The sequence below is a fragment of the Agelaius phoeniceus genome, chromosome 1 (assembly GCF_051311805.1).
Source record: "Agelaius phoeniceus isolate bAgePho1 chromosome 1, bAgePho1.hap1, whole genome shotgun sequence".
In the NCBI taxonomy this organism is placed as follows: Eukaryota; Metazoa; Chordata; class Aves; order Passeriformes; family Icteridae; genus Agelaius; species Agelaius phoeniceus.
This window is the reverse complement of record NC_135265.1, coordinates 129,764,672-130,021,349: the sequence shown is the minus strand read 5'-3', so window position 1 is coordinate 130,021,349 and position 256,678 is coordinate 129,764,672. Positions and strand designations below refer to the sequence as shown.

At 41.3% G+C, this 256,678-nt stretch overlaps 7 protein-coding genes and 1 long non-coding RNA gene across 11 annotated transcripts; 5 read left to right on the top strand and 3 right to left on the bottom strand.

Annotated features, from left to right (window-relative positions):
• Positions 1 to 22,296: 22,296 nt before the first annotated feature.
• AZIN1 (antizyme inhibitor 1) lies at positions 22,297 to 48,124 on the bottom strand. Its single transcript, XM_054629920.2, has 12 exons — positions 47,825 to 48,124; positions 42,091 to 42,228; positions 35,096 to 35,293; positions 32,890 to 33,063; positions 32,456 to 32,628; positions 29,690 to 29,824; positions 28,095 to 28,176; positions 27,200 to 27,274; positions 25,968 to 26,133; positions 25,325 to 25,443; positions 24,936 to 25,150; positions 22,297 to 24,315 (listed from the first exon to the last, which is right to left on the bottom strand). The coding sequence occupies exons 3-12, from the start codon at positions 35,195 to 35,197 to the stop codon at positions 24,204 to 24,206; spliced, it is 1,353 nt and encodes a 450-aa protein (XP_054485895.1). The 5' UTR covers positions 35,198 to 35,293; positions 42,091 to 42,228; positions 47,825 to 48,124; the 3' UTR covers positions 22,297 to 24,203.
• A 30,027-nt stretch (positions 48,125 to 78,151) lies between these two features.
• Positions 78,152 to 97,601, top strand: ATP6V1C1 (ATPase H+ transporting V1 subunit C1). 2 transcript variants are annotated; one of them, XM_054632412.2, is made up of 13 exons: positions 78,152 to 78,301; positions 82,085 to 82,267; positions 84,339 to 84,406; positions 85,490 to 85,575; positions 86,271 to 86,365; positions 90,047 to 90,138; positions 91,177 to 91,275; positions 92,584 to 92,652; positions 93,933 to 94,025; positions 94,114 to 94,207; positions 94,734 to 94,831; positions 95,953 to 96,079; positions 96,992 to 97,601. In XM_054632412.2, exons 2-13 carry the CDS (start codon positions 82,136 to 82,138, stop codon positions 97,085 to 97,087), a joined length of 1,149 nt encoding a protein of 382 aa, XP_054488387.1. In that variant the 5' UTR covers positions 78,152 to 78,301; positions 82,085 to 82,135; the 3' UTR covers positions 97,088 to 97,601. The 2 variants fall into 2 exon arrangements, with proteins under 2 accessions (XP_054488387.1, XP_077043442.1); XM_077187327.1 differs by having other exon boundaries at positions 78,172 to 78,301; positions 82,105 to 82,267.
• Positions 97,602 to 116,690: 19,089 nt separating this feature from the next.
• On the top strand, positions 116,691 to 152,236 carry BAALC (BAALC binder of MAP3K1 and KLF4). 2 transcript variants are annotated; one of them, XR_013184544.1, is made up of 4 exons: positions 116,691 to 117,027; positions 134,377 to 134,546; positions 147,601 to 147,753; positions 148,473 to 152,236. XR_013184544.1 is itself a non-coding variant. In XM_054634539.2 (3 exons), exons 1-3 carry the CDS (start codon positions 116,862 to 116,864, stop codon positions 139,739 to 139,741), a joined length of 441 nt encoding a protein of 146 aa, XP_054490514.2. In that variant the 5' UTR covers positions 116,700 to 116,861; the 3' UTR covers positions 139,742 to 143,097. The 2 variants fall into 2 exon arrangements, 1 of the variants encoding a protein (XP_054490514.2); XM_054634539.2 differs by lacking the exons at positions 147,601 to 147,753; positions 148,473 to 152,236 and adding an exon at positions 139,637 to 143,097 and having other exon boundaries at positions 116,700 to 117,027.
• Positions 116,891 to 184,206, top strand: FZD6 (frizzled class receptor 6). Of its 2 annotated transcripts, XM_054647069.2 has the most exons (7): positions 155,539 to 155,692; positions 156,193 to 156,573; positions 173,321 to 173,517; positions 176,376 to 177,393; positions 179,732 to 179,880; positions 181,261 to 181,689; positions 182,178 to 184,206. In XM_054647069.2, the coding sequence occupies exons 2-7, from the start codon at positions 156,394 to 156,396 to the stop codon at positions 182,332 to 182,334; spliced, it is 2,130 nt and encodes a 709-aa protein (XP_054503044.1). In that variant the 5' UTR covers positions 155,539 to 155,692; positions 156,193 to 156,393; the 3' UTR covers positions 182,335 to 184,206. The 2 variants fall into 2 exon arrangements, with proteins under 2 accessions (XP_077043420.1, XP_054503044.1); XM_077187305.1 differs by lacking the exons at positions 155,539 to 155,692; positions 156,193 to 156,573 and adding an exon at positions 116,891 to 117,027.
• LOC143695404 (uncharacterized) lies at positions 179,636 to 193,163 on the bottom strand. Its single transcript, XR_013184545.1, has 3 exons — positions 192,836 to 193,163; positions 192,224 to 192,460; positions 179,636 to 182,001 (listed from the first exon to the last, which is right to left on the bottom strand). It is a non-coding gene; the product is annotated as an uncharacterized LOC143695404 (long non-coding RNA).
• A 133-nt stretch (positions 193,164 to 193,296) lies between these two features.
• CTHRC1 (collagen triple helix repeat containing 1) lies at positions 193,297 to 200,059 on the top strand. Its single transcript, XM_054641676.2, is given in 5 exon segments — positions 193,297 to 193,552; positions 193,555 to 193,733; positions 196,678 to 196,899; positions 198,264 to 198,480; positions 199,619 to 200,059. Coding segments are annotated over 5 exon segments (900 nt in total). The 5' UTR covers positions 193,297 to 193,413; the 3' UTR covers positions 199,762 to 200,059.
• SLC25A32 (solute carrier family 25 member 32) lies at positions 200,050 to 217,170 on the bottom strand. The gene is made up of 7 exons (XM_077187298.1): positions 216,965 to 217,170; positions 214,029 to 214,179; positions 212,870 to 212,955; positions 211,490 to 211,650; positions 205,538 to 205,651; positions 204,834 to 204,979; positions 200,050 to 203,361 (listed from the first exon to the last, which is right to left on the bottom strand). Exons 1-7 carry the CDS (start codon positions 217,134 to 217,136, stop codon positions 203,226 to 203,228), a joined length of 966 nt encoding a protein of 321 aa, XP_077043413.1. The 5' UTR covers positions 217,137 to 217,170; the 3' UTR covers positions 200,050 to 203,225.
• A 1-nt stretch (position 217,171) lies between these two features.
• On the top strand, positions 217,172 to 242,951 carry DCAF13 (DDB1 and CUL4 associated factor 13). Its single transcript, XM_054639551.2, has 11 exons — positions 217,172 to 217,329; positions 218,328 to 218,527; positions 220,652 to 220,759; positions 222,496 to 222,585; positions 223,475 to 223,630; positions 224,334 to 224,411; positions 228,282 to 228,364; positions 230,279 to 230,443; positions 233,552 to 233,687; positions 241,448 to 241,611; positions 242,395 to 242,951. The coding sequence occupies exons 1-11, from the start codon at positions 217,260 to 217,262 to the stop codon at positions 242,480 to 242,482; spliced, it is 1,338 nt and encodes a 445-aa protein (XP_054495526.1). The 5' UTR covers positions 217,172 to 217,259; the 3' UTR covers positions 242,483 to 242,951.
• Positions 242,952 to 256,678: the final 13,727 nt, after the last annotated feature.

Sequence of the window (256,678 nt, the reverse complement as noted above, 5' to 3'; positions counted from 1 at the left end):
CTTTCCTCCTGCTTATTTAGCCTCACTTAAGAGATTTCCCCTCCTTCTTCTCCTCCCAAGCAGTCCAGCATCATTTGGTCAGAGCATTTTCCTTTTTTTCTTTTTTCCCTTTTTTTTTTTTTTTTTTTTTTTTTCTTTCTAACACCTTCTTTGCCTCAGTCTTCCACAGTAACACCAGTTATCCTCAGGCCTCCTGAGCTGGTAGACAGGGACAGGGAGCTGAATGGACACCCTGTAATCCAGGAGGAAGCAGACCTGTTGTGCCACAGATGCTTACAACTCCATGGGACTGGGTTGAACTCATCCTAGGGTGATGAGGGAGCTGGTGGAAAAGCTCACCAAGCCCCTCTTCATCATTTATCATCAGTCCTGGCTAACTAGGGAGGTCCCACATGACTGGAAGCCTGCCAACCTGACACAGGAAGGGCCAGAAGGTGGATCCAGAGAACTGCAGGCCTGTCAGCCTAACCTCAGTGCCCAGCAAGGTTATGAAGCAGATCATCTTGAGTGCAGTCACTTGACACATACAAGACAACCACGGGATCAGTCCCAGCCAGGATAGTTTAGGAAAGCCAGGTCCTGCCTTACCAACCTGATTGCCATTTTATGACCAGGTGATCTGCCTAGTAGATGAGGGGAAGGTTGTGGATGTAGTCTACCTGGACTTCAGGAAAGCTTTTGACTCCATGTCCCATAGCATACTCCTGAAAAAGATGGCAGCCCATGGCTTGGAGAGGCAAGTTCTTCCCTGGATGGCCAGGCCCAGAGAGTGGTGGTGAATGTTGCTACATCCATTTGGCATCCAGTCACCAGTGGTGTCCCCCAGGGATGAGTGTTGGGCCCAGTCCTGTTTCATTTCTTCACTGATGATCTGCATGAGGGGATCCAATAAATTTGTGGATGGCACCAAGCTGGGTGTGAGTGTCAGTCTGCTGTGGAGTAGGAATTCCCTGCAGAGGGATCTGGACAAGTTGAATCCATGGCCCAAAGCCAGTGGTAGGGGGTTCAATAAGGAGAATTGCTCAGTCCTACACTTTTGTCCATATAACCCCATGCAGCGCTACCTGCTGTGGGCAGTGTCTGGAAAGATGTGCAGAAGAAAAGGACCTGGTGGTGCTGCTCAACAGCTGCTGAACATCATCCAGCCTGTGCCCAGGTGGCCAAGAAGGCCAGGGGCATCCTGGCCTGCATCAGCAATAGTGTGGCCAGCAGGAGCAGGGCAGTGACCCTCCCCAGCACTGGTGAGGCCACACCTTGGGTGCTGTGTCCAGTTCAAGGCTCCTCAATTCAAGAAGGACATGGAGGTGCTGGAAAGAGTCCAAAGAAGGATAGCTGAGCTGATGTAGGGCCTGGAGCACCAGTCCTGTGAGGAGCAGCTGAGGGAACTTGGGGTGCTTAGCCTGGAGAAAAGCAGGCTGGGGGTGACCTTATCACTCTGTAACTCCCTGAGGAGAGGGTGTAGCCAGGTGGGGGTTGGGCTCTCTTCCCAGGCAGCAAACAACAGGATGAGAATTCAGCCTCAAGCTGCCTCAGGGACAGTTTAGGTCGGACATTAGGAGGAATTTCTTCACACAAAGGGTGATTAGGCACTGAAATGGGCTGCCCAGGGAGGCCCTGGAGTCATCCCTGGGGGTGTTTAAGGAAAGACTGGAGGTGGCACTCAGGTGGTCAAATTGGCATGGTGGTGTTCAGTCAAAGGTCTCAGATGCCTTTTCAAACCTAATTGTTCTGTGATTATATCATTCTTCCTGTCCTTCCCCTTTTCAATGGTGTCACAGTCCTATTCTTTCATTCTGCTGAATTCTTCCCCATGTCAGCCAATCCCAATTGGCAGAAGGGGTCATCTGACAGTAGATGATGTGTTCCTGTAACTTGCTGGAGCACAAGGAAGCAAGGAACACCTATCCCAGAGAGTTTAATTATGCCTGAAAGAGGAAAAAAAAACAAAACCAAAACAAAACCAACCCAAACAAACAAAAAACAAAACAAAACAAACAAACAAAACCACCAAAAAACCCAAACCAACCTGCGAGAAATGAGCAGTTTCTCCAGCCTGAAGATAAAAAAGGATAAAAAGGATATAAATATTGCAAAACATGACCATAGATGTAAGTAATTTAAAGTAGTACTTAATCATTTCACACACATGTATTGACAAGAGTGGTAATGTTATTCCCAGGAAGACACTTTTAAAATTTGTTTGTTTGTTTATTTATTTATTGCTTTAATTCCAGTATTTCAACTGATACATTGTACAGATGGAATCTCTGTTATTTGGCTTCACAGTGGTACCCCAGGCACATCTGATGGGATGTGCTCTCCTACTATGCCCCCTTGCACCAGGCTGCCAGTGGTGGGATTCCTTTCTCCTTGCTCCTACAGCTGCCACAATTGGCACCTGTAGGAAAGCATACCATAGAGGGAAACCAGCATCTCCCATCCCCTGTCTCTGCTGTGCAGCCTGGGTATCTGCCTGACTTTCTGACAGATTTTATAAGATTCCTGCAGTGCCTGCAGGGAAACACATTGGGGCTTGACTGCCTTATCTAGAGGGAATTCCCAAAAGAGAATTCACTTCACGATGATCCAAACTCCTTTCACTACTAGTAGCAAACAGTTGTTTACAAATTACTGCATTGGATCCCATGTCTCTGGGTGGAGAAAGGAGAAAGTGTGTTTACTGTGTGTTTCACACTCAAATCTACAGGGAAAAATGTTGATAGAATGGTTGCTTGGCTCCCAGAACATGCTGTCCTTTGCCAGAAGGTGCTACTGTCACACAAGGCACAGCTGGGGAGAGAGCTCCTGCCTCACAAGTGCATCTGCCCTGGCTGAAATAAAGGTTGTGGAACAAATACTCAGTAGTTCTTGGTGAAATTCTTTTTTTGCTGTTTATGACAAGTTCTGTCATAGTTTTTGTGATTGCAAGTCGTTTTATTTAAAACATTCTGAAATCTCATTTGAAACAAATTATTACCACTAAAACTAAATCTTAAAAGTTGCACCAGCCAATGTGATAAATCCACTCACAAAACTAATAGTTTCTCTGTACATTCAGCAGAAAATTGTCACTTTTTCACCCTTACTTGTATGTAATGCATATAAAAAATATTTTACTGATACAGCAAGAACTTAACTGTTAAAAATCTAGTTTCCAACATGAACAGAAGTCTGTAACATGAACTACTGTCACCATTTTTAGTTTGCTTGCTATGGCAACATCCTGAAGGTGTGTGCTGGACTGTTGGAAGGAGTTACAGTGATTCCACAGTAATCTTCTATAAGTAAAGTGCTCTTTGGAGGGAATGCAATTATTTTCATATAAAATGGAAAGGTGAAATTAGCGTAGTGATGTTTAAGCTTGATCATGTGCATTTCAGATTTGTCGTAAGGGTGACTTTGGAGTTTTGGCCATATTTCTTTGTTTATGTGACATGCAGTGAGTTAGGATCCAACACTGACAGGTATTCTCGACTCTGCTATGGTGTGACTATGAGAAAATAAAGGAGTGACCTGCAATGGCAGCTCATGCTTCAGGTGGCCTGTTCTGTTTTGTTCTCTTCCCACTCTTACTTCTCTCTCCCCTGTCCTTGCTTTATCTCCTTGCCCATCCTCCTCTCGCCTTCCCAGAAAGCCATTTCAGCTCTTTGTTGCTGTGGTTGCTGCAGGATCACCCTTGCTGCCCTTGGCACCCCTTTCAGCAGTGATTCTCCACAGGTCCTCTTGGCTTGCCTGTCCCAGCTGCCAGTCTCACGTGCCCCTGGCACACACCATGTTTCTTAATACCCCTTAGTGCACCTTCCTTTCCATGATGTCTGTACTGCTTTTGCTCCACGAAAGCCTCATTCCCAGTAACCTGCACTTGCCAGAGCCTGCTCTGCATCACTTATGGCCATTCAGATTCTGCTGCCTCCTCCACCATTTCTGGACCCTCCCTAATGTATTCCTCCTTCACTGACACCTCCAGCCACTGATGTTTCCAGCCCTGCCTCCCCAACTGCCCTCTTTGCTTCTTTAAACCAGCTTGTTTCAACTGTAATTTCCAGAGCAGCCCTCTGCAGCCACACCTTTCTCCAGTCTGCTTGTCTGGTTACTCAGGCAGCCTCTTGCTCATTCTGCTGTGTGAGAGATTCTTCTCACCCCTGGGCTTTGTTCCCACCATGTCAATGCTTGTCTGCTGCTGCTGCCATCCAGGTGCAGGGCCCTGCAAGTGTTGCGTTGTGCACTGACCAGCTGCAGTCAAAATACTCAGAAAGACTGGGGTTGGACTGGTAGGTCAAAAAACTGTTTTACTTCCCCTCCTTTAGGCCAGATCTTCAGACCAGTTCTGGGTTTGGCAGGGGCTCTGGAAAAAAGACTGCCTGGTGTTGTGGGGGATCGGGATGCAGGTGGGGTGAAGGACTTTGTGAGAGGGTGGAGAGGGGGTTTGCTGTGCCTGTCCTCCACAAGCAGGCTCGACTGTCATCTCAGTGGCATGTCCTGTAGCTGTGTTGGTAGCAGCTGGCCTTGGCTCAGGGAAGAGCAGTCCTCAGAAGTGAGGAGACATATCAGTTCCTTGAGTCCCACAGTCCACAGGAGCTTTGTGTCCCCTCAGAGACCTCCAGTCCCTTCTAAATGCACAGTCAGGAGCCCTGTGTGTATGTTCATACACTGTATCTTCTCCCCCTGCTCTGTGCTCTGCCTTCGAGTTACAGAGCAGAACTGTCAAAACCACCTCTCCCAAAAATAATCTCTTGCTTCAGAGGCTGGAAAATGTGACAGCTCATTTTCATATGCAGAACGATGCAGTGGGTGTCTGAAAGCAGCTGAGGCTGAGGGGGTGGCTGGGGACAGGCAGCTCTGAAATGGCAGCTGGGGAACATGAGAGGAAGGACGGAAGGAAGGGAGCAAATGAAGAACGGGGAGGGGGCGGAAGGAGGGCCGGAGGCAGCAGACAGCAAGTCCAGGCCATGAGAGGGTTGTACTGTGTGGGGCTGTTCTTTTCCCCCTGTCCTTCTACTGCTCCCGTTCAGTTATTGAATTAGATAAGTATCTCTGCTGCTACTGACAGCAATTGCCAAGCTTGATATATCAGATAACTGGGGAGAGGGAGCATACAATCAGCAACAAGACAGCTTGGTGCTTTTTTCGTCTCCTTTTTCCTTCTTCTTCATGCCCCATTTTCCTCACATATCCTAACCTTAAGAAAAATCTGCTTCATCCCGGTTCTTCAATTGCTGATTGGAATACCAAGTGAAAAACACAACTTGTCATTAAGATTTCAGTTTATGGGTTGTACTGTGCTTTACCAGTCTGATTGCCAGATGGAGCAAATTCTGTTTGCCCAGCAGTGCCATGTTCCTCCCCAGCTCTGTGTGATAGTCACCCCAGTTTCTGTGTACGTGCATTTTACAGATTATTGCTCATGGCCCTTTGTCTCTGGAGCATTTGTGGCTGTGCCTGAGTCACTGCAGTTCCAGTCCTGCTGTGCCTGCTCAGTGGAAGGCTCAGAGGCTGTCGGCAGTGTTGAAGTTTGCACTGCTGCCATAGGAGACAGCTTCGTGGGGTCAGGGGAAACTTTAAACATCCCTAGTGAAGCCAAAGGGCAGGTGAGAGAAACTTCTTTCTGGCAAGTGAGCTGTTTCCAGTGAAGTTGATCTTCTCTGGTAGCACTGGAAGCAGCTAAAGGATCACTGTCAATTCACAAGTATTTTCCAATCAGTTTCCCAGAGAAGCTGGGAATGTGGTTTTATGCCCCCCAGGAGGAAATGTATGTTTCTTTTTTCTTTCTCGTATGTATGTTTAGCATTTTGACTGTTAAGCACTTGTTGGTTATTATGTATGCCTCTTACACTATATCTTTAAATTTCCAGAAGACCCACTTGTCCATCCTGCAGGTCATAGAATGGTTTGAGTTGAAAGGAACCTTAAGGATCATCTGTTTCCAACTTCCTTGCCACAGGCAGGGACACCTTCCCCTAGACCAGGTTGCTCAAAGCCCCATCCAGCTTGGCTGTGAACTCTTCCAGGGATAGAGTACCTTGTTTTTCTGATTGAAAAGCTAAATTGTCATGGGATTGGGACAATAAATTAGAAAAGAAAATTGGGAACACAGCTAGTAATGTACTGGCCAGCTTTCTAACTGGTCTAGGGGCTGAGGCGAAGTCAGGTGAAACTACAGTCTCCTGAATCTCACCCCTCACTTCAGAGAAACAGCTTTGTTATCTGTGGCTTATCTTTGCTTTGGCATGCAAAATTAAGAAGGTGTTTTAAGTTGTTCCTTTATCCTAAACTCTTTGATTTCTACCTACAAATAAGCAAGAGACATTTTCCACTTCTCATGTCAGGACATCAAGGGGTATTTTTTACTTCTGATGAGTACATATTTCACATAAGACTGTAGGACAAGATGGCTATTTTAGTCAGCACAGAAAGAACCCAGGTAAGTAAAGATTGCTTCAACACACACTAAAAATTGTGAGAGGTTTTATACTCAACTGTTTCAGTGCAGGATTAGGTTGTATGCCAACAAGAACTTTCCTTGGGTCCTGTGGCTGTGTTTCTTCTGAGGACACCGTACAGGATGGTGGGTCCTGCACAGCTACAGCCCTGCTTCCATCTGAATTTTTGGAAGGCAAACCAAAACAGGAGTCTGGTCAGCTCAAACCAGCCAAGTCACATACTCACTGAGTGTCTTGACCCAAGAAATCCTGGGAGTACAGTGGCAATCAGGAATTAATATTGGAATGATTTGTTAATTCCTTCAGTGCTTACTATTTCACTTCCCATGGTGTGACCATGTGTTTATTTTTGTTTAGTATCTTGTGTGATCTTTCTTCACTTGTGCAATGCTGGTGTGTTTGTTGATAACCTCCAGTGAGGTGCAACACTGCTGTGTCACATGGAGTTTGTCATTTCACAACAATATAGGTACCTTTGGAGAGCTGGCAAGTGGAAGAGTGTGGCAAAGTGACATTGCTTTTGTTGCAGACAGAGCTTGGAAAATATCAGAAAACACAACAGAGAATGTTTTCTGCTTGAGAGGATAGCATAAAGGTCTGTGTATTTCACCACTTGAAAAGGTATATTTAATATATTTCGAGTTTTCTCAGTGTCATGATTGATTAAACTATTCAGTATAAAACTTAAATGATCAATTTGAATTTTGTGCTATCAAAAATCAGTTACTTAGAAGCTGAACTGACAGCCAATAAAATGAGAAGCAGACAGCCTGTAAACATTGCAGAATAAGCTTGTGTAGCTAACAAAGCCACCTGTTCTTGCTATGATCAAATAAATATTTTTCCCAATGGAAGTGTTAGAAACACATTTGTGTCCTTTTCCTGCCAAAACAGAATTTTCTTATTATACTATGACCTAAAGGCTGCTTCATTTTAAGATGATCTGATGGGCTAAATCCTAAATTACCATCGTAAAGGTATGAAGGAGATGAGTGTGTGGTGATATGGGATGTAGCACTATAATATAAAAGTCAGCAGGGACACTTTGCCTTTTTTCCTAACACAGGAATTTCCAGACCTCCCACTATAGGTATTGTCCTGGTTTGGCTGGTACAGAGTTAATTTTCTTCCCAGTAGCTGGTACAGTGCTGTGTTACGAATTCAGCATCAGAATAACATTGATAGCATGCTGATGTTTTAGTTGTTGCTAAGTAGTGCTTCCCCTAAGTCAAGGACTTTTCAGTTTCCCATGCTCTGCCTGTGAGGAGCTGCACAGAAGCCTGGAGGTAGCACAGCCAGGACAGCTGAACCAAACTGGCCAAAGGGACATTCCAGACCATAGAACGTCACGCTCGGGTCCCCACACCATGTGGGACCTGAGCATGGCATGAATGGTGTGGAACAAGGGGTGGAGAAGGTGCTGGCATTGGCTGCAGTATAGCTAATTGTATTTGTGGTAGCAGGTTTAGGCCTGTGTTTGGGATTTGTCCTGAAAACAGTGTTTATAACAGAGGAATGTTTTCATTATCACTGAGCAGCACTAATACAGAGTCAAAGTCTTTTCTGCTTCTCACCTCATGCCCCTGGTGAGGAGGCTGGAGGAGCACAGGGAGCTGGGATAGCTGATGCCAGCTATATATCCCAGAGGGATATCCCACACCCTATGGATCAGCATATCATGGTCAGCATATATATCCAGGGGAAGAAGAAGGAAGGGGAGGATGTCTGGAGCAATGACGTTTGTCTTCTGAAGTCACCATTCCATGTGATGGAGCCCTGCTTTCCTGAGGCTGGCTGAACACCTGGCTGTCCATGGAGAGGGGTGAATGAATTCCAAATTCCTTAGTTTGCTTTGTTTGTGTTCCTATTAGACTGTCTTTATCTCAGTCCCTGAATTTTCTCATTTTTCTGATTCTCTTCCCATTGCCAGGGAATAATCAAGTGGCTGTGTATGCTGAGTGGTAGGGTTTTAACCATGACATGTATTTTGATAGAAGTCATGGGATCCAAGGATCTTCTTTCCTTTAAATCTACCTTTAATTATTTTTGGACTATTGACTAATTTAATCTTCATATGACAAATGAGATAGAGATGTTAATAGCTCCCACAGTGTTAATTTATGAATGTAATACCTGAACCCACTGTGTATCTCAGTTTATATTCAAACAAACAAACAATCTCTAGATAGGAAAATTAAAATGAAAAAGGGCAGGTAGCATGTCCTTCATCTGATAGAGACTAAACTGCATCCAGTTTGGCCCCCTGCAGCTGATACACTCCTTCTGTATGTGTCAGCAGGCCTTGAGCTCTCCCATGTCCTGCTGCTGTCTCTTGCCAAATTCCTGGCTCACATACCACACCCTTGGCATCATGGTACAAAACACATCACTGACACGCTGTTAAGCCACCCACTCTCTATTAGTAATTGATTTCCTTATTTTTCTTAAGATTTTACAGGAATTAATGCAAGGGGCACACTTGTGAGACCTGTGGAGATCAGGGCTTTGTGTTTCATTTAGAGACATCATAAGAGCCACACCTTCGCTGCTCACGTAGTCTCTTAGCAGCAATATAAGGACTAAGCAATTCTACTTTAAATCTTTAAAACAAGAGCCTTTGTGAAAGCCAGCTTTGGTGTTCCTCAGTGCAAGTATCTCCACTGTGAGCTCAGACTGGCATGTGGGGCTGCAGGGAGATAGATTTCTCTTTGTTCTCAAAATGCACAATGTGCAGGGACAGTGTTGGCTTGGTCAGAGACTTCAGGGAGGGAACCCCTGTCAGTGGGGTTGCCCTCATGACCAGAAAATCTTGCCCAAAGATTTTCATCCGTTTGCAAGATCCCAGGTGTGGCTGGGATCCCAGGTGTAGCAGGTTATGCATACCAAACCCTGGGTGGCAGCAGGCTGCCAGCATCCCTCTGCTCCCTGAATTCTCCTCTGTGTGTGTCTCACTTGGCTCTTGCAGCTCAGTTTTGGGGAAATACCCTTCATTCCTGCAGCTCTGCATGGGACACAGACACTTTGGTCTTGCAGCTCACTGTTGGAGAGTCACCTCACTCCCACAGCTCATCCTTGGTCCTACAGACATCCCACTCTGTGGGAGCCACAGTATCCTGGTTTTGGCTGGTATAGAGTTAATTTTCTTCCCAGAAGCTGGTACAGTCCTATGTTTTCAATTTAGGATAAGAATAATGTTGATAACACACTGATGGTTTAGTTGTTGCTAGTGGGGCTTGCCAAAAATCAAGGTTTTTTCAGCTTTCTCTGTTCTGCTAATGAGGAGTTGCACAAGAAGCAGTAGGGAGCACAACCAGGACAGCTGACCTGAACTGGCCAAAGGGATATTCCATACCATAGAATACCATGTTTGGTACATAAACTGTGGGGAATTGTCTGGAAACTGCTAGTTACTGCCCAGGGGTAGGATGGGTATTGGACAGGGGTGGTAAGCAGTTGCACTATGCATCACTTGTCTTTCTTGGGTTTATAGCTCTTTTTGTTCCCTCCCTTTTCATTATATTCATATATATTATATTTCATTATTATGATTATTATCTCTCATTTTATTTCAATTATTAAGCTGTTGTTATCTCAACTAAAGTGTTGTACCTTTTTTTCCAATTCTCTTCCTCATCCCACGGGGTGGGGGGAGCAGTGAGCAAACAACACAACTACATGGTCTTTAGTTGCCAGCTGAAGTTAAACCACAACAAACAGTAAGAAGAAAAGGGGACAGTATGAGCCTTGTTTGAGGTGACATGCACAGTGGCATCCTGACCTAATGGAAGCTTTTCTAGAAGAGGGACTGTCTTGTCTATAGTAGCGAGGATACATTTTTCCAACCGAATCTGTGGTGCAGACTGGGTCCATGTAGCTGGTTATGGTACCCACAACTCTGCAGGGCCTGTGAATGATGTGTTGGCATTAAAGGGCTGGCAAGCAGCCTTCTAAAGAGCTCATCAACCTGAACCTGCCTATGACTGCTGTTGCCCTGGTCCAAAGTCTCCTCTCCACGAGGGGAAGAAGGGACAGCGGATAAGGTCAGTGTCTGAAAGGGTGTAGATATGTGGGCATGCATCTGTTGCAAAACAGCCATGGAAGGCTCTTGAGCATGGAGAGTACACAGGCATGGGAAGGCAAGAAGGCCTGGGCAGGTGGGCCCTGTGCTGACATGCTCCCCTTCATCTTCTCTGTAGGTACAAATTGTCTACTCCAAAGGATCCTTGTTGTCTGCAGCAGAGAACTGAGCCAGTTTGCAGTGTTTGACCCTGGGCCCATGGTTGTTCTTCGGTTTCAACAACAAAGTGTATATAGGTGTACCCAGAGTCACTATGGGTCGAATTCATTTAAGATTAGGTGTTTATAACACAAGCATCTGGTTTTATAGCTCTTTTTATCATCAGTGAAGGGCTAATAAATATAAACCACCAGGTTCAAGCAAGTTGTTATTTTCCCTGATGTGGACTGAACTACATTCTGAGCTCTGTTGCCTCCATCTCCCTGATGATAATGGAAACCTGGGCAGCAGCCTCAGTGGGTGACTCTACAAAGCAGGTGGAGTGAGGTGGATCCCACCACAAGCCCACAAGAACCATCAGCTGGGCAGAGCAGAGTCCTGTGGAGGTACAGTGGGAGCAGTTCAGGCTGTTTGCTGGCTGTTGGCGTGCAGGTGTTCACATCCACCTCTGCAGCTCAAACATAGCACACACCACCCTTTGCTGCCAAGAGACCTGGGGAAAAACTGAGGGGAGAGAGGAGACACTGTGACGGGCACTCAAATTTAGAGAAGGTGAAAATGCTGAGGGACTTGCAAGGGCACCAAGGAAGCAGAGAAGAAGGTATGGTGTAGCTATTGAGACGGGACACATAAAGGAGAGTTTCAGACCTGTAGTGAACCAGGGTCTCACAGAGAGCAGCTGCCTCAGGGGAAGCTTGGTTACTGTTATCCTGCACCAGAAGCCTCCATTTTGCCCATTCCCCTTGAATGTGCTGCACAGCATGGCAGCTGTCACTGGCAAGTTTGCTCTGCTGAGGGGCAGTGGCTCTGTTCCTCCAGGTTTTTCAGGAACACGCTTGTCCATCGTGAAAATCTCTTCTTTGGCCCCTGGCTCTGTCTCTTTAGGTAAAGCTGAAGGACTGATGTAAAAGGCTTTGTGATCCCTTTGGTTTTCAGTTTAGTTTTCACAAGTATATTTTGTATTGAAAAATAATTTTAAAAGTCAGGAGACAGCCTGTGTGTAACTAGCTCCATTCTCCCAGGAGAGAGTTGACATTAATTTCTCACTACTTCTAGGAACATTTGGTTTTGTAAAATGTTTTTTTTTTCTTTCAACATTTTTCTAGTATCTTTCTGTTTCTGAGTTACCTTAAGGTGGGTTTTGAAGGTAAGCTCTATTTCTACACAAAGAGGATTGGCTGAAAATGGACTGATGTGTTCATTTCCATCACAAACTTTCAGGAAGCCTTTGCACAGGTGCTGTTGAAAAGTTACTGTTTTGCAGTAGTGGAAGGACAAAATTATTCTTGCAAAATACTGTTTCATCTCCCTTTTTTTAGGGATTGAAAATGCAGATACTGGACAGAAATAAAGACAGTGTGATTCTGCAGCTCTTGATGCCAGTGCAGTGAACTGGCATCAAGAGTAAAGAGCATGGACTAAAAGGCAATGGGAAAGAGGTGTGTACCAGAAGAAAGCTTGCATCTAGTCGTTAGTTTCAAGTAGCTAACAAGATGCTTTGGTTAGTTTAAAGATGCCTTAGTTAGTTTTGAGAAGTTTTCAAGATGGTCCTGAAGACCATCTTCATATATTTGATGGCACCAGATGTAAAAAACCCCACTGATGTTATAATGTCTGTGTGTGTACATGTGTTTGTTTTGCAGCTAGAACAGTTTTAACTGTCAGAAAATTGTTACATCCTGCTCTGTGCAGTCAGGGTCATGCACTTACCAGGAACAGTCTTCAGAGCCCCCCCAAAAAAGGGCATTCCCAGCATCAATGTGGGTGTGAGTGGAAGAGAAAGCAGCAAGTGAGGGTCAGGGTCTTCTTGTGCCTGCAGAAGGCTTTGTCAGATAAAGCAGGTCACATTTTCCACACTTTTATTCTGCTTGTGCGTTCATTCTTCAGCTGCACAAACCTGGATGCACTGGTGGTGGATGCTGCTCTCAGGGGTCCTGCTCACAATCAGTGAGCACTGTCTGGGACCAGTGCTGGAACATGAGTACAGAAAAAAAGGAGGAAGGTGGAAGCCCTTTGGGTTCCTTTGTCCTCAGGAAGCTTTGATGTTAACCTCAAATCCAGGTCAGTCTCATGAGACAGGGAATGATCTAAACTGTAATTTATCTGGAACATGTAATATCCGTAACAATTCTCCAGAAAGCTTTGCCTGCTGTTTGAGCTTCAGGTTCACAAGACTTCCTGCTTCTGGTGAAGTCCTGGGAACTCCTAAAACTGGTGTGACACCTCCTTCTCATTCCCTGCAGTGTTTTGTGTCCTATATGAGCTGCATTGTCACATATTGTCAGCCTGTCACAGTTTGGGTCTGTTTCCTTAGGCTCAGTTAATTAAAAGCTCAGATGTCATTTAAGAGTAACTGGAGGAGTTGCTGTCATAGAGAAATCAGTGCTGTACCATCCTGGTCAGCACAGCCATGGAGGGCAAAGCTGAGACACTAAAGTACATGTACGTGAAATAAAACCATGTCTGGAAAGCATTTCCTAAATTAAAGAAACACAGCATAGCAACCCATGCTGAAGGAAGCTTTTTGGATCCAAATTAGGATGACACAGATGATACAGCAAAGACATGTTTGTTTTTAGGTGCAGATCTACGAGTGAGCCTGCATGCAGAGACCCCTCTCCTCTCTTTGGGATGACTATTATTGGCACAGTATCTGACCAGCCCAAATTCAAGTGCTGTGTGGGTCTGTTTGGTTACTGAAGAGCTATTTGGCAACTCTGGGTGAATGCCCTTGGATAATCCTGCTGACACTGGGTGTTAGAGAGCTTGAAGTTTTAGAAACTTTTGGATCAAATTTACTCTTGTTAAATAAACAGTGAGTATTGATTAGATCATATGAGCACTCTTTCAAATACCGCACTATCCAGAGTTCATTTTTATGTATTTATATTTTCAGAATGCTTTGAAATGCTTGCTTTGGTCTATGCTAGATCTTTACTCATGAAGCTCTATATACTTTTATATGCATGGACCTGTGCACAGAGATAGGATGGTTTTCAAGGCTGCTTAAAGATTAAAACTTTGTTTGTTTTAATTAGAGGCTTGAATCCCTTAGGTAGATTTGAAAATCTCAGTCATAATTCTTTGCTTATCTTAGCATATTGGGGTAAGACCTTTTCCATGTTAAAATAATTTCTAAGTGCTCTTTTCTTGCTGCCATGAAATAAAAATGTGTTTTAGTGGAATTTTAAGAAGCATTTGTTTTTCTAGACATATCAGTTTATTTTTCTCATTTGCTGTTTCGTTTACTGAGGGAGCTCTTAAATCACAGTCTGTTTATATTTTGTACTGAGCAGAGTAGCAAAGGGTTTGTCTGGACTAAGCCTACACATCTGTAAAGGCCTTTTATTATCATTATTTGTACAGCTTAAATGTCCTGGAAAGGTTTTCTCATCTTAAATCTCTCAGCAGTACAGTTACGTATCTGGCCTCAGATGTATGTCAGGAGAGCACCACACGGCCCTGCCAAGTGCAACACCGCGCACGCAGAGCAGGAGCTGCTGTGCAGCGGTGGGAAAAGAGGGAGGATGGGATCTGTAAACAGAGCGGAGTAGGTGAAAGGCTGCGGGTGCTCTGTTTACACCGTGCGAGCAGGGAGCGCTCATGTTGCACAGGCAGCTCTGTCCGGGCAGGAAGAGGAAAGCACAGCCTGTCTGGGTGCTGCTTCCCCAGGCGGCTCGTTGCGCCACTCTCCATATCTGGCAAGGTGCTGCTTGAAGCCCTGAGGAGCCTCAGCCGCAGCGTGTTCCTTCCATCCATCCATCCATCCATCCATCCATCCATCCATCCATCCATCCATCCATCCATCCATCCATCCATCCCAGTGCCTTCCCAGCTGCTCCGCTGCAAGGAAATCCCCGGCCCGCGGCCCAGGGGAGGCCAGTGCGAGCAGTGGAAGCGGCTGCGGGCAGTGGACACGGGGCTCCTAGCACTGTCAGTGGGGCTACCCAGCGCGGCTCCAGGCTGCACAGGGTGAGTGATGCCTTTCTGAGCTGCCTGGATGGTGGAGATGGGCTGGTGCACTGCAGAGTGCTGGAGCAAGCCCAAGTGTGGGGAAAACCAGCCCATCCCCAGACCTGACCTGGATCTCCTTGCCAATCTTTTGGATGGCACTCTGTTGGGTTTGACTTCTAGTTTAGGGCAACATTTTCCTCATTCACTCCCACCAAGGTATTGGTATGGTACCTCCCACCAAGGGAATACCATAATTTGGGATTTTGCTTATTCTCAGAGTGAGCATGGGACTGACTGGCTGTGCTTTAGGCACACACAAAAGAAGATGCAACTCAATAGCTTTAGACCCGTTTTTAAACATTACTTTGCCTTACCTGTACATGTTGAAATGCTATGAACCTCAGATTTTGGGTTGTCTGCAAGTGATGGAAATGCTGTAGGTGTTTTGTTAAAGAAAATACTCAATTGTCCCCAGCAATTTATCAAAGGTGCTTCCCTCCCCATTTCCTCTCCAGCCCCAAGAACAAGAGCTGACAAATAAGACTCCAAGCCCTGGAAGGACCACATGCCCTGCAGCTGTCCCTGTGACCAAAAGGGCTGAGAACTACCATGGAGCACCAGCACCTTCTCCTGCACTCCTTTTTGTTTTTTTAATTGTAGCCTGGCACACGGAGCCGCTGGCACTCAGGAGGGGAGCCTGTGGCTCCCTGATGTCTGTGGTCCCTGCCATGAGTGTAATCCCCTCTGCAGGGCTTGCTCGGCCAGCTCAGGGTGTGCCTCCTTTGCACACTTGCAGACACACTCTGGTTTGACTCTGGTTGAACAGGAGTGGCCACAGAGCAGGCTGGAGGCATCAGCCCCATCCCCAGGCCCCTGCTCCCTCTTGCCTGCAGCAAGAGCAGCCCCATGTTCTGCCAGGGGCATGAGGAGTGGCCAGCAGCTCCTCTCTGCTCCAGGTGAGAGGGCTGAAAGCACCTACAGCACATGCAGTGAGTGACAGCTCATGGCTGCATCATCATGCTTCAGTTACTCATCTACAAGCCATGCCAGCTCGGGAGAGGCCTGAGGAGCACACTGAGTGCCAGTAGCTGGGTGTGCCAGTAGCTGGGTGTGCCAGCTGCTCATCATGCCTTGGGGGGGATAATTGCCTGCAGGAAACGAGCCATGAGTGGACTCCAACCCTTTGCCTGCACGGGGACCCAGTGGGGGTGGATGGTCACCCGGGGCCCGATGAACAGCACAGCTGAGACCACAGATCATCAGTGGACCCAGAGATGTGTGCAAGGCATGCGAAGAGCAGGTGCACAGACTGGGAAGGTATGAAACCAAGGAGATCTCTTTGTGGGGGTTCCCTCCCCAGAGGCACCCGCTCAAGCTGTTGTTGCTGCACCACAATTAAAATACTTAAAGGAGCCAGATGTTTGAAATTCTGCTAGGGGAAAGGCAGGGTGGGGATGGTGACCGTGTGAGTGGTGTGTGATTGGAGTCAGGTGGGGCACCTGGCAATTCACTGGAGCTGCCCAGCTTGGGTGATGTGAGTGAGACTCCCAGAGTGGCTCCCAAATGGAGAGAGAAACTTCCTTAACAGTGAGACAGGCATACTACCATGTATCCTCCTCCTTTGCTGTTTTTCCATGGGCACAGGACAGCCTGGTGCACCATCCAAAAGGACCTTTAGGAGATCTGTTGTGAAATCCCAAGATCACTGATTTTAAAACATCCACAGAAGCCATAATCATTTAATAAGTTGTCTCTACTGATCTAGTCCTGCCATTTGTAGACAGTAGTACAGACACACTGTGTGAATTACAGACTAGATACCAAGCCAAACACTGTGCTTCCATCTGGAGCATTACAGTTCTGCTTCTTGCTTTTATCAGTTTGTTCAACTGGGCAAGGAAGCCTAGTGTAGAAATTGATTGTCTTTGGAAAAAATTAGCAATCTACTTAATGCTGAAACAATGCCTTCTGACTAGCTGTCAGGGCCTTCAGCTGGTTTGAGTGTAGCTAATTCCAGACCATGATGCCTTATATGTTATGGTGCATGTCCTCAGCTTCACCTTTCCATTGTGCATCTTATCTGAAACCCTGCTCCTGGGACTTGCAATCATTCATTTGGAATTAAAAATGAAACAAATCACCTTAGATCTCATTTATGTGGGAAGCTGGGAACTGTAGTGGGTAAAGAAACAGCTTTTGGTTTATTGAATACCCTGGGGACATGCTGCAGAAAGCCCAGTATGCTGTGTGTGTAAAACATGCACTGTGTGGAAATAGAAGCTTACAAGACAACGTTTTAAGGTGAAATTGCTGCAGTATGAGACAAACCCCAGAAGCTCGAAGGGACAACGTCAGTCTGAGTTTAGGGGACTGTTAATAGTCACTGGAGAGGCAATAGAAAGTCACAGGTAGAAAGAAAACGTGATCATATGGAAAGAGGCAGGTGGAGCAAGCCCAGCTGCACCCTCTCCAAGCCCAGAGCAGCACGTTGGGCAGATGGGCTCAGTCTGTGGCACAGGGAGCCTGCACCAGCTCCTAGGAAACCCAGTGCTGCTGGGGGCAGGGGGCTGTGATGCACTGCAGAGGGCTGTGGTGTGACAGAGTGTGACAGTGGCACCATATCCCCTCTCTCCTCTCTCTGCTGGCCATGTCACATCCACAGTAGTCTCCTGCCCTGTCCTGGCAGGTGCAGGGCTCTGGCTGGCAGGCATGGAAGATGCCAGTGCCTCGGCAGCCAGGCACACAGCTTGGCTGTGGCTGCAGTGTGGCCCTGGTGTGGCATGCAGGCTGTCTGCATTCTTGCACCAGGGGCTTGTGGCCACCATCTCATCTGAGTGCTTTAGTCCTGTGTGAGTGCATGATAGGGCACTTGGCATGTGAGACAGAGATCTCTCCTCTAAAACTTCTCTAATTGTGGTGTCCTCCAGGGTTTTGCACTGGAGCAGGACTCATCCTGCTCAAGGTGCATCCAATATAACCAGTCTGATGGTTTAATAGGTTTAATGTCAAAGAAACTCCCTGCTCTGAGCTGGAGGTGTTACCTCATGGTTGCCAGAGACTGCTTGGGCCAGCAGCAGCAGCAGCTTTGTGTGCTGTGCCAAGCTAGTGTCTGGAGCCACAGCTTTCCATGCCTGCAGCCAGGTGAGAGGCACCAGAAGGTCATCCAGAGCACCAGGATCTGGAGCCAGGCTATGTGTGAGCCATGGGCTGCAAGGCTGCTGTGGGCTTTATGTGCCTGCCACTTCATTGCCAGGCTACAGGTGACTCCCCTTATCTTGGCTTTGAGGTTTGAGATGGCTGAACCCCAGAGGAATGCCCAAGCAGGTGGCATCCTCCAAGGCCTCAGGCTCAGGGGAGAGCAGCTGCATGCCAGCCATGCAGGCAGAGCAGCAGTGGCCCGTGGGGGTGGGTGTGGGTGGGTGCATGCCATGGGTGCAGTGGGGCTGGGGCTGGGGCTGCCTGCTGCTGCTGGAGAGGGGCTCCAGCCCTTTGGCAGCGCCAGCGATGGGAGAGCCCCTGCTCCAGGGACATTGCAAAATGCATTTGGCAGAAGCAGAAGCACAGCAGGCTAAATGTGCTAAGCCAAACCAACTTTGCTTTGTGGATTGTTTGTTTTTTTTTCTCACAAGCCACCAAACAAACACCACTTTGGGGCCCGAGCAGAAGCTGGGAATGCCTCTTCTGTTTTTCTGTTTCTGCCTTTCCCCTGCTTGTCCATTCCCCACTTGTCCAGCTCCTTGCAGGATCTCACAGGGCCCCCACAGCCGCTGCAGCAGCACTGTGGAAAAATGCACTATGGTTCTGTGGGACTCAGCTTGATGGTCCCAAGGGATGGAGGGCTAGGACTGCCAGGGGAACAGCAGCCAAGTCAGCGGCCACAGCCTGGCACGCTGGAGCCTGAGTGGTCCTCCTTGTGGGGCTGCCCATGCAGTAGAGACTTCCTAAAGCCATCTAGAGAGTGTTTTAAATGCAAATATTGCAAAGCATTGCCTGGCTTTCCTCTAGCTAGCAGGGAAAAAAAACAAGAATACCCTGGAAAGCTATTCTGGTCTCGCACGATTCTCAAGTGGAAAATTTCATCTGAACTGATTTCAGCTGGCGGGGTTAAGGGAGGTGAGGCCCAGCTGCCGCTGGCTCTGCAGCACGGACGGACGGACAGACAGACGGCTCCACAGGAGCCCGTGCCTGCCACGCGGGCAGGGCTGGGTCTGGCAGCGGCTCCGGTGGGGAGGAAGGAAACCTGAGCCCAGGGGAGCGCAGCGCTGGGATGCAGCCCTCAAACGGCGGGGCCGCTGCCGCCGCTGTTACCGCTCCCCGCCAGGGAATGAACCGCGCCAGCTCTCCAGGTGCTCAGGGCTGCCTTTCCACCTTGTTCCCGTCTCCCCGCGGCAGTCCCTGCCCTCGGTGCAGCCCATGGAGCGGGTGCAGCGGCAGGGACGCTGGGTGCGGTGGCTGGCGGGGCTAATCCCTGTCCTGCAGGAATAACATGGGCCGTGTCACCAGCCCTGCTGACGGCACAGCCCTTAGCGCCGGCCTTGAAGCCGTGCCAGGGGAGCTCGCCTGGGGCCAGGGACCGCGGCCTGGAGCCGGCGGGGGCGAGCGCCTCCCGGTGAAGCCCAGCTGGAGAAGGGAGTGTCCGCTCCTCAACCTTCCCCTCAGTGCTGATATCCCAGGACCACGCACTTTAAAACCTAGGGCGGGCTGGGAACTTGCTGTTCAGGTGTTCGCTGTTGGAAAAGAGTAGTAATTTGTCGAAATTGCAACTTTTGATGGGAATGTTCGTATGTGTATGGGAGACAGAGTCCCCTGGTCCTGTGTCCTGGAGTGTCTCCCACCTTTCCCCTGTATCTGGTACTAGTGTGGGTAGGTCAGTCCCCACTCTCACACGAAACAGAAAGGCTTTGGATCCTCACTCAGACAGCTCAAAAGAATGGCTTTTCCAGCCAGCACCTGCCAGCACAGCTCCAGCCGTGTGGGCCAGCAGCGCTCAGCCAGGGCAGTGGTGCAGCACAAACCACAAAGGGGGTTTGTGATCCGCTGTCAGACTCACCGGGTGATTCTGTGGGGAAGAGGGCCCGGCAGGTCTTAGGTTCAACTGCGGGCTCTGGGCAGGTTCAGCCATTAGGTCAGACCAGGCTGCCCAGGGCTGTGTCCCGTCGGGGCTGGGAAAGGATCCCGACAGCCTGTCTGGGCAGCCCTTGGCACTGCCTCACGCATCCAGAGGCTTTCCCCGTTTGTAGTTCCAAGAGCATTTAAGGAGCGCGTTACAGCGTGACGTGGCGGCTCGCAGCGTGTGGCGGGGACTCCCCGGCGCCGCCGGGACGCGGGAGCGGGGCTGGGCCCGGACGGGAGCGAGGCAGGGCCGGGCCTGGAGCGGGGCTGGGACGGGCCTGGAGCGGGGCTGGGCCCGGGCGGGAGCGGGGCAGGGCCGGGCCTGGAGCGGGGCAGGGCCCGGGCGGGAGAGGGGCTGGGCCGGGCCTGGAGCGGGGCAGGGCCCGGGCCTGGAGCGGGGCAGGGCTTTTCCCTCCTCCCCGCTTCCCCCCCGCAGCGGCTCCGGGCGGGCGCTGGAGCTCCCTGCTGGCCGCAGTTCCCGCGGCCCCGCTGCTGCCACAGCTCCAGCGGCCGCCGGGGGAAGGAGAGGGGCCGGGAGACCCAGCAGTGCCCCAGGGCCGCTGCTTCAGGGGCTGCTTCCGAACGGCACTACTCGCACTGGAGCTCGCTGCGTGTTGCTGGTGCTCCAAAGGGGTTACTGGGAGGAGGGTGTCCACCGTGGAGCCCAGCACTGCTGCCCAGAACATCCCTCGGCCAGCCCTGGCTGCAGCAAGCACTGACAAGTGACCTGTAGTGCACAGCTTCTCCTTGCTTCATCACCTTCAATCCGGGGATTTCCCCTGGAAAGGGGTAATAAGCTGCTGACACGCATAGCTAAGTGGTTTGCTTAAGGGTATGAAGAAGGGAATTCAGAGAGGGGATAGTTAAGCAAAATATAGTCAAGATCTAAATGCAAAATCTTGGGCTTGAATTCTCTCCTCTATTTGACTGATACGAAGGAGTTGCCCGTATTGACATGGCACAGTAGGACAAGACACGATGCACATGTGACAGATTGTGTTTTGCACTACTGCCCACTGCAGCATTCAAGCATTTCAAGAGAACATTAAAATAAAGGATTATATTTAACAGAACTTATGGGAAGCAGCCAGCTGAAGACAGGGGGGATCAGCAGGGAGTCCCTGCTGCCACATCCAAACTCAGGCTGACAAACACAATTAGCTTTGTCCTGTGAGCCAAGAGGGTAATCCTGTTAATGCCCCTAATTCAGCTCTGAGACTGAGTTGCAAATAGATGGAAATGTAGAGGGAAACAAGCTTGCAAATAAAGTGAATATGCATGTTACTCCAAGCACAAGGACTGTAATAGGAAGGGTCCCCACCCTCCCACATCTGTGGGAGCAGAAAGGACCAGCTCTTAGGGAATAGCCCTGGAGTCCTGGGTTAGAGAGACCTTCACGTGGCAGCCCCTCCACCAGTGCCACAGACACCCCCACTCCCCTCAGCAATGGATACAACAGATCATGCTTTTCCCTAAAACTCGGGGCAAGTACTTTACTTCCAGCAAAAGGAAAAATTAGGTGTGTAACATCTGACACCCTCCTGCAGTACATGTGGCAGGCACAGATATTTTCTCCTTCAATTACGATCAGGCCAGTTAAGCCATCTTTGGTACATACCCTGTTGCTTCTCCTGGCTCCTTGCAGCAATCAGCTGGTACTGCCAGCAGCCACTGAACCCTCCTACAGGCAGCCATTGCCACCCCCTTGCTGGCATCCAGGCTGCTTCCTAGGGCCGAATTTTCTTTCCAGCTGTTGCCCAAGGCCTTAGAAAAGCCCCGAAAGCATTGCCTCTCCTCACCTCACAGAAAAGGAGACTCACAAGGTACTGGTTCAGCAAGATCAGTCTGGACCAGAACAAGGGCAGTTGCCTGGCTGTCAAGGATTAAAAGCTGTTTTCTAGCCCAAGTTTTTTTGGCGGGTGTTGTTTTTGGTTGGGTGGCAGGTTTTCTTTTCGTTTGGTTTTAGGTGGTTTTTTTGTTTTTTTTTAATTAAAAGAACCCCAAGGGTTCAAACCTGAGACATAGACAATTCCACACACCCCTCTCCCTCCCCAAAAAGCAGAAACAAGAAGAGTACATAGGAAGCAGCAAAAGATCCAGTGGTGGATCCAGGGCACCCACTTTTATTCTGATCCAATGTAAGCCAGTCGTGCAGCTGCTTGGGCACACAATGAAAAGTTGGAACCGTTTCCTCCTGTTCCTGAGAAGTAACTGGCAACACCAGTACCACAGCCTTGTCTGGGCCCACAGCCCTGGATCCTTCTTAGGCAATGGAAGGCAGGCTGCAGGGCTGGGTCAGGGAAGTGTTCAGGCCATGCAGGACCAGCACAGCACACAGGGAAGCAGCGTCTGCAGGCCTGTGTCAGACACCCCTGCTCCTGCCACAGCCTCAGCAGCAGGAGGGGCTGCAGCTGTCCAGCAAGCACAACAGGGCTACATCAGCTCCAAGTACTCTAAAGAAATCATCCAGCTTTCATATCTGGTAAAAATTCCAAACTGCAGTTACAACATAAACAGTAGCACGCAGCAAATCAAACTGAAATACATACTGTGTTCAGACTCCAGGTTGGCTTTAATGGCAGACTGTCTTCAAGTACAGCAAGTATTTCTGCTCTGACCACTGCTGCATTCATAGAGAAATTGTTTTCTACTTCTCTGTATGTTAACATAAAACAACTTTTAAAAACTGTATGACAGAAACCTGTTTGATTATCTAACCTTAGGCAACTGTAGTTGCATTTAGTCAAAAACCACACAGCAGTCTGTCTTGTCTAGAAAGACCTCAACAGTAAATGGAAGAGCTTATCACTGCTTGACATGGGTCAGCTAGTAACTTCAGGTTAAAAAAAAAAGAAAACCAAAACCAAACCAAATCACACATTCCCCCCTTTAATTTACTCCCTTTTCACTTGTACATTTAATTAGAGTAATAAGTGTTTCTTAGACTGCATCTCCAAAGCATAAGCCATTTTTTATCTCCTAACTGACCTGTAAAACTGTTCTGAAAAAACCAAACTGAGAATTTACTTTCAAGTAAAACTTAATGAAGTTTCATAAAACCTTTCCTTTACAGAGTCAGAAAATAAAATTTCCTCCTGGCTGGCACTCATGTGAAGTACACTTGCAGCCAAAGGGTATAACTTTTACCTCCAACTAAAGGGTTCAAAAAGTCCCTATTACCTGTAGGATCTAGGCCTCAGTGCATTATTTCAAAACCCTAATACCCCCTTCTCCTCCTCCCCCCAGTCTTCAAGTAGGGAAAGTTAAAGTGAGAAAGCAAGCAAAGGACCTTGAAGAAATTGAGAGGCTAAAGTAACACAAAAAGAAATTCTCTGACCAGTTCAAGCAGTTCATTACTCAATGCACATATACTTGCAGCAGTCTGATTTACCTTTACATTATGGATACAGAAATGAAGTCCAGTGCAAGAGAGCATTTGAGGTTTCTGTAGTCTTGTGCAGCCCTACCCTAGAGTCAGCACTATACAGAACTAGCTAAAGTTGAAAGTTAAGACTTTTCAAACAAACACTATTAAAAAAGGAGCCAAAGGTTCTGTGACAACATGCAGAATTGGACTAACTCATGCTGCCTCAGGGCACTGCATGCACACAAGCTGGGACAACCTCTCCATGCACACCCATGCCTAGTGCAGGTTAGCTGGTTGGTGTGAAGAACTGAATCTAAGGTCATGCTCTAAAAACACACCACAAATTGCCTTTTAGCCTTCCAGGAACTTACATGACTTTCACTTCATACAGATTGATCAATCTTAACATTTTTACTGTTTAACACAAAGCTGAACCAATGGGCTTGAGAAAAGAAAGCTTCTCAAATCAATCATATATACATCTACTTTATAGCTATCTGCCTAGCTCCTCCCAAAGTTAGCCTGAAAAACAGTAAAATCTACACAAAGTTTTATTGCAATCATACAAGGGATACATCATGGGTCAAATACAACAAATACTATGATGCAATTTTACATTTATTAAACTACAGTTCAAAGCACAAATTTACACATTCTAAATACACTAAAACATCTAATGAAGTCACACTGGTCTCCCACTGACATTTGATATATCTGGGCGAAAGACAATAACTTTACAAGACTTTTCTAACAGGAATCCTTAGTATAAAAACTGTGTACTTGTATGTAAACTGTTGAAGAACCCAAGTGATGGGTTTCCATCTCCACTAAGTCATCCATTTTGTTGCATATTTAACGCTCAGGGGTTGAATGAACTTGATTTTAAATTTGGACACCATTATCTAACCCTCCCACCCCCCACTGAATTGTAGCTGTAGCTTGTTTTGCCTGGTCCCCATTACTATTAATATGTTTTCAAGTTTTGAAGAGAATGAATTGAATTGAAGATTGTTCCATTTCTTCCAGATTGGAATGTTGACCAGACAAACTACAGACTTGCAACTGCAGGTCTAAATGAAGCGTTAATGCCTGTTTAAGCTGCAGTGGAAAAGCGTTCTTCCGGGCTCAGCTGAATGCACGAAGGCACAAAGAAGAAGTTCTTCATCAATGTGTCTGAAGCAATTCCAGCATCTTGCATCTCATCCCTGCAGCAGAAAAGGTCAAGAGATGTAACAGCAGGTTTTCCGGTTCAATTTCCCTTCAGAAAGCAGCCGCCACGCAGTGTGTGCAGCCAACTGCCCCCGCATGCTTGGCCCTGGCTCAGCAGAAGGGAGCCCAGCTGTGCCAGTGCCTGGCACTCAGAAATGCTGCCACTCGCCAGGGTGGGAGCACAGGGCCCTGCCTGGGCACAGGAACGGGGTACCACACTCCCCATCACCACAAGAGCATCACTCCCCTTCCTGCCCACGGCAGTGACAACACTGCACACAAGCTGTGGATATGTGTATTAGGAAAGCTCAAAGGTTGATGTTAAACAGCTTTTGTTAAGCCAGTACAAGACTTTACAACTGCCACTGAACTCCCAGGTAAGATCAGTCAGGTATTCTGCTTTCCTTTGTCAGCCCTAAAGCAAAGTAGGCATTTTATCACAGATCTCAGTTTAGTCTCAGCAGTCAAACAACAGAGACAAAAAAAAATCCACAAACTAAAAAGGCACATTCTTGCACTCAGCATTTCCCTGTATTTGCTGCTGAATGTAATTCGTAAGTGTACACTCCTGAAGGAAGCAAAAGCAACCTTGCCACTACCAAGACAGTTTCCTTACCAGTCACTGAAAGACATCATGTAGTAAATCAGTGGCCTCTGATAGTCGTTAAAGGCGGACTGTTCACCCAAGGTACCAGAACCCATATTGTCAAAGATCAGCCAATCTCCCACGCTCAACTCAGGAAGAAGACAATTTTCCACAATTTGATCAAGCTCATCACAGGATGGACCCCAAAGGCTGCTTGCAAACAGAGGCTCATCTTCCTTGTATTTCTATATGGAAATGATTGAGGCAATTCAGGCTTCAGTTGATTGAACAAGAATTTTCAAATATACAGAAGGCTAATTTAATAAATAATATGCAATTATATATGTATGAAGTGTTAAATATATATTCAATAGACAAGGATAGAAAGGACTACCTCTGAAGAATATAGAAGGACTCACCTTGTGAACCTCTGGGATAGTATTCAGTTTCTCAGACAATTTACTTGCAAAAGAACCATAAACACCATCATTTATGTAATATGTAAATACTGGTTCATCATCATTCCTGGTTTGCTCCACTGGAAGTAAAAAAAGAACTTGTCTTGCATGCATGTTTTGTCATAAGTAGTCCTTCTGCAATCTAACTTAAGTCAGCTGCTTTCTCCTGACAAGGGGGTTCCATATATACTAGAATAGGAGAATTACAAGCAGAGTAATCTGTATGAGACCAGATTATAAATTCAGTTATAACATTGAGAGGCTTAATAAAATTAATACTTTCAGTAATAACTACTGCTAAGAATATAAATCCAGAGAAGCAGGGAAGTAGCTTGCTTTGTGACATAATTTTTTATGTTCTAATACAGAACCTTCTAACACACCATCTGTGATGCACCCAATATAGGTTTAACCTAGTAAGGATACAAGAAGTGCCACATAAAAGTACCAGTGAGACACACAGATAACATATGGTCAGAATCCAGAAGGCATATTACAGTGTAAGAATTAGGGGATGCACTAAACATATAAACAAACTAGTCAATCCCAACTAATAGTGGGCAGTTACCTGAGTCATAACACAGAAAACAAATCCAACCCTTACCTCCAGAAGGAAGAAGTTTATCATACCCAACAGTCTTCTTTGCAATGACATTCACTGCCAGTGTAAATGCAGATGAAACATAATAACATCCAGGCTCTGCAATCACATTAACACCAGATTCCTTAGGAAAGTAGACATCCAGCAATGGCCTGATGACATGATTAACCTAGGAAATTGAAGTCAGAGGTAAGGCCAAAGAACTCAGCTTACAGATGTATCACACACATACTTCCAGTCAGCAACAAGTCTAGTCAGCACACCAAATGCTTACTCTGCCCCTCCAATCTCTGAGAAATGCCTTTACCAGAGGTAAACAATTTATAAAAAAAAACATGTAAGAAAACTGGTCATTCTGCTAAACACTGAAGATTGAGAACCATGAGTCTGAGTACTACGCAGTCTCTTTTCACAACTGAAGCTCAAGCTGTGGTACTCACAAGTGCACCAATAACTTCAATGCCCATCCAGCACATCAGATAATGTAAAATTACATATGAACCCACAAGAATGGGTAAAGGACCTTTTCATGATTAGTTCTGAACAGTATCATATTAGAAACAGAATTATTTAATACTAATGTTCATATATTAGGACAAATATGTCAAGATTACCAAATATTTTGGATGTGTAACAGAACCATTAGAATTGAGAGAAAAGCCCTGATTGCTGTTAGCAATGCCTCATTTTCTCTGTGCTGAATTCATGGAGCCTGTGTTTAAGACAACATACCAGTGTAAACTGGGTATCCTGTTCTACATGCCACTTCATACTAAAGGTGGCATTTAGGCCAAATCAGAGGCCAGCCAAATCAAGACCTTTAGCTTTCTGTTCCAAAGCAAAATACTGGAAATTTTCATCCAGTAGCAACAGGGTTAATGATCCAAAGCATGCTAAGGCACCCTGCCCAAAACCATGCAAGTCACCAGCTGGACAATAGTCAAGAAAAACCTTGAAGTATTACTGCTGAGGCTGCTTCAGATAGCAATTTAATCTCTAACACACTTAAATGAGCATTCACCCCAGATGAACAGGATTAAAAAGAAGTCATGATCACCCCCAAGAAGGGATTACACTATCCATGATCAAGAATACAAACCCAACTAGTGACATCTTGAGTTACAGTCTAACATGGAACTTAACCATGTTTCAGCTATCAATTCAAGCTACAGTTTGAAGCTTAAACACTCAATTTCTTCAAAAGTAAGAGTTTCAATTTCCAACACATTGCATACCTCTTCCAGCTGAAGTTCTGAACCTGTGAAGCCCCCACCAATATCCAACATGTTCATCTTAAAGCCAAATTCTTCCTAAAATGCATAGGCAGAATGTAAGTACACGAACAACAGTAAAAGCAAAAAGATTTTGTTGCTCCTTACTGTGGTTGTTTTCTGTGTATTTAAGCTTTTGAAACTATTTAGTTGAGTACATCTAATGAGGGAGTAAGGGCATAGTACAGCTCCATTAAATCTAGGAGCAAAGCACTGGGATGTCAGTAGAGGCTGGTTATACAATTCTCTGCAAGCCCCACAGCAATATCAACTCCCATCTTGTGGCTTTTGTTAAATTCAGACAGTATTTGCTGAACAGGTGGTGTATTCTGACAAAACAATTTTAGGATTTCACAAATTTTGTGACAAGACAACTGCAACAACTTTGCACAAAGATCAGTGAGATCCTCAGTTTTATTGCTCCCACATGTTACCAGCCACAGCTAAGGCACTGCAGTAATAAGAGTAAAAAGACTTGCAGTCTTCTCTGTTTAGTTTACAAACTCCTCATACCACAATAGATGCCAGCATACAATTGTTCAATTTCAATGTAACCTAAAAGCATCAGTTGTGTATTTACAGGACTGAGATTTGAATATCAAAAAGGCTTGAGCAAAAGTGGGAAACTAATTTAAACAGCATGTAAGGCTACTGCCTGTCAGTGGGACAGTATTCATTACCATAATTAGGACAAAGTTGTTTTACTTCTATCACACATGACAAAGCAGTATTTAGTCCCTTACTAAAAGTTCAATTTCCAAGGATTCATTTTGGAAAGAATGTAGTTAGTTTGTTAATATAATCAGAATAGAATGGCTCCTCTACTGTAGCAATTGCATGTGAGTATAGATGTACTTACAGCCATGTCAAACACACACCGAGCATCAGACAAAGCATGAATGTATGTTTGCAGATCCTTGCAAGAGCCTGAAACATGAAATCTGAAAGAAATAAAAACACAGTAAATACACTGAACCATGCAGCTTTCAGACCAAGCAAATAATTTCATCATATAAAACAGCAACAGAAGCAATTCATTCCCAAGTGCCCCAAAACAAGATTAAATGATAATATACAGCAACTGTGCAAAGAAGCTCTGACCACCACTGCCTGCTATTGAATTTGTACTTGAGAATTCTCTTCCTCTTAATCCTAAGAATGTTCCACAATATTCTCATCTTTGAGAAACAACAGATTTACTGAATTTTTCAGTCTTCACTATCAAAGTAGCTGAAAGTTGTTTTTCAGTAGTGCCAAAGCTGCAGAGAAGTACTGATGCCTACCACAAGCACCTGAATCCCCTCTTGTTCCTTGTTCAAGAGATTCAAGTACTGCTCTATGCACTTAGTCACTGAGGTGCTAGAACAAGTGCCAGCATTCCCATGGGATTCCTCAAGAGGCATATGGCCCACTGCTTCTAGACAGACCATACACACACCCGAGACACAGTGCTCTCTACTCCAAGTCTACTCCTTTAAGGAATGCCATTCTGAGGCAAAGGTCACTTTTCAAACTTACTTGCATGAATCCATGTGTGGATTTAAAAATTATTTTTAAAAAATGCACAAGAGGCACAGGGTTTTCATAAAAGTTGGTTAAGACACTATATGAAGAGGAATGTTTTTTTCAGTAGTATCTATTTTTTAAGACATTTGCAGTTTATGCTTTAACATCCATTTCAAACAGATACACAACAAAACATTTGTGGTTTAAATCATCAAAATCTGGCTTAACATTTTTTTATTGTCTTGATGACCCATTTATTTGTTTGGTTGCTTTCCTAAAACAGTTATGAGCATGTGATAGATTTGTAGCTGAAGGTAGACAGAGCAGACTTGTGCATGCATTTTTCTCAGATACAGTAAAATATCCATCAAGCTTCCAGTTAAAATACCACAGATTTGTAAGAATTTGGAACTCTAGGATTCGTTCCTGCCACCTGCAAGCCAACAACTTATCTGAGTATTTTGTCTTGATATGATCAAAGAGTGACATAGAACCTTACAAAATCTGACACCATGTTCATCTTGTTCAAACTATCCAACCTATTCCATGCTGTACTAGCACTTCTGTTATGATGTTTATTGGTGGAAAAATACAAATCAAGTTACCATAGAAGCTCAAGAGTACAGTTAGAGAATAAGAGAGGCTACTAAACTTAGTTTACATGCTGACAGAAGGAATTTATGATACTTAATTTCCTGTTGTTTTGATCCCTGTAATAGTTACTTTGTTTCATACTAGTTTGTGCTTGCAAGCAAAAGCTCACAATTCTAAATTAATACGATATTGTTTGTCTGGGGTTTTTGTTGATTTTTTTAAAAATCCTGTAAAATAGTGTCACCAGGGAAAAATCCTTTTCTCTTTTACATGTTAAGTAAAAGAGAATATCTATATCACACAAATATCACACAAATATCTATTCAGCCAGCAGAGGACAATGAAGTTACTCACTTGACACCAACTATTTGGACTCCCAGCTCCTTAGCACATTCCATAAGGTGCCTACAGTTCTTCAGGGTGGTGCCAAACTTCATATTCATCTCCTCACCAGCAGTAATGTCTTCTGTGGCAATGTGCAGTAAGAGCCTAAGAGAAGGGGAAGATGATTGGGGCAGTTGGTTTACATCATCAGCACATGTGAAGCCTGAAGATTGTCAGAAGTGTGTTGATTATGTTGTCAGTACTCCAGCTCCATCGATGGATGAATCAAGGCAACCTAATAATAACAATCCTGTACAGAGAAAAAACTAGCAATTAGGGGCTAAAACATGGAGCCAACAAGGACAAGGGATTTCGAAATGCAGCAACTAAGACTCTTGCAGCAGCAAGAGTCTGTTGAGTGCTGTAATAAAAAATAATGTTACCTTCTAATAAAGCATAGTTCCTCAAAAAATCAGTAAGACTAATATGATTTTTCCCATCTCTGTACCCCTCCCCAGCCCAGAGGTTCCCCTCCAGTCAGACATGTATCAGATTTAGTTAAACTCAGCATCCAGGCTGAAAGCACACCCTGGCAATATCACATAACCTCCCCTTTTGGCTGAGCACATGGACTCAGGATGAGGGGGTAGGGTGGTCAGTCCATTCCCTGCCCCTTCTTCCAGGACACTGTGGAGCACAGAGGCAGCAGGCACCATTTATTACATTCTTATGCAGTGGAACACCTTCCTCTGTCTGGTCAAAGCCTCATTTTAGGTAGGTTTGGCAAACTGCAGTGCCAATGCTGACCTTTCTCTATGTTAAAGTAACACTTGAGGGGCAAAGGCATGGTCACATCCAAACCTCTAGAGACATACCCCCAAACCTCCCAAATTCAAACTGCTGTCCACTGAGAAAGCCACACCCTCCCCCCATAAGATCAAGTAATTAGTCATCCAGTAAACTAAACAGAGGTGGTGTCATGACATACATGCAGACTGGGCAGAGCACATTGCAGCTAACCAGGATGGGGAGTGTAAATGAGTGAAAAAAACTCTGCACACAGAGTGAAACAGCTCTTTATAAGACAAGCACCAAACAGAACTCAGCCTGGCCACTACAGCTGGCCTAACATCTACCATGACTTCTACAAGTACTTTCCAAATGTTTCCTGGTGTGTTTAACATGCATTTTGTAAAGAGCAAAAGGTCCTGAGTTCTCAAACAGGTTGCCCTGCAATCCTTGTTAATTTGTACCATTTCATCTTGAGAAACTCACGAGCATTGCCTTTCCTGCTTCTCACTAGCACAGAAAACTGTGTTCAAAAAATCTGTAGTCAAACAATATTCTGTGAAGCATTTGGAAAAATGTGCTAACTGAAGCAAAAAATTGTTACAAGTCAAACTCTTTAAAATGTAATAGAAAAATTCAAATCCATACTATGATTTGTAACCTCATATTAAGATTAGTTAAAACCTCTCCTTAAGACATCCAGCATTAAATTGACAAATTGTTATAGCAGCATTTTAAGTGAATCAAGGTATTTTCAAGCAAAACCCACTAAATCTGACTTCTAGAAATCTAAGAAGTTGTTCGAATCATGGAAATAAATCAACATAAAAACTAACAAAACTCTAAAGCCACCAGTGAATAACTGGTAAAACACTAATGATTTAACAGTCAGCTTTAGCATTGCCAAGGCTTTTGAATCCACTAAGTATACCAGGGGCAGCAGTTACAGAAAAGTTTACTTATTATGCATAACATTTTTGCACAGAAATTTCTCTCCAGTATGCAAAGCACAAACAGACTTCCATGAGGATGAAGTGTAATCACCAGCAACAGCAATATTAAATCTTGTAGTCTTGAACAAAGAAAAAAACTCTCTCAAATACCACCACCCCCCAAAAAAAGCACCAAAACAAGTCACAGTTTTGGGAGATGACACACTACTTTAATCATGACTGTTCAGAAACCAAGGAATTTGTTAAGGATATCAGGAATTCAGTTCCTCCAATGACATTTATGGAAAGCTATATCTTCAATCACTGCAAAGCACTGTAACATTCCCTTCACTCTGGCTCCATATTCCTTAAAGGCATGGCCCAAAGCTAAAGCATTCATATGTGAGGGATGTGATGTGAAATGACAGGAGTGCCTATCAGTCCAAAAGACCATTATACATTGCTAGCAATAAAGTTGCCATATTGAACAGCCAGATTATCAGCTTTGACCACTATTCTACAGAGAGCAGCTGAGCTAATACCAAAGTGACTGAAAAAATTTCTCCCTGTTTTAATTATGTGGAAATGCCTGTAGGTGTATTTAATAGACCTGCAGAGTGTGCCCAAACCCCAGGTGGGATCCAATGCACATGGTCATTTGCTGGTAGCTCAGCCCTGACTTCAGCCAGAGCCACTAATATCCAAATACAACTCCCTGGAAGATAACACTGAAGCCAAAACAGAGCAGGAGGAAGATGTTATTTGCAGATGATGAAATACTAGACTTCTGAACTTTAATCCCTGAAACCTTTACATGAAGATTGCCCTAAAAAAAAAAAAAAAAAAAAATCACTTTCTCCCAAGATCTTTCCCAAACCAAGGGCCATTGTATTAGGAAGCCAAGACTCAGTAGGAACAGATGCAAAAAAGCTATTTTCGAAGGAGACAGAAGAAGAACAGATACAAGTGATTTGTACTAAAGAAGCCATGAACTTTGCTTGCAACTCAAACCACCCAGAATACAGGCAAAAAGTTTCCCCTACATTAAAAGCAAAACCAGGATTTTGACACTTACTTGGCATTCGGATGGTTACGTGCAATTTTCTTCAGCTCAATGTCATTGTCACAAGTCATGATGTTTATCCCAGCTTTCGCTGCGTACTTGATCTGAGAGGCTTGCTTGCAAGGGTTTGTGTAGATGATGTTTTCAGGAGAAATGCCCAGGTCTTGTACCAATGCCATTTCAGACTGAAAAGCAGGAGCATACCAGAGTTTGACAAAGTGCACGGCACCATCTTTCCTGAATTTTTATTAGATGTGCTCTTCTACCACACTAAAGTGAAAATTATCTACTGCTTCTAGGGCAGAAGTACAGATTTTCAATAGCGAGTCACAAATGAATTCACAGTTCAAATGTTATTTATAATCATGGCACCTGGCACCAAAGAGATGAATTTACACCAGCAGACATATGAAAGAAAATAAGGCACACAGGCAAGAAAAACTTACTTTACTGGAACATGCAAAACCAACACCAAGGGTTCCCAGAATTTCGAGTACACCTGGAGTAGAATTGCATTTTACAGGATAAAATGGCTTTATTGGTGCCATCACATTCTGCCATTGCATGTTATTCCTTACAAGCTTTCCAAGATCTCCAACATAAAATGCCTTTTTTCCAGTCTGCAAAAGGAAGAATAGGAAAATAAAATGTCTGAAATTGTAGGTTTGCTGTCAAGACAAACAACCCCAAGTCTTAAAGAACTATGTACCTTTTTTTACCCTGCTCTTAACTTTTAGATTTGACCTTGAATAATGTTTTTCTGTTCAACTAGCAATATGAACTAGTTTTAGGAAACCAAAGGGAATACCTACCACTTCAGAGATATTATGAATGCTATTGACAATATTCTGAGATTCCTGAATAAAAGATTCTACTTAAATGCCAAATGCTGATTTTATAAAAAAACACAGATTAAGTTACACACTTTTTTCAACTTTTTATTTTCAGAAGTCTGCAGCTATTTATAGGAAGAAGATCCATTGGGATGAAAGCTTCCACAGTCTCAATGAATTTATCTTATTATAAATGGAATAAAATCTGATGCACTAACATTATTTTAACATCTAATAGCTTGTTTTACTGAAAATTTGTCTGATGGTATTTTAGTTCAGGAAGTCAAGTTTGAGACTGTTCTCCACATCTTGTGAAGAATGAAGTTCAAAAGGAATTTTAAGAACTAGACTTCACGTTAAAGGTGACAGAATCAAGTACATAATCTTTAAGAAAATGCACAGACTTTTCTGGAATGTTAAGTTCTGCACATCTGTTACAATATAGTCTTTTCCACTATCGAGTCATGATGCAGGTGTAGTGGATCCAACTGCAAACAGATCATTCCAGATTTGCCCATAATGTGCACTCTGTAAAAGTACTGTAGGTGAATGCCCTACTGTAAATCAATCAAAGACCATCACAAAACACATGATGGATCTGAATCAAGACTGTACATCAAATGTTAATTCTAGCACTTGACTTTTGCAGATATGAAACTCTACATGTTGTGGCTTATTTTATACAAAGTCTTTATTTCTGTTTAAAAAACACAAATAGAAATTCCATCGGGTGGAAGCATACTGACCCCCTGTACGGGTCACCAGCAGGATTGGGATCTGGAGCTTTAGATCCATGGCACAGGCCTCTACCCCTTGAGCTAAAGGAGTAAATGAAAGCAGCAGGAGGCAGCTATCCTCTGTGAGCCAGCCAGTGGTTGGAGACATGACATGTTGCCAGTAGTTTACCTATTTATTTGCTAGACAGAAAAAGAATATTAGGAATCAGGATTTGGGAATCCTACACCTGAGTTCAGAAGGCCATGGAATTTAGCTATTTGATGTACTATAGCTGACCACTTGCACATGAATATTAGTTCTGATAAACCAAGGGAAAAGTGAGCAACTCACAGGTATGGCATATGAAGAACACAGGATTTGCTTAATGAAACATTTTTAAAGTTTGCTCTTTCTACAATTTTGTCTACAGAACAAAAGCTACATCTTCCTGCCTCCTAAGAAATGAGTGAAGCCTTATTCAAAAAATGACTACTGTATACACAGAATTATTCGACTTTCTTTCCAGTTGGCAGCTGAACTTCAGTAGCTTTTACAGTTTTTCTTGAAAGAGAGAACCTCACAATGTGCTTGTACCAGAGTTTCCACTGGGGAGAAGGGTAACAGGAAGATGTATGAATATTAACCATGATGGGCTACAGAAAATTTAAACATGGCTTTAAACAGGCTCAGCATAAACATTTTTCAGAACTCTGCCATATTTTCAAGGAAATAACAACAAAAAGGTTCTAACTGAATATATCCACTTGGATAATTTTAGGTGCTTGATCTAAACCCCATTGCTAATAAAATCTCTTCAAACAGTGAGATGGGAACCTGTATTTAATTACATCAGCCAGACTACTTTCCTGCTAGTCACACTCAGGACAGTAAGAGTTGATGCCCAAATTTCCCCAACAGAATTCTGCCCAAAGCAAGAAAACAGCAAAGCAGCAGAATTAGAAGAGGAAACTACTTTATAAATAAGGTGAGTGAGGCTTAGCTGACTGTTTCTCTGTTGCTGTCAGCTCATCAGCTCTAAAATACTTTGACCTAGTTTGAAGACTTAGGGAACTAAATGAAAAGACCTGGAAAGCAAACTTACATGAGTATGTTCATAAATACAGTTGTCAATAACATCTGCAAGAGTTGCTCCTTCATCCAACAGACCAATGGAGTAATTTGCATCCTCAAGAAATCCTTTCATCTCAGCCGTATTCCACAAAGCCGACAGTCATAAACCAAGAAACACAAGGGATGGGCTTCCAAGCCTTAAATCCGGGTCCTTAAATTATGCAACAAACTGTAGAAAGAAGACATGTGTCAATGGAAAAAGAGGCACAAAGCACACCATGCTGCTGTTTAAAAATCAGCTTTCTACACCTGATGTCCTACAAACAGTAACACACCCTCTACAAAGACCAAAGATGTTTTTACTCTGCTCACCCTGCATTTGTCAGAGATATGGATAGAACAATTCTATGGAAGCCAAGAATAAAACTTAAAATCTGACACTAACTTCCAGATACAACTGATGCAAGGCTGTTCTTGAGAAGAATTCCAGACTGTATGCACACTGATCTGCACTGAGTTTATGCAAACTATGAAAATACTGCAAGTGCAGCATAATTGTACAAATGCCTCAGCTCGGTTCTTTTCAAGTGAAGCATCTTAAGCAATGCTAGCATTCAAATGTGCAACTGGAAGACTGCCTGTAACAGAACATTCCTGAATTTGTTATACAAAACTTGTAGCTTATTGATTAAATGTTAGCAGTGATATTTGTACTAATGTTCTAGTTCTTTTGATGCTAATTTATAACCACTGCATTTACACATCGTATTTATTACATTTATTTTGTTGTTCTGTTCATAACGTTGCCTACAACACTTAAAACTGTTAATTGCAAAACAGAGGTTAATGTAAAGAAGCCACTAGGCTAGAAGTAATTTAAAAAGTGATAATCTTAGCAAGTAGCATTGTTATTAAAATAAAGTAACAGTTACAGTATAACTTTATTTGCATCTTGCTTCTCCTCAGATCTTCACTGCAAATTAGCTTGGTAGTTAGCAATTTATACAGTGTTTTCCAAAAGACAATCTAAATCAACAAAGTCAAAACACTGAAAATACTGTTAAATATAGTCTTAGAATGCAGATTGACTAATCTCAAGTAAAAATCAGCAGACAGCAGAAAATTACCAACAGCTGACTATATACCTTCATTTGCTTTACTTGATGAATAGAACAATCTGCAGTTCACATTCCATTAGAGTTGTGGGTGTTGTTTAAAAACAGCTTCTTAGCTTACATCAACCCACTGACCACATTTTTGTTTCAACTGTCATCTTTATGACTAACACAAGATGGATCAAAACCAGCTAGCTAACTAGATTCCTTCTCTAAATGAAGACCTAAGGCTTTTTTAATATCTCAACAGAAGTTGCATAGTACTTGTAAAAAGTGATGGTTGTTTTCTAAAGCCACCTGCACTTAGATTTACAATAGCAGAATTATTTTTCTAATTAAAAGTATTTATAGAAACCACAACCATTACAGCTGAAAGCCAAAAATACTTCATTAAGACTATATAAATTAAGATAATTTTGGCTTCAAATCATCACAGGGCCATGGTATTAACTCAGTCTCATGTTTCATCCACCACCTCCATACAGTAAAAAAAAAAAACAAAAACACAATTTGCAACATAGGTTTGGTTAATGTTGTCAACAATAGGAACAAAGTTACTTTGCTGTAGTTTAATACTACCACAACTAAGCAGCAGTTGCTCCTGCTTGTCATTATGCCAAATAACGGGAAAGGAGCCAGCAGGGTTTTTTTATATGCTTTCTGCACAACTCAAATGTGCCCCCTATGTTTGTTACAAGAGGAATTTACTGCCAGGTGAGCTAAGTCAGTGGCAGCAAGAATATTCAGTTCTGTTCAGAAGCTGAACGATAAAGACAAGTAGAGCAGGTAAGAAATAGTTGTCTCACACATATATAGTGAGTCCTATGATTATTTAAGGGAATCCTGAAGATCCAAATCACAGAAGAGCAAGATAATTATCACATTGGTGTAAGGATTTAATGAGTTATAAAAACAATGACTAGGTGGTAGACTATAATAACCAGAAAAGTCTTTAGTCAGTCATATCTCAGAATGAGACTAATAGCTAAAACTCCTTAAAAAAATACCACCACTGAACAAAAGAAGCTTGTGAACTTAGTTTGCCTTAGAATCAGTCCAACAAAGATGAACACTACCTTCATAAAATATCCATGGTTTTCAGAGGCAGAGGACCAAAAAGCTGAGTTATCTTTTCCCCCCCAAGAAAAAAATGCTGGCATCAGCTTTTTACTGAAACATTTTAAGGAATTACTGTATATATAAGGGCACTACTTAGCTAGATTTTTAAATTTTGGTTGAGGTTTTTTTTTTCATGCTACAAGCCACTTCCTACACTCTAAAGCTTGCAGACAGTCAAGAGTCCCTTCCACCCCAGATCTACCCTACTGGAAGGTCTCAGCACACCCAGTGGAACCAGGCACAGCCTGAATGATTTTTACACTCACCAGACACACATAGCTAATTGCTTGTACCTGCTATTTCAAATGAAGCAGCCCAATCTAATTAACTGCACACTTTTCCTCTTTGAGTGTGGATGTTCATCTGAGTTACAGTGGAGTAGATTTAAGCTAATTGTTTAGTAGTCTTAAAAGAAAGGCTTTTTTTTCCATAGTTAATGACTGTGGTGTCCACAGCTTTCAGACAGATGGTGTAGAAGTATACTTTCCTTCAAAAGCTGCCCCTTTAATTTTGGGGAGACTCAGTTCAAGTAAAGCATGGGGGGGGAGGACTCTTTAACACCAACTCCCAAAGCCACCACCAACAAAAAGAACAATTATCTAGTAAGTTAGTTTTGATAAAGATTATTTCCTAAACAAGACTTGCCTCCTGCTCATTCATCAAAATGCATCTTATGGTCAAGAGGCAGGTACACCAAAAGGAATATATGCCAGTACAGATTCAATGACAATTGCAACAAACCATAAACAACCTGATATATCCTCTCCCAGCATGCTAAACAGTGATTGCTTTTATAAGCACATCCAAGACATGGAAGCTTTTCCTTTTAACAAAATTAATCTAGTAGAAAAAAAGCTAATGTTTGACTACTGTCCAATTCCCCCTTTTTGGAATAAATTACATCTCTTCAGTCTTGATAGAAGAATATTCTACAAAGAAAAAACAAATTCCTAGAAGCACTGCTACAGCACCACTACAAGACAGTGGCTAGAGAAATTTAAGGGGTTAATACCTTACAGTAGGACTTGGGACTCTGCTGTCACCTTATTCTGTCCTGACTAGTTCCCTCCTGAGGGGGGTGAGGAGAATCAGTGATAAAATTTGCAGAAGGAAATCTAAATGATGGTTTAGGACTTTTTTTGATGTCTCTAAGATGAGTCAGAACTCATTAGAGCACAGAGCTCACTCCTTGCTGGAAATGCTGACTTACTGCAAGTCATTATTTGACAGACTTGGTGTGGTAACACCACCCATTCTCACACCTGAAATGTTAGTCTGCACAATGCTCCAGGACATATATTTTAAGTCAAACAAAAGCTGTCAAGTGGTATGAGACTTCTACATAGGCATGTAATTGCTTTCTTTGAAGTAAGCATTACATCCTCAGGCTCTTTAACACAATGGCTTCCCAGATGAAGAACTCTAAGATAAAAGTGTACATATTTAAACACTGCAATTACCGCAGACATCTGGAATAAAAGAAAATTAAAATTCTCTGAACAGAGTCTAAATACATGCTTGTCACATGTAAGCATCCATAACACACACAATTTTCTTTTCTTTATATTGTCCAAACTATGTATTGTTTGGCCTAAGAAAAGAACTTTAAAAACCCCAAACACCTATAGGTTTGGGTCTTTCATTAAAAACTTCCTCTGCAAAAAAAGTCTCTGCAAATGAAATGGGCTCCAAATAATGTCTCTCAACCACATCTTATTAAACAAAAGTATTTATGACCAATAACAATAATGCTGATGCAAAAATCAAAAAGGGCTAAAACCAAATTATTTTCTCATTCCTTGCAATACTGGTTCTGCAGGGGTAACAAATCAAAACAAGAAATTTTGTCACTGACACGAGCAATTCAGTACAGAACAGGTATAGTAGAGAAGTATATATATTATATATATATACTCCTTATACACGAGTCATCCGCTTTCAGTGCAGGGAATACCTAATTATAATGGAAGTATCTTTAAAAAAAATTCCAAGACACCATTTCACCAACTGTAATTCAGTTATCTGAACACCACCACTAACCAGCTGATGGAAATGCTGAAACAGGTGTCTTCTTTTGCATTACTCAAGTTATCTCTCAGCACAAATCCACTGAAGGCCATAAGTAGGGTACCTGTACAGCTTAGGTCAGTTGCAGCTTACTCTGTTCTCTCAGCAGCATTCCACACAGTTAAGTGAGCAGTGTAGAAGAACAATTCTGCTGAAGCAAGCAACTGGGATAGAAACTGAAAAAATAATGGCCCATCCAGCATCTTGTACAGGAACAAAAACCTCCTTCTGCATTCCTTGAGTTTGAATACATTATTCAGACCCAAGAAGGTCACAAAGCTTACAAAAGAATGGTTACTCTTCTGAGTGCACATATACTTCCGTGGTAGCAGACCAGCACTTCTCTTTTACAACAGTGCAAGCAGTCACTTCCCTGTTCCATCTCCTTACTTGCTCAGTCAGTGTTAGTGTTTGGCCTCCCCACTGCCCCCACGACTCCCAGCCCCCAGCCCTCCTGTTCCTCAGCTGCCACCAGCTCCAGCTACACTAAGTTACTAAGGCTTTCAAAATTAGTATCCTGGACTGTCAATTAGTGAGTCCAGATAGCTACTGCTTCCACTTAGCATAGCCAGGGCTTGCTAATACATCAGACTTCCATCATTTCTGGCCAATCAGATGGGGCAACACACAGAAGAGATTTTAAAGGAGAAAGACTTCAGGTCACAGCTGCTGGACTGCTCAGGGAGCAAGAGCCTGAAGAGCAGACGGAACTAAACCCCAAGTCTTCCCCCGCCAGTGTAATACAAGGAAAAAGTGAGATGGAGAAAATGATAAAAAGGAAGTGAGTTTAATGGAAATGTAAGTACACCTTCTTCAGACAGAAGATTTTTATTTTAGTTCCACTGGAACATTAACATATAACATTACAGTGATATTTAAAAGCTCACTTGACCTTTTTCCCATTAAATCACTTTGCAAGTTGAACAAGACAAAGTATCAATTAGCTCTTTAACTTGCATCCTAGCTGCATTTGAGGCAATGACCTGTGCTTCAGCACACCAAAACAGGTGCAGATTTCCTGGCAAACACCACTGCTACCTACATCAGCACTACATTCAATACTGAATCACTTCTATTTGTGTACAGTACATAATTGCTGAACACGTAATAGATCCAACCTCAAAATAAATACACATTATCTGAACATTCAGCTGCAAATGAAGCAAATCCAGTGGCATTTCCATTCAAGGGCAACTTATACCTTGTATCATTTGTCACAGCACAGGAGTCTACCAGTTAGAGAAGGAATATCTCAAAGAAGGTACCAGAACAGCCTTCATCTCAAGAGTAAGAACTTCTGTCACAGCCAAAATTCTCTTCAGTTTTAGAACAGTTTTAGAAATTAAGATGCATGTATAGTACCTTAAGATTGTATACTTTATTCACTCCTTTCTAACAATTCTTCTGCCTTTCCTAGCTTTTTACTACTTTACTTTATTCCTGTTCAAATGCAAAATGTCATGCAAGAGTTCTAGCCACATACAAGAGCAAACCAAAACTTAAACTGAACAGGAGAGGCAATTTTCTCAGCTATTTTGCTTATAAAAATCACACCTTAAACATAACAGTGATATTCAGAAAATTCTCAGTGTTAACTGAATTCACTTGACTAGAGTATTCAACTACAAAGAATCAGATATATGCAGTTAATTCAGTAAGTTTCAAACAAAACAAAGAACATAACCTCTGGAGATAGAGCCAAAAGTCAGGATAAACCAAGCTCATCCTGTGCCTCAACAATTGTGGTATTCTCAAAGAACAAGTTTATCTACATTAAGTACCTTATTAGGATGCATACTAACACAACTGGCATTTGGAATCTTTGTGGTCTTTAAAAAGTACCTGGCTCAGTAAGATGTACTTAACCACTTGCAAGTTCTACATTAAAAAGCATTCCATAATTTATAGGTAGCAAGCCAAACAAAAATGCCTTCAGCTAGAAAGGAAAAAAGTAATACTGTACAAATACTGTATAAAGTCAGCTTGAATGCGTTTGTAATATCTAAGACTATTGTTAAAAACCACATAAAACTATTTTAAGTTAACAGAACATGATAACCATATACATTTCAGAGTTTTCTATGCTCCTTAAGATCAGCTAAGTGCATTCATTTGTTTTCCATTATCACGGTCTTGTTTTCCTTTAATACCCATTTGCCACTTCAAAATATAAAGGCATTTATAACTGGTACACATTTTCCATCCAACATTAAATTCCACATTCTACTGTAACCCCACTACAACTATTTGTGGAAATGGATAGTAATTAACAAATAATGGAGACAGGCATTTGGGAAGGCACACCCTTCATGATCAGCCTGAGTTACTGTTTACAATAGCAAATCTTAACTATTTCAGTATAAACTACTCAAACTACACCGCACTTAGCAAGTCATGAGTTGATCTTAACAGTCATGCAGTCCAATTCATGACTTCAGAATTATCACTGAGACTGAAGTTACAGCATTTTATTTCAGGATTTCTGCAGCCAACACCCCTAATTCAGAAAAGTAGCTTTATTTACCAAGTTTACTGCAGAATTTTATCAGATAATTGCACTGAGAAATGTGTTAGGTGAATAAAATGTTTAGTTTAGTCCCTCTCACCATCCTGAATGAAAGTCCTATGTAATTTTGTTAATCTCCATCCAGACCTTGCTTATCAAAAAACAAGCTGTATTTTTGCAAGTGCTTATCCTCCTGCATACAGATGAAGAGAGACTTACATGGACAAGTTAGGAGATGGAACCCTACTATCATCAGCTAGGTTCCCAAGGTGGCTCAGCGTTGAAGTCGAACTGCTCTCTATAAAGCACTTCTCCTAAGCCCTCTGGATAGTTGTAAACTTGATCAGAGATTTTGCCCTGTAGGGAGAAAAATGCACACAAAAATAAATTTCATAGCCAGAACAGAATAAAAGCTTTATCATAAAACATGTAACAAATACCTTTTCAGTAGTGCTTTTAAGGAGGCTTGCAACACCCCACCATGGAAGTTTACAATCACATCAAACACCCAGTTTTCAAGAGTTAATACAAACTCTGAGCCAGAACAAGGCAGATGTACAAAGAACTGCTAAAACACATGAGACTGCTTATTTTACTTATCTTTCACAGTCTGAATGAGAAGATTTTCAAAACTAATGGCAAAGATCTCTACATGATCCTATGGTAGGGTAAGTATGCCTTAACACTGGATTACTCTCCCTGAAGTGTTTTTAACCCTGTAACCACTGCATTCTTCCCCTCCCCACTTCCTTTCTATTTTAGAATTCCCTTGCCACGTTCCTACTCCCTCTGCTGTGAATGAACATGGCATGTGGGTGAAAAAGCTATGTGGGTGAAAAATAGTGCTTTATATAGTGAAACTGAGCACCACACAGACAAATCCAGAAATGAGCAAGACAGTAAAAACAAAGTAACTTATGCTTGTCTTCAGGAATGAGGAAACATTTCAGCTGGCCCTTAAAGGCTATTACACACACCAGCAAAGCAGCATTTTAAAGTACAAGGCTCACTTACTCAAGGTAAAGCAATCACACAAACAGAACAATGAGCATAAAAGCAGTCAAGGAAACATTTATTAGGCCTGTTGAGAAGTTATTCCTCCTAAAAGCAACAATAATTTTCATGCAATTAAATACACTACCAAATTGGTCACATGTAAACCCAACATACAATAAAGTTTCTACAAAGTCACTGTGATATATGGCATTAAACATAGAACATACCAACCTATTCTAAAAATGAACCATTCCTACTTCCATTATTTAAGTATTACTACATGAGCTGACTACAAAAGCCTGACTTCTGGGAATCACCCAACACAAAAGATCACGGCCCTGTAAGTTAAACTCCTGAAATACACTTTTCCACTTAATTCTTGCTATTGGAAAACTAAACAAGTGCACTCCATGAGGTACTGCATAACACACAGAGGTAATGAAACTTGAGGGTAACTGTTTCACAGCAGCTCCCACCGAGCAATCCCTGCAGCTTTACCACATAAATTAGCATTTACTAGCATGCAACATTAAAAACAAACCTCGATGCTTCAAAATTGAGATATTACAGAATTTTGCCAGCTAGAATTAATGCATATGTATTACATTTAAGCTTATCCTTTTCTTTCACTAAAGCAAGAAGTTAGTAACATTTAGTTCTGCACACAACAGGAAGGTGTGGCCAACATTTAAAATTAACTGGTAGTCACACTACTTCCTACTGCTCTTCTGATTATACTCAAGAATTCATACAAATTTTCCAGTGACAGGAATTAAGTTTACCTTCCTAGCCAAACAAGTCATTAAACACAAGTGCTTCTAGGTAGAGCACACAACCTTAAGTGCAAAACTTAAAATGCAATGCTTCAGCCAAATAACACCTGCAATATTATGCCAATAAATATTCTCCCATGTCTCAAGGAAGAAAGGTCACAGTGAAAATTCCTGTGGAGCAGGAATGAAACCCAACAATTTTCTGTAGCAACAGTTAACTTTGAGTTGTGCCAAGTTCTAACTGTCTTTCAGAACTTCTCCTAAATGATATTTATGTAAAGGATCTCCACAAACATATACAAAATAGTCTGACTGCTCTTTCTGTGCAGCTTTCCCACTTCTAAACATTCAGAGGAAAATGGAACAATTTGAGCTTTTCCAATTGCAGTCACTTAAGTCTATTTTAACCAGTAGAAAGGGATTTTGCTGTTGAGTGGCAGAGCTGGGCTACCACTAAGTACAAGTGTGTTAGATGTCCATAACCCATATGGGCAAACCCAGTTTTACAAAAATTGCACATGTTATCAACCACAATGAAGCATTCCTTGTTTAAGGGTTTTAAAGTAGGTATAAAGGTATTTTTTTGCTAAGCAGTGAGCTTTGAGTTGTGGGAATAGTTAAGCAAGGTAGCTCTGCCTTTTAATATTCAAGTGGCACCTATATGCACGTGTTTATCTCTCATCTGTTGGTATACTCTACTAGCAGGTTCCTGAGGTTTGACTACAGCTCAAGCAACAACAGTCACAACTCACCTGAGGACCCAAATCCCCCCCCAGCTGTCCACAGCACAGAGCTGTCAGAACACCTGCACCCCTGCAGCAAGCCCTGTAAGTGCCCAGCAGGGCTGGGCTTTTTCCAGTTCACTGGCCCCCCTCACCTCCCTGTGTGTGATAACAGGCCTACAAAACCAGGCATCAGTCCATTTTCTTGAAAAAAAAAAAAAATCCACTGCATCTGTTTCCGAGGAGAGACCCTTTAGTGGCTTGAGCAAAAATATCCATTAACCAAACCCTAAAAATCTAGAATTACAATGACCTTGCACATTTACACCAAGTGACAGACTCCAAGGCATCAACTTACTCTGGTTCCCAGAAAAACCTAGGTATTTTTGAGTTACAGTTAGCATTTTCCAGAGCAGGGAGAGGACACTGTGGCAAGGGGATCCCCGGGGGGGAGCAGGTCCTGAAGGAAGCACAGCTCCCTGAGGAGCTCTCCATGAACCACACTCTTGCTCCTGTGATACGTCAACGGCATCTAGAGCTGAAATCTACCATTATACCTCAATTAATGCACTACACGATTAAGCCTCGCTTCTAGGAAGGGACAGTCTTAATTCTCTTCCAGAGCACTCTGTCTCCCCTTTAATTTGGAGAGCTGGAATCATTTCCAGCAGCACTGCTGCCATCACACACCTGCAGCAGCCTGCCAGGGAGCAGTGAGAGGCACGAGCTGCGGGTCCAGGGGCCGGCTGCAGTGCTGAAAGGCAGTAATCCTGCCTCTTGCCTCCAGTAAAACTGTGCCCACAGGAGAAACATTCCCACAGCTGCTCACCACCAAACAACACCCTCCCCCTCCCAAAGAGCCTCCTTTTTCTGGGGTTTAACAGCCTTCCCCTGGAGCTCAATGCCCAGCAGGAGGGATGGGGGAGAGCAGGCCGGGGGTCCTGGCCTAGAGGAGGCAGAGAAGGGAGCTCGCCACAGCCAGAGGCACACGGGGAAGGGGCTGCCTTGTCACAGGCATCAGCCACAGCAGCAGCAGCATTGTTCACACGGTGACAGGAAGGAAAGAACTAGACTGGACCAGTCCAGACTGGAACAAACCCCTCCTACCATCACCATTATTCACAACCCCCACCTCCCCCCCAGCACCACTGCCTCCCACGTTTATCCAAGGAAGAATAATGGGCAAGTGCAGTGTCTTCAGAGACAAAAATCCGGCAGCTGGGGAGGGCAGAAGAAGTAGGGCAGGACTACCCCCCAATCCACTCACACACAAGAGACCCAATCACGCATCTGACTAGATGGTAGGCATTTCTATGCTGTTTTATTGGCCTTCACGCCGTGTTTTCATTCAGGGTGGCTACAACCGACTGGGACTACACAATTGTATCCTGGTTAGTCACCAGAGACTGCTGCAGAGGTCTGAAATGCAGTGCTTCTCCTGCCTACAGGCACAAGGCAGCCGTACAGGATTTAGTACCGCAGGGGATGCCTTCAGAAAGGCTCAAAAGATTTAAGCTCACTTTCTTGCCTTTTCACCACAACCAGGTAACCCCCAGCACACACAGGCATCTTCATGGGCTCAGACTGATGACTGGAAAAGACCTGCAGTGCTGTCCAGTACTTAGTCATACCAGCATCCTCTTCAGCCACACCACGACCCTGCACTCCCACCGTCCCACTTATGCACACGTGAGCCCACTTGCTCACCGTGCCTTCAGCTCCCCTACCACCAGGAACAGACACCTACACTGATCTCCCACCACTATAACTCTGCTGACCTCCTACCAAACAGGGAACGGCACTGCAGGCAACACGCACACACTTTGGCTACCCCAACATTCGGGTGCACACACTTTACACACAAGAATTCAGCTGGCAGCTGAACCAGAATCTCTTCTCCATACTTTCCAAAAGCCACTAGTACACCAGTGGCCAAATGGACCAAAATACGTTGGCAGAGACAGCCAAGCCCAGAAGGTTGAGCTCAACCAAGAGACCTCCAAAAGGACCGGCGGCACCAAACCTGCTACTGCTACACCAAGGGTCGGACCAAGGGGAAGGGTAAAGGGTGCACCCGTTTAATGACCAGAGAACTACTCCCCGGGCAAAGGGAGAGGACTGCTAACGGGAGGGAAGGGTTCCCCTTCCAAATGCCGGGTGACCCCACGGCTCTTCAGCGTGAAGGCAGTCCCGGAAAGCGTCACTTGTGCAATGCCCTTACGGCTCGGGCGTTGCTCTGACAGCCGGCGCTGCCGCCCTGCTCCTCGGCGTGGCCCCTGCTGACCATGCCGAGGGGACAGGTGAGGAGGCCTCGTGCAGCTCAGGTGAGGGGAAAAGTGGAGCATGGCAGCGGGAGCCCGGATGGATAATCACGCTCACAGAAGCACAACATGGCCCCTGAGAAGCAGGCGAGGAGACGCCGCGGCCATGCCACCAGCACTTCTGCCTCTGCCCCCGTCAGGCTGCCAACGCTGAAGCCTGTCACATACGGCTGCCCCCGGGGGCTCGGGGGAGCGTACGGCGTGTGGGTCACACGCGTAAAGGGAGCCTGCAGCACCCGCACCGCAGCCCAGGCTGCTGCCACAGGGCATCGGGCAGCCCCTCGCCCTGAGGGATCCAGGCGAGGACGCCCCTCGGCCCCCACTCCCAGGCAGGGGCGCCCTGCGAGAGGCAGCAGCGCCCGGTGGGCGCGGGTCTCCAGCCGCGGGCACTGCCCCGGCTGCGAGGGGGAAGACACCGTACAGCCCCCCTCCGCAGGAATCCGCCATGTTAGGGCGGCCGCCCCGAGCCCCCGCCGGCCGCGAAGCCGGCGGCCCCGCCGCCCTTCCGCGTCCCGAGGACTGCGGGAGAAGGGGACCGGCGGCACCGCCGCAGCGTTCACCCCGGTGCCCGGCCTCCGCTCCCGCCCCGTCACCGCTCGCACGCAGCGCTGTCCGCCATGTTAGCGCGGCGGCCGTTGACCCTCCGCCCGCCGCCGCCGACACCTCCCGGGTGCGGGGGTCCCGCTGCCCGCCCGCTCGGCCCCCGCACTGCGGCCCCGCACCGCCCGGCGCGCCGGGGGACGGGGGGAGCTCCGGCCCTGACTCATTCCGCCGCTCTCCATCTGCCGCTGCCGGTGGCAGCCGCTCTCGCCCCATGCCGCCGGGCGGAGAAAGGGCAGCGGGAGGAACTGGCCCCATCCCCAAACCTCCCCGGCAGTCACCGCCACGGTACTGCCCGCCGGCTGCCCCTCCGCCCTTTCCGGGCACCACGACCACCGCTGCCCGTCCCTCCCTGCGTTGCCCCGAGCCCCAGGCCCCGGGCAGAGGGAAGCCCCTAACGCTCCCACCCGCCGCCGGTGACCACGGACCCTCCAGCCCGGTTCGGAGCTTGGGGTGGGCGTCGCCACTGCTTCCCTCCCTCACTCCCACCACCACCCCCCACGGGCGGCGAGAGCCCCAGGACTCCCGCTCCGGTACTCACGTGAGATAACGGCCCGAAAGATTTGGTAAATCGTCTTCTCTTTTTAGGCGGAATTTTTAAAGAGGGATGTGGGAACCTACAGCAGAAATACAGGCGGCGGCAGCGGCGCCTTCCAGGGCCATAGGCTGCGGGGGCGGCCGGCGGGGAAAGCGCAGCGCAGCGCTGGGACCAGAGGGCACAGGCGAAGAGAGACAGAGCCGGAGCGGGCCGGGGGCTGCGGCAGCGGCGAGCGGAGATGAGAGCGCGGCCGATGAGCTGCGAGCGAGCAAGCGGATACAGGGAGCGAGAAGAAGGGGCCGTCGCCGGCAGCGCTTTTATAGAGCAGGCGGGGGGGGCGGGACCCGGGCCGCCGTCACCGCACCGGGGGCGGGATCCGCCGCCTTTCCCCGCCGTGGCGGCCGGGGCGCGCTGGGCCGGGGAAGTGAGGCTTGTGTCCCCGGCGGGGATGGCGTGTCTGCGGCGGGCCGCCCGCCCTGGCTGGCACCGAGAGCGCTGCAGGAGCGGTCAGGTCTTTGGTTAGTTCCTGACACAAGCCAGGGCAGGGCCACCGTCAGCATCCCGGGCAGGTGGTTACCATACGTGTCTTCACACGGCATCTGGGATCTGTGCTTCTGTCATGGCTTCCACTAACCCGAGATCTATTCTGTGTCACTACGGCTTTGAGCAGGTGGAAAAAGAGGCCAGGGTTCAATGTTCAGCCAGAGGCCTCGTTCACTGAGTTAATAACAGCCTGACAGCTCGCCCTGATTCCCTGGGCATTGATAAGCTGCTCATAATGCTCACCAGAGGAAACTAATTACACTGCATAGCTGGCAGCCTCAGTCTCCCAGCAATTTCAGGCCTTCAAGAATCCTGTAAGTAAATACATGAATGGAAGGCTTTAGCTGACCCATAGAATTCACACAGAGTTTCACTGAAGCTCTGGGACATCTTCAGCACACCTCAAAGCCTTTAGTTCTCTCTCAATGCCCTTATGAGGGAGCGTTGCTCAGCTGCAAGTAGAAAAGAGCCACCCAGAGATGAGGTGCCTCAGTTAAAAGCCACAAAACTGTTTCATGGTGGAGCTGTGGATGAACCCTGATCTACCAGCCTGGCTCTGCTCGGTCAATTTTACTAAACCTCACAGAGCTGCTTTTTGAAAAATTCATCCCAGCACAATTTTTTCCAGATACTAAAATATGTAGGGATGCAGTTCACTGAAACCCACCAAAAGATACACTTGTTCCCAAAAGTACTTCTTCTCAGGGCACATTTATGTTCTTTTTAAAAGGTATGTTAGTACAGTTTGCATTTTTTTTTCCAAAGCAAATTTGGGTTTGTTTAGTTGTATAGCAGAGAGAATTTAGAAAAGGAGTGAATAGATATACACTTGTCATATCTTCAGTAAAAGAATGGGAGTGAGGTTCCACAGCATACAGAGATGGAATTTGTTTACTCTTTTCATCTGTTACCATGTTCTCTTTTGCAAATAATTTTAAATGAGGAGGAAGTGAACTGAGAAATATATGCAGTCTCATTATCATGTCTCCTTTTTTGTGATGAAAGCACTAGCAGGTTATAGATGAAGTTAGTTAAAGCAAGTACATTGATTAGAAAGTCAGAAAACCTCTTACATACACTTGCAACAAACCCTTGAAGACCAAAATTCAGCTTTACAGTTTACAATGCTGTTTTTTCAGGTGTGTTGTGTATTATACCCTTCATCAGTGACTTACTTGTGTTTTGAGTTCCCATTCCAGAATGCAAGTGCAGGACGAGGGATTAGATTATATTAAAAAACAAAACAAAAACAACCAACCAACAAAAAAAACCAAACCAGAAAAAGCTATAGAGAGACAGGAAGAGAAATTTGGGCAGAGCTTGGTTATGGTACAGTAATTGTGAATTATTAACAGGCAAAGAAAGAAGGAAGGGATAGAGGGGAGTACAAAGGTCATAGTGATGTATACAGAAGAGCAACCCAGAAAACTGTATTCATTAGGAAGGTGGATTTTTCAAAACACATCTTTGGAAGGGATATAAACTAGGAAAAGGACTTGACTATTTTGGAGATGTTACTATGTATTTTATATATGTTCTTAGGGGTGTCCTGTTGGTAATACTCAAAGATATCCCAGTGATATATGAGTGATCTCATTGGCACATGTTACTGCCACATTCATCTTCCCAGGAGAGTTTTTGTTTTGGTAGGTAGGGGATGTTTTTAATATTCTTATTGGGAGTAAGAAAACAGATGGACTATTTAAGAGGAGTGCATAGTGACATAGGACAGGAAAAGAACTTCAGTTTGATATGCAATTAATTGGGGGATCTGTCAACTATTTTAAAAATGCATGGAGGGAGGGAGGATTTCCTGCTTATGAAGGAAGCAACACTTGAAAACAGAAACATAAACTTCATCCTCTCAAATCTACAGGACAAAGAAGAGTGGCACACTATTAGGGAGAGTACAAGACTGAACTGTGTAGTCACTTTACACAAAATGAGAAAAAAATGATGGATGAATGCTTTATACAGTGTTTCTGCTACTACAGATTATATTAATGCAGAACTAGAAAACTGATGCCACAGCTCAATGTATATGTACATATTTTAGCAGTCCTGTTTTGTCTGGAGAGGCAAAATATAAAAAAAAGCTTATATAAAATTTCCTTCTGCCTCATTTCTCTGCACTCAGTTTTAATACTTGGATTCCTAACATTGTATGGCTCCATATCCACATTTCATAGGTTAGTAGAGTAAAAATTTACATTTTCTGCTCCAAAGAGAGAAAGTGAACAAAGCACAAAATGCATCTCCAGCTCTGAGTTTCCCTTACTTCCAACTGTGAGGCACATCTACCATTTTGGGTTTTTTTTTTTGCCTCCACACTTTCTTTTGAGTATGGTTCACAGTTGGATATAGACAAAATCAGGTGTTGTCCCTCTGACGCAGATAAACCGGAGCAGGAAAGACATCCTTCCCCACCTCATCTTTTGGAGTGCAAAAAATACTCACTAATGAGGCACCCCAGTGGCCAGGAGCTCTGGATTGGTTTGGACAGATGTCTGAGGGCTGCCCAGCCTGATGACCTTCCCTGCTAATCCCAGGTATTTCCTTCTCTTAAGGATGTCTTCCTAAGGGCTCTTTTCTCCTCTGCTTCTCCCATTTCCTCTTCCTCTATCGCCACTCATCAGCAGCAGGGTCGGATTCCACGCCTGCAGTGAGAGAATGAGATTATTTCCTCCTCCATCTCCTCTTCCTCTTCCCCCACTGCTGCCAACTCCTGCAGCGGTCAGTGTTTTTTCTTAAAGCCTCAGGTGCAGGAATTACGTGATTATGCAGGAATTTCATCTTCCATTGAAAATAAAATGTTCCTAGCTACTGCAAACTCAGTGCAACAGAAGACAAATACAAATAATGATCCACCTCCCAAACTAGGGAAAAAGTTGCTTCAATTTCTGAATGCTTGGACTTGAGAGTCTGTTCCCTGTTCCATCTGCTTTTACATGTGGTGGCACTCGGTATAGTTGACACAGTATAGTTAAAAATCTGTAACCATCCAGCTGGAGCACTCAGCTCTTGGGGTGGGAGGAAAGAATCAGTCCAAAGTGCATTTTTGTCTGAGCTGCTCAGGGCAGGAACGCCTATGCAAAGGGAAGAGTTACAAGAAAAAGAAAATGAAGGCTGTGATAGCTCTGGATCCCTCACACCAACAATGACATAGAAATACTAGAACTTCAGTAGCTCCTCTTTTTAGTAAAATAATCTGTATAAATAGGACCTTGTAGAAGTAGTATCAATTGATACTCTGATCTTCAGACCTTTTTTATTGCTGCATTCTTTGGAACTATTAGTGTTCCAGCCAGTTGACAGAAATGCTGATAACCAGTTGGAGGATGATTCATAATTATTAAAAGCTCAGAGGCAATGGGAGGAAAGACATCTCTTCCTTAACTCACAGGGACAGTCACCTTTCACCTATATTTAATGACTGTTTTTCTGAATCAAAACAACTGGGGCAAAAATAGGGTTCCACCTTTCTATTGGTTTCAGAAGAGTGTAATTTCCATGGAGAATAGCTACAGAATAGATCTCATACTCAAACCAAGTAGTTTACACAAAGTTAATGGAAATATCAGCTCAAAGCACTACATAAGGGCATCACAAGTAATTAAAATTGGGTTGTTTTACAAGGTCAAATAAAAAGAGGGAAAGAACAAGAGAAAAGTCAGTCTCAGTTTATAAATATTCAGTGATTTACCATAAGCTGATTGCAGTTCAATGCTAGAACAATGTCAGCACCAAAAAATCTAGACTGGATGGGCAGAAACTAAGAGATAAGAACCAGCCAGAAACCAAGTATCACATCACCTCACTCACTCCCTCACCAGTGGGACTGGGAGAGAATCAGAAGGGTAAAAGCTGGAGAACTCCTGGGTTGAGAGAAAGACAGTTTACTAGGTAAAGCAAAAGCCACTCACACAAGTAAAGCAAAATAAGAAAAGAATGAATCACTGCTTCCCAGGGGCAGGCAGGTGTTCAGCCATGTCCAGGACAGCAAGGCTCCATCAGATGTAACAGTTACTTGGGAAGATAAATGCTGTCACTCCAAATGTGCCCCCCTCCCTCTTTCTTACCCCCAGTTTTTTTACTGAGCATGATGTCATTTGGTCTGGACTATCCCTTTGGTCAGTTTGAGTCACCTGTTCTGGCTGTGTCTTCTCTCAATCTCCCATGCAACCCCAGCCTCCCTGCCAGCATGGCAGCATGAAAAGCAGAAAAGCCCTTGGCTCTGTGTAAGCCCTGTTCAGCAATAACAAAAACGTCACTGTATTTGAAGCCCTGAGTTCAGCAAAAATCCAAATCGTAGCCCCATACCAGCCATGGTGAAGAAAACTAACTCTACCCCAGCCAAAACAGCACCATTCAAGCTACTAAATGAAGGCTATTTAAGAGAATATTCAGATATGATCATTACTTGAGAGTCTAGCCACCTTCATGCCTACTTTAAGTAGTAAAGAAAACTTGAAAGTTTTAAGTATCTGCAACATGATATGGACTTTTTACTGTAGGAAATGTGCCCAAGTTGAAATTAGGTTAGAAATTAGGGTTCATTGGGTTCATGGTGTGATAGATTTTGAGCTGTCTATTAATGACACCCATTCCAGTTCCTGTTATCCAGGTGCAATGGATCATCACTAATACCTGAAGGGTCAGCTGAAGACCAAAGGTTATGCCTCTGTGGAATTTATCATTTCTCATTGCAAATATCTCTGACTTGGAGAAGTGGCATGGAGTTCCCCTGTGCAGATAAACAGGAGGTGCTGGTTCCCAGAAGAGTGAACTGGTCAGCAGCAATAAATCAAGTTTAAAACACAACAGTCCAAACACTAAAGCAGGATGAAGTGGTCTGTGTACCATGCAAGGAGGTTAAAAGTATGCATATCATGTGCTGTGACTGATGGTTACTGAATGGGGAGACTCTTCTTATTAACTTTTTTTGGAATGAATACTCTCTCTGTCATCATTGGCTGCATTTGCAAGAAGTTTTTGTTCCCAGATGTTTATTCTCAGCCCTGTACTTCTTGTGTAAGCAGTCTTCCTCTAATGTGATCCTAGCTTTATGCAATGATTAAGAGTGTTTTTCAGGCTGCTTGGCTTGCTAGTTTCAGTGGCAGTCACATTTCAGCTTTCTGAACATGCACATGTTTGTCTCATGATTTCTAGTAACAGTGTCTCCCCTGATAGCCTCCAGTTTTGCTGTGCTTCCCCAGGCTGCTAGGGCCTTTTGTCAAGAGTGAAGACTCACAGTCTTCAAAAGAAAGATTTCCAGCTAACACCTGGAGAAGAACTTTCTACTTGTCAATGTCTTTCATCACCCTCCCAGCTCTGAGAGGTGGTGATGATCTCCCCCTTGTTATCCAAGAGCAGCAAGAAAGGAAGTCCTCTCTTGAGATTGCACTCCAGTGCCATTGGAGATGCCTCCAAATGTGTGCCTGCATTTTCTCTCTCACTGACAATGTTGTCTCACACATTTTGGGGTTGAGAGAACCACAAGTCAAGGCAGGAGGACTTTCCCACTAGCATGAAAGGCAGGAGGACTTTCCCACTAGCATGAAAGGATCAGGACTCTTACACAAAAATCTAGCAAACTCCTCTGCTATTTTAAAAGCAAGTAACAGCACATTTGAAAAGAAAAATTGACCCATTTAATATAAATCCTGTAAATCTTGTTTACTTTGCTTGCATGATTAGAGTTGTTATGTTAGCAGGGGAACATGAGCAGCATGTAGCACTATTCACTTCCTCTGCATTTGAATTTTCTGTGACATATACATTTTTCCCTTAGAAATTGAAGGCTGTTTAAAAAAAGAATTATTTTTTCTTCCACATAAAAAACCAGAAAAGCCACAGATTATGGGTTGGCAATAGTGACCAGCATGGAATAGTTACCTCCTTAACACAGTTCAGAGATACAGAAGGATCTGTCACATCTGTGTCACCTGCACATAGGAAAGAACAGGGTGTTGTCATGTCCATTGTCTGGTTGTGAGAGCACTGCAGGTGTGATGCTGCTGGAACTCAGGGTCTTCAAACAAGTTGTTTGTCAACATGCTTCTGAGTCCCTTATTTTACTCAACCAAATTTGATCTTCACCTCAAGAATTTGTGTCTGTGTACCTTCTACTCTTTCTCTCTAGGGCCTGGGCCTTAATGCTAAGATTTATAGCTTGCAATTTGTTTTCCCAGCCTCAGTCTTTTTGTGGTCCTCAAAATCGAGGAAGGAAACCCCTTTTTAATTTTGTTGCCATTAAGATCCCTGATCTTGTTTAGGACTCGAGACATCCTTGGCTCAAGAATGTGGAGCTATGTCCTGGCTCAGCTACATTGTTGGAGGTGAAACAGTAGCTATGGAAATCACCTGCTCCGGGTACTGTGTCAGTGCTATTCCCCAGCTTCACTATTTCCAGCCAGGTTTGCAGAAGCAACAGGAAAGTTAGCAAAGCAAGGCAAACAGTGCTGGGTTATTTTTGTTACACTCCATTTCCTTGCAGCTGGTCAAAGTACTCAGTACCTTCCAAGTCTGACCAGATAGAAATGCAAGTGAAAACTGAACTTGAAGTGAGCCCCAGACAAGCCTGGAGCAGTGTCTTGTGTTGATGTCCTTTGTCCTGCCCTGTTTCATCAGCAAGAGTGAGCAGCCTTTTGTGCACACTCACACCAGAAGATGTAAGTGCAAAGCCAGAAGGTCTCACCTATTTTTAACATCTCCCAAACCCCAGGGCAAGACCCAAAGAGGATATGGTGCAGGACAATGGGGTCACACCAGCCAGGAAGCCCCAGGACAGTGGGGGCTGTAGCCAGAGCCCCACTGGGTGGCTGCAGAGCAGGAAGAGCAGAGGGCAAAGAGCTGCTGAGATGAGCTGAGCTGAGCCTTCAGCCCCAGCCAGTCCTCAGGGCTCCTGGCCCTCTCCCTGCCACGGTGCTCTGCCATGTCTCTGCTGTTTGCCTCCCTGCAGAGAGCTCCCAGGCCAAGGAACAGCCTCTGCAAGCTCCCCTGCTGCAAGGAGCAGGGAGATGGTCTGATTTAAGGAGCTATTACTGGTACCAGTAAGCACACTGCAGTGGCTGCTTCCTGCATACTTACTCTGCATCTGCTCATGAAAAATGCCACCTAAACTGGACTTGGGCCATTAGCTTTGCCTGATGCTCTTACAATGGGGTTTGTTTCTTTTTATTAGATACAGTTTTCCAAAGGCACAGATAATTGCTGTTTCATCTTGAAACTAAAACAAAAAAAAAAAACCAACAAAAAAAAAAACCAAAGCCACCATCAGCTTTCTTGTCATGTACAATTTTCTTGCATGATTTAGAATTTGGTTCCTCTCTTTTCTCCTGATGGGAAATGTGGGGTAGGGACCCAGCACAGCATCTGGGAAGCTGCTGTAGTCCCATGGTTGAGCTGGATCATCAGCTCAGGTGCCACAGGAGCTGGAAGGAGAGATGGCTGCCCCCATGTCATCCACCCTGGAAAAAAATGCCCAAAGCAGTATGTATTTAAGGTTACCATCTCCCAGATGGTCCTTTACTCAGAACATCCCAATATGTTGTTAGTTATGGAGCAGGGCCTTGGGCTTAGGTTTGTTGTGAGAAACCAAAGGCGTGCTTACCATTTTTTATGACAGCAGCAGAGTTTAAATGAATGATTATAATAATAACTGCAGAGTGTGTTTCTGAGGTTTTACTACATGTAAACACAATCATAAGTGTAATCAATGTCAATGACTTCCATTTAATTCTCAGACAAAGTTTGCTTTTAAATACCACACCAGATTTGACATGGTCAATGATAAATGGAATGCAATTAGTTCTACTATTTGCTTTGATGATATGCTAAATTATTTCTTACAACAGACCATTTATTATCCAAAGCTAATGGTTATACTCTTGCATTTAACAAATCTGATGTATATTAAACCGTAGCAAACTGATAAGTTTCAAAATTAGATACTAAAGGCTAGAAAAAAGTGATTCCATTAATGAGTTTCATTTAATAAATCCTTGTCAATGCTCAAGTCATAAAACCTTAAATTGGAAGAGTTTTATATATATTTCTCATAACTGCACAAATAAAAAAATAATTATGCTGCCTCTTAGTGATTTGCAATCACTTAATGGATATTTAATCTTAAGGAAAATGTTCAAATTTAAATGTTCTTATGGCATTTTTAACATAATGCATCTTCTAATTGTTAACAAGAAAATTATTACTTTTTTTTCCCTCCAGAAATTTATTATGAGCTTACCGCGATAATTGAAAAATTAACAAAGAGAATGTAGTACTTCAGAAGACAAAAGTAATTTCCTAATTTTTCACTTTGTGTTGGTTTTGCATGGCCTGGTTTTTGGTAGCAGGGGGACCACAGAGGTGGCTTCTGTGAGAAGCTGCTGGAAGCTTCCATCATGTCCAGCAGAGTCAATCCCTGAGGGCTCAGAAGATGGACATCCTGCTGGCCAAGGCTGGGCCAATGAGAAGTGATGGTAGCCCCTCTGTGATAACAGATTTAAGAAGAAATCAAAACAAAGGTGGGAGGTGCAGTTCTAATTCCAGCCAGAGAAGAGGAGGAGGTGAGAACATGTGAGGGAAACAACACAGAGACACCAAGGTCAGTGGAGAAAGAGGGGGAGGAGGTGTTCCAGGTACCAGAGCTGAGATTCCTCTGCAGGCCATGGTGATAGCCATAGTGCAGACCATGGTGAAGCAGCTGTGTCCCTGCAGCCCATGGGGATCCATGGGGGATGCAGAGATCCACCCACAGCTCATGGGGATCTATAGGGGACACAGAGATCCACCCACAGCCCGTGGGGATCCATAGGGGATGCAGAGATCCACCCACAGCTCATGGGATCTATAGGGGATGCAGAGATCCACCCACAGCCCATGGGGATCCATGGGGGATGCAGAGATCCACCCACAGCCCCTGGGGATCCATGGGGGATGCAGAGATCCACCCACAGCCCATGGGGATCCATGGGGGATGCAGAGATCCACCCACAGCCCATGAGAATCCATGGGGGATGCAGAGATCCACCCACAGCCCCTGGGGATCCATGGGGGATGCAGAGATCCACCCACAGCCCCTGGGGATCCATGGGGGATGCAGAGATCCACCCACAGCCCCTGGGGATCCATGGGGGATGCAGAGACCCACCCACAGCTCATGGGGATCTATAAGGGATGCAGAGATCCACCCACAGCCCCTGGGGGAGGTGTCCATGCTGGAGCAGGGCAGACGCCTGATGCACTTCTGCCTGTGATCCAGTGGGAGACCCAAACAGAGACAGAGGGCCCTTGCTTCCAGGTTGGAGCAGCCTTCCTTGGAGGACTGCACCCTAAGGAAGTGACCAACACCATAGAAACTTTGGGAGCACTGTGTACCTGTGGGAGGGACTCACGTTGCAGCAGTTTTGGGAGGACTGGTCTGTGGAGAACTGTCTCCTGTGGGAAGGGACCCCATGGTCTCACAAGGGAATAACTTCTCTCCCTGAGGAGTGGAAGAAAACCTCAGGTGATGAACTGATCAAAACCCCCATGCCCTGTCTCCCTGCACTGTCAGTGGGAAGGAGGGAGGCATTGGGGGAAGAAAAGGTGTTTTTAAGGGTGTATTTTACTTGTCATTATCCTCCTCTGATTTTGTTGGTAATAAACTCACTCTGTATCTCCTCGGTGAGCCTGTTTTGCTCTTGGAGTGTTTTCTCCTGGTCTTTAACTCATGAACCCTCTGTTAAATTTTACTCTCCTCTGTCCAGCTGTCGCAGGGGAAGGTGAGTGAGCAGATTTCAACTGTGCCTGGCATTTGGCCAGTGTCAAACCATGATACACTTATTTCCAAATTTTCTTCTATCTTCAAAAGGCAGGTCTGTCCCATTTTGATTTATATTATTCAAAGTTTCAAAATAATGCAGACCACAAATTCTGGTTGTTGTTAGAGGAAATACTTCCATAACATGATGGGTTACAGAAATGGACAATTAATTACTATTTCTGTGGTTACCTTAATAATAGCAAGCCAGGCCTACACCAGGTGGCTCTGCCCCAGTCACCCTGCACACGCTTATCTGCCTCCTCCCAAACACCTCCAGCTCTCCCTGTTCTTCCTTCCACCCACACCTGGCTGCAGCCCCTCCAGGCACATCCCTAAATCTTACACTCTTCTGCCATTCCTCAGAGATTTTTTCTCAGTCTAGTACCTTCTCCCATTTTCTGAGCTCCATGTGTTCTTGCTCCTTGTATGCAGGGGTTATTCTTCTCAACAGTTCAATCCCCCTGAAGTGGGGGGGAAGAATTGATAGGAAGAATTGACACTAGGGATGAAGGGAAACTTAGAAAATATACCAGTGTTTCATGATGAACACTTAAAAAAATCACAAATATCATACTGGTCTCAGTAAAATCTTAAAAATTAGCAACCATGGATTACCCCTTCTGCCAAGGATTACATAGAAATAAAAAGGGCATCTTGGCATTTTTGCTTAGAAGAAAAAGAAGTGCCCTAGACATTCAAATCACCCTTCCAATTTTGTTGTCCATACAATGTCTTCATTAATCTGTTAATCTTGAATAAAAACAGGTGCAACAGGGAGATTTGACTTGGGAAATTTCACTTGCAGGACCAAGCTAATACACTGCTGTTTTTGGTAGCCTTTACTTTAGGCTCTGCCTCATTATTTTCTCTGTAAACTGTCTGGTCTCTAAATTCTGATCAGATGTATGTTCACATCATCCAAATGACATCCTGTCTCCTGCCAACATTTTGGCTGGGATAACATTTCCCTTGAGGCTCTCCATCTAGATAAAAGAGACCTCCACAAATTCTGCATGACTGGCCTAGGGCTGCCTGAAGCTGCAAGCTCTGCTTAACTCTGCCCCTACACTCCATAGTATGTATTCATCGCCCCTGCATCTTTATTTACCATCTTTATTCATCTTTATCTTAGTAAGATTCATAAAGATTTTTGACAGATGATGCATACCTTCTTAACTTTGGTTTTCCAACAGAAATATCAGAAAGTGGCAGAGAGCTGCTTCTTTTTCAGTTTGAGGAAAGCTGCAGGCACCAATAGTAGCAGTCTATCATTGCAGCAAAGGCAGTCCATCACACTTGCTATGCCTTCCACTCAGCTCCAGTCAGATACAGCTCTGTGATTTTAGTACTCCAAAGTCCTTGTATTTCTCCAGAGTAGCACTCATCTTTTTCTAGGAAGTCATGTTAAAATGAACCACCTGCAGAAGGTTTTGTCTTCAGCTTTTTCTTCCGAGTAAAAAGGATTTACTTAGCAAATAAATCCTCCTCTTCTTTTGGGGAGCAGGCACTGGGTAAACACATTCTGCTCATCATCTTTTTCTGCAGCCGAGTGGCTGCTTGCACCGAGATGAGGTATCAGCAGGAGCTCAGTGATCATCTGCTCTGTTTAGCCAAACAGCACTGGCTTGGACCAGCCTCAGCATACACTGTCTTCTCCCTGGCCAGTCCTTGGCAGGCTACTGGGGGCAAAGGATATTAGGAGATATGGAGGGAACCTGGGGCTGTGGAAGAGGAGGGAGACAAGGATGGGATGAGGTGAGATAGGATTTCTGCACAAATTGTGGGAAGCAGACGTGGTTACTGCTGCTGTCCATGGGGCAAATTGTCTTCTCCTACCACACCTCAGATGAGCCTCTGTGGGACAATGACACCACAAAGCCATGCAGTTCATGTACCATTGCCATGCACCAGAGCCCCATAGGGGAGATCTAAATCACACATTCACATGGCATGCTTAATGACCCCATGAGTGAAGGATAAAATAAAGGTCATAATAAAGAGCTACAATGAAATCCCTCAGGACACTGATGAGAAACCAGGCAGCTCTGCTTCCTGCAAGACAGGCACTGATTTCCTCTGATGGCAGACCAAGCTGTCACTGTGGCTGCTTGCTTTAGCACGGGATGCCAGCTGCATGATACCATTAGCATTCCTCATCAGCCACAGCTTATGTCTCTCTGTGCACACTGTTGGAAAACCAGGTCATTCTCTTGGCTCATCCTCCTCTGATAACTCCTCTTTTCTTTCACTGCTGGGAAGCCGAGGATGGTGTAATTAGTTTTCACTAATGTTCAGCTCTATGTGGAACTGCTTTTGTGCCAAGCCAAAAATGAAGTTTTCACATAGTTTGCATGCCCTAAGAGGAGGAAAACTGGAGACAAATTTGGGAGGCACCTATTTTCCTTGTATCATAATGATTCAGCTGATATTTTTCAAAATACCACAGAGAATCCAAATGACATGTTAAACTTCCAGTACTCACTGAACAGAGAATAAAGGAGTGTGATTCCAATGAAAATACAAAGTTAAATAGTTACTCGTGCCAGATAACAACTGGTACTGCAAGGCTGTCAGAGCAAACAATCTGAAATCATGCCCTTAAGTAGAAAAGCTGCCCAAAGTAGTATTTAACTGCTTGGGGTTTGCAGGCAGATCAGAGACCTGATATTCCAAAGAAGCTGCGGGGGAAGATAAAAATGAAAAATTCAACCCGAACCCCAGATAAGAAGTTCAGGTTTTCTTAATAATATAGTGGAAGTGATGACTTCTAAACCTGTGAGGAATAAATTTTGAAAGACTTGTATAGGGCATGATATAGAGAGATAAAGCAACAAACTTTATTAAAGGATTAGTGATTTTGAGCTGTGGGTTAAATCATAAACATAAATGCCCACAAAGAATTAACTGGCTGGTAGAGTGAGGTTTATATACCTGTAGAGTAACTGTATCAGTAATTAAAGCTGCATTAATGTGCTTGACTGGTGCTCTGAAAGTGTCACTGTAATGGCAGTCACAGCACCAACTGAAGCAACTAAGCTGTGAGACAAGGAGCTACTGGCTACAGAGGCTCCTTGTCTGGAATATGCTTGAAGTTTGATATGTTGGTACACTATTAGAAATAACATTATTTAAATAATAGTACATCCCCATCTCCCAGTGTTTAGTATCCACTGCAGTAATTGCAAAATCAACCAAATTATATGCAGTATTTTAGGGGATAAAATATGAAGCAGAAAATGCTTTAGCAGTCATTCATATCCTCCCATCACCAGAGGGGCTCTTTGGAAAGAAGTACACCAAGTTTCAAGCCACTATATTGTATTTTGGGAGGCTGGGAAAGATCAAAGTCACCCTGAAATTACAGTTGGATGTGATGACACCAGAAACATTTAAATTTCTCTTTTTCAATTATTTAAGTTAGAAGTCCTAAACATGGCATATAAGGTGTCCAGACCTCTGAAAACACAGATCTGTTCCTTCAGTTAGGTGAGAATTACAGCTCACTGGGAGAAAAATATCAGCCAGGAAAGTTTGCAAATACATTTTGTGGGAATATGGGAATACTTGTGCTCCTAAAGCAAAAGAATAATTTAAAAAAATCATACTCAAGCATAGGTGATCCTGAAGGTGATCCTTCAGCACAGTAATTTTATAGAAGCTTCAGATACATCAGCATTATTAAAATAGGATTTGGCCCAGAAGGCCACACATCCCTTAAACTTGTCATAACAACTCCAGATATAATAGAAGGCCAAGGACAAACTATGCTTCAGATATGTAGTCTTAGTTACAGATACATTTGTCTTATTTTCCAGCTTCATCTCTTGCAAGCAATCAGGTTTCAAATAAATCCTGAACAAATAACTCATTTTGGTAAGTTCAGTGACCTATTGCCTGTTTCCTGAAGTGGTCAATTTAATAAAAGCTACTTCAGTGTTACCCACAATCAGTACCAAGGTGATAATGGATATCATCTCAATCCTCTATGTTATGTGAAAACAGTACTTTGGTTCACCACAGGGTAATCACAATTTCATACATATACAAGACCAATACTAAGGACTTAATAGCTACAATGATACACAAAGAATTAATTCAAAGAACCCCTGGAAAGGAATCCTTCCTTGAACTTTTTTCCAGATTTGAGCCTGGAATGTCAATTGTGCTTAAAATGTAATTTGCAGCAATGAGCATTTTACCATGACTGGGCTTTTCTTATGCATTGCAAGAAGTGAGATAAAGGAGCTTCTCTGACATTAGGTTCAGATTCTTGTAGTCTACATGCTTTGGTGATATTTAGAATATGGAAATATGGACAGTATAAGTGATGGTCTTTTGTAATGCAGCTGCTGAGATGTTAGGAAGAAACCTTAACCTTGCAGTTGCTTCTTCTCATAAATGAAACAGTGCCTCTTTTATTACTGGAGGTGCAGAGTTAAGTACCCTCTAGTTAGATCTTGCAGTAAAAAGAATCACTCTGCTTTAGAAATTAAGTCTGCAAATATAAAAGTATGAGCAGCCACAATTTTTTAATGTTTTAATACATATCTTCAGGGGAGTGGGAGGAGAGAAAAAGAGATTTCCAGGTTCACAATATATCAGGATAAATGCCCTTCTAAAAACATTGCATAAGGTAGTGTAATAGTTCTGGTTTGATTCATTTATGACTAAGGATTTTCTTTACAGATGGAGGGACACCTCTTCCTGCTGCCAGCCCTTGGCCAGCTGCTACTCCTGGCACTTGTGTTCATCCAGCAAACAGGCTCACATCCAGGCTCTAGCAGGGCATTGATAAGTTACTAACACTTTCAGCTGAGTAAGACTTCCATGGTAGGATAAAGTGACAATAGCAGGGGAGGCAGATTGTAAAAATCCTACCAGCCATAGTAACATGCACTGAAGGACAGCTTGAGTTTGCATATTAGCTTTGTTTGTCCTTCTCCAACAGATGATACTTCTATTGCATTGTAAGTAAGCAACATTATTTGGGTTTTTGGATTTAATTAAAAGCTAAGAAAGCTAAGCCCTCTTCTATTCTTATTTATTGCAGCTAGTGATCTCAAAAGTTTTCACCAAAGAGTTGTGCTAATGTCCTTGTAGTCACATGTCAAGAAGTGGGAAAAGCAGAAAACACTAGAAACTTAGAATCATACGGTATTCTGAGTTGGGAGAGACTCAAGATCATTCAATCCAACTCCTGCCAAAGGGCAGACTAAAACATAAACCATGCATCTAAAAGCTTTGTACAAAGTCTTCTTGCCCACTGTCAGGCCTGGGGCCATGACCACATCCCTGGGGACCTTGTTGCAGTACAGATCTCTGAGCATTCAGCCCAAAAACCATGCAAAGAGACCTTTTGTTGACAGCACTGTCATGGAGAGTGCAAACCTTAGCTGTGGTTGTGCAATTGTGTAGCAAGGGTACTAGAGGACAGTAATTAGCTGGGTAGGAAAAGAAGGTCTGTGGGACTGAGTTTGGGTCTCAGGCTCTGAACAAGAGCCAGCACGGTGGAGCTGCTCAAGAAGACTGCTCAGAAGCTGGTGGAGACACTGCCATGGTAATGCCTGTGCTTGTTGGATCTGGTTCAGAAGGTTTGGCTCTAGCACACGTGGCCCATTAATGTTTATGCAGGGTAATATATTATAAATGAAAAGCAGTTCTGGGGGGGTCCTTTGTGCTGCTGGTGATGAGAAGATTCTTTCCACAGTTTCATCTTTAGTAGGAAGAATGTTTTCTAGATCATTCATGTCTCACAAAAATGTTGCTGAAAGAGTCTGTGATCGTCATCAGGATCCTAAAAATGTAGATGTACCATCAAGATCTGTCTACTTTCATGTGCTTTTTCATTAGGAGAATATTTTATATGCAGATCAGATTCATTTACCCACAGCTTATTGCAGTTACATATCTAAAGCATCACAGCCCTGAATATTATCCATGAGTTGTAGTCTTCTACCCAGTACCACAGTGCATACACCTCATATATACAGTCAAACTGAGAAGGAAAATTCATGGTCCTTCTTTTCAATAAAACAAAATTATGAGGTCACTTCTCCCTGCCTGAAGACATACTAAAAATAAGAAAAACACCTGATGAAAATATTCTGAAAAAGGCAGAGCAACAAATGACCCAGTAAAGTGTCTGGCTCTTTGAGCAGTAATACCACTGAGCAAAGAACTATCTTCTCTTTGTGCATCATAAATCCTGTCTTCAGTTCTTAAATTATTCAGAAATAATCTTTCAAAGTAGAACATAAAAACAGTTCCTGCCTATCTGTGTTACAGGGATAAGGGCCTCCTAGAGGAGTAAGCTTCACTTCTCCACCATCATCATGTTTTACCATAATCTCCTACACTTTGTGGTACTAAATGCCTGGTACTAAAAACAAAAGTTTATTTACTGAAAAAAAATTTCTAAAATTACTGAAATTATTTTAAACTACTACCCCAGAACATTTACATGGCACTTAAATATAGGTCTAAAACACATGTGGCTAGTACTAAATGTATTTGCATTTCCATATTTGTGTACTTTTAGGAGTGAAAAGGATTTAGACCAGCAGTTAAATGATCCTTTAAGGATGATGTAGACCTTACCAAGCTACTGTGCACAAATTGCTACACACTTTTCCACTTTTCAGGCCCCTTCGAAGTTCCTCAAAGTCTCTTTAATGTTCAGTGATATGATAATCATGGGTAAGCAGGCATGGCAACGTCACTGACACTGCTCCTTTCCAGAAACCCTGGGACACCTTTGACTAGGGTGTGTTATAGCACAGATGGTTTCACTCTTTCCTTTTATCTCTTCAACACCAGCATGACAGAGCAAACACTTCCAGGGCATTGGGGAAGCTGACACACAGAGCAGGACTGATGCTGTGTGTGCTCTTGCAAGCCCCAAATGGCCAGGGAGCTGCAGCCACCTCTGGCCTCCTCTGGTCTTGTGTGCTGCACTGAAGCTTACTACAGCTTTCCATCTTAGCTGGGTTCAAAGAAAGGCCAAACTGAATCCCAAACCAAACAAACAAGCCCTAAGTGCCCCCTACAAGCTTATCAGCATTGCTGAAGCTTTTCTTTAATTTCTTGTTTGCTTGTTTGTGTGAAGAAAGCTGCAGTCACTTAACAGGCTTGGCATTGTGTGTAACTCTCTGCATCAGCAACTAGGTCAACCAGCAGGGTAAAGCACTGTACAAGTGAGAGGCTCCCTCAGCTCAGCCGATGCCTGCTGATTATATTTTGGGAATTAGCTTGGTAGAAGAGAATGTCCTCCCAGGAATGTGCTACCCTGAAATTTTAGTTCATTTGCACCAGTCATTTGAAACCTCTTCTTGGCCCCAGCTGAAAGGAGTGCTAAGCCCATGGCAGCTAAAGCAAGACAAAAACAGTGGAAGGTTCAGGGGGTCTATCTTCTTCTTTGCTCTTTTCAGCACTTGTAACTACCCAGTAATTAGTCACAGCACCCAACACTATATAGGGCTTGTGCTGTGTTCAGAGAGTATCAGCTTTCCCAAGTGATGCAGATAACTCTTGGGTAAGATAAAAGTGAGAGGATAAAGACACAGGATATTTTTACCTGGACTATTTTTATTTACCATATGAACATAATTCCTCCCAGTGCCTTAGGCAAAGACAAATAAAACTGAAAAGATGACAGCTACCCTTACGTCTAGGCAGGCAGAACTCCCCAGCCTGCCAAAGCGTGGGTTTGCTTGCTTCGTCTCTAGTGGAGCTGCCTCTGTTGTAGTGCCATCAGTTTGGAAACACTGCTGCAAGAACATATTTTTGGCCTTCACTCAGAAACTCCTGCCAGCCCTCCACAGAGCCTGGGAGACCTTTTAGGCTGTGAGCTTGCCTTTAAGGCAAAAGTCCTTACAGAATAAATGATTTCTGCATTGCTCTTGTAGCTCAAATGTTCAGATATTTTGTAAATAATAATAAAAAAACCACCAAAAAACCCAACTAACAAATAAAACTGACAGCTCTGCAGAGCTCCACCTGGGACATACTATTGCTCTACAAGCTAAGGAATTATACAAAGATTACCTCCAAACTCACCCATATGACAAAATTCTCCTTGAATCAGAGCACCAAAGCATTTGTGATTGCACAGCAAATGCAGACATGAAAAATGGAAGGACATGTCTTCTTCTCCTTTTTTTTATCTATTTTTTTTCCACTTCTTTTTTTAATCATTTTAATCTTCCATATTATGCGGAATTTGTGAAATCACAGCCAAGTTATTTACCTACAACCTTCTCTGCCCTTTCCTTTGCACTGTGCCCAGCCATGTCTATGCACACAATGACAGCACTTCACCCTATTTCAGGAACAATAGAGTCAGAGGGGATTAAAGGAGGCTTTGGGGAGGTCATCAACAACCTTCTGGAGGGGCTGCTTGCACAGGGCTAGCAGTGGAGCTTGCCAGGGGACATGGCTGTCCTGCCCAGATGGTGTTGCTGTGCACGGCACCTGGCTCAGCACATCTGCCCTGTCTGTTGAGGTATAGTGGGAAAGGATCTGAGCTGTGGGGAGTAAGCTGGCACCTTCACAACATGCTCTCAGTATGCAGTAGAAGCAATCTGGAAGACACTTTTAAAAGCCCTCCAAGTGCAGAGAAGGAGTAGCTGTGCAAAAAGTTTGTGCAAAATAAAATTGACCTTCAATTTCACACTCTAACTTCCTTAACAACAGCTTATTTCCAGGGTGGATAAGCCTGAAGATGGAAAAGTCTGCTTAAGCACAGAAACATGAGTACCAGAAATGCATCAGATAATGACAATACAGAAAATGTGTAGTGTGGATTTCTAGTATCTCTTCTGATACAAGGAGGAATGGAGAGTTGAAGAAATCAAAATGTGACCCATTTAGGAGTGACATGAAGTAAGGTTCTTTCTCATGAGAGACAGTTCAACTGTGGGACTCCCAGCTGATAGATATCACCAATGGCTAGAACTCTGTAGGAGTTGGTAAGGGCATGAACACCAACATCAGTGTTCAGACTTGCAACACATTGAAATTTTGAAATCAGTCATGGTTTACCTCAATCCTCAGCTAAACATGATTAGGATATTTCTTGCCCCTTCCTCTGCTGAATACTGTTAGGGAAAGAATATAATGCCATGTGAGTCATGTGGCTAATCCAGCAAAACAGCTGGTGTGACATACACATGAATGTTGCATTAAAAACAGCATGACTTTGTAATACTTAGAGGCCTTGGTGGCAGTGGCTTTCCTTTTAAGGAGTATCTCACCCATTTGAGTATTCTATGCCTTGTATAAATTCATTAAGAACTTGAAAATGAAAATGACAGAAATGTAAAATCTGGAAAATTAGCTACCTAGTGACTGGATGGGAGGTGGAAGCTGCCAGGAGCCTGTGTGTGCTGCCCTTAAAAATCAGATGCATGGGTTATATTACAGGTATGTTATGGCCTTGGATATATAAGGCTAGTGCTCAACCATAATTAGCCCTGCACACTTCCTTTCCATAAAGGGACACTTTAAAGAAACCTATTTAAATATATATAACTCTGTAAAAATAGCCTACTTTGAGTACATAGAAGTCAAATTTAAAATATAATCACACTAGCAGAAATATCCAGCAGTCTGTGCACATCTCCAGCTCAGCAGAGGACATATCAAGTATTAGATCTCCCATACCCTGGGTTCCCTGCAAGCACCAGCTCTTATCAGTTGTCACAGTCTGCATTAATCCTTCAGACTGGCTGTGTGCCATTAAGACCAATGGGATGTGCAAGCTACCAAGGCAAAAGGTCTCTCTGCCAATGTGGGGAGACAGAGATGGTGTCACAATGCTTGCAACAGGGACTGGAGGAGCATACAGTATTACACTGGTTTTTACCCACTTACTGCATGTTCATTAAAAGAAAAAATCATGGGCTGTGTAGAAAAACTCAAAGGTGGGGATTGTTAGTGGAATCAGAAAATAGCAGATATCAATAAAATGTAATCAGAAGGGGGTTTTTAAAATTATTTTGTAGTTTTTGTGGCTGGCATGCTGCAGATTGTACATTACTATTTTGGTGCAGAGTAATGAAGCACAGAAATGGCACTTACTCTTTCTGCCAGCCAGCCCTTGCTCAGCTGTGTATCCTTCACACAGACACGAGATCTACGTCACCACAGAGATATAAATGGAATCAGAGAATCACAGGCTGATTTGGGTTAGAAGGGATGTTAATGATCACCTAGTTTCAACCCCGTGCCATAGGCACAGACACCTTTCACTCAGCCAGGTTGTTCAAAGCCCCATGCAGCCTGGCCTTGAACACTTTCAGGAAGAGGGCATCCACAACTTCTCTGAGCAACCTGCTCCATCCTGCAGAGCTGCACTGCTATGCACAGGTCCCACAGCTGTGACATTTAGTCTGGGCATGCATTAGAGGCACGTCCAGGCTTTCCCAAGGCACTCTGTCCTCATGACCACAGCATACAGTAGCTCCTATCAATCTACTGTATAAATGCAACTCCAGGTATTAACAGACAATGACTCCTCAAATCCCAGTGATGCAACTAGAAGATCAGAGCAGAATAAACTCTTGCTCACGGTAGCCTGGAAACCCACAAGCCTCTGGGCCAAAAGATCCCAGGAGTTGTCATTATTAAAGAAGAGGGGTGACAGAAACTCAAGAGCTACCTCCAAATCATGGCTACCACATCACAGCAACCATAGTGGTCCCTCACTTGCAGGACAGCACTGCCCTGGAGGGCTCGTGGAGAGGAGGAGCAGATCAGTGTGCAAAATGTGAGGAAGAATAGGCATAGAGGAAATACACACTGAGAAGAAGAAAAGCATGTGAGAGTGAAGAAGTCAAGATCAATTAACTTGCTCAAAAAAGAAATAAAACATGCAAAACACCTTTAAAGAAAGAAAAAAAGTAGTTACTATCCCAATAGTAGTTATAAACCAAAGCAGTTGCTGAAGTTAGCATAGGGATCTTATTCAGTTACACAGGAAGGGAAGTGATCCACCAAACACTTCTGTGAGCAGCATGTGCTCTGCATTGCCACAAGCACTGTCTGCCAAAATATCTCCTTAAATATATATATAATGTGAAGAAATAAGGTTTTCCATGAATTTCTGTCCAGCTAGATGACCTCCCCTCTGTCATAGCCAGAGAAGGCCATTTCTTTCCTTTGGCAATTATGCCCTTCTTAAATACATTTTTACCTGAAACACGGGTAAAATACAGCATTTAGACAGTTGATTTCAAATATAATGATCCCAAGTTGAACTGCACCATTTCTGTCCTTTTTGAAGCCCTCCTGTGCTCATTTTCCTGATTGGGAAGTGCATCCTTTCAGCCAGCCTTTGCATGGTAAGAACCAGCAGTCCTATTAGTAGAGGTGCATCCTCAAATACAAATCTAGATTTCTGCTGTTAATGAGAAAAGACAGCCTGGAGAAGGTAGCAATTTCCACAGTGGGGCCTTTCTGACCATGTGCTAGGGGCTGGAAGCCTGGATTCAATCTTCACTCAAACACTGCTTGAATGAGAGCAAGTCAGATCCCTTCCCAATGCTTCATCCTCCTCATTCATAAAATAAACATATATGAGAGACCTATATTTGAGATTTAAGAGTGAAAGTAATGTTAAAGAGATATCTTTGCTATTGTGTTTTATTATTATTCACACTTTTACATATCCTTTCTCACCTGCAACGTGTTGGGCATTACCTTACATGAAACTTGGAACTGCATCTACCAAATTTGGTTTTTTGCCATCCAGGTTGTGCTTCAGGCAAGAAAAAGTGCCTCTGTATCTTACTGCTGCCTCAAATACATGTAACAAGTGTCAACAGTTCTTCCAGCTATCCCTTTTCTTCTCAATGCATGCCTTATCTTAAGAAGGTGCTGTTTCTCATTGTACTTTCCAAATACAAGGAATTCAGTGCAAGATTGTGTTATCTTCATTTTTTAATTGAAACACTGTTGATCTCATTACTAATCCACCCAAGCAGAACAAATGTGATTGAAAGGAATTTGACATGGAAGAATCTAGTATTTTATTTAGCCCAGCTCCAGAAGAGCCAGCTAAAGAGAGAGACTTCCAATGTTTTTAGCTCCAAAATAAACAAAAGACAAAAAGATGCAAGGGATGTGATGGAATTAACTGAAAAATGTTTATTGTGTTTCTGCATTCCAGGTGTCAGACAGAATAAAATGTACTGCTTGTCTGAACTTTGGGATACACTTGTAGAATAGACTCAGAGATAAAATATCCAAAATGCCACTGCGGGTGATCACTTATTCTCATAAATAAGGAATAAGTGCTACCATAAACTTCAGTGCCTCCTGTGAGATAATTTCATTTTGGTAAAAAAATGGGGAATATACTCAAAGATCTAAATTTACCAGCAGGTAAATCACCACCCTTTTGGCAAATTAAAAATAAACTGGCAGTGATAAGTTTCACAAAGTCCATGTGGTTGCCTTGGAGGTATCTGTGACAAAATGGGACTTCAGCTCCCAGGAACCTGGAGTGAATTATCAGCTCTGCTGCACGTCTGTGAAGAGCCAGACATACCATCCTTTATAGACTGTGAAAAACAAGGACAGGAGATAAGCTGTTCTAACATTGCCCTCTATCAGAAATTTGAAGTAAAGACAAAACTTACATGATTTATTAATTCTGTATGTAGCAGATGTTATTCGTGTAGTTAGCAAAAGAAACATATAACACCATATAAATCACAAACACAGACGTAATTTTATTTATGTGATGACAAGATTCAGAGGAAGTGCTGCACGGATCAGCCTCTTGTTTCCCCACCAGCTCTGTCCTTCAAGCACTGGCACACTTACAACTACTGAGTAGATTAGGTTAAAGAACTGATTCCACTGAAAAATAACTGAGGGGATGGAGAAAGGTTGTTTTCCAGCCACATGAGTCAATTATGTGGTTGCAGATTGCTCATGCTGGTCAAAAGGGGAGGAAATGTGGGGCAGGACCAGCAGACAAGAACATAGAAGGGAGATGATGACATTATAAACTGTCTTTGCAATCTGGTATCAAGCAGTTCATTATCAAAATATGTCCTAAAACATTTTCTAACATAATGCTGTGATGAGGAAAATATTTGGCCAGGATTATAACCAAAGGATTTAAATGAGAGGAAACTGACAACTTATGAGAATACAATGAATTGAATTATTCAAATTGGTATTTAAATAATAATTTTAAAGGAAAGCTGTCTAGGACAATTTTGTAGTAGCAATACAGGGATTTTGCTTTTCCTGTCAAAACTACCATGGTGGTAGTCTGTATTATGTCTTCTTTAGTCAGCAACTTCTGTTCCAATGTGTCATCTACAAAGGCACAAGGGACATACATCCTGCTAGGTTGAATGAGCGCTTCTAGAGCTGGGTGCCAAATTTTAACAGTTAGTACTTTATTGTCACTCATATCTTCTGTCATAAAACATAAATTGCCAACCCATTATTGCTATTACTGATGTGATTACATATGGTTTCCATTTTTCAGAATATACAGCCATATAACTCACTTAACACTACTCTATGATAATGAAATTATCTAAATGGAATTGTAATTCAGTGTAGGCTCACAGTAGGGAGGATCCAGGGAAGTGATACCTGGCATCCCTGGTGTCCCAAGATCTTGTTTATGTCTTCTCCCCCAGCTGCTGAAGCATCCAACCATTCTGCTGACAGACCCCTCTGGACTTAGAGATTCCTTCCACTGTACAGATCAGTAACTGTGCACTGCTCTGCTGTGCACCCTGCAAAGTTCTGCTGCCTGAGCCCGGCCAGCTGGGCTCTGCTGTAGATACAGGTGTACTGGACAAAGAGGGAACTGCCTCTGACTTTGGGTGATTTGAGAATGGGACTAACATGAGATCTGGATGCAGCAGGTGTGGATGGAAGTGCTGCACAGCCATGGGGCTGAACGACAGTGTCCCCAGGTGTGGGACACTGTACATGGCTACAGCCTTCCCAGCCCCTTCTGATCAATGCAAGCCTGGAGTTAGGAGCCCCACAAGAAGCCCCCATCAGCTTGTCTCTACACCAGAACTCTGAATGAGGGGCTCTGAAACAAAGATCCATGGCAATACTGAGCTTCCCAGTGCCCCCTTCCATAAATCAGGTGCTCTCCCAAATAACAGCAGAATATTTGAGAACTCTGTCCTGTTTGGAAGGAGGGAGGCAGGGTCAGTGCTGTCCATGTGGAGTGTGCAACTGGGATCACAAATGCTGTTCATAGCTTCCCTCAGCTTGATTTGGAACAAGGCTTTGGACACGGATTTCAACTCTGTCAGAGTACAGCCTGCCCCACAGCTTTTCAGGCATGATGGTTTAAATCCTTCTGCACCTGTCCTGAACATGCTGCCCACATTGTAGAGAATAATTAAATGTTCATATGCATAAATACATATAAATGGGGATTTCAGTGTAAATTGTGGTAATTTAGGAATTTAAAAAAATTGGAAAATTCAGATTTATTATCTGCCTCAAGTTCATCTACTTGAACTGAAGCTGAAAGTCAGGGATGAAGTTTTAAACACAGAAGCAGCTAGGAAAGTGACCTTCTGTCTCCAGCACAAAGCTTACCTGACAAAAAATATTTTCTACAGTTTGCAAATGTCTTTTTTTCAAAGACTTACATTTCAATCTTAAGGCTTGTGTCTCCCAGGCAACATCAGGAAAGATTGAAGTGCAGTGTGCTTTGATAGGTATTTTTTATTAAAATGCTTTCAAAAGAGCACCTCCAGGAAAAATAAATAACAAAGTAATGGAATTTTTTTTCTCTGCTTTCTTTGAATAATTTTGGGAAAACAATAGTATTTTTTATCTCGTTCTCATATCAGCCAAACCGATGGAAGCTGCAGGATGGGGCTTTATATTGCAGTTTACCCATGTTACACAGAACATTATGACCTTACCTAATGGCATTTATTTTTCAGATATTTTAATACTGCACAACATGATATTGGAATATAACTATAGCAATATTATTCTTCCCTATCTTTTGATCTACAGATATTTTTCAGCTTTAAAATCATAACTTTCAATTTTTAGGGCTTTAGTCCTGCAAATTGTATAGAATCCTTATTTTACCACCTTTATTACCAGAATAAAAAAATAATCCCACTGACATATAAATAAAAAATAATTTAAAATTATGATAATGTTAAATCTGATGATTAAATTCCCATTGTCTTCAGCAAGTCAGTTTGTCAGCTTTTCTTAGTATATCAGAGAAGCCTCAGAGGACACCAAAAAGTAAGGGAAATCTGTACCATCTCTGATGATCTCTGTTAGATACATCCACATATCAAAGAACACACAGCTTTGCAATAATAATTGGAGGAAATTTGGCTAAAAATCAAATAAATAAATTTAGAAGAGGTGAATAACCAGAATTCAAATAAAATCTATATTTCCCTCAAAAATGAGGGAGATAGAGATGTCAAGACCCATCACACTAGAAAGCTAGAATGTTTTCACCACATTAGTTGTTCATTCATTGCTGTGAGGGCATGTGGAATGTCAGTCTGCACTCAGGGCTGAGAGGATTCTGCAGGACAGAGCCCTGGACGCTTCTGGCAGCTGCCCGCAATTGCTCCTTGGCCGAGGCTCCTGCCCAGCTGCCCTGGGCTCCCTCCCTGGGGACTCCCCACTGCTGCCTGCTGCAGCACACGTGCTCGGGGGCATTTAAATCCTGTGGGACCCTCCTAACCCTGAGTAGGGTTACTGTCATCATCAGGACCTTCAAACTGCAGCAGCTACTTTTATAACCTATCTCAGATGTTCTAATTTTCACTCTAGAGATCTAAAAGAGCAACCACTTCATGCAGCTGGTAAAAGATCAAGTCTAAGGGCAGCCATGCCCCCATCACTTCTTGCTTACTCCCAGGTAAGCTTCCTCAATCCTAAGTAGTTTTATCTCAAATACCTCTGTGCAGCCCAGTGCATACTCAAGTCAATCTGTGTTTAGCCTGTGCATGTTAAGGGTATTCAACAAAAATGAGTCATTCAGATATTCAAAGCTCAATACAGGCCTACACAGAGACCTGACCCAAAGTAATTTTTGACATATAGTTTTATTATAGAACAAAACTTCTATACAATGATTTAAAGAGATAATTATTTTTCAAAAATTACAACAGAAAATAACTGAGATCAAAAAGACACATTAATAGTTCCCTCCTCCCTGAATGAAATTTCAACAAATAGATTTCTCAAGACATAAGAAAAGAAGAAGTATTTATTTTTTTCCAGGCTTCAGAGTCTTCATACAAATATCCTGTCAGGCCAGATGGAGTAATAGTACAGGGAAGCATTATAAAAATATTATTGAACATATCTGTTTAATCTACCATATATCCACTCCTATTGTAGCAGCTGTGGTTTTAAATGCTACTATTTACAGATTTCACCCTAACAGCATTTATAATGATTGCACATCTGGCTTGGGTTTCTCACCAACAGCTCATTTAATGACCATATTGCAGCTCACCAGTCCTGTGCAATTATTCCATGAATGCTAATATCCTGGTTGTTTGATTTGTGCTAAGCACTTTTTCCTTTTATTTTTTGTTTTCTAGTGAAGAGTTATAGATTGCCTACAGCCTTGCTTTGTACCCCATTGATATCAGTTAATCAAATGGCAAATATCATTATAGAACCAACCACATTAGACAGTGGACATTAGGTAGCAGATCATAGGTCCATGTTCTCAGAATCCCCTCCTGTAGTTTTACAGGCATGTTGTCATTTTGCAGGTTAGAAATGCTTGCTGTTCATCTCTTAAAGACGTGCTTGGGGGCATTTAAATCCTGTGGGACCCTCCTAACCCTGAGTAGGGTTACTGTCATCATCAGGACCTTCAAACTGCAGCAGCTACTTTTATAACCTATCTCAGATGTTCTAATTTTCACTCTAGAGATATAAAAGAGCAACCACTTCATGCAGCTGGTAAAAGATCAAGTCTAAGGGCAGCTGTGCCCCCATCACTTCTTGCTTACTCCCAGGTAAGCTTCCTCAATCCTAAGTAGTTTTATCTCAAATACCTCTGTGCAGCCCAGTGCATACTCAAGTCAATCTGTGTTTAGCCTGTGCATATTAAGGTTATTCAACAAAAATGAATCATTCAGATATTCAAAGCTCAATACAGGCCTACACTGAGACCTGACCCAAAGTAATTTTTGACATATATTTTTATTATAGAACAAAACTTCTATACAATGATTTAAAGAGATAATTGTTTTTCAAAAATTACAACAGAAAATAACTGAGATCAAAAAGACACATTAATAGTTTCCTCCTCCCTGAATGAAATTTCAACAAATAGATTTCTCAAGACATAAGAAAAGAAGAAGTATTTATTTTTTTCCAGGCTTCAGAGTCTTCATACAAATATCCTGTCAGGCCAGATGGAGTAATAGTACAGGGAAGCATTATAAAAATATTATTGAACATATCTGTTTAATCTACCATATATCCACTCCTATTGTAGCAGCTGTGGTTTTAAATGCTACTATTTACAGATTTCACCCTAACAGCATTTATAATGATTGCACATCTGGCTTGGGTTTCTCACCAACAGCTCATTTAATGACCATATTGCAGCTCACCAGTCCTGTGCATTTATTCCATGAATGCTAATATCCTGGTTGTTTGATTTGTGCTAAGCACTTTTTCCTTTTATTTTTTGTTTTCTAGTGAAGAGTTATAGATTGCCTACAGCCTTGCTTTGTACCCCATTGATATCAGTTAATCAAATGGCAAATATCATTATAGAACCAACCACATTAGGCAGTGGACATTAGGTAGCAGATCATAGGTCCATGTTCTCAGAATCCCCTCCTGTAGTTTTACAGGCATGTTGTCATTTTGCAGGTTAGAAATGCTTGCTGTTCATCTCTTAAAGACTTTTAGAGTATCATTTACTAACCACTCTGTTTATTTATAGAGGTTGATCCAAGTTTCCCTCTGATAGCTTGGAGCTACGGATCACTCAAAAAAATCTTATCTTGTTCCAAAAATAACACAGATAATGTCTTGAATTTGCTGGTTAGTGTTTGCCTATGGCATTTATTGCCACATTTTGAGGAAATGGCTTGCAATACTAATGCAAAAATGTGCCTATTGTGAAATTTTATAGGATTTTTCATTGAGAACTCAATAATGCATCTATTAAGAAATTTTTCTTGCTGCAATTGTTAATTTGGGATTTAAAAATAAGTCTGCCCACTTTTAAGGTAGTCAAGTTTCTATTTTGCTGTGTTAGTTTAGGGTAAGCCTTTTTATACTGATATGAGAAAAGCCTCTCTAAAAAAATTTTACCAGTAGGAGCATGTAAGAGCATTTTAAAGGGCCATGGCCACTCCAGCAATGGGAACATTTTCAGCAGCCTCTGGTGGTTGAAGGACAACATAAATGGCTGAAGGAAAACTGATCTGTCAGATCAGATATTATTTAACAACATTCATACTTTGACTAAGCAGAGTTTAGAGCTTCTGCATCTTTAAATACTTAAAGGCAGAAGAGCACAGGACTAGAGGCCTGAAGTTGCTCCCAGAGTGACAAAGCCACATCCTTCGCTGGGTTGAAACTGTGTGAAGTCACCTTTCTGATATCTCTGGTCACATTTGTGCCTTCTCTCTGCTGCAGTTCCCCACAAGCTACCCACAGCTATACAATGGTTCCAACTCTTGCTTATTTGGAAAAAGAAAAAAAAAAACCTGAAGAAAAATAGGAACAAACTATTTGTTTCCCTACAACCAGCAAACCAAAATAGTTTGTCTTTTGTGTACAGTTTCTGCTTTCTTCAGATAATGTTGTGAATTACAATGACAGGCATTTTCACACAACTTAGCTAGCAATAGAGCAATTTACAATCTGCTCTTTTTCACTCAGCATTTCTACTCTAAGACAAATGGGGTTAGGTGCCAAAATAAAACAGCAGCAGTTTCTTCTCATGTGCATGTTTTTCCACTGTCACCTGCATGCAAGCCTCCTCTTTTCTCAAGCCCTTCACTGCAGACTGACAGCAGTTAAGCATTTCAGCACATGTTCCCATAGCTAAGATCTCTAAAGTACACTCTGTTTTCCAGCACTGTGTGTTTTCCCAAAGCTGATCTTTTCCCCTCTACTGGGCATTCGTGAGGACGCATCTCGAGTGCTGTGTCCAGTTCTGGGCCCCTCAGTTCAGGAGTGCTGTGTCCAGTTCTGGGCCCCTCAGTTCAGGAAGGGCATTGAGGAGCTGGAGCGAGTCCAGAGAAGGGCAGTGGAGCTGGGGAAGGCTCTGGACCCCAAGCCCTGAGCGGAGCAGCTGATGGGGCTGGGGGTGCTCGGCCTGGAGCAAAGGAGGCTCGGCTGTGACCTGAGCGCTCTCTGCAGAGCCCTGAGAGGAGCCTGAGGCCAGGGGAGGGTCGGGCTCTTCTCCCAGGTAACAAGCAGTAGAATAAGAGGGCAAGGCCTCAGACTGTGCCAGGGGAGGTTTAGGTTGGACATCAGGCAGAACTTCTTCACTGGAGGAGTGATTAAACAGTGGAATGGACTGTCCATGCCTAGGGAGGTGGTGGAGTCGCCATCCCCGGAGGTGCTTAAAGATAGACTGGATGTGGCAGCCAGTGGCAGAGTCTGGTTTATATGGTAGTGTTCAACGTGGTGGATTCGATGATCCTAGAGGTCTTCTCCAGTCTAAATGTTTCCTTGGCCCTGTGTTTCTGTAATTTGAGGAAAATCTACTGGCCACAGCAAGAAACACACATGCTTTCAAACCCGACCATTCTTCTCTGCCCAAAGAGCAGAATCGTACAAAGCCTTCTTGACGCAGGGCCGCCCTGAGCCACATGTAGTTTTACACCAATTCCCTAATCAAGCCCAGATTAATCAGAAGTGGCGTGAGGCAGTCGGTACCCTGAGGCGCCTGTGACGACGGCGAACTACGCAGCAGAGCAGCCATACCGCCGTGGGGGGGCTCGAACCCGCGGTCCCAGCGCACCCGGCAGTCACCGCGCAGCCGCGGCACAGCGCCTCCTCCCGCCCCTCGTGCCCGGCGCTGCGGCGGCGTCAGCTGACCGCGGGTCACGTGACCCACCGGCGGGTGAGCGGGCGGCGGCGCCGGGGATGGAGCAGTGACGGTAACGGCGGGCCCGGGCCTGGAGCGGGCGGGGGCAGGGAAGGAGGGGAGGACGGAAGGAAGGACGAGTGTCTGGGATACCCCGAGCGGCTACCGCAGCGCCCCGGCCTGCCCCGGCGCACGGCCTCCTCCGGCTCCGGGCCGCGCAGGCCTGGCACGAAGGGCAGCGCCGGCCGGGCCCGGCGGTACCGCGGCTCCCGGGGGCTCTGCTGGGCCTCGGGGCCGCCAGGCCGCCGCTCTGCCGCTGCCGGGAGTGTTTACCTCGGGGAGGCCGAAGGGACAGCGCGGCCCGGGGAGCCCGAGCCGGCGGTGCCGGGCTGTGGGAACTGACATCCAATCCCTGAGATGCGGCTCGGCGGCTCCGTGGGGAGCGAGGGCAGCGCCCCCCGCTCCCGGGGCCAGCCCCAGGTCGCTCCGCACAAGCGTGGGGACTCCCCACGGAGCAATGTCCCCGGCTGCCTCGCTATGGCCGCTTCTGCTTGGGGAACGTGGAGGCCAAGCACCAGACGTGATTTCTGAAGACGAGCTTGAAGAAGTGACACTTTAGGGACTCTGTGCTGGGCCGCATCAGTAAACGGAGGTTTCCTATTGAGCTAAATAGAAGCAATTGTCCCCTGCCCCTTGCCCTGGATTTTTTTTTTTTTTTTTGAAAAATGCAATGCTGTAGTTGAGATTCTGTTTTGACGTGGCTATATGTTTTTCTGGGTACAACACTTGTTGTACCATAAGTTTTATTTTAGATTGTAGTATACTGCATGAAAGATTTTTCTTTGGAAATCCATTTTCCTAGTAACATAGGGATGAAGCAGTGAACATTACAAAAAAGTCCTGGTTAAAGAGGTATATTGTGTGAATAAGCTACCCATTCTTACTGCTTATTCTAGGTTTTATTTTGAACACTTGGTATTTCCAGCTTTATCCTGTGGTCCTTTAATTTGCTTGGCTTTCGTTTTAACAATCAGTGTGTATGTATTTTTTGTCTGACCAGCATTTGTATCTGTTTTTCAAACTGCTCTGTAGCACTTCTCCTTTCTTCACTTCTTGTTTAGTATTCTCCATTGTTCTGGTTTCAAGGCCCCTCATGTAAAAAACATTTAAAACTCTTCTATCAAGCTTTTTGTTCCCTTGTGTGTATTTAATAATACCTCCTTTTTACCTGAAACGTGAAATCATCTTACTTCCCATGACTGTTAGAGATGGAACACAGCTTCAGGAAAAACAACCACACAGACAAAAAATGGTGAGGGAGAAAGGGAAGTGCAGTGACTTAATGATTCCTGGCAGCTACAACTGTTTCTTCTGGAAATTTTATAAGTATTCTGTAGAGAGTATTGATGTTTGTGGAAAACATGAGAATGCAATGTACCTTGTGTCTTCCTGAGTAGGATTCTGGATTTCTGTGTTATTGCTTTTCTGTCTTTTGCTTGGATATTTGTAAGTTGCTGCTGCCACCACTTAGTTTACCCAACAACTTTTTCCAGTCCTAGCCTAGTCAAATCCAGACAAAAACAATTTAAAGCTTTAACAAACTTTGAGAGTGTGTGTCAGCCGTAGTGGTGTCTCTCTGAGTAGGTGAAGTTTACTGTAGCCTTGGCTGTGCCTCTTATAGGGCCAGAGTTCAGTGGAGTGCAGGAAAACCTCTCTTGAGCCAAGTCTGGCATGCATTAAGGAAGATAATGCATCATAGTAGCCTGAATAAGAGGAAAATTTGTTTTGTTCCATATCATCAGTAATTAATAGACGTCCTGTGGAGACCTGTTATGTGAGATACTGCAGCTGGTGCTAAACCAAGAAGCCCTGTGGCATGATGATGACTGATGTTGTGTGTCTGGTCTTGTAAATGCTGTGATTTATCAGCTACCTGTACCTGCCTTGGCATTGTCTGGCACTGCTGTGCTGGGCCTGGTGGGCAGTGCCAGATGTCACAGAGTGTGTCCTGTCAAGGGCCTCAGAACTGGGTGTCATCATCTCCTGCTGGGAACGAGGCCCCTTAAGTCCAAGGAGGATGGATGGCTGCTATGCCAGGCTGTGCTTCATGATAGTGATTTAATGGCTGGTAAACTTCAGCTTTAGGCTTCCTGAGGAGCTGAGCAAAAGAATCAGCAACCAAGCCTGTGTCTCACCTGGATTTTCAACACCCTTGAATGAATACAGAGGGGAAGGACCTATGTGTTGTTTTGGGCAAAGTTTGCTACCACATACTAGTTCTAGCAAATACAACACTTGATTCATTCTCCCTCAAAAAAATTGAGTGCTGTACTCTGTGCTCATGAAATACAGGTTAGTCTCTACTCCTTAACGCTGCTACAAAAGACATTGCAGATATCAAAATTTAGATTCTGTCAAGGTACACTTTGATTTTGTTTTTCATTCTCTTATTAAAAACATCCAGTAACTCTCAACCAGCTGTTTCTGCTTCTTAGTGACAAAAAAACACATACTCTTAACTTCCTGAGCTTGTCTGCAACATAAGCCAGCATCATTTGTATTTAGTACCAACACTTTCTTGACTAATGCCAGTATGTGTAATCTTATTGATGGTTTGCAGTTGTAACAGAGATATCAAGACTAGAAAGTGTTCTCCTTTTTGTTGAAATGTTTAGCTGCCAGCAGAAGCTTCTTTACTTGAAAGAACAAACTAGAGATTATTGCATTTAAATAATTTTAGGCATTTATTTAGTTTAAAACACTGTCCTAATCTGAAAAGTGATTGGAGAAAAGATGTCAGAGTTGAAATTTTTTGGTTTTGCTTGTTTTTTCTGATGTTTTCAGAAAAAGTTGTCTGTTATACAGACACTGGAATGTTGGAACTCAGGACATCTCTCTGGGTGTCCAGAGTTGCCGGGACCCCTGCCAGGGGGTTCAGAGACCCTGGCACACAGCCCAGAACACCTGTGGGTTTGATTATGACCTATGGAGCAAATGACCAGCTCTGTATGAAGACCTGAAAGCCACAGAAGTTTAAGTAGTGTAATAATAAAATTATCACTACCTAAAGTAGATTTTGGGGTTTTTAGAATAGAGGTTTTGGGGACAAGATGGAGGGACTTGGGTGTGTCCAGCTTTTCTTCTTCTCTACCTTCATCTTCTGCTGTGATGTTGGCACTTTTATATTGGTTTAGAGTAGAAGCTCACTGTCTAACATAGGTGATAGGTATTGGAAAGTAATTGTAAACATTATATACGTAGTATGTAGTATAAAGAGATAACACCTTCCTGGGGGCAGGCAGAGTGCCTGGAATTGTCCTCCTGGACAGATCTCGGCAGGGCAGGAGAAAGAATTTTATAGATGAGATACAGTAAACAACCTTGAGACCAAGAACTGAAGAACTCCGACTCATTCTTTGAACATGCAGGCCAAAACAGAGACTTTTCACACGTCTTGGGGCTGCAATAAACTGCAACCTCCCAAGACTGGAAAAGGTATATAGCTGTGAAAATATAATGTGGGTCCTGTTTTATTTGATTTCTTTTCAGTTAGATTGTTTGCTTGTTATCTTTCTATGAAATTGCAGTTGCTAATGAAAGGTGCTAATGTTGCAAACTCAGCCCACTTTAACATACAGGATGGGCAGTTTAAAAAGATTTTCCGACTGTGTAAATATGATTTGGAAGATAGGAAAAAATGAATTTGAAACCACATGATACTTCTGGTAAAATCTCTTACAGTGGCTTTAACAGCACTATAGCAATGTGGAGTGAGATGTTTTTCTTCGGGCAAAGCTTTGACTGCTGTATTAATGGCAGATATTTTTTCTTCTTTCTCTTGCTTCCCTTCTGCTAGCATCTTGCCTTTATCCTCAGAATCAACAGCCATCAAGATAAAGGCACAAAAATGACAGAGTTTTGGCTGATTTCTGCTCCTGGAGAAAAGACCTGTCAGCAGACATGGGAGAAGCTACATGCAGCAACTACAAAACACAACAACCTTTCCACTAATTCAAAGTTCAATATTCCGGACTTGAAGGTATGTAAGCCCTGTGTCCTGTCCTAAGAAGTGTGTTTGTTTTGCACCATCTTTGTTTCTCTAGATTAAAACCTGCAGATGTTTTAGAGAGAGTAGCTGACTTCTCTTGATGTGTATGTGTGGATCTAAGAAATAATTCAGACAACGGTTATCTTTTTTTCTGAACTTCTAAGTTAGTTGTTCACACTGTAAGTTTTCAAGATTCAGCAACCTGTGTTCTTTCAGCAAATAAAGCAGTTTTTTCTGAGGATTGTAGTCTTGATCTCATGATGGTAGCAGTTACTTGGAGAAGAAAAATAGGAACTTGTGATCTGATTATTGAGAATTTCCTTTGACGGTTTTGTTTTGCCTTTTTAAAAAATTATTTTATGTTTTTTCCCCTTCTGAATTGTCTGCTCCTTTTCTCTGTCTGAGATACAGTGAAAGGTTCAAATTAAAATACAGGAGTTGATCAAAGAGCTGCTCTGCCTTTTCTCTGTCCAGAAGTAGCATTCTTCTATGAGAGCAGTGGTTTATCTCTGGCTGAGCATTCCAGTGTGACCTGCCAATGTGTTGTGGAAAATGGGAAAAAACCTGTTTGAACTATTCTGTGAGAAAGAAATAGTAACAAAATAAGAAAGTAGTTAATCTTGGGTTAATACAATCATCAGGATACAGAAAAGTTGTGAGCCAGTGTATTCATTTAGAAAAGGTCTTTCCTAATGCCTGGATGTTTCTTGAACAAGAATTGGAGCTCGGTGAAAGCCCATCAAAGCTTACAAAATTGAGGAGAAAAATGCCATCAGTCTTGGTCTACAGAGTGCATCAAGGTCAGGTGGCATAATGCCTTTTTCCTGTGTCTGCTAAGGAATGAGCCCAGGGCACAGAGTGCTTCAGTCTGCCTTTTAACATCTTCAGACTGCCCTAACTTGTGTTCACATTTGGACTGTCCTGAGTTAGAACAGTGACTAGAACAAATGTCTGTCTGCTCCCAGGATATCCTTGGACAGGAGTCAGGATAGCTTTCAAACTGTAGGGTGCCTGCAGCATTTAGAGGAGTTATTGCTGAAATCTGTTGGGGCCCATCAGGGTTAGAAGCAATTTCTTTTGCTTTGACTGTGTTTCCTAAAAGGGCCAGAAACTGAATATACTTTATATACAGTGGGAAATAGTCTGGCTTCTGTGAGACTGTTAAAGCAGTGAGAACCTTTAGTTAAAACTCATTTAAACAGTGGTTTAGTCTCTGCTGAACAGCAGTCTTATTGCTTAAAGACTTGCTAGTCCTGAGGCTTTTAAGTAACTAGTTAAAATGAGCTTCCTTATTCTGCTTGTGGCCCACAGGAAGGTGAGGCATGGAAAGTCATTTTATGTGATATTTCTTAAGTAATTCTGCTCCTTTCTGCTTCAGAACTAAACAGAAAAGGACTAATATGAATTTGAGTGGTCAGATATATAGAAAGTAGATGCTAGATTACAAGTATGTTAAATGTTACTAGCCCTGTAATATTTCAGTGAGGAATGTGTACTCTAGATACATGAGATTAGGGAAGAAAGTGTTTTTCTGGAGGAGAAGGGAAGAAAGAGTGAAAGCTTGTAGACAAGCTAGATATTTTATTACCCAAGATGCAAAAAGTCCAGACTCTTGTTGGTCTCACTGCTGCAGTACTCTTGTATTGTCAAAGTTTTCGATGCCCGTGTTGCCTCCAGTGCTGAGATTCCTGATCAGTGAAATTTCTCATTTGATCTAAAGTAGTGAATTAAGTGCTCAAGCAACTGCTTTGTGAAAAGTGCACCCAATTTCTAGCATAGGCATTGTTTTAACATGTTTTGGATGGTTGGATTGCAGAACTGAAACTGAGCACCAAACTAGTGAGTTAGATCTGATCCTGTGGTGTTTTGAGGCAGGGGCGATATCTTAACAAGTGAAACAGAGTGTGACTTTGGTAAATCAAGATGTCTGAAATCTTGAGAGTCCAGCATTTTATGTAGTTCTGGAGAGATACCTCTTGGGAGATGTATCTTTTACTGTTAGCTGGTTTTCTCTTTCTATGTTTATATACATCTGCTAATGCATTTTGATCTTTGCTTCTAGGTTGGCACACTGGATGTTTTGGTTGGTTTGTCTGATGAGCTGGCTAAACTGGATGCGTTTGTGGAGAGGTACCAGTTCATTTTTACTAGGATGGAAAGTATTAGAATGATGATGTGATGGTTTGCTGAGTTCTAATAATACACAGGTTATTTTCAGCATTTTTTTGTATCACAGTGATCCTCTGCAGCCAGTCAGCAAGCTCAGATTTAAGAAAGCTAAGATGCTGGTTTTCACAGTATCTGTTCTTGAAAAAAGAAAAATAATTCTGAACTCCTTACGGAATACTGGAACATTATGCATTCTCTCTTCAGGAGTGCTGTGTGGTGCTGGGTCCTGGAGAATTGTTAAAAATTGAGCCTGACAGGTGCAGGAAGTGGTGAGGAAATGAAGTAAAAGCTTGTAATTCTAGCAGGAATACTGTTTACACACTTTGAGAAAGTAACCATGTAATTTCCTAATCCATAGAAATACTTAAAAGTATTAATATTAAAATGCAAAACTTACTCATTTTGAAGAAACTAATGACCTTTTGAAAGTGATTTCAAGCAAAAGTAGCAAAATTTCACATAACCAGAATTCATGGAGCCATCTTCTGTTTCAAGGAGAGCAATCTTAAATAGACATTTTTAAATAGAAAAGGAAACTCTTTGGCCTGGCACATGTGAATAATATTATACATGGTTTTTCAGTTAGGAAGGCAGGTCTTGAGTGTCACATTGCATTGTCAGGGTTACCCTGTGTTTAGCTTGTATTACTGTTGACTTCTACCCCTCTACCTGTTTCTAGAAAGGGGTTAGAATTTTGGAAGTACAACAGACTTAAAACAAATTTTGCAATATAGTGACTTTACACTTGAAGTCAACACCAATGTGAGGGAGCTAGCCTCACCTTGTTGAGAACTGGTGAGTAGCAGCAGTAGAGATTTTAAATAAAGGTGTGGAATACTGAGAAATTGGTCTCCTTCAGATATTGAGCCCAGCTTGTGCTCTCAGAAAGTTTGGATGTAGAGCAGTCATCATCCTTGTTTGATCCAGTCACTTTTGATCCAATCTCAGGCGACTTAAAATGAGTTTTATGAATGGTATTTCTCAAATGGCAGGTTTGGGGATTTATTGTTTTTTTTAAATATATCTTTATCTTCCAATTTTCAGTGTTGTAAAGAAGGTGGCCCAATATATGGCTGATGTTCTAGAAGACAGTAAAGATAAAGTTCAGGAGAATCTTCTGGCCAATGGAGGTAAAGTGTTAACCATGATATCCTAATGGATTCTAAAACTGTAGAAGGGAAGGCAATGATCCTGAAACTTACTGAGGTACCAGGAAGCCAAGTGCAAGGGGCTGCTCCTGGGTCAGGGGCATGAATGGATCAAGAGCAGCCCTGCTGAGAAGGACTTGGGGTGCCTACAGGTGCCAGTGTGCATTTTATTTCAGTAAAGAGCTGCACTTTTCTCTGAACCAATATTTTATTTTCAGAGCCATTTAATAGAATTATCACAGCTTGTATTGATGCAAGAGAGGCTAGTATCAGTGGGTAAGGGCTTGGAGTAGTGTCTTTTGTAGATAGCTGTACAAACCTGTCATTTCAGGGGAGCCACATGATCATTGCTGCCTTTTTTGCCATAATAACCTTCCCTTCTCCCACCCATTTTTCACACAGAGCAAAAAGAAGTTGCTTTTGTCTGTAGTTCTCCAACCATCCTTGACTTAGTAATAAATGTCATTTACAGTCTACAGAGGTGGTGAAACCACTGTCTGAAGGCAGAGGTCATGGAGAATTTACAGCTTGTTTATTTTCAAATTTCGTAAGCAACAGGGTCCACACGTGGGAAGGTCCAGTCTGTTACAGTTCTCTTCTGTTAGAGCAGTTCTTCACAGAATATAATACAGTTGTCTTTTTATTGTCAATCTTAACAAAGTTCTTTAAAATTTTAGTTGACTTGGTCACCTATATAACAAGGTTCCAGTGGGATATGGCCAAATACCCCATCAAGCAATCCTTGAAGAATATTTCAGAAATTATTGCAAAGGTAAGGTAACTTGTTTTATAAAACTTCCCTATTTGAACTTGAGATATTTATGCACAAAACTTGCTCTCAAAGCAATTTGTCTGTTTTAGCCAGCAAACAATAGTAATGAACTTTGTAGCAGTTAGTAACCAAAGAAATACATGGGATGTGGCTAGGACTTGGAGAGTGCTCCCTGGAGGCCAACATGCTGTCTTTGCTGATTTTTGTTTCCTAGGATCACTGAGCTAGCAAATGAATAGCCAGGAAATGATGCTTCCATTTTAGTTTTGCTCTACTAGCATATTGTTTGTCTGATGTTCTCAAACCTTGTGGGCTGTTAGCAGTGAACCAGGGAACTTATTCATATTTTAAAAGCTGTGGCACTCAGTTGTGAGGGGAGAAATAAGCCTTCATTGTTAGATGTAGAGTTTTCATGTGTTTTCCTCATCTTTACTTTGGCAAAGTGTTTCATACATGAAGGGCTTTATTTTTTAACTTGCTTGTGAGCCTCTACAGGATCCTCAGCAGTGACTGGTTTAGACAGTGAGAGAATTCTCTGTAGACAATCCTTGCTTTAAGATCTTCCCAGCCTCTTCAGGTTGTTTTTTTCCCTTCCCTGTTTTCTGTAATCTACAGACTGGCTCTTGGAACTGCCTGTGTTACTAACTGAAGTACATAACTTGCAAAAAGAAGAGGCTCTTCTGGGTACTATAGAAACAGTCTTTGGTGGTGGATGTGTAGGGACTATAATGGGGTTGGGATGGTGGTAAGTGCTGGCAGACTTGTGCTTTGCTATTACTGCAGATTCCTGAAACTATTACATTAATTTTTTTGCAGAGATTACAAAATTTTAATATATGCTACAAAGCTGACTGAAAATGCAATTAATACTTTCATTTTTGATATTTTCTTTGGGACTATCATTGTATCTTGAATTTATTTCACAAATTACATTTAGTAAGTATTCTTGGAAAACACCTGCAGTGTGGCCTTTTGTTAGAGGATGACTGGCTGTCTTATGGCTCTGAAGATTTGCACATTAAGAATATATTACAGATATAAAATAAAAATATTAATATCTGACACTAGCACATATTTGCTTCTTCAGAAGAAGGTAGCAAAATGAAGCACTAAGCTTTTACAGCAGTTATAGTACAGCACTTGTTTTTGCAGAAATTGAATTTGTTGAAAAAGAAATCTAGGACATGAAGAGATATGCCCTTTTTTGAAAATTATCAAATATTCAGTGCATGTTATTCTGTGTCCCAGAGTCTGCTAGATAAATAATCTGCTTCAACAAAGCTCTAGAACCTTAACTTCAACTGTCTTACATTCTTCATCTACTTTAGGGACCTCATTGACCTGTTGTATTGAATAGTAAATGTAGACAAACAGGTCTGCTGGAGTTCGGCTTGAGTCATCCTGTTGGGGGTTTCCATTTTGCTTCATGTTTAGCTGTGCTTGTATTCCATAGGAACAGCTTTAGGACATAAATGTGTAATAAATCTGATTTCAAATAGTTTACAAAATATTTTCAGCTGTGAGCCGTAGATGTATGTCCATAAAGTAGAGAAGGAAGATGACTGAAGATGCCTTAGGTTCCTACAGAAATGACCCCAAGGAGATCATATCACAGGACTTGAAACAGTTTTGTCCCAAGGCAGAAAGAGTCCTGACAGAGATAAAGTCTTCATGTAATCACATGCCAAAGTGAAGATATAGGAAAATTGATAGAGCTACATTAATTAAAATCTGTGAAGCCTCTTGACAGGTTGATGTTAAATAATTTGAAAAGTTTGTCAAATAATGAATTACTACATTTCCTGTGTGATTTTATGTCATCCTCACTCACTCAGGCAGCAGATTCTGATGTCTGTCAAAATGAGTAATGGCAATTGCGGTGGGGATTTGTCAGTTGAGAAGAAATTACAGCAGTGTCAGAAACCTTTAAAATAAAATGATATCTGCTGAAACTCTTCATCAGGTTTTTTCAGCTTTCAACTTACAGAAATTTTGTGAGCCCCACCGTGAATACAGAAGACTTTTGAGATGGCATTGTGCTGAGAGCTGTCACTTAATTGAGTTATTCTTTGGATTTGAAATTAGTGATCAGACTTATGCAAGGAGACAGCCTCAATATTTTCAGTGCCCATGTCCAACCTTTTCAGCAGCCCAGGCATGCATCAAAGTGCAACATTTCAGCTGTATGGCTACAAGACACTGATGTATTGCCAATGACTACCTAAGGGGTTTAAATATCTGGGATTGCTCTGTGTAGAGATAGGCTTCCTGTGTTAGACAGCATTTTCCTTAGCAATACTGTGAGTCTGCCTCCTTTTGCAGTGACCTTTGTGAGTTATTCACCAATTCTACTCGCAGAAGGAAGTTTGTATTGTTGCTTCATTTGGTAATTTTACAAACATTTATTTTCAAGAGCTCTGTTGTGGCATAGAGGTTTGTGGTTCTGTATTCTCTAACATTCAGTAGGAAGCAAAGCTGGTTGTTTTTCACAATAAACTTCAGTCAGTGCAGCAGTAACAGGTTTTTATCTATGCAGTCATTTTTTAAAAGACTACTGACTCTACAAATGAGAGCAATTAAAAGTATTGTCAAGTAGGAAATGCTGAATGGAACTGGTTTGTAAAGGCAATGATGGTATCAAAAGTTTTTGGGTTTTGTCATTAATAATGCATAGTTATACTGTTGTTGAAAGTTTTGATCCTTGGAAAAGGCAAAGGGTTGTCAGTCTGGGGAAGAGCTAAAATGCACAAAGGTACTAGCTTAATATATTCTGTTTAATTTTCCCCTTATGGTGTCCTCTAGATGTAAAAAAAAAGGTGCTGGTGTTACTTCTTGTAGTATTAAAAAGTTTTCATGAAGGTATATGCGTTGTGTGACACCTGCTGAAAAGTTCCGCATGTTGCTTTGCTAAAGGTTGTATCAGTCAAAGGATTTAAATAGCCTTAAGTACTCATCTGTTTAATTTTGTCATTTTCAGAGTATTTTGTCTAAAGGATTTCTGTATCTGTAAAGGTGCAAGCTCTTAATGTGTTGCTACATGAAACGAACAGAATGTTCAGGATTTTGATGACTTCCTGCTACAGACAAACCAACTTAGGTGCTACCATAAACAAGGTCACTATTTAATTAAGTGACCTTGCTTTTAAGAGAGATTTATTTTGTAGAAACAAAATCATATCTGAATCTCCAAGCTGAAGTGTTTTATGCAAACAAAATGTTTTATCAGTGGTCTAAGTCTATATAAAGGGAGAGTCCCTTGACAGTGTTCAGAAACTTTTCCCTGGGAATTTTTTCATGCTTGTACTTCCTTACTACAGTGAGGAGGCAGTGAAGGAAGCAGTAGGCAGCATTATAATCCCAGACCAACACTGTGCCATTGCAGTTACCCAACTGTTACTGAGTGTGCTGATTTTAAAACACCTCCTTGTATAGGGTGCACACCGATATGAGTATGGTTGGCAGTTTAACACACATTAATTAAAGTGCTTCATTTGTTTTGTAGTCTTCCACTTGCTGCCAAGTTATCTAGCTGGGAATGAATCATTTTTGGTAATCATGCTAATTAAGCCATCCTTCTCAAATCCATCCTCCAGGATTACTTGAGCGACCAAGTAATGGCAAGCTGAACATAAGTTCTATTCTAGTTCTTTAGATACAGCTCCTTTTCTTTTCATTTTTAAGGGAGTAAACCAGATTGACAATGATCTAAAAGCAAGAGCCTCGGCATACAATAATCTGAAAGGGAATCTTCAGAATTTGGAAAGAAAGAATGCGTAAGTTGTATTATTTTTTCTAATGTAGTGCAGGAACGTTATCTAATTATGAAAACTTAAGAAAATGTTAACTCTAAGCTTAATGTATTTTTGAGGTGTTTATTAGTCTTGAAGAGCAGCTGTCATAAAAGAACATTTATTATCAGCTGTCTGGTTGGTGCTAACTTAGCTGTGACTGAAAAGCAATTAAGAAATCACAGAAGCATGTACAAATAGCATAAATTGCTGGAACTTCTGAGAGGAGCTTGCTGTTAGTGGTAGTGCTGCTACTTAGGTGTCTTGTTTAAATAAGAAAGTCTTCCCTTCACACCACCTTAACTGGTTTTCTTCCCTCAGAATTTACCAGCAGAGACAGCTGTTAGGTACACACAGATATTAAATTAAACGAGGACTGTGTGTTGCCTTGTCACGTACGCGTGATGATTATAAGTATAGTTGGGGTACAGTAGTTATTCTGTGCAAATGGGGCTGATTAATGTGCCTGCCATTACAGTGAATGGCACAAGCCTGCTGGCTGACTCAGAGCCATGGGTCATTCCAATGACAGTACATGACAAGCTGTTGTAGGAGTGAGACATCAGTTCTGTGCTAAGCCATGGCAGTTTGTCAGCTGAGCGCCATTAAACCTTTTATGAATACAAGGAAATACACTGCTTTAAGTTTTTATTGATGTTCTGTGTGTAGATCGTACTACATTAGTTATAACTCTGAGGCTCCATGTGCTAGAATCCACACTTAATGGCTTTAGTGGTTCTTGCAATTTTAAATCACTTTTTAAAAGACAAGTTGGCCCCTTAAGCGTGTGACGTATTTGGAATATGGAAATGACGCACAGCAGCAGAGCTACTGATAAAAACGTCAGTGACTTTGGACAGTGAGATATAAAGTGCATATAAGGACATTTTGTTTGCTCTGCTAATAGCAATTGTGTAGGTAAAATGTATTTTTGAGAATGTTATATTATCAAGCACTGGAAACTGTTGTCCAGACAAATTCAGTTCTGAAATGTGTAATTGTTCTGGCTTTGTTTCTCTGCAGGGGAAGCTTGCTAACCAGAAGTCTTGCTGATATTGTAAAGAAAGAGGACTTTGTACTTGATTCAGAATATTTGGTCACATTATTAGTGATTGTGCCCAAGTAAGTCTATTCATCCTAAGAGTAGAATACAATAAGAAATATAAATAACTTAATAGATCTCACAACTCTATAATACTGTCAGAATGACATCTCAGTTTACTTGGGGCTTTCCTGGATGAGCAAACAGAACTGTTAATATGCTCAGGAGAGATAAGTAAGCGTCTGTGCCTGTGTTCCTTTGTTCACAAAAACTTCTTCTAAGGACTGCTGGGTGCTCATGAATTTCTTGAAGAAACTGGAAATTAGATTTATATCTCTTATTCAGTGTTTGCTATGACTAGACATGCTCCATAAGGGTGTCCTTATGAAAATAAGTGCTGAGTAAAAACATGACTTGTTTTACATTAGAAGGCTTAATCATTAAATTATCCTGGTTAGGACTATGCCAACTTCCATAATTTACTGAGTGAACTCTTTACTGCTTTGCTCTGCACGTTTTTAGATTGCCTGAACACTGTTTTTTGGGTTTTTTTTTTTTACTTAACTAAGTCTGTGCCATTGGATCCCTGCTTATGTTCTGTCAAAGGCTTGCTGGGTGAGCAGGCTGTTCTTATTTGAAATGTGTGAGCAACAAAAACCTCATGTTTTCCCTTGGCCAAGGAAAGTGGTGATACAGATGCCCTCAAAACTGTTGTAAAATGAAAAAATGGTCCTTGACTGGAGCTGCAAGCAGAAAGCTCCTAATTTATGAAAAGTCCACTGGCTCTCTTTACCACAGGAGCCATTAGAGTCTGTCACATGTTTTCCCTCTGGTGAAGGAAAACCAATTTTGCGGTGGCTTTAGCAGAAAGCAGGTGGTTAGAATATCTCTGCTGTTATTTGTCTTGTTTTTGCTGTTAAAAGGATGGAACCTCTTCACAAGTACCTAGAGAAAGGCAGGGCTTCCAAAATTCCCAGTCCTTCAGGCAAGTGTAGGAGTCTAGGGAACCTGTTTATAATTGTGGAAGAAGTATTCCTCTGCTCAAAAGAGCGGAGTTGCTGATTAACCTTGACAGTTAATTCCATTTGGTCCCCTGAGATCTCTACTTAATGATGATTTAATTTCATAGTTCTTTGGTTTAAAAAATGTTGCACTTGTAAACTGACATGAAGACTGAAAATATGTTACTTTTGCAATCACTATAGTTTATTTATCAATAATTATAAAAACAGCATGAGGAGAACTGAGTGTTTTTTGAGTCTGGCATATTTCTTAAAACCTACACCTGAGATGGAAGATGTGATGATTAAATGTTTTTACCTTTAAAAAAACCCCTTGATCCATTAATCTCAGATTAAAAGTCTAACAATAACCTGTGTATTCTCTAGGTTAAATTACAATGACTGGGTTAAGCAGTATGAAACACTAGCAGAGATGGTTGTACCACGTTCCAGCAAGTAAGTTGTGAAATGCTAAATCTCATATTTGCATGTGCTGTGTTTCAGGGGTGTCTTTATCTACAAAGACTGTGAATTTTAAAGATTGGTCAAAAAACTTGTCAATATATCTAACTTTCTAGCTTTATCTGATCAAATCTGATCAAATAATTGAGGAAAAATTCAAATAGAACTCTAGGGTTAACCAAAGTTATCAAACTTACGTGAGAAGAGTAAGAGGATTCAAGAGTTAATCTAGTTCTGGTCAGATATATTCAGCCTCTGGGTGGAGTGTGGTGAAGATAAGCAGCAAATGCTGGCTGCTGGCCTGTAAGCTTTAGGTCTGTATTCACAGGACTTGAACCAAGTTATATGAACTCTGAAAGCTTCCAAAGAATGGACAACTGGAAGTGTAAATTTGTTGTGTTCAAAGAAAGGTAGCTTGTCTCTTTGGGTCCTTGGTATCAGGCTGGTGCTAGGTGCTGTGGTGGGCAAGATTAAACCACTTTGAAAGATGAAGTCCATGTGTAGCACAAAACATCTATTTGGGGTTAATTTTAACTGACAGACTGAGGTTTTGATCAGGAAAATCTGATGCTACCAGTTCTGTGCCACTTAAAAAATCTGAACTTGTTCTGGATAGCTTCACATTTGGAAGACCTGCTAGTGCTTCTTATTTAATTATTGGGAAACCATGGCCTAGGGCTAGCTTAAGAAAAGGCAACTTGTTAAACTGTTGGATAATGCTTGTATTGAAGACAGTATGACATTGAGGAACAGTCAAGCTTTTTTTTCCTAAGGTAAAGCCTCAAAATAAGCAATATTATTTTAAATTATAAAATAGTAAATCTAAGGGTCATCTTTGCAGCCTAAGAAACATTTTGTTTTGCCAACCTGTATATTTTTAATTTGTGTATTTTTCTATTTTATATCCATTTCATTTTTCTTTAAAACACACATTTCTAATAAAACTGTAGTCCAAACGTTTCAGTACTAAACCAGCTTCAGTTACTTTTTTTGTTAAATAAGTTTTAATTTGAACAAATATCATATGAAGTGATTTTGTGTGATGAAGTCTCTCAATGTGAAGTGTAAGCTGCCATTATTTATGAAGGGAGCAATTAAGAGCAGTCAGTGACATTCTGTATGAGGTGCTTAATTTGGGAACTAAACTTGTATAATTATTTACATTTATGTCTTGCCTTGTAGCAATAAAGTACAACACATGGTACTGTGTGACTGATCTGTGCTGGCTTGATCCTGGTTAATTCTGACACTTGGTCTGTTTTCTTTCTGTGTAGTGTACTCTTTGAGGACCAAGACAGCTACCTTTGTAATGTCACCTTGTTCAGGAAGGCAGTGGATGACTTCAAGCACAAAGCCAGAGAATATAAGTAAGGTTTATTTTGTGTGCATTCTGTCTCTCATGCTTTGAAGGATCTCTGGATAGACACTTCTGATTTTATTCACTTCCAAATGCAGATTTATGGTCCGTGACTTCCAGTACAATGAAGAAGAGATGAAAGCCGATAAAGAAGAAATGAATAGACTGTCAACTGACAAGAAGAAACAGTTTGTAAGTCTTAATAAAGTGGTCATTACAGAAATGTGAGACATCTAAGACTTGTTATTGCTACATAAAATTTTCATGAAGTTGTGATTCAGAGAAAGCATTGTAGGGATGACATGATGTAGCCGGCCTGCCACCCAGCTAATCTACTCCAGGATAATTGAATTTCGTGCAGCACAAGTGCTCCTTACTGCATTGAACCAAGAGCTGGTATTGCAGCTGATAATGTTTGAAGTTTGAAAATGGACAAGTGTTTGAATTGCATAATCAGATATTACTAAAAGGATCTTTAATATAGTTAGATCATGACAACTGAGATGGGGACCTGAAGGGACAATGGGAAGTGTCATTAAATGTCTCTTTACTTTCTATCAAAACACTCTTGAGCAATTATGTCCATAATGAACTTTGTCTTTAGCTTGTCTTTTATTATGGTACAGATATTGAGTAGCTGCTCAAACATGCATAATGGGCTGAGTCTTTTTCTGATGTTTGAATAGCTTATTTTCTTTCCCTCTCTTTTCTTTCACAGGGACCTCTGGTTCGGTGGCTGAAAGTTAATTTCAGTGAAGCTTTCATTGCATGGATTCATGTGAAAGCATTACGTGTTTTTGTTGAATCTGTTTTAAGGTAATGAGGCAGATTTGAATAGTGATTTCCTTCCTAGACTTGGTAAGAATTCACATCTAGCTTGGGTTTACCAAACTGAAGCATCTGAATGCTGCTCTTCTGGGAAGGAGGAAGCAAAAAGCAGGGCGGTAAGAATAGTTGGTGGCAATAGCTCTTGTTGCCAGTTGTGAAATATTTGAAGTAGATAATTGTGTATCTTCCCCTTGGATAGTCTTTTCACTATTGCTTTAGGAGTTACAGATACTCTGTACATAGCAGGGAGACATATTTGCTGATTTTTAGGTTACTTAAAGAGCTGCTTGTAACAAGAACTAACTACATCTTATATTTAAATGGAAAATTTGAATAGTTCAGAATAACAATAGCTTGGCATCATGAAATCTATGCTTTTTCTTTATGACATGCCTTTTGTAATCTAAATTTTTCAGTTTTAAACCACTCAATATTCTAATTAGAAATTTTGTCTGCTTTTTTTTCTTCATACTATCCACAAGTGTTGTTACTAGTCAAGAACAGATGTAGTTGTTCTGCAAAGGAAAGACCTTTATTTTTAATAGTTGAAGACGTTCCTACTGCAGTCAGTAAAGGGCAAGGTGTTTTTAGCCTTTTAGATCACTTTTCATAAAGGAGAAAAGCAGAGGAGAAAAAGAAAACAAATCACATGAACTTGCATTCTTGCTGCTATGGCCTTATTGTGAAGACAAAACTTGAGTAAAGAGTAAAGAAGAAAGCTGAACCTGACTGAAATGTTGGCAGCAGTTTCCACACTCCTAGAAAGGAAGATTAAGTAGAAACTACATTGTCCACCAAGTGTCATAAGCAAAGTAAATTAATGGAATATTCAAAATTTAGTCTGTGTTCAGGTAACATTGAGAATTATGCTAAATATTCAAGGATTTTAAATTATTTTTAAAATATTTAGGCTTCTGTTTTGTTATTTTAAGCTTGAAGTTCTTTTTTGATGTCTTATGAATTGTAGACACAGAATGGTTTTGCAAAAATGGAAATTAGCAGAATTTCCTCTTCAGCAATAGGATTCTTTCTCAAAAAAAAAATCTGCTTTGAATTATGAAAGAAGGTTTATTTCAGCATTTCCATGGTTTTCTACTTGATTTCCTCAGGTATGGTTTGCCAGTTAACTTCCAGGCAATGCTGCTTCAGCCTAATAAGAAAACAATGAAGAAACTGAGGGAAGTTCTGTATGACTTGTACAAACATCTTGACAGCAGTGCAGCAGCTATCATTGATGTAAGTACTTTTTAACTGCTACTAGTATGTTTAAACAAAGTCTATTGGCATCATTAAAAAGCTGTACCTCTCCATATTCTTCATTTTCTCACAGTACAGAGAATTTTGTCTCCTTAAAAAAATGCTGCCTCTGTTTTACACTTTTGCAAGGCAGATGGTATTTAAAGTTGCAACCAATATATTTGAAGAGCTGTCTAGTTTAAAAGTCACATGTAATTTCTTCTTACTACATTCTTTCCTACTGCTGATGGAAAGATACAGACTACAAGTTAGCATAGTAGTCCTCTGCTGTAGAAGGCTGAATCATTGTCAAAATGGAATCAGCCTTTCCATCTGTAGAGGTCTCATTTTCATGTGTAAAAACTGGTTTGTTGGGAGGCCTATTCTACTAATTGGCTTTGTATTGAAAAGTGATGATGTTTGTAGTTAAAGGTTAACTGAAGATACCATGAGTTTAGCTGAATTAAAAAAGATTCTTAATGTTATATTGAATGTAATGTATTTCCAGACCTTTTTGTGGAAAGAGGATGTGAGACAATTTAGGTGAAAATTAAAGATGCTGAACTTATATAATGTCCTGGATCATTCAGCGCCCTATAGCATTCTCATCAGAAACTGGCAGTGTTTAGATGTAATAGTGATGATGTGCTTACTATAGCAATGGATGTGAATTATTGGTACAGAACTACTTAGGGTTTGAAAAAGCACTTTGTATTTACTTATGAAAAATACTGTTAGTCATTTGTCAAAGTTCTAACTTTACCTGTTACTTAAACAGTCACTTGAATCTGAAAATTTAACCTTGAAATCTTACCTGGCCTATTTGATTCTAAAACATATTAATATTTCAGCTACTTCTTAATAGGAGTCTGAATTGTAAGAGTATAACTGGTTTCAAAACTTTATTTGCAGGCAACTATGGATATTCCAGGTTTAAACCTCAGCCAACAGGAGTACTACCCATATGTGTACTACAAGATCGATTGTAATTTGCTGGAATTCAAGTAAAAGTTCCCTAACATGACAATCTTCTCAGTGTTGATGTAAACAAACAGAAGTGAGGTTGAAGTATAGTAATACTTTTAACATTCTACTAATCATATGCTTGCTTCTTATGTTAGGTGAATTGAACACACTGTGGTCCATCTCTAGACATTTTCTTTTTAAAGAGCAGTGTAGGTAACCAGCTTTTAATCGACTATGTCTGTAAATGTATATTGAGAGAATTGAAGTATTTATAAACAGAGTGATTTATTTAAGGAAAAGCTTATCCCTCTTTCCTATGGTGGTCTGTGTTAATTCCATTTACTGTTGTTTATACAAAAAACTTGTTTACAGAAGACTAGTGTAAATGTTCATGGCCATTTTGTTCATTTGATTTAGTAGATACAACTGTGTTAACGTTGTTGAACTGTGATGTAAAGTATGTAAAATTGGTATGAAATCGTGCTTTCTGAATGGTTTAAAATTACAACTGATGCACTGTAAACGCAGGGAAAATAAACATACCTGTGCAAACGTGTCACTTTCTTCTACCACGTAAAATTGCAGATACTTGTGTCTAAACTGAAGCAATACATTAAGTCTTTAATAGTGCTGCATCCTGCATGCACTGGTACAGAGATACAATTGGCTTCAGCACAAGTACTTGTAGGAGATGCAGGAACTAATTCTGCTTTGTGCAGAAAGGCTCAAGTCGTTTGGCCACCACATACATGTGTGAGTGTTTTTCATGTTTGTATCTTTGTAACTCTAAAGAAAAGATGTGAGACAATCACTGGGAAGATGATGGCAAGCTGGGATAATAACAAGCTAGGCTGAGCTGGGATTTTGGTAATTCTTCTTTCTTTTCAGTCAGTTGAAGCTTGAGACAATTTTATAGCTTTGTGCACTGTACTATTAGATGCTCACTTTTTTTTTTTTTGCAATATCTGTTCTCCATACAGGGAATATGATGGCTTCCTTCTAATGTGGATAGAGAGGAGTTGTTTATTTCAGTACTAGCTATTACAAGTATTCTACCTGTCTGAGTAGCTAAATATGCAGTAAAAGCTGCAGTATTGTTTAAAACTGACTTGAATTGAGTGAGACTGGAGGAGTTCTGATTTATCAAAATTAGTATTTGAAGTACTGTAACCACTGGATTCTTTTCTCATTTAGTCCTTAACTGAAAATATCAGACCTTCAAGCACTATAGAGCTTTCAGCTGTGGAATCTCTAATCATAACCCAGCAGCACCTTGGAGGAACTGGCTAACTTTGTATGCCTACATTGATATCTCTAATTATTAAAAGGGAAGTCTAGGTTTTGAGTGCAAGAGTTGCATCTAGCTACTGATTTTGATAGGGTTTGACATCTATGAAAATATTTGCTGTGTAAATTTATGTTTGCTTTTCTTCCCGTTTTTATAGACAAAAAGGGAAATAGTGAGATCAGGTGTCCTGTTGAGGTCACATTTCTGCTTCTCCCACTTCTCAGTTCCTTACAGAAGATAACAGCTATTTAGTCTGTTGTCCAGGTTGTTAAAAGTGTGCCCAAGTGGAAGGGGTTTTCCCTTTTATCACCCAGCCCTGTCTCTTCCACTGGCTTTTGTTACTGCTGCTCACAAAGGTTGTCATCTTGGTTCTGAGCCCACTATAACATGTACACACTGCTTAAAGGTAAAGAGGGGTTTTTTGTCCTGCCTCTCTAATCACAGGAGAAATCAGGCTAAACTGTTGTCTCTGTTTTTCACCTTAGTTCTCTTTTGATTTTGTTTTCAAAGCTGTTCTACAAAGAAGTGCAGGTAAGGGCTTGGGTTTTCAGTAAGCGCTGTATGAAATGCTTTGCTGTGTATTTCACCCTGCTCAAGATACTGGTGCTTGCTCAGTCAGCCTTAGATCCTTCTGAAATGAATGGAGGCAAAGGGCAGGTGGACAATAGAATGACATCACCATCCAAAGTGAGGGAAGCAGTTAATATGCTGAAAAACAGAGAGATGTGGAAATGCTGTAGAAATGGGCTGACAGGCCCTGCAGGGACTGCAGCAAAGAGAATTGCCAAGTTCAGTGCTGGGGGATGAGAAACTCTTATGCCCCAGTGTGGGCTGGGTGTGGACTAGACAGGAAGCAGCATTGCAGAGAAGGAGCTGGGATTGCTCATGGGAAATTAGTTGTGCTTGTGGCCAGCCTTCTCCTGGGATGGCTGCTAGCTAGAGGGTAGCCATCCTTCCTCAGTATTTGGCACTTGTGGAGTCCTGTCTGGGCTCTATAATGCAAGAAAATGGAGCACCACAATGGAAAGTCCAGTGGAAGCTACCCAAGCTTGTCAGGGAGGTGGAGCATGTGACACTGCCTGGGACAATCGTGTCTCTCTCCATGCTGGGGAAGAGATGGGAAAAGCAAAGAGCAGATTTTACTGATATTTCCAACTGCCTGAACAGAGGATACAGAGAAGATGGAGCCTTCTGAGGTGCCTGAAAACTTCTCAGAGGTACATGGCAATAAGGAGAGGCAAGGGATGCAAGTTTGAATGTGGGAAATGCTCACTGGAGGCTGTGGTTGACCTTGGCTGATGGCCAGTTACCCACCAGCTGCTCTCTCACTACTGCTTGATGGGACAGGGGAGAAAACAGGCTGCTAAAGCTCCTGCTTTAGATAAAGCTGTAGAGATTGCTTGCCAGTTACTGTCACAGGCAAAACAGGCTAGGCTTTGGCAAGATGGGAGAGTTGGAGTTGCAGGAGTTTATTGCCAGTTCAAGATTTGGTTTGTGAGAAGCAGACAAAAAGTGAAGCACCTCATCCCCTTTGTTTTTCCTGAGGGTCAGCTTAACTCCTTCTAACCTCTGTCCTTCTGTCCAGCAGCTTAGAGGGATGGGGAATAGAGGTTATGGTCAAATGTTCATAATTCCTCTCTGCTTTATCTTCCCCCTCACACGTTTCCCCTGCTCCAGCATGGCTCCTTCCACAGGCTGCAGTCCTTCAGAGTAAGCCTAGTCTAGCACAGATCCTCTGTGAGTCACATTTCCTTCAGGGCTTGTTCCTCTGGTCTGATTTGGGTCCTCCAGAGGCTGCAGTGTGGATATGTGCTCTGGCACAGACCTCTAATTTGGCTGCAGGACAGTTCCTGCTCCACTGTGGTTCCCTCTGTGGGCTACAGGTAAATAAATAACCTGCAGTGCATTTCTTTTCAGTGATGTATCTAGTCTGGCATTACTTGTGGCTGAGTAGACTCAAAATTGCTGTTTAAAACAAGGGAAAATGGCAGAGTATTAAATATTAGTAACCAGCCTGGAATAGCTGATGTCTGGATATTGTTGGACCTTTCTAGTGATGAAGAGAGATTCCTGGATACAGGAGCCGGGAGTCAGTTAGATTAGTCAGTCTGTTAGTTTTGATTTATAGGGAGAAGTTAGGACCAGAACCACATAATTTTACAGTTTATTGTATTTCTGTGGTTCTTCAAAGATTCCTGGCAACTGAAACAAAGTTAAAACTGTGTAGAAATGGAAATCTTTCATTTTGTTTCCAAGAAGCATGGCAAGTGATTAGGTTAGAAAGTAATTTGTGGAAGAAATGAAAAACAGTACACTCTGGAATGTGAGGAGTATGGGAATGTTATTTTTCTTATAATAAAGTAACAACAGATGATTTATGTCTTAATAAGAAAAGCAGACATAACTGGATTGTTACAATTTACAGTCTGTAGTCAAAGTCTGAGAAGGGGAGATTCTTCTCCTGTGTAGCAGAAGTATCTACAATAGCAATACACTAGTATTTTAGTAAAATTAACATAGATCTTGAAATGCTGATGGATGCCATTTGAAAGCTCACCAATAAAACTTAGTAATGAAACTGTGTGACAAAGCAATACCTGCAGTGAGTTCTGGAATCACCAGGACTGGGAAGAAGAATGAGCAGGGAACTGGGGAGAGGCAGTAGGAATGTGCAGCCAGGAGCTTGCAGGAGGGGCAGTTAAGCAGACCTAGTAATTCCTTACTGAACAGGAAAGGGTATGGGGGAGCATCACAATAGCTGAGGTCAGAGAGGACTTCAGTGAACTTTAAGGAAAATGAACCACGACAAACCTGTTGGAAGAAAATAAGCATCTCTCTTGAAGAAGTCCAAGAGGAGGATCTGGGGAACTACTAACCCAGATTTACTGATGAGGTCTGGGCAGCTTGGCCTTGATCTCTGGGAAGGATGAAGGAGCAAACTGTGCCAAGGATAGGAAGGTGATTAAGGGTAGTCAGTCTGGATTTGTGCCTTACTGACCTGATGGACTTCTGCAATGAGATGATTGGATCAGTGGATGAGAGCAGAGCAGTAGCTGTTTGTGTATGGCCCTCGATGCTGTCTCCTGTAGCATCATTGGCAATCTGATGGACTACAGACTAGGTAAATGCATGGTGAGGTGGACTGAGAAGTAGGTGAATTTGTGGGGCCAAAAGTTTGTAATCAGTGACACAAAGTCCATGCAGAAGCCACCAGCTACTACTGGTATATACCAGGGTTCAGTACTGGGGCCAGTATTTTTAAACATTTTTATTAGTGACCTGGTTGATGGGACAGTGCACCTTCACCAAATTTGCTGATGACACAAAACTGAGAGGAGAGGCTCATATGCCAAATGGTCCCTGTTCAGAGGCACTCAGTACACTGCAGAAGTTGGAACATGGGAACTTTGAGAAGTTCAACAGAGGGAAATGTCAATCCCACATCTGAGGAAGAATACCAGATTGGCCACATACCAGTACACACTGGTAGCCAACTGGCCAGGAAGCTTTTTTGCAGAAAAAGGACCCGGGCTCCATTTGCAAAAGCTGAGCATGAGGCAGCAATGTCCCTTTGTAGTGCAGAAGGCCAGCAGCACACCTTAGGAAGAGCACTGCCAATGGGTAGAGGAGGGTGGTTCATTCCCTTCACCTCAGCACTAAGGAGACACCACAGCTTGGCAGTGGCTGAGGTTGGCAGGCAATACCTGAAGACCATCATTGAGTCGTCCCTCCTGAAGCAAGGTCAGGAAAAACAGATTGCTCACTACTGTGTCCAGTGAGGGGTTGAAAATCTCCAAGACTGGATACTCCACAACCCTCTCAGTGCAATCTTCCCTGGTATTCAAATATCCAGGTAGTAAACCTGTGTTCTGTTTAGACAGGATAAGATGTGCCCATTGTCTCTGTTTGGGCACCACTGAGAAGTCAGGCTTCTTCTTTACACCCTCCCACCAGTATGAATAAACATTGATAAGGTGCTCTTGAGATGAATTCTTTTCTTGAGCAGAGGGTACTGGAGGCCTCTGCAGTGTTCAAGCACTTGTCTTCTGGGGTTATTTCTATTGTAAGGAATATAGCTCTTGGATATAGCAATGCACAGTGACCAGCAGATGTGGGATCTTTGTTTCAGTTTTTTTTTAATATATAATAGTCTGAAATACTTAGCATTTAAACCTCTATATTAATTCAGGTTTCATAAAGATGTTGATGATTTTGGAAGCTTTCTGAAAGATAAATGTATCTATCATCTGCTGAACTATTAGATGTAGTTCAGGCAGTGTCTGGTTTCTCAGAAGTGTTTAGAAAGTAACTTCTTCCCAGATATCTTTGTACTTTAATTGTGGTTTTCTGGCAGAATTCCCACTGTAGAAGGGATGTTTGAATTGTGGTCCATCACTTATGTCAACAATTGCAGTGTTTGTCTTCCGCCCAACCAGGACTGGATTCTTAGAGTGAAAGACTCCAGTATTTGCCAGCAGCTTAGTGTTTGTTTCCAGGCAGACAGTGTGTAGTTTATCTTATACTGACTTAAATATCTTTAAGAGCACAATTGGTGAGATGAGTCAGAAGCAAATGGTATCACACTTGACTTCATGGGGATAGAATCCCTGCCTGGGATCATTTAATATTGCTTCAGTATAAACAAATGAACTCTCTCACTCTCTGTACCGTGGCATTGATGGCAAGAATTGTGGATACACTAAATCATGAATGTTTCCTCTTGCAGAGGTCTGGGGTTTCTGTTTCACCAAGAAGCTTACATCCCAAGGCTCTGGGAAAATACAAGTGTAATATTTGTATTCCTGCAGCTTCACTGAGTGGAATGTGGTTTTCCTGAGGTTCTTTGGAGTCTGTGAGTAGGTTGTTGCAATGCTGTATTTCCCTGAGACACTGGGTGGGATGGTGGTGGTGGGACCTGGGAAGCTGTGGCTGTGTGGACACTTCTGGACAGTCCTACATTGGACAGAGCCAATGAGAAAACTACAGGGGAAACTACTTTGGGCAAAAGGAGGTGGTGGAGAGCCAGCTTTGAGCAGATGACAGCGCTGTCATGCTAAAGAGTTACAAAGAGCAGTGTGTGTGCACACCATCGTAGGACTGATCGCTTGGTTTTGGCCTCACTATCGCTTTTCTGGAAATGAAATGGGTTTAGCTTTTGTCCTCTGCAGGCTCATCAAGGATCTCTCCTGTCTAACTCTGTCCGGGTGCGTGCTGTCACGAGTCCTTGACGAGTTGCTTTGGTTGCATCATCTGCAGAAGTGAAATCTGTATTTTCCACCTCTAGAGAGCAATCTCGAGCTGCTCTCAAATAACTGCTGGGGTAAAGCTCTCACGGAGCCTTTGCTGAATGATTTGAGTTTGAACTGAAATGTTTGGTCTTTGAATGGTCTCGTGGTCTCATATTACCAAGGAAGTTTTTAATATTCTCCACGATTACTATGTTTTGCTTCCCTGTACTCCCTAAAGATTCATGTGGTGCAAAGCACATATCCAGCTTCTCTCTGAAGAGCCTGAAGCAATTGGCATGTCCCAGTGGTGGAAGAGAATTCTGGTGGACTCAGAATTGCTACTTAAAATGGTATTTGTCTAATTTAAGGTACATTATAAGATTTCAATATTTTAAAATTAGGTTCTTTGGTTACACTTTTTACTAGTACTGCTTATTTTACCAAATATTAAATGAAGGAATTTGAGGGATCACATGTACTTTCCATCAAAGCAAAAGTCTTCAGCTTCCAACCTTCTGTACTATCTTCTTTTGCAATGTTCAACCCTGCTCCACACCCATGGCAACAGGAGAGATCCTGCAGATGAAGGCTGTAGAACTTTAATGCAGGCCTTTCAATCTTTTTTTAAATAGATTTGTGAGTTTTTTGATGTGTGAAAATATTCCTGTAGTCCCTGAGCTACTAAGTTTTATTTCCACAACAAACTTAGATTTTTAAAATCAAATACCCAAAATGGAGGACTTTGATAACTTCTAGTAGAGCCTGGCCTTTTCCTTTCAGACTCTTCAGGAGAAATTCCTGGTCTCTGGGGACATGTGGGAATCATGACACAGTTATTTTCTCTTGCACCTGTTTGTTTTGCCTTATGTGAGCAACAGCATCACTCCAAAGCAGATCTGCCAGCTGGTCCAGCGGAACCCCATCTGTTTTCCCATGTCCTGGTTACCTCCTTTGGCTAAGGGAAAACAGAAAGCTGTTTTCACCTGTAAACATGATGGAGAAAGCAGCTGTAAGAAGTGTCACTCTGGCTTACATGGGACAATCTCACATGGTAAGGCCCCCTGCTTTCCCACAGCAGAGCAGCCAGGAGCAGGGACTCAGCCCTGCTGGCTTCCCAGTCCTGTTCTGCTCTCTCATATCACCTTGGTTTCATTACTCTGTCACAGGTCCTTGCACATTCCTTACTGAATCTCTTAATTCTCTGTCCTCCTGCAACTACAACTTTCCCATTTTCCCCTTTTTCCCACTTCTTAACACTCTTCTACTTCTCCCTTTCCTTGTTCCTCTTGTATTCATAAATTGCCACACTACCAGAGGCTGCATTTTTGAATGTTTTCATGTTGCTAAGTGATATTTTTCCTCTCTTCTCAACAGCCTGTTTTTCTTAGAAGTGTTTAGTACCTGCAGTTCCCACTTAGTTGCCCTAAATTCAGATGCATCTTTGTCTTTATCTCCCATAGCTAAATAAGAGTTTACCTTGCCACATTCACCCTTGTGAAAGCTTGTAGTCATTACTAAAACTGTTTTCTTGGACAATACTGTTTCAGAATTGGTTATATTTCACAATGTATTTGTTGACTGTGTTGTGTGTTGTTACAAGAGACTTGCAACCTGCTCATAAGGGTTTATCCAACCTGGACCAGGCTCTGGAGCCTGTGACTTGAATCCCATCATGCTGCAGCCATCACCAATGCCCCAAAGTATTGTGAAGCAAAGGAAAGGCTGATTATTTGGCCAATCTGCTCATTATGCTCCACTGATTAAGAGTCTGAAAATACTAAATTACATATGGATTTTCAGCTACTAATGCTACAGCAACTAATGAAGATTAAAAGACACTGTTTTCACCAGCTATTGGAGTCAAACTATCCATAAAAATTCCACTTACCCCTTGTGAAACTGTGGATCTGAGTTAGCTATGTCAGTGTTCTTTCAACTTAATTCAGAGTTAAATAGGTGTCAGAAAAAAACCAAGAAAACAAGCATCATGAGCTTAGATGAATGCAATAGGAAATGGACAGCAGGTGCAGCCAGAGAGAGTTCATGCCCAGGTGACAGGCCTGTACTGCTTCTGGGACTGTGTGGGAGAGGTGTCAGTGCCACTGTGGCACCATGGAGGCTTTGCCAGCCTGCCACTGATACACTGGGCATGCAGATGGCTTAGAAGGGCTCAGAACCTTTAGAGACACTGTAAGGAAAATTTCAATGTACTTTTTCAGACCATGATGAATAATCTGTGCACAGAGAGGAATGTCTGCCATGCAGAGCCCCAGCCTGCAGGAATTTCTTACTGTCATTTGCTCTAAACTAATAGGAATCTCTGGCTTCCTTCTTCTCCCAGCAAATAATTCTCCATATAAAATAGTGTTGAACCAGTGGGATGCTGTTACTCTGCCACTGCTGTTACCTGCACACAGCCTGGTGTGAAGTGGCAGGGTCTGCCTTAACATGCCATTGTGGCACTTGCTGAGTGTATTTCCCCATCTGAAAAGGATCAGTTCTGGCACCATTGCTGTGCTGGAGGATCCTGGCTCTACACCAGTGAAACTGTTCTGTCCACAGAGTGTTGTAAGGCTCCCTGTGTCTGCACTTACAGAGAAACTGTAAAACAGCAGATTTTCATTCATGCTGGCAACAAAATCTGAAATTAATAATGATGAACTATTTTCTGCTAAATAGTAAATCAATTATATTTTTATCTGGGGTACATAACTTTGAAGAATAAAGCTTATATCAATTTCACTTGATCAGAATGAAATAACAAGTTTCTTCCCAAATACCAAACTGGTGCAATAAGAATTCTTCACTTAAACTGTCCAAAATGGTTCGTTTCTAAAAATGTGTGACACACCTGTAGTGGCTAAATTTTCATAAGAATTTAGAAAAATGCTTGTAAGTACATATCTATGAGCAACTTTGTTACCAGCTAGAGTTGCTTTTAATCCAGTTTCCCTCTGGTCTTCACCTGGGATTGTCATCTTGTGGAAATGCTGTGGTTTAGAAAAACATCTTTGCCCTGCTTTGGCAGAGGGAGCTTTGGCTGGCTCTTTTGCAAAGGACGTTTTCCTCCTCTGAAGATTTGAGGTGTTCCAGTGGCACTGTAGATGAATGAAGATGGATGAAAGAACCAGAACTTTTGGAATTGTGTCTCTGAGGGGACAGCACTAAAGCCATCTGGAAACACCAACACACCTCATGGGCTTGGGTGTATTTTTTGTAGATGCTAAGTAGGCATTTACTGCCACCGTGTTCAGCACTGTGACTGCTGTGGCAGTCATTAGTGCTGCAAATAACAGTTTCAAACCTAATACTCAGTGTTTTTCAGTGGGACCAAACTCAGTGGAAAATTGATAATTAAACTATTTAGGAAGAATTAGCCCAGCTGATACCAGAATGGATTATGGTACCTGCATCTTGGTATTTTTCTAAAAATTACTGTGGTTAGTGCTGTAAATAGTGGTTTAAAATTATTTTAGTATATTTCCTAATGGAAAACATACTAATACAATAATTAGGTTAAAGTAACTTTACATTCTTTAAAAAAAACAAACACTTTTAATTCTTAAAAATCAGGTTTAGAGTTATTAAATATTTCAGTTGGCCTTATTAAAAGGTATTGCTTAAGACAGATAGGGATTCTCTTTTGTTTCTGTGAAAAAAGCTGTTGTAATAAAAAAGTACATTTTTCATTCAAGCACTTCAAACTTCAAAGCTTCAAAACTTGGAGCTAAAATGAGCAGGTTACATACCATCCCCATTTCAGTTAATGATCTTTTGCCACTTGTTTCTGTCAGACTTGGATTATATTCAAAATGCTAAATCAAACCTGTAATTTTCCTGTTGTTCTGCTTTGCTGGAGGACAGTTCAGACTCCTAATTCAGGCTCTCACACAGCTGACCCCAAGAAATGTAATACTCAAACGAGAATAATAATACAAAATCCATTTTTGTTTAAAATAACTCTGTGGATACATTGTTCATCTTGAACTATTTCCTAATTAAAATCAAGACAAACAAACAAACAAAAAAGCAACAAAAAACCTAAAAATCAAACCCACAACCCACAACAACTCTCTCCACAAAAAACCCCAAAACCCACAAACAACCAAAAAAACCCAAACCAAAACCAACAAACCCACAACAAGTGGTCCTCCACAACAATGAAGTTCAAGTTTCAGAAGATAGTTGTGAATTTCACAACAACCTCTGGAAGCGGATCAGCTGCTTTATAGAACTATTTTTTTTATGTAATTACTAACACCTTGTCTTATCTTAAGCAAATATTGGCAAAGGACAATATCTAAAAGCAATATATTTTGAAGTAGCCAACCTTCTTGCATAACTTGGCAAGGGAACCAGGATGTGAAGCATTTCCTGCAAAAGAATGGGAGGAGCAGGGTTAGCAAACAGAAGGCAGCTTAACCAAAGTGTGAAATTGAGCTCTAAACAGCAAAAATGGTGATGTCTGCATGTAAGCTGGCTGGCTCAGCTCTCACCACAGACAGCCTGAGCAGCAGTTTGTCAGGGCTGTGTGAGCAGGGGTGGCCAGTGCTGTTTCAAACACAATAAGGCAGCCGAGATCTGCTGGTAGAATCAGAATTTTTAGGTTAGAAAAGACCTTTAAGATCATCAAAGGTAGGATGATAGGTAAGACATGGGGCCAGTAGGAGGCCCATATCCACCTGGATCCTGCCTGGATCATGAAATGCTTTGCTTGTCTGCCTGAATCCCCTCTGGCTGAGCAGCTGAACTTCTCTGTTCCTTAGATCCCCATGGAATGTAGTGGGCCATAGACATGGTTACATGTCTTCATCTCATACTGAATCCCAAGGGCTTCATTTCCACACTATGATGTCTCCAACCTCCTCAAGCTGCAGTTCTTCCCTGGAGCTCTCTGCAAATCTCTGTTTTGCTATTTAAATTTGTGGGGTTTTTCCCTATCTTTATGGTGAATCACACACAGAACATGAAAGGTGCTGCCAAGTGTGAAGCCAGCCAAGCATTGAGGAGTGCACTGGGACTGATCCAGCTGTGGTCAGAGCCAGCAGCTTCAGGCTCGTGGCTTGGTCTCAACCATCAGGTGTGCAAAGAGCAAACACTCAGTGCCCTCCCAGCTGCTGCTCTCCTCTGGGGCCAGCTGACTCAGGCTGCTCTGCTTGCACAATGCAGCCACAGCACACAGCAGAGGCAGAGTGAACACCTGGGCACTGAAAGGATGTCATGGATAGACCTAATGGATAAAGAGATGATACCCTCCAGCAGTGTTTTGGTCCACAGAACAGCTCCTTCTGAAAAGAGTAGCTGGGTGAATCAAAAATTCAGAGAATGTTCTGAGCCTGAATGAGCCCATGCCTCCTCAAAGCAGCTGGGATACTCCTCAGGATGGATCTTCCTGAGGGACCTCTTTTATACATATCCTAGCTTTTGTACATATATCCTAGTTGGTGTACTGGCATGGTGTCCCATTCAATGTGTTTATTTATTTTTCCAGCAAACAAGGGCTGGAATATTGCCTTTTTGCAGGTTTGTAAATGAGGGAGAGAGCTAAACTTCCTAATTTCCAAATATGTTCAGGTTTGCAAATCCATCCAATCTCAATTAAATTTAAGCCCAAATATTCAATGACACTTAAATATTATCTATTCACTTTGAGACACAAAACGTGCCAGAGTGGAGAACCATGAAATTCATAATTTAATAGAATTCCTCAAATAAATAGGAATGCATTTAGTTATTTACTATCATCACCAGGTGCTTCCACAAGACTGAGGTAGTGTCTTACCACAGGAGAATAACTAACATTTCTAAAAGAGGATTATCTTCGTTTTCCTTTCCCGAATTGATGGACTTCCCACTGCAGTTTGTTTGACTATGGAGTTAAAAAGGGTAACAATTTTAGACTGAGGCAAATGAATCTGTTTAAGTCAAGCAGCCCTTGAGTTGTCACCATTTACAGACTGTCACATCACAGCAAGCTGAGATCAGTGCTACCTTATGTTAATTCACAGGTGAATCAACTCTTTAAGATACAAATTAATGATACTGATCTTAAGAGAGCAAGAAAAATCTTAGCTGAAGAGGGAAACCTCCCTCATAGGAAAAGGGCTTGGTCATTCGATGGAGAGGCAGCCCTTGCCAGCGTTTCTGCTCCATCTGTAAGTGAAACCTTCTGGCAAACTGAGCTCAAGCAGGCAGGAGCAGCCTCCAGCCCTGCTCTGCTTCCGAGAGGAAAACGCGGCCGCGCTGTCGTCATCCAGAGAAGGAGTGCAAGGAAGAAATCAGTAATCTGCTGAGATGGGAATGGTAATGGAGATATATTTTGAAACTGATGTAAATCCTGTTTGGTGACGTGCTGGTGAGTCACCAGGGTGGGTGGAAGTGATTTTGCATAATAACAGTATCATCTGCTTTCTGCAACAGCAAACACCGGCTCTGTGCAGCAGCCAGTGAGTCATATGCTGTGTACCAACCTAAAAGGGGGGAAACCTCAAAATATTTACAGTTGCATTTCACATCTCATTGCTAAAAGGTATTGGGAGTGGGCATGGGTGGTGCACAGCTATTCTGGTTTCCCCTGGACTGACCACATCCAACCCAGGAGTCAAAACTTTGGAGGAATCTTAGCAAGATGCTGCTCTAGGCTCCACAGTGTTTAGACAGAATAAAAGAGGACAGATAGCAGGACAGGATCTTTCAGAATTAGCATTTATAAAGAGTGAGACTGAATTCAGAATAATTGCACTGAGGTAAACTTTCAGTGGCACTTTCAAATAAGCTCAGCAGAAGCAGTGGAGCTCAAAGGAAGGCATGTACAAAAGGTTGTGCTGAAGCTTAGAAATATTCACAAGTACTTATTGAATGGAGATGATTTTTTTCTCCTTTTTTTGGAACATTTTATTTTTTAATGACAAAATATGGTTTAAAATTCAGCATGATTGCTCTTAATTGGACTCTTACACACTTATAACACAAATGTAATTAAGTCCTGCCAGTTTCCATCTCCTTTTTCCTGTCCTCCTGGCACTGTAGGGAACAGAAAAAAAGCCTAAGAAAAGAAGACAGCAAAAAAATTGTACTTGTCAGGTTTATAGTTGACCGAGTAGGCCCTGTATATGTAGAACTAGAAACTCCTCAAATTACAGAGCTTTCCTAATGTAGAACACAACTAATGGAGTGTCTGACTACTTCCTTTTTAATTGCATTTAGATTTTCCTGCACTGTTGCATTAGGCTGATAGAGCATCTAGTATGTTTCAAAACAAATGAATTACCTGTAAACAATTAAACTGTGGCAGTACATGCTTAATTTTGTAATACCCACAGAGAGAAGAATGCATCCAAAGGAAAAAGTCAAATATATTTTAATTAAGACTTGGGTATTAGGGCCATAAAATTTCAGGCTTGCTCTGCCAGGAACAACTGAAGTGCTAAATGTTTACCCAGTATGATACTTAGTTACATAAAATATTGCTTTCATAACTAGGTTTTATGATTTACCTTCTTATTTAGGAACAAAGTGTAGTCTTGGAACAGAGTACAAGATAAACAGATTTGATGTGGAGGAGCTCTGCAGAGACTTGGGTAAATGAGAATAAATCCATCACTGCTCTGTGCTACAGCTCTGTTTGCAGTCTAAGTTTTCCAGGGACATCACAGTTGGTGCCCATGTCAGCTTCTGCAGGGCAGCAGTGACTGATTTGCACCTTTTAGGGACAAACTCAATGGCTCTTTCTGCTGGGGAGCACCACCCAGTACTTTGAGCTTCTCTTTGCATTATCCTTTCTTTCTTACACCTAATATCCTTGCTGGATATTACACTTGATGTCCTTTATTCAGGAGCCCTAATCAATAGATATTTAAACACTCTCAAATGAGGCCTGGTGCACAGCTGACAAATGTTTTTTTTTCCCAGAAAATAATTTTATTTCACTAGCTGCCTGTTTATTTGAACAAGCCTGGGACACCCAAAGGGACTGGTGGAAGACCTTAGACCTTCTTTAAGAAAGAGATCTCAGCTGGGCTGTCACAGCCTAGCAATATTTGTAGGATGTGTTTCCATAGGTGGTCATTGCACCCTCCAAACAGTCTGGTAAAGGCAAGGGCTGTTTAGAACAACCAGCAGCTCTCAAGGTGACAAAGTTTATCCAAAGTTCATCCAAGCCAAAACTTCTCTATTATGACCTTTTTCCTACCGCCTTTTCTTTTGATCCCTTTGAACTATTTGAACTCACAGGAAAGTAGGAGATATTTTCCATGAGGACAAATACAGCTAGCAATTAGCAAGCATGCTATCCCCCAAGCATCCCACTTTTCCATCACCATCACCCAGTCTCTGCAATCTACTTTCTATCCTTGACTGCAAATGGGGTAACTCTGCATTCCAAGAGCAGTAAAGGGCACTGCTGCTCAATTCACACACGGAGCAAAGATCCTCATGCAACTTTGGAATGTTTGAACTTCCAATGTGTCAGAAATTAGATGAGGCAAACCTAAGGTTTTGTCTTTCCACATATGGATTTTGAAGATTTCTGTTCACACAGCTCACAGAAAGGGCAGGATGCACATTTTACAGACATGCACATCTGCCCAATTTCCATAAGGTATCAGTGAGATGCCACACAGTGAGGACTCTTTGATGCCTGCAGTGTATTGGTTTTTCACTACTTGCTGGGAAAGTGAGTATGATTATACTGATCCTAAACTTCCCACTTATGCAAAGCTTACAGCTTGTTCACTGGGAAACATTCACTATTCACAAGGGAAGGAGACTGGACCCTGGCAAGTTCAGGTCAGCATTTGAGTCCAGGTGTGGGTCAAAGGCTGAGAAAGCTGAAAAGAAATGACCACAAAATTTCCTTGATAGTACTCCATCACAGGAAACTTCTGTGCTGCCAGGCTACAGTTATTCACAATTGAGAATCTAGTAAATTATTATTCTGAAACTAAATTGAAAGTTTCAGATGGGGGAATTCAAGGCCTTGCTCTCTGACCCTGTGAAACTGGAATTTGAGGTTCTGTTTCAGAGTAATTTTCAAACATGAAAAAGAGGCAGTGGACAAGTGAGTTAATTTACTTCTCTCTGTTCATGAGCTGTTTGGAGCTATCTTACCAAACCTTCACATGTACCTAATATTGAGTATGACCCACACATGTCCAGGAAGCTGTGAATACTAAACTGAAAACTTTCCTTGTTTGATTTGCCATATCAGATAAATGAAGGCTACTATTTCTTTGTTGAAAGAAATGCATAATTAATGCAGAGCAATGTGGAAATTATATGGTATAAATTTAAAACTTTTAAAGACAATCATTTGAGAAATCAAGGCAAGCAAATTATATCCTTCATGTGTTCACAGCAGTAAAGAGGAATGCTTGATCATTTACTCATATAAACAGTGTGAAATCTTGCTTCCAGACATATTGCAAGCTTGGAGTGATGATGTCAAATGGGTATTACACAGCTAAATAATTCTATTTCTCCTCAGATACACAAAATACATTACTAGAAAGAAAAAGTTTTAAATTCAAATTCTTCTCCCTCCTCTAATAATGTTCTTGAACTACAGGGGTCCTAAGTAGGTCAGTAAACTGATCTGCTATCTAGATTCTGGGGTGAAGAGAACAGATTTGTGAGAAAAGGTGGGGTCTGAAACCAGATTTAATACCATCTAATAAAACAAGCAGAGATGCCACACAAAAAAATGAAGAGAGGCAGGACATCTCCTAAATCTCCTGTTGCTTCTTCTGCACCTAACACTGAAATGGTCATTGGGATGCAAAGGAATTTACTGACCCAGTATCACCAAAGGGAAAATTAGTAATGGGTCCTACAACAATTACACATGGATTTTATGAGTAAGAGTTTCTTTTCATTATTTTAAACATATTTTCGAGGTAAAAGTAAATGTAAATTCCCTGAAATTCCCTTCCCTTGTTCATCCCCTGCCCACCCTGCCCTTTTACTTCCTACTCCCATTATTTCAAGTAGCATATTTTGAAACCAGCATACACAGAGCAGACATCACTGACAGCATGAGGAGGAAAAACATCACTGCAGTGTGCACAAGGCAGCACAAAACCAGAGCAGCTAAAACACAGTCCAAGCTCCACTAATAGGATCTGTGGGAGACCACCCTTTTTTAGCAATTAATGAAGAGAGGTCAGATTTTAATGCCTTAATCATCTCCAAGCGTGAGGGTAGCAGCATGACAAATTAAACTTGATCTAAAAAATTGCATTTTTAATCCCTCTCCTGCTAGGCTGCACGACCTCAGGTGCTGAAGTAAAGGAAGAAAAACAAATTGTAAAGTTTTTCCCCTTAAGTGTTCTGCAGATTTTAATTCTTCACTTGCACATTGCCATCAACCTCTCCCTGCCCTGCATCAATTGATCTCCACCCAGCTTCACAGGGGTAGTGAGCAGTTGAGTAGTTCCCATATGATTACCCTCCTGGAAGAGATGGAATCAGACCAGGGATTCAGCTGATCCTGGGTATTTTCTGTTTCTGGAGGCAGATTTCCTTGTCTGTCCACTTCCTTTCCCTATACAATTCTCAGTACAAAGCTAACATTATTGAATTCATACCCTTGTACTGTTACCTTGCTGTATTAAAGATGCCATCTCTGTTTCATGACAGCCAACATGCACTTCCCTGCCCTAGGCTGTGGTATTTTATAGCTACAGCACACACCCTCTGCACAATGGCTCTGTGCCTTTGTGCCTCAGAGCTTGCTCTTTAGCTCAGGAGGGAGTCAGAATGGGCCAGATCCATCAGCGTTGTGCCCTGCACTCTTGGCAGTGAGGAGTCATTTTTAATAATTCAGAATTAATTATGATAAAAGGGTACCCACAATTGTATTTGGCACTTTCAATAAAACAATGCAAATATCTTTTTTTCTCCTAGTCTCTTAACTTTATTTTAAACACACCAAAGAATGAAACTTCCTTTAGCTATGGGGAAAAAAATTACAGTTTCAAAAAGTAGTTCTCAGTAAATAAAATCATTTACTTACTAGAGTTAACAAACATTTTATTTTAGTCATACAAAAAAATCTTATTTGAAAGTTTGTTTTTAAATTCAAAATCAAAATGACACCAGAAGTTTAAACATGAAATCTGTAATAGCTCCATTGTTATTTTTCTGCAGTAATTTTCTCAACGCTCCACCAAAAGTGGAAATTTGGAAGGTGATGTGAAATACTAGCGCAAGGAAAATGAACATGGTTCAATATAATGCTTTAAGACTCCACTTCACATTTATGGTCTAATTCCTCTCTAGTGGTGGTGGTAATAACAGGAAAGAAAGAGAAGCCTTTTGTTGCTCTCTTGCCATTGGTTTTTCAAGGGTTTGAAAACTGCTAGGAAAAATAAGTGTCAGAAGACAAAGTTCTTGCAAATAGAGCTAGAACTGAAATCAAAGTGATGTGAAAGCACACATGCCAGCAGGGAGCAGCCTGCCAGAGCCCCTTAAACTTTCAAATTAAAATGAAACAATATACAAAGGCTCCCCCAAGGTTCTGCTCCAGTGTGTTCTCCATTTAGAGCTCTTGGTCGAGGAAGTTTTGCACGATTACAGTGTGAGACACTGATGTGTTGGTCAGGTTTTCATTTGAAGACTCAGGGATGTCTGGCAGTTTTTCCTGGGTCATGCCCTATGCTCACCCAGGGCACACACAACTCCTGGGAAGGGAGTCAGGATGTGTGTTGGGCTTCCTTATTGACCTCAGACACCACTATATCCCATTGCCCTGGGGATTGTTTGCTGGGGAGCAGTTTGATTGAAATACAATCTCTTTTTTATGCTTTTTATAGAAATAATGTATTTTTAATCAGCAAAACATTACCACAGCAATGAAAAAGTAGCTCAGATCACTGCCCCAGTCACCCTGGGACCTTGGTAGCACAGCTATGGGGACAAGAGCTGCTGGCAGCACCCATGTGGGTAAGGGAACTCAGCAGATCTCAGTCAGAAATTAAGATTGCTGGGAGTGAGTATTTGGCTGGGAAGCTGCTTAGAAGCACCTCAGTGGCCATCTGTTTTGGGAAGCACAGTGGGTGATTTGGCAGCTTGTTCAGCAGTGTCTGACCTGAATCCCTTCAGAACAAGAAACAGGACCTACTGCCTGGGATGCAGAGCTAAGGCCTGTGGGATCCTCATAAAGATCTTGAGCCAGCCTTAGGGACAGGAGCTTTTACTCCAGAGACTTCGTGTTCCTTTGTGTTTTGTAGCTCCCAAAACACTGGACAGCTTGATTTTGGATTTCAGTGGATGAATCCTTTATAGCCAACAGCCATGCTGGGTGATGGCATGAAGTGCAGAACATGACTTCTGTATTGCTCTGTAAGTTCTCACAGGGGAAAGAGTCATTCCTGCTGCTCTACTGCAAAATTACTCCAGGAGAGAAACTTTACCTGGGATAAAGTCTCCCCCTCAGGATATCATCCCACAGTGCCTACTGTTCATGGGGCTGGTTCCAACCCTGCAGGGACCTTGTGAAGCAGCTCTTGCAATACAAACTGCAACCACCATCAATATGACTCAGTGCAGAATCTCTGCCTGTCACTTTGATTACCCGAGCACCAGTTTAAATTAGAGTCTGTTTTGCTGGAGTCTTGTTCTTGGTTGTTTCCCAAACTGAGTATTCAAGAGGAAAGAGTGGAGTTGAGCACTCAGTATTGCAGCTTCAGTTCCCAATTATGCAGCAGCAAACTGCAGCACCAAAGTGGGAGCAAGGCTCTCCCGGCTGAAACAGGGAAGGGACGGATGGCTCAGTGGAACAGAGCCCAAGACCCAGCCCGGGCACACGATCTGGGTGCAGGACCGGGCCGGGGGGCTGCTGTGCGGTGCCAGTTGTGGCACGGGGGCATGTACGTGTAAATCCTTTCTATGCAGACCCTAACCCGGGGAGGAGAGAGCTGCCCCCGTGTCTGCCCCCGGCCGCGGGCACCGGAGGGGCTCGGCAGGGCAGGGCCGGCCCCCGGCGGAGGCAGCGCCAGCCCCGCTTCTGGGGAAAGATCGGGGACAGCCGGGAGGCGGTGGGATGGGAGAGAAGCGGGAGGGGAGGGAAGAGGGTTGCGGGAGGAGAAGGGGAGGGGACAGCCAGGAGTCTGGGTGGGGTGCGGGGGGGACAGCGGAGATAAGAAAGCCGGGGAGAAGGGGTAGACGGAAGAGCGGAGCCAGGGAGAGCTGGACGAGCGGGGATGGGGCCGAGGGCGTGAGCGGGGCCGGCGGGGCGGCCGTGCCCGGCGGGGCGATGCTGCCCGGGCGGCGGCGGCGGCGGCGGCTCTGAGCGGGCGTCGCCATGGGCTGCGGGGGCAGCCGGGCCGACGCGATCGAGCCCCGCTACTACGAGAGCTGGACGCGGGAGACCGAGTCCACCTGGCTGACCAACACGGACTCCGAGAGCCCGCCGCAGGAGGGCGGCAGCGCCGAGAGCCCCGGCCGGGAGCAGGGCGGCCCGCTACCCGGTGAGTGCGGGAGAGGCGGGCGGGCACCGCGGGGAGGGGAGCGGCGGCGACACCGTGTGTGCGCACCTACACACCGTGTGTGTGTACCTACACACCGTGTGTGTGCACCTACACACCGTGTGTGTGCACCTATACACCGTGTGTGTGCACCTACACACCGTGTGTGTGCACCTATACACCCTGTGTGTGCACCTACACACCGTGTGTGTGCACCTATACACCGTGTGTGTGCCCCTACACACCCTGTGTGTGCACCTACACACCGTGTGTGTGCACCTACACATCCTGTGTGTGTACCTATACACCGTGTGTGTGCACCTATACACCGTGTGTGTGCGCACCTACACACCGTGTGTGTGCACCTATACACCCTGTGTGTGCACCTACACACCGTGTGTGTGCACCTATACACCGTGTGTGTGCTCCTACACACCGTGTGTGTGCACCTACACATCCTGTGTGTGCACCTACACACCCTGTGTGTGCCCCTACACACCCTGTGTGTGCCCCTACACACCGTGTGTGTGCCCCTACACACCGTGTGTGTGCCCCTACACATCCTGCGTGTGCCCCTACACATCCTGCGTGTGCACCTACACATCCTGCGTGTGCATCTACTCATTCTGTGTGTGCATCTACTCATCCTGTGTGTGCACCGACACCCGCTGTGTGTGCACCGACAGCCGCTGGATATACCCGTACACACGCACGGTGTGTGTGCATGGAGCGGGGTGTACCCGCGTTCCTACTGTGAGCAGAACGTACCCCGCCGCTCCAGCCCCCCCGGCGGGAAATGCAGGCGCCCGAAGCTGCTCGGAGCGCCCGGAGCCTCTGCCCTGCCCGGCTCGGCCCGGCCAGAGCGGCCCCGGGGCCGGGCAGAGCCGGGAGCGGCCCCGGGGCCGGGCAGAGCCGGGAGCGGCCCCATGCGCTCCGGGCTCTGCGCTACCAGAGCCGGCTCGGCCTCTAGAGCCCCTCACGGCCTCTGGATGCTGGTCTAAGAGCGACAGCGTACAGACGCCGTCAACTGTGGAGCAATGTTATCAGAGGGAGGAGAACTCGGTCCTTGAGGTTCTTGAGGTTCTACCCATACGTGGCTCTTTCTTTTACAAGACAAGTAACTTAGGAAATAAATTGAAATTGGGGAAGAGGCAGCTTTTTTCCACACTACCTCTGATGCCTTCTGATACACAGAAAGTTGACCAGAGGGTGGGTTGGATAGAAGCAGACTTGCAAGTTTGAATTTCCCAGTTCTTGTCAGTATGCTACATCCCCAGTTGTGCACCTGAGGTGTTACAGAAGCGACAGATATGAGAGAGGGATTGAGGAGCTCTGATCGGATGTGCAGTTTAAATTGATTTAAGAATTATTGTGTATTGCAGCAGTATCTAGAAATCTCAGCTTAAGTCCAGAAATTCATTGTGCTAGATACTGTACAAATGGTTGCTGCCCAGAATAATTACAATTTCCGTGTAAAGCAGTGAATGCCTATAGGCAGGTTCAGATGTAAATAAGTAGCTTTACAGACTTTTGTAGAAAGTAACAAAGCATGAGGAAGAAATTATGAAAGTGCAGGAGTGAAAATACACAAAGGTGGGCATCACAGGCCAGCTGGAATAGGGAGACCAAAACTCTCTGCTGACCAAAATAAGACAGGGAGGGAGAAGTCACAAAGGATCTATGTTGTACTCCTAAAGGCTAAAGAAAGACTCTGTAGTAGTCACATGGGAAACCATGAGAATTTGAAGGTGAATGGGTCTATGAAATACCATATTAAAGAAGATTAGATAAGAAATTTAAAGAAGCTCAAGATGATGCTGAGCAGTAAATTCAAATTATGGGTAACAGTGTTGTGTTCCAGCAGTGAAAGCTAAATAGAGTGTTAGCTTTTTACCCACACTTACCATTATCTTAGCCATGTTTACTTTGAGTTGTGCCTAATCATAAACAGAAGCTAGACAGTTCAAGATCTGACTCTGAACAGGAGGTAATCAAGAGGTAGATCAGTAAGTATTCTTCCTAGAAACATGGGGTTATTTACTTTGTGTTTGGAGATGAGAATACCAGAGATAAGGAGAAGAGAACAACACTTGAGACCAGCAGAGACTGATGAGGGCATGAAACGCTTTACAAGACAACCTTGCAGAAGAAATCAGAAGGAAAGTGATGAGGAAAGGACAGAGTAGAAGCAAAAACAATTCACTCTTCAACAGAGATTCACTCTTCAGCAGAGCTGTGGTGGCAGCAGTTTAAGGAGCCTGAGGAACACACACTGCTCCCAGTTAGTGCCTCAAAAGTCATAAAGTACTTCAGGGAGAGCTGTTGTAGGGTAAGGTTTGAGGTGGGGAAGGAAAAGGGATAAGGAGAGGTACTCCAGGGACAATAACAGTACTTTAAGTGAATTTACAGATGAAAGGGAGAGGAAGGAGCAATTGGAGGGGCAAATGAGGTCAAATATGGGTTTAAGACATGAAGAGGAATAGGTGACTTTATTGTGAGAACTGAAAACTACCTTAGAGTGAGAGACAAAAAGGGAGGGTAAGGGAGGGGACAAGAGCAGGATGGGAGAGATGGGGAAATGGGAGATGGCACTGGCACAAGGTAAGGTAGGAAGGAGCTGTAACTGGGACAGAAAGGGACAAGGCAGGCAAGGGGGCACCAGCCAAACGAGGCTGGGGAAAGAGGTTGAAGTTCTTCTCTGTCATTTTTCATTTGCAATAAACTGGTGAAATTCTGTGAAGAGAGAGACATAGAGATAGGATGAAAGAAATATTTGGGGAAAAAACATTTGGGAAAAGACAAAAGCAGTAAGAGGTGGTTGTGATTTCCAACATGTTTCAGTTGTAGAAAAAACAGCAAAATTGGACATCAAAATGTAAAGAGGAGTAAATCACTCAGGGATGAAAGAATGTTGTGTATACAGAATCAGAGAGTGTATCAGTGAGGAAAGGGTTAGTAACTCCCATACATTAATCTTAGTAATTTCATACCATCACAAATTTCATCATATGCTTCTCTTTTTTTATCCAGTATATTCAGCTTTTTGTGCCTACTCTCATTGGAATTATGAGTATTTCTGTAGCCAAATGTTTGTGCTTTTACCAAAGCATTTTGAAAGCTTAAATATTATTAATAGGAAAGTATTGAGGTTTTTTAATTTTGTAATTTGCTTTTCTATTTTTCCAATTTCAATTGATCCCTTCTTAGACTATTCGTTAATTTCCCTACTTGATTTTTTACATCCATTTTTATAAAGTGTATTGTAATCTCCCTATTTTTTACAGGAAGACACATAGACCAGTATTAGTTGCTATAACTTACCTAAAATAAGAGAGATGGTCTTAGGTTCATGAGAAGTGACTTAGGGGATGAGAAGTCACCAACAGACACAAATATAGGTGGTTGTAACCTATATAGCAATGTATATTATGTAACTTGATAGCGTTGCAGTACACTGCTGAGGCTTTGGCAATGAGGAACAGGGCAACCAGGTGTGGATGAGGAGGGATAGAAAAGTAATAACTCCATGAAGCACTGTAGGTGCTGGAATTGAAAGGCATTTTCTGGAAAATAAGTGTACGTACTGTTCATAGGATGAGTGGCTTCTGTGAGGGAGAAAAAAAGGAAAGAATCACAATGAGCCCTTACAATAAAGCCATTTCTTGGAAGAACATCCATTGCTATGTGAGCAAAGAACTTTTCACAGGACTGAGCTACTGCGTAGGCTATAGCTGGGGGAAATAATAGGCTGCATTTCTGCTTAGTAACCGTTCCTTGATCCTTGCAACTCTTTGCACAAATTGCTTTCTCTTTAGAGGGTCTGATTCAGCTGAGTGGAACTGTTAGCAAAGTAATGACTTTTGGAGGAAGTAATAATCTGTGGGTACAGATGAGTCCCCAGGGCAGCCACCAAGGGCTGCACGCAAACCACGGAGAAAAGGTTGAATTCACAAAAAGCACACAAAAACTATCAAGTATTTTGGAACGTGCTTGCACAACCTGTTATGTTATATTGGGATAATGCTGAAATGTATATGTATATCCTAGAATTTAAGATGTATAGTTTATTGCCAGAAACCAGAACTGTAAATGTACTCTATAAACACATTCAATATGAACAACAACAACAAAAAATTAATGTTGTTTGTTTTAAAGCAGGTTTAAAGCCATCTCTCATTTCTACTTCTTTCTATTTTCACTTACAAGGTTAGCTGCTGTATTCAATTATGTTTTCTTTATTATAGCTGAAAGCCCCTCAGAGTGGATATGGCTTGTTGTCTTGTGGTCAGAGAGACTTTACAATCCATTTACCCCACGGGCTGCAAGTGCCTTAAGACAGGATCTCTCCTTACTGTTTTCCCACAGCAACAACAAGCACAGTAAGACCCCAGTCTTTAATAGGGATTGTTATTGAAATGCAAATAAAAGTAATTAATTTTTAAATGGTGTAGCACCCAAGCAAAAAATAATTCTCTTGTCTCAGAATGGAAAAGCTGAATACGGATTGCCTCAGGGCTGACTTGTTCCTCAGCTATTAAATTATTTGTTGATTTTTTATCATGATGTCATCCACAGTATCAGCTAAAAAAATGGCTTTTTATTCTTTGAACTTTACACTTTTTCCTTAGTGAAGTAGGTTTTTTTTTTCCTGAAGCATATTAAAGAAAACAAACACAGACTCTCCTGATGTACTCAGAAGGAAAACTTGCCCATGGCATCAGCAAACAGAACTGCAGTAAGTGGTCTGCCAGGAATGAAACCTGCAATTTAGGATCAGTGAAGACATTTGCAGAACAGCTATGAAATGGGAGGGCAATCGAGTCATTTGTAAAATAAATAGGGAGAATCAGAGGAATACAGGACAAATGTTATCACTGTCTAGCAATCTGGCTGGCTAACAGTTTTATCTTGCATAATTGCCCTGACATGCCTGTGTGCTCATGAGTGATTCTTGCCCTGCTCTCTGGGGCTGAGTGCCTGGCTCCTGCTGCTGCTCCGCTGTTCCCCGGTGGCTGACAGCTCCGGGGCGTTTCATGGACCAGGCTCATCACCATCGCTGTGCTCAGGCCCCAGGATGCCGAAGGCGGCCTTTCAGAGGTAACCTTTGCGGGGAAGTTTTGGCCAGTCCGATGTGCACGGCGTGCGGCGGGCGCTGCGAGCAGCCGCAGCCGGGCCGGGCTGTGCCAGCTCCGGTTGCCGTGACAACGGGGCGATGCTGGCTCGGACCGCGCTGCCGTCATCCGCTCCCGCCCTCGCCAGGTGCACGCAAAGTCAAGAGCTCCACAGACATAAATAAGCAAACATCAGGTCAATTAAGAACCCGGTGCAGCAGAGTGTTTTTCGTGAATTGGGCTGCAGAGAAGTGTTTAATAAACCATCTGTTTTAGGTCAAGAGGAAAAGATGGATCAGCGCATTACCTAGGTATATCAGGATCTCTTTGTGCTCTTGTGCCCTTATGTTCTTTTATTAATGGGCTGTTTCAAAATCTGGTGTGTTTAATAAACAACTATAGCAGTGATTCTGATGTGATATTTTCAGGAGATAGCCTTATTACAGTTCAGAATTACAGTAAAAGTGAATAAATGCAGCTCTTCTGGACTGTAGACATATTGCAGCCATTCCCTTTCCATGTTAGTCCAGACCTTGGGTACAATAATGTGTTGTGTTTGCGTGGCAGTGTTTTGTAGTGGGGAGCAGGGTACAGGGCTGGTTTCTGTGAGAAGCTGCCAGAAGCTTTCCCCATGTCCTGAGGAGCCAGGCAGCTCCAAGATGGACCCACCACTGGCCAAGGCTTAGCTCATCAGCAGTAGTGGTGACACCTCTGGGATAACATATTTAAGAAGTAATGGGGGGAAGAACCTGCAGAACAGCAGCTGGAGAGAGGAGAGAGAATTTGTGAGAGCAGTGCCTTGGCCATTTCCCATTCAACACACTGTTGTGGGTTGACCTGGGCCAGCTGTCAGGCACTCACTCACTCCCCTCCCAGCTGGACAGAGGAGAGAAAATTGAATAAAGAGTTCATGGGTTGAGATAAGGACTGGAAGAGAGATCACTTGTTAAATACTGTCACTGGCAAAACAGGCTCAACTTAGCGATCTGAAATTAATTTACTGCACTAACAAAATCAGAGCAGGATAGTGAGAAGTAAAATAAGCCCTCCTTCCCAGCTCTACCTCCTCCCCCAGTGGCTCAAGGAGGCAGGGAGTGGGGTTTATGGTCAGTTCATCACCTGAGGCTTCTCCTGCTGCTCAGGGAGAAGAGGGGTGTCCCTCTCACAGGAGACAGTTCTCCATGAGCTTCTCCAATGTGAGTCCATCTCACGAGCAACAGCTCTGTGTGAACAGCTGCAGTGTGAGTCCATCCCATGGACAACTGTCCTCCCACCACTGCTGCAGTGTGGGTCACTCTGCCATGGCTGCAGCCCTCCAAGGACAGCTGCTCCATACCCTCTCTCCACTGGCTCTTCCACAGGGTCACAACCTCCTCCAGGCATGTTGTGAGCTCCACAGCTCCAGTGTGGGTCTCATCCACATTTCCAGGTGGATCTCTGCATCCCTTTGGACCTCAGTGGGCTGCAGGGCACAGCTGCTTCACCGTGGGCTGCACCAAGGGCTGCAGAGGAATCTCAGCTCCAGTGCCTGGAGCACCTCCTGTCCCTCCTTCTCCACTGACCTTGGTGTCTGCAAGGTTGTTTCTCTCACCTATTCTCACTCTGCTCTTCTCTGGCAGGAAAATTACCACTACACTATAGCCTTTGTTTGGATTTTCTTGTACAGTACATCATATACTTGGGGTTTGCTCAGTGTAGAAGCCAATCAAGGATTACAGTGTTGGCCTAAATCACTATTTGTTGCTCCACAAGAAAGCACTGAAATGATTGGAAAAAAAATCAGACTCAGATGATAAATACAAATTTTGTAATGACCATATTTTTCAGCCCAACCCTAGCTGTTAATGCTTCCATTCCATACATTTCACCTTTGCTGTCATTTGATAGTGCAATAATGGTTTCATTTCACATTTCAGTTAAAAAACAGCACCAATACTTATTTGGCCCATTAGATTATGCTAAGCAATCTACCCCACCACCTCTGGAAGTATTTTTAAATTAATTGGTTTTTAATAAATATTGACTGCCATAAAAAAAAGGATGCATCCATAGATAGCAGAACTTAAGTAAAAATGTCAAAGGTAATTGAGAGGTAATTAACTGGCTAACAGTTAATTTATGACCCTTCTTTCTATGACCCTTCAGCTTGCTATTCTGTGAGATGTATCAGACCCAATTGTTGGGAAATCTTCAATCTTGTTTGAGAGTAGGTGATTGAGATAATGCTTGAAGCCTCCTGACCAGTCCTTGTGTCTCAGGTGGGAGCAGCCAGCTCCCAGCCGTGGGACAGGAAGGGAGGGCAGGGCAGGACAGGGCTCTCCAGATGCTTCCTCCTTCCTCAGCAGCCTCTCCATTGCACTGTCTGCTTCTGTGATTTTCTTAAAACACTGCAAAAGTTGTAATGCCAGCCAATCTAAACTGTGATAACCTTTCCACAAAACCTCTCAGGCTTTGATTAGTATCCATTCAGTTAGTGGCCAACAGCCTTGATAAACCCTCCCTACAGTCTAAGGCAGACCTGCTAGGATTGATCACCCACAGTTTACCCCAGTATAATAATTTACCCAATGATAAAGTAAATTCACTGAAAATGTCACATACAGGAGCACTTGAATTACATGAAAGACTTTCCCAGCTGTCCCAGTACCAGAAAGCAGAAAGGCTGTTGAGCATCAATAGAGATGATTTGCAGGAAGATGAACTGGAACCATCTCTCCAAATTACTTCCCTGTGAAAAAAACATCTTTTTTGCAGCACTGAAATCTTTAAAGGCAAAAATATTCCTAGTTATTGAGAGCCAAAGGTCTGTCATTAACTAAAGGAAGAAGTTTTACTCTGTCTCTGCAGCAGGTGGTGGGGAGGAGGGATGATGAGAGAGGGAGAGTGCCTGAAAGGGTTGAACAGAAAACCTGAGTCATGGTTTTGTCAATGGCAGATCCTGCCAGCAAATTGCTGAGAAGGAAATTGCTCTGCAAAATTACTCTTTTTGTGGAAACAGCACTCTTTGCTCCATCCCAGCCTTTATATCTGATTCAGGACATTTAAAAATTGTTTTTTCTTTTCCTTGGGAATGTTACACTTTCTAGCCAGTTCTAATTCTGCATTTTCCAGTTTAGGAATGTAAAATTCACAGCAAAAAATTAAAATTTTAATTAGATTTAAGCAAAGATTCCTGCCAATCTCAAAGCAGAAGAGCAATGTATTGCATACAGGAAACACAGTTCAGAGTGCAGTTTGCCTTGCTCATTGATTAAAATTTCCAAAATTTCCACATAAAGCACTTCAATGCTGAATTACTAGGCAGTAATTCAGCATTGGAGTGGCCAAAAATCTCTCTTTTCTTTAACTGTAATCAGTTCTCTAAATATATCTCTTCATAGAAACAGAAATGGTATTGCTAGTTCCAACTTTTTTCCCTCAAATGTCCCTGCAGTTTAAAACATATTCCAGTTAAAAGAAATCTGGGATTGAAAGCTGGGGTTTATCTTCAATTGAATATGTAATATTTAAGACCCAGGATCAGAATGATCAAAGCCAGCAGTTTATTGTAAGGCTTTCTCTCTGGCCTGCACCCCTCTTTTCTGGAGTACAGGAGCAGATCTCTGGGGCTCTGGTGAGTGGGTCCATTTCTCAGCAGCTGTCTCACATGAAACAAGGGCCTTGGTCCCTTGCTGTGCACAAAGAAATAATGCAATAAGGCAATTTTATCTTCTGATGAATACATTAGAAAATAAAACACCAGTCTGCTCTCCTAGACTGCCACAATGCCTTTTCTGTTCTGTTTAACACGTTAAAAGTAGGTGAAAGAGGTAGATGAAGGAGTGGTGTTTTACCAATTAACATGGACAGCTGGAGGCTGTGAGCCAGGACTTTACATTTTAAGTTTTTCCTGAGTTCACTGAGCCCCTCTGCATTGCTGTTTGCTTAACTGAGCCTCACATTTTAAGCAGCTGATTAAAACAAAGCAATGTTGAGCCTCCTCCTGGCTCCATCTCCTCCTGGGAGATGGAAGATTTAGGCTAGCTGGTCCAGATACATGCTAGCTACTGAAGAGAAAAATAACCAGCTCATTCTTTATTGACTGACTGAAATATTTTTGTTGTGGGTTTTTTTACCAGTTTCCAAACAGTGTATATAGATGTGTTTCTGTCTTTGTACATTTTGACTGGATATTGTCCTCATGTTGCACTTTTCATTTGTGTAAACTGCTAGCATTTCCCATGTGGGCCATCAGAATTGTTTCAAGCACTTGCAGTACTAAAAGCATGAATATCTGACATTTGCACAATGCTGATGCCTGAGTGCTTTCTGAATGTTTACACTGTGTGTAGAAAAGATGGAAAAATGCAATGGATTTATCTAGAAGATGGTTGATGGCTGATGGCATGAAGTTTTAATGTAGCTACTGCCTTCATTTTGGAGTGAACATAAATGTGAGTGATGACTTTTTCACAGGCATACAGATACATTAAAGGCAGAGCACTTTATGATCATAGTTACACTGGTTAAGTCAGCAGTATCCTCCTGTATATTTATACTGTAAGGTTGGGAATGGCACCAGGCCATACAGCCCACTGGACTGCCCTGAGTTAATTCCCACAAGGAACATACCTTTGGGATATTGAGACTGAACTTACAGCTTTCCAGTGGTTGACATTTTGCCTAAGCCTTTGTAAATTATCCCAGTAGTCAATCACTATTTTAAAAAATAAATGTGTGCTGCAGTGTTGTGGGTCCCCAGGACAAGGTGAGAGATGAGAATTGACTCCAAGTTCTCAGAAGGCTGATATATTATATTATATTATATTATATTATATTATATTATATTATATTATATTATATTATATTATATTATATTATATTATATTATATTATATTATATTATATTATATTATATTATATTATACTATATTATATTATATTATATTATATTATATTATATTATATTATATTATATTATATTATGTTAATAATATTAAATCATATTATATATCATATCACTATACTAAAGAAAGAAAAAGGAGACATCAGAAGGCTAGACAAGAATGATAATAAAACCTGTGAGTGACCAGAGAGTCCAACACAACTGGACTGGGATTGGTCATTAAGTAAAACCAATTCACATGGAACCAATCAAAGATGCACCTGTTAGTAAGCAACCTCCAAACCACATTCCAAGCAATCAGATAATTATTGTTTACATTTCCTTTCTGAGGCTTCTCAGCTTCTCAGGAGAAAAATCCTGGTGAAGGGATGTTTCAGAAAATATCCTGGTGACAAATGTGCAAGGTACTACTTGGAATGTTTAACTTCAATTCCAGCTGCTGAACCTTGGTAAGCAAAAGTGAGGATTCATTTCAGCTCATGTTTCATGTATACCTTCAAATGTTTTTCTTGAGGATTTATATTTATATTTAGTCTGCCTATATATTTTTGCTGCTCCTCAGTGTGATCAAGTGAAATGATGCATTTCACTCATCATAAAACTCCACGTGTCTTTAGCTAGGTAATGAGACTGATGGTAATGCTTTCCATGTCCATGTTGGAAATTAGTCTAGACCATAATGAGAGCTGTTTTATTACCAATCCCAAAGGAGAAGGAAAGCCCAGGTAAAGGAGAGGGAGGGAGGCAAAGAGCCTGTGGACAGACACCTCCAGCTGTAGGGCACTGAACAGAACAGGCTGGGTACTGCGGTGGGAAGGGTGACTGAGAGAGGGCCAGCTGCCTGCTGCTTGTTTTCCATCTCACACAGTGCTCTCCTGTAAGGAAAACTTCTTTCTTGGCATTTTAAGGAAAGGTTTAGACAGGAAGTGAGCCAAAAGCCAGCACTTTGGGAAAACAGGCTGATTTGTCATAATTTGGACCCATGATATAAGGTATTGTGCATGGAGTATATATTTTTTAACGTGTACTTTTTATGGGCTTTATGAAACACAGCCAGTATCTTTGCATGTGGAAAAGCAAATACCCCCACTCTCTATCCTTCTAAAATCCAGTACCATGAAAAGCACTTCAGAGCTTTGCTATTTTGTGTTAGTTTTTCAGGTTGGAGGAAGGAGTGATCTGTTTCTGGCACATCATGTGACACTAGTTAGTTGCTGAATCCATTCTGTGTTATTTTTTCCAGGCAAAAAATGTATTCAGCTGTCAAGGTCTTTCAAAATGTTGCTGATGCTTATTCCAAAATACAGTGAAAATTTGGTTCTTCTATCTTGTTCCAGTTATCAAAATTTGTACCTTCATGCATTAAACTCTGTTATCTTTCTGGTGTTAAGTCCTTGCCTAGCATCATGATTACAATTCTCTCAAGTTTACCTTTTGTATCTTCCCTTGATGGTCAGGCCAATTCCCTTTAATTCATCTTCTGGGGTCTATTTGCCATGAAGAACCCTTTGTCTGGAGCTTTGAAATGATCACACATTTGTTAGAGTGTTGCAGCATGCTTTTCCCATTTGGAATAAATATAAACTTTTATATTCACCTTTATTTCACAGAGATGGTTACAAAACTATTAAATTTGTTTACAAGACAGTTATTCTGTGATTCTGTATCCCCATTTGAAATTGAAATATACCAATATGCAAAAATTTAGCATGTCCTTATGAATTTAGACCATGCAAGTGATATCAAGGTTTGCAGCTTGAGAGTTTGTTTGTGCTTTAGGAGGAGCTCACTGGAAATAAGCTTCCTCCTGTAAGTATGGAGGAAGGCACAGAGCTCCTGGCTGCCTCCCCACCCCAGCACTGTGCCTGGGCATGGCTCAGCCCTGCTGCCTGGAGACAGCTGTGGAGAGACCTCCAAAATGTGTGGAAAGTGAAAATGCATTTGTTGTATTTTGCTTCACTGTCTAAAATTCATATCACATTAGAGTTCAGAGAAATCATTCTGGATCCTCTGAATGTCTGGGAAGAAAATTTATTGCATTATTGTATTTACAAAACATTTTTTCTGATAATATTTTCCTGCTGCAGTAGGTCATCCCTCTGTAAATCTGGATCCTTCATCCTAGCTCACAAACCCACTCTCTGCTGTGCCTCAAAGTTTCTAAATTGTTTCTTGTTAGGTAAAAGAGCTATTGCATATTTCCTGAGCATCTGGCCTCATCCCCGAGGCTACTGCTTTGGAGGAAATGACTTAAACCTGACTTTTGTCACAGCCCCCACTCCATTTTTTATTGGATCCTTGCTATGTCTGGTTTTTGCAGCCAAAGTGTGCACCAGCCCTCAGGCCTGCAGGTGCGTGGCTTTCCCAAAAATAAATAGTTTCAAATCAGGAAAATAGGTAGAGAAAGCAAATGTTTCAGTGCTTATTATCACTCTAACATGAAATGCAAGAAACTTGGTGATGATTGCAAGCACATATTTCCTCTGGAAGCACCTGTATGTGGTGATAATACTTTCCATTTTTCTTCCCTATGAGCTTTCTCAGAGTCCATCTTTACAGTGCAGCATCTTTTTAGGCAGGCACTCTGTAAACCAGCATCTTATGCATTGTACATGAGATAACAGTCCTGATAAATAAAAAAGGGTGTTGCTGAACTAGAAAATGGAACCCTACTGGTTTGTTCAGAGTCAGTTCCAAAGGTATAAATTCAGCTAATCAACAGCTACCTGCTTTAAACAAATGTATGCTTGTTGTTCCATAACAGAGCACCTGATAGCACAGGGTCTCCTGGCTACTGGGTCAGACCTAGAGCAGGTTTGGGTCTGAATTCATGTCCTGCTTTAAAATGAAGTGGGAGAATACTGTGGCAAACACACATGCAATAATTTTCTCTACAAACAGTTGATTCTTCTGGCTAAGATTAACTTTGTCTCCTTACTGCAAGGCTTCATACCCTGCCCAAACTTCTCAACAGCATTAGCTACTGCAGCATCACTGATTTTCTTAGCCACAGAAATGTTCAGGTCACCTTGAACCTTGCTAAGATTTACTCTTTGGATTAAGCCTGTGCAGGAGATGCAGGCAGACCTACCTAAGTGTTATTTGTGGTTTGAGAAGTTTCCTGTGGTCCTGATATTTAAGGGCTACAGAATTGTGCCTGCTGGATCTCTTTTCTGTCTCTCTGTGCCAGATGTCAATCCATGACATTACTTTGCTTTTCAGACCAGTTTTACATTCAAAAACTGAATAAATTAGGTGATTTCCCCCCTTTTCACATCATCTTTGTCCAAAGGTGATACAAAAATATTCATACAAAACTGGTTAGAAAGAGTTAAGAGTAAAAATTTCCTCTTTTCTTTATGAAATACTGTTATTGAATAATTTGAATTCTTAGGTGTAACTAGGCTGTATGAAGAACTAGAGCAGCATGTATGCAATGTTTCTCTTTGGTTTTCACTAGTGTTGTCATTATAATAAAAGAAACCAGAAAAAATAAGAAATACAGGTCTAATGTCTTAAATTTTCATTCTGAATTTTACATTTTCACTGACTTCTCTGTGATGAGCACCCTATTTACTAAAATAATTATTTTCAAAGCTTTCTTAGACAGCCCCTCCCTAGGTAAATGTAGGGGGGAGGTTTAGAGCTATATGATTTAAACATTTTGAATGGACATAAGCTTGCAAGTCTGTGAGCAATCTTTCAGACTGCAATTTTAAATGTCTCCTAAACCACAAAATTTGGGATGATGCTATCTGAAAATTTATGAAAACTCATTCAAAATTTTAAAATTATCGTGTTTGCTTTGTTTTATTGGAGAGCACACCAAGCTAAGCTGCTTTCAGCTGCTTGTTCTGATTCCTGTGCTACCTCCCAAGTTGTGCCAGTCTGGCTGCTTGCGTCATTGGGGGAAGAATAAAGTCTAGGATGGATTTCAGTTTAAAATAACCCTTTTTTCCCCCTGATGCTGCTGAAAAAAGCATTTGTCAAGCTCCAGCCTAAGGGATTTCTATTGGCATGGTAAGAAAGGCAAGACTTGGTGTGCCTGTGCAGGCCAGCAAGCAAAGAGGAAGGTGGAAAACGTTGCCGTGGGAGGACAAGTTCTTTTAGGCACACTTTGTGCTGGAAAGGTAGACTTGGATTTATGAATTTATGAGCAATGGAGCTGCTGCAGAGCTGTTCTCCCTGTGGCCATTGACACAGAACTCGTGTGTGTTCCTTCCAAATAAACCTTACTGCAAGCAGTGAAATACCTGCCCCTCGTCCTCCATTCCTGCCCACAGAGGGAGCAGCCTGGCAGTCCCCAAACCCCAAGCAGCCATTCCCGAGGGAAGGGTCCCCATCACATTTGTGGGCTTTAATAATCACCCAGAAACCCAGCTTTTGGGAAGGGAACCTTGAGGATGTTGCAGCCTTGCCAGGTCATTTGAAAGTAAAGTGTGCACTTGGCAGAGCACTGAGGTGGGATCTGCTGTTTCCCCTGGCCTAAAGAGGCCCACAGACTTTTGGCAGGGGTGCCATGAATGAGAAGATGAGAATGAAAACAGCATTACTGAACCCGTTCATTTAGATATTACAGTGATTTAACAACACTGATGTAAACTGAAGCTCTACCATGAAAGACCAAGGAGATTATTTACCAAACCCCTGCTGTGAGGATGGCATAAATATCTCAACAGTTTGCTTGTTTTAAACCACAATGAGGCAAGACCTTTACTATTGCCACCCTGCTGGCTTTTAAATTCCAATAGTACAGAAGAGAGTTAACTCTTCACTTTTGTGTACTGTGGCAAATCCTACCTAGCAATGCAAAAATATTTGCTATTTTAAAAGCAACCCTGTGTTCCTAATCCTTTTTAAACATCATCTCTGTTTTGCAATCATCATTTTGTGTTATGTATCTAGCCTATAAAATAGGTATTGCTTTATGGATTGCCAACAAATCTCGTGCTCTTAACAGCACTGCTCACTGTAATTTCTTCTTGGTGTTCATACATAATGAGCAAGTCACTGAAGCCTCTAAGCTGTTGCTCACTGTCTAAATAATCTATTTGCCAATGAAAATGAATTCTAAAATAGTTCCTTAACTTCAGAATAGCAAACATATTACAGTATAAAATAAAAAATCTTTTTGCCTAGTATTGGTGGCCACTAGGTCATCCATATAAAACTTATAGTAGTGATAGTAGAAGGCTCAGTATACTTGGTTTATATTTGACAAGTATTGCAAAAAGTCACACCCCTGCAACACAGGATGCAGCAAGTATGCTCAGGCTGCAAACTAACAGAGACAAAAAAATGATACAGATACACATTTTCAGGATTGAGATTTTCCATCTGCCTCTGAAAATGGATTAATGTAAGAAAAAGTTTTCTGTGCAAGACCAAAAGATGCAACACAATCTGATAAATGAACAATTGGACTTAATAACAAAATGGCTTTTTAGCTGACAGATGTTTCACCAGACAATTTAGTCAGAGACCAGATGGCCAAAGAGATACATGGTGGAAATAATTTCATAGGATGACTCCACAGAAGGAAAAACTCATCATTTGGAAGTTTGAAATGTCAAAGACTCAATTAATGGAATTAGTGTGTAATTCCTGTGCAGTTTTCCTGTTGAAAGCTGTGCTCAAGCTCATCCTCAGAGCCCCACTGCAAGGTGAAGCAGTGAGCTCCTGGCTGGAGCTCTGACTCACACGGGGCTCACTGCCTCTCCAGCTCCCTTCCTGACAGCTGCTTTTGTCTGCAACATCAGCCTGTGCCACTCACTGCTCTGCACCAAGGCTTTGTCTGCCTCTCCTCTGGTCCTGTGGAGTGACAGGGAGAGGTAAGACCTGAAACACATCTAGGAGGAGAATTCTGGAGATGTAGGAGAGGTGAAGTTTACTGTTGCCTTACTGAAGTTGCATCTAAACTTGGACACAAGAACAACATCGTTTTTATATCTAGCAGAAAAGGCAGTTTCCAAAGACAGAAGTCTTTTTTTTTTTAAATAAATTATAATATTTTCAACTTTCAGTTCAATTTTTTTCTATCAAAACCTACATGACAGCATTATTAGTTACAACCACTACAAGTCAAAGTGTCTTTGGAATACTCTGCCTCCATCTTCTGACTGCTCAGGGAAATGCAGTGACTAGTTTGTAGTCAGACATTAACTCACAGAATCATAGAATGGCTTGAGTCAGAAGAAAACTTAAAGACCTTTTATTCACAAAATTTTATATATTTTCAAGACCAAGGCTTTGAATATTTGGGTGAAACTTTGTTGAATTCAGTCATTGCCTTTGCTAGCTAATACTGACAAATGTTGCTTTCTACTGAAAAATCATCTTTTCTTACAGATTCCTGAAAAAGAATTCACGACTTTGCTTCATTTTTAATATCTTTAACACAGCACTTGAATTCCTACCTGATTAATGTAGAAGGTTTTGATGGCACAATGTCACTTCATACAGCCATGGCTTGTCATTGTTTTTCCACATACTTTTTTCTCATTTAGTGTCTGTGACTCCTTAATTTTTTTAGGTTTGATACCTGCATTATCAGTTAGTAAATTTGCCTTCTTTGTTTCTCTTTTAACGAAAAGCTCTTAATATATAAGCTTTGACCAAAACTCAGCTGAGAGCAACAGTCATGCATCCCACTTACCCCCTGTATTTGGATTTCTGACCCATTGTTGCGTGCTCTGCGCCCACCATAAATGACAACTGATTTTTGTTAATGCAGTAAGATGGGAAAATTCACCTATGCTGTCCAATATCATATCATACAATTCATGTGTATCCACACAGCTAGAGCAGAAAGCAAATTACTCATTTATTTGATTGCTGACAGGCAAAACAACATGAAATAATTTTTTTCTAAATTTCTTAACTTCAAATGAAAAGAACATTCAAGGCAAGGCCATGCATAGAGCAACCTTTCATCCATATTGGTCTCATCTGTCATGCTCACATCTAACCCCTTCATTTCCCAGAACTGAAACAGATTTAAGGGGGCCTTCTCTGGATCTTAAGTTCAACTCTTGCTCATGCAAGGAGGTGTGTGTGTAGAGAAGTCAGTGGAGACCTGCAGGTGACAAAAATCCACTGACATGCTGCACTCATTGACTGTTTTCCCAAGAATTCCTGAGCCAATGTTTCCCAGACCAGTGGACCATAGGAAAAAGGCCAAATGATGTCAGATGTGAGGATGAAGATGCCACAGGGAGGCAGACTGCTCTCTCTGGGGTACTGTACCACACCTTGCATCACTGGCACCACCACAAAATGAGACAAAATAGAGGCACGGCAGAGCCAGCTCAAATTGCTCCTCAGTATTAACTGCCCAATTCCATGTGTCCCTGCTAGGTCTTCTGGAGGATGGGAAATTGGCTCACACAGGTGTACCTACAGCATCAGCCACAGCTGGAATGCTGAATGCTGAGAAGAGGAGCAGCTGTGGCTCTCAGTGTGCAAACCCCATAGCCCACAGCATGGGAGCTACAACACAGAGACAGAATGGCTTCAGGACCACTGAGGTATGAGTATGATTATGGTCCCTATTGCCCAGCACTAGCTTCAACCAGGCCTAAGTTACTTTTGTGACAGCCTTTCTCTTTGCAGTGAAACTGTATTCAATGTCTTGAGACATGAGAAAATGGTGCCAGGCTGCACTACAGGCATGGCATGATTGAGCTGAGTACCTCTGGCAATGCTTCATGCCTGAACAGCCACAGAATTGATGTTTTATTTGTCAATCACTGTAGCACACACTTGCTACGGTAAAAAAAAAAGCCCCAATGCTCATTTCTTTCCAACACAGGCCAGTTGTGGCATGTATCATACAAACTACTTAGATTAATTATCTGAAAAGGAACATGTTTTCCCTTAATTGCTGTTCTGCTTAAAATATGTGCACTGGATGAACCCTGGCTCATCCAAAGCTGGACATGAAGCTTGAAAAAGTCAATGGGTGTCTTTTCAATAACTTCAGTAGGCTTTGGATCAGATCCTCCCCCCTTTTCCCCCTCACTTATGTGTTGTGTACATTGCATACATTGTAAGGACAAAGCTTTGGGGCTATACCAAAGTCCAGCCTTCTCCTGCCACAGCTGCCTACCCACCCACCTGCCTCCTACAGCCCCCTTCCACTTGCTGCCCTGTTTGCACAGCAGCTGCTGAGCTGCTGCAGAATAAAGAAAGCCAAAATCTATGGCTGGTTTACTGCTTCCTTCGTTTCTCATATGAGAAGGTGTTAGCTAAAAATTAGGGGAAGGAAGACTTTCTTGTCTTCTGGGTTATCTGCAGATGTAGCAGACAAAGTCTTTTACATGGTCCTTGGCATTTCTGGGGGAATCTCAGTTTCTACTTTGAGAAGTGCTTGCCATGCTGCTGTTGCTGCTTCCCCTACTTTTTCAGGGGAGTCTCCTCTTGCTACAATATCATAGAATTTCACATCTGGGGAGAGGGAGACTGTAAAGGTTTGGCAATCACAGAATGTGCAGTCATGGGTGAATGTTTACATCCCTGTGGGAATCTGTCAAAGGTACGCTGCATTTCCTTCTGGGTGAGCATGAATTGAGCCTTGCGGTATTCCCAGAGTGGAATCATAAATAACATCTTTTACATCGAGTTTTACCCTCTGTGAATAGGATGCTCCCTGAATTTGCATTACAGTTCCACAAAATTTGGCACAGCAGTAGTTAAAGGTGTAATATTGGCATTCAGTCTCCTGCAGACAATGGTGAGTGGCCACTATCCCCTCAGCTTTTTCACCATTCTCCAAGGGATACAATTGTTTTTCTTATCTGTACAATGCTGGCTGTATTGGCAGCCCTCTTAAGCATAATTTTTACCTTTTCTTCCAGTTTTTGCTTTATCTCCTTTTCTTTCTGCAACTGTTTGTGCAGCTGCTCAGTTTCCAAAAATAGTAACAATTCAGTTGTTTTCCTGCCCTCTATTTCCTCTCTCAGATTTTGTTTCACACTGCTATGGTTTTTTTCCTACCTAATTTCTACAATAATTGTCTTTCCCTATGCTCTGTTGAAGCGAACAGAACTTTAAAATTATCTTTCTCAGTTATAAGCTTGTTATTGGGTTTCCAATCTTTCTTTTATTTCCCTCTCAAAAGCCAGTGATGACTTTAATACTCCATTTTCTGATTTCAAAGCAGCATGTTCTATATATAATATATTTGAGGGAAGGACTCTTTGATTCCCTTTTGCATGTAAGATAAGTGAGCCTCCAATACTGCACAAATAATTGCTTCGTCTTTTCAGAATTTTTGGGCCCATTTCTTTCCTGCCTGGGAAGGAGCACGTTCATACTTCTGTAACTGTTTATCCATGGCAATCCTGCTGACTACACCAATTCTTCTGTCACATAAAAAATTAGGGAAGGCAGACCCCCCCTTGCTTTCTGTGTTGTCTGCAGATGTAGTGGGCCTGGGGGCCTTCCCTTCCTCACTCAGTATTATCTGCCTGTCTGAGAGCCTGGGAGACCTTCACAGACAATATTTCAGAGTAAGCACTCTGGCACTCTGAGTCTGGGAAGGTGCCAGAGGCACAGATTGGTGGCACAGTAATTCTGGTCAGGAGTGCAATCCCTGATGCAGAACTGACATGCGTTGCACTGTAAGTCTGGGCAAACTCAGTAAGACTCCACATTCACAAATAGGGCAATTTCTTGCCTCTTGGACAGAGTAAGGTCCACAAACTGCTGTTGATAAATGCACTGACATCAGAATGCATAAGCAGTAGTATTACTTACTATTGGAATAAAGCTTACCTGACAGGAGTTCCCATGGGGAACATCCCAGGACACAAAGGAAGAGCCTCCTCTGACCTCCCTCCCCTGTTAAGTCATATTTATATTGCTCTCTTCAAGGATGGGGGAAAAAGTTTCAGTTGACATAATTTCACACTTAAATGGCATTTGAGTAACTTTATATACATGTAAAGACTGTATAGGTTTTACTTTGCTAGCATACTACATGGGGCATGAAAAGGAAGATGTTGAACTTTTCAAGTTCAAGCAAATTTCAGCTTTTGGTCACCATTTTGGTCATTCCTCCAGCTTAAGTCCTGTTAGATATGTTGTTTTAAACAGAGAATGACTGCAATACCTCTCTGCAATTCCATCCTTTGTTTCTTGCCTCTCTCAGACATGAACAGGCTCCCCGGTGTCCCTGCTCCTCAGGCGTGCACAGTTTGTTGAATTACTGCCAGTGTGCACACTCCTCCTTGCTGAGTCTTTTGACATTTTTCCACAGAAAGTGCCTCAGCACAGCGTGTGGCAGAACAGCTACACCCACCCCATCAGAAGCTGCCCCATCTTGAGAGTCACATCCTTAAACCAAGGGGTCTGAGCAAATGAAAAAGGAAATTTGGGTTGAACTTCACCTTGCATTTGCCAACACACAACACATCAGTACATGTCTATTTATTTTATAGCTCCACTGTATTATTGTCTTTTGTATTGCTATAGTACAAAGGTATTCCCAGGTGACATAAAAGATACTGTATCTTTTCATCAGATACTGCTGTATCTTTTCATGAGATACTGCACCTCCAGGTGGACAGGGGCACATTCCACAGCAGCATGACATCTAGAGCCATGGGATTTCTGTAAATGAAAAGCCCAAATGCTTGTCCTAGCCACTAGCCCACAGAGAAATCTTAATTGGTGAGGTTGGATATGGTCGAACAGAACTACAAAATTATCAATCCAATTTGAAAAAGACTTGGTCACAATTTATAATTACAGTGTGCACCTGTCCTACTGTTAGACAAAATTGTCTAATTTTGTAATTGAATGGAAAATTACTTCTGTATTGCACTTAGCAGGGAGTATGGGCAGATTCCCACAACATATCAATCATGTGAGTGTTGACTGTAATGGTACTAATCAGTGAAGTGTGGGTTCCTGTCCTGAGGCCCCATGACTTTGAAGATACCCTCCTGCATTTTCTAGCTGAGATACATTCAGTAACATGTATCTCTGCTGTTGCAGCTCAGTGCAAAACATTTTCTGATAATAACTAAAGCATTTACATCATTCTCCACATCCAATGCAGGTACATAAGAAGTTGTTTGAACTTCTTTTAGTAAAAAAAGAAATATATATGCCTAGAGAGAAAGTGTAGTAGCTAATTTAGGCTCCAGCTCTGGCCTGCCATTCTGCATCTCTGTTTTTCCACTTTTAGGGAACCATAAGGTGAGCATATAATGTGAACACCTTAAGTTTAGATGCCTAGAGTTTTTCTTTTGTCTCGACATGCTATGGGATACAGGGCAATGCAGCACATAGTGCCCTTGCAAGGCTTGGGTTGTGCCATTGGCCTGTGGGCTAGCAGGGGATAAATCATGTCACCCCTCTGTTTCTCACTTTCTCCTGCATCAAGCTCTAAAGCAGCCATCTGCCTTATCCCTTGATACCTGGCTATGACAGGGTACAGCTTGTGCTGTTGAAGGAGAAAAGGTTTGACACCGACTGACTCAGAAATTCTATTATCCTCTCATGACTGTAATGTCAAAACAATTTAGAAGTAAAAGATGATGATGATGATGATGATGGTAATAAAGAAAGGAGTGCTAATACCAGTGAAGGTAACAGGTTGGTCAGATATCCCTCCAAAGAAAAGGTGGTATCCAGATTATGTCCCTGACTGACAATAATCTGGTTTGATTCTCATTGTAGTTTTTGGCAAGGATTTGCATGAGCAGTAGCACAGGGGGAGCAAATAGCAAAGGAGATGGTGTATTCAGGCTGCAGAAATGTGAAATAATACACAGCAACAAATTAACTCCAGGTGTTTCTCTGTGATATATATGAACCTTTCCCTTATGTCAATGGCTGAACTTTATCAGGTATTATTTTACCTGGCACTCTTACCACGTAAATAATGCCTAATTTACCTAACATTCCTTACACTGACAAATAGTCTTGTGGAACACTGGCAATGCAATAATCAAACCCACCTAACCCAGCTGTGTGTCTCTATCAGCCCAGATCTGGGTACACTTTATTAGACCTGTCCAGTTTCCTGTGCATTATGGTGCATTGCTTATGGTAACAAGCAGTCTGGGAGATGGAAAAGTACAAATTTAAATTAGGGATGTACTTGCATGCCTCAGACAGACTGACTTTTTTGAATATTGAAAATAAACTGATGAATCTCTGAAAGGTATACATTGTGCTTGGATCTTGTATGCAGGCAGAAGTGTTAATTTAAAATTATATTTTCACATCAGAAACATAAAATCAAGTACAGAAAATTCAAGCTCAGGCTAGTGATGCACTATTCACAGTGACATGAAAAGGAACCTCTAATTTTCACTTCTGGACTGAAACCAGATTTATTTGCTCTGCCTTTACAGTACACACATGCAGAGATGATAATTATAGGCAAGAATGTTGATCCAAAGCCTACTGATATCTGCTGTCTTTGCAGCAGATAAAAGCTTGTGTCCACGCTGAATGAGACAGTTGCTCTGCACCACAGTGCTGTATGAAGGATGCTGGAGACATTCTGTTTATATACATAGAACTGTTTTTGTAAATTAGGGGTTAATCATCAGTGACTTGGTTGTCCTTGTGGAACTCACTGTACTGTTTAAAACTCTCACAGAGTAAATGGGACACACAGAAAACGTCCACACAAGAAGTTGCCATTAATGTTACAAAAAGCATCAGACAAAGTGACAGGAGAAAAACAAAGAATTGTGCCAATTAATGAAGAAAATTGCAGAAGAGGATGGACTTAACTGCAGAAGAGGATGGACTTCGCTGCACTTTAAATGTCAGTCACTGAAGACATGAAGATCTCTAGGTGTTCCAGGTTGAATACAGCAGGCAGCTGCTACTGAGTGCCTCCAGAAGCAGGTCTTGTGGAAACCAGCTGCAAGCACTGTAGACATTACAGTGTTTGTCTAAAGACAGACATAGTCATTTGTCTAAAGCAGTGGCACTGCACAGACATACACAGTGTATGAAATTCATTATATTTGGTTTTTACTGACTTCCATGTTATCCCTTCTGTACGTCCTGTTCCACATTGCTATTAAGATGAGGCTGGATAATAAGGGGTACAGCTCATCACAATTAAAACTAGGAAATGAACAAATGAATCTGAATTTTTAATCATAAAGTTGTTTTGAAACCCAGAGTTCATTTAAAGCACTCACATACTTTAAAACACAAACCCAGACATCTCAAGAAAGTGAGACTAAAGTCTAGTCTTCCACAAAATCTCTTTTCAATTATATATATAGGTTATATATATTTAAGTCATACAGTAATGTTTTTCTATATTAAATGTTCAATTACTTAGTTTTAATTTATTGTTTGTATTGACATAATTTTGGTCTTAAAAATAGTAACTTTCATATTGATCAGCCTTACTTGAAGGTCCTAGTCTCAACTAGTAAGTAGAGCTGTGGCTATTTGGTTGTTTTATAAATGCCCCTTTGATTATGTTGAAGCCCAGTCTGACTAGGAAAAAAGTTACCATTAACATTACAAGAAAATAGCCACAATTTTTGAAGTCATATTCTAATGTCAGTTCAAAAAGTTAACTTTCTTTCTTCAGACATATATCCATATATCCATAATATACATACATATATATATATATATATATATATATATATATGGATGTATATTAGTATCCTTAAAGGGCCATTTAACTGTTCAAACAAGCATAAAAGAATAGAATTGTGAATGGAACCCTAGTTTATTCTGTATTAGGATCATTTTAATAGCTTGCTGCTTAGGTGTGTGAGTTACTTTCCTTGTTGTACAACAAGTCTATGCAACAGGAATTGTTTATTAATTATTCCAACAAAAAGGCAAACTGGAATCCAGAGTTAGAGCCAGAATTTTGTATACCATAGCATATTCTAAAAGGATTTGCTGGCAGAGAGAGTGCAGTATAAACTTATATGATACAAGAAAGCTACAGAAAGTGATTAATGATCCTGATGTGTTTAAGGATAAACAGGATTTTGAAGGAAGGCTAAATGGAAGGTTGGTTGGGTAAGAAGCTGTTCCAGAGATTGTGGCCTTGGGTGGATACCACATCAGAGTGAGTAGATGCAAGAACAAAGGAGTCCTGGCAGTGAGAGTATTTATTAGCTAAGAAATTATTTAGTGATGATGAGCTGAGCAGATGTGTCACACAGCTCGGGTCACACCACAGAAGGAAGGCCATGAGCTGCATGGCACATGAAGCTGCCCTGGCTCATGGCAGCAGCCATCAGGGAGGCAGCTCTTGAGCCTTGTATTCCCAGCATGAGCTGTGACAGGATGGCTTGCAGGAGATGGCCTTGGTACACAATTATCTGGGCAACAGCACAGACCTTGCTCATGCTGACCACATCCCCCATCAGGGCAGCAGCTGCAGTGTGCTGGATGCTGCCTGCCCTGCACTGCTCATGATAATGCTCCTGAGCTACTCCAAGATCCCCTAAATCTGTTTATATCCTGAAACAACTTTATGACATTCAAAGATTGGATCCAACTTCTGTGGTAAAAGCCATGTTTAATAACAAGCAATTTTATCCACACTCCCCATGTAATACATTACTGTTCTTATCATTAGGCATTAGTAACTGAAAAGAAATTACATTATGTCCTAGGTGGCTTCTTAGTGTTTGATGTGCAAGCTTCCAATGACCTTAACAAAACTAAGAGCATGTTGTGGATATGTAGATCTTGCTTCTGTACACAGATTGGGATATACTTATGTTTACTTTCCTTTGACTAGAGATAACCACAAGTAGAAACAACCAATTTATAAAATAATACCCCACTCTGTATAATTAGGGTGACAGAATCTAGTCTGTACTTCTTCAGACAATTTAAAGTCCTCATAATGGATTCCCATGTTAGTTTTAGTGGAAGAAGAAAGCCCAAAGAATCATCTGGACATTTTCACTCCAGGTGGCCTTCCTAGAAATGAGGAGTCTTATTTACAGGGTGTGTTCTTTGAGCATCATCTTTCAAATATAAATGGCTCAAAGACATCAAATAAAATAACCACGTTAAAAGACATGAACTTTCAGATGAAGGACCTGTGGGCATCTCTGTCTTATATGTCAGGATTATTTAAATGTAATTTTCCCCAAAAAGGCATTATTGCCACATAATTTATTTGATGTCCCTTGGCTGCACGTGAAGATTTCTACAGGTACACTGAAACAACACACTTTCTGCTGGAGGGATTTGCCAACAGATGGTGAGTTCTTGTGATTTATCTAAGTTCAGATTTTAAACAGAAACTTTGTCACATTTCCACAATTCCAACACAATAAATACATAAATACATAGAATTTTCCTATATATCTTGATATATTTTCTTTCACTATGTGACAAATGGAATCATTCAAAACCAAGAGGATATTGTCTAAAGAAGAGAGAGGATTTACAGTTACCAATTCATCATGAGGCAAATTAATCTTCTCAAAGACTCAGTACAACTTTATTTTGCACTATTCCTTCATCTTCTCCCTTACGATTCCTTAACGTATTTCTTCATTTCAGCATCACTGTAGGACACTGAAGGAAGACACACAATTTTAATGTGTGACTGAAATGATTTTCTACTGACATAAATAGGAAACTATAATTATTGTGTAAGCAATATATGAGTACTGCATTAAACATGCATTCTTGTTAGTAGACTTACTGAGATTTCATAAAAAACAGGACACAGGTAGTTTTGATCTTCCTAGTATGCTCATATACATATTTATTTGTGCATGTCTCTGCATGTGTATGTTGTAATGTCTTTAGTGTGTACTTCTGCGCTTCAGGCACATTTTTTTGAGAACCTTTAATTTCTGTTTGTAATTCTGATGCCCAAGTGTAAAATATTTTAATGTTTGAACTGAAATTTGTTTTACATGCTTTATGAAAAGAATGAGATATATCATTTGTGCACAGAAATGGTATTTGAAAAAGCAGGCTTAGTTTTATTTACAAATACATCTAAATTCAAACTAGACTAACGGGAACATTTTTGTACTCTCTACAAATTAATGAAGATTGACCTTAAATTTGAAAATAAAAATAAAGAACATTTTTAAAGTGTCTGTTTATTACTCCACTTATTTCACTTTTCTGCGTTTGTGGTTGGGTTAGCTTTTAAAGCTGAGATCAAAGAGGGCAAAGGTGTAATGAATGGCACACCTGCTATTCATGGAATCAGAATATTTCTGTATCTGATGTCCTCAGGTTGTGGCTCATTGACTGTTTGTTCATATGAAAGAAGGCAAAATATATATATTCCAATAAGAAATTGGTGTATTTGCCAAAGAGGGATTATGAGGTCAAAGTACAGTTGTACCTGTGTAATTAGAAATGGGAGAGTTTGTGGTTGCTGTCATGGCTAAAGTGGAAGACAGTGGGAATCTGAGACACTTTGTCTACTAAGATGCCATGATGCAGCTATGAGGCAACTAGAATACCTAGCTAAAAAAAGCTCTCTTTCCTGCCTGAACTGGAGAGCACAGGATGGAAAAGTAGCTGTGGTGTTGTTTGACTTCTGCCATAGAAATAAACTCATAACTTTTACAGATGATGCTTCTTATTTTTTTCCAAAATTGCATGAAATTTTCATTATATTTTTCCTTACTAGCAGAAAGGCTATTGCTGAAATATTCTCCCCATCCTAATTGTCTGTGCCCTTGGGGTTGCCTGACAAGTTGCTTGTTCTCTTTGATTCCTGGCCAGGATGCTGACACAACAACTGGTTTGTTTCCTGTGGAAAAGGAAGAATAGTATCAAAGGAATGGCTTTCAGATGTGCCAAAAAAGAAGGATTTAGGGACACAAGGAAGCTGTAGTCCAGCACTCAGGCATGTAACAGCCCATGGGAACCCTGCAAACAGGATGCTTCAAAATCTGGGATCAGACAGTACCTTGCAAGTGGAGCCTTTGAACTCAATACACTGTTTCGTTTTGAAACACTAAACTTTCATTGTCCTCAAGCCAAGCATCCCTCATTGCACCAATGCCTTCTCAGATGCCTGCTTTCCAGACTGTCTCAGTGAAGCATGTGGAAAGGGTGCTAGCAAGAAATAAGGTGTACTGTAAGATGCAGGGATGCAAGATCTCATTCTGCCCTGTTACCACCCTCTAATTTTCAAATATTTCCTTCTGATTTTCAATTTTTTATTTTTCAGCTAGCCTGTACATACTATCCATAGTTAAAAGTCATTCTTCTGCCCTTTGGTAAACTAATGGCAAAGTTGGGTCATTAATATAGGATAAAAAGTGAGGTGGTCCACCAGAAATTACATTTGTTGACATATGTCACTTAATAAAGATAAAATCCAAGTTTATTTGCAACAGCTCCTTGCACAGAAAATCTCAGCAAACACTAAAATCTAGGAAATACTGAAATCCTAATGGTAGAACTAGGATGTTCATAAGCAAGAAGAAAAAAGGGAGAACATAATAGCTTTTCATTCATTTCTGGAGGACTGAATATCATTTAAGTCCTGAGTGCAAAAAGTGGGATGCTGCTGTGTATCTGTCCATTCAAGACTGTATAAAACAAGTAGCTTTAGGTTGCTGTGGGTCCCTGCTTAGGAAAAAAATGGGATTGAGGGAGAAAAAGAGAGAGAGTGGTGTCAGAGGGCAAGACTGAGCTATGCTGCCAGTTGTATTCATTAGCTTTGCTTGACACTTTAGCATTATAATTAGTATTATTCAGCTTTAATTTAATTTCCATTAACCTCCGCAAACCACCCACATGTTTGGATACAGGGAAACGTGTCTGGGGTATTACTGCATGGATAGAAAAACCAGTTTGCTCACAGTCAAAAAGCAGCTTGAGAAAAGGCACCATAGCTAAGCAGCAGCCTATTCTTTATCAGCTATGAAGAGCTGTCAGATACAAAAGGCATGAAATTGGTCATGTTCATCTGGTTTTACCAGGAAATTAAATATTTGGGTTGTTCATGTAAGGGAGGGAGAACTTTCCAGGTCACACTTGTAAGTGGCTTTATGTTCAGTTTGCCTGACTCAAAGACTGATTTGAACCTAAAACATTGGGTGTTGTGGCCTGTGCAGGTCCCTGAACCAGCCCTTCTGCAGTGCAGTTGCATTTCCTTTGCCCTCAAATTAGTTCCCTCCTAGAAGATTTTTTCCACTTTATTATTTTCCCCTTTACTATTAATATGACATATTTTTTGCAGCACATTATTAGACACATGATTATATTATTGAGAGCATAATTTTACCAATTCAGACGTGGGTCTGAAAACTAAAGCTCATGAGCACAACTGCCAAGCACAGGGACAAAATTAATTCTCATTAACTCACTGAAGAGCCACAACCCCACCCAAACAGTATCATCACCTCTGGGAACTGTTGGGATGTAGGGAGTGCAATATTAATGTACATGTATAGTGTCCTATGCAAATGATATTCATTATCCATATTTCTGGCTCAAAACCATCTTTCAGATGAACTAACATGTTTAAAATCATGGTGGAAGCCAACACTTTATACCTATTCCTGCTCTAGCTGGGATTTCATACCTGATAAGGATTTTCTGTCCCTGGTCTGTGCCTGATATCTTTTGACAATTTAGAGGAGTAATTAACAAGTGTAACAGAATAACTTCCAGAATATATACTGGTATATATATATTTTTTTTTTCCAGCACAAAATTGGTGTCATCATTGCTGCTCATCTGTCTGCATGCTGTCTTTTCTTACAGTGTATCGATTACTTGCATCCATGGTGAGAAATAATTTCTTATGCCTTCACCATATAGGTATTTTTAACTTCTGTCTAATAAGCTCTTGCTGGTATTTCATATTACAGATGCATTTTTATCACAGGGTGAATTTATGCTGCCAAATCTCTTAGCTCCAATATCTGCTCCTGGATCCTAGTCCCAGACCATCTGTGCACACGTGGTACATGTGCAAGTCCACCTCTGGTGAACACACAGGAAGAAAACAACCAGTTCCCTCTGCAATAAAACTGTGCTGCTCCAGGACATCTTCAGTTGCAAATTTATGATCTTGTTAGCTTAGGATACCCTCACTTATATCTGCTCAGTTCTTTGGACTGTTTCTCTTCAAATTCATGTGGGGTTTATCCCACATACTTGAAGAGGCAGTGCCACTCAGATATATTTCTGTGCTCTCAAGAACCTGTTGGAGATTTGCTGGAGCAACTCCAGGTGACCACTTTTTTGACATGTGTAGTATAATAAAATATATCTTGACAGTGCTCTCAGACTGCCTGTTGTACTCTTAGAAAAGTAATAGCACCTTCCACCTCAGCTGGGTGTTTGGGATGTCTTTGAGATCAAAAGAAATAATGATTTCCATCTTCACATGACAGGCAAGTTTAAGCTTTGCTTACACCAGTGCAATTTAATAGAAATTTTTTCTACTCTGTTATTTTCTTCCATATATCTAAAACTCTGTGGCAATAGGTCTATGTGATATCTGTCTCCTTCCATTAACTAACCATTTTGGTTGCATTTAGCAAAGGTAAGTTCTGATTCAAGAGACACTAATTTTCACTACTACTAAAGCCCTTGCATACCCCATTGTCTACTTTGTTAGCATAAAAACTTTAAAGTGAGTATGGCTTGCACACTCTATACACTTTCTATTGGCACTGTGACATACAGCGACTTAATTGTGGGCTCAAATCAGTGCATTTGTAATTTTTCCTACGGTTTTGCTTATATAATTTTATACAACATAAAAATAACTTTTTCTATAATTTTAGACAATATTTTATAAACATTTTTTATACCAAAAAATTACTTTGCTCTGTTCATTAGGGAGCCTCTGGTTTCATTCATTCAACATGGATTATGCTGCTGCTGTTCTCCTACAATAGTCCAGAATCTAGAAGAAACCATGTTACTTCACTACAAATTAGTATGAAAGCAGAAAGCCCTAGTAATGCAGGTTTGATTTTCTGCCCTTTTTATTGCTTTCAAATTCAGATACAGGTTAAAAGCAGCACTTCAGCTGACACAGCTAGAGCTCCTGAATATAAAGCAACTTTAGATTCTTCTGAATTGGTGGAGATTTGAGAACTTGTTCCTGGCATTCAACAGTTTCACTCACACAGTCCTTGTAGAGCTCAAACAAAAGCTTAGCTAAATTATTCACTTTACTCACAGGAGTGTAGAAACCTTGTATTTGCTAGTGGCTGAAGAAAAGACACAATGCAATTGGCAGAGATGCAGAAACATGTATATCTTGCCAGAAAAGGCCCAGAGAGGAGAATGGAACAAGGGAAACATACAAATTATGAAATTAAAGGAATGTCAGTCCATTGGATTAAATTGTTGTTTTAGTTATACCTGCATAAATCAATGAATACATTAAATTTTTCATATGATAACAGAACTTGTAATTAACTTCTATTGAAATTGTTAGTATCTGTTTTTAGGATAAATTACTGCACAACACTTTCTTAAACAGCTTCATCTGAGTTTTTCTAAGGAAGTTGAGTCAATTTGGTGCAAAATATGAGGCATATGTTCATATAATGCAAGTGCAAAGAGGAGAATAGAAAAAAAATGCTGTCTTTGTCTGTTATTTAATTTCAGTCCCTTTGTTCAAGAGCAAATAACTGCTTGAGTGGCGATGCACAAAGAAGAGACAGGACAATTGAATTTATGAAGGATTTATGAATCCAAGGGCCAAACTGACAAATTCTAGTAACATTATTCCAATTGAATTTCCATCATAAATTGAATTGGGTGAGTTAAACTGATTTTTTACTTGTCTATTGATTTTGCTCTACTGACATTTTGAAAGGGTCCCAGGATGTGTATTACAATACCTTTGCTATGGAATATCTTTCTGACCTCTGTAAACAGGGTTGCCATCTCTGGATGTCCATGCTCCTCTTTACATGGATTGGTTGGCCTATTCCCTTAAGTGTTGTCAGTATCCTTAGCTCTGGAGTGGCTCCCAGCCATGATTCATCTTTCCACCTTATTGCTCAGCAGACCTACGGCCTCTGCTACTACACTGGGATTGTTTTGCCTTTCTTCACTTTCCACCATGAAAGTACCAGCTCTACAGAATGATACCACTCTGAAATTGGACCAGACATAGAAAGTAGTTCCAAACTTACCCCTAAATACAACCATGAAAAACAATGCTCCAAAAGAATGTGTACTTCCAGCATATCATGATCAAATTGAACCTTTTGGATGGTTCTTAAACTGCTTGAAAGTTTGAGCAAAGGATCATCAGTGCACGAGCTGGCAATTGGTGGCACAGGGTGACTCACTGTGGTCTTTTGTGCCCATATGGCCCAGCACAGGTAGGAATGCAACTTATTGCAGTGCAGGACTAAAACTAAAGCCCTGAGCTGGACTTGGAAAACAGTTAAATACAATAATGAGCAGTTATCCATTGCTAAGTCATTGTCCTCTGCTACTGGAAGGCTCTGAATTGTGTTCTGTTGCAGGACAAGGGCATCACATCATGCTCCATGGAAGAGGACATGGACATCTCTCTCATTCAAGGGCAATTTGGGTCCTCTGAGGACAAAGATGACAGAAATGATTAGGCTGCTGTTGGGAAGGAAACCCTGAGAACTTTCCCATGGATCCTGTCTTTTTCTCAGAAGGTCTCTAGGATCCAGGAACTGATGGCTCTGAGAAGGGTGGATTAGGATTCCTGTGTCACAGAGAAGCATAAATCCCACCTGGTATCTCAGTCTTCCCCTTTCTTCTTGCTTATATGCCACATTTCTGCTTTGCTTTGCCATTTTGGATGCTTTGAAGGATCCTTAGGAATTGCCCACAGCTGAGCTTTACAATTTCCATCTCCATCCAGCATGTAATCTCTCACCCAGCATGCCATACACTCTTCTCAGAGAAGCAAAGAACCTCCTGGCCTTCCTCCTCTGCTTCTCATACTTAGGCATCAAAGAATCGTGCCCCTCTGTCCCTGTTGGCTCCTGGCCTTCCTTCTCTATCTGAAGCTTTAATTTCTGACTTTTGGCCTCCTATTTCACCTTCAAGTTGAACACACTCAGTTATATGTCAGAAAGTCTGAGAAGGGAAGTGAAGGCACAAACATGAAATCAGTACACTTTTTACAAAAGTCATGTAAAAATACATGAGAGTGGTTAGCCCCTTGTCTGCCTCCTTGTGTCCCAAATTGTCTGCTGTCACAGTTGATGATATCTGTGAATTACTGAAACTCTGGCATGCCAAGTGGGAAGACAAATTTGAATGTTAACTAGATGTAGTCAGAAAAACATTTTTATGGTTAGACTCAATCCCTCACTAATGAAACTTTTTTTTTCTGTTTATGACCTACTGTGATTACTACTGATGCATACTAAAATCTTTCCTATCTCATTCATTATTGGCTTTGTCTATTTTAATTTTTTTGCCTGACAATATTCCATGTTCCACTTGTTCCACCCCTGCAGGTGTTCAAGGCTAGGTGGGATGGGGCTCTAAGCAACCTGGTCTGTTTGGAGATGTCCCTGCCCATGTCAGGGAAATTGAAATGAGATGATCTTTAGGATCCACTTACAACCCAAACCATTCTGTAATTCCATGATTTTATTTTCTGCTATAATGTGTATTTGAGATGCTTTCACACTCACACAGTTGTCTCCATCATCTGACTACAAATGCCTGGATGGAAAGTCTTAGTTTCCAGACATTGACTGGTTCTACGATGGTTGATCTTAAACATCAAGGATGAAAAAACATGGAAGGAGACTAAGAAAATGAGGTTTATATAATTTGGAAGCCTTAAAAGTGGTCAGCACTATCTCCCAGAACACAGTTGGTTTCAGAACCCTATTTTGCAAATCCTAATTTAAAACAGTTGTGCTGACACAAGTCCTGGAGTGTAGCAGGTTTTATTAACCTGAGAAATAAGTTCTTATGTGGTTATACTTACTATAAGATCTAAAGTGTGACTCATTTTTGTATTGTGCATTGATCTCAGGCAAAACTGTATGTCTCAGCTGAAAACATACTTAGTATTCTGCATGATGCTTCTATTTATAATGGTTTAGGAGCACCTGCAAGCAAGCCTAGGAAAGACATTATTTTTGAGCATTAAAACCATTATTAAAATAAGTTTTTGTTGTCATAAACAGTGACTAAAAAAAGACAGAAAATGACTTGCTGTTCTGTTTGTAAGGGTGATGCATACAATGATCATGACACTTTCCAATTAATTTTCCACACATTAACAACAACTTTATTCCACAGGATTTAAAAGAAATGCTAGTAAAGCAATTGAGAAGCAATAATAATGAAAGACTTATGCTTCTTATCTGAACTTCTTTCTTCATGTTTTAGCAAATAGTGAATCTGCTACTCCAGAATTCCCTCTGGGAGAAGGTGTTGAGAGGATGTATTTACAGGCAGATCTGTTTTATTTTTACAAGGTACTCTGTTATGTAGCTCACCAGAACCTGGGAAATCCCTGCAGCACAGGAGTGGTATGAGGAGGAGAGATGATACAGTAGCTGGTTAAGGGATGGATATAATTATCAATGTCCTGGAACACTGCTGTGGATGCTCATTAGTCTGCCTTTAACAGGCTGACATGAATCACCTTGTAGTAGGTGCCTCTGAACTTCCAAAGCTATTGTTTTCTTGTATCTCTAGCATGCTCACACTTCAATAAATATCTTGAACTACCTACTTAAAGAACAGCATTTGAAATCTATCTGAAGTCACTCCTGTGTAGCTGTGAGAAAGATAAAGATGGACACGACACTTTCAAAGTCAAGCAGCCAAAACTGCACTTTAATGTTCACAGCCTATTTTTATACAGTTTTCAAAAGCCTTGTGTTTAATTCTAATTGGTTAGTAACTTTCTTGCCACTCAATTAATTGGTTCATAGGTGCTCGTGTGTGTACGTGTTAAGGCCATCTTCTTCAACAGATGTTCACATTTATTCTTCATGGATTCTCACGGGATAGACTTCTTATTTTCACAGGTTTTCATGAGCAATGGCTGATGTACTTGCAGGTTCTCATAGAACAGGCTAGCTGTTAGCTATACTTAGCCAAAGTAACAAGGCCTGAACCATGGTTTTAAAAGGCCTTTTTTGGTAAGGTTTTACCTATGTGTGACACTTCTGCTTTGATAATTGCACGTTGTATTAAAATGGACAGTTCACCTCAAATTAATGGGTTGATCTTTTGGAGGGAGTAAAACCCAAAGCTACAATATACCTCATTAAGCCAGGATTTTCTGCTTTGCTGTCAGAATCACCTATACCTTGCCTGTCCATTCGAAGAGATCGCTTGGTTTGTATCAGTCTTTTCCATAGGAAATCACTCATGCTCTGAAACACAGATTTCTTTTTCCCCAGCCTGTGTGACATTGTCTAAGGTGAGTTCCACTACAGCCACAGGAACAATGGGACTAGAGGGGCTCTGTCAAGAAAAACACTCACTGCTGCTGCTACCATTACTGTCACCCACCCAGATGGGCTGCAGATTTATCAGGAGTGAAGGCAGCTGCTAAAGGTCCACAAGGAATGAAGTGTCCTTGGCCTTAAACTGTTAGGACAGCTTACTCTTTACAAGCATACTTCCTGTTTAGTTTGCATCGTGCTTAATATCTGAGCCTAGGCGAGGTAACCTGTTTGGAAAGAAATACTATTAGCATAATCACTGTTTTACTAAAGCAATGCTGTGAAGGCATGGTGTTGTCATTTACAGACAAATGAAAGATGAGATCTTTCTTGAGATCTTTCTTACATCAAAGAAATCAACATCTTCTTGTGTGTGGGTGCCACAACCCACACAGCTGTAATATTTTGAAGGACTAAAGTCTAAATAACATTCTTTGTTCGGGGAGGAACATGACATGGGTTCCAAGTACCCAGTAATGAGATTAATACAGAGCAATGCACCAACATTCTGGCTTTCTCTATATGATTCCTTCTCTAGTCTTCATTGCTGTAGTGAGTTGAGGGGGGTGAGTTAGAGTTTAAAGGCTTTATGGAAGAAAATGTTATAAACAAGGTTTAAGCTGATGCAGCTGAATGAGACTGCAGAAGTACTCAGAAAGGACTAACCCGTTAATGACTGGATTTTCTAAATAAGTGGGAAATAGTGTAAGATATTTTTGTGTTCTTCCTCACAGTTTATGTGTTCAATAACACGGTAGGGTTTTGACTTCAGACAAACATTCTGTTCAAAAACTATTACTGTAAATTAAAAAGTAAAATTTTGTCAGTAATGCTGTTTTGTCTAGTTTTTTTCATTTCCAAAATGCATTTGTAAAAAAGACAAGAACTACATTTTGCCATTCTAAGTCTCACAACAGGATTGACTGGTGCCATCTACTGGCTATTTAGTCCTTTTAAATTCCAAAAAATTATGAATAATGTGTTTTAAATGCAGAATAATAAGAACATTATGAGCCTTATAACTGAATCAGCCAACATCAAGCTATGTAATTGGCCAATCTGTAACATTTAAATAAAATTAGGTGAAACTTCGGTACAATGTTCCAACAGTGCAATTCAATTATGAAGCTTTTAGATGTGTCAAGAGGAGAAAGCTCATGTACAAGTGCAGACTCCAAGCATTATCACCACACACATCCCCCTGGTGTGTGAGAGGAAGGCTTCTTCCTGACAACTGCCACTGCTTGAGATCCCTCCTCCACAAATCACATGGGGCACTAACATGTTCATGCAGCAGGTAAACATGGTCACCTTGCTGTTTGCCTTGGCTGGAGGGATGTCACCACAAAAAAATTGGATGGAGAAAATGGTGTTTTAGCTCATAGCCCAGGCAAGACGTGAATGTTTCTGCTGAGGGTGGGTTTAAGCAAGCTGGAGGGAGCATGGGCATGGAGGGGATGGCACAAAGCCTGTTCCAGAACATCCATTGCAAAGATGGTGGGAGCAAGCAGAGCTTGGAAGGGATCTGCTGTGCGTGACTGCTGAATTCCCTTCTGCTAAATTTGTTGAAAGACATCTGAAGATGACCTAGGATTTAAATAAGGCTTTAAATAACTTATACTCTCTGCAGTAAAAAAATTAAACTATAATTATTTGAGGCAATGCCAGGGAAGATCAGCAAATCAATATTAACTGGAATGTTAACAATATCTCCAGTGCCAGGTAAAAAAAGTATTTACACATCTGAGTAGCTGCATCCCTAATCAGCAATACAGCTGAGCACATGCTTAAAATACTAAATCATACTTGAAGGTGCTTTGCTAGATACCAAAGAGAGTGCTCACACTCCCCCCTCTGGTTAGTCAAGACTTTAATAGAGCCAGAAACAAATATATTTAGATCACACTCTGAGAACCAGCCTCTGGAATAACTTGCTTAACAACTAGGTTCTGAGCAAAGAAAGTATATTAATAGAGTGACTGAAGAAAGAAAGGGTTCATGCTTCCTGTTCTCTGCCTTTTCCTGTCATCTAATAAAAACATGAGAGTCTTTAGGGAAGGAAAAGAATGTTACTTAACCATATCTGTTTTTCAGAGATTTATGTTAAAAAATGCATTCTGATGGAACAAACTATGCCACAACCTTATATAATGCCTTAGTCAATGGAACTAGAAAGGAAAGAGAGTTCATTAGAAATCTGGTGGATTGTGAATTTGCACTGAACATGCTTTGTCTCTGCAAGGTTTCAGTGTGTCTGATGCTGCTCCCAGAGCTGAGAGCAACTCTGGAACTTCAGCAAGGGCTGATCAAGAACTTCCCAATAAGAACTTCTGCAGAAGTGGAGCGGGGAAACTGTCCCTTGCATGCTCCTGGGGCTCTTATTTCCAGATCCCTACAATATGTGGCCTCTCAGAGCTCATGAAAAGAAAAATGTAGTATTTCCAGGATAGGAAGAGCTACTGAGAGACTAGGACAGAAGACAGCTGGAAGATGAGAAATGGAGCAATGACAAAGGATAATGTAGATGGGTTTATCAAATAGTAAAGTACATTAACTTCCACAACCCGCAAATAACATTTAATTTAGCATCATTTGCTTGTTTGTACAGCAAATTTAATTCCATGTATCAAGTTACTCCATGTGCTCAAGTGCCAGGACGATGTGGATATGCAGCAGGTAGATATAATCCTCCTCATGATTCATAGAGGTGCTGAAATGGTATGGTGTAAGGGAACATGGAGCAGTTTTATGTTTCTTTAGGGTGACACAGGCAATGACACACAAAATATCTGCACAAATAGAGAGCTTCCAGATACTTATTGTCTTTTGAATAACCACATGCAGGTTTCATGCTCTCCACACACAATCCATGGAGGGATTCTCTGGATGAATGTGCCAGACTGCACAGACTATCCAGGGGCTCATTAGAAGAGAAGCAGTGCTGCCTGAACATCATCAAACCATTCCTAAATCTGGTTTGCATGTCTCGGCATCTGGTGTTTCCTGTTCCAGTCCTGGAGCATGGAGCAACTTGCATGGCTGAACAACAGCCTGATGAGACCTTGGATGGCTCCATGCTGAGAAATTTGGTCACCTCTGCTTAGTAACATTCCAAATTTCTATAGTTAGGTCTCATTAGTTCAGGTCTGTGTTTGTGAACACAGTTGAGCACTACTGGCCAGTACTTGTCTGGTATGTGTGGTCTTGGCCAGCAGCAGGTGCGGGAGCAGTGGGAGGACAGTTCACACATCCTCCAGCTGCATTTCTGGAAGACAGCAGTAGTCTGAGCACCAAAGTCACTACAATGCTCCTCCTTCACTTGAACAGTCTCTTTCCCTTTGCTCTCACCACAGCATCCCTTTCCTCACCAAATATTTCTGATTACTTCCCTTTCCTTCATTAAATTAAATTGTTGAACATTGACTTCTAATATCAATCTCTTCCTCAGCTGTAGCCTCATCTACTGAGTGTCTGCACCCATCATGTCCTGAGGATTCGGGCCTTTTGCAGGATGGCAGCTTGGGTGCCAGCAAAAGTAGCAGTGAAAGTAGCAACCAGGGTGGCAGTGAAAATCACAGCAGGGCTGGCAGAGAGAGTGACAGTGAAGGTGGCAGCAAGAGTGTCAGTGAAGGTGACAGTGAAGGTGGCAATGAAGGTGGCAGCAAAGATGTCAGTGAAGGTGTCGGTGAAGGTGGCAGTGAAGGTGACGGTGAAGGTGGCAGCGCGGGGCCCGCCGCCCTCTGCCGCGGGGCCTCCCGCCTGGCAGAGGCCGAGGTGCGTTGGGAAACAATCCTCGAGATCGCTTCCAACGGCGGGACAGGTTCACGGCCCGACACTCGAATGTCTGTAAATTGCCTTCAGAATTTATACAGTGCGTTACAGAGATGTTTAGGAGAACCCCAGTGCCGAGTCAGTTTGAAGGGATTTTCACGCCGTTTCCGTCTGTACTGCAGTCCCGGAGCCCTTCTCTGCCGGGGGTCCCCCGGCATATGAGGCGCGCTGGGACAGCACGGACGACTTCGGGGCCGTGGCCGCATGGCCGAGCCGCTGCTCCCCGCTGCTCCCCGCTGCTCCCCGCTGCTCCCCGCTGCTCCCCGCTGCTCCCCGCTGCTCCCCGCTGCTCCCCGCTGCTCCCCGCTGCTCCCCAGAGCCCCGGCCGGGGCCCCGCCCGCCGCCACCGGCCCGCAGCCCCGCCGGGGCGGGAAGGTGCAGCCGACCCGCCCCGCCCGCCAGACGCCACATCCTGCAGGTGCCGCGGGGCGGCCATCGCGGAGGGGCCGCCACCGGTGAGTGCAGCGGGCAGCGGGTCAGGGCCCCGTCCCGTCTCGTCCCAGGGAGCAGCGACTCCAACTCGGAGCGTTGCCGCGGGGTGGCCGCCGGGAGGCGGGTCCCGGTGAGGGGGCGGCGGGGGCGCGGCCCGGGCGTGGCGGGGATGCGGCGCCGGGGCCGCGCCCGGCGAGCCCCGGGTCCTGGGCCGACTGCACTGCCGAGCCCGCGGGCGCCGCTTCCCAGGGCGGGGCTGGGAACGGGGCGTTGGGAGCGGCGGCGGCTCCGGGGCCCGGGCGGGAGCGGGGGACGAACGCGCCGCTCCCGGAGCGCGGCTGCGGCGAGCCGCGGCCCCGGCGGCGTGTGTGGGGTCGGGGAGGCGCCGCGGGGGCACCCGGCCCGGCCGGAGCCGCCCTCTCGCCTGCAGGCCGGCCGGGAGGCCGAGCTCGGCCTTCGGACGGGTGGTCGCGGTCGGGTTGTTTCTGCTGTTCACTTCTCTGTCCCGTCTTTGCACGTCCAGACTCGAAGAAGAAGGGATTTAGCAAAGTCGCGCTCAGCTAAAATGGGACAATAGCTAAAGCAGCTCTGAGGAGTCTGATTGTGTGCCTTGCTGCCTTGTGCCGGAGCTAGCAGAGGAAGATGCATGTTTTTATCCTTGTGCAACGCCGGTCTGTCTAACTACTGAACAGAGCGATGTGCTGAAGTTGGAGATCCTGACAAAATGGGAGCACTTGTGTTCTCTGCGACCTGCAGTTTACTTCTAGCTCTGGTGCAAGGGCACAGCTTATTCACCTGTGAGCCAATTACTATTTCCAGATGTTCAGGAATGCCTTACAATATGACTTTTTTCCCGAACCTCATGGGACACTATGATCAGGACACGGCTGCTCGCAAAATGGACGTAAGTTTCTCACCCCCGTCTCCCCCCCCAAATTGTATGTAACAAATTTGTCATTAAGAAACTATTTGGGATACCTGTTGCACTGAATGACAAGACTGGTAATGTTTAGTGAGTAGATGTGTCTTCAAACAGAGTGTTCTAGAGCTCCTGGAAAAGCACTATATAAGGGGAGCTACCAACTTCCTCCCTCCGCCCTGCCTTGGATCCTGTATTAGAGTGGAAGAGGAATGGGTGTAGCACAGCAATGTGGCTATTCAGAGCACTTTGGCAGAGCTGATCACATGTGGCTCAGGCACTTTACTGTTATACAGAACAATTGTTGAAATTCTCAGGAGAAATAGTTTATAATATCCTGGCCTGCCTGAATTCAGTGCAAAAATCATATTTAGAAGATGCTCTTTGCTCCTCTGTCACCTTACATCTACTAAGGAGGATCACCTGAAGTTATTCTTAGCCCTGTTCTCCATTGTGGCTTTTGCATTCTGATGTCTTCTAACTGGATGCTGAAACTTCTGACTGAAAGAGCAACTTTACTCTTTTAAACTGAAAATAAGCACTTTTCTTACCTGAACTGACTCTAAGTGTGGCTCCCCTGAGAATATGCCTCGTTGTGGAAAGGCTTTGCCCATAGCAATACCTGTGAAGGGTGAGAGCCTCTCTGGGTGAGAGGCTTGTAAAACAAGTTTTAAACCTGTTTTAATAATGGCTTTTCAGTGGTAAGAGGAGGGGGAAAAACTTAACACAGGTCTTGAAAAGCTCAGTGTCTTGTGCTATGCAGAGAGTGCAACAGAAGTGAGGTGAATATTAAGTTTCTGTTTCAAAAAAAATTATATGTGGTGTTGAAGGTACTGCTACTAAAATCTTATTTGCATACTGTTTACTGAGCTTGGAGGAGGAGCTTGGTTCAGCTGCCGAAACATGTTTTTAGTGTTGCTCGGGATAATCACAATTCCCTGCCAGCCTGGAATAGCATAGGCTTTGGTCTCATGTTGGTTTTGTCAACCCAGTGTAGATGTATGAGAAATTCTGGTATCAAATGTTAAGCCATCTGTATGCAGGCAACTGAATTTGCTGCAGATCTCTGACAAATTGAAGGCTTTTTAGTTGGAAGGCAGGCTGTAGGCTTCAGGTGTGAGCTGTGCAGTGCTTCTCTAGCCATCACTTCTCAGGAATGCTTCCTGCAGTGTCTGCCACTTTATCTCCTCAGATATGCTGCTGCTTCTGACTCGGTGTGTGTTAACTGCAGCCATTGAGCCAGCACTTGTCAGTATTTGTGCCTTCCAGTCACGCTGCTGCTAGGGCAGAAAGACCACAGAGCCATTTTTATTAGGTTGCTATGGCTGACTTTTCTCAACTGTCAGTAACTTGTGTCTAGTGCATGTGTGGAGTGAGTTCCTCCTGGAAAGTATTCATGGCTTGCCTTACATATAGCTACCTACCTTCTTGTATAGCTATTTCATTAACAATTGTGTGGTAGTGAGAAGTTTTCTTGTTTTCTCTCTTTTTCCATCCTGTCACCCTTATAACCTGACTACTAGTGTTGGATTACTACTCAGCCAACTGGCTGGGTGGCTGCAGGGAACAACAGTGTCTATTAGGCTTTAATTTGCCTACCCTCTTTGATTTGCTTCCTAGTCTCCTGTCATTCCCACTGCCTGGCCTCTAATTTGATATTCCTAACTACTGTGGTGCTGCGCAGACATTTCTGAGCTGCCTCTTGTGTGGTGGGCTGCCTGCCTTTGTTGTGGTCTAGCAGTGATGATGGATTACTTGGTCAAAGAGAATTTTTAAGACAGCTGCTTTACAGGTGAAAGGGTCTTTGCTCCACTCTGTATGAAGTTCATGTTGAATCCACTGCTAGTGGTTAGATTTGGCATTAAAATGGTAAAAGCTTACTGTGGTTCATTGCTGGGCCTTCTTTCTGAGAGGGACCAGTGTGTACCAGTGTCACATGTTTTGATGTCATTCTTCATATCATTCAGTAATGGTGCCAGTTTGTCCATAGTTGATTGCAACTGAGAACCTTCTCAGGATTGTCAAAGGATTCTGCTTTTCAGGGGATTTTCAGTGTTGCAGCAGGGGAGGAGGAGTCACTCACTTCTGGAATAGCGTTTAATTTCAGTTTGCAGCCATAACAAGGCAGTGTGTTAGGAGGTGGAGGAGACTTCTGTTGTTTAAGAGCTTAAATTTTTTTCTAATTTTCAGTCCAAACTTCATTCATACCAAAGAAAGAATTTTAATGGCATGTTTTCACTCCATAGAAGTGCTTTCCTTTGATCCTCAGTAGGAATGCTTAAAGGCTTTCTTTTTTATTTCTGTCTTGCTCTTCCCCCTCCCTTCCCCCTGTTCTCAAAATTGGGCATGAGATTTACATATTTGCATGTAAGGTCTCACAGGGTTTTGAGGTTGAGGCCTGCAGTATTTTGCTCCCTGTATCATAACTGACTTTTAGTAGGATCATCCTAAGGAACAAGGTAGGGCCTTCTTCCAGAAATCAAAAATATTTTGTGCAAAGAGCCCTAGTGTTAATGCAGGTTTATGTTTCTACCCCCTCTAAGAATTTTTGGGGAGTGTTTGCTCCCCAAAAGGATGATGATTTGTCAAGGGGGCAAGTCTCACCACAAGGTGAAGTTCACTCTCCAAAACAATGGTAACTCACAATGCCCCACTCTGAAGGCTCTACAGGTGTGTTCTGCTGCAAGGGAGTGTTGCATAGCAAGAAGAGCTGTGCTGGGGGTGTGTTAAATTGGTACTTCTGGATGGTGTCTTCACAGTAATCCTCCAGAAGAGGATGATGTGGAGCTACTGTCTCAGGTAGTGGTTGTCTTTGAGGAAAGCAGCTGATAGATGGTTTTACAATTCTGCCTCATGTATCAGCTGTTCATAATGATGTGCTATAAACCAGAACACTGCAACACTAGAACAGGAAGATGACTAACTCAGTCCTAGGGCCTCTGTATGGATGTTCTGGCTAGTGAGGATAGTCCCTCTGGGATCTTGTTTTCTGCAATAAAAAATACGTAATTTCTAGTTGCTCCCTCCATTCACATTCCTCCATTATTTAGTTTAATTTTGAGCTTTCAACTTGACAGACCGAGTTTTGGCTTCTTGAATTTTGTTTACACAACAAATGGTGGCTTTAGGAAAGTAAAACCACATGGTTTTGTGGTGTGAAGTTTTGGGTGTGTTTGCTAAACAGCTGCATGACTCTGGAATCTGATTATTTGCAGATGCCTACCATCTCTGTATCTCAAAGCAGTTTATCAGTAACTGTTCTTGTTACTACTAGTTCAGATTGGGAGGTGGAAGATGTAGGGTTTGTCTGATGAGGAAAATGAGTGGACATAACAGAAGATCTGGTTCATTACAGCTGTACTTAAATAGGTGTAACTCCCCCTCGTGGTCGTCCACAAAAACAAGTCACTTCTAATTCCAAAGTAATTCCTACTTTAACTATCCTGGTATAGGTTGTCAACTGAAGGCATTATTCCATCAAGGCAGAGAGTTACTGTGTTGTAACTTACATTTGTATCTCTTAATCTGTTCTGCTGCAGTTCTGGAATGTGTCCACAGGAGACAAGCCCTTAAGACTTCCTGTTGTGGGCAAGATCCAGGTCTGTAGAAGTACAAAGGGAAAAGCCTTGCCAGTGAGCTTTTAGAGGAGACTATAGAAAACACTGGAAAATGTTGCACAGAGAACAATGAAGTACCTCAGAGAGACTGAAAAAATGATTCAGTAGTGAGTTTTCCACTCACTTGTGAGTTCATGGCCATGTGCCAGAATATGTGTGTGCGTGTCTGTGGAAGGTTAAATGCAGCTGGCTGCAGCAGTGGCAGAAATTGTGTGAGAACTGGGATCAGTTGAAACAAAGCCATTTAGAGGGGGTTAAAAAGTACCTTCCAAAGTTTAATACTGAAGTTGTGTGAGTTAAAATTTGTAATGTAGTGGCTTCATTTGCTTCACTAAATCCAAATTTACAGTTAATTCAATATAACAATACTTATAAAAACCTGCAAACCTGGTGTCTGCAAGCTTAAGTTGGTACATGTGTGTGTGTACACACAGGAAGGAAAAAGCTGTCTACCACTGTAGGTTGGGAGTTTAGGGCAAATAAGTGCTGTTTTATGAAAAGGTTATTACTGGGATAGCCTGCAAAGTATCACAGATGTGAATTTACTTAATCTCTAGAGACAGCCATCTTTGCTTCCTGCTTGTGCTCCACATGAGCAGTGCTCGGTGTAATACATGAAACACTAGTACTTGAAACTTGCAGCTTAAATCTCAGCATCTTTTAGGACAACAGTCAGTGTTCTTGATCTGCTTGGAGTTATGTTTTGTCCCTGGTGCTGCCTCAGACCCTAAAGTGGAGAAATGTGTGCAGAGGTGTGGACATTGACCCAATGGAACAAGCACAAAGGAGTCTTTAATTCATATTTTGGTTGTAACATTTTTGTTGTCACTTTACCATGGTTCTAAAGAGCAGGGGAGGCTTTTGTAAAAAGTGGTAAATTTAGAACATCATGTGTTACTGTTTACAAACTTTTCTAGCTTCTCAGAATGTAGTGCATGTCACAAAAGATTGTGGTGATGAAACAGCTGAATTGATGCTTGTTAAATGGAAGTTGGCAGATGCCAAAGTATTTTTTATACATACTTCATATGGATCAAAGGAAATACAAGATAGTACAACCGACTTCTCTGTTTGTTATGGCTCAAGAAATATAGTGGACATGAGTAATTCTTTTGAGCATCACCTTGGAAGTTGCAGAAAAGCATTGACTAAGGGTTTGAAAACATGTGAATTATCTGTGTAATTTTGTAAAAGAACATAAAAATTTGGGATGTGTGTTCATTTTTTGTACTCTCTTGCTCTCAGGTATTCCAAGGAAACATACATCATGTTTATTTCTTAGAGTGGTGCTTATAGCAACATTCATAAACCATTTTTGCTGATTCTTATGGGTACAGTAAATTACAGCCACTAAAAAAGTGTTTGCTACCTGTAGTACTGAGGCCCTTCAAGTGTGATTGGCTTGTGCAGATTGACTGAAAGCAGACAGGCAAATCTGTGAATCCCATTATCCTGGCTCTGAGCATATCAGTCATCTGCAAAATCTGCTGCTGCTTTCTCTGAGCAGCAGGACTTGCCCGCTTGATAATGTGAATAGCACTGCCTTGGGCTTTGTTCTGCAAGGATACTGTTTAGAATGCATGGGGGTCCAAAATACTGCTTGCTTGGCAAAGAGATGGTGGCTGGGGTTCTTGGAGATGGTGTTGACAGTGTGATTCCAAGAGCCTCCTCTTTATCCATCTTCTGAGGTTATGCCTACTCTGGCAAATAATTTGGTGTTAGAGGAGTGGATCACTAGGTGAAGTTGTCAGCACACTTCTTACCTGTCTGCTGCCTGAGACAGAGGAGTTCTACTCTGGGTTAGATTTTGGCCAGTCTCACTGTTCATGGGGTCTGACGCTGGCCTGTGGAAGGCTGTCTTGCAGATCTTTGTCAGCTTCTGAGAAATACCATGGTATCTTGTTGTTTGTCTCCTGTGGATGTCTGTCCCTTCTGCAGTGCCCTGGTTATTAATGTTTAAGTGCAGCTGCAAGCTGTAGGTGGTTTCTTAGTCCTGCTGTGCAGCCTTGTCTCCAATTCCCTCTTCTCCACACTCAAATCTGCAATTACTGGGTAAATGAAGGCAGTGATGGACTTAGTCCTGTGGCTGTAGCCTACTCCTAGAGGACACCTGTGGATGAATAGAACAGCTTCCCTGAAACTTTTTATATAGAGAATGAAAGCAGGAACAGAGCTACTGAGTTTGACTGCTTTGCCTTCACTGATGGAAGACAGTTATGGCCTGGGAGCTGAGCTGTCTGCTGAGAACACATAATCCTTGGTGGTGGGGAGAGTCAGCAGTGGGTACAAAGCTTTGAGACACAGGTGCAATTTCCATATTGTCTTAGTGTTTTTGTGGAAGTGGCTGCTGCCCAGTGGAACCTTGTGAACTTCATCTGGTCATTAGTAAAACCGAGCATTAGATGAGGTAGGATAGGTCTGCTGAGGGTGATGTGGTGACCATGATTTTGAAGGTCATCTTCACATATCTATCTTTGAATAGTAGGCAAGTAGGACAAAACTGTATATTGTTGTGTGCTGGTGGTCCACACTGTTTGCCCTCTGCTGTCTGTGAGCTGTCAAACTGTGGGATCAACAACTGGGTAACAACTCACACCCAGTGCATTGGCCCACAGCAGCTCTGGCAACAGCAACTGGGTAGTCTTGAAGGATTTGGTGAAGCAAGGTACATGGTGGGACATCTTTGCAAGGCGCCTGATGCTTGTCATCTACAAATCTAGCCTAAGAATGGCAGAGGATCCTGATGTCTTTCTGAAGCGAGCTTTGTGGTGTTTGGGTGTGAGATGCTCTTTGCCCACAGTGCTGTGTGGTCAGGAGGCTGGATGGAGCTCAGGCCCCTTTTTTTGCTGGTGGAGGTGGAATGCAGGCTTAGTTTTCCATTTGCAGGATGGATGTTCAAAGTGATAACTTGGCTACAAGATATTACCTATGCCTTCTTTGATAAAGACCATAAAAGCAAATGGTCCAGAAAATAACCACATTGGATGGGGAATGTGGTCACATGTCCATGGTTTCTTTTCTAGTTTGACAATGCAGTGATTAAAGCTGGCAATTTCTAAGACGACTGTTGTGTCATCTCTTTAGTTCTTTACTGTATTCCAGAGGAGGGGGTGGGAGTAACTGCACCACAAAATTTGCTGCCTTTTTCTCTCTCTCAGTGCTGACTGTTGATTCACCAGCCCTTAGGGGCAAACATAGTTCCTTTGTCACATGGTTGCCTTTTTGGGTCTTCTCTGTGTGTTTGTGTGCATCTGTGATTGCTGTAACACGTTGGTAATTTGTCTGCCAGAGTAAAAGATGCATATGTCTGCCCTCTTTTTCTGAGCTGTGTAGTGTAGACGAGTGGAGACTTGCTGGATTTCTGCATAGCTATTGGGAGAGGCGGGCAGGGGTGTGTAAGAACTGTGTGAGAAGCTACTGTATATGAGGGGAGAGAGGCCTGGATGATCAGTCTTTGTAGGACAGTAGGGATGTCCTCTTACTGAAGATACCTCTCCTCTAGACAAGAGCTTCCTGGGAAGAAAAAAAAATCCACCTTTCCTGTACTTAAACTTCTGGTAGATCAAGTTATTTCAAAGAATAACCACATCCTTCCAAGTTTGGCTCATGCTGTATTCCCCAGAGGGCCTGCATAACCAGATTTCTTTAGACTCAGTAGCTACTGCCACAAAGCACTTAGTGGCCAAACTCTCCACACAGTTTTCCTGCATGCAAAATTAAAAGAATTTCTTTTCTGGAGAGGGATTGTACCCATCCAGCTCATGGTGACCTAGCAATACCTGTTTGCTAGGATGCCATGTCCCTGCTGCATACTGTTTCACATGAGCTAATGCTCTTGCAAGGAAGGTACAAGGTGCACCATTCTAAGAATCCAGTTGGGTGGAGGATCTCGCTGGGGATTATACACAGAGTTACAAACAGAATGTTAAATGTCGAAGGTTAACGCGGCCCACAAATTGTAACGTGACAGGGAGAAAGAAAAGGTGGCCTTAGGTTTTTAGAACAGGAGAAATAGGGAGGATAATGAGGGAAATGTCACCAAGATGAGCACTGTGGGCTAACAATAAGGAAATGGTGTCTGATGCAGGTTTTCAAAGCTAGGGAGTGTCTCAAAGTATGACCAACTGGAAGTAGTGAAAGCAGCAGACAGAGGTAATGATTGCAGATGCTGAGGTAGGTGACTGCAGCTTCATGGGCTTCAGCTTGGTCAAATGACTTGTGCATGCCTGACTGATATCTCCTACATCATAACAAAGTTGTTTTTTTAAAGACCACTAAAGTTTTCATTTAAGACTGCTCAAAAATGCAGTAGGGAAGAAAGAAACGGTGCAGGTTTACTACTCTGGTGACTTGGACGGTGCTGTTGTGCTGAAGTGTGTCTCCTTGCTCACAGAGAGAGGGGGAAGCATAAATCTGGATGACTTTTGGAACCAGAGCAGTAATGACTTCTGCTGGAATTTCTTAGAAATGGGGGGCTTTTTTAAAGATAAGACTGTCTATCAACATTATTACAGGTAATCCTTTACATTGAATGCTGCACAAAAGTTTAGCAATAAATCCACGTACTCTTGTAACATATGGCAAATACAAGGAGAGTCTAAGATTTGAGATTCTTATGCTACTGCAGTCCAGATGTAATGAAGCTTTGTCTAGACTTCAGATGTCTGAGGGCCGGCATTATACCTTCCTTCAGTTTACTCATAGTTTTCTGTCTTTTATGCTGTCTAGTTTACGCAAAACCTAAATCAGATACAATGTATAACTGAAAATCTTTGTAAAAATAGTTCAGTTCTGTAACACTTGGGAAAAAGCTCTCATGTTTGTTAAAGACTGTAAATTGCAGAGGCTGGAATATCTATAATTTAGGTCAAGTTATAATTTAGGTTAGAACAAAAAAATGCAGTGGATTTTGGTCATAAGCTATTTTGAAAAGTATTTTAAATACTTGTACTTTAGTTTGTTTCAGATAGTGAGATGTAAAATTCCTGTCTGTATTGTTTATAACCTTTGCTATACTTAAAAAATATAGGCATATATGTATTTTTATTTTGCATGTGAAAATACTTAAAGAGAAAATATGGAATTAAGTTGTTTTACTACAGAAAGAAATTCTGTTGCTAGATCCCTGTGTGGGCCATTCTCTTGAGTTGGACTTGGTCCTAGTGATTCCCTTCCAACTCAGAATATCTTGCAGCTCTGTACAGTTAGTACAAAACCATTCAGAGTGTATAAAAGTAAAGAAGCAGAATAGCCTGCTTTATCCTTCTGTGTCTGTGCCCATTTATAGTGTCAATGGCAACCTTAGTGCCAAGGTGTGGTATTGGAGTTGTTTTATGGAGTTTGTCTTACCTTTTTTTGAAAGTGCATGAGTGCCTTGCTGTCCTATCAACCTTTGAAAACATTCCCCCATGTGCTTTATCCTTGCCCTGGTAGGATTTTTGATTAATATTCCCATAACCTTTGAGTAGCTAATATGAAAGTTCAGACCAGGATGTGTATGCAGACACATGTGTGTGTGTGTGTATATATATATATATATATATATATATATATATATATATATAATATATATGTATGTGTGTATATTGCATGCATATATATGATGTATGTATGTATATTATATTGTGTTGGAGGAGGGATGGTGAAGAGTTTGCAGTCAGTCTCGTTCTTGCTGCAGATCCATTGAACATTTGGCTGCTGAGCGATGGGGCTCCCTGAGCGATTGCCCAGCCCGGCATCTGCACTCTTCTTGGACGGGTGATGAATGATGAAGCTCAGTCCCGCCCCCAGGGGCACCTGGCTGCCCTCTGGTCGGTGCCGGGGCACTTCACAGCACAGGGGTTTTTGGGATCAGCTGCCATCCTTTGCCCTCTGAACACTGATCGGCTGCAGGCAGCTCCGGCCGTCCGGCTGTGGGAGGAGCGCTGCTGGGCACGGTCGGGCTTATCAGCCACTGCACGGGGCTGTGCCAGGCTTTGTTCACAGCCCTTCGACAGTCTAAGTGCATGTGTTGCCTTTGCTGTTCGGTTGAAGGACAAAAATAAGCTTATATCTTTGCAAACATCTTTCTGCAGAACGGCATCGTTTGTCCCACTGCTTGTTTACTGCCCATTTCTTTCTCTGACCACTCCTAGCCTCTACCAGCTCTTTGAACTTCAGATTTCCTGGAGTAGGAAACTTAAACTATTGTCTTTTAAACTACGGGGGCAACCTACTTTGTACTCTGACAAAATACTTCATTCTTATCTATGTAAATGTTAAGTTGATTACATTTTTAAAATGTTTGAAAAGCTTTTAGATTAAACAAAACTTCATGTGCTTTTAGTTTATTGTGGAAGCTGCAGAAAGTAATGCTGTTTTTTTTAAAGCAACTTTTTAAAATAGAAGTCAAATTCATGTATGTTTGATGGTTTTCTTTTTACGTCTGTGAAATCAAGATGCACTAATAATGCATATTAAACTTAAAAGTATTCAGATTTATAGTATACATCTTATATCCATTTATAGCTAAAATATAAATGGTGACTTTTAGTCCTGAAAAACTTTTGTTGGTTTACCCATGTAATTTTAACTGAATTGAGAAAATACAGATTACAGCTGATACTTGCTGCTGGCAGCAGTAGTTGATTATTACTCAGAGCTCAGGTAGAGACATGGTGTATATGGGCTCTCAGATGAGCTCATACCATGTTCCTTGCTGGTTTAAAGCATGGTTTACATTGCACTAATGTTTCTGTGCATTCCCATGTTCCTGTTTTGCAGTTCTGTTAAGTAGCAGCTTTTAGCAGGCATGTAGCAACAAGGCACTGACACTTAAACTGCCTCAGCTTCCTGCAAAATCCTTACATACCAAATTAAGTGTATTTAACTTGCCTTTGATCTAAATTCCTCAATGTAACTTCCAGTGGGAAAAACCTAGTCTTTTCTCAACCTTGCTTTGAATCTATTCATGTGTTGTACATTTCATCCTTCATTTAGTTTCATGTGTTGGGACATTTATTTATCATGACTTAGTTAATTGTGCATGAACTAGAAGTCGGAGGTTCTTGGCAGCTGATTCACTATGGCCATCAGCAAATTGCCACCCTTGCCAGCCTGTCTAGGAATTGCATGAAGGCATTAATCCCTCTGGGTGTGATGCTAATCTTGTGTGCATCCAGTTGAGAATAACTCCATTGTAACAATAGTGTAGGATTAAATCAGCCGTGCCATACTTGCTCCACTGTTTTTAATGGAAACAGATTATCATTGTAAAAGTGGCTAAAGATACGGTGAAGATTGTTAGTGTAGCTCTCTGAGTAGAAAGAGTAATTACTGTCTCCTCTTCTGAGATAGGTTATATGCACTGTGATTGACAGTGGCTATATTTCCTGACTATCACATCTGAAAACTTACATGTTTCTAAATATATTTGGTTTAGAGTTTGAGGCTATACTTCAGTTCTCTAGTGACTGGATAGTAGGTTTGTTTGTATGGTACTGTAAATTATTAACAATTAATTTTTAATTATTAATCATGAAAGTGCCCTGCAATAAGCAAGGGAGTTGGTGATCCTTCTGGGCCCCTTCCAATCTGAGATGTTCTATGACCCTAATTATTCATTATTTAGGTGGGTGTTATTTCCTTTAAAGCAGATACATAGTTACATGAATAGCAATGGGTATCTTTAGTATAGGTAGGAATCTGAGGTACACAGTGGAGTAAAATTGTAGAAATACAGATTTAAGCCTGCCTTTGCTTCGGTGACTGAAATACAGAGTTCTGTAAGCAACAAGGTTGTAGTGTTGTTCCTTTAATCAAAACATATGTATCAAAGAGCTGACATGGCTTAACACCACGACAGTTAGTGTCTGTCATTGTTTAACTTGGGTAACCTCAATGTTAACTAGATTAATGAAGCTAAATGCTTTCACATGGTAGGTAGAGCCCAGTGATTAGGAGAGCAGGTTCTTACTGTCTTAGGTATCTGACTCCAGTGGCTGAAAAAAGGCTCAAGTCCTCTGTGCAATTCAAGGTATTTCCTGTCTTTTACAATGAAGGTTTGCCATGGAAGATTGTAACAAAGACTTTGATATTTCAGTCCACAGTTTTCTATATTATGAAAGTGTCTCTGTGACACTGATCAGCAGAGTACAGGAGAGTATTTTCACTTACTTGTTTTGGTATATGCTGGTAGTTATCATACATCTGAACCCCAGAGACTGTTCATCTCTGGTAATGCTTCTCTCTGGATCAGACTGAGGTGAGGTACAACAAGCATTTGAAATGTTTGCATGGAATAGTGAACTTGTTTCTCTTGTGTCTTGCAGTTGTAAGCCTGCTAAGCACAAAACAGAGAAGCATGGTGAGCACAGACAGGATCCATATATAGTTCTAGGTTGCAATTTACTTGTTGGCAAAGCACATTTAAGGACATGTTTGCACTTAGACATTCTTTCTGTGTTTTGCACCATTTGTCTTCACTTGTCTCTGTTGTGTTACTGTTTGTAGAACCACACCATAACTGGATTTCTGAGGTAGCTTGTCTTTGCTGCTGGAGATAATATAACATAGACACACCTTGTAAGGACTCTAGGACTTCATAAGGTGTTCCTGTTTGTTAGTGGAAAGTTTGCATCCCAGTCCTTGGTTCTTCACTGATAGTGCTTGAGGCATGCCCCTCTTGCTGTTACAGGCTACATCATCTTTGACTTTACAGCTGCTATTAGATTGTTGGTTTGGGTTTTTTTGTTGTTGTTTTTTTTAAAAGATTGTTACTGTATTCTAGTTTGTCTTATATTTACTGAGTTTTGTTTCCCATTGTCAAGAAGATGAGAATTTATATTTTAGAACTTACACCGACTGTGTGAGGCTCCCTCTCTGTTTTTTCAAGAGTGTAGTTTCACTCTATTTTTAGCATTCTCATCACCCAGTGTGCAGATTTTCATCTCTTCTTCATATGACAGGGCAGTGGTTGCTAATGCTTAAAATGCCAAATGCCTTGGTTTCCTGGAAGAGCGAATTTTGTTTGTTTGTGCCACATGCAGACCCTGAACTTCCTGAAGAGAGGAGGATTATGGTATAAGATTGTGAGATTAATCCCAGACTTGCATGCTTAGGATGCCAGCATGTGCATGCATGCAATTTACCCAGCTGACCACGTGGGTAAAATGTGGTTTGTGGTTGGGACATCCACGGTTCAGATAAAGTGTCCTTGAAAGAACTGAATTTTACTGTCAGTGAGCTTGTGATCTTGGCTTTACTTTGTGCTTCCAGACTATGAAGCTGGAGGAGCAAATACTTTGGTTTTGGTAAGATTTTGCTTTTATGGTCCATCAGGAAACACAGACATACTATTTTCTATGAGCAGACTTTTCCATTTTGGCTAGCTGGAAGTGAAGCCCACATTTAAATATACTTCATTTTAGCAGAGTTCCAGGCACAATTCACTAACACTTCTGATGTTCTTAAATGGTAAAAGTAAGCAGTTGCTGAAAATAAATCTGTATTTACAAATTCCATATGTGTGTGCTTGAGGCAAAGTTTTACGTTTTATAGAGGTTTTTTTTGGTTGAGAAAACTCATTGGCTGTAAAATCTATTAGTTTTTTGAGGGACTCCGTGCTTCTGTTGAAAGGGATAATTCAGATTATATATACTTCAGTTTCCAAAAACATGTTCACAGCCTATATTTTTTTAAGGAACTATGCTGGTAACCCACTGTAGACTTTGTTTTCCAATGCCTGCCTAAAGCACAAGAAGAAAAGTAGGTATAAATAAATAGATAAATGTTTTTTTCACAATAAGAGGTATTAAATCCTGAGCTGATAGTTTCATGCTATACCAAATAAATCACTGGAGTGGTTCCCCTTAGTTACTTGTACTGAAACCTCTGATAACAAACTAATTCATAAATGGATCTAGAAGAGGGATAGGTACTGAATGTGCTGAGAAAACAAAATGGGATGAAAGAATTGCAGAGAGATCATGTACTAGAAGCAACTGGACAATAAAATGGTAGGTATGATCTAGGGTAGGGAAATGCAGAGTAATAAGTTTGGGGGAAAATAACCCCCAGAGTAATAAATATGGGGGAAGAGTAACACCCATTATCTGTACTAGTGGGTGGGCACAGTATTTTACCAGTTACTGTCACTCAGAAAGTCTTTGTTGTTACTGGAAATGTGATGTCAGTCTTCAAATTTAGTCAAGGCAAATAGAAGACAAAGTATATTATGAAAAGGAGCAGAAATCAAAATTTAAAGCATTACTATACTAATATATAAATATATTATAAAAATTATAGCAGGAAGACAAAATGGAAAGGAAAAAGTATAGTGCAATCTGTTACCTGTTTGTCAAAACACACATTGGGCTGCAAAACCAGGAGTTACAATAAACAGATAAAGTGCATTATTTTCTTGCCAATGTCTGTTTAAATTATGCTGGACAACTTATTGCTGTAGTATTTTACAAAGGGTTCAAACAGAAATGATTGAAAAAGGGAGAAGATGCATTTTAGGAAGAAAGGTTTGTCACTCTTCTCAACACAGTGGTTGTGTTGCAATGTGCAGCATGTTTCCTAAACCCTTGCTAGTAGGAAACTGGAAGAGATGTCAGCTTGTCTTATTACAGCCCCCTTGCTACCAGCCAGGGGGGAATGAGGTGTCCAGCTGGATGGTCTGACTCAGGAGGTCAGCTTGTGTTTTCAGAACATTAAACTTGCTCTTGTGCTCATACTTTCAGGTGTCAGAAGGTAAATATTTTTAGCAAGCTGAAAGAAATCAAAGAAATATTGTAAGGACAGTTACTCTTGGCAGCCAAGTCCTTGGAATACTGCTCTGATTACAATATAGGCTAAACATGGCATTCTTCCTAAAAATTTTTAAATTTATCTGTTGGGGTGGTTTTGCATTTAAATAAAATATACTCTTTAAATGAGTGTTTAGACAATGACCACATGCTTTAGTAAAACTCTTTATGCAAATGCAAGCATTTTATTCTTGCTTGTCATTTGTTATCTGCCTCTAATATACAATATCATTATACATGTTGTGATTTTTGTGCTATTTTAGCTTTTAGGTAGCTTCATATGACAGAAACTCTGTTAGAGTGGTAGAGGTTAGTTTTATGTCCTGACTTTCTTCTCTGGATGTTTTCTTTATGCTCATTTTCTGTATCAAAGTTGCAGGCTTAAAATATGTAAGCCTATTATCTGTATTGGAAAATGCTATTTAGAAACTGTCAAGTTGCTTATGAAAATAGTTGGTAAAATATCACTGTAGGTAAACTCAGTTTCATTGATATAAATACTGAGATTTTAAAAAATCTTTACCTTTCTAGATAAGATTGATGAAAAAGTTTTTGGCTGGTAGTCCAAAATTTGCTCTAGAAAATTAATTTTACTTCTTATTGAATGAAATGAACTGTGGGTGACAAAAAGGAAGAATTCAGAACAATCAAGATGAATTCTGCAAGACAATGTCAAAAATAAACTCAATTTCTGTAACAATTGAATATGACTACCCAGGCTATTTTGTTTATCCTAAGTTCTGGGAAGAACAGAGCAAATACAAATTAAGAATTGAGAAGAAAAGAAGCATCATAATTATGCAAAGGGAATTTAATTCATTTAAGGTAAACTCCTGAGTACTTTTTTCATCTGAAGCAATGCAGACTTTAGGAAATAATCCAATTTATGGAACTGGAACACAGTATACCAGAGCTGGGTTTCTGTCCTTGTCACGAAATACTCAAATATAGGGTTCCAGCAAAGGCAGCTCAAGAGGAGACATTCAGAGAGGGGGTCAAACTAATCTGTGCCTCTTGTAATGGCTTGTGCAGATGCAGCACACAGCTGGAGTGCTCTGAAGGGTACTGCCAGCATTTTTTGGTTTGTCATAAAGCACTTGTATGTTATTCTTGCTCTGCCTTATCTTCTTCCTTCCTCCCCATACATTCCTGTGTTTATTACCAAGGTCCTTTAAGGACTTGTAGGTATTCCATTTTGTAAGGGAATTTTATTTAGCAATGTCTTTTCTTTTAAACTGCATGTTCAGTAGCAAGACTTGCTTCTTGAGTAAGGAGGTAGATAGATAGATAGATAGATAGATAGATAGATAGATAGATAGATAGATAGATAGATATGCAATGCTTAAAAGCTAGAAAAAGTAAGGATACTGTTCTGGACTCAGAATCTAATCTTTCCTTTTACAGCCATTGGTTGAATGTTTGAAAGACATAGATACTGATGGGAAATAATTAAATAAAATTCTTAGTAAACAAAAATCTTACTAAAAGCTTGACCTACTTTGAAAATTGCATGCTGTTCCTGTTTAACATCACACATAACATTTGCACACACGGTAGTATTTTGAGCAAAATAATTTGCCCTAACAATAAAGCTGAGAAAATGTAGAACAGAAAGGCTGGGTTTTTTTTACTTAAAAGCCTGTCTGACTGTGAATAAGCAATTGAATGCATTGAGTAGAAAAAGTTAAACTTCATTCTATGCATTCTCTAGTAAGAACAGTCATCAGTTACTCACTGCCCGATACTTGGTAATCCAGGCAAAGAAATTCTCAGTCATGTTGAGAGAGATTTTAAATGGGATGTTTAAAAATGAGAAATAATGTTTAGACCTCATTAACAAAAAAAAAAGCTCTAAATTTAATTAGCATGAGAGATGAGTATATCACACCACTTAGGACTGAAAATGTAATCTAACAGGAACTACAGGAACAGACACACCTTAGAAAACCTCAGGGCATTTGTTTAGAAGCTGACTGATGTACAAAGAAACTCAATGTTTTACTTTATTTTTAAATACCTTGGGCATTCATAATACCTTTCAGATTTCTAATGTTGTCACATAGGAAAAATGAAGTTTGGATAGCCAAATCCAAAGATCCTTGTCCAAGATCCTGGGACAAGGGCTGGGCTGGAAGTGCCAACAGAGCCTCTTGCCACTCAAGCCAGTGGGTTTTGCTTTTTCAGAACTGCTGAACAAACACTATTTTCTAATATTTTTTCAAAACCTATATAGGATTAAATGTAAGCCCCAGTGATGAAAGTTAGTTTTGATGCTTTGAATTATCTTTTAAAAATTGCTAATCAAAGCCTTTTTCTTCCCTGTAGCCTTTCCTTATTCTTATGAATCTTCACTGTTCACCAGACGTCCACACATTTCTGTGCAGAGCCTTTGTCCCAGCCTGCCTAGATCAGATTCACGTGATTCACCCCTGCCGAAGCCTCTGTGAGAAAGTGTATTCTGACTGTAAGCAGTTGATGGACACTTTTGGAATTGCATGGCCTGAAGAGCTGGAATGTACCAGGTATTTTTCATATTGACAGGTGGTGGGAGTGGTATTTTCATGTTTCACACAGACTGAGTTGAAAATCTGAGGCAGACTGTTAAATATCACCTCGCAGTAATTTCCTTACTATGCTGACCCTGCAGTGCTTATGCATGGGACCATTTCTTTATTAAAACTTTTTTGTTATTCAAATTATCATCTGCATTTTCTGCCTGTGACAGTTTTTGCAACAAAGCTCTGCGACAGTTCTTTTCAATAATCACATCCTGGCAAGAGGTAGCTTTTTCACTGTACATTTCTAAAAGTTTTAAATATTATATGTTACAGCAGAGATTTTGCTTTGGTTTCTGATCTCTAAACTAGGGATATGATCATGCTTACTTTATTAGGGGTTTTAGAAGTAACTGCTCATAAGATGATGGAATGTAGAATATTCTGTATTTCAACAGACCCAGAACATTGCATAGTAGAAACTTTCCATTGCCCCTAATTGTTTAAGTGTGCCAACCTAGTCTTGTGTTGCTTTTCCTGTACTGCCTGCCAAAACTCCCTTTTTTGAAGTGTCACCTTTTCCTCAAAGGTGTTCACATGTCTGTTTCAGATAGAGGACAATTAATACTTCATTTGGGGAAAAGATTTCTATATATTTTAAATGGAAACCACTGGAAACACTCCAATGCAATCTTTTTGAGATTATGACCTCCAACTGTGGATATTTATAAATTATTAAGGCCAGATTTTTTTTGTTTGTTAACGCACATCCAGTCAAGAGGTGCAGGAAAGGAGCAGAGACTGGAAACTCAATTTTTAGTGGTTGCTAATCTGTGATGGGGCTGAGGGAGAGCTGGGACAGTTGTCCTGGGGATGACTTCTGGTAGAGATCAGTACTGGAGTCAATATGACAAGTGACATTAATGCCATTTCCCATAGTTCTTCAGGAAAATAGAAGTTGTGGAGTTTTAAGACAAGAAGGCATTAACTTCTCCCATCTTTTGTGGGGTTTTATGTGACAATAGTGCCCATCAGCCAGCAGATATCTTTAAGGATTATTTTGAAAAAGTATGACTATTACAAGTGAATCCAATTATTCAAAATATCTTTAAAATGACATTTAAAATAAAATTATGTTTTTTGCAGGATTTAGTGCAACTTCAAATTATTTTAATACTGTTTACCATTTACTGAAAATGAACCTTTCCTGTTCATATATGAAGTAATACCTCCCTGGTAGCCAGTACTGAAAAGTCCATGTTCTGAGAAGTCCAGGATGTTGTTAGAGCAGCAGAGATCCTGCTTCTGCAGCCCATGGAAGAGGAGCTGGTGTGAGCATGTAATTGAAATACTGAAGTCCACACTTCTGTATTCTTACAGAGGAACATGAAGCTGAGTAAGACAATGAGTGAATGAAGTTCACTCTCTTTCCACATGCACTGTTCCAGCCTGTGGTTAATGAGAAAATCTGCCATAGAATCAGTTTTCTTAACAATTAGTCTGGATTTAGTTGGACAGCATGATAGGCAGTAAAACACAGAACTGAAGGAGTTTTTAGCTGGAGCTGAGCTTGGACACTGAATTGAGAGGCTCTTGTAATAGTGTTTGACAAAGAATGTCAACGTAACAGAATTACACTTTAAAAGCTAGAATGCGAAACTTGTTCCTTTTAATGTACATTTAAACTTGGAAGGCCTGTGACCATCAATCCCATTTTGAGTAAATGTTTACCTGCTTGAGTTACATAATCTTATTTGAAGATACATCCAGCACTACTAATATGGTAGTATTATAAAAAGATCACATCCTGTGTCCAGTTAAACCCTGGAGCAGTTTTTAAATTAACAGCACAGTGCTAGAAAATTGTGACAATACTAATAATTTTGACAGTGCTTGCATTTTCTACTTAGGTTTTTTTTCAGTTAGTTTGTTTATTGTTGGTAATGAAATAGCAGTACAACACAAAAAATTCTAATAATCATGTACTAGTCATCAAGTATGATGTCTGTCTTCTTCCTTAATTGGAAGCTTGTATTTTCACAAGATTTTTGTCACAAACAGTCAGTTATCAAACATTTTTAAAAAATATATACTGTAAATATTTTATGTGCATATGTAAAATTTTACATAATAATAATTTTAATTTTAAAGTGTAGAATGATTGCAATTTGAGTAGTGTTTCATAAATTATAAAGCAACAGCTAGAGAGCAACAGTTAAATGCAATTGAAATCTTCTGAAATTAGAATAGTTGAAGTTTGGATTTTATAATGTCATCTGATTTTTTTTCACATCATTTCACATTTGCATCATCTATAAAATTTAATAGTGCTTAGGATCAGATTTTTCTCATATTTATAAGAAGTGATTCTGATGCCTTATCAAGGCTGACCTAGAACAGAGGCTAGATAGAGTTAAAGAATAAAGCAAGTATTTATTAGAAGGCCTCAATGGATACACCTTGGGCAGCACAAGAGCCCAGCCAGGACTACACCCAAGATGAACCCAAAATGGTCACAAAATGGACAACTGGTCACGAGGTTTCTCACTTTTATAAGTTCTGGTCCATTAGCATATTGAAGTTAATTGTCCAATTTTAGATTTAGGTTATGAAGTCTCATCCTTCTTGTTTTTCTCTCTTCAGTCCACGTTGTTTATGCTCTGGGGCCTGAAATTTGGGTAGTTGTCCTTGGTTCCAAGCTAGGAAAGGAATTGTTTTTGTCTAGCTGCTCTGTGAAGAGAGCTTACCATCTCATAATATGAAGCTCAGAACTACACACTAAAGCAGTAAAGAGTCTGAAAAATATAAAAGCTAAAACCTAAGGCATCAATTCTAGTTGAGGATGAGGGCTATTGAGGTATTTCCTCTTCTCTTTACTTATTCAGGTTAATCAACTGTGATGAGGCTGCTCCTGCCACTGCTGCTGTAACCACAAACATACATGGAACTCAGAAGACCCCAAGCCAGATCCGAAGGGATTATGGATTCTGGTGTCCCCGACACCTACACACTACCAATGGACAAGGCTACAAGTTTCTAGGAATTGATCAGTGTGCACCCCCATGTCCCAATATGTACTTCAAGAATTATGAATTGGATGTGGCAAAAAGTTTTATTGGAATAGTTTCAATCTTTTGTCTTTGTGCTACACTGTTCACGTTCCTAACTTTTCTGATTGATGTTAAAAGGTTTAGATACCCAGAGAGACCAATCATCTATTATTCTGTCTGTTACAGCATAGTCTCTCTAATGTACTTTATTGGATTTTTACTTGGGAACAGAACTGCCTGTAATGAGGCAGATGAGAAGTTAGAAATTGGTGAAACAGTTGTTCTTGGCTCCCAGAACAAAGCCTGTACTGTCCTTTTCATGGTTTTGTACTTTTTCACTATGGCAGGAACTATATGGTGGGTGATTCTGACCATCACTTGGTTCCTTGCAGCGGGAAGAAAATGGAGCTGTGAAGCTATTGCACAGAAGGCCATGTGGTTCCATGCAGTTGCCTGGGGAATACCTGGTTTTCTAACCATTATGCTCCTTGCAATGAACAAAGTGGAAGGGGACAATATCAGTGGAGTTTGTTTTGTGGGTCTCTACGACCTGGATGCCTCGCTGTACTTCGTGCTTTTGCCGCTGTGCCTCTGTGTGTTTTTCGGTCTCTCTCTCCTTTTAGCTGGCATCATTTCTCTGAACCACGTGCGGCAGGTCATTCAGCACGACGGCAGGAACCAGGAGAAGCTCAAGAAGTTCATGATCCGAATTGGAGTTTTCAGTGGGTTGTATTTGGTGCCTCTTGTAGCCCTTCTCGGATGTTACGTTTATGAACTGGTGAATCGGAAAATCTGGGAAACTACTTGGGTGTTTGACCACTGTGACCAGTACCATATTCCTTGCCCTTATCAGGCAAGTAACGTTTTCCTTTATAAATAATACTGTAAAGTTAATTAGCAAAAACCCTTATGCATATCTGCCATGCAATGAGTAATCAGTTCAAAAACATGGAGTGATTAGTTCCTTTTCAAGTCAAAAAACAATGGAATATTATTTTTGCTTTGAAAATTTTAATCTAATTGGTAGCATTCAGCAATTAAATTCAACTTGCAGCTCTAACAGAATATATAGCTTTTTGCAGTCTTTGAACTTGATGTTACAAATTGTGATGGAGGAGGGTCGTTCTTCACAATATTTGTTTCTGAAAGCATTTGCTTAGTACTTCAGTGCCAAGCTCATTATCAAAGTACATAAGTTGAATTTTCATCAATTTTGGTTGAAGCTGAAATAAGGATTCTTAAAAATTTAGACTAAATTGGATTTTAAATGCTGCTTATAACCACAGATTTAGAATCACTTTTTTTTTTCTTTAAAGTGTAGAAGTGTAAACCATGTGAAATTACAGAACAAATTTCCCATATATTTTTTTCCACAATAGCTGTAGTTTGCAGGCTGATTTTCAGAAATGCAAAGAATTCTTTATTAAAAAAACCAATCAAAACAAAAAGCAAATAAAGAAAAAAACCTCAACTAAAATTGTGGAGGTGATTGTGTTTAATATTTGCCTCTTAAGATCCAACTTCTTTGGAAAGACTTTTAAATTAAATCTGCCTATGTTCAGTAGATTAAATTTTCTGCAGTTGCAGGGAGTTTTGTATACTGACAAGTATTATTTCTTTCTATTTAAGAACAAATATATAAGAAGACAGCATCACTAAAAAATGCAAGTGTCTTGTGTCATCTTTCATTGCATTACACTTCCCATCTATCTTTTTTGCTGCAATAAACTATCATTAAAAATGAGGAATAGAAATACAGGCATTATTGAATGATCAGAATTGACCTTTTTCATTCTTAAACACCATTTAGTATCCTCTGGATTGAAGTCAGTGTAGGCTGAGACCAGCACAGCTCACAGACTACTTAGTTATTTTGGCTTCCAATGCTGTTTCTTAACAAGTGTATTTTGACTTCAGTGGGTTTTATTCTGAGCCCTGTATAAACCTAAATGCTTCAGAATATACAGGTTTGAAAACAAGACTTTTATGCTTTAAAAATAATCAATAAATTTGTTTTGTGGTGCTTAAATATAACAGCTTGGCATAATAACACAGAGCATGTATTTTTAGCCTTTAATTAACCCATTGGAAGGAAGAAATATCAACATTAAATATTACACAAAGATCTACTTTATGGGATCTGTCCCTATGATAGACAGCGTGTGCTAATTGTGGAATAGCTCAAAGTAGTGTGCTTGGCCTTGGCTTATCTGAGCTGGCTTGTAGACTTCTGTTACATTTGCCAGATGAAAACCAAATAAAACCAGACTGAAGTAGCTAATGTTACCTGGCTAACAAAAATAGTGGCTTTCATAGATGGGTCTGGCAGATAAGACAAGTGGCATAAATTAAACTTGCAGCATGACTGCTGAAGATAATGATCTCTCACTGGGTTAAATGTCTCAGCTCCTATGATACAGCTCTGCAAATAGGTGGATTAAATTTGCAATAAACAGCTACTGTGCAGTTCCCTGCAGCTCCTTGAAGATGCTGTCTAATCAGATTAACTCCCAACTAATCCTTCCAGTACCTGAAGGGAGCCTACAAGAAAGAGGAAGAGAGACTTTTTACAAGGGCATGTAGTGACAGGACACAGGGGAATAGCTTTGAACTGAAAAGAGAGTAAGTTTAGATTAGGAAGATATTAGGAAGAAATCCTTTACTTTGAAGGTGGAGAGGCACTGAAACGGGTTTGCCAAAGAAGTTGTGGATACCTTATCCCTGAAGTGTTCAAGGCCAGGCTGGAATGGGGCTTTGATCAAGCTGGTCTAGTGGGAGCTGTTCCTGCCTGTGGCATCTGGGATGGAAGTTGATGATCTTTAAGGTCCCTTCCAACCCAAATCATTCTGTGATCCACTTATTGTTTCTTTTAAGTTGAAGGGATAAATCTTTCATATTTACCTCTGGAGAACATTTTTATTCATACTATTACTCCCAAAATTATGTTTCCTTTCAATTTAAAAGAAAAGCAATTCCTTCTGACAGATCTCTTCTGTGTGTATATTCAGCTGAACACATCTGACTTGTCTGTACATGTCTGATGTTTGTCCACAGTACAAGCCTCAACAAAGAGCAACAGTCATAAGGAGAAAGTCTCTCATTTAAGAAATGTATTTGTTTTCTTCATTTAAAAAAATAAATCAATGAGTATATTTTCTTCTTTGCATTTATTAAATTTTTTTATCTTCTAGGCAAAGGCACTAGCAAGACCAGAAATATTTTTGTTTCTGATGAAATATTTGCTGACATTAATTGTTGGCATATCTCCAGTGTTCTGGGTGGGAAGTAAAAAGACCTGCTCCGAATGGGCCAATTTCTTCAACAGAAACCGCAAAAGAGAGTAAGAATTTTTTTTCCCTCTGTTTTTTAAAGCGTATACTTAAATTTGGCTTTCAGACATGTGTTTTTATATATAGCTCAGATAATCAAAATGTTGTCCTCAGACTATAAATGCTGCTTTGAGCATCAGCAGAATTCCACTGGAATCTGGGGAAGTTTTAAATATGCACTGACCCTTTAACAACAGTCTCAAGAAGACAGAAAATATTTTCCTCTGCTGATTTCTCTTTTGTAGAGCAGAAGGTGTGTTGCTGTGTTTAGCATTGGCTAATACAGATCTGGTTCACAGTCAAAGGAGGAAAGATAGTATCAGCCATCAGTTTAGTTCTTTTCAGGTGTTGTGACCACCTCATTTGACACAGTACTTAGTACTATGTTTACTGTCATGCAGTAATAATATTCTCTTTTCTCCTCTGCCAGGCTTGTCTTCTTTTGAAATTAATATTCATTGAACCCTCCTTACTACCACTTTTATTGCATTAATCTAGTGTTCCTTTTTTTTTTAATTAAACAGAAGAATTCAGTTTTATTACCTAATTTAAGCAAATTTATATCTGTGGATTTAAATAGCTTATAAATATTGTCTCCATTTCTTATAGTTGTTGCTTTTTCAATTCTTTTTTATGTCTTGATTATGTCTTTTAATTAAACAGAAGAATTCTGTTTTATTACCTAATTTAAGCAAATTTATATCTGTGGATTTAAATAGCTTATAAATATTGTCTCCATTTCTTATAGTTGTTGCTTTTTTCAATTCTTTTTTATGTCTTGATTATTTCTTTTCAGATTATCTGTTACTTATAAATGATATTGTGGCTTTAGATAATTTTGTTTCTTCGGTTTTCCCAAGGCAGTAGTCTCTAAGGTCTTTTTATTTTACATGTCCATTCCTCAATGGTGAATCTATAGCTTCCTTTCCCTCTCCCTTCTTTTTCCATTTCCTGTATAATTTTTGCTTGTGTTTCAGATGTCAATTGCTTTTAGCTACAAGGATTTAAAAATAATGAAGTTATTTTTACAATGCTAATATTTTTTCATTTGGAGGAGGTTGACTCTATATAGAGTTGGTAATGCAACTGCTTATGAGCTAATTGTTCTTTTCTCTCTAGTAGATCATTAATTCACTGTAGTCATTGGACCTATTTGCAGAAGTAAGAAATGTAGAAATCTGCTTTATTTATTTGTTCCACAGACAGTTACTTTGGAGCCGTTATGATTTTTCCTCCTCTTTTCACATATAATTTTTTCCCTGTGTTCATTAACACCCAGCTCAGGTTGCATCACTGGTTGCTATTCTTTCAAGGTTTTGTGTACTACTCTTTATTATATTATAGCTAACATTATCCTCTTTGTTCAGTGATGTGCTTGTACTCTCTTCCAGTCCAATCAGCGAGAGTCGAAGAGTGCTGCAAGAATCATGTGAATTTTTCTTGAGGCACAATTCCAAAGTTAAACATAAAAAGAAGCACTACAAGTCAACTTCACACAGACTGAAAGTCATTTCAAAGTCAATGGGGACCAGTACAGGTGGCACAACAAATCATGGAACTTCTGCAGTAGCAATCACTAATCATGATTACTTGAGCCAAGAAACTGTGGCAGAAATTAAAAGCTCTCCAGAGACATCTGAGAAGGAGATGGAGGCAGATGGAGCATCCGCCCGAAGAGTGGAGGAAGGTGAAACCAGCGGAGATCAGATGTTCCCCAGTGCTAAACTGACCGTGGATCAGCTGGAAAGGAGAAACAAAGCAGACAGCACCTGCCATATGAGTACTTTGGCTGAGAGTATTAAGAGAGTAGGTGAAGGAAGGTAAGGCTCCTGAACTCAGTGTTTTCTTTGTTTCTACATATTACCACTGATTTTATTGGTGTTCTGTTTCTTCTCTCTGAAGAATCAGGGTACTCTCAGGATGCACCTGACCTTCAGTAGCTGTCAAGAGAACTTGCAGACTGTGGCCATGTATGTTTGGCTTCTGGGCTGTTTTGTATTCTTGTAGGGTTCTTCTTTTTCTTTTAAGCATTGTGTGCTGGAGCTTCAGCTTGTAGGATATTCTTGCCTTGCTGAACAGTGACCCTCAAGAAACCTGTGTCTGCACTGCAATCACTTTGAGAGGTGATGAGTCTGAAAAAGAGCAATGATGATTGTAGGCTTGGAAAAGTGTACAGAACTCTACTGCATTCTTTTGAAAAGAATACAGCTGAATATATATTATGATTTCACTACTCAATTTTTTCCCAGTGTAATGGAAATTAAACTGTGCTTAAGAGTTACTGTCTTTTATTTTTCTTTACTTACAGAATAACTCCTAAAAATGATTTTAGTGAATCTCCTTCACTGCAAAGGAGCTGTTCCCAAATACCTGATGTCCCACAGTCACCTTCCATATCACTACTTGTCTACTCAGCTTCAGACACCAGAAGAGAGTTGGATTCAGGAAACAGTTCTAATCCTTGAAAGATGGAAAATGTATATGAACATTTGTATTGCATAAGACTGAAAATTTATATGAACATTTGCATTGTATAAAACTGACATGAGTTCTTTGTTACACTGGAAATAATGGATATTCTGTGCCTTATTAAAAACACATATATCCTGCTTTGCACTTAAAAAATGTATGTTTTGTTGTGGGGACAGCTAGCAATAATGTACTGTATTTAATCCTGTCCAGGACTAATGGAAATTGAAGTTCTGTAGGACATGGCAATAATGTAAGAAAAAGATGAGAGACAAATATTATTCCTTATATAAAGAACACTTTGTAATGAATTGCATTAAAATAATGCTTCAAAAGCACTGTTACTTCTCAAGGTATAAAATTCCATCTGCCTCTTCAATATTTTTCAAAACTTGTAATTTTTTCTCTTTTTTACTGTCTCTTAAACAACAGTATCCCTTAAGTAAGTGATGCACAAATTTCTAAATACTCTAAATGATGCATCATGTTGTATCAATTATAGCACTGGTTCATGGTAGCTTGTACACTGAATATGAAAAGGAATCTGAAATTATAGCAGTTTATTTTGTACATAAAAATGAATTTTGTAAATAAGTGACTGCATAAGGTCAATCTTTAGAATTGCTCTTTTGTATGTAATGTACAAACTTGGGAAAGTTCCTGTGTTTCCCTTAGGGTGTTGCTGAAGCCAGCAGTCCCCTGGTGATCAGGCAACGTGACAGTTCTGAGAAAAGCAGGCTGGACCTTTACCCATATCATGCACTGATGATTGGGCTGAGACAGGCCCTGCTGCAGGGATGCTGCAGAAGGTGCAGCTCTGTCTCAGAGAAATGCCTCCTGGAGCCTCTCCTGGCCTGGTGTCCCAGGGCATGGTGACAAAGGGGACACCTCAGACTCCTGGGCTCAGTGGGCACAGCCTGACGTGCAGGCTTGGGGCTTTTGTCCTGAGCTGCAGTGAGAGCTCATCTCGTGCTGTTTCTATGTGAGTAACTTCATTTTTTAAAAAATGCTATAAAGAAATATCTGCAGATAACTGCTGCAAATAACTGGTGAGTTATGAATATGCAGGTTTCTTTAACAATCTATTTACAGAGAAGCCTTAGTACTTTTCATCCAAAATCTAGTTTTCTACAAAGCCTAATTTTCTATTATGCTACAACAATATATTTTCTCTAAATCAAAAAGGCCTTAATACATATAGCCTTTCTTATGCTAGGTGGTTCTCAGGAGCAAGTACTGCTGATGTGGATGACAATTTCATTGTCTGACTTCATTTGAGTCAATTTTTTTAAAGAGCCAATGGGGTTTGTTACTTGAGATAATTTGGAGAGAGATTTTGCTGTTTTCGAAACCTAAATGTCTGCATTTTGTAAAACTGTCCAGCATCTTGCATTTGACCACTAATAAGAATGTGTCTCAATGTTATGGTATTAGGCAGAGAATTTACTGTGAGTTGGGGCAGCATTCATGGTGATGCATTGAACAATGAAAATTGCATGGTACAAAGGACATGTAAATGCTGGAACAACAGGAACTATGTTCTGATAAACCAAAGTTACTTGTTTTATCCATCATGCATTAAAAATGAAATTTCTTTACCTTTATATTACAGTATCTGCATTTTAGCATTTGTAATTTATTGCCATCAATGGGATATGCTCTTTCTTTTAGAATTTTCCCATTAAAAGTACACAGAATTCTTGCTACTGAGTGGGCAGTAGGAAAGATATGAAAAACCTCCTGTGAAAAGGTGCACAAAATACCCTTCATTTTTCTAGTTCTGTTTGTAACCAGGTAACTTTATACACATGTTCAGTAGTTTTGTTATTACTGTATTTGTTGGTAATAAAATATGCTGTTGTATAGTATGAGCTTCTGAGTGGATATTTCTCAGTAACTAGATGTGGCATGTTTGTTGCTCTACCCACTACTGTAGTACTTTTGCACCTAAAACACAAGTATTTTTTAGTAGGGCTGTGTGAGTTAGTAAGTATTGCAATGTTTTTATTTCTCCTGTGTGAGAAACTGAGACAGAACAATGCTGGAAATTGTTCTCAGGAACACAGACTTATGCAGGAGTAAGGAACTTGAACTAGTTCTTTCATCCTAATATTTACAGCATCTTTTCTTTCATGACCTCTAAAGACCTCCTTTAGATTATGTAGAATGTGTATTTCCAGACTGCTCATGCTGCCACCTTCTTAAAATACTGATTTTTAATTCTTAGTGCTATTCCCCCTTTTTATGAAGCTCTGGAAAAAACTTGGTTTTGTGGTAACTGCTCTACAAAAAGTAAAGTAATTTTGAAGTTACAGCAATACTGTGGGTTTAAAAATAGGTAAATTATCAAAGTGTGAATTACAAAGCAATAATCAAAACATTGACTGGCAGTGAAACTCATCAGTGGTAGATTGAGACTGTAGCACTTTGTGTTCCAGGGCAGCTGCACCAGAAAAAACAGAATTCCCAGGGTGATCCTTGCAGGCAGAGGCTGTGCCCTCTCTGGGTGCTTTAACCAAGTACTCAAGCAGTGAATGGGAAGTGAAAGTTCTGTTTGAATGCTCACAGCAGTGATGAGGAGAAGGAAACTGAGAGAAAAAGGGCAAGAGATGAGTCAGGGCCTGGAAGACTGACTGCCTTATGGTGAGGGGCAATGCAGAATCTCATAAGCAGCTTCTCTAACAAAAGGTATTTTTTGTTTGCTTTCCTCTTGTTATCTGAATGAAGTTAAACCATTCATGTTCAAAGGGCATTTCTGAACCTGTGAGAATGACTTCTCCCTGGGAAGAAGGGAGCTGATCTCCATCAGCTGAAGTTGTTTAATGGAGGCTAGCAGTCTTCTGGAAGATGTGCTGTAAATCCAGCTATTTACACTGATACAGCCATTTTAGTCTTGTTTGCTGCCATTGTTTGCAAGAAGCTAGATCACAGGATACTGACAGCTTCTCCAAACCTGGAATTATGTGTGCCAAATAGTCTTTCTCTGAATGAAGATGTCATAAATCTGTTCAAATTATGCATTGCACTGAGTTTTCAGGTTGCATAGAAAATCTTTCAAAGGACAAGATAAAATTAGCATATCAAATAATACTTGATTTGTGAAATAAACAGCACCTGAAATTACCAATATGGTACTTTTATGGTACATGTTGTTTATACTGTATCTTACTGCTCTATTTTGCTAAATGTGTTTGGTGAAAACCAGGGTAGACTTTACCTAGAGTGTAAATCTCTGCATATAGTTGAAAAAAATAAGTCTAAGTTTGAAAATATAAAGAAAATGATGTTTGTAACATTTAAAATGTGCTATTGCCAAAGGGAAAAAAAAAACCCACAAAAACCTGCAGTTATTTAAAACTTACTGGTTTTTTTAGAGTAAAAATCCCAACAATTCAGTGATGGAGCACTAACAAGCTGAAGTATCATACAATTTTCTTTGACAACTGTTCAGCTGATTTACAGAGAACTGTAGCTCCTTTTTCCTTACAGGATACAGAATATATTTGGTTTAAACAGTCAAATCCAGTTGAAATTCAGAAGCAAAATAGAAAAAAAAGTAATATGAAAAGTTGAACTTCTTTAATAAGAATAAGTTTAGCATTCTGCAAAATGCTGAAAAATGCAGTAGCTGAAGAGAATGAAAATCCTGTTCTGCTGTGGAGTTTGACCACCCAGTCTCAACGTGCTGTTTCAGAAGGCTGCACATCAAAGGACAGATTCTGCATCCTTCCTTTCACACTGGCCACTTGTTGGATCAGTCTTTGAAGGCATCTGGCTGCTCTCTGCCTGCATTCACTGGTAAAGCTCACTGCCAGTATTAACCAGTGGTATTTGCAGTAATTGACATGGCTGGCACCAAAGGTATTTCAGAGTCTCATGAGTATAGATGTTATTTCCTGCAAGTTTCTTTTTTTTTTTTTTTTTGCACTTATTCTTTCATGCCTTTACACTTATCATACTTGTACTTTTTAATGGACTGGAGTTTAATTAAAGCAACTTATACCATGCATTCATGAGCTTTCTGCTTTGTATACCTAGAAGTGGAGCTCAGAATGTATTTCTGATGTATGTCTATGAAATCCACTTCTGTTTATTAACTGGCTTTTAGTTCCTATTGAAAAGCACTTGAGATTAAAAGTATAATCTTAAAATTATAAAAAAAAAATAAATTAAATTATAATTAAAAACAAGCCAGGACCTTTATATCTGAGCTCTTTGTTGTTAATGTTTATTCCCTGCATTTCAAACTTTGATCACTGAAACAAAATGTGAAATAAAAGTTTGCTTTCTTTCAAGTTTTATTAGTCGAAATAAAGTAATGGCCAATGAGGTCTTTAAACAAATTACCTTCATTAAACGGGTCAGAGCTGGTTTCTTAGCAGACAGGAGCTGAGAGGAGAGTAGTTCCTGCTGTTTGGAAGAAAGCACTTTTTGTGGAAGTGCTAAACAGGCACTCAGTGCTGGGTGGAGGTGATGTGGAGGGACACTGACTTCCCTCCCAGAGAGCACTCTCATGTACAGCAGGATAGTCATGAGAGAACATCAGGTATTTTAAGGGGAAAGGTGTTTTAGGACTCATTTTTGCCATACAAGGTGAAGAGAAACAGCAAGAAGACATTTTGTTGCCATTGAGTAGGTTTGTTAGAGAGGTGAGGGGGGGATGATTAGACATGGCCATCAAAGGATTAACAGGAAAAAGGATGTTCCATGTTGGTTGTGTATGAAGGACTAAGAAGAGAATGTGTGTCCCCGTTATCTTCCTAATGTTCTACCTTACCACATGAAACTAGATCACAAGAAATTAATAGTTAATTATTTATCAGTTGAAGGCTTAAGCTCTCTGGGAAGCATTCCCTCCAGACCCAAATCCAGTAGTATCATACCTACTATCCAGGAATGCAGGTAAGTCTTGAATGACTGAATATGGAGGCTTTGAGGAAGCTGAAGCAGTTGAGCACTAGGTTTGAGTCACTGGTGTTACCCACTGGACACAGTCCTATCTGGGACTTGCTCTCCTCCTGCCAGATTCCTACAGGCATGGCTGTGATCCAGACTTCCAAGTAAAGAACAAGTGGATGCACTGCAGGGATAAATAATCTAGACATATGAATCTGTGGAATGTGGAGATGTGGCACTGATAGGTGTGATGTGCCAGTGGGTGGATGAGATGCAAATGTGTTGGGCTGGCTGAAGTCAGGGCTCACCATGCAAATTAATTTATTTTTCCTAAGATTATCCTGAGGAAAACTTAAATATGCTGATAGCTGTGATGAGGTTCTCTATGGAGAGAAATGGACAGTCACCAAACCTGCAGGAAAAGCCAAGAAAGCACACAGGCATACACACACACACACACACACAGACAAAAGAAAAAAAAAGGAGGAATTTGCCTTTTAAATTAATATTACTTCAACAGCATTTTTAGGGCACAAATCCTGAAAGTTGCTCTACTTGACAATGGGAAATGATGGACTCATAAATCAGATCTGTAATCAACCAAGAGGTGCTGTAATTACAGCAAAGTAACAAGGATAGAAGCAAGGAAACCAGCACTAAGTTATGCCTCACAAAAGTATAGTTAGATGTGCACCTGCTGTAAAAATATAATTTAAAGAAGGGCTCAAAACCAAATTTTTCTTCACAGGAACCTGGCGGGTCTTTTGCTGCTCTGGCCAAACACAATTTCATCTCCACATAAGCCAGGGATTCAGGTGCTTGATCCTTTTCAGTGCTACTGTACCAGTCACTTGTTGATGTAAGTCAAATATTATTCCTATATTAGCACATAAAACAACTTAAATACAAGAGTTTACCTATTTCAGTATCCTCAGGGCTGAAGGACGACCCCACTGAGCCACTTGTGGTGAACCTCACTGTGCCTGACCCAGCAGCCCCTGTCCATGCATTGCCCTTTCAGTGACAGTGGATCATGAGTGAGCACATGCTGGAGGTGGTGCCCAGAAGCTCCACAGCCCTGCTTGCCTCAAGCCATGGCACTTTTTCACTGAGTTCAGTGTGGGCATGGGGAGCCAGGTGACAGGAATGCCACAGGCTTCAAGATCCACCACTACATCCAAGAGGCAGAGCTGCTGTGATCACGTGTGTTCCCATCTGTCATTGTTGTTTGGCCCTACTCATCTGTCTCTCTTCTGAGTTTTGTACAAATGGGACAAAATTTGTTTGTTTCTTTGAGCAAATTTAGTTTGTTTCTTTGACCAAATCTTTCATGTACTTCTGTGCATTTTGTGTGTGCCTGTTATGGTGGCTATGGACCTCTGGTTTCTGTAAGCCACCTTGAAGGGCTGCAGAGCCCTGCCTCAGCCCTGCTCATAGCTTGCTTATCCTGAGGAACTTCTTTTCAAAGGGTTTACTGGACACAAATAAAATAAAACTTTCAAAGTTAAAGTCTATTCCTTTAATTTCAGGATTATCACTAATTTGAGCTACTACTTTCCAAAACTGGAAGAACAAACTTCTGGCAGTGCATTTGATGAGTGGTGTAGAAAAATGCAGATTGTGCCCTTCATTTGAAGAAGCCTTCTTGTCTGAATAGAGCACTGTATTTCACATCCTAATAGCCATTTATTAGCACAGGATTCAAGGAAAGTTAGCTTTTCAATTCTGTATAAGCCTTTCTATTCATTGAGGTTTCATGAGGTAGCCAAGTGATTTTTCTACCACTGGCTGATTCCCAGCCACTCTAATGAGCAAATGTTCCTCGTGAGACTCAGCTCTCCCCTTGCACGTGATGATTCACTGGTCACCCAGTGAATTTAATTTTTAACTGGACTGAAATAATTTTACCATTCTACAAGTCCTTGAACAACCCAATCCAAGTGGACCTGCTTCAGCCAGATGTGCTCCTAATGTCCCTGCAGACCCAAATGTTTCCGTGACTGCAGCTGGGATTGTGCCAGCTGCTCTTGGGAGCAGCCTTGCAGAGGCACAGACCAGACTCCTTCAGGGTCTGAAATTTGCAACCAGCAGCTAATGGAAGCAGGATGGGCTTTTCATCATAAAGTTTGCACTATGGAAACATCTGGATGTCCTGATTTATCCTTTGTCAGTGAGGCAGACAGTTCTCCCAAATAGTTCTATTAAAGTTTATCTCTCTCTGACTGTGTTTAGTTTAAAATATTCGGTGCCTCCATTATTACTGTAGAAACACAGCTACAAGCAAATGCAACTATAAATCAACTGATGACTTGGACAGAAAAAAACAGATCTGCCTGGAACCCCAGCAGGCAATGGAAGGAACTGTTTCCATAAGTTTTCATTGGTATCTGACCTATGTCCTGGTCTTGACTTGTCAGAGACAATGTTAAATATTTCTCTCCATAGAAAACATAATTAATATGAATAACAAAAAGTGTTGATTCTCTCATGTTTTTTTTATTTGTAAAAATACATTTCCTATAGTAACATTAAAACTGCCATGTACTTATTCAGAAAAAAAGAATTAACATTTACTGTCAGAATTTTTTTTTCTCACACTCAAAAAATGCTGTCCTCATGTGTGTGAACACAGGAATTCTCTTCTGCAGACAAGCCTCTGAAGGGTGAGTACATGCCCCAAATTAGATTTTAAGATTGAAATGTTAATATGTGTACCTGCAAAGCACTGCTGGGGCTATAATGCTGTTATAATTTTATGCAGAAGGTACTGGAATTTTTTTAAATAGGTCTATCTGTGCTAGTAAAGTAATAAAATAGAGAGAGAGACATTTTGGATTTTTAAAAAAAATCTTACTCATATCAATCATATATTTAAATTAAGAGGTGTTAGAAGGGACTAAGGCCACAATCCTATTGATTTTTATGCAGATCCAAAGGCTTCTTTGGTGGAAGTTGGAATCAATTTCTTAAATCTGTAATAAATTACATGAGAGATCTTACTTTGGTTTTCTTCCACAGCAGTACAGACAGCTCTTTGTCTCCTTGATCAGACAGGCAGCCTGCAAAGAGCCATTTGAAAAATTCAACAGTTTTCCCTGATCTCAGCCTTTTACACCAACTTATTATAATTCACCCTGAAATGTCAGTATTAAAGTGAACAAGATCTAAAATGATGAACTCCACAGTTAAAAGCACCAAGGGCAGGTTGGCAAGGATGCTGAGCGTTCTGGTGCTGAGCACTGCAGTGCTAACCTCTGTGCTCTGCTGCTACCCAGGGTATAACAACATGCTCCCCTGAGTGATGCAGAGATCAGGCTGCCAGCCTAAGTCAAAATCCCCAGACATCCTCAGAACAGGGAAATGTAGGAAGCAATAAGAGTTAAAGGCAGATGAAAAGTCCAAGTGTTGGCACTTACCTTACTGGGCCTCTTTTGTCTCAGGATCCTCAGCCTTGAACATTCTGTAATGTTTATAGACACCTAAGTCTGGTGCTCCTGGTTCCATGCAGTTATTTCACACTGTAAAGACTGAGGACTGAATAACAACTAAATTGAATAACAAATACTCAATGGATGAAGTCAAACCAGTGTGCTAACAAACAGGATCCATCAACTGGAATAGTTTGGACAGGAAAGGCAGAGAGACCCAGTGACCCCATAGGCAGTCCCTTGAATTTAAATATGTTATAGCTGAGGTGAATGGAAACACATGTGTGTATGGGAACATCCTTCTCTCCAGACTTGTGTGTCTGGATTTTTGGGATGCTGAGAGGCTGTGTGAGGGGGAAAGCAGCTCAAGCTGCAGCAGAGAGACTGCACTCATGGTACCAGCCTCATCTAAGAGCATCTGTGGTGCAAGATGCATTGACTGTGCCACAGTGACCTTGTGTGAGCCTGCCCAGGCTGTGCAGGAGCAGACTGGCCATCTGGGAGATTTTAGTGACATTAATAACAACTCCTAATATGTTCTGATATAAAAGATAAAGCCTATATCATATGGCAGGATGGATAAAATGAAAGAATCACTAGTTGATGTAATATGGATCATGGTCAGAGGATGCTCAGGCAAGTTTATTATCACTCCCTTGAACTGCAAAATAGTTAAGGCAAAGTAGATCAGTAGTTCTGATTCAATTTGAGTGTCTCACCAGCATTTGGCAGTGGTTTGTGCCCTCAGAAGCATTTAAATATATCAGAAGACCACAAAACATAAGCCTAACAGATGGCAAGGCTTGCTTGGGCTGAAGAAGGCTAAGGAGGATGTTGACATTTCTGTTTTCCAGATGGAAATGCACATTGCAAGTCAAACTAGGGCTAGGAGCTGCACAGTGCACTCACCAGAGCTCAAAGCAGATGTCCCACCGCTGTTTGCTAAGACCTTCTCTTACAGTGCTCCTCAGTTTGCTTCCTCTGGCAAAGCCATTTGGAATTTCAAAGCTTCTAAACCACACTCAAACATATGGTGAGCAAACCCAGGTGGGGAAATAATTGTGAACGTCCATGGAAATTTTATTCTCTAAAACCCTGAGTGATTGCCTTAGGAAGGCATGCAGTGCTGCTGCACTGTGTACTTCAGCTGCTGCACCTTGCCTGAGGAAATTAATTCTGTAATGCAGAAGTCTGGCACCCTGTGAAGGGACACACCTTAGCAACAGCCTGTGTTGATGCTGAGGATCCCAGCCCTCGGTAAGGACGCCTGTGTGAACATGCAGGTGACACAGAAATCAAACATCACCGCCCTCACAGCACGGCCATCAGCCCAGAGGCAGCAGGGTTTGCTGACAGCACTGAGCCATTGCTCAATTGAAGCCTCTGCCTGTGTTTGTGGATGCTGACTGAGGCTGTCATCAAAGCAATTGTTACAATTAAGGATTTACATCATTCCATAAAATTTCCCAGCTGGTTTAGGGAACCATTATAATTTACCAGCTGTTTTTTTGAACTTGGCAGGATGTAATGCTGCTCTTCTTCACAAGGTAGGAGTCCTCACCTCAGCAACGTGGCTGACGTCAGTCCCAGCTCTCAGGACAGCATGTGACGGGGTTGATGACAGCAGTGTGACTGACCTGTGGTGTAGCTCCCACTTCACTGCTATTGTTCCACAGGCACAGACATGGAAAGGGGAGAAGTGGCTTAAGTGAAGAGCCGCATGAAGGGGTTCAGCCTACACAAAAATATGGTTCCATGCAGCCTGTTTGAATGACTCAACTTCTTGTAGCATTCTTTCCTGCAAGAGAAATGTGTGGTTTTGTTAAATACTTCAGGGAAAAAAAAAAGTGTTGAAGCTTATCTCCCCCTTCTGGAAACTCTACCTCTGCAAATACCACGAAATTTGCAGTATACAGAAGCTACCTCTCAAACATTTGTTATTTCTATTTTGAATTCTTGAGAATATATCACATCCTTTATTTTACAGCGTTTTCTATTCTAGAATGATGAAAAGCAAAGTCTGATTCGGAATGAAAGCAGTATGGGATGGTTTACATTGGGTAGCCAAAAACTTTCCCTTCGTTACTAAATTGCCAATGTTCAGTCTGGCAATACCAGGTTTTTCGAAAAAGTCAAAAATCCTCTATTGTTCAGAAGGATTTTGCGTCCTTACCTCAACTTCTGTTAAAGTGAAATCTGTGACAGATGCCCAGCTGATACCTTATCACAGTTTCCCTCGCGGTGCATCAGCATTCCGCTGTGGCGTTTGGCGGTGTCTTGAGACACAGCTCCTTCATCGGAAAGGAGCTACCGAGCGCCGAGCAAGCACCTGAAGACGTGGAACTGCCTGGGGCTCCGGGAGTGCAGGAGGAGAGCCGGGAGGAGAGCCGGGAGGGGCTCCGGGAGCGCCGGGCATGGCCCCGCAGCGCTGCCGCCGCCCGCGAGGCTCGGCTCGGCGCGGCTCGGCTCGGCTCGTCTCGGCTCGGCTCGGCTCCGGCTCGGCTCGGCTCGGCTCGGCTCGGCTCGGCTCGGCTCGGCTCGGCTCCGGCTCGGCTCGGCTCGGCTCGGCTCGGCTCGGCTCGGCTCGGCTCCGGCGCGGCTCGGCTCGGCTCCGGCGCGGCTCGGCTCGGCTCGGCGCGGCTCGGCTCGGCTCGGCTCGGCGCGGCTCGGCTCGGCCGGGGGCTCCGGCGCGGCCCGGGGAAGGCTCGGCGGGGCCGGCCCGAGGGGGCGGGAGCCCCCGGCCCCGTGCCAATGGCTGAGGGGGGTGGCTCTGCCTGGCTGTCTCGCTCGGTTACAGGATGGAAATTCCCGGCCTCCCCGGGGAGGGAGCTCGGGCTGCGCGCTCTGAAAGGCTCATTTATCGCCGCGCTGCCGCCCAGAGCGGGGAGCCGGGCTCTGCCGCGCCGGCCCCGCGCATCCCGCCCCGCACGATGCCCCGCGGCCCGGCCGCCGCCGCCGCCCCGCTGCTGCTGCTGCTGGCGCTGCTGCTGGCGGCGGCCCCGCCGCACGGCGGCTCCGAGAGCCCCAGGGGGAAGCAGAAGGCGCTCCGCCAGCGGGAGGTGGTGGACGTGGTGAGAGCGGCGGGCCGGGGGCCGGGAGCGGTGCGGGCGGGGGGTGGCTGGAGGAGCCACGCAGCCGCTTTGTTATTGCAAAGATACGAAAAAACCTATAGATCGGAGGCTTTCGAAAAGCCTGGCGGCCGCTCCAGGCAAGGCAGCGCCGGTCCCGCGCCGCTGGGCATCTCTCGGTTCAGTTAATTGAGCCCTTGTTGTGCTGAATCAGGAAAAAGCGGAGAAGGCGCTGCACGGGCTTTGACACAAACCGCGGGGTCTCGGCGGCCCGGTGTGTGTTTGAGGGCTTCCCCATCGGGCCCCGGGCGGGGATGGCGGCTGGAGCCGGCCCAGCCCGCACTCCCCGCCGTGCCCGGTGCCGGGGCTGGCTCCGCGCACGGCAGGGGCAGCGCCGGAATCTTCCAGCCCTTCCAACATCAGCAGTGAATGCTGCTTAGTTCCTTCCAACGTAAGCAGTTAACTGCTGTTTAGCTCCTAAAGTGCTAGTGGATAAATAGTAATGAGAAAAACTATCTGCATGCTCTGAAAACTATCTGCATGCTCACCGAGCACACTTTTCCTTGGAGTTGCATGAATGCACTATTTCCTTTGGCGGCAGGGACTGCACACCATTGTTTGCAATTCCACTGCTACTAGAAACCTGAATGCATTGGGACTATCCCATCTCAGGGATAGATGACAGGAGGGAAATTTTCCAGTCCTTGGAATGTAGAAAGCAGATGTGAAGGTATTTCTGTGAGTTGCTGGAGTGTCAGTGGTATGACCATTTCTTCCATGATCTCCAGAGAGATCCCCTAAAGTGATGTGCTGGAAGCAACACTGCTAGCAAAGCTCCTTCCCTTTCACACTACTTCATTGCCTTTTCACTTTTATTGTGGAAATTGAATTGCATTGAGAATAAGGAACCTGTACACTTGGATGAGCTAACATTTTCTGAGCAGTGTTTCAGGGTCCCTCATTGCATTGAAATTGCTTGGTGCTTTTTGGATGCAGCAGAGTGAGCAGCAAAGTGTGGGTAAATCAACGGCAGCTGACTCATGCACAGCCCAGCTGTACAGATGCTTCTGCAGAAGCCCTGCCAGGGCAGAGTGGAGGCAGAACCGAGGGGGGATCCTGCCTTCAGTGGATGTTTAAAGTATGTTTTATGCATTTCCAGCTTAAGCAAACATGAAAAAGACTTGACTTGGCAAGACAGACCATTTTAGCTGGAGTAGAGCCCAAAGCCCAGGTGATTCTTGTGCTCCCATTTATTTTTTGGGACGTGCCATGGCTGAGGTGCTCTCCCTGTCTGGCTGTGAGTGGCAGCCCCTGTGTGGGGACAGGCCAGCCCTTCCTGGTGTCTCTGGGGATGGGGGCAATAGGCCACAGCTTTGGCCTGACCCAGCTCTTGCCTATTTCCACATGCAGGATTTCTGTGGTGAGGAACCACATGTGAAAGCCAGAGTCAGTCACCATTACAAATGGAGTCCAGTGGGAAAGCAAGAGCAAAACCAGATAACTGTTGCTGTGTGAAATAGAAATGTCCTTGCATTGTTCTCCTGGGTTGGTGCTTTGCCAACCAGCCCTCTCTCAGCTAACTTTTCTGAAACATGGTTTTCTTTGTGAAAATATTCCAATATTTCCACTGCCTTTAGCCAGCAGGGTTTTCTTTGGTAAAGGTAGTAAGAAAGCTAGCAACCATTAGTCAAACCCTCATCTGACTTCTTACTAGACCTCTCCATGTAGTCACTGATTTTACTTTTGTTGTGGCTCCAGCTAAACCTGTGATGGCTCTGCTGGTTTTGCACCAGAACCTGTGAAAAGGCACAGCCTCAGAGAAGAAAATTCACCAATCTGACAAAGGAAAGAGGGCAGAGGCTGTAGTTTACAGCTCCTGCAGTGCAGACAGGGGCATGGCTGGCATGAGGGGGAATAGCTGCAGCACTGTTTCTTTTTGAAACAGATAGGCATTAAGTGGTTTAAACTAGATGAAGACAAATAAATGTGAGAAAGTGGAAGGGCAGAATCCTCACAGAATCTGTGAGGATTTGGGATGAAGACTGGAGGAAGCAGTCAGTCACCAGATAGGACAGAGCACATGAAGTAAAAGCCCTGGCCAGCCCCTGCAGGTTTCTGCTCACCATTCCCATGCCCAGTGCTCCTCCCACATCCCAGCCCTCAGGCTGCTGAGGGAGAGAGCTCTGGGCTTCACAAACCTACTCTCCAAGGTGGGCAGAAAGTGGGAAGGTGATGTGTGTTAACATGGAGTTTGGGAGAGCAACATTTGACCTTTCCTAATGCTGTGATGTTAGGAAGGATGTGAGTGTGCCCTCCTCCCATGTCTGCTTTCCCACTGTTACAAACAGCTTCCTGAGTTCAGCTTTATTCCAGGATGCAGCTTCCCACATCCATATCACCATCCATTTGTGTGCATATTGGAGACTGAATTGTGGGGCTTGATTATCACCATGTAGTTGTCACCTCCTCACCAGAGGAGCAGTGAGAGACGAAAAGGGGCATTACCCTTTGCTCTCTATGAAATGGAAAATTTTCTTAAAAAAAAAAAAAGGAAAAATAATACTGAACATGTATTAGCACAGACAGTTATACAAGTGATGGTGGGTTAGGAGAAAGTAATTATTAACATGTGACTTCTTTTTTTTGTTTCTGTTTTGACTCTTGTGAGGTTTTCCAACAGGTTTTAATTCTTGGACTAGGCAATTTTTTAATGCTAGGATTTATGCATCTTTTAATTTAAAAAGGCATCTTATTTTACAGCAAATTCTGCTGGCACTGCTCATTCTTCCTTTTTTTTTTACTTCAGTGGAACCGTTTTCTGGGAGATGCAGAAATAGCCCATTGTGGCACAGCAGGGGGTGTGCGCTTTGTTGTTATTCACTTGTGTTTGACTTGGTTAGCCTCGGAATGGAGGGGTGGAAGCAGCAAGATCTGTTCTCTCTTCCAGTATAATGGCATGTGCTTGCAAGGCCCCAGCGGCGTTCCTGGACGGGATGGAAACCCGGGAGCCAATGGGATCCCTGGGACACCTGGGATTCCGGGAAGGGACGGGCTGAAGGGGGAGAAGGGCGAGTGCATGCGCGAGAGCATCGAGGAGTCCTGGACGCCCAACTTCAAGCAGTGCTCGTGGAGCGCGCTCAACTACGGCATCGACCTGGGCAAGATCGCGGTAAGCGGCGCTGCCCCCGCGGGCCAACACTGCACCGGCCTCACAGATTTCCTGCTTTTCTGCATGCCAGGGGGAACTTCTCAAGGGCCTAGCTACTTTGGATTGCTCTCAGCTGTGCTTCAGCTCTGTGCCTCTTGCATTCCTGGAATAGGGTTTCGGAAGAATTTTGTAGCTGGTGTAAGAGTACGTTCAGTAGACCAGATCTGTAACTGTAAGGCTGAAAGTCACAGTACCAAAAAAGTACCTCTAGCTTGCCCAAAACAGGGCAAGGTTTTCACCATTTCAATGCTAAGAAGGGATGAACATCTTTAATCGGTTATTTGTACCCATCTTTATAACATTTGCTTCATAGTGGTTACTCACTGAAACTCAGTTGCAGTTGCAGGATGCTACTGCAAAGGATCAGCATTGCTCAGGAGCAGAGTTGCCAGTGTCACCCAGACTGACACGAACAGTCTGTCCTCACTGCAGCCCTGGGTGTAAAACTTTTAGAAAAAATCCTTGCTCAATCCCAGCTATGAAGCAAAGCCCAGAGTGATTATAGCAGTTTAACTGCTGTGCTGTGGCTAGAGAGAGAATCAACTTTTTCAGTAGACTTTTCTTACTGCCTGCCTTGTACTTGCAGAACGGTCCCTAGCTTTTTTTTTTTTTTTTTTCTTTTTTCCTTTTTTTTCCCCTCTTTTTTGTCTTTTGACTTTTTTTTCTTTTTTGGTCTTTTTTGGTCTTTTTTTTTTTTGTCTTTTTTTTTCTTTTTTTTGGTCTTTTTTTGGTCTTTTTTTCCCCCTATGATATCAAGCATTTTGAAGACAGGTTAACAACCACTTAAAAACCTGAAAGTATTTATTTTTCAGCTGTGGAGCTTTTATTGGGTATAAACTGCTCAGAAGTCTTGTGATAATCGTTAAGTCCACGATTTCTGTTAGCAGAGACAGAAACTGTGCTGTCTTGTTGTGTAAGGACTTGGGGGTTGGCCTAGATAATCTTCAGAGGTCCCTTCCAACCCTTATGATTGTGTGATCCTGTGGCTTGAGTGCAGCTTTCAGAGAGCTTATATCCTTTTACATAAATCCCAGAAGGTGACTAGGCTAGCAATTTAACAGCAGGTATTGTCTAAATAAAGTTAAGAATTTCCATAATCCATTTCTCCTTTACCATCTATGAGGTGCTGTTCTGATTTGCATCTTTGCACCACAAGGGATTTCCCAGGCTGTAATTTTTTTTTCCCCCCAGAGGGACCTAAAGAGAATAGCCAAAACATTTTGAAATAAATACATTCCTAAATCAGTGTCCTAAATATAAATATATAGGAAATAAATGGGCTCAGACCCAGAGGTTTGTGCCAAAGCACCTTTGTCTCCTGTCAGGAATGCACGTTTACCAAGATGCGCTCCAACAGCGCCCTGCGCGTGCTCTTCAGCGGCTCGCTGCGGCTCAAGTGCAGGAGCGCCTGCTGCCAGCGCTGGTACTTCACCTTCAACGGGGCAGAGTGTGCCGGCCCACTGCCCATCGAAGCCATCATATACTTAGATCAAGGAAGCCCAGAGCTGAACTCTACCATTAACATACACAGAACTTCCTCAGGTATGTATGCCGGGAGAGCAGAGATGGAGCAGAAGGAGGGAGCAGCAAACACAGAGAGTGGCCAACTCACACTTGTTCTCTTACTCTGCTGTCTCAGAGCTGGCTATTGATAAGTGACAGTATTATAATTATTTATTAAGTGGTACTTTCTTGCTGTGGTACTTTTTGTGGTACTATATCCTGAGATTTAGAAATGGAAGAGATTTCTGTCCAGACAGGTCTACTGATCTCTGCCACAACATGACTACAGAGACATTCTGTGCTGTATTAACCCATGGAGAAACAGCCTTACTGCCAAGTAGACAGTGTCATCCTGGCTTAAAATACCGGTATTTGCACATTATCAGTGCAAAAATGAGACTTTCCTCCTGCAATTTCTACTCTGATTTCAGGAGGGGCACAAAAGTACCTCCAAAGTGGGGAGCAATCTGGGAGCAATTATTCATTCGCTTAGCAGAGGCAAATTAGTGAATTCATTCAACATAAAAGGATGTGATACTAAGAAAAAGGAATGTAATGTCTGTGTCCTTTCTCCATTTTTCTCCTTGTACTGCATGACTGCATGAAATCTAATGTCTAGAGCTGTTATAGGATTTTTTCAGCATAGGGGGTAGAGCTGACTTGTCTTCATTACCCCACCTCCATCTAGTGGTGCTAGTGAGGCATCAGGAGTGCAACTTCCTGCAGAAGCAGTGACGGATGAGTGGAAAAGCTTACAGGGTGGCAATCACCTTTACAGAGCTGGGCTGTAAACCCCACCCCCTCCCATCACTGCTAGAAAGATGTCTGGAAGGGTATGAAGCCATATTCCAGCTCCCAGTGTGTAAATTTGGGTTTTAAAGCAGCAGCTATACCTCCCATTTCGCCATCCTGTGGATGGTGATCTGCTTCAGGTACTGCAGTGAGTGTCAAAGAGCAAAACAGACAGGCACTGCATGCCTTTAACTGATGTTGCCACATATCTACATTAGAGTTTTTATTGCTGAAATTGTTTTAAAATTCTAAAACTTTTTCACATTTAACTAAATAGCACAAGCTTGCAACAAGCTGCTGTTCTTATGCACTTGATTCCACCTTCAGTTGTGAAATAGAAAGGGATTGTGTCTGCTGAGGTAACCTGACTTTTGTCTTTAACCAGTGGAAGGTCTGTGTGAAGGGATCAACGCTGGCTTGGTGGATATTGCCATCTGGGTGGGGACGTGCTCAGATTATCCACGGGGAGATGCTTCTACTGGATGGAATTCAGTCTCCCGAATCATCATTGAAGAACTGCCAAAATAACTTCCCTCTCTTTTTATAATACCTTTTTTTTTTTTTTTTAAATTTTGTACTATTTTTTTCAGAATTTATTTCAATAGAGTTGGACACAAGTACTGGACTGAAAGGCACCAAAGCCTTGCATCTGTAGCCTTTGTCTTGTTCTGTACACAGCAGAGGCTTTTTATAATAATCATTTTAGAATACAAATATCAAAACCAAGTTCATTAACATTTTAAATTTCTTTTTTGATGTTATACCACCACTGTTTTTAGAATTAACCATAACTTTTTGTATCAAATAAATAAGACCTTTTACAAAAAAGAAATCCGGGTTATTTTATTGAACATTAATCTGTTTAAGGTATTTTACATGGTGTTGTGATACACGATTTCTTTAGAAGGCTTTATAGATAAAGTTCAAAGAAAGTAAAATCAGGTGTTGGCTTTAGCCTTCAGAAAACATACATAAAATGCACTCCTGTAAACCTGACTGCAGAATAGGATGCTCTGCTGTTACAGTCTTGTCTCAATGAACTCCTGGTGAATTAACTGTGACCCAGACAATGTGGTAAGTGTTAAATACCTCATTATGAATAACTGAGCAAAACCAGACTATCTAAGCTCTTCTTCCCTCTCTTGCTTCTTGATAGACTGGATTTCAGTGTAATATCTATGACTGGTCTCCACTACTAAGATGCAGACACTAAATAAATTTACAGTTACAACACTTAATTTCATTGCTCCAATATAATAATTCTCCTGGATTTAGCCTTTCAGTTATACAGAATCACTTTGGTGTTAGTTAAAAGCTAGATGTATTAAACTGTTTAGAAGATACAGACATAAGACAGGTTGAAATGCCTAGGCTTTCCAAAACTGAACTGGTAAAGTGAAACAATGATGTCACAGCTGTTTGACAAGTGACAACACTGATCATGCCAACAGACCATAAGCTTCAGTGTTTTAAGTATTTTCTTTCAAATGCTGCAAGTGGCATATTCAAACATTTTTTAAATTTTTACATATTCTAAAGAGAAACAACAATCATATTTGTATTACAAAACCAATTTTACATTAACAAAATAAAAAAACTCATGAAAAGCATGTACAACATGCAAAAATCTCCACTCTTCCCAGAAATTAAAAGGAAAAAACCCATTAAATCTGAGATAATGAATTTATTTCAGCTATTTAGAATTAAATCTCATTTTCTTTTATGAACAAGCTGTAAGATTTGCCCCAGGATGGGCAGCCCTTGCCTGTAGCTGTTGTTGCAGATACTGGGGAGGACACCTGCAGTGAGGGGAGCACTTGGGCTCGCCCAACTGCAAGATGGTGTGTGAGATTTGCTGCAAGCCAGCAAGTTACACAGCTGGTATTTTGTCTCTGAAGAACTGCAATGTTTTCACTGGCTTGGAGGATGGTTTTAAGGTACCTGAACACAAACAAGTTACTATGAGCTGGGCTGTGGTGTGAACTTAGAGAACGTCAGCTAACACACAGTGAGTGATTGTGCACATGCTCACAGCCTGCCCCTGCATTTATTCTGAAGCATGGGTAAGCTGTTCTGGCCCAGAGCACACTAATCCAGGCTAGTACATGCACAGCTTTTCCTCTTTTATCATGTTTTCATATGTCTTCACAATAGATTTTGGATCCTGGGTGGTAGAGTTAACTCAGCGTTCCATTAAATTCATTCTGTGTACCACAAAACACACAAACCCCAGTAAGCACCCTCCAAAGGCAGAAGCTTCTGCCAGTAAAACTTCCAGTAAATTTATCTTCAGCTAAATACACACAGAACCTTCCGTAATAAAAACCAAAGCCAGCCATGCTGGCCCCAGATGAGATTATTCTTTCCAATGAGATTATCAACTCTATCAGTAGAGGGGATGGGATTGTGGAAGAGAAAGTGTAAATTATGAATAAGTTTAGTTACACACAATATGTGGTATTTGGCAACAGTATCTACAAAAACAAGAGAGTGGATTACTGAAATGAAGACTCAAAATACTGAGTAGTTTCTGTAGCTTTCCAGCTTTTAACTTAAAATTTAAACAAGTCCCTAATCTGTTAAATTTTTATTAAAAATTGTTCTTTCTGCTTTAGGTTAGCCTGGTAAACAGGAAACTTCTCTAAGTGATTACTCTGCTCCCTATGAAACTGATGATTTTCCCCTGTTGATAGCCTTTGCTAACTTATTTCCTAGTTAAATGATACTTACTAGATACTTAATATCTTCTTACCAACAGCAGGAGGCAGATGTTAGGGTCAGTAATGTCTTTATTAAATAAATAAGACCCAAAACCACCAAACCCAGAACTCTAAACAGTACATATCCTTGATGGCAATTATTGGTGTGGGAAAAAAACCCATAACTATTATAAAAATTTACTGATATGTACTATAATTTAATTTATCAGTAAATTAGCAATCAATATATCAACAATCTTTTCCTTAAACCAAATCAGAAGACATTAACCTATTGTTCTGTTTTTTTAAATAAAGTCCTGTGCACAGGATTTTTTGAGACTAGAAACATTTTTTTTTCCCAGAGAATATTACTGAAAGTAAGTGTGGTCCTATTTTTTGCTACACTGGCTTGAACACTGCATCACTATGGGATTACTAGAAAAAAAATCCTCATCTTTAAAATGTAAGCCTACTTTAAAATATGCATTTCTTAGTAATATGTGGTCAGCTCTATCATTAATGGAGACAGACTGGCACAGAGAGATGGAGAGAGAATGAAAGAGAGAAAATGAATTAAGCTGCCAGCAACGTATGCACTTTCAGCATGTTGGTCTGCTGCTAAAACCAAGTCAAAAACCACAGTGCAAACCTGGCCTGCTATGAGACAAGAACTGAGCTTCATCAGACTTGCAATTATTCAAACCCAAGAATGGACAGCTGTTTTAAAAAAACAATTTGTTTCCAAACGGCACCCCACTGAGACACACATTTTTGTGTTGGATGAACAATGGAGTCTGGAGCATTCCACATCCTAAAATCTGATGAATAACACAGAGGTGGATTCAGATGACATTCCTTGTTTTAATGAGACTCAGATATTCAAGAAAGTTTTGACAGCCCCCAGGGTTGCTTTCATATGAAGTTTTCCACTTGTGCAGGAGCAGAATTGCACCAACTGTTATCTTGAGACTTGCTGAAACTGCTTAGTGAGTTATTCCAGGCAGGCCAGGATGAATGGAATTGCTGTGCAGCTGCCTTCACCCAGTCACAGCACTCTTATTTCACGGTTGCAGACATCTGCTTCAAGCAGACACAGCTGATTCAGGGAGGAAGGCAGCAACGCAGGAACGTTCAACAGGAGAGATGTTGGCAGGGTTTATTGTCTCTACATTCTTTCCTTAAAATACCAGATCAATTCACAGTGTCAAAGAAGACTGCTGAAGTAAATTTCTCCCAGATCATGAATATAAAAAATAAAGGATAGATTCCTTCCTAGGAACACAAGTCCATACCTTAATTATTTTCTTTCCTAAAACCAAGTAAAAAGCCAGACACATTTTCATAAACTACAAAGGTAATACAGCAGGCAGGAGTCACTCTGATTACATTAGGTATAATTCCTTTGTAAAATCCATGAACACCTTCTTTCCTTTAAAGACAAAAAAAAAAAAGTTTTAATTAATGTCTTTTAATAGAAAAAAATGAGACATAAAACAAAGCCTGGCATTTTATTTCTCACACTCCCATTGAGAGATGTACTTCAGGTTAGAAATAACAATTTCAGACAGTGCTTAAGTGCATCAAGTATTAACCCATTGTTTTTTCTTCTGAACATATAATAGCATTAAGTAGATCAGTTATTTAGCCCAGGCTTTGAGTGTTTTTTGTGGGTATTGTCTAAGTAAGGCAATTTACCATCTTTCTTCATGCTACAACAACTGGGTAAACAACTAAGAAAAGTCACCATTCATTTTTTGAGATTTTAAGCACCTCTTCCAGAATTTTGATTCTACTGGCCAATAAATAAGAACCTAATTTCACCCAATTTGAATAAGTGTGTCATGCTAGGGCTGTTAAAAAGTTTTAGAGACATTAAATCTCAGCTCTTTAGGTGCAGACCTCATAGGCATAGAACACCTGGAAGGGGGAGCAAACAGAGATCCAAAGAAATGCTTGGGTGTGGTTTACACAACCCTCCTTAAGTCCCATTTGTTTCATCATGAGCTCAGCAGTGGCTCCAGAATGGCTGCACTACACTTGACCAGAACTAAAAAGCCTTCCTGGAGCCTCCAGCACCGAAGGGCTCAGCACTGACACATCAGAGCTACTTTTGCTCTGAATTGCCTCCAGTTGAAATGGTTGCACAGCCTCTGAACCAGGGGTGCTCCTGGAACAACAGAGCTGGCACTTACTGCACTTACTGAGCTGGCCCCTCTTCACAGCCAGGAGCCCATTCCCACCTCTGCAGCAATATGGCCCAACCCAGAAGCACTGCCCAAAGCCAAGGATGCACACGCAGAGGTGGCCACCCTGGGTAAACACACAGGTCTGTGTGCAAACTCTCCCCTGCACTGTGCAGCTCAGGGAAGGTTTGTGAGAAGATATGAATAGGTGTGAGGTCACAGGTCTCTAAAGGTCCTACAGGAAGGTGGGACCAGACAACAAGTGCAGTCAGGCCCCAGGGTAACCAGGGACATCAGTATAATCAGCTCTGGCTAGCTCACTTCACCTTGCCAGGAATTTGGATTAGCCACAACTCCCAGCAGCACAATGCTCCTGTCCTATGTGATAAGCCAAAGCAGTTCAAGTGAGACTTCATTTAGTGTCCCAAACCAGCCATGACAATGTTATTTTTAAGCCTGTGAAATTTGCTGGAGAAGAGAGAAGGGAGACAGAATAAACAACAGGAACCTGCAGGGGGCATTGGCTCTCTCCCATCTCCTCCTCTCTCCTTAGCTTACTGCTGTTGGTGGCATCTTGCACAACATGACTTTGTACAACTAACACTTTGATTGCTCTGAACTGTACTGGTTCTGCAAGTCAGCAAGAAGCCAGTAAAGGTAGCTCTGATTCTGTAAAACTCAGTCTGCAACATGCAGGCTTTTAATTTTGCACACCTACCTCCAGGTCCTGCGGATCACATCAAACACCCCAGAGTATGTGTTATGCTGGTCTTGAAGACGAGCTCGCACAACTTGATAGGGATATGTTGCTACCACAGCAAATATTTTGGATACAGCTGCCATCATTATGTATTCCACAGTGTTCTGAAAGCAACAAAAATTGTCAGGCTTGCCTTAGGTATAGTTTAAATTAGCCAGTTCCCAAAATCTTATTTGATTTTTAAACGTACAACCAAACAATACTCTAGATTTTTCCCTCTTATGATACAACACATTAAAACAAATGTCAGTTTTTACTACATGCAGTGCTACAAGTAATTGACTGTAAAACATGTGCTGTGCCTTCTCATTCCCATTAAGAGAAACACTTCTTCCAATAGTAGCTACCTTTGCCCAACTTGCATCCAAACAGTTTTCCAGGGTTTAATACCACTCCCTCTGGTTCCACAATGTAAGAAAAAACCCTCATTCCCTCCTCTAAAATTCTCAAAACACTTGCCAAAATAAGAAGTTGGTTTTCAAAACCAGTGAAAACCAGTTGCTTATTCTAAAAAGTGAGAAAGTATTATTTCCTTCTATATATTCTGCACTTTAATTAATGTACCAATACTTTGCACATTTGGCTGCTGTATAACCTGACAAATGGAATCTACTTCTGATTATTTACATGCCACAACACAATTTTATTCTCAAGCATCCTACCAGTTTTGTATCTGATACTCTGTTTCTATACTTGTTGTATCTCTCTTTCAAATCCTCGTAGGCCATGAACTGAAGTGCTCCATGTGATGTTCCGAACAGACCAGGCACAAATCCCTAAAAAAAGGATAAAACAAGGTTAAAGGGTAATGCACAAAATCTAAACAACTTGAAAATGAGCACAGCTCACACCCCTACATTTGTCCTTCCTTAATGTACAGACTGTGCCTGCACTGCAGTTCCAGTCTGACTCAGTATCCTTAAGGGCAGGCATCACACCAACACTCAAAAAATGCTACTTTTCTGACATACAGCCTAAAGTCACCTCCTGAGCCACTGAGATAAAACAAATGGCCCAGGGACTCCACCTAACAGAGCACAAGCTGGTAACACAGATTAGGATTGCAAGATCACAAATCAAGCTCAGTGCACATTTCCAGAGACTGGCACTGAGGGGTCTGGTTCCACCTGAGACTGCTAAAGCAATGACAGATGCTGGCAACTCAGAGAAGAGCCACCAGGAGCAGAGATACAAAACATTATTGTGATTGAGCCTGGGAAATAGATATGCATGTGTTTGCATGTGTGTCTCTACAAAAATGTGTGTCTATGAGATATATATATATATATCTTTCTAGACTAAAAATGTTTGTGCCTATATAGAATAACAGAATCATTTTGGTTGGAAAAGATCTTTAGGATTATCAAATCTAACTATAAACCTGACACTGCCATGTCCACTACTATAACATGTCTCTGTGGGAGAAGAGACTGAGCTGCTCCAGCATTGTCTTTCATACACACAAAAACACATGAAAATACACATCAACGTTTAGGTTCAAAAAAGTTGAAATGAAGGGGGAAAACAGGTACTTTCTGAACTGTCTCCCCAAGAAAGAGAAGACAGGAGTTCCCCTAGGAGCAGGAGAAGAGAAGACAGGAGTCCCCCCTGGCAGCTGGCAGCTCCATTAAAATGAGCTGCCAGCTGCAGGGGTTCTGAAAAGCACTAATTCTTTTTGAAGAGTTGGTCACTTGCATTGAAAACCACAAATAAATGGATGATTATTCATCTTGGCCAGAAAGGGACTCAAAAGCTTGCTGCAAACTATTAGGGTACAATTATAACAGAGTAAAGTGTTCAAAATGTGGGTAAAAGGACTCAAAGAACCAAAATTTATTTCCTATGATCCATTCAGGCAAGAAAAAGGAATTAAAAAATGTGTTCAGATGCCAAAGTCTGTGTTAGACTAAAAGTCAAGCCGAAAATGTTGAAGACTTAGTCTGACTTAATCAGAATATGATTAAAAGCCTGGAGAAGGTGAAAAGGAGAAGAGATCCCTGAAGGAGTCCACTGAATTAGTGTTAACAAGACAAAATAATAAAACTCCTAAATTGCAGAAAAACGCCAACAACTAAAACTACAGCAGGCATAAAAATTGCACGGATAATACACAAAATACCACTTCAGGGATCAGCTTTCCAAATGCTACATACAGATTTCTAAAGTTTTTCAGTCTTTCAGGAAATGATTTTTTAGAATTTCTTCTTCTCACAGTAAGAAATAATGGTCATGAACTCAACATCAGTGATCACAAACTAATGAAATGCATTAAAGCCTAGTGAAAGTCCCAGGAAAAAAACCTTCCCCAAATGAGAACAAGTGGAATTAAACCACTTATCTGTATTTTGTCAGCACAAAGTGAAGTTGAAGCCAAAGGGCCCCAACAGAGGGAAAAGGACATCTTTGGTTTTCAGAAATCCTGGATCAGAGAAGAAAATAAAAGCAATATAAAAACAGAAGAAGAAAAAAAAACCTATACAAAAATGTCAAAGAAAAAATTATCCGGGTCAGCAAAAAAACCCACCAAAAACAGTATGAAACCTATGGACAGTGATAGCAGGGAAAATCTTCACAAACATTTCTTGGTGATTAATCAGTAAAACAACTAAAGGACAGTGGAAGTAATTGTTCTCCACTTGGAAAGAATTAGAACAATGTATTTATATCATAGAAAAATGAGGTAATACTTTCCCTGCCAACAAAAGAAGAATGTTAAACAACCTTTAAGAGAGCTAAATGCTTAAAACTTAAGCCAGAAGATTTGGATAACTTGCACCCTTGAGTCCTAAAGCATCTACTGGTTGTACTTCATACACAAATACCAGCAGGCTTAAAGTCTTGTGCTGAGCTTCTAAGGGCTAAGGGACTTTTAATGTTGGGCCAATATTAAAAAATGCAAGAAGGGAGTGAGGCAACTGTCAGCCAATGTGCCTCAGTAAAATAGGAGCTGACCCAGACCTTTACTGATCATAGAAAATAATGTACTCTGATGGAAAAATGTTTCAAAGCAAAACTGATTTCTTTGCAGCACTGAAATATCTTGGCTGAGGAAGTTTTTGAAACATATTCTATTTTCTTATTCTTAGAATACTTGAATTCAAAATCTTTTCTTGCCACAAAATTTGATAGAATTTAATGTTTTTTTAATACATAATATGACTGTAAAGAGAAATTTTATAATAACTTCACATACTTCTTGTTATTTTCTACTTTAATATTTGAAATATATATTTAGAAGATTTTTCCAATGAAAACATGACAAGATGAATGGTTCCTCAAAGAAGTCTTGCTTGAATTCTCTTTCAACGGATTGGAACAACAGATGGAATTAAATATAGTTCTATATTTATATTCTATAATTAGAAATTTAAATGCATATAATTCTGAGTAGCAGACAGTGGGAATAAAGAAATATTTTAAAGTTGGCTTAAAGTATTTTAAGTGCTGAAAATCCAGACAAGAAGAAAATGTCCTGTTGGTCAGTGTTTCCAATGTTACCCATCACAATAAAAAGAAACACAAGCAAATATACACACTGGAAAACCTGTGCTTCTTAGTAAAGAAAGGAACAAGGTTCATTTGGTGATGTGGTACTCACATCACTGCCTGAAGTGTTTGACAGCACTCAAGCCAGAACAGCCTCTGCTGTTTCAAAAGAATGCAGCAAATACCTCTTGTAATCTCTCCAGTGCCGCCCTCATTTGGGCTCTCAGTGTGTCAGAGACCTGCAGCATCTGAGTGCCCTGCTCTGACAACTTGTGCAGACAAGACACTGAAGTTGCCATTATCATCTTGATTCCCTCATGGTGAAAAATGTTACCATCTTTATGTGAAAGCCACTTATGCTTATGTCTCTTTGTAGAACCTGCAACTTAAATTAAAATCAAGATGGCCAAATCTCAATGGATTTTGCTATGTACAAGTACAAAGATATAGAAAGCTTACAAGCTTCATATTTACAAGAAGAAAAATAACAGAAGCAAAGCATGCAAAATAAAGAGAGCTAAGTGCCTTAGCCATTGAGGGACCAGGAAAAGCACTTTATCCTCAGAGCATAGAATCTTGCCTACCAAAAGTGAAATGCCAACACAGAAGTGCCCAAATATATTTCACTTGGTAACGAGCACACATTAATGTTATGACTTTTGTTGTTGTCAGCATGCTACATTATTATTCTCAGTCTTGATGAACCTGGATTTTACTTTAATCTCCTTAAATTTTATACATTTCCTGTGTATTTTACTCTTGATTATTAAGCATTGCTCTATTTCCAACTGCTGCTTCTATATCATCAATAAAAGAGAATAAAAAATGCACATACAGAAATAGAGAGGCCATGAAGGATGCTAGTTGCATTCCTGACTGATGTCTTAGTAGCCAGTCACTCTAGAACATACATCTAACAGTTTCTCAACAACTCAGAGATATTTTAGGTTTTCCTAAGAGCACCAATCCTACAATCTTACAACTATTTTACCTTGTTTGGGCACTCCTACCTTATGCTTGAAAAGAACAACACAGCACTCATAAAATGGAGATGGTTGCATTCATTAATGGCAAGGTAATTTTTAGAGCTCAAATATCCAGCAGATCCATGGGTGTGTTCAAAGTACATAACCCCAAGCTGTTTTTTAATTCAGCCTGGTGTGCAGCAGAGCAGCTCTGTCATCAGGGGGCCAGAAGACAAAGCCCAGTGGATGGAGGGTGTGGAAGATCACTGACTGGATGATGACTGGGATAAGGAGCAAAGGGGACTCCTCCTGCCTTTTCAGAACCAGGCCAAGTTCAAGAGGAACAACTTACTGAGAAACCCAGATTCAGACAAACTATGATTGATGAACAATCAATACCCAGCAGAGCTAATAAAGACAGCTTTGATCCCTGCTAGAAAGATTGATGTAGCCTGACATAACCTATTTGTACCTCAAAGGACTGAAAGGATTTGCTCAGATCAGTAACAGCATCTGTGCAGTAAAGAGCAATATTGAATTGCTTGGTCAGAAATACCTCTTTATTGTCTAAGGAGACAAATCTCAAAGAGAAAGATACTACTTCCAGATTTTATTTCCAATTCTATCTGAGACAGTTGCTCTGTTTGAGATCCCTTCATTTACTGTAAGGTGGTACTACCCGAGATCCCCTTATCTGCTACAAGGAATGCTATCTGAAATGAAGATAATGAGGAAAAAGACAATTGTGTGTACTACAACTCCTGACTCAGAGCAATTAACAAAGCTTTAGCTGTACAATTTCAAATAGTGCAAGAAAAATAAAAGCTCCCCCAAACACTGAAATGGAGGAAGCTAAAGCATGTACAAGTCCAAGAGCCACCTGAAGAGGTGCCTTTTTCCCCAGTACAGACAAGGTTGAGAGAGTCCTGACGTCAAATGGAAGTTGCACAGTGTGCATACTTATGTAGGTCACTCAGGACCTATTTAGGTCACCTTCTTTGCAGATTTAAGCAAGTAATTTGCTCTTTCAAAGGAAGTAGCTGCTTTAGTCCCACATTTGCAGATTAACACTACAAAGAAGTGTCTAGTGCCAAAGGCGACACATGCTACTGGCAGGAATAATCTGAAAAGAAGGGTGGAAGGACATCTTAAAACCTAACAGATCCAAGAAATCAGAACTTATCTACATGGAACAGAGCAGACATCCAGGCAGGCAAACCTGACAATTTCAATTTAGGAATAAGTAAGGTGCCCTGTTCCTGGTGTTAGAATTTGGCAATCGTTGCCATGAAGCATGCAAGTCTTACAAAATAGGAAGGATCACATTTTTCACTGAGAATAAAATAAGCTAATGTTCAGAAGTCAGGATAATTTCTAAGAGAAAGTGGTCTTGTTCCCTATTCCTGGCAGTGTTCAGGGCCAGGCTGGATGGGCTCTGAGCAGCCTGGGCTAGTGGAAGGTACACCTGCCCATCACAGGGGTGTTGGAACTAGAATATCTTTAAGATCCCTTCCAACCCAAGCCATTCTATGATTCTGCAGCATGACTTGCAGGAGAAGAGCCAGCCTGAACTAAAATAGGTTTCTTCACAACTTCCAGGCACTGATGAATGCATCTTGATGTCATGACCTGAAAAGAGGAGGAGGCAAAAAGTCCAAATCTTGTTGCCATCTGTTTCCCTAAATTAAAGGGAACAAAAACCCCACACATATGCAGGCCCTATTTAGAAGTCTGCAAATTTAATGTATCTAGAGCTGACAGATTACAGACATCAATAACCAGAGGGCAAATAAGCAGTTGTGAAACCATGCATTGTGGAAGAAAAAATTAGCAAGTACTTTAGTCGTGTTATCTTCCAGAAGAGGTTAGAAATACAGAGATAAGGGATAAAATGCAAGGAAGTACTGCCAGCAACATAGTTGCTGCCCTGCTTAACCAAATTCTAATTTTAAGAAGATTCAAAAAAATTACAAAGCAGTTTATCACCAGTATAATGGTTTTTCTTCTGACTAAGCCTTTTTGCTGCAGTTCTTCAGTGGGGAAGACTCACAGAATCAAAGTGAGCTATTAAAATTTATTTTTTTTGTAGACAAATATTTAGAAGTCTCACCATGCTACTGGGTGGTGCCAGGTAATCATGGAATTTTTCTGAAATGTGATTACCTTATATAAGCCACGGATGCCTTCTGTCTTGTATATCTTTATGAGAGCATCAAACATTCCTCTGTACTGCCGCTTGGATGGATCCACACCAGCATTATACTGCAGCACAAGTCGAGTCTTGGTTACCCATATTGGGTTTGTAATGCACAGGGTCATGGCTCCTGAGAACACACAGAAGTTACTCCCATTGTTATGCCAACTCCACAGATTGTCCCAGTTTGTTCAGTCCAATATAACACAGGCTTCTACAATGACAAAACTACTTCTCCTACCAGAGTACTTATACTGTTCAAAACAGGTGAAGTTTATGCCCTTCATTGCTCCCTCCCTCTCCCTCCAAAGCTCACAGTCCAGTCCAATTCACTCCTGCTGTGGTACTTTTTTGCAGGGCACAAGTATTTTTGCATATTCCTAGTACAGTCCCTTTTTTCCTTCACCTTTCCACAGTTAGTAGTATAATCTGAAGTAGACAGTAAATGCAGTTTCTTAATGTACCACTGATTATCCAAGTTATTCTTCAATATACAATAATTCAAAATTTAATGGACATCTCAGTGATGTGAGATTTGCTTAATAATTTTGACAGGTTAATAGCAAGAACCTCTTATAGCTTTATAAGTTATTAAAAATACCATTGTGACAGAATCCATTATGACATTTCATTCAAACAATATGCTTTACATTTCAACTTTAAATGAATGTTTCAAAAGCCTAATGAAGTTTTCCAAATTGCCTGCACAGCATGTAGTGACAGGACAAGGGGGAATGATTCAAACTGAAAGAGAGTAGGTTTAGATTCGATACAAGGCAGAAATTCTTTACTGTGACAGTGGTGAGGCACTGGAATAGGTTGCCCAGAGATGCTGTGGATGCTCCACCTCTGGAAGTGTTCAAGACCAGGCTGGATGGGGCTTTGAGCAACCTGGTCTAGTGGGAGGTGTCCCAGCCAAAGACAGGGGGTTGGAACTAGATTATTTTTAAGGTCCCTTCCAACCCAAACCATTCCATGATTCAACAGGCTACCTCCTTTCCGGGTCCAGGTGTTAAATATTTAACAAGTTAACAATCTGATAGCAGCAGATTTCTATAGTTACATTTTGGGACCCAATACAGTACTAAATATGTAAAGTGCCTATACAGAATGAAAACTAGGACAAAAGACATTTTGACAACTGCTAATTCTGCACAAAACTGAAGACGACAGTCACCCACCTATTTGTGCTAGACATCTTTGTTTTATTTACAGACAACAAACTATTGCAGCTGGGCTGGAACACTTACCCTTGCCATCTGTAAGAAAAAGCTGCATTGACACAGAAAGGCAAGTAACAGCATATGGAAAGGCTACAAGTGAACATTAATTTTTGCATTTAACCTCACCAGCCTCTGCAGCTGACACTAGGTGTTCGCTCGCACTGAGACTTTCCATCTTCCCTTCCTTCTTGTAAGCTTTGATGGCATTGTAACTGGAAAATGTACAACATAGTTTAGTGAAGGTGAACACAGACCTACATCACAAAAAACCCAATCCAGAATGACATACCTGACTTAAGATCATGGTGGTACACAGCCTTTGAAGAAAAGGCATCCAAACTACTGTTATTTAATTGATTAATTGTCTCTGAGCAGTCAGCTCTTTAAAGTGAACTATGGTAATATATATTTAAATTGTAAAATTAAATAGTCAGTATCAATGGGACTGCATCTTGAAAATTATCAGATATCCAGAATTAACTTTTAAAAGAATTTTAGTGGGACCCACAGCGCTAGGTATTGACCCTCTAGCTCACTGAGCATTCTTCTCTTGATCCAGTTTGCAATCTTTGTGAATTAAGGAATTGTCAACAGAAGATGAAGTGTCAATAGCAATCTACAGCAAAGCTTAAGGAGTACAACAATACAACAGCAATACAACAAAGTACAACAATACAACAAAGTACAACAATAATAGAGTTTAGACAACTGACAAGTGAGCTTTGCATGGGCATACCAGCTAACTGTAAAGTCCCCAGAGTCCCTAAAATGTTTGAATTAACAGGGATAAGTACTAACAGAGTTAATAAAGTAGAATATTTAAAAATGGACTTTAAAAGCAAAGCCCATGAACTGACAAAAACAATGAAAAAACTGTCACTAAAATGATTAAAAACAATCAAACATTTAGTTTTAGTAGAAAACTTCACGCTCTTTATTTTCAAGAAATCAATTTAGATTCTTGTTTTCAATGGGGTTTAAGAACAGTGTATTGGCACTTTTAGAGAATTCTTTCTGAATAGTATCACCACCTCTCAAATTCCTTAGTATTTTCACAGCAGCAAGGGAATGCACTGTACCTGACAAAGGAACAACTCTCTGACTCAAATTGCTTAAATTCTAAAACAGCAAACCATAATAAACATTAACAAACCTGGACTAGCTAAGAGAATGACAAGTTTGTAAGTCCTTTAGCACATTTTTATACCTCACAAAGAAGATGCAATGTATATCTGAACACTACATTGTGCAGGCAGTGAGAGACACATTTTACAGCTCTACTTACAAGAAGAAGTAAAGTCCCCAGGAGGCCCCTGCTCCCACCATGTTTGGAGTTACCCCTTGGTACAAGCCTCGAAGCCCCTCATGCTTCCAGACTGTGCTCATACAGTGAAGAATTCCATTGTACTTTGGCCTCAGCTCCAATCCATCACTTACTACAAAAGAGAGAAATGATACTGGAAAACATTTCGGGAAGCATAAAGTTCAACTGCCTCCAAGCCAATCCAGGAGTCCACAGCCTCCAAAGCAATAAATGAACATGAAACATAATTGATCAACTGTATTACATGAGTGTTATTTCACAAGTATGCAAGAGCTGAGGTTTACAGCTTTATAAGCTTAGAGTTGAAGAACTTAGGGAAAAAAGGGGGGGAAAAGAAATAAAAACCAGAGATAACTACTTAGCTTGGTAAGAGGAAAGTTCCTATGAATCTGACAAGGCTAAGTAAATGCACTTTTGTACATTTTTGATGAGCAGCGGATCTGAAGTTTTCTGTCTCTTCTTTTTAGCACTCCAGCAATTGTGCATCATATTTCAAGTGATATGGATGGCATCCTTGACATGTTTCTCTAAGTTGTTTAGACAAGTCCTAAGTAACAACCCTTAAATTCAAATTTTCTCCTTAAAATGTTCTGTAAAGCAATGGCTCACGTCTTACTGATTCCCAAGTCAGTTTTTACCAGGATACACAAAGGCTTCTTCTCCCACCTAATAACCTAACAGCTGGTTGTCCAAATGTTCAGAAAATACCACTTCAAAAATACAGAAAACAACAAGTTTTTGTCTGACAGATCATGTAGAACAAGGATGTCCACAAAGCTTGGAGTGGTGACTACTATTGCTCCTACCATAACAACAAAGGAGTAAGTTGGTTACTGATGGGGTATGTGATGCAGTCCATGGTGAGATGACAAGAGGTAACAGACACAAACTGAAATACAGGGAATTTTGACCAGAACTTTTTATCCAGCAGAATGGCCAAATACATGAATAAGTTGCCTGAAGAGCATCTTTGGAGCTACTCAAAACTCCAGTGCACAAGACTGAAAAAACTGATCTAAGCAGAGCTTATCTGAGTAGGGGGTGAACTCCTCAGCTCTCTTCTGAGCTAAATTACTCTGTGATGCCAACATAGCAGCAGTTTTCATTCTTACTACAGTTGTATGGCTAGACTGCAACTGTACTGAAAACTGAGCTCAAAGTTTTACAAGAAGTGTAGTTTTTGTGTCCCCACCAAAATGAATCCTGGTAAACAGGCATCTTCTATTCAGTGCCACATTACTACTAATTCCTTTTGAACTCTTTGTCCCATTGACAGTGTGACAGACTTCAGCATTAAAGACAAAATGCTTTTGCTGAGCACAGTGTGACAACGTCTGGACACCTTGACAACCCTCAAAACTAGAACACAAACACCTTTTGTCTCCTTCCTGAGTAAGTGTTGCTAGACCTTTCCAAAGACATTTGTGAAATCTTTTACCATGCAGACACTAGGTCAAGTTTATAAACATATGAAACAACACTGGAAATCAGAGACACAAACACAAGTCTTTCTGTCAATGATGCTGCCAAGAATCTTGACAACATTCATTTCTGATATCAGCTCACGCTCCCTCATTGAAGACAAAACACAGGAATTATTATTTTCAACCCAAAGAAGCATGTGAAAGTACATGACCTCCAAAAGCCACCTAATCCAAACCTGTATTCAAACCAGATCTAATTAGACCTGGTTACTTAGGGACATGACCAGTTGACTCCTGAATGTTTCCATGGCTGAAGAGATTACAGCCTGTCTGGGTAACCTTTTCCAGTATTTGACCATTCTCACAGTAAAATAACTGGAATTCTCCATGCTTGTGCCTGTTCCTTTTCGGCTCCTTCTAACTATCTCAAAGAATCTGGCTTTACCTTCTCTGTGTCTTCCAAGAACACTGTCATAGATTGCAATTTTAGCTCCCCTCAGCCCTTCCTTTCTGAGGCCAAAGGGATCCTGTTCTGTCAGCCTGTTCTGTGCCATGTGCTCCAGCCCCTTCACCAGTCTGGTGGCTTCCACTGGAGTCACACCAGTGTGTCACTGTCTTCCTTCCTTGTCCCGGAGAGCCCCAAAATAAACACAGTACTTCTGACAGTCTTACAAATGGAAAAAAGAGAGAAAAGAGCCCTTCTGCTGGCTGTGCTTCTCAGAATGCAGCCCAGGATGTGCCCAACTAGGACTTGCAGCGTTTTGAATTTTGAAAAATGTCTCTGTGATAGTTTGGTTTTGAGATCATCAATTTTTAAGAATAAACATCCATATATAAGAAAACAATCCAAAGATACAGTAAAATGTTTCAATGTTTCAACCTCTCTGAAAGAAAATATGATAAATGGTGGACAAATTTTTCAAATCAGCAGAAAAGTCAAGAGAAGTTGCCATGTTTCCCTGTGGAGAAACAAACCAGTCACAGAGTTTTCTGCAAGACAAAACCACTATTGTTAACAACCAAGGTTATTCCAAAACCACCGCTAGCTCTGAGTGTTAAAAATCTCTGGCATAGAGGTGAACTTTGAACGTGGGCTTGGGCAGCCCGCCTGCTGAAGGGGCAGCGCTCGGGTGCCTCTGGCACTGGCGGCCACGGCAGGGGGGAGAGGCTGGCAGCTCCCCGACCTGCCCGCAACCAGCTCGGGGCCACCGCACACGCTGCAGCCCCTACACGGGACAAGGAGCGCCTTGGGATAGCAGGGAACAGAACGGGAGACCCTCCCGGCTCACGGCCAGTTTATTCCAAGCCGTGGGGCTGCCCCCGGCACCGGGGCGCTGCAGCCGCGCACGGGGCGGGCAGAGCAGCGCGGGCTGTGGGCGAGAAGCCCGGCAGGTCCCGGGCCGGCTCGGCGGGCCCGGGCACGCCGGTGCGTGCTTAGCGCGGGACGGCGGCGGGCGGCCGCTCCGGCCTCACCTGCGAAGCGGATCTTGACGAGGTCCAGCGGGTGCAGCGCCAGGGTGGACAGGACGCCGCCGCTCATTCCCGCCGCCAGGTTCTCCAGCCGCACGTGCCGCAGCACGGAGCGCAGCACCGGCTCGCGTGACAGCGGCTCGCGCGCCGCGCACGCGGGGCCCGCGGCGCCCATCGCCGGCCGCGCGCGCGCAGGAGCGGGGGCGGGGCCGGGGCCGCGGCGAGGCTCGTGGCCTCGCGCGAGAACGGCCCGCGCGGCGCATCCGGTCACGTGGGCACGCGGTGCCGGCGCGGCGCGATGCGGGTGAAGGTGCTGAGCCGCAACCCCGATGACTACGTGAGGGAGACCAAGCTGGACCTGCAGCGCGGTGAGTGCGGCTCCGGCACCGGCCCTTGGCGCCCGGCCCGGCCCGGCCCGGCCCGCCCGGAAGGGATGAGGCCGGCGGCCCGGGAAGGCGTTCGAGCGCCCGTCGTCCGCGCTCCGCTCCGGTCCCTTCCCCTCCGCCGCTGACCACTAGCAGCGAGAGTCGGAGAGCTCGGGCAGGGGCTTTGGGCTTCCCTCCTTGCGGGCACCGGGAGCTCTCCCCGCGGGTGCCGCTCCCAGGCGGGGATTCGCGTGCGGGGCCTCTGCGGGGCTGAACTTGCCTTGCTGTGGCCCGGGCGGCGGCTGCCGGGAGCTCCCATCGGGGTGGCAGAGCCTGGAGCTTCCAGAGCCTGGTCTGGAAGCGGCGTCAGAGCAGGAGTGGGGGCTGGCGGTTTAATCACTGATTTGGTACCCCGAGATTGCGCTTAGTATTTCCTAGATTACCCTTTTCAGTTTTTTGCACTTAATGCTGTTCAATTCCTGGTATATGGAGTTCTGCTTCTTGTACAATCATTATTTAAACTGCCAAAAATTGTGTTGATTTTACTCATAGAATAATAGAGTTTTGTCGGTTGGAAGGGAGCTCTAAAGGTTATCCAGTCCAACCCCCCACACCCTGCCCTGTGGTGAACAGGGACATGTTCAGCTAGATCAGGCTGCTCAGAGCATTGATGGGGCATGTGCCATCTCATTGTAAAACACTTCTTACTAGTCTAAATTTACCCTCTAATCTAGTCTAAATTTACCCTCTTTAAGTTTAAAACTGTTACTCATCGTCATATCATAATAGACCATCTAAAAAGTCTGTCCCCATCTTTCTCACAGCCCCCTTTAAATACTGAAAGGCCACAGTGGGGTCTGCTCTGAGCTGTCTCTTCTCCAGGCTGAACAACCCCAGCTCTTTCAGCCTTTCCTCATGGGAGAGGTAGTTCATCCCTCTGCTCATCTCTCCTCTGGACCTGCTCCAGCGTGGGTTTCTAATGTGTGTTCTTTCTGTTGCAGTTCCAAGGAACTATGACCCTGCATTGCATCCATTTGAGGTTGCACGAGAGTACGTAAGAGCTCTGAATGCCACAAAGCTAGAACGTGTGTTTGCAAAACCCTTTCTTAGTTCACTTGATGGCCACAGAGATGGAGTTAATTGCATGGCCAAACATCCAAAAAGTTTGTCTACTGTGCTGTCTGGAGCCTGTGATGGGGAGGTAAGCTTGCAAACCACAACAAACACATGTTTTTTTTCTCTTTTGTGTTTTGTTGGGTTGTTTGGTTGGTTTGGTCACACCTTACTTTTCTGCCTCTGTTCAGCATGTTACCTCCAACCTCACGCAGTTTTGCTGCTCTATTACTCTGCCACTGTACATGGGAGACAAACCTGGGAGACAGACTGTAGTGAAAGGTTCATGGGCCAAGATAAGGACAGGGAGGGATCACCCACCTATTACCACCGAGGACAAAACAGACTGAACACGGGGTTAATAATTGAATTTAATATTAACAAACTCAGAACAAAATAATGAGAAGTAAAATAAGACCTTAAAATTACCTTCCCCCCACCCCTCCCTCCTTCCCCAGGCTCTCCCTTCTCCCTATCAGCACAAGGAAAGGGGGTTACAGTCAGTTCATTACAAGTTGTTCCTGCCTCTACTCAGGGAGAGGAGATGCTCTGCTGCTCCACCATGGTCCCTCCCATGGGAGACAGTTCTCCATGTCCTTCTACAGTGTGAGTCCTTTCCACAGACTGCAGCTTTTCATGAATTGCTGCTGTTGGTGGCTGTTCCACATTGTGTAGTCCTTCAAGAGGAGGCTGCTCCAGGATGGGCCCCCACAGGGTCACAAGTCCTGGGAAACCTGCTCCAGTGTAGGCTCCTCTCTCCATGGGTTCTGAGGTCCCTGCCAGGAGACTGCTCCAGCAAGGGCTTGCCATGGATCACAGCCTGCTTTGGGTGCATCTGGTCTCGGTCTTCTCCACAGTTGCAGGTGGATCTCTGCACTCCCATTAACCTCCTCCATGAGCACCAGGGGCCCTGCTGCCTCACCATGGTCTTCACAAGAGGCTCAGAGGAACCTCATTCTTCCTCCTCCTTCTTCCTTCACCTTGGTGTCTGCAGTTATTCCTCTCATGTATTCTTGCCCCTCTCTTCTCTGAGTGCAGTTACTTTTATTCCTTTTTAAATGTGTTATCATAGAGTTGTTACCACCATTTCTTATTAGCTTGGCCTTGGCCAGGGGTGGGTCTGTGTGGGAGCTGGCTGGCATTGGCTCTGTTGGATGTGGAGGAAGATTCCAGCAGCTTCTCAGAGAAGCCACCCCTGTAGACTCCCACTACCAAAACCTGGCTGTGCAAACCCAATACACGTTGGGATTTTCCCTAAAGAGCCACTGTGAGTATTATGTGGCTTTCCCTAAAGAAGTTAAACTGCCAGATTAGCTAAGGTGAAAGGGCATACAGCCAAAAATTTTTTGGAATAGCAGGGTTTCCTATTGCCTAAAAAAGGCTAACCCTATGTATATATATATATTTTATTGTTTTACATAACTATTATAAATAGCAATCAAGGACTAGTGGAACTAGTGGCCGAAAAAACTACCTGTCTTTTCTGAATTACCTGTCTTTTCTCACCCTTACATTGCTCATTTGATAGTACTTGAATACTTTAAAGATAATCAAGGGCAGGTTAAAGGTCTTCTAGGCAGTTGGCTGCTTTCTGCTTTTTATAGAAAGTGCTCATGTCATGCAGTTGTATAAGGGAGGTTAACCTTTTCAGAGAAAGTGGAACAAATTTCTATGAAAGTTCTTACCCAAATTTCTTATTCACTGATAGAGCAAGTCAAGTACAGGGTACTGTAAATACATAAAAATATAAAAAGTGAACTCCATTTCTTTGTTGTTGGTTTTTAAATGAGCCCAAAAGCTTTTAAACAGAAACCTCTGTGAGAGGTGGACATCTATAGACAATGTAGTACAGCAACCGGACAGAAAAAATTCTGTTGATTCCAAATTTCTTTGTGTTTTTGTCTTTAAAAGGGTATTTTTTTTCTAATTTTATAACTGCTGCTGTTTTTTAGCAAGAATTCTAGTTCAAAAACATGGGAGTGCAAAATGCAGAAAGTATACAGCTTAGGTCAGGGGGGAGTGTAGGAACAAAAGAGCCTCACTTCTAAAATTATTTTTCAAGAAAGAAATAATTCTTTTTTAACATGATAAAATCTGACCGGTGTCCAAGCCAACTCTGCCATTTCATTACAACATGTGTGGTCTCTTGTACTTGAATACTGAACTGCAGCTGTGGAAAGCTTACAGAATATTTGCTTTTTGTTTTTATCAGGTTAAGATTTGGAACTTGACCAAACGACAGTGTATCCGCACGATACAAGCCCACGAAGGCTTTGTTCGAGGCATGTGTGCCCGTTTCTGTGGCACGTCATTCTTCACTGTGAGTATTATGTGGCTCCTTAGCAGTGCAGCAGCACAGAGTACCTGCTCACCACCTGTTTTCCACTGAGAAGCTTGCTCTCTGCCATAGAACATTTAAATATTGTATGAATGCACTTATTAAATGTGTTGGTGAACCTGACAGTTCTATTTAGGATGAAGTTTTTTCTGATGTTGGGATATGGATATCATTCAAGAGCATGGAAGAGATAAATATGAGCAAAGAGCTAACACATGGTCTTGTAATTAAAACTCCAGTAAACTAGTTTTTGTTAAAGTAGTAAAGTAGTAGTAGCTCATTGCAAGACTTAAAAAAGTTAAAAAGTAACCATTTGCATACGCATATTCCATGTAAAAAAGTAACCATTTGCATATACTATGATTAAAAGTAATCTGATTAAGTTAAGACCATTCCAGGTGAAAAAAGCTTTATTGATTCATAAAAAACCACAACAGATTCAGTTGCATGTAAACTGCTTGGAAATAGTATGTCTTCCTGTTGGCATTAAAACGGTTCTGAGATAACACAACAAGAACTGTTTTTGAAAACAGGGAGTGTCCTGAGGTTATGCTTTGTTTAAACTGGTCATAGAAGAGCCATTTTCACTACAGTATATTTATTTTTTCTAAGGTATAGACTAGGTCACAGGGACAGTAGTTAGGATATAGGGAAAGTCACAGTAAAAAATCCTAAGTGACTCCAAGTTAGTTACTCCCCTTTTGAAATGTCTGCCTGAAAATTGAGAGAGGGAGAGAAATAGTAATAGTGCAGTCAGGGAGGGGAGGATAAACTTGTAAAGCTAACATTTTTTTAGGCCTTTTTTTTTCATGATCCAGGTCACTGCACAGCCCTGCAAAAGCTTGTGCTGGCATTAGTGCAAGAGGTAGAACAAAATTTGGAGCAGGCAACCAGAGCAACTGAGGTGGAAAGTGCCTTTTAACTGATTACAGGCTCACCAAAGTCACTTCCAGAAGATAATTTGCAGTTTAAAAACCACAAAATTTAGCCTTACAAAATAGCCATCATTCCAGCTCACCTTTTTCCTATTCAGCTATCTATATTGGAAATTGGAAAAGCCTTGTGAATCAAGATGGACAATGGAATTGGTGAAGGAAAGGTGGTGGTGGGAAACAAGCAACAAACTGGGAATCCATCGCCGGCTCTCAGAAGCCGACAGATCCCCAGACAATCTCTGAGCAGCCCCCACCTCCTCTTTCTGCTCCCAGTACTGCAGCTTTTATTGCAGAGCATTGTTCTGGGGTATGGAATACTCCTATGGCCAGTTCAGGACATCTGTCATGCCCGTGTCCCCTCCCAGTCTGCTGCCCACCCCAAGCCTGTTGCTGGTGGGTGAGGCAGGGATGATGGAGACAGAGTGGGAGCAGGGGGAAATGCACAGCCAAGGCTTGGGGGCTGTATCAGGGCTGTTTCAGCCCAAATGTTTTTTTCAGCCCTGATGTTTTTTTCATCAAAAATACAGTGCCAGGTGGGCTGCTGTGAAGAATGTTCACTGCAGCCTGACCATGTACATGTTCTAATGACATGTTATGACCAGGAGAGCTAATCTGTAGCTTGGAGATATAAAATGGAACAAAAAATAAACAGGAGGAAGCATGTGTGTATATCACAGAATATTTTTTTGAAAGGATGCCTGTATTTAATTGCAAAGCTCATCTAGCAAAATAAAAGAGAATATATTTACATAAAACATTACATAAATTCTCCAATATTTCCAGGTTGGTGATGACAAAACCATAAAGCAGTGGAAAATGGAGAGCCCAGAATATGGAGAAGAAGAAGAACCTGTTCATACAATTCTTGGAAAGGTAGTAAAATAGGAGTTTTGATTTTCCCACACCTCTTTTGAATTAAGTTTGAATAATTTCTTATCTAGCTTTTGAAGGAGAGAGAAATAATTTGATATCACCTATTATCATAATGGGTTGTAATTTGCTGGCATCAAGTTTTATTGTGGCATTTTTAAAGTATCTTCATGTTTTTATTGCACTTACTTTACATGTAACCAGAAAGGACTCCTGGAATGCCACCAGAGACTGCTTAGCTCTGTCTGTACTAATTATCCCTTTCCTGCAAACTGGCCACATTTCTCTGTAGTCTCTTCAGATGTGTGTTGTCAGTGCTTAGTCTGCATTAAATAAGTTACTTTTCATACCAATCTCACAGCCATTCAATACAAAATACTAACTTTACATCTTCCTTATTGACAAAAGCAATCTAAAAATAGATATTTTGGCACTTTGAATTTATGATAAGCTTGTGTTAAGAAAAACGTTAAATGCTTTTTTCAAATTGATGGTTTGAAACTCTTTAGTTATTGTAATGTCTGTGAAATCCGTTCAAGTCCCTACTGAAAATACAGTTGCGCTCTTAAATTTTTCATTTGCTCTAAAACGAGCCAGGATTTTGTAAATATGCCTTTAGTGCCAACTCCATTGTAAATTACCAAAAAATGCATACATGCACCTTAAATGGAAAAGAAAGCTTGCCTACTGGCATGGGTACATCTGATAAAGTTTAGTTTCTAGTAGCAATGGTGACTTAATTTTCAGTAATATAAATGAGAAAAACCATGTGAGACTCCACATGCAAAGATTTGTTGATTTTTTTTTTTCCCTAACAGAACATAATTGAGTATTTATGCATACAATTGGGTTTTTAAATTTTTGCTTTGTTTTTTGTTATTTTCCCTTAAAGACAGTGTATACGGGAATTGATCACCACTGGAAGGAGCCTGTTTTTGCTACCTGTGGCCATCAAGTGGACATTTGGGATGAACAAAGGACAAGCCCCAAGTGTTCTCTGACTTGGGGTTTTGATAGCATAAGCAGTGTAAAATTTAATCCCATTGAGGTAATGATTATGTAATTTATTGGAAATTAGTATTTTTCTTGAACAATATGAAATGTAAACTCTGTTTACACCATCTTGATTTTTTTTCTTCCAAATTTAGATTTTATGTTTTAATGGAATATGTAAAGAGATGCATATATAGATTTTGATGGTTATATTATTTTGGAATGTAGTACCATACAATTTTTTCTTCCTCTCTTTTGTCTCTGCTAGTGTGGGAGAGGAGAAACAAAAGCAGAGCAGTCTCCACTCTGCCCACAACAACAACATACCTAGTACCTCAGTCATGCAGTGTAGCAGTTAAGTGGCTGAGGAGCTGCCAGTTCATCTGTTCCAGTATTCTGCTCCCCGTGACTGAGACTTCTCACTCTTCCCACAGCAAAACAATTGCATTTGATCTTTTACAGCACTTCTGTTATACCCCTTGACTGGGCTGTGCTCACAGAAAAAGTGTTTATGAGGAATTGTCTGTTAGTTTTAAAGTAGAGGGCGCTGCATGGATTCTGGATCTTACAGGGAAAGCTATTTAAAATCTTTGTGCTGGGTAATTAGCTGCACAGAAAAATTGATGAAGGTATTTCCTTGACTGAAAAAGACCAGCTTTGTGAAACAGCTTAGGTATTTGATGTAAGCTATTAACCACACTCTAGAAGTATTCAGAAGACCATACACACTGGTTTTGGGTTTGTTTTTTTTTTTTCAGACTTACCTTTTGGGAAGCTGTGCTTCTGACAGAAATATTGTGCTGTATGATATCAGAAAATCAACTCCATTAAAGAAGGTAATATTTTTCTTTTTAAGATTAATTACTGGTGCTAATAATCATACTGAATATGTTAATAGCATGTAACTGTTGGTGACAGTAGAGAATGGGAAGCTCTGAAATCTGAGTTAACTGAGTTTTCATTGTCTGAGTCTTCTGAGTTTGAATTAACGTTGGGATTTAAACAATGCAGAGTTAGAAGGGCCTTCTTCTGCATCCAGACAGGCTGTCATGCTCACTCTGTTGTAATTCTTGATCAAGTGCCTGACCTGACAGCAATTTCACAATAAGAACTTTATGTTCCTGTATTGCATTCTGTCTATGTATGTGTGATTTTTTTTTTTAAATTTTTTTTTCTCTTCCTTACCAGAAGGAAACAAGCTAACTTCACCACTGGAGAGCCTTGCTCTGTATTTGAAAAGGTGTTTTTCTTTCAAAGGGAGATAAACCCTTCCCTATACATCCACCATAAACATTCAGAAATCCTTTGCAGTATAATCAAAATAATATTTATATGTGGAACATACTGATGACCTAAAGATTCCTATTTAACAGAATATTTGTATTTATTTAGATAAGAGGCTGGTAATTCATACACACCTATCAAACCTCAATCAAGTTCAGTAGTTCTAAGCCCCAGATCGATTTTAACTATGTTCTTCTTGAAATACAATATTCTGGCTTGCGAGTATGCACTCAGTGTTACATACTGCCTGCGGTGTCATTGAGCTGATGCACACTACAACATTAAAATGGTACTTAGTTATAAAAAGGAATGTTGTTGGCATAACAGTGTTTCTTTCTCTCCCTGTGCCCCAATAATTGTTAGTGAAGTTTCATTTGGGCCACTGAGGCAGTGCTTATAGAAACTTGTCAGTGATGCCAGCTAAAGACCTGAATGTTGAAATGAACCCAGCCAGTGCTGTAGAGCTGCAGCATCTGGTCAAAAGATGCAGTTGGATCCTTCGTGAACTAAGTTTGAATCTAACAGAGTTTTACTTATGTATATATGCTAAATATATGACTGTACATACGTGTGGATATAGAATTACTGTAGACTGTGCACACATGTTTGTGTATGTGTATCTCATGTAAGCAGCATGCTGAGATGCATTTCATGCTGTAGGAATAAAACACTGGTTAGGACTTCCTTGCTTCCATGGGCACAGTACTGGGTTTCCTCCTGAGATAGGGATAATTCTCCTGTGGAGAGGAGGTGAAATGTCCATTTTTGCATTGAGAGCTAAGAACTTTGGAACTCCTAAGGGATTGGTTTTGCTTATTAATGTTACCATACTTATGTATGGGCATTGGTTTCTGGCACTGCTGCATTCCTGGAATTTGATCAGCAGAGCAGTTGGAACTCAGTGGCAGTCCCTTCATGAATGGAAATAGGAGTACATCACACATGCATTCCTATTCACACAATTCTCACACTGTTGCCCGTTTGTCCTGAGTGTGGATTTCAAAGCCTTTAGTTTTAGAAAGGGAGGGATGAGATAGTGAGATGCTACCTAGGTTCAAAGGAAGAACTAGTCTAAAAAAAGCTGGGAAAGATGAATGAAAGCAATTCTGTTGAGAGACAAGAGGAAAATGTTTTGATAGGAATTGGTACACTTTAAAAGTCATTCTTGTGCAACCTGTGGGATCAGGAAAGCTTAGGGTGTTGTAAAGATAGACTTTAGCATTTTAACAGCTGACAGGAGCTGTGTTTTCTCTTGCTTGTTACATTCTTAGGTGTTCATCTCAACCAAAAACCTTGCTGATAGTAAGGGAAGACAGGTTAATTATTTGGGTAATGTTTCTATACTAAAATAATGTCAGCATTTCCAGACTGACATTCTTTGTAAGCAACTGTTCACAGTTAAAATAATTAAACCCAGAGAACCAAGTCTTCAGGTACTTCACAATTTTGACTTGTCTTAATGGGGACTTAAACTTACCAATTTTCTAAGAAGATGTACAATAGGTTAAAAATAGTTAAAAATGGCTCTGGCATGGGTTTAGATAGTTCTGAAATGCCATTATTAATGTATTTACAGCAACTTAAATCACTTCCAGCCCAGGTTGCCTTATATAGTTGTTACTAAACCTAATGCTAGAACTGTAGATACAATCTCATTTCTTAGGTACTATTTTAATTCCAAAAGCCACTGCTGAAGTCAACTGAAGGCTTGTAAATTTTGGTGTAAAAATAGAGATTCGGAGCATGACAGGACTTGACTCCGTTTGAAAGAGCTGGATTTTTAGCAATATTGAAGTTATTTTATAAAATGACTTAAAGTACTTATAGATATGATGGGCTAACATTGATTGTGTGCTCATTTTGCAGTGGCTGGTAAACTTGTACCAGGAAGGAATAAAGAACAGTCCTTGATTATTAACTTCCCAGTTTTGTGCAAGTTTTATAACTAGAACAATACTGAAATCTGAGCAAATTCTAGTTGTCGCATTAGAGTAAACAGAGGACATCTCAGTGTCTGCTTTTTAAACTAGAGTCACTGTAGAGATCTGATGGTTACATTCCCTTCTGCTTGCATGCAGTTCCTGAAAATAAGCAGTGTTCTGCAGCACAGACTTTATAATGAACAGGATGGTGTCACCTAGGGAATGAGGATTTAGGGAGAATGAGAATTACAGGAATAGACACACATTCATTGCAATCTTTTGGAGGGATGTTCAGTAAAATCATCACTTAACTTGTTTTGAGACTGTGTTCATTACCGTAAGGGTTATAATTGTACAACTATAGTCTGAAATAGGTGTGTAAATTTATGGTGTTCAGTGTAGTAAGCCAAGAATAAAAATGAGATTTGAATACCATACCGTTAAACAAATTTCAGGATTTTTAAGTAGGATTATAGCTGGCCTGGAGCATTGTAGAAAATCCTGTTTATAGAGTTGTTCAGTTTGTTAATCAGTTGCTCTGTAATTACACATCCACTTTGTGTCAGGCATCCTGTATAGCTCTTATTTTCAAGTAAATGGTTGGAAGTTCCTCTCAGACTCAGCAGAAGCCAAAGCTGCAGTGTCTGATGTGTCAGATGACTTTGTCCCTGCCTTGCCTTGTCCCACAGGGGCCCAGCTGTCCTCCAAGGTGGGGACATCCAACATACAGCTTGCTAGTGCTTCTTGTCTAGTCTGCAGTTAGAAAGCAGAAGGGTTTTATTAATCTGTTATCAGCTGCCTTCCTCCCACTTCAGGGCCAGCTGGCCTCTTTGTTGGCCATATGCTTACAAGCAGCAAGCAAATCTTACAAATGTGTGAGGAATGATTCACTGCTGGTACAGTGAGAGTGCTGAGTACCTGACAACACAGTAACTTGTGTGTGCATTGCTTGGCACTTCCACAAGAAATGGCAGCTGGCCAGGAGAATTGGTGAACTGCAATTTTAGACATAAAATAATGAAGGAGTAATAACTGGGAGAACATAAACATGTTACAATTGCTTTGCAAATGTTGGTTCACAGCTTCAATTAATGACTATGTCCCTTGAAATAACCATTTAATTAGGTGTGTCTATAGATTACTTAACTAAAGGTTCCTGTAAATAGGACAGAGAAGTGAAATTTTTTGGAAGTTCCAGATTTACTTGTTGACTACTAACAGGTTGCCATGTTAAATGACCACTTAGATGAATTTGATTCTAAGGTGATTTACAGAGGAAAATTTAATTGTTCTGTAGCCCAAAGCAGAAGTATGTAATGAGGGACAGGAGGTTCTTGGGTTTTACTTCTAACACTGCTGAGGAAACATTCTGTCATGTACTATTCCTCTGCCATAATTATCTGTCTACTAAGTCCTTGTCTTTGGGAATGTAGGAAGTTTTGAACTGCACTGAGTATTTTACTGCCTTTAACAAGGTAGCAATGTGTAAATATATTTCAGGTTATCTTGAACATGAGGACAAATACACTGTGTTGGAACCCTATGGAAGCTTTCAATTTTACTGCAGCCAATGAAGATTACAAGTAAGTGTAACCTTGATTTTTGATAATCCTGGACAGATTATATTTTTCATCTGTATCTTGGTTATTTATGATTGTGCTAAAATAAATTTTTAAAAGACTACTCAAACTCTAAATTTGGATTGCTTTACAATCTAGAGAATTATAGGAATACTGATTTTAAGAAATATGAATTGATGGTAGACTGCCACTCTGTGTGTCTCAGTACCTGGGGGGTAAAAAGCAGTGTAACTTAGAATAAATGCAGCTGAATGCAAGTATAACTTGAGATAGGCCCTGGAAAATAAGTACCATTGGTCCAGTCTGAGGCAATATAAGTGTTTATTTTCTTGCCAGCTCTTGTGAAGCTTGATACATTGTACTGATCAGTTATTTTCATGAGAACATTTCTTAAAAAAAATAATCTTTTGTGAGACAGTTCTGGAGACTGCAGTACTTATCCTTTCAATGTCTCAGAGCAGTTTTTTACTTTTCAACAATACTATTCATATGAACAGCTAATCTGATATTGAAAAAGCTGTCTCTTCAAAACTAGGCCATTGCAAATATGCTCCATATCCTTTTTTCCAGGAAGTCAGTGATCTAACAATAGATCACTGTTTTCTTCTAGAACATAGGAATTTTATCACTTATCTTAAGGCTGTTTTTCTAAGGAAATGGAATCTGGCTCAGACCTTGAAAGTGGTGTTATATTCAATGTGCTGTTTTTCTTGTATTTATGTTATGGTAAAACTATTAGACTACCTAATCTGTTTGTTTATAAGTTTGAGGTTTTTGTTTATGAATTTGGTTTTTGGCTGGTTTGGGTTTTTTCAATTTTTTTTTCTTCCTCTTGCTAAACTAAAAATTATAGCTGTTTTTGTTAGGGACAACTGTTCTCTTGTAGCCTGAAGCATTTAGTATGCAAAGGCAAATGCACACATCAACAATGCATATGCAAGTATTTGCTGGTTATATGGAGTAGCAATTTTGAATAAGATGCTGCATACTTGGGGAATTTAGAAGGAAAAAGCAATAATCACCATTATAGTATTCAGTAAGATATATTTAATTTCAGTTATGCATTCATCTGCAGAAAGGTAGGTGAGAAATCTGTTGAATTAAACTTTTTTAACATAATAGTCCTACTAAATGGTATATCTTAATCAGGTTCCAAAAAATGCATTGTCTGTAATTCACATATGCTTATTTGATGATCTGCATATTGATTATGCCTGGCTTCTTTATTCAGAGGGAGTAGAGGTAGGCTTTATCTGAGCTTTCAAGTCCTTAAGAGCAAACCAGCTGTGGTCCAGCAGCTGACTGTTTACTTTTAACATAAAACACCTGCCTTCCATGTTTTTCTATGGATAGTGTGCTCTGCTGAACTAGCATCTCCATGGGTAAGGACCAAGCTTTCCCTGCACTCCTAGACTTGCTACACCAAGCTTTCCTTGCACTTGTCTGCCTAAGATAATTAGGCAGTAAGAAAGGATGCCAACCAAATGGAACTTTACAGTAGACTCTGAATTACTAGGAGTTCACAGCAGGGGAATATTAGGAAACCTTTCAGAACTGACGGGCTTTCTGTAATGATTGAGAGGTGCTTTTACAAGTTCAGGGTGCATACTTACATGGGAAGATGGAGTAAAGGAGGCCAGTGTGATGCCTGCAATCTGACCCATGGACAGATGGTGAAGTGGAGCCTATCTGTCCTTTGATAGGGAGCAAGAAACCTGATCCAATAACTAGATCCTTTGATTAACAAGCTTCTTCCAAACCCTAAACAAAGCCATTTTCTTTCTTTTCACATATTATGAGCTGTTTTAAGGAGTTCCCTCTGCAGTATGGCTCTATCCTTAAGTGTGGTTTATGTAAAATGTACTCTTTACTTAGGACTTGTTCTGATACTAAGCTAGTGATGTATTTATTTTAAAGCTTATATACTTTTGATATGCGCTTTCTTGAATCACCTGTGATGGTGCACATGGATCATGTGTCTGCTGTCCTTGATGTGGATTATTCACCCACTGGCAAAGAATTTGTGTCTGCCAGCTTTGATAAGTCCATCCGCATTTTTCCTGTAGACAAAGGTCACAGCAGGTGAGTAGTTTCACACCTTTCTCTCTCTTCATTCCAGTGACTTCCTTCCAAATCCTCAAAATTACTGATTCATTCATTAACATCTTCATTGGGGCATTTGCTTCCTGTGAGTGTTGAAATCTTATTCTGTTGGTAGTTTGAAACTGACAGGCTGTGTAGTTGACTTAGTTCTGGAGTATGGATCAAGAGTTGAACTATTTAACAAGTAGCAGTTCTTCCACAATATGGAGGTGTAATTAGAGTGGATTACTGTGTTCATGTCATTTGTATTTTACCATGGTGAATCCCATTTGATTTCCCTGTTGATGCATCTTTAGTGATTTTAGGTTGCTTTGTTCTGTTTTTGTCACCACTTGAGTTTGCCATGTATTACAGCATTGGAGCATTTGGTTTCCTAGGGATTGTCTTCATCCTGTGTGAATGATTGCTGAAGACATTTTGTAAAATAGATTGCTGTATGAATTCCTGAGGATCAGTTTGGGACCCTTTTGTGATCTATTTCAGTGCATTTACTACCTTTTGTTCATATTTTGTTAACCTGGTTTTGATTTGTAATACAGTGCTTTGAATACAATTCACGTGGAGTTTGTTTTTCATGTAAGGTTTCATAAGTCAGTATATTAAATATTTTGCTTGAGTTCAGATTGAATCTACTGTGTCTCCATTATTTTTTTGTTTTCTTTCAGTTTCATGAAAACTGGGGCAAGTTATCTGATCTTTCTGGTATCATTTGATCTTCATAAACCTGCCTTCATTATTCTTTCTTGTCAGTTCTTCCTCCTTTTTCTTTATTCTTAATTTTATTTTACTTCTGCTTGACTTCCTCTCTCCAGCCTTGTCCTCCCAGAAGGTTGTTACTGAGTCAAGTTCTAGGTGGTTTGAGGCTGAAAACGTTGAAATACTGGTTTGGTGAAGGAGTATATTTTTATTATTGATTGATGAAATTGTGCATGCTGAGTAACTGTTTGTGCTCCTATGCTGCATTAAATAGTGGGAGGGGCTATTTACATTCCCTCTGTATCTAATCTGCTGATAGTTTTCATGTTCTTTTTGTCTTGCAATAATACTTTAAATGTGATTAGATGGTGCAGTTTCTTTGTAGGTTTGGGAGTTTTTTCTGACTTGCATTATTAAACAATATGGTTAGCAGCTTCTTTGTATGAATTAAGAATGTTCACGGAAGTGGTGATATGTAAAGTTAACACACATCACTAGAGAGAAGTTTTCAGACCCCATAGCACAACACTAAAAGGCTTTATTTCACATTTTAGCAGATTGTTGCCAAGGCCTGTGGAAGGGGTTTTTCTTTGTCCACATTTTTCCCACTTTTGTGTTGTAGCCATAAATCTAGTGAGGAGAAGCTTTACAAATGAAAAATTTTGCCTCATGTAAGCTGATTAGAGTGTTCTGGTACACTTAAATTTTTTTAGAAGCTGGGCTTCTTTAGAATTGCACAGTTCATTTTAATCTCACAGAATGGAGAAAGTCTCTAAAGAGAAGATCTGATCCTGCTTGGAAAACTGAGAGGGCAGTTAGGAATAACTGTAAATAAGGATCCTGGTGCTATTCTAGTTTTTACTTCTGATGTCCTCCCAGTCTGAAAAACTCCTAACTGCAATTGCTTTCTATTTTATTTTTAAATGAAAATTCAAATAGTGAAATTGTTTAGCCCTAAGAAATAAGGTTTTTTATGAAGTTGATTAAATTTAGTAAATGCTTAGCAGACAGAACTGTATTTCTGTGCAAACTTCTAAATGACAGATCCAGGTTATTTGGCCATGTTTTCTGTTTTTCCTGTCCCTGAAAAATGACATTTAATACCTTGTGATGACAGCCACAGGATAGGCAAAGGCTGCAAATTCAAAGTATGAAAATGAAAATGACTTAGTTCCCCAAAGGTGGGTGAAGAAAAGCTTTGTTACTGAGTCATGTGGCAGAAGGAAAGTAAAACACAGAAGTTGTTGTGAAAGTGCAGATGTGCACACATGCCATTAAACAGTGAAAAGCCGATGTGAGTATTAATGTTTTCTGATGGTAGTTGTGCTTAGTCTTCCACATAGTTGTTCTTGTAGAGTATTGCTTGCTGGTGAATGAAGAGGTGATTAAGTCTACTAAAGCTTATTTATTCTGATATATTGATTACTTTTCTTGCAACCATTTCAGCTCAACCCCAGTCAAGTTTCTCCACATTACTTGAATAGCTGTTGCTTCTGTGTTTCTTTTACATTATTACTTGGGTTTTCCTTGCAAAAATAACTGAATGGAAGAAAGAAAATAAGCTGTAGTGCATGACTGATGCATCAAAGGAATGACTATTGGTAGACAATAAATAGACCTTACTTCTTCCTTCTTTTCAGAATGCTAATTCAGAATGCTAATAAATAACTAGAATTCCCAAAAAAGTGTATTTAGTCCTTTATTTTTATAGCAGAAATAAAAGAATAAACTTGTTTGATACATCTAAAAATTAGACAAATTTAACAAAAGTTTAGACAAAAGTTTAACCTAAATATTGGTTTAAATGCAGCATGCAGAAACATTTTTCAACAGCACTTGTTGAGCAGGAGTCTGATCAGCAGAAATTAAAAAAGAAATGGAGTCCGTTTTTGGATAAAGGAGGGAAATCACAATGAAGAGTAGCAAATCCACTGCCATATCATAAATGGACAGCTGGGAGGTGTTTCGTTGCTGTTTGGTGTTAGATTCTTTGGCGCCTATTTTTCTGCATTCCCATTCTGTAATACTCTCAATGTAAAAGCATATTAATCAAAATTATTTCAGGAACAGTATGGATTTCATATTGTATACCCTTAGCATGATTTGCAAAAAAGAGTTGTTATTATTTAACTCAGTACTATGGTTTCTGTGAAAGCACTTATTTAAAAAACATCTTATCCTAGGTAGTCCTTTATCAATCTATCACACTTTTTTTGAATCTCTATCTATAGAAAGGTAAGATCAGCAGTGTTTAAAAAGGTCAGATTTTTTTAAAAACAACAGCAAGAAAATGCAAAAATATTTTGCCTTGAACAGAATGCTCTGTGCTATTTGAAAGGTAATGGTGAGAAAAGTGATGATAGATAATTTAAAAATGTGTCTCTGCTCTAGGGAGGTTTATCATACCAAACGAATGCAGCACGTCATCACTGTAAAATGGACTTCAGATAACAAATACATTCTGTGTGGCTCGGATGAGATGAATATTCGCCTGTGGAAAGCTAATGCCTCTGAAAAACTGGGAGTGGTAAGAGTTGCATTTTGCTTTTTGTTATCACAAGATGCTTGGGGGTTTTTGTTATTATTGCAACCAGTTAGCCGTTTTAACTTTTAAAACTTGTTTATGTAGGGAAGCTATAAAATAATATTATGACATTTGTGTTTAATTTGTAGATTGACGTGTGCAGTACAGCTCATTGCATTTACTGCAGCTTATAATAATAAGAAGAAAATGAGATGCCTCATTATTGCTATACAAGATGACTTCTTTTGGTCTTGTTTAATGTTAACAATAATTATCAGTTCTATCTAAACTAGAATTAAATTTTTTACGTGTGTGCTAATGGTTAGAATTCATCCTTTACCACTGGGAAAAAGGTAATAAATTCTGTTTAGCCATACTTAAGTAATTCTGTTGAAGTTTAGAGTCACTACTTTTAAACATTTTGACTGGAATGTGATTAGTTCGTATTCATTCATGCAGTTTGTTAAAAAAAAAGTATATTAAAAAAAATCATGCTATGATAAGCATATGTATTGTAAAGTAGGCTTTGCACTGATGTGTAGTTTGACACCGAGATTGTTGTTAACCTTTGTAACTCTCAGATACCAAGTGGGAAAACTAGGGTGCTATCTGAAGTCTGCTTAATTCAGTGTAAGTCTGTTTGGTCGGGGTGTTCCTAGTGTGAACGATCACCAGCCTCATTAGGGAAGACTTCTCTGTTATACTTGTTCAAATGTTTGTGTACAGACAAAGCCCAAATGTTCCCTTTCAGTTACCAATTGCATAGATTCATCTGCACAGTTGAGTCAAAGTATTGAGTGACTTTGGAGAATGAATTTGGCACTTTGTGTGTTGGGAGTAATCCCTTTATGTAGCTTTATATTGTTATGGTATTTTGGAGGTGCTTAGATTGCCTTTTCTTAGCCCATCAGCAGAGCTGTCAGATAATGTCTGGGGGAGTTTCTGCTTGGTCTTGTGAAAGGTTGTGGGGAGAGGAAAGGGAAGCTGTGATTCAGGGAAGAATGTGGTACAGCTGAGATGCTGGATCTCTTGCATACTGATGTCTAGGACTGCTTGTGATTACCTGAAGCTCCATCAACTTGAATTATCTGTAGGAGGGAAGTGAAACAGAGCTGGGAGAGGTGGCAGGTGGAGGGAGTGGAGGAGTACTTTGGGCTACACTGGACACAGGATAATTCATGGACTGCTGTGCTCTCTGAAGCACTGGATGTGGAGTAGCACAGTTAAAATAACATGTATATCTTTAGCCATGGCCTACCATAGGTATTGGGAAGTCCTGTTAGTATTCCCAGTTTTGCTACAGAGCAGTAGATAAAAAAACTGCACAGCTTTGTGGTCTCTGCAGTAATTCTGATTACAAATGACTGTTTACATTGAATTTTTTTATTTTAATTTTTTAATGGATACTTTTTTTTTCTTTTTTTTTCCCCTGCTCTTCTGCATTGATTATTGGTATTTTCCCATTGGTGCTTTAGTCAAAGACTTAATTATCAATTCCATAGTTGCTTATTTTGAGACTTTACTTTTGGATTTAATGTTCATGTTGAATTTGTTTAGATAGTGCAGTGTTGGATAGAAATATTGTCTGTGTTCCTTCTGTTATATCCGTATGCCCATGGCAACACCCTTTTCACCTAATTTTATTATATTAACTGACGCTTTCTCCATTTGCTCACTATATTTTTAGCAAGAGATCATGATGTTTCTCTAAGATGCTGTTCTGTAACAGAATTGTCTGGTATTTTTGATGTTCATCTTTACTCTGAGCCCTTCATGTGAAGGACAAGTGGGTAAAAAGAATGTCACAAATATAATTTTTGTGTAGAAGCGTTCCTGATATTTTCAGATGTGAACAAAAAGTTCACTGCACTGACTACTACTAGATGGCATTGGCTGCTTTTGTTATGAAAGAGTAAGGATAATTGACTCTGGGAAGTAATAGGCAAGCACAGCTACTCCTACATTGCAGAAATGTTGCATACCAAAAGGACAACTTAGCTGTTGTTTAAGTGCTCAGAACACAGACTGGTAAATGACATTCTGCTCTTTTCTGTAGTATTGGTGTCAGTGAAAACTGGCCATGGATGGGCCTAAAAAAAGACAGTACTTAGATGTGACTACTGGCTATTGGATATGGTCTGCACGTTAATACTCTTGTGTTCCTTGACCTTACAGGAGTCCTACAAAAAACAGCCTTTGCTGTTTTCCCTTGTGAGTACAGTGTTGTTGCTTGATGTGGCCCTTGGGGGCTGCACCCACAATATGGTTCTGCTCTTGTGGGATCATTCCAGTGAAGTTTTTGTAACGTCTGTAAGGGTGTGTGTTTCTGTCACAGCACTTGGGCTGTCGGCTCCCAAGAGAACCAAATCAATAGCTATCTATGACACAGGTCAAGGGATATGTGGTTTATTATTTGATTTTTTCCCTGTTTTTTAAATTATTCTCAGGGGGATTTTTTTTCTGGTTTTTTTTTTTTTTTTTTGGTTGGTTGCGGTTTTTTTTACTGTCAGAAGTGAAAATCCTCCCATAATTTATCATCCTATCTTAGAGAAAACACCTCGCAACATCAAAAAGTCATCTTAAGAGGCAAAACTATTTAGAAATACAGGAAGAACTTAAAAGGGGCATAGAAAAATTGCTCTCACTTCACAGAACAGAGAAGAATTTGTGAAGAATTACATTATAATGAGAAAAGAACATTTCACACCTCAGTATCTTATGTGGTAATGTGTTCAAGCATGGTGTTGTTGAAGCCATGAATTTAGCAAGACACAGAATTTGAAGCTGTCTGAAGTGGCTATAGTTGATTAAAATTTTTTTAGAAGCACTATGTAGTTTTATTTTTCAGATGTTTAGAGAGCAATTGTAGCTAATAGGACTCAGGAGTCCTCATGGCTTATCAGGCTCTTGGATATATCTTGGGAATGCTGCTTGGATTCAGTGCGAATCCCTGTTTGATCCAGCCTGGTAGTTCCTGTGATTCTTAAGAATGCAACTGTTAATGGCTATTTAGCCGGTTCCACTGATGTTTTTTTAGTATCTGCTTCTTTTTTAGAGTGTTGGTGTTCTTATCTTCACAGACATATGCTTGCTTATTTTATAAGTGTCCAGTCATTCCACAGTCTGTGGCTATTTTTTGAATGTTTTGAATATTCAAAGCTGAACATTCAGTAATTCTGTCAGAAGTGTCAAAATATGTCTTAAATGCTTAGTTGCTTGGTCTGCTGTTTTTCTTTGCTGAGAAGATTTTTTTGAATGACTCATCCAAAGGTCACTGTATTTCTGATATAATGCTAAAATCTTGCAATACATTGTATTTTAAGATGGATATTTTTTGTGCCAGGGGTGGGTAAAAATCAACATCCTGACTGAGAAAGAAAAATAGTAATCAAACTTTGGTTTTTTTCCTTTGGTGAGTACTTAGTTGTTTTTTCACATTGCTGAGTTCAAAAGAAGTTATAGTGAATATGTAATACTCATGTTGTGGCTGGTGAACATTTATCCAGTTGGAAAGTTGTACTTTCTGAGCTGTACCCAAGCAGTCATCAGTTCTGACATGCATGTTTCTTTTGGGTTTTAATGTATTTGGCACTGCACTCATTACTCAAAATCAGTGAAACATGAAAGAAAGAAGAAAAGTTTCTGGAGGAGCCAGAGGCATCTTGTGTCTCTACTCCACTGACAATTAAGTCTGCACAGGTTTTATGTAGGGGTAACAAAACCCAAATACCTGTGTTGGAGCTACTGCAGAGGTTGCTTCAAAATAATTTTCTACATTTAGCTTTTAATAAATTTTCATCAATTGATTAGTATGTATTATTAAATAGGATGTAACAGGTGTTATTTTTAAAGCAATGAGCATCTATCTCAGCATGCCCAGAAGCAAAAGACTCAGTTAAGACTTGGGAAACTCTAGACTGTTCAAATACATAATATATGGCTTGTTAAGTATGTTTGATGCTTATTTAACCTGTGCTTTTGAAGAAGTTTGGGATTTATGAAAAGGAAAATGATTTTGACTTTTGAGGAGGAAAATTGAGCCTGGTCTGAGTGGAAAGGCTGAAAAAGCAGCAGTAATATAGTGGATTTCAGTTAATAGTGTACAATTAATGTAATTGACAGAAAAAAAGGGATAGACTGGGTTTCTCCAAATTGTACTGAAAGTAATGAACCATCAGTTAAACTTGTAGAAGCTGTATTGCTCTTCAGTCTGCCACATTAAAAAAGAAACTATACCTGCACTTCTTAGAGTGTGAATTCTTAGTAACTTCTGTGAGTAACAGCTGCAAAATTTTGTCTCTGTTACTTTTATGAATTAGTACAGAGCAGTGTGTTAGGATGCTTAGAATTTTAGTGAAACTATTGATGAATGAGTGAACAGTAGTGGAGCATAGGTTTACTGCTTTCTTAAAAAATGCAGAAATAGCAGATTTTGAGTATGGGCTAGTAGAGAGAGGAGAAAGTGCTGTTGGAAGTCTTGGTTTTGATCTAGCAAAGTGCATTAGCAGGAGCACTCCAAACTGTCTTAAGCAATTGTTTATCCTTTCAGTCTGTTTCTAGTATGTGGTTCCATTTTCTGAGATAATGCTGATAACAAGCAGTACCAGACACTGTGGGTCATGGCATTCTTTTCATAGTGATTTTCAGTTGGTGATTCAGTGCACCTGCAACTTCAGCCCTGTAGCTATGATTTTATGCTCTTAACATCTACATTGCCCTACATTACCTTTCTGGTTTTTTGCTTTTGTCATCCATTTAGATGTAAAGAGATCAAAATTTTTGGTCCAGGAAAGAATGAATAATGAACTTCATGGCTATAAATTTAGAAGGTGTTTTCCGCAGAGCAATAGAAAAATAAATAAAGACAAGCTATGGTGTAGAAAATTGCTGGGATATATCTGGATTCTAAAAATATATTGCATCTGTGCTCTTGCCTGCCCTATCCTAGAAGGGCAACCTGAAGAGGACAGATAAACATTCATTTCATATTCTCATGCTGAATTACAGAAGTCTTAATAGTGTGGAGTTTTAAATACAGCCCTCTTGAAGAGAAGAATTTTTTAAGGGTGGTTTTAGCTTCTAATCAGGGCTCTGCAAAAATGCTTACTTTCCTTCTGCTTAGATGGAAAAATAAGCAGTCTATGTCATCAAGAGGGAGGAGAAGAGGCATGGGCAGTTTACTCGAAGAGGCATTTTCCTATTGCTGACAACTTGGTTGCATTTAAGAGTTCTTTCTCCCTTTTTTCACCCTAAGTATTTGCTGTGAAGTTCTCCTGTGTAAGGGACACAAATCAGATGTGTTTCTGCCACATAATCTTCATTTTTCTCGTGTAGGAAAGAAATTGCGCATTCATTATTTGAACATAGGAAAAAACAGTCATATCACCTTTAACTATGTCTTCCCCTCATGATGTCACATAAATCCTAATTTATTACATATATTAAATTGGAGAGTGTTCTAGTCCCTATAAATGAAATCTCTAATCCTGCTGTGCACCTTCTCCAGCCCAAATCAGAATGGGAAGTAACACAGTTCTCTTGAGCTGTTCACACTGAACTTCATAAAGTGACTTACAAGAGAAAGCTGGAATTCAGTGCATTATTGCAATGTGCTTTCTTGGCTATCTGCTACCTCTCATGAAGGAAACTTGTCATTACTGCAACATTTTCTTTTCCCATTGTGTGGATGAGGGTGCACTTGGCACAGCCGGGTGTATTGGCCGCTGGCATCTGGTAGTTGGGTGGAAAGTCACCAGCTGTGTCCCTTTCTCTATACCACATTACCCATAAAAATGGAGTCAGGCTCCACCATCTCTTAATCTATATTATTTTTTAAAATAAGATGTCCTGGATGTATTTTTAATTTACAGAATCACCTCTTGTCTGTAGAATCATCAAGGTTATACTAAATAGGCAGCAATTTGCTCTTCTAAAATTAAAGAAAAATCATTGCATTTAATTAAAATAAAGCTCTTTAATTTGGATTATGTTGGCAGTTTTCTGCAAAGTGGGAACACCTGGGATTTACTGAGAGTGAACCAGCTATTCACAGGCTGGCTCACAAGAAGGAATTTCAGTAAAAGGGGGAGGGTAACTTTAGTGAGCTAAGACTGTAAAATATACTCAATTTCAGAGGCCACAATGAGTGTAAGTAAAGCAGAAGGATTTGGATTTTATGAACAAGAGGGTGTGGACAAACAGGTTAAGAGCATCATGTATCTCTGATGTTTGAATAAGAATTTTTTGAGCCATGAGCAACTCTGTATCTGATACCTGGTTTCCTTAATGTCCCAAATCAGAAGCTCCTTTGGGGTAATTTTTTAATACTTGTTTTCAGACCATTTATGGTATTCTGGACCAAAATCATCTGAGTGTGATAATTATTTATTCAGAATTCATGAAAAATTCTACCAGAAGGCACACACAAAAGTGATCTCCAGAGTGGAGAATAAGTAGCCAATTGCTGATTTCAAGGGGGGGGGAAATCATGTGTCTCATTATATTGTAAGTGAAATTTCCAATTGTGTGTGTAATAAAGTTGTTGGTTTTGTTACTGCTTTTTTATTTTTATTTTTTTTTTGTTAGAATCAGTTTGTCTTTTCTGGAAAGTGAGAAGTTAGTGACACCGAGTCATTTGCAAAGCTGAATAAATAGTAGTTGCATGAACTATTGTTCTACTTTTAATGGTTTAGGTGGAGATAGTACTGTGACATAAATGTGGGATGGCAAAAGACTGGTGCCATGGTTTAATGGAAAATATGAAGGGTTTTTAAGATATCTGAAGTATTGGAGTTACAGAGTTTGGGCAGGAGGTTAGGAAAAAGTGGATGGGATTAAAATCATATTAAATTTATATTAACAGATTTTATATTTATATGAAAACTCACTAGACTGAAATGCAGCTCAAATTCCCAAAGATCCAAGTAAATCCAAAATACATAGAGGTTGCTCATGAAGCAATTCATGCTTTAAACAAAACCACAGGAAACACATTTTTTTCTTTTTGATAAATAGACATTAGAACCAGAGGGAAAAAGCCTAGTTGAAAAAAAGAAATCTTCTGTAGATGGACTGTCAAGAGAACATGTTTCTTACTTTTGGTGTTGTTGATGGTGGCTTGGACAGAATTTTAAACATGAATTGAAAATTAGTATTTTATGGCAATACCAGCTCACCTGTATTTCATGTGGTTGTGATACCAAGACTTTTTTAGCTGCTTGAAGAAAGTCGGAGCTCTCTGTGTGCTATATAGTCAAGCGAATACTTGAAATCTGATCCGTGCTTTGTGCTTCCCAAGGGATCAGGGAAGCTGGGTAAGATTCAGGCCACCTGAAGAGCTTTCTGTAAAGCTGTTCATGAGGGCAGTTCCTCTACAGCATTTTTAATTACACTGCCTAGTGATTAAAATGCCTGAAAATCTTTGTTTTACAGGGAAAGTTGGTTGTCATCCGAGGTTAGGAAAGACTAATCAAAGAGTGTTTACTGTCAGCTATTTAGGTTCTCATTTGTCACTCTACAGCACATTAAAATCTGATTCTCTGGAATTAAATTTGGTTACTTCACTCAGCTTTAAAATGATAACATTTTGTGTTTGAGCATTGGGATATTGTTGGAATTTTAGGGTTTTTAATACTTACCTTCCTGTATTCTGGAGGAATTTACTAGAAAGAAGCCATTTGAATGAAAAGTTAAAATTTTATTTTGTAGAGGAGGTAAATCCCTGTTCCTTTATAACGTGCTTGTCTGTGTTATTTTCCCTGCAGCTTGCACCCCGAGAGAAGGCAGCCATGAATTACAATCAGAAGCTGAAGGAGAAGTTCCAGTTCCACCCCCAGATCCGGCGCATAGCTCAGCACCGGCACCTGCCCAAGAGCATCTACTGCCAGATCAAGGAGCAGCGCATCATGAGGGAGGCTCGGCGCCGCAAGTGCGTGCTCCTCTTTGCCTTCACTTTCTCTTCCTCTAAATAAAACCCATCCCTGCTGTGGCCTGTGGGAGTGATAGAGCTCCTTTGAGCATCTCAATGAGGGATCATGAGCTACTGGATTGATTCTAAGGAAAACGCAGATGAGTGCCAGTGGCAGTGAGGGCTGGCTGCTTCCCAGAAGTACAGTGAAGACATGGCAACAGATGCCATGTTGGAAAGAGCCACAGTGCTGAGTTAAGCGTGACATGGTGCCCCATTGCAGTGGAAATAGGATGGACTGTTACAGGGTGTGTGGAGGGTTTTTTGGTTTTTGTTTGGCTTTTCATGGGTTTCTGGTTTTGGTTTTTTTGATAATGCCAGATTCCAGGATGAGTGTTTCATACCACCTGGATCATTGCCATGTTGGAATTTCTAGGAGTAGAAGGTGATGTACTTTGCTATGGCTGTTGAATTAACAGTAAAGTGGCGGGTAATAGTCATATTTATTAGCTAAAAACTCCACAAACTTGAGCAGCTGATTGTGTTAACATGAAAACCAAGCTGAGCTCCCAAAGAAAGGCTAATTTGAAACCTTTCTAAATTAGCCAGCTTTAAAGTTATTTTCAAAAGGGATGGTCCTTTTTCCCAAATTAGTATATGGCTTTTGGTTATTAGAAACAGAGCAATTCTTAACTTTTTTGGCTTTCTTTGTAGGATGACTTCATCAGTAGCTTGAGGAGGAAGACAGGATTTCTTAAACATTTGTGCTGACTACTGAGTTTCATTTTTCTGTTTTGTTTCTAGGGAACTGAATCGTCGTAAGCACAGCAAGCCAGGATCCGTGCCCTTCGTGCCAGAGAGGAAGAAGCATATTGTGGCAGTAGTGAAATAATTGTTTTCACATGTACAAAATGCCACAATGAAAGAAAAATGTCACTATTAAAATAATACACTGTACAAAATTTGATGGACTTTGCTAAGACAGCATGTGGTTCCAGAAACCTGACTTTTCTTCCAAGTTTGTTCATCCTCTGACTTCTTAAGTCAACATCTGTTTTGAGTAGTTATGAGAATTTTCCCTGTAATATTTTTTTGCCATTTGTCTGATGTTACTGGCCCAACACTGCATATTGCAGTGGAGTTTGACCCTTTTGATACAAGCAAATAACTTGGTGGAAAATATCTGTAATTCCAGTTCTATTCCTTGGTACTGTTACTACAAAAAAGGGATAAAATAGGTTAATACTTGCCAAAGCAAAAAAACCTGCTCCATATAGAGTTACAAAAATTATTGTCCTTATGCTGTCCTTTTTAAAAAAATTTATTTAAACAAATTTAATAAAGTGACATTAAGCAATGGACTGGATTTTGATTATTTCAACTGATTATTCTTAATGTCTGCATTATACTTCTTACAGTACAATGTATTATTTTTCTTTTATCCAGAAAGAAATTTAACAGGATTTTCAGACATCTGTAAATATTTATAGTTTTGCTCTGTCTTTCTAACAATTGTTATATAAGCTGACCAAACTTCAGACTGTTAAGTTGCTAATATTTATAATTACTTAGTTGAATAATTTTTTTCTCTTTAAAACTTGCAAAATCTGGATTTAAAAATTACATATATTTTATAAACCACAGAAACTCCTTTGGATGAGATTTATTATAAGCTTTCTATTTTACATTTATAGAAGAAAAATGGAAGTTTCACACTTTAAAAGGTATTTGTATTCCAAAGTTCCTTTACAGTTTGCCTGGGAAACACCCTGTTTCTCTTCCCATGCAATAAACAGCCTTTTATTGAAGTTGCCAAGGTGATGAGAAAACTCTGCTGGAATTAAACTAGGCTGTCTAGACTGAAGAGAGATATGAGATATGTAATAACTGTAATTGCTTAACATCACCTCTACAAAAAGCTCTTTTTAAGTCTTAACACTAGAGTGTGTAATGACACTCCCCTTACCCTGAGCTTATGCACAAAAAAAAAGTGAACTCAATTAGAGTAAACTTAATTTTTTATTTTTTTTTAAAATCTGGAAATTGAGCACTTTGAGCACTTGCCTTCATATAGTATCCTGTTTAATGTTTTTGCTGACACTAATCCATATGCATTTCTGGTTCTTACTCTTTAACTTGTCTCTTGCAGTACTGTTTGGGGAAGATTCCTGAATCATCATGGCAAAATTATGGCTCTTTAGTGATAAGAGGCCATAATGTATCTTTGACTCTCTGGATCACTTACCTTTATGGGGTGATGCAGGAAGAGAAGCAGATCTGAAGAGCTATAAGTAGGATGATGAGAAGAAGTGGAACAGATCAGGAAATAGGCTGATGCTGGCTGTGTGCCTGTTGTACTAATACAGTGCACTCTGTGCCAAATACAGTTTATTTTCTTCCTGAAATACTGAAAAAATTGAGGGAGAATATGCAGTCCAAAATATGGCTTGTGACACAGCTGTAGTCAAGTCTTGCACGATTTGCAAAACCAGACTAATCTCCTGAAATGTGATTAAAAATTTTCAGCCTTGTCAGTTTTGTGTGAGTTGAAGCTGTTGATTATTGATTTGTTGAGTCATGGTAACCTCTGGTGTGAACAAGCCTTGCTGCTTGGAATTTATTAGTTTTGCTGCAGAACTCTGAATGTACTGAGAGCTTTCAGTTGTGGAGTTGGTTAGGTTGTGGTGTGGCATTGGTGTGGAGCAGTGGGTGTGAGCCATGTCCAAAGGATCTCCTCATGTTCTAACACCTTTGTGAACTGTTGCTTTCAGAGAGAATCTGGAGTGGTGCAACTCAAATGATTGGGGTTGGCTAAAAATTAGTAGAAAGATTGTAATTATGCTGAAAAAAGGAATTTTAATGTTAGGAGAGTACTCAGAGTCTGTGCCTCCGGTTATGAATTCCTTCTCCAAAATCTGTGGATGTAGTTTTACACAGAGATTTGTCTTGGCATCAAGTGGCGCACCCTCTTATCATTCCAGGAAAAAGTGTTTTCCAGAGTCAAGTCTTGCTGTGACTTATTGAAACATGCTAGTTGTAAAATCAGTGTAGCTCTGAGCTGGGACTTTCTGCTTGGAAATCAGTTAATTGGAATTTTGCATGGATCCTCTTTCAGTTCAGAGGATCCATGGCCATGGATTTGTATGCTGTTGGGCTATCTGCTGTTGATTTATCCCTTTTGGAAACTCTTACAGTTTGTCTTTGGTGCTTTTTGTGGTCATCCACCTGAAGTGCATAATGCAACAACACTCAAAAACATTTATTTAAATGTAGTAGTTGCCAGGTGGTAGGTGTGCTTGCAAGAAGTGCTCATGTAGGTCTGTTACAGGCCATTGCTGAAATGGTTTAGAAATTAAAATAAAGGAGCTGGAGCCCTTAATAAGTTCTTATTTGGCAGAGGTTTTTATTATTTTTTCCTTTCAGTGATTTGAGGGGTGTAATCAGACCTCATCTTAACCACCTTAATGGTGCTACCTAGATTTATCAAAATGACTGTATGTAGAAAGATTATGGATACATGCATCTGCATGTATGTGTACCCAAGTGTATGCAGAATAAAATCCTTAGTACCACATAAAATACTGAAAATTAAAGGAAACTGGTAATGTTTCCCTTAAAAATTTTGGTGTTGTTGATTAAAGAAAAAAAGGAAAATGACATTATTTTCTAAACCAATGCCTACAGACCTGCTAATTAAAAAAGCCCCCAGACTTCTGTGTATGTTCTTTCTTTGGGGAGATACCTAAGAAGTGGTTTGAAAGAAAAATAATTTCTTTATTGCATAAATACGTAGAGCAGTATTCATAGCATTGGTGAATTCATAGCCTTGGTGTTTCATGATACAGCAGCTATGGAGTCATCAATGTTTTATTTCTATTTCATCATAGCCAAATTATGAAATGAAACAGATATTTGAATAAAGTAATTTCTTTTACTCTCCATATGTTACAGATACCTAAAACAAACTAAATGACCACTCAGGTATGTGGAAGTATATAAACCTTTAGACTAACTGAAAATTTCAACAGGATGGCTTTTTTGCCTGTGTCTGCATGACCCTTCTTCACTTTGCTCATGATAGCAATACCTTAGCAATACCCTGACTTTTGGGATGAGGGCTTTTTTTAGTTTCCCCTCCCAAGCCAGAGGACCCCAGGCTGTTGTGATTCCTGTATCATCAAGCTTGTAACAATATAAACAATATAAACAATACCTGTGTGCACACCTACACACAATACAAACAATAAACACTGCCAGCCACAAATCCCAGGGGCAGAGTGCAGTGCCTGTACTGGCACCTGTGTAAACAGAGACTGGGCTGGGTGTTGCTGCTCCTCCCTCTTCCTTCTCCGGCTGGCCAGGCTGAGCCTCACCTCTGGGTGTCCACACAGCTGCAGTGGGGCTCTGGTGGCTGCTCTGGGTGACCCTCCAGGAGTGACTGCCGTGTTTCCCTTTCCCTGGACCTTCAAGTGCCTTGGCCATGTGGTCCTGCTCCAGTGGATCATGCTCCTGTTGTCCTGCTTGTGGGCTAGTCTCACTTGAGGTTTGCTAGCCTTGACAGGTACATGCACACAAGACTAGTTGGAAATATGGTGCAATACTAATATGGGATGGACTGCAGCACTGCAGTGTAATTGGTAAGCTGCTACATGGGATTGGTCCCCTTTATCCTCTTTGTCCTTGGTTTTCCTATGCCTCTTTCTCTCCAGTCTACTTTAGTCACTCCCTTTACACACTTTTTGTGGTTACCTTAAACATCCCAGAGGAAGTTTGGCACACTGCTGCAGTCCACTAAAAAAATAATCCTCTAATAAATTTTACACACTCCCTAAATTCTTATTCCTCTGAAGTTTTATAATCTTTAGATAATCCCTCAGTTTGCAGAGTTTTCTAGGGAGTTTCCTACACTTGTTTAGTGGGTTTTGCATTAGGAGCAGTCATCTGTATCATTCCCCTTCCATGTTTTTTGGATTGGTCTGTGCACTTGGTTTTTGCTAATTGTTCTGATCCTTGCCGCGACTTTGTGTTTAATTGGTAACCTTTAGTCAGGTAACATGCTCTGTTATATGGAAGTGTCTCTGCAGTACTTTCCCAGTGACTGGACCAAGAATGTGGTGGAGGCAGTAGATTTCATCTTGCTTAACCTTAGATGTATGCAGTGCAGGCCTAGTGCACAGCTTTGCATACCTGATCTGTACTCAGTGGGGGTAAATGCTTATTTCAAGAGGTGTTTATCCCATGCTTCAGACATTTGTATTTTAGTTAAAACTTATTTTTATACGTAACATTATGATGTGAAATATGACTAGTTAACTTATGACTATCTGTCTAGGTTTGGACACAATTGCACACAGAGGCAATGAAGTTCAAGATGAGCAAAACCAGTGACAAACAAACACCTTTTGCACCTTCTGCAATTCTGCACCTAAAAGTCTAAAAATGTTTGAAGAGAGATGAATGAGGTTTTGTAACTGAAGACAAAAAATTTCTGTGGATAATGGTTTGTGGGAAACAAGCTCAGTGTTAAACTAGAGAAAGATGGAAAGGTGTTTGAAGAAGAGGGACTTTAATTAGAAAGAAAAGACTGTGATGTGCTCACCCAAGACTTCTGGGGCCTTAGAAGGTGTGCGAAGAATTCTAGCACAAAATTAAAGATCACAGTTCAAATACCACCAACTAAAAACTGCTGAAAGTGTCATTGCTTACTATAATAAATGAAAAAAGTATACATTTCTCTCAGTTGAAGATCGTGTGCTTTATAAATAGTTTGAAACAACCTTAAGGACTTAATTTCAAAGGTAGTGAGTAATTACTGTTAGACTAACTTAAGGCAGAGCTGCTGTTTTCCAGTCCCTTCAAAGTTTGATCTGTTATCTCTGAAGTTTTTAGAATATAAAGTGGAATATCTTGAGTTTAATTTTTTTTATATTAATGAATATTAGTATACTTAATGATTTCATTTTGTCCAGGGCTGGAGCAGTGTCAGCAGGTACAAAAAGTGTGAGCTTATAGCATGTTGCATCATGTTTTCTACTTTTATGGCTTGTGTGGGCAAAACCAAAGATCTTTCAGCAGACAAAAGAGCATTGCTGATTATTAAGAAGATAAAGGGATGGAGATGGTATTTTGACTGTCATTGTAAAAATGTGATTAAAAACCATAATATGATAGAAAACCACAGATTTAATATAGATTCAGTAGACATATTGTGTTCATGTATTTATTACAATACTGACATCCAAGCCTCTAACTTGTATTCAGTCAGAGTGGAATTATTTGAAGATGTGGGATTTTATCTAAGAGCCTTATTGTAGAATATGACAATTTTTTTCAGCAACCTGAAAAATGCCAATTACTTACAAAGCAATATATGAAAGCTGTAGTGGTGTAAAGTACAAGTGGGCTGTGGGGTGTAGCAAGGGATAGGGGATCTGTTACACCTGCTAAGAGAGGCCATTGCATCAAACAACTGCCTAAAACAACTCCACTAGTTCATGACAGAGCCAAGCCTTATCAACAGCTGCAGAGTCCCAGTCTGGGCACTCCTGCTTTTGCTATCTGGGGCAAACATCCCTGGGTAGCTGAGCAGCAGCATTCATCATTACTCATTTCCCTTTCACTCTGTCCTGTGAGAACAGCTGTTTGCTGTTTTTCTGCACTTTGAGATCTAGGGTAGAGATCGAACAGTACCTGAGGATGAAATCACTTCTTCCTATTTGTAAAACTCTTTTGATCTGAGGATTCCAGATTTTCCAGCATTATGGTTTTCCTTCTCTTCTGTTTTTGTTCTCTTCACATCCCTGCTTCCCAAAATAGCACCTCAGAAATTCTTGCTTTCTCTGTGGTTATCATTGACTTGGCTGAATGACTTAGGTTTTGCTAATCAGAAAATAGAAATACTTCTTTTTTGAGGCTATTTCTACTGTATAATATCTGGGGCAATATTACTTCTAATCCCTCCAAAAATGAGGATAGTTTTGCTTTTAAAGACCTATGGTTGCTTTAATCATTTGCAGATGCCTGTGAATCTACCCTATGGTGTGCGCAGTATTTGGGATGCATTAAGGGAAAGGAAACCTGGACTCAAAAATTCATGGAGGGTGAGAAGCCAGGAGAGCCAAAGGGGAAAGATTATTACCAAAATATAATTGCAAACTGGCCAAAGGGGTGCAGTTTGGCATGGCAGGAGATGGGGGAGCTATAAGGCACAGATCAAAAAGAAAGGAACATGTCAGCAGTTTTCTCGCTCAGTTTGAGTGAAGATGAAAGGGAAAATTCAATCCCTCTTATGCTATAAGAATGTAAGGTGAAATATCAAAAACACCTATTTTTTTTTCCTCACAAATGGGATAATCCAGCATTTAAGTCTGAAGGCAAAAGAATCATTGGCTCAGCTGGGTATCTAAAGGTATCATATTTATAGACCAGCTATTTCAGGAATAGAGCCTGTGTTCTTTTGCATCACTTAAGGCAAAATATAACCTTGGCAAACAAAACCACTGGCAATATTTGCAGTTGCATCATTCTCAAGTGAGTATTTAACATCAGAAAACGTTAGGACATTCATGATAAGCTGCTGTTTTTACATAATCCTATCAGTTATGGCTGTCCAGTAGCTGTGGTACAATATCTCGAACAGAAAATGTTCACTATCACAAGTTAAAGCAGCATGGGATAGGTAACTGGATTATGATACTGATGTCAAACTGTGGAATAAACTTAATTCAGTAATTGGGTGCCCAAATGTGATTTGAAACTAAGGTTTAGTCAGAAGAGGGTTTTTTTCCCCTCCAGGAATAAAGCAATAAAACCAGAAATCTGGCTTAGTGACAATTCCCTAAATTATGGACAATGTGTAGTAATTTGCTTCAAAAGACAAATACCTTTGTGTTTTGTGCCTTACTCTGTAGAGAATCTTTTGTGTGAACAGCCCTAGACAGAGATTTTGACAGAGCTCTCTATGTTGAAGAAATGTCATAGTGAATTTTGGACAGAGCCAAAATTCGAACGGATGGTCACACTAAAGGATGGAGTCACAGTAGCAGACATGGAAAAAATGTGGCAGAACAGATCAGAACTAAATTCTTAAAAAACCTATTAAAATGAGTTTCGTTAAAATGTTTAGTAACCAAAGATTTTATTCATATGATAGGAAAAGCTAAAATAGTACGCAGTGGATTGCTAAACTAACCAGTTACATATTTCAGTGAGAAATACCTGAAGGAAGAAACTGCAAATCTGTCAGGTTCTCATTTTATCTGTCTTAATTCAACCTACTTTTCATATCACCAAAAGCATAAGACTTCAGCTGCCTTGAGGAAGTACTATCAGAAGCCAACACCATCACAGTTTCCCAAATTTTCTTGCAAAACTGCTGCTTTAGTGAATACTGTGCTGAAAATGTCTCTGATTTTCTTGTCTTTGGGGATGCCAGAGGTCAGGTGTTTTGGGCCACAATGTCCAGTCCGAGATCAGGGCCTGCTTTATTCTGTGCAACTGTTTCTGAGTAGCCAAGGGGAATACCAATGCTGACAGCAGTTTTCCATCTGTTCCTTCCTGACCTGCAGATATATGTTTAATGCATAGCTACAAAAGACTCTTAGCTTGTCATGGAGGGCGTTAGATTTCCCTGCTGGAGGCCAGCCACGGCAAAGCAAAGCTTTCCACTTGAGTCATTTGCTCACAGTCGAAATCGTGCAAAAGTTGCTGTTTTAGTGAGGTAATGATACTTTAGACTTCCCTCTTATGGAGCAATACAATTCTCTGAGGTCACACTGGTTTTTATCACCTTTGTTTATCTTTCTGACTTCAGGACATTTTATTCAGTTCTGACAGTTCCCAAGCAGCGTGTTTTTTATCAATGTCTCCAGGAAGCAGATACCATCAGCAATGTCCAGACCTACATGTGCGTGACATGACCACAGAATTTCATTGTCTTGATGACGTGTTACCTCCAAAATACAGTAAATTCACTATTAACTTCAAGCCAGCTGGTTAGAGATCTTGGTCCATCTATCTGGTGTCTTAATGAAAACCATAACATTTTCTGGGTATTGTACAGATTCACTAAAAGATTTCAGAGATCCTCTTGAAAGCTTCCTGAAAGTCAATACCAAAGGCCACAGTGTAGGTATGTTTGGAATGTGCCCTGTGTCCCACTGTGCACTGGTTGTTCAGTGACAGTGAACATGTAGTCAGCACAAGAGCAGCTGCCAGAAGTAATCTGCTGTTCTTAAGGTACCTGATGATGCAGTGATGTTGCAAATCCAATTCAGTGTAAGTATGTAGGATAATTTTCTGGAGAGGACTGTGATGCTATGTTAGCCTTACAGTCACTAAAATTGTCTTTCAGGTAGTTTTGTAGGTTTTTCTTCTACTTTCTTCTAAAGTGGATCCATTCTCTTGTTCTCAGTTCAAGGTTTAGAGCATCATTTTGTGATTCTTTTTGCTGCCTTTGATCAGATCTGATATGTTTTACCCTACACTGTGTTGTGCCTTCCAGTTCTTTGCTTTTAAGCTATTTTTGTGTTAATGCAAGATTATTTTCTCACAGTTATTGTCTTATTTAAATTAGCCACATAGATTATTTTTCAATTGATAGGGCAGTTTCAGTATGAAGTGGAAGTCTCCTCCTTAATTTGGGGTAGGGTTTCTTATATGGTAATGGTATTTCCTCCTTTGTTTTTTATTAGTTAATTCTAGCTATTATCAAAATCAGGAGCCCCCTTTTCGCTATCTGCCAATGTGATGTCTAAACATTTATTCACTTTTTCCATTTTAATGGGACTTGTCCTGACCATTTGGGAAGTACTGCTTTGCTGGTCCCTTTCTGGCACTGCTACTCCACAGCATTGCAGTGACCCAGCCCTATTTTTATTGAAAAATACCAGAAAAGTCTTAGTTCTACTAACATATTTTGCTAAGGATACTCAAGTTTTGTTTTTGTGATACCTGAAAATTATGCCTTTCAGTGGAAAAATTGCTTTTTAAAGAAAAGCATTTAAACACCATGCATTTGAGTGGCTATTTTTTATTTACTTCTGCAAGTATTTTATTTCTTTTCCACAATGGCAGCATATATGTCACATCACTGTTGGTACCTAAAACTTACATGCTCAAACGTTCAGAGGAACAAATAAAAATTAATACAGGTTAAAACCATGTTGTGCCCGTATTTTATTATCACCAGTCTGATGTGATTTTGTGGGCAGAAGAACATGCTCTTGCCATCAAGAGATAATTTAGTTACCAAAGTTGGATAATGTCTTTATTGGTGCTGCTGTGTGAACAGATTCCAGATCCCCAGTCATGTTCTGTCCATAATTAGTCCTCCCTACTTTCCCATTTATGCCCAGCCATGTCGATGAGGGTGTGCTACTGTTAATAAGGTTCTGTAAGATGTTTTAAGAAGTTGTTTTGTATCATGGTACCATTTGGAGGGTTTTCATCCTCACTTACTTGAACTGTGTACCTGCTGCTTTGCTGCTAATTGGTTCCTCATCAGTCTCACAGGGCTTTTTATGTGGTGTCACTCACAATCAGTGCAACTTATCTGTTTTCCTCCAGCAGGGGAACCTCAGTAGTTCATGATTTTATTATTGTTCTTCAATTTGATACAATCTGTTCCTGACCATCTGTACCCACTCATGCTGAGAATATCAATACTGTAATTTTCCATCTCCCTCATAACTTGAGCTGATTTTTCCAGCTTGCAGCATTGGATGTACATGCCAGGATCTTGTACATAACATGGAGAAGCAGATACTTCAAGGTTTGAGCTTCTTGCTGAGATGGGATTGGACTGATGCTTGTTGCACAGATTCACCTGGGGCTATCCACTAATCCGAGGAACTGAGATGGATATTGTTATGGAGACAAAGTGAAGGCTTAGCCAGGAATATTTCTGAAGAGGAAGGTGCTCAGCCTTGCATCCAGCTCCCACGCTTGAAGAATCAAGAGAGAAATTTCTGTCTGGCCTCTATCTTTGATTTACCCAGCCTTGGTAGATGTGTTGGGAGCTTCCATAATCCTGCTGATATAACTTTGGATCAGAGTCTCCTAAGCAGCCCAACAGAGCAAGGTACCAGGTTCAGAAATGGGGGAAAATGTGGGTTTACCTCTGTGTGGGGTGCGTGTGCATGCGTGTGCGTGTGTGTACTTTGCATAATTCTGGCAATTGGTATTCTACTGTACTTAGAATTAAGCAGGTTAATTTAGCTTTTCCTCTATTTGTTCATATCTGGTGCTTAGAGGATTTGGAAAATCCTATTCTCAGCCATCAGCTAATTTCATAGAACCTACAACAACTGTTACATGTTGTCTGGTGGACTATTATATGATTGGGTTTTTTTTAAAGTTTTTTTTCTTCACATGATGTAAAATATTTCTAAATGGCATGTGATTAGAAATCTGATAAATTCTTTCAGTATTTAAGTAATGTTTTAGGTTATGCAGACTGCTACATTTGTGTGTGTGAGAATATAAGGGAAAATAAAGACACATAATGGACTATATGAGGAGGTTTCAGTGGTGTTATAAAGCACAGGAGTAAGTTCGGATAATTTATGGTCCACTTAGCAGAAACTCTCAATGGAATAATACCTCTATAAATCAAAAGTATTTACTTTGCCCATTGCTTATTTTTAATATGTGATTCTGACTCATGAATTCATGCCCTGTAGAAATTTCTATACCTTCTTGAGTCATGCAAATGTTATCTCCTATCACCCCAGATACTGCTTTCTTGAGTGATTAGCTCTGTTTCACCCTACACTGTTTTCATATATTTTTTACTTCATCTAACTTCACCATTTTGGGGAAAAAATACTGTGCTAATTTTTCTTCTTTTTCAAAAATAGTATAGTATTTGTTGTACCAAAATTGGAGAAGTACAAGAGGCAATCAGTATATACATGATGTAGAACCAAATATGAAAAAAAAGTATACACGAACAGAATAATTTGTGCTGCTTTCTTCATGTTACCTTTCTCCTGCTTCAAAGGTCTGATCACAACAAAATGTCTTTTTGAAGGACATGTGGACATCATCTACTAGGGAGACAAAGTACTTCTCCTCAGCTAGTGAACAGGTTTACCTTTTCCTCTTTTTAAGATATTCTGTGAGAGAATAAAGCAAAGCTGAGACATCTTTGCATGTACTTCTCATCCTATGAACTGATAGAAAGAAACATGACATAAACAATGGAATTAAATGCTTGCTGGATATGGAATTATGGACAGTAACAGTGTAGGGCAATAGCAGGTAACTCTATGGAAGTTGAAGATGTTACATCAGGTGGACAAAGTCACAGGAAGCAACTTTCTGACCAGAAATGAGAAGTAGTTCCTTGTGAGGGAAGCAAAGAGCCATGTGTCCAACATGTCCTGTTTGCTCTCAGGATGTGAGTCAGCAGTGCTGGAGTTGTTTGCAGTCATCTGCTACTGCAGGTTAGGGGCTAGGCTAAAAGGCTCTACTGAAGCCCAGGCAGACAATGTCCACAGCCTTTCCCTCATCCACAAGGCAGGTCACACCATCACAGAAGGAGATCAGGTTGGTCAAGCAGGACCTGCCTTTCATAAAACCAACCTTGCCAGGCCTGATTTCCTGCTTGTCCTGTACATGCCCCATGTTGGCACTCAAGATGATCTGCTCCATGACTTCTCTGGCACTGAGGTCAGGCTGAAACCTCGTTGAAACCTCGTTCCAGCCTTTCTTGTACACATTTGCTAATTTCCAGTCAACTGGGACCTCTACAGTTACCCAGAACTACTGGTGATGACTGAAAGCAGCGTGGCAAGCTCTTCTGCCAGCTCCATCAGTACACTTAGGTGGACCCCATCTAGCCCCATAGACTTGTGGTGTTTCAATCACATAGCAGGTTGCTGCTATTTCCTCTTGAATTATGGGAGCTTCATTCTGCTCCCAATCTCTGTCTTCTGGCTCAGAGGACTGGATATCCAGAAAACAATCGGCCTTGCTGTCAAAGACTGAAGCAAAGGAGCCATTAAGTACCTCAGCCTTGTCCTCATCCTATGTCACTGTTTCCCTCTGCATCCAGAATTGTCAAATGTTGATTTGTCCTACACACCTTGTGGACATAAGAAGCAATGCTTTATTTTAGAGTATAACTTAGTTTTCTGTATTTTTATGGCTGAGTTTTGAATGGGTTTGAACTCTTGATGGCCATGAATACTTTTGAAAACAACTGTGAATGATGGATGGATGAATACCTATGAAATCCACAGTATCACCAACAAAATGCCATCAGCTGTTATTGATTTTTTTTGCTTGATATCTTTTGAAATAGCTGGCATAGGGGAGACTGCACACAGAATGTGGCTACTCATCAGATCAGGTCATATTCAAGACAGAAATATAGGAAAAAATGCACCCAGATAACTAGAAAAAAATATTTGGATATTTAATGTTGAGACATACAGTGGGAAGTAAGAAAGGTTATTAATCTGCCCGCTGTTATGGAGAGAAGTACAGCAGTAGTGAGACAAGCATTGTAAGGACAGGGCTGCTTTACTGAAGCAACTACTGACATGTGCCCCTCAGTGCAGCTGGGTACTTGCCAATACCTGCTCAGTTTGCTCCATGGAGAGCATGAACAATTGCTGTGAAAATATTTCCTATGGAAAAGTAGAGACGAGGCTAGGAAGTCTTTCTGCACAAGTGTATCCTCTTTGGCTTTGTAGTATATAAATTCTGTAGCACTAATCTGAGCTGTAGTATAGTGGTTAATGACATTTAGGCTAAGCAGCTGTGTTGACTCAGTGTTTCATACTTTGTGGCTATTAGGGTAGTTACTGGTCTTGTTCTTTTCCAACTCATAAACCCTCTGTTTTTGAAAGTGTCATCTACTAATTTTATAGTGGATATATTCCCTTTTATAAGAAACAAGGCAGACTTTAGCAGCTGATAGTCTAAAATATTGTCTCTCTAGAAGATTCTCTGCACACTGGCAGTGGAAGAACTCCTTTTGCATTCAAAGTAGGAGATTCCTTGCACCTTCTTTTTTTGATATACCTCTTTGAAATGCAAGAGGAAATGTCAAAAATGATCTCATATTTTATTATTCCTGTCCTTCCATCCTTCCTTTGTAAGACCATTCTTTACAGAGAATTTTTTCCTGTCCACTATAAAAACCAGACTTTGTTCAAGTGCTGCTGCTTATACTTCACTATCATCAGGAAAGCTGGAAATAAGATTGTAACTTGTAATCCATTTATATTTTAAATACCTTTGTCTGACAGCAATCCTAACATACAGTTTTTGTATCAATTTGTAAGATGCTGTAGCATGAGAAAGGTAATAATTGTACTCAAAGGTTGTGTATTTTCGGAGACAAATATTGCTAGTAAAAATAGCCAGGCTTTTGTGCATGTGAATCCCTTCTCAGAATGTTTTGATTTTCTACTTATTAGAAAATCACTATGAATGTAATTATACTAATGTAGCTAGTGAATGAATCTTGTTTTAATCATACTTGTACTTCTAAGTATGGCAGAATCCTGGTCTGGAGAGCAGAACACAAAGCCATCATCATGTTACTACGCCTTTGCTGACTCTCATTTGGCCTAATGCAATTTTCCCCTTAGCCTAGTAAAATGCCAAAGTTGATTAACGTTGATTAAGACTGTTCATAAACTTTTCATGCTGCACAGTTTGATTTTATCTGAGGCATGTCAACTAGGATCTCATGGGGAGCCTTTTCAGGGAAACAGTGCTAGAAAGTGTCAAGTAAGTGCTAATGATCTCAATGTACAAGAAAGAAATTGTTTTCCAATTAGACTTTAGCTTTTGCCATTCTAGTGCCTTCTGTCTCTGGAGTGTAAAATGAACTTTCACAAGATACTGGCTCCTTTCTTCATGTACTGGAGCTAAAATTGTAATGTATGCTTACTTGAATTTAAAAAAAAATTAAGTTGCCTGTAGCATTGTGCTTTTAGGAACAGTTTCACAATGCTACTCCTTCTGCCTTTATCTATTATTTGAATTAATTGAACTTCCTGATAATTTTTGGTCATTTGACAGATGTGCAACCTAGAAAGGTACATTTCTAGATAGAAAATACCAGATGCTA

Bases quoted from the DNA above. Each gene is read 5' to 3' on its own strand.
- AZIN1 (XM_054629920.2), bottom strand. From the start codon at position 35,197: ATGAAAGGATTTCTTGAGGATGCAAATTACTCCATTGGTCTGTTGGAT. The intron at 27,275-28,094 runs GTAAGTACATCT...TATGCATTTTAG, and splicing joins GGTGTGTGTTTGACATGGCT to GAAGAATTTGGCTTTAAGAT. The intron at 24,316-24,935 runs GTAAGGAAACTG...TTTCTGCTGCAG, and splicing joins ATGATGTCTTTCAGTGACTG to GGATGAGATGCAAGATGCTG.
- ATP6V1C1 (XM_054632412.2), top strand. From the start codon at position 82,136: ATGACAGAGTTTTGGCTGATTTCTGCTCCTGGAGAAAAGACCTGTCAG. The intron at 84,407-85,489 runs GTACCAGTTCAT...TCCAATTTTCAG, and splicing joins CTGGATGCGTTTGTGGAGAG to TGTTGTAAAGAAGGTGGCCC. The intron at 90,139-91,176 runs GTAAGTTGTATT...GTTTCTCTGCAG, and splicing joins AATTTGGAAAGAAAGAATGC to GGGAAGCTTGCTAACCAGAA.
- BAALC (XM_054634539.2), top strand. From the start codon at position 116,862: ATGGGCTGCGGGGGCAGCCGGGCCGACGCGATCGAGCCCCGCTACTAC. The intron at 117,028-134,376 runs GTGAGTGCGGGA...TGTCCCTGCTAG, and splicing joins GCAGGGCGGCCCGCTACCCG to GTCTTCTGGAGGATGGGAAA. The intron at 134,547-139,636 runs GTATGAGTATGA...AAACTCTCACAG, and splicing joins ATGGCTTCAGGACCACTGAG to AGTAAATGGGACACACAGAA.
- FZD6 (XM_054647069.2), top strand. From the start codon at position 156,394: ATGGGAGCACTTGTGTTCTCTGCGACCTGCAGTTTACTTCTAGCTCTG. The intron at 173,518-176,375 runs GTATTTTTCATA...TTACTTATTCAG, and splicing joins GAAGAGCTGGAATGTACCAG to GTTAATCAACTGTGATGAGG. The intron at 181,690-182,177 runs GTAAGGCTCCTG...CTTTACTTACAG, and splicing joins AAGAGAGTAGGTGAAGGAAG to AATAACTCCTAAAAATGATT.
- SLC25A32 (XM_077187298.1), bottom strand. From the start codon at position 217,136: ATGGGCGCCGCGGGCCCCGCGTGCGCGGCGCGCGAGCCGCTGTCACGC. The intron at 211,651-212,869 runs GTGAGGTTAAAT...GTGTGTTCTCAG, and splicing joins AGTGTCAGCTGCAGAGGCTG to GAGCCATGACCCTGTGCATT. The intron at 204,980-205,537 runs GTAGGATGCTTG...TGTTGCTTTCAG, and splicing joins GAGTATCAGATACAAAACTG to AACACTGTGGAATACATAAT.
- DCAF13 (XM_054639551.2), top strand. From the start codon at position 217,260: ATGCGGGTGAAGGTGCTGAGCCGCAACCCCGATGACTACGTGAGGGAG. The intron at 217,330-218,327 runs GTGAGTGCGGCT...TTTCTGTTGCAG, and splicing joins CAAGCTGGACCTGCAGCGCG to TTCCAAGGAACTATGACCCT. The intron at 220,760-222,495 runs GTGAGTATTATG...CAATATTTCCAG, and splicing joins GTGGCACGTCATTCTTCACT to GTTGGTGATGACAAAACCAT.